The sequence below is a fragment of the Anas acuta genome, chromosome 1 (genome assembly GCF_963932015.1).
Source record: "Anas acuta chromosome 1, bAnaAcu1.1, whole genome shotgun sequence".
Taxonomy (NCBI): Eukaryota; Metazoa; Chordata; class Aves; order Anseriformes; family Anatidae; genus Anas; species Anas acuta.
The window spans coordinates 1,054,755-1,266,805 of NC_088979.1; the positions used below are offsets into that span (position 1 = coordinate 1,054,755).

Below are 212,051 nucleotides of genomic sequence, written 5' to 3' on the forward strand. Positions count from 1 at the left end.
GGGGGGTGATGTGGGGTGATGTGGGGTGATGGGGCTGTGGGGGTGTGGGGGTGTCCTCCCCCCTGCCTGGGTCTGGGGGTGATTGGTGTTTTTGGGGGGGGTTGTGGGGTGGTGGCACGGTGCGTTTTGGAGAGGTTGGGAATAAAGGCGGTGCGCCCATGGGGGTCAGTGGGGGTTTTTTGGGGGGTTTTGGGGGAGTGATGGGGGTGTGGGTGGTGATGGGGGTGTCCAAGGGGTGATGGGGGTGTGGGGGTGTGGGGGTGTCCCCCCCCCCTGCCTGGCTCTGGGGGTGATTGGTATTTTTGGGGTGGGTTGTGGGTTTGTGGGGTGCGTTTTGGAGAGGTAGGGAATAAAGGCGGTGCGCACAGAGGGGTCAGTGGGGGTTTTTTGGGGGGTTTTGGGGGGGTGATGGGGGGTGTGGGGGTGTGGGGGTGTCCCCCCCCCACAGTGTGTCCAATGGGAGCGGGGGCAGCTCTGCCTGCCCCATGGGGCTGCAGTGGGTGGGGGGTGTGGAGGCAGCGGTGCTCGCCCTCTCCGTGCACCTGTGGGGTCAGGGTGAGCCGTGTCACCCCCGTGTCACCCCCGTGTCACCCAGTGTCACACCCCATGTCCCCCCCAATATACCCATGTCCCCATATCAGCCCCATATCCCCAATGTCACTCCCAATGCCCCCCCATGTCCCCAATGTCGCCCCCATATCCTCAATGTCCCCCCGATATCCCCCCCATATCCCCAATGTCCCCCCCATGTTCCCCAGTGTCACACCCCATGTCCCCAACGTCACCCCCAATGTCCCCCCCATGTTCTCCAGTGTCACACCCCCATCCCTATGTCACTCCCCATGTCCCACCCCATATCCCAGTGGCACACCTCATGTCCCCCTGATGTCCCCAATGCCACACCCCATGTCCTCCCCACATCCCCATGTCACCCCCACATCCCAGTGTCACACCCCATGTCCCCATGTCCCCCCCACATTCCCCATGCCATTCAATGTCCCCAATGTCACCCCCCCCATGTCCCCACGTCACCCCCATGTCCCAGTGTCACACTCCAGGTCCCCAGGTCCCACCCCACGTCCCCACTGTCACTCCCCACGTCCCCAGTGTCCCCCCCCACATCCCCAGTGTCACCCCCATGTCCCCATGTCACACTCCATGTGCCCCCCATGTCCCCAATGTCACCCCCATGTCCCCAGTGTCCCCCTCGTGCCCCTCCCACGTCCCCATGTCCCCCCCACATCCCCAATGTCCCCCCCACGTCCCCATGTCCCACCCCACGTCCCAGTGTCACCGCCCATCCCAGTGTCCCCCCCCTTGTCCCCGTGTCCCCCCCACGTCCCACCCGTGCCCTCTGCCCCAGGGCTGTCTCCCTGGGGTCCCCCACTGTGACCCGGGTGTCCCCATGGGGCGCTCCCCCTGTGCCAGGGGGGCAGGGGCTGACCCAGCCCCCAGCAGGCGGGGGCAGCGGCACGTGGGGCCCCACGGGGCGGGCAGGGCTGAGCCGTGCCAAACCGTGCCAAACTGTGCCAAACCGTGCCAAATTGTGCCAAACTGTGCCAAATTGTGCCAAACCGTGCCGAACTGTGCCAAACTGTGCTGAACCGTGCCAAGCCATCCTGCACGGTGCTGTGCCAAACCGTGCTGAACTGTGCCAAACCGTGCCAAACCGTGCCAAATTGTGCCAAACCGTGCTGAACTGTGCTGAGCCATCCTGCATGGTGCTGTGCCAAACAGTGCCGAACTGTGCCGAACCGTGCAAAGAGTTCTGAACCGTGCTGAACCGTGCCAAACCATGCCGAGCCATCCTGCACGGTGCTGTGCCAAACGGTGCTGAACTGTGCTGAACCGTGCCAAAAAGTTCTGAACCGTGCTAAACTGTTCTGAACTGTGCTGAACTGTGCCGAGCCGTGCTGAGTCATCCTGCACGGTGCTGTGCCATGCCGTGCCAAGCGGTGCTGAACTGTGCCGAACCATGCCGAACCATGCCAAACTGTTCTGAAGTGTGCTAAACTGTTCTGAACCATGCTGAACTGTGCCAAGCCGTGCCGAGCCACCCTGCACGGTGCTGTGCTGTGCCAGACCGTGCCATGCTGAGCGGTGCTGAACTGTGCCAATCTGTGCCGAACCGTGCCAAACTGTTCTGAACCATGCTGAGCTGTGCTGAACCGTGCTGGGCCATCCTGCACGGTGCCATGCCGTGCTAGACCGTGCTGTGCTGAGCGGTGCTGATTGTGGTGAACCATGCTGAACCATGCCGAACCGTGCTGAACTGTGCTAAACTGCGCCGAACGATGCTGAAACATGCTAAACTGTTGTGAACCGTGCTGAACCGTGCTAAACTATTCTGAATCATTTTGAACCATGCTGAACTATGCCAGGACCGTGCCAAACTGTCCTGAACTGTGCCAAACCGTGCTGGACTGTGTTAAACAGTTTTGAACTGTGCCAAACTGTGCTGAACCATGCCGAACTGTGCTAAACTGTTCTGAATTATTCTGAACTGTGCCGAACCATGCCAAACCGTGCCAAACTGTTCTGAACTGTGCTGAACTGTGCCGAACCATGCTGAACTGTTTTGAATCGTTCTTAACCATGCTGAACTGTGCCGAACCGTGCCAAACTGTTCTGAATTGTTCTGAACTATGCCAAATCAGGTTAAACCGTGCCAAACTGTCCTGAACTGTGCCAGACTGTGCTGCAGTGTGCTACACAGTTCTGAACGGTGCAAACAGTGCTGAATCATGCTGGACCATGCCGAACCGTGCTAAACCGTTCTGAATCGTTCTGAACCATGCCGAACTGTGCCAAACCGTGCTGGACCATGCTAAACAGTTCTGAACTGTTCTGAACCGTGCCGATCTGCGCCAAACTGTGTGGAACCACGCCAAACTGTGCCAAACTGTTCTGAACCGTGCTGAACAGTGCTGAACCGTGCAAAACTGTGCTGAACCATGCCGAACCGTGCCGATCTGCGCCAAACCGTGCCAAACTGTGCCAAACTGTTCTGAACCGTGCTGAACCGTGCTAAACAGTTCTGTACTCTGCTAAACAGTGCTGAATCATGCTGGATCATGCCGAACCGTGCTAAACTGTTCTGAATCGTTCTGAACTGTGCCGAACTGTGCCAAACCATGCTAAACAGTTCTGAACCATGCTGAACTGTGCCGAACCGTGCCAATCTGTGCCAAACTGTGCCAAACTGCTCTGAACCGTGCTGAACCGTGCCAAACTGTTCTGAATCATGCTGAACTTCGCCAAACCGTGCTAAGCTGTTCTGAAACGTGCCAAACTGTGCCGATCTGCACCAAACCGTGCTGAACCATGCCAAACTGTGCCAAACTGTTCTGAACCGTGCTGAACCGTGCTGAACTGTGCCAAACCGTGCCGATCTGCGCCAAACTGTGCGGAACCATGCCAAACTGTGCCAAACTGAACCGTGCTGAACCATGCTAAACAGTGCTGAACCGTGCCAAACTGTTCTGAACCGTGCTATAAACACTTCTGAATCATTCTGAACTTCTCCAAACCGTGCTAAACTGTTCTGAACCGTGCCGAACCATGCTGATCTGCGCCAAACCGTGCTGAACCATGCCAAACTGTGCCAAACTGTTCTGAACCGTGCTGGACTCTGCTAAACAGTTCTGAGCTGTGCTAAACAGTGCTGAATCATGCTGGACCATGCCAAACCATGCTAAACAGTTCTGAACCATGCTGAACTGTGCCGAACCGTGCCAATCTGTGCCAAACTGTGCCAAACTGCTCTGAACCATGCTGAACTTCGCCAAACCGTGATAAACTGTTCTGAGCTGTGCTGAACCGTGTCGATCTGCGCCAAACTGTGCTGAACCATGCCGAATCGTGCTAAACTGTTCTGAATCGTGCTGAACCGTGCTGAACTGTGCCAAACCGTGCCGATCTGCGCCAAACTGTGCGGAACCATGCCAAACTGTGCCAAACTGAACCGTGCTGAACCATGCTAAACAGTGCTGAACTGTGCTGAACCGTGCTAAACACTTCTGAATCATGCTGAACTTCGCCAAACCGTGCTAAGCTCTTCTGAATCGTGCCGAACTGTGCCGATCTGCACCAAACCGTGCTGAACCATGCCAAACTGTGCCAAACTGTTCTGAACCGTGCTGGACTGTGCTAAAGAGCTCTGAACTGTGCTAAACAGTGCTGAATCATGCTGGACCATGCTGAACCATGCTAAACTGTTCTGAATCGTTCTGAACCATGCCGAACTGCGCCAAACCATGCTAAACAGTTCTGAACCATGCTGAACTGTGCCGAACCGTGCCAATCTGTGCCAAACTGTGCCAAACTGTTCTGAACCGTGCTGAACCGTGCCAATCTGCGCCAAACTGTGCTGAACCATGCCAAACTGTGCCAAACTGTTCTGAACCGTGCCGAACTGCGCTGAACCGTGCCAAACTCCTCTGAATCGTGCTGAACCGTGCCGAGCCGTGCCGATCTGCAGCAAACCGTGCTGAACCATGCCAAACTGTGCCAAACTGGTCTAAACCGTGCTGAACCGTGCCAAACTGTTCTCAACCGTGCCAAACTCCTCGGAATCGTGCCGATCCGTGCCGATCCGTGCCGATCCGTGCCGATCAGCGCTCCTCCTCCCCGCACCCCTCCCTTTCCCCGCCCCCCACCCCCCCATCCTCCCCCCACCGTCACCACCCCCCCTTTGCCCCTCCCTCCCCCCCCACCCCCCCAACCAACCCCTCCCCCCGCCCCGCCCCCCCCTCTCCCCGCCCCATCGGTGCCCCCCCCCGCCCCCTACCGGTGCCCCCGCCCCCCCCCCGCCCCCCCCCGTGGGGCTCCGCTCGTTTCCCCCCCCCCCCCCTCCCACCCGGTGTCCCCCCCCCCTCCTCCCCGCCGTGTCCCCAAGCTCGGCGGAGCCATGGCGGGTGCGGGGGTCCCGGGGGGGTCGGCACCGCCCTGGTACCACCGGGACCTGAGCCGGGCGGGGGCCGAGGAGCTGCTGGCCCGGGCAGGGCGCGACGGCAGCTTCCTGGTGCGGGACAGCGAGAGCGTGGCGGGGGCGTACGCGCTGTGTGTGCTGTGAGTGCGGGGGGGGGGCAACGGGGGGGCAACGGGGAACGGGGGGGGAAACGGGGATCGGGGGGGGAATGGGGATCGGAGGGGGCAACGGGGGGAGAACGCGCACCGGGGGGGGACGGGGGGATCGGGGGGATCGGGACATGGGGGGGGCAATATGGGGGCAATGGGGGGGTAACAGGGAACTGGGGGGGGAATGGGGACTGGGGGGGGAATGGGGACTGGGGGGGGGAATGGGGAACAGGGGGGGGAACGGGGGGAGAACGCGCACCGGGGGGGATCGGGGGGACCGGGGGGATCGGGACATGGGGGGGGCAATGGGGGGGTAACGGGGAACTGGGGGGGAAATGGGGATCGGGGGGGGAATGGGGAGGGAATGGGGAACAGGGGGGGGAACGGGGGGGGAACAGGCACCGGGGGGGGACGGGGGACCGGGGGGAACGGGGCATGGGGGGGGCAATGGGGGGGTAACGGGGAACTGGGGGGGGAATGGGGACTGGGGGGGGAATAGGGATCGGGGGGGGAATGGGGAGGGAACGGGACCGGGACATGGGGGGGCACTGGGGGGAACGGGGGACCCCGGGGGGGAGAACGGGCACCAGGGGGGGATCGGGACTTGGGGGGGGGGCACCGCGAAACTGGGGGTGAACGGGGGGAGAATGGGACCCAGGGGGGAGATTGGGACCCGGGGGGGTAACGGGACCGGGACCGGGATTTGGGGGGTGACGGGCACCGGGGGGAACAGGGGGGGCACCGGGGGGCACTGGGGAGAACTGGGGAGAATGGGGCCCGGGGGGGGGCAACGGGATCCAGGGGGGTAATGAGAGCTGGGGGGCAGAACGGGACCGGGATTGGGATCAGGACCTGGGGGGGTGAATGGGACCTGGGGGGGGGATCGGCCCCACAGGGGGTAACGGCACCGGGGGGGTGCCAGGGGGGCACCAGGCACGGGGGGGGTGTCACTGGCACCCGGGGGCTTAGTGAGAATCTGGGGGGGGGGCACACACATGGGGGGGTTACCGCCAATTGGGGGGCACGGGGGGGCACTGGGAACTGGGGGGGGGGTCGTGGGACACTGGGGGGACCCGGCACTGGGGGGGGGACGGGCACGGTTTGGGGCTGGGGGTGATGGGATATGGGGGGGGGGCTGGAACCCACTGCTGTGGTTGGGGTCTGGCAGAGCAGGGGGGGGGCACGGGCACTGCGGGGGGAGGCAACGTCCCCCTGGAACGGGGACTGGGGGGGTCCCAGGGGGTCACTGGGGGGCCTGGGGGTGGGGGTCTGGGGGTCCCCAGCTTTGGGGGGGGGTTGCTGCTCTGCACCCCTTGCCCCCCCCCCTTTGTCCCCATACCCCCATCCTGCAGCTCCCTGTGCCTTTTGGGGTGGCTGCGCCCCCCCAGAGCCCCCCTGGTTGGGATCAGATGGGTGCCAGCACCCTGGGGTCCCTGGGGGGTCTTGCGGGGGGGGGGGGTCTCCCCCACCCCCTTCCCACCTGGGCTGGGGGGCAGCGTGGGGACACCGAGGCAGGGGACAGCTGTGGGGGGGCCCTGTGCCATCGCCCCCCTCCCTAGGCTGCGGGGACACTGTGCCCCCCACCACGGGCGCACGGTGGGGGTCCCTTGGGTGGCCACCCCCCGTCCCCACGGTGCCCCCACCCTGCCCGCTGGCCTCGGGGGTCCCCAAGTGGTGAAGGGGGGGGTCCAGGCTGACCCCAAACCCCACGGCACGTGGCCCCCCCCTCCCCGGGGGGTCCTGTGGGGTCGGCTCCTGGCCACGTGGCCACCACGGAGCCGGGTGGCACAGGGGGGGGGCACCGTGTCCTCACCCCCAGCTCCTGGTGTGGGGGGGTCTGGGGTCCTGTTGTGCCCCCTGCCCATCCCCAGCACCTCCTGCCCTGCCTTGGTGGCCCCACGGTGTCCCCCCCCCCAATTTTGGTGGTGTCCCCCCCCCAGCCACGCACCCTCACCGCGCTGCCACCCCCTACCCACGGACACCCCCACCCCACCTCCCCAGGCTCCCCCTCTCCGAGCCCCCAGCCCCAGGGTGATTGATGGTGATGGTGGTGGGGGGGGCAGCTCTGGGCCCCCCCCCCCCCTTTCCCGACTGCCCGGCCCCAGAGAGCGGCTGGGGGGGCCTAAAAATAGCTGCGGGGGCAGGAGGAGGAAGGGGAACTGCGCCGGGATCCCGGCAGCGCCGGCTTCCTTTAACCCTGCCGCCGGCACCGGCACCGTGGCGCTCCCCGTGCCGGGTGCTTGGGTGGTACCAGGGGGGGGCACGGTGCTGGGGACCCCCCCCCGGGTGCTGTTGGGGCAAGCGGTGGCATTTGGGGTCACCGTGGGGGTCCCCAGGGTGGTGGGGCCAGGCTGGAGCCCCCTCTCCGGTGATTAACGGTGAATAACGCACCGGGGACCCCCGGGGGTGTGACCTCCCCCCCCCCATTGGGTGCTGGGGGCTGTTATGGGGTGAGGGCGGCTCGGGGGGGTGCCGGGGGGGCCCCGTGTCCGGCCGTGTGCCCGCATAAAGGCTCTTTGTGCGCCTCCCCGGCCGCCAGGATTAGTCACAGACACGGCCACGAGCGCAGCGGGGCTGAGCCGGCGGGGAGGGGGCCTGCCCTGAGCCCCCCCCGGGACCCCCCCGGACCGATCCCTGTGAGGGGGGGTCCCTTACACCTCCCCGTGCCCCCCCTTTCGCTGCGGTTCCTGGTGTGGAGCTCGGGGCTCCCCATGGAGACCCCTTGAGACCCCCCCCAGCTGGGGCTCTCTGTGTGGCCCCCCCCGGGATTTTCTGCGTGGGGCCCCCTGACCCCAGCGTGGGGTTCCCTGCGTGTCCCCCCCAAAAAATCTGGGGTTCCCCCCTTGTAGCTGCCCAGGATCTCTCAGCTGCCCCCCCCCCCTTTGCCCCCCCAGCAGGGTTTCCCATGCAGGACCCCCCCTTCCAAATCTGGGGGGGGGTTCCCCGTGTCCCAGCCAGGGCTCCCCATGGCTGTTGGGGGGTGGGGTTCAGGTGTGGGGGGGGCTGATTTGGGACCACTGGCTCCTGCAGCCCCCCCAGCACTGACATTTTGGGGCTGTTCCTGCCTCCGGAGGTGGAATAACCCCCTGTGCTGGGGGGGGGGGGGGGGGCTATGGTGCCCCCCAGGGGGGCCACAGCCAGGTTGTGGGGCAGGAATGGGGGGGTCCTTTTATTATGGGGGCGCCCCGGGGGCACCCTCCTGTGTGGTGACCCCAAAGACCCCCAGCTCTGCCCCAGGACACCTCGCCCTCCCCGTGCGCCCCGGTGGCACCGGGACAGTGCCATGGGGACAGTGCCATGGGGACAGCTCCCACCCCGGTGGCCCCCGGTGGCCGCCCCCCAGCCCCGTGTCCCTCTGCCCGGTGGCCCTGGCGCGGTGACAGCCTCACGGTCACCTCTGCGCGTCCCGTGGCCGGGGGCCAGCCCGGGAGCCACCGTCCTGGCCACCGGCACCGGGGGACGGCCACCACTGGCGGCACCCTGGGGGGGTCCTGGCTGTGCCGGGGTCTTGGCACGGGGGTCCCCCCCCCCTCTGTGTCCCGGTGCATCCCGCAGGGCTCGGCCGTCCCGTGGCTCCCCCCCCCCATCCCCGCAGGGTTTATTTTGGGGCGGCGTTTCGGTGCCAGCCGTATTTTTAGATTTCCTTCCGGGAGCGTGGGGCGAGGCGCTGGTGGACGGCCCCCCCCCGACGGCCCCCGTGGCACGCGGAGACACCGCGACGGCCACCTCGGGGGGGGCACCAGGGAGGGGGGGGGGGGGTCTGCTGGGGGTCTGCGGAGGGGGTGTCACCTCGCCGAGCGTCCCGGGTGGGCAGCACCCGTGGGGAGGGGACAGTGGGAGCGGGGTCCCCCCCCCCACGGCTCTGACACCCCCGTCTCTCGTCACCACCCGGTCACCCCCTGCCCCGGGATCGTGTCCCCGCTTCCCGTGCGCTTCCAGGGGACAGCAGATTGCTTCCTGGCCACCCGCTGCCAGCGGCTCCCTGCCCGCTTCGGCACTGCCCGGGGACGGGGGGAGGACCTGGTGCATGCCCCCCCACCTTGGGGAGAGGGCTCTGGGGGAGGGCAGGAGCCCCCTGTGAGCTGCGCTGAGGCCGGGCAGCTCGTTGCACGCGGAGCTGAGCGAGCGCACCCGGCTTTGTGTTTGGGGCTCTCAGGGTGGGGTCTGCTGCTCCCCCCAAATTTGGGGACCCCACAGGCTGCGGGAGGTGGCCGAGCTCCCGTGGGGGTCCCCAGCTTGACGCCAGCTCCTCGTCTGCCCCCAGGTTCCAGAAGCACGTCCACACGTACCGCATCCTGCCCGACGACGAGGACTTCTTGGCCGTGCAGGTGGGCGCACGGGGACACCGCGGGGACCCCCGGGGGCACCCCACCGTGGGGGCTGCACATCACCAAAGGGTCTGGGGGCGCTCGGCGGAGCACAAACCCCGCTGTGCTCCCGTTTGGGGGCATCGGGGGGGCTCCCTGCCTGGTGAGGGGGGGTGCAGGGCTCGTCGCCGTGCCACGAGCGCACGGCCTGGCGGCGCAGCCTCGGCGCTGCTGCTTCTTGGCCGCGTATTTTTGGAGCAACAGAAGCCCCTTTGTGCCGAGCGGGCAGACAGGAAAGAGCCTCCCCCGGCAGGGAGGAGGCAGCGGGATGGGATGGCTGCGGGGCCGGGCGCCCGGCTGCGTGCTCCCCCCGTGCTGTGCCACAACCGGCCCCGGCCCCGCCTCACCGTGCGCCACCGGGCACCCCCAAAATCTGGCGGTGACGGCGGCCCTGTCCCCCCCCGCAGACGTCGCAGGGCGTGCAGGTGAGGCGCTTCAAGACGCTGGGCGAGCTGATCGCCCTGTACCTGCAGCCCAACCAGGGGCTGGTCTGCACCCTGCTCTTCGCCGTCGAGAGGGAGAAGGAGAAGGAGAGCGCGGAGGACAGGGACTATTCGGGTACGCGGGGTGGCCCCTCTAACCCCCCACCCCACCCCGGGGGTCTCTGTGCCCGCCGGTGCCGTGACGCCCACCCTGGTGCTGCCTTGCAGATGGCGAGGACGAGAAGCCCCCCCTGCCCCCGCGCTCCGGCTCCAGCAGCTTCTCGGGTTCCTCCGTGGGGCTCAGCCCCGGCAGCCCGGGGCCAGTGGTGCCCGAGGCGGCGGCGGAGAGGTGAGGAGCCACGTCCCCAGGATGTCACCATGCCCATCCCTATGTCCCCATGGTGTCACTGTGCCCATCCCCACGTCCCCACGGTGTCACCATGCCCATCCCCATGTCCCCATGGTGTCACCGTGCCTGTCCCCACATCCCCATGGTATCACCGTGCCCATCCCCACACCCCCCAGGGCATCACCATGCCTGGCCCCATGTCCCCACGGTGTCACCGTGCCTGTCCCCACATCCCCATGGTGTCACTGTGTCCATCCCCGCGCCCCCCAGGGCATCACCATGCCCATCCCCGTGACCCCAGGGTGTCACCGTGCCCATCCCCATGGTGTCACCGTGCCCATCCCCACGTCCCCAGGGCATCACCGTGCCCATTCCCATGTCCCCACGGTGTCACCATGCCCATCCCCACATCCCCAGGGCATCACCGTGCCCATTCCCATGTCCCTAGGGCATCACTGTGCCCGTCCCCACGGTGTCACCGTGCCCATCCCCACATCCCCATGGTGTCACCGTGCCCATTCCCATGTCCCTAGGGCATCACTGTGCCCGTCCCCACGGTGTCACCGTGCCCATCCCCACATCCCCAGGGCATCACCGTGCCCATTCCCATGTCCCTAGGGCATCACTGTGCCCGTCCCCATGGTGTCACCGTGCCCATCCTCACATCCCCACGGTGTCACCGTGCCCGTCCCTGCCGTGTCCCTCACCCGGCTCCCTCCGCAGCACCAACGGCCTCACCAGCGTCTCCCACGAGTACCTGAAGGGCAGCTACACGCTGGACCTGGAGGCGGTGAGGGCGGGGGCCAGCAGCCTCCCCCACCTCAACAAGACCCTGGTCACCTCCTGCAAGCGGCTGCACAGGTGGGCGCCGCGCGCTGGGGACGGACGGGCGGGCGGGCGGACAGACGGACGTTGTGCTGACGCCCACCCTCTCCCTGCAGCGAGGTGGACAAGGTGCTGGCGGGGCTGGAGATCCTCTCCAAGGTGTTCGACCAGCAGAGCTCCCCCATGGTCTCCAAAATCCTCCAGCAGGTGGGGGGCGAGGGCGCGGGGACACAGGGGCGCGGGTCCCCAGGGTCCCCTGGGGCAGGCTGAGGTGCCCACGGTGCCCATGGTGCCCACAGCACTTGGGTGGCAGGGGGGTGCCCTCCTCATCCTGCCCATCCCAGGGGGGGTCGGGGTGGTGGGGGCTGGGGGCTGGGGGCTCGATCCGGGGGCTGTGACACCCCGGGGCTTCCAGACGGCGCCGCAGAGCGGGGAGCAGGAGCTGGAGAGCCTGGTGCTGAAACTGTCCGTGCTGAAGGATTTCCTCTCCAGCATCGAGAAGAAGGTGAGCTTTGGGGTGGGCGGCCGTGCCGGGGGGGGGCGGGCAGGGGGCTGGGAGCTCACGGCCACGCTCGGCTCCCCCCCAGGCGCTCAAAGCCCTGCAGGAGATGAGCTCGGCCACCCCGGCTCCCCCGGCGCAGCCTCTCTCCCGCAAAGCCAAGAGCATCCCCGTGCAGACCTTCGAGGTGAGTGCCGGGAGCCTGGTACCCGGGGGGGCATCCCCAGCCCCGGGGGGACCTCCCCGGCCCCCTCCCCATGCTGGCAGCCGCAGCACCCCATGCGCACCCGCAGGTGAAGCTGGACGTCACCCTGGGGGACCTGACCAAGATCGGCAAGTCGCAGAAGTACACGCTGAGCGTGGACGTGGAGGGCGGCAAGCTGGTGGTGCTGAAGAAGCAGAAGGACTCGCAGGAGGACTGGAACACCTTCACCCACGACAAGAGTGAGCGGGGGGGCCCCCTGCGGGGTGGTTGTGGTGGTGGTTTTGGGGGATCTGATTCCCCTCTGCCCCCCCTGCCCCCCCAGTCCGGCAGCTGATCAAGTCGCAGCGGGTGCAGAACAAGCTGGGCATCGTCTTCGAGAAGGAGAAGGACAAGACGCAGCGCAAGGATTTCGTTTTCGTCAGCGCCCGGGTGCGTGGGGCTCCCCAGGGGGTGGTGGGCACATGGGGGGGGCATCACCGGTCCCTGTGGGGCTGGGGGGGCTCACCGCCCGCCCCCCCCCCCCCAGAAGCGGGAGGCTTTCTGCCAGCTGCTGCAGCTGATGAAGAACAAGCACTCGCACCAGGACGAGCCCGACATGATCTCCATCTTCATCGGCACCTGGAACATGGGTGAGCGTGGCCACGGCTCCCATGCTGGGGGGGTGCAAGGGCTGAGCGTGGGCAGCCCCCCCCTCTAACTGTGCCCCCCTCCACAGGCAGCGTTCCCCCGCCCAAGAGCATCACCTCCTGGTTCACCTCCAAGGGGCTGGGCAAGACGCTGGACGAGGTGACGGTCAGCATCCCCCACGACATCTACGTCTTCGGCACGCAGGAGAACTCCACGGGGGACAAGGAGTGGGTGGATTTCCTCCGGGCCGTCCTCAAGGACTTCACCGAGATCGAGTACCGCCCGGTAGGAGCCCCCTGTCCCCCCCCCCCTCCCCGGGGAGCTGGGGGTACCCTGGCTGTGCCGGCACCGGGTGCTTCGGGGTGGGCGCACGCGGTGCCGGGGTGCTTGGAGATGTCGTGGTCCCCGGTGCTGTGGCCACCCCCTGCCACCGCTCGTCTGCCACGTGGCAGGAGCCCACTTTTGGAGTGCGGGGGGCAGCGGAGGGGGCTGCTGGCAGCGTGGGTGCAGCCAGGAGTGGCTGTGTTGGTGCCCGGTGCGCACCGCGGCTCGGTCACGGCTCGGGGCTGGGGTCCCTCTTTGTGGGGTGTCCCCCGTGGGGTCTGACGGCCCGCGGCCCCCCAGGTGGCCATGCAGTCCCTGTGGAACATCAAAGTGGTGGTGCTGGTGAAACCGGAGCACGAGAACCGCATCAGCCACGTCAGCACCTCCAGCGTCAAGACGGGGATCGCCAACACGCTGGGTAGGTGGCGGGGGCGCGCGCCCGGCTGTGCGCATGGCTGGTGCTGTTCGGGGCACGAGTGCCTGGCACTGGGGGGGCTCCAGGGGCACGTGTGTTGCACGGGGAGGGCTCTGGGTGTGCATGCGCTGCACGAGGCAGGGCTTTGGTGTGCGTGTGTTGCACCAGGTGCAGCCCAGGTGTGTGCACGTTACCTGCGGAGCGCTTTGGGCACGTGTGTGTTGCACGGGGAGGGCTCTGGGCACGTGTGCATTGCACAAGGCAGGGGTTTGGTGTGTGTGCATTGCACAAGGTGGGGCCCTGCTGCATGTACACCACCTGGGGAGCGCTCTGGGTGCACGTGTGTTGCATGGGGAGGGCTCTGGGTGTGCATTTACTGCACGAGGCAGGGGTTTGGTGCGTGTGCATTGCACGAGGTGGGGCCCTGCTGCGTGTACACCACCTGGGGAGCACTTTGGGCACACGTGTGTTGCACAAGGAGTGCTCTGGGTGCACGTGTGTGTTGCACGGGGAGTGCTCTGGGCATGTGTGCATTGCACGAGGCAGGGGTTTGGTGTGCGTGCATTGCACAAGGTGGGGCCCTGGTGCGTGTACACCACCTGGGGAGCGCTTTGGGCATGTGTGTGTTGCACGGGGAAGGCTGTGGGCACCTGTGCATTGCACAAGGAGCGCTTTGGGCACACGTGTGTTGCACGAGGAGGGCTCTGAGCACCTGTGCATTGCACAAGGAGCGCTTTGGGCACGCGCTCTCGGCACAGCGCCCCCCGTTAAACCATCCCAGTGAGCACCGTGCCCCCACCAGCACCCGGGGGCACCTCCCCACCACCACGGGCAGCCCCAGCGCCCTGCCCCGGCCCCATCCTAACCCCCCCGTCCTCCTCCTCCTCCCCCCGCAGGCAACAAGGGCGCCGTGGGGGTCTCCTTCATGTTCAACGGCACCTCCTTCGGCTTCGTCAACTGCCACCTCACCTCGGGCAACGAGAAGACGGCGAGGTGAGGGGGGTCCCCGCGCGGGGACCGCGGAGAGGGGGCTGCAGAGGTCCCCGGGGGGGGGCTCTTGGAGACGTGTGTGCACTGATGTCCCCCCGTGGTGCCCCCTCCCCGGCAGGAGGAACCAGAACTACCTGGACATCCTGCGGCTGCTCTCGCTGGGGGACAAGCAGCTCAGCTCCTTCGACATCTCGCTGCGCTTCACCCACCTCTTCTGGTTCGGGGACCTCAATTACCGCCTGGACATGGACATCCAGGTGCTGGGGGGGGGCGCGGGGTGGCCGTTGGGGGCTGGGGGGCTGCCCCCATGCCGTCCCCCTCCCCGTGCCAGCCCCCTCTGTCCTGCCCCGCAGGAGATCCTCAACTACATCAGCCGCAAGGAGTTCGAGCCGCTGCTCAAGGTGGATCAGCTCAACCTGGAGAAGGAGAAGCACAAGGTTTTCCTGCGATTCGGTGAGGGAGAGGAGCCGGGGGGGTCACTGGGTGATGGGGGGGTGGCTCCAGACCCCCTCCTGACCCCCCCCAATTCCCCTCTGGCAGCCGAGGAGGAGATCACCTTCCCCCCCACGTACCGCTACGAGCGCGGCTCGCGGGACACCTACGTGTGGCACAAGCAGAAGCCCACGGGGGTAGGTGCTGGATGAGGGTGGGGGCCCCCCCCTACCCTTAATCTCATCCTTTTTCCCCCCCAAAAAAACCCCATTTGGTGCCCATCCAGGTCCGCACCAACGTCCCCTCCTGGTGCGACCGCATCCTCTGGAAGTCCTACCCCGAGACCCACGTCAACTGCAACGCCTACGGTGAGGGGGGGGGGGGGGGCTGGGGACAGGCCACCCCCCCCTCAGGGACAGGCCACCCGAAATGTCCCCTCCTGCCGCAGGGTGCACAGACGACATCATGACCAGCGACCACTCGCCCGTTTTCGGCTCCTTCGAGGTGGGGGTGACGTCCCAGTTCGTCTCCAAGAAAGGTGGGGGCACCCCCCTGGGTGCCTGCGGGTGGCCTGTCCCCCCCCCAACCCCCCTGCGGCCCGGGGACAAGGGGACGCCCCCGGGGGTCCCCACGGCTCCCCTGTCCCCGCAGGGCTCTCCAAATCCTCGGAGCAGGCGTACATCGAGTTCGAGAGCATCGAGGCCATCGTGAAGACGGCGAGCCGCACCAAGTTCTTCATCGAGTTTTACTCCACCTGCCTGGAAGGTGAGCGCCGGGGGGGGGGGTCCCGGGGTCCAGGGGGGGGGGGGTCTTTGGGGACCTGCTGTCACCGTGCTGTCCCCCCCCTGGCAGAATTTAAGAAGAGCTTTGAGAACGACAGCCAGAGCAGCGACAACATCAACTTCCTCAAGGTGCAGTGGTCGTCCCGGCAGCTGCCCACGGTGAGGGGCCCCCGCTGGGGCACGGGGCCGAATGGGGGGGCTCACGGGGGTCCCCACCGTGCCCCCCATCACCCCCCCTGTCCCCTCGCCCTCAGCTGAAGCCCATCCTCTCCGAAATCGAGTACCTGCAGGACCAGCACCTGCTGCTCACCGTCAAGTCCCTGGATGGCTACGAGTCCTACGGTGCGCAACCGCCGGGTGCGCTGCACCCCTTGGACACCTCGCGCCCCCCAAATCCTCGCGGCCCCCCCTCCCCAAATTTCACCCTCCCCGCGCCCCCCAGGTGAGTGCGTGATCGCCCTCAAGTCGATGATCGGCAGCACGGCCCAGCAGTTCCTCACCTACCTGGCTCACCGCGGCGAGGAGACCGGCAACATCCGCGGCTCCATGAAGGTGCGCGTCCCCGCCGAGCGCATGGGCACCCGCGAGCGGCTCTACGGTGAGCTGGGGGGGGGGTGTTTTGGGGGGGGTTTTGGGGTTTGGGGGGGTGTGTGGGGGTCCGCTCTGAGCCCCCCCATCTTTCCATGTCCCCTGGCAGAGTGGATCAGCGTTGATAAGGACGAGGCGGCCGCGGGGAAGGGGAAGGCGCCGCTGGGTGCCAGAGCCACGCAGGATTACGCCAAGTAAGGGGGGGCTCGGAGACCACCCTGGGGGGCTGGGGGGGGCTTTTGGGGGGGCTGGGGGGGTGGTGAGCATCTCCCCTGCTGTGGCTGTGCAGGCAGAGCCCGGCGATGCTCAGAGCACCCCTGCTTCTCGCCCCCCCCCCCAGGTCAGCGGGGAGGAAACCCACGGGGGCAGAGCCCCCCGCGGCCCCCCCGGCGAAGCCCCCCGAGGAGCCCGAGAAGGGCAGCGCCCCCCTGGCCGCCCGCCCCCCCGCCCCGCACCGCGGCACCTCCCGGGACGAGGCTGCGCCGAGCCGGTGAGCACGGGCACGTGGGGGGGGGGTCAGGGTCAGGGTTAGGGTTAGGGTTAGGGTTCGGGGTCAGGGGTCACGCGCCCCCCCCCCAAAAATCACCCCTTTTGCCTTCAGATCCAAGCCGGAGCCCCCAGCGGAGCCGTCGGGGGGGCCACTGAAAAACAGCTTCAACAACCCCGCCTACTACGTGCTGGAGGGGGTCCCCCACCAGCTGCTGGCCCCCGACACCCCCGGCAAGCCCCCCGTCCCCAAGGGGAAAGGGGGGGCCCCCGAACGCCGCCGGCACCCCTCGGCCGGGCCCCCCCCGCCCAGCCGCGCCGAGGAGAGCTCCTCGGATGAAGACCCCGGCCCCGGGGCTCTGCCCCCCCCTGATTTCCCCCCCCCACCGCTGCCCCGGGAGCTGGAGGTGGCCGAGAACCCCTTCTACGCCAGCGCCAAGGAGCTGCTGGGGGGCGCGTCCTGCGAGCCCCCCCCTCCCAAACTGCACCCCAGACCCCCCCTGCCCACCGGGGCGGCCGGATTCGGGATGGAGACCCCCGCGGGGACCCCCCCGGTAACCGGGGGGGGGCTGCGGGACGACCGCTCGTGCTCCGTGCTGCAGATGGCCAAGACGCTGAGCGAGGTGGACTACGGCAGGGGCCGGGAGGGGGGGGCACGGGGGGGTCCCGCCCCCCCCCAGCTGCTGGGTAAGGGGCGTCTGGAGCTGCCCCCCCGCTGCCTGCACCCCGATTACGGCCGCCCCCTCGCCTTCCCCCCCCACTGCATCCGGGAGAGCATCGAGGAGGACCTGGCCGAGGAGGTGGGTTTTGGGGGGGGGCACACGGGGGGGGGGCACAGTGTGGGGACCCCCGGTTGGTTTTTGGGGGGGTTGGTGGCTGCTGACACCCCCCCCATCCAGCTCTGTTCCTGGGGTGCTGGGGGGGTGGATGTGGGGTTTGGGGGGGGGGCAATAGGGGGGTGGTTTGGGGGTGGTGTGATGGGGGCTGGGGGCGCAAAATTGAGCTGGGGATGGTGGGGGGGGGGGGGGCACAGCCCTGGGGGTCCCCAAGCACCCCTGCCCAGGATGGAGTGGGGATGGGGCTTTGGGGGATGGGGGTTTTGGAGAATGGGTTTTTGGGGATGGGGTTTTGGGGATGGGGTTTTGGGGAATTGGGGCTTTGGGGATGTGGTTTTGGGGGATGGGGTTTTGGGAATGGGATTTGGGGAATGGGGTTTCGGGGATGGGGTTTTGGGGAACTGGGGCTTTGGGGATGGGGTTTGGAGGCTGGAGGTTTTGGGGCTGGGGGTTTTGGGGGATGGGGGGGTTGGGGAGTGGGGGTTTTGGAGATTGGTGCTTCAGGGATGGGGTTTTGGGGATGGGGATTTGGGGAATTGGGGATTTGGGGATGCAGTTTGGGGGCTGGGGGCTTTGGGGGATGGGGTTTTTGGGGAAGAGGCTTTGGGGAAGGGGTTTCAGCAATGGATGGGGGTCTAGGGGATGGGGGTTTTGGGGATGGGGGTTTTGGGGAATTGGGGCTTTGGGGCATGAGGTTTGGGGGATGGTGCTTTGGGGATCGGGTTTTGGGGGTTGGAGGTTTGGGGGAAGGGGCTTTGGTGAAGGGGTTTCAGCAATGGTGGGTCTTGGGGCTGGGGTTTTGGGAATGGGGGATTTGGGGAAGGGGGTTTTGGGGATGGGGTTTTGAGGGATGGGGATTTGGGGAATTAGGGATTTGGGGAATTGGGGATTTGGGGGGTTGGGGGCTGAGGGCTTTGGGGATGGGGGTTTTGGGGGATGGAGTTTGGGGGAAGGGGCTTTGGGGAAGGAGCGTCAGGGATGGGGGTCTTGGGGCTGGGGTTTTGGGAATGGGGTTTTGGGGGCTGGGGGCTTTGGAGATGGGGTTTTGGGGAAGGGGGCTTTGGGGATGGGGGTTTCGGGAATGGGGTTTTTGGGGGATGGGGTTTTGGGGAACTGGGGCTTTGGAGGATGGGGCTTTGGGAATGGGATTTGGGGAATGGGGTTTTTGGGATGGGGGCTTTGGGGATGAGGCTTGGGGGGATGCGGTTTGGGGGCTGGGGGTTTGGGGGCTTTGGGGTTTCGGGGAAGGGGGCTTTGGGCATGGGGGTTTTGGGGATGGGGGTTTCGGGGATGGGGTTTTTGGGGGATGGGGTTTTGGGGGATGGGGATTTTGGGGATGGGAGGCGTGCGCTGGGGATGTGGCACCGCAGAGGCGCACGGCACGGGGTGCGCACACTTTGCGCCCCATTTCCACCCCCCTGGCGCCCCATTTCCACCCCCTACCCCCCATTTCCACCCCCATGGCACCCTGTTTGCCCACCCTACACCCCCTTTACCCACCCCACACCCCCTTTTTCCCCCCCCCAAACCCCCCCTTTCCAGGCTCTGTGCCAGGCGGCTCGCGGCGCGGGCGCCGGCGAGTCCAGCGTGGGCGAGTGGCTGCGCGCCATGGGGCTGGAGCGGTACGAGCAGGGGCTGCTGCACAACGGCTGGGACGACCTCGAGTTCCTCAGGTGGGGGCAGTCCCCGAGGGGGGGGGGACACCCAGAGGGGTCAGGGGGTCACCTGGTGCCTGACCCCGGTGTCCCCCCCCTCCCCAAATCGGCAGCGATATCACGGAGGAGGACCTGGAGGAGGCTGGCGTCCTCGACCCCGGCCACAAGCGCGTCCTCTTGGAGAGCCTGCAGCTCAGAAAGTAGCCGGGACCCCCCCCCTCCGGGGACCCCCCCATCATAAGCAGCCCCCCCCCGTCACCAGCAGTCCCCCCCCATCACCAGCAGCCCCCCCCCCCAGGGCATTGGGGTGACACTTTGGGGGGGCGCAAAGCACAGGGGCGAGGAGGCGGCGGGTGCTGGTCAGACAATTTCACGGGGGGGTCCCCTAAGGTGGGGGCCCCCCAGCGTTTTAAGTTATTTCTTATTTATTGGGAGAAGGGGCACGCGCTCAGCCGGGGGTGGTCCTGCTTTTTTTTTTTTTTTTTTTTTTTGAGGGGGGTGGGGATTAGGAGGGGACCCCTGGGGGTGTCCGGAGAGGGCTGGGTGCCCCCTGCTCCCAGCGCAGCCCCCAGCGGGGGGGGGGGCGAGGAGGAGGAGGAGGAGGAGGAGGAGGAGGAGGAAGAAGAGGCCCCGTTACAGCCCGGTGCGTGCAGGGCTGGTACCCAAGTGCCTTCTGATGCCGTGGGGGGGGGCACCCAAGTGGGGGGGGGCACCCACGGGACGGGGGCACCCATGGAATGGGGATGGGGGCACCCACGGGATGGGGGCACCCCCCACCCACTGCGTGCACCCAGGGGCTGGGGAGGCTCCCCCAGCTCCCCTGGGTGCCCCCCCCCCCCGATTCTGGGTGTTCTGGGTGTCCCCCCCCCACCCTGAGCATCCCACCAGGGGTCTTTGGGGTCTTTTGCCCCTCGCCCCCCCCCTCGTGCCTCCGCGGTGCCCCCGCTGCGTTCGGTACTCCCGGCTCCGTCCCCTCCGTGGTGGCCGTGGGGAGGATTTGGGGTTTTTTTTTTTGGGGGGGGGGCCCTCACCAAGTGCCCTTCTCAGCTCAGCCCCCCCTGAGCCCCCCCCCAGGACCCCGAGCTGGGACCCGGGGCCGTGCCTTGCCCCTTGGGGGCGGGGGGGCGCACCCCAGGGCTCTGCCAGCCACAAGTGCCGGGGTTTGGGGGGCTGGGGGGGGGGCACGAAGCCACCCCCAGTGTCCCCCCCCCCCATTTTTTGCCCCCCCCGCTCCGGCCGAGATGAAGGATGCGCCGGGCCCCCCCCCGTTCAGTTTTAGCCCGGGGGGCGTTTGGTGTGACCCCAACCCTGCCAAGCCCCCCCCCCGTCGTGTCGTGCTCTGTGTTTTTTTTTCCCTTTTTTTCCCTTTTTTTCCCCGTTTTTTGTAAAATCACGAGCTATTTTTGTAACGTTTTAATTTAACGCCCCCCCCCCCGCGCCTCCCCCTGCTCCTGGGACCCCCGAGGAGAGGGGGCGAAGGGCGAGGATGAGGAGCTGCCCCCCCCCCCCCTCCCCACGACCCCTGCCTGTACCCCCCCCCTCCCCAAATAAACAGCCTCGTGTGCTCCATTCGCCTCCTGCTGTGGGACCCCCCCCTCTGCCCCCCCCCCCCAGAGCCTCCTCCCAGTCAGCCCAGTTACTGGTCCCAGTGCAGCACAGCCCCTTTATACTGGTCCCAGTATGGTGCAGGATCCCTTAGACTGGTCATACTGGTCCAAGGGGGGGTGCACGACCTCTGTCCCCCCATCACTTCTGGGGGGGGTCCAGGTCCCTGCAGCTGCCTGGGGGGGGTTTGGGGCTTTTAATGGGGAAAATCTCAGTGCCCCCCCCCCCCTCCCTTCCCAAAAAGGGTTTGGGGCCCCCCCAGGAGGGGTGAGGGGGGATGTGGGGGTTTGGGGGGGGTGGGTAGGGGGGGGCAGGGAGCCTGGGGGCTTCTTCAATAAATTAAGTTTTATTTGGATTAGTATAATTTGCAAACGGGTTCAATAAATTACAGAACGGTTAAAAAAAAGAAAAATAATAATAATTAAAAAAAAAAGAAAATAACAAAAATAACAAAAAACAACCCCAAAACCTCATCCAGCAGCCGGAGAGGTCTCCGGGGAGCCACCGCAATGGGGGGGGGGTGAGGGCAGAGGGTGGCCGGGACCCCCCCCCCTCCCCAAAACCCCCCCCAAATCCTGGTGCCACGCGCCCCACCTGCGCTGGGGAAGCTACACGGACACGCACACACATACATGGGGGGGGGGCCGGGGGGGGTCCCTGACCCGAATTTGGGGGGGGGGGGCACCTTGGTGGGCACCACCCCTCGGTCACAGCCACCGCAGTTCCCAGACCCCCCAGCTCTGCCCTGTGCCCCCCCCCCCCAAACCCTATTGCCCCCCCCCGGGGTGGGTGAGGTGGGGGGGGGGCTGTGCCCCCAGCCCCAGCATGTGGAGGGGGGGGGCAGCTTCGTGTCCATGGGCTGGGGGACCCCGGCATCGCCCCCCACAGCTGGGGGGTGCATTGCTTCCAGTGCCCCCCCCTAAAAAAAAAAGTTTAGCGCCGCTCCGAGCCCCCCCCCCCCCGTGCCCCCCCCACCCCCCCCAGCCCCCTGGAATCCCGAACCCTAAAGTGCTGCCGAGCCCCCCCGGGAGAAATGGAGGGGGGGGGAATTGGGGGGGGGGGCACCAGCATCCCCCCCCCCAAAACGTGCAGGAGCGATGGGCACACTTGGGGCACCTCATCCAGGCTGGGGGTGGCTGCAGCCCCCCCCCCAAAAAAAAATTTGTCCTGGGGCTGCTGAGCCCCCCCCTGCGCTCGCCCCCTGCTCCTGCAGCATCCGTGGTGCCGGCGGCACCCTGGGCAGGGGGCGCATGGAGCTGTGCCCCCTCCCCAAAAAACAGAGCATCCTGGGGGGGTCTGGCTGAGGGTGGGGGTCCCTCAGCCCCCCAGGGAGCCAGGGTGGGGGTCCGGGGTTGCGCAGGGATGGGGACGTGGAGGGGGGGGGACCCATCCTGCCCCCCTCCAGCAGCGGTTTGCGGGGCGGCACCGCGGGGTCCCCGGGGCGCTGGGGGAGCTGGGGGGCGAGGGGCAGAAGCTGGGTGGGCGAGGAAGAGGAGGATGAAGGGGGGGGGATGTGGGGGGGGGGGAAATTTTGGATCAGAAGAGGTTTGTCTTGAGGCCGTTGGGCTTCCTGTGGAAGGAGGAGAGGACGCCGGAGAAAGGTCCGGGCATGGCTTCGGCCGGCTGCCACGCTTTCAGCAGCTCGGCCGTGTTGGCGGCACCGCTGCTGGTGCTGACCCCCGGCCACAGCGGAGGCGCCTTGAGGGGCTGCGGGGGGTGGTGGCCGGACCCCAAAGGTTGCCCCCCGCCCGGGCTGGGGCTCAGGCTACCCCCGGGGCTGCCCAGGTTGGCGGCTGCGGGCAGCGAGGCCGTGCTGTCGGGGGTCGGGCTGCAGTTCGACTCCTTGGATTCGTCGTCCTCCGAGGACGAGCGCGGCTCCGGTTTCTTGGTGGCGGCGTTGCCGGCGCTGCTGCCGCCGTTGCCGCCCCCGCCGCCGGTGCCCGAGCCCTTGGCGTTGGCCGCGCGCTCCTGCTTGCGGAATTTGGCCCGGCGGTTCTGGAACCAGACCTGGGGGGGGGAAGAGGGGGTGGGTGTGGGGATGGGGTGGGGTGGGGTGGGGATGGGGATGAGGGATGGATGGAGAGGGGATGAGGATGGGAAAGAAGGGGATGGAGATGGGGTGGGGATGAGATGGGGATGGGATGGGGATGGGGATGGAAAAAAATGGGGATGGGGATGGGATGAGGAGGAGATAGAGATAGGGATGGGGATGGGGATGGATAGGGGATTGGGATGGGATGAGGATGGGAATGGGGGTGGAAAAAAATGGGGATGGAGATGGGATGGGGATGGGATGGGGATGGGATGGGGATGGGATGGGGATGAGATATAGATGGAAATACGATGGGAATGGGGATGGGAAGGAATGGAGATGGAGATGGAGATGGGGTGGGATGGGATGGGATGGGGATGGGAATGAGATATAGATGAAGATGGGATGAGGATGAGGATGGAAAAGAATGGGGATGGAGATGGGGTGGGACGGGGATGGGGATGGGATGGAGATGGAGAGGGGATTGGGATGGGATGAGATGAGGATGGGGATGAGATACAGATGGAGATGGAATGGGATGGGGATGGGGATGGGGATGGGGATGGGGATGGGGATGGGGATGGGATGGGGATGGGGATGGGATGGGGATGGGGATGGGGATGGGGATGGGGATGGGACAGGACAGGGTGGGACACACCGAGGAAAGCAGGTCAGGCGCCAGCCCGGGGCCTGGTGACCCCAAACCAGGACCATGCTGGGGATGTGCACCCTGGGACACCCCCCACTAGGAGCCCAGCACTGACCCCAAATACACGGGGGGGGGGGATTGGCTGCAGGCGGGCGATGGAAGCGGAGTGTGCGAGGGCAGCGAGTGACGTGCCCGGCTGTGGGGGCACCCAGCAGGGGCTGCGGGGGGCTTAATGGGGGCTGCCCCCCCCCCCCCCGTGTGCATCCAGCTCGGGGTGGGATCACCCAGACAGACCCAACACCACAATTCCTGTAGGTTCGGGGCGTGCTGGAGACCCCATAACACAAACAGCTCTGCGGGGGTCTCGCCCCTGCTGCCGCTCGCGGCCCCGCTGCCTGCACAGCCCCAACCGCAGCCCAAATATTTTCCACAACGCCCCCGCTCCGGGCTCCGGGATGGCACCAGGGTGCAGTATTTCAAAGTTCCCAATGGTTATTTAACGAATTAAATGGTTAAATAAAAATTAAAATTAATTTTCTGAAAGCTCCGGGGCTCTCTGTGCGCTTTCCCCACTCGGCGCTGGTGCCGCAGCCCTGCACCAGCAGCGCCCTGCGGGGACACCCGGACGCGCACTGCTGGGGACAGAGCCCCCCCCCGGTACATCCTCGCCCCCACCACCGTGCCAAAAAAAAACAGATAATAAAAGGGTGAACAAAATAAATTTTCCTCTGCCCAACCCAGGCAGAGGAAAATTCCCGACGGCTCCGTCTCTGTGCCGGGAGCCAGGATCACACCGATTTCGCTCCTCCGCTCCCTGCTTTAGGGATCCCCCCCCCCCAGCACCAGGCTCAGCCCCGCAGCCAAGCCCCGTCCTGTCCCCACGGCCAGCTGGGGATGTCACCGTCCCCCTGCATGGAGCTGGGGGTCGGCAGCCCCCCCGTCCCGTGGTTGCAGCATCCATCCTGCCAGTGGGACCCCGGGATGAAGGGCAGGCGGTGCCGGGGCTGATCTGGGGGGGGGAACGCGCTGTGCCCCTGCCCCCAGGCTGCTCCATGGCACCGCGGGGGATGCAGCAGGGCGGGGGGAGTGGGGTCCTAGAGGACCCTTCACCTCCTTCACCCCGTTCCCGGTGCCCCCCCAGGTCCCTGCCCTTCGCACGGGGAAAGCCGAGGTTGTGCCAGACGCTGCCGCAGCCCACGGCTGGGACAGGAACCACCACGGCTGCCAGCAGAGATGGAAACGCGGCTGCTTCCCACCCAGGAGACCCCCGGGGCTGGGGGCTTCCCACTGCGACAGCCGGGGTGGGGACCGAGGGTCCCCTCCTGCTGTGGGACGTGGCCCCTGGCCCCATCCAGAGGGGCTCGCGCTGACCGCGGGGTGCCCCAGCCCGCAACGCACCCCTCGTCCCCGCACGGGCTGATGCTGCTCTGACAAATAAATTGCCCCCCCTGCTCTAATAAATAAATTGCTGATGGGAAACAGGTGGTGGAGCCAGGGCCACCTCCCTGCGCCCCATCACTGATTGTTTTTGGGGACTGCTCTGCACCATAATCAGGGAAACGCTCCTGGTTTTGCCAGGGAGACCGGCCCGGGGACGGCGCACGCAGCTCCCCGCACCGGGAATCAGCCCCGGGTCCCCGTCCTTTTGTGTCCAACACCTCCCAAAAACAGGGAGCAAAGCAGCAGGGTCCCAGCACTGTCCCCGAGCCCCCCAAGGGCTCCACCAGGAGCTCCCTCGCCCCGTTCCCCGCAGCTCACCTGCACCCGCGCCTCGGTGAGGTCGATCTTGAGGGCCAGCTCCTCGCGCGTGTAGATGTCGGGGTAGTGCGTCTCGGCAAAGACCCTCTCCAGCTCCTTCAGCTGCGAGCTGGTGAACGTGGTCCGGATCCGCCGCTGCTTCCGCTTCTCGTTGATGCCCGACGGGTCCGAGAAGAATTTGTAGGGCACTGGGGAGGGAGAGGCCGGGTGTGAGCGGGGCGGCACGGCGGGCAGGGCTGGGCGCACCGGGCTGGGCGCACCGGGCTGGGCGCACCGGGCAGGACCCGCTGATGAGAAGGAAGCACCGGGAGGGGATGCAGCAGGAGGGGATGCAGCGGGCAGGCTGAGCCGAGCAGGGTGCACCGGGAGGGGATGCACCGGGCAGGGACGCACCGGGCAGGGACGCACCGGGCAGGAGGCACCACGAAAGAACCCAGCGGGAAGGGACCCAAAGGGGAAAGGGAACAGGGCACGGATGCACCGGGCAGGAGGCACCGGGCTGTGCCGGGCGGGACGCGCAAGGCAGGAGGCACCGGGACGCACCGGGACGCACCAGGACGCACCGGGACGCACCGGGCAGGACGCACCGGGCAGGGACCCGGCGCGCTCAGGGCGCTCCCGGTGCTCGGGCGCTGCCTCCCCGCGCCCCCCGTTCCCTTTCGTTCGTTGTCGCCGCCACCCTACGGCGGGGCGCGGGGCTCCGGACGGCCCGGGCCGGTGGGAGCGGGGCCGGTGGGGAGCGCAGCCGGTGCCGGTGCCGGTGCCCGTGCCCGTGCCGGTCCCGGTGCCGGCAGCGCGGCCGCTTCGTTCGCGGCTCCTCCGCGGGCAGCGCCCCGACGGCACCAACGAAATGGGGGCTCGGCGAGGGGTCTCCCCGGCGGCGACCCCCTCCATGCCCGGCTGCGGAGCCGCCGCCGCTCGGGGCACCCCGGGGGCGCGTCGGGGGCGCACGGGGGGCTCGGGGCGCGGGGGCGCGGGGGCCCCGACGGCTCGGCGGAGCCCGGCCGTTACCTGCCGAGTAGGGCGAGGGCTGGTGGTCGCGCAGGGCGCCCAGCGCGCAGTTGGCGGAGGCGAGGGGGGGGCAGGCCGGGCTGGCCCCGAAGCCCCCCCGCATGGGGCTGTACTGGAACGTGTTGGCCTGGCTGCAGGAGCTGAAATCGTAGGCGGACGCCTCCATGGCCGCCACGCAGGAGTCGTACGAGTTGAGGTAGGAGTAGTCCATGGCGAACATGGAGCGGCGAGCGGAGGAGCCGCCGCCCGGCCCCGGCCCCGGTTACCTCGGCCGCCTGCCCGCCGACCCCGGCCCCGAAGCCCCCGGCCGCCGCTCCATGCACGGCCGCGCCCGCCCCGGGCCGCCGAGCCCCGTAATATACCGGCCCGGCGACGGGGAGACAATGGCTGGCGGCGTCGGGGGCTTTTGCATGACAATATCTCCCGGGGACCGCGGGCGCAGCAGGAGCGGGCGGAGCCGCCTCTCCCCCCGCCGCCCCCCGCCCTTAACCCTTCGTGGGCGCCCGCCCAGCCCGGCCCGGCCCCGAGCCCCGACGGGTGCCCGACGATCGGGAGCGACCCCCCCCGGACCCTCCTCGGACCCCTCCCGGAGCCCTCCCCGAGCCCCCGGCCCGGCCCCGCAGCGGCGCACGTCGGGGAGGCTGCGGGGGAGCGGCCCCGGCCTCGTCCCCACTCGTGTCCCCGAAGCCATCCCCGGCCCCATCCCTGCTCCTGTCCCCGGCCCCATCACCACATCCCTGTCCCCAACTCCGGCCCCATAACTGCCCCTGTCTGTCCCCATTGCCACGTCCCCATCACCATGTCCCCATCCCCATCACCAAGTCCCCATCCCCGTCCCCATCACCACGTCCCCAGTCCTGTCCCCATTCCCATCCCCATCCCTATTCCTATTCCTATCCCCATCCCTGTCCCTGTCCCCATCCGTGTCCCTGTCCCCATCCCCATCCCCATCCCATCCCCATCCCATCCCCATCCCATCCCCATCCCCATCCCCATCCCCATCCCCATCCCTATCCCCGTCCCCATCCTCATTCCCCACATCCCTGCCCCTGCCATCTCCCCCATCCCCATACCCCCATCACCTGTCCCCCCCCCAATCCTGTCCCCATCCCACTGCACCTCCCAGCCCCCCACGACCCCCCCAGTCTCTCCCTGTTGCACACACGCAGACCCTAGAGGGGACCCCAGGACCCCCATGCCCGGCCCAGCACCACCAGGTCACCCCCCACCTGGCCCTGGGGGCTGAACCCAGCCCCGTGCCCCCCTCCTCCAGCACAACCCCTGCACCCCAAAGGCCCTGCAGACGGACAGACAGACAGACAGACTGACGGGGCGATGGCTCCCTGCTCGCCAAGCCGGTGCCCCACGGCTCTTACGGGGCTCGTGCCCATCTCCAGCCCCGGCTATCCCGGGGGGGGGGGCTGCATTTCTGGACCCTCCCCAGGCCAACTGGCCGAGCAGAGGCCTCTTTGGGCATTTTGCCCCGAATTAAACACCTCGGGCCCCATCCTGCACCCCCCCGACAGCCACAGCCTGCGCCCATCCCCTGGCTCCAGATTTTGGCCAAGGTGGCTGAGACCGGTGGGGGGAGCTCAGCCTGGGTGGGGGGCAGCAGGGGGTGAGGGGTTCCCCCCTCCCCATCCCATCCACGGGGGCTCTCTGCCCGTTTCCCCCCTCCCCAAAATTTGCAACCCGGCTGAATTCCAGCGGTGCCTCATTACCGCCCCGCTGGGCACCCCTGAATGGCAACGTCCAAGGTAAAGGCTTCGCCCCTTTTCAGAGGCACCCGGGGGGGGGGATTTGGGGGGATTTGGGGACATTTTCAAGACAAACACTTTCACTAAAGAGGATTTAAAAGTCTAATTGCACCCGGCCGGGGGCTTTGTGTCCCCCTGCCCAGCTGGGGGGTGGAGGGGGGCTGCAGCATCAGCGCTGGTGCAAGGCAAGGCAGGATCCTGACCCCCCCCCTGCAGCACCAGCTCAGGACGTGGGGCACCAGGAGCTGGCCCCCGATGTCCTTGGGGCTGCCTGGGATGTGTCAAATTTTGTGTCCTGCCCTGTGTCCTTCCCCAAATCCTGCACCATGTCCTGCCAGTGACTGCCCCGTGTCCTGTTCTGTGTCCTGTGCCATGTCCTGCCCCGTGTCCTGCTCCATGTCCTGTGCCATGTCCTGCCCCATGTCCTCCTCCTTGTCCTGCCCCATGTCCCGTGCCATATCCCAAGCCACGTCCTGTCCCATGTCCTCTTCCACACCCTGCCCCATGTCCCTCTCCACACCCTGCCCCACCTGTGGCCACGCTCCCCTCGCAGGGGACAGCCCCCAATTGTCCCGGAGCCCCCCTGCTCCACCAGGTCGGGGGGTCCCTGGGGCACCCCCATGTCCCGTGGCCGGGCCGGCCGGGGGGCTGGTGGCCCAGTCCCCCCGGCGAGCCCCCAGCTGCGCTGGCCGAGGCGCAGGCGCCGGACCCGGGCAGGTTGCTAAACAAGTTAATTAGATCAAGGAGATGGAGGCTGGCTGGTGAAAGAGAGCCCCAACTGTCAGGCTGCTGGAGTTGTGAAAAAGTTAATTCAATTAAGTTTTCCCTCTAAACTAATTAGGCAGCAATCTGCCACGCAAGGAGCTGCTGCTATTGCTACCCAGAGCCAGGGGCAGAATGAGGGGGAGGGGAAGAGGAAGATGAGGGGGGGGGGATGAAGGGGGAGAGGAGAAAGTGGACAAAGGGGGGGGCTGGGGCAGCACCGGGGGTGCCCCCACCTTGCCATGGCCCCGCTGAGCCCAGAGCTCGGGGCCGGCCGTGGGAGCTGGGGGGATGTGGGTGACCTGATGGTGGTGCAGGGAGAATTGGGGCTGGCAGGGGGGGTGACATCCCCAGTGCCACGCGCTGGCTGAGCACCCCCACCCCGATACGTGTGGGCAATGCGCAGGGTGGGCACCTCGGAGGGGTCAGGGTGGGTGCAGGGGTCAGCCTGGCCCGGGAAGGTGGGCAGGGGGTCCCGGCAGCATGGATGGGGGCTCCCCGTGCCCCCAGCCCGGCCGGGCTCTGCGGGATGCACGGCACCAGGGCTCCGTGCCCGTTCTCCCCGCTGTCAGCACGCAGAAATCGGGGTCCCCGTGAAACAGGAGGCACTGCGGGGCCTCAGGGGGTCTCCAGCACCAGCTTTACCCACACCCGTGCTCCGGGAAGGGTCTCAGTGCAAAACCCTCCTGTCCCCGCTGCTCCTCGGTGCCAGCCCCGGCTGCGTTGTGGTGACACCGGGGCTGCACCGAGAGCTCAGCGCGGAGCTGGGTGCAGGGGCTGGAGCTGCTGCAGGGTGGGCAGCGGGGAGGAGACCTCGCGCCGTGCCCTCACCGTCACCAGAAGTGGTGCCCGAGCGAGAACCACGGCTCTGGTGCGTGCCAGCAGCCGGCATCCCATGGCCAGCAGCTGGGCGCACCGTGGGCACCATGAGCACCACGGGCACCGTGGGCACCTTGGGCACCGTGGGCACCACGAGCACCGTGGGCACCATGGGCACCGTGGCTTCGGTTCCCAATCCAGGGCTGCAATTTTGGGCTGCTCGCCCGGTGCTGCGCTCGCCCGGCCGCGGTGCCGCGGGCCCCCGGCCACCGCTGCTTTGTTCCCCGTGACAAAGCCCCGAGTCGGGGCCGCGCCGAGGCCCCTCCGCGCGCTGGAGCTCGCCTGCCCCTAATCGAATTAGGAGCCCGGCACGGGGCTGAAGGCTGGCAGTAATTGAATTTCTCCCGTCACAGCCTGATGTTTCTCCCCTCCAGATCCTGCCTTGGTTTTATTGTTTCTGGGACCGGCTGCAATGGCACATTTATTTGATCTGTCACAGGGAGCCCTTTAACCCTCTGCTGTTTGCTTAGAGGCACGCCAGCTCCTCTCCTCAAACACAATTAAAAACAAATAAAACAATCGGGGAGGGCCCCGCTCACCTCCCCAGCACAGCCTGGGCCGGTGATGCTCCTGCTTGGCGGGGCTTTTGGCTCTCCACTCCTTGGGGTGCTGGTGCAGCATGGCACGGCACGGTTTGGCACGGTTTGGCACGGCACGGAGCAGGATGGCACGGCACAGGGCGATGCAGGACGGCACGGCACGACTTGCCGTGGCACGGCACAGCGTGGCACAGCACAGCCTGGCATAACGTGGCCTGGCAGAGTCGCACGGTGTCACGGAATCGATTTTTCACAGAGGCACGGCGCAGTGGGGCCGGACCCGGTGGGTGTCCCCTGGAGCCTCCGACAGTCCGGGGCGGGCTGGAGGTGTCAGGGCAGCCCCATAAAACTTCCTGCAGCCCCTAAAAAATGAGCGCCAGGGACAAAACAAGCCCATGGACAGGCGGTGTCGTGGTTCTGACGTCTGCCTCAGCAGCTCAGCCCCCAAAAGTTGGGCATCTCACCAGGATGAGCCCCTCCAGCAGCCCCAGGCACCGGTCCTGGCACACCCTGGGACTGAGCGGGCTCCCCAAACCCGCTGCCCCCGCTGGAGCAGGGTGGGTGGGTGCTCCTGGTCCACGTGCGCCGTCCCCGGCAAGCCCGGGGCTCTGCCACCTCCCATCCGTCACTGTCCCCGTGCCCCAGGGCCTGCGACTTATTAATTCCGCAGGGCTATTTCGTTTGATTTCCGCCTGTATTTAATTTCCTCCCCTTCCCAACGTGCCTGGGGCACGTCACCGGCCGGCGGGGTAATCCGTGGTGATGCGGGGAAGGGAGGTGACCTCGGCACCGGGTTCCTCGCCCCATGGGGTGGCCGAGCAGTGACCGAGGCTGTGGGAAGGGTGCTGCTCCTCGTGGTGCTCCTCGTGGTGCTCCTCGTGCCTCCCCGAGGTGAGCAGGACCTGCAGGAGCCCCCCCAGGGCTGTGTCTCTCCCTTCCTCGATCCTATTACCGGGCAATCCCCACCCCGCTCTGCCCGGCCCCCCGCATCCTGCGTGAGAGGCAGAGCATGGCGTGTGCACGGCGCGTTTATTGCAATAAATAACCAGAAGCAGGCGAGGTACAGTCAGAGAGCCTGGTGGCTTTTAAACGAAGCTGTCACACGCTCGGCCCCGTCCTACCCCCGTGCAGCATCAGGCCAAGCCCCCAAAACCAATCCCTGCAGCAATTCCCATCTTCAGGCAGCGACAAAACCCGAGCAGCACCCGTACAGTCAGAAATTCGCTTTTTTGTTTTTAAATACCCCCAGCACCTTCTCTCTTCGGCTGTTTCTGCAGTGAAATCCCCCTGCCCCTCACCCTCGTGTCCCCCCGTGGCTGCACGGCGCCTCGCCAGCCCACAGCCAGAGCCTTCTGTGCCCTCCCAGAGCTTGATGCTGTAGGGCCTGCCTGCCCACGTCCTGCTCCAGAGGAGCAGAGGCAGCAGGAGCAGCTTTGTCCCACCTCACGCTCCTCTGGGACGGATTCCTGCCCTCCTGGACGCGGCCACGGGGCACACTGCGAGCCTGACGGTATTTTATTGCCAACCCGCACAGCCCCGGCGTGCCCTAGAGGAAATAGGTGATGTTTTCTGGGTTCAGAGGTGCCTGGATGTCCAGTTTTCGGGATTTGCTGTCCTTCTCCACGATCTCCAGCCGCAGGGTTGGCATTTTTGATTTCTCCGCGCCGGGGGCTGAGCTGTCTTTGGTTTTTAGCAGCTGTTTGTCCGAGTCCTCCACCGTGATTTTCAGGGTGCAGCCCCTCGGCAGCAGGTCCTGCTCGTAGGCAGCTGCCAGCTGGTTCACAACGCGCCGTTCGACCTGGGGGAGGAAAAAGCAGCTCCTAAAAAACCCCAAAATATCCCCGGGGGAGCCGTGCCGCCCTCCTTCCCACCCCTGGGCAGCGATGTGTCCTCCCCCCAACCCCCAGCATCCTGGCTGCGAGCCCTGCAGCCACATTTTCGTGGGACAGACACAAGCAGCAGCCTCCTGGTGCTCCCCAAGCAGAGCAGGGCTGCGAGGGGAGGCTGTGGGGGCACTGCCCCTGCTCCTGTGCCCCCTGTGGGGCCGAGGCCAGCTTGGTCCTGGTGCTTTACCTCGTGCTTGATGGACCGAGCCCCGTAGTGCAGGTTGTAGCCGTCAGCCAGCACGTCCATCACCTCCCTGTCCCAAAGTAGGGTGATGTTGTGCCTCGCCTTGGCCTGCGGGGGAAGGAGGAGAAGGAAATAAATGTTATTGGGGTGTTTGAGCATCCCCAACACCCCCAATTTCTTCCTCGAGCAGCTGGGAGCCGGGACACCACGGGCAGCACAGGAGGGTGCTGCGTGTCCCTGTGTCTGAGATCGGCTGAGTTCAGCACTGTTGGTGCCCAAAAAGGTTCCAAAATTGCCCCCCTAAATCCTATTTGGCCACCTGGAGCACTCCATGTGCCAAGACATCAGGCATTTGACTGTCCTGCTGACGCATGGAAGACAACTACAGCACAAACACACGCTCATGATGCTTCTGCAACAGCAGGATGAAGGCTTGGACGCAAATTCCTCCTCCTCGTGAAGGAGAAGTTCCCTCTAAAGCATTTCTGTCTGAGGAACGGACTGGATTTTACCTTTTTGGCCCAAAAATTCAGCTCCTTGTTGACGAGCTGGATGAGCTCCGAGTGGCAGAAAGGGAGAAAATAGACGATCTCGTTGATCCTCCCCAGGAACTCATCCCGCCTGAAGTGAGCCTGCGGGGACAAAGGCTGCAGGTCAGGGGTGTCAGGGGGATGGACGGGGTGCCAGGGGGATGGACGGGGTACCAGGGGGACGTGTCACTTCAGGAGGACTTCCCTGATCCAAAAGCTGAGCAGATTGTGGCCCAGGGTGAGTGCAGGACCCCCAAAAACCCCACCCCAGCACTTCCCAGCCCGTGTTCCCCTTCCAGTCTCCTATAACTGCACTACAACAGGAGCAGAGAGATGCTGCTATCTATTTCTGCAAGGCCCTGACCTTGCTTCTGGGTGCCTGAAAATGAACGTGGTGTCACTGATCTCACATCTGGGAGGCAGCTGGTGGGGGGCACGGTGCTTAAACCGAACAAAGCTCAGCACACCCGAAACACGAGCCCTGAAACCAATCCCCCCTACCTTTAAGATGGGGCGAATGACCTTCTCCTTGAACTGCTTGGAGATGGTTATCTTCTCGGTCACCTGTACGTCCTCTGAAAGACACAAGGACACCAGGACACGGGTGAGGGTAGGGGAGGAAGGACACGCAGAGATGCAAGAGGAGGAGCCAGCACAGGAAGATTGCACGGGAAGGTGAGACCCCAAATCTCCCCACGTGCCACAAACCACGTCTGGTGGGTGCTGTGGGGCTCCTGCACCCAATTCCCTGCCATGGCTGTGTGCCCTGTGCACCCTTCAGTGATTTCACTGCTACTTTTGGACAGCAGCAGAGCTCCTGCTCTGCCTCCTCTCAGTGCCTTACACCCCAAGAGCTGTTTCCCAGCAGATTTCGGGTATCAGGAGTCCTCCTCTGGCCCCCTTGAAACCCGCACAGTGGCTGGGCCATGAGAACCAGCCCAGGTTAGGTGGCACAGGGAGCACCCGGGGGTGTTTTGGGGAGGCTGGGGCAGCTTTTTAGGCTCAGAGGACAGCCCGTGGGCCCCTCAGCAAGCAGCAAAACCCACACTCAGCCTGGGGCACAAGCGTGCTTCGGGTTTCGGGACCACTTCCCTCCACTGACTGCAGATGGAGCCAGGGTCTGGCAGCCCTGCTTCTAATCCCAGCTCCAGCCCTGACAGCCAGCTTCAGCGCAGGTTTTACCTTCCTGCAGCCTGTTTCTCTTTGTCTTGACTGCCTCGCTCCTTCCTAAACCTTCAGGCGTGTAACTTTGTGGGCCATTTAACACAAGGGGAGATCCCTCGCGGGAAAGGTGCTCTGGGTAGGAGGCTGTAACGCCGAGCAGTGCAGAAAAAACCCACTGAAGGCTGGATGCCAAGAGCCTTTCCTGCGTTTGCAGCCTTGGTGGAGCTGTGACACTCGCAGCAGTGGCACAGGAGGCTTCCAGGCACGGTGCTGTGTGCTCTGAAGTCCCCCTGCCCCTTCCCCTGGGAGGCTGGGGGGCTCTCAGCACCCATCCCGGCTCATGGGGGGGCTCCAGAGATCCTGGGTGGGGATTTTGCTGTGCCACACGGGGAGGACGAGCAGCGCAGTGGGGTAAATGGAGCTGGGGGTCCTGGGTTATAGGATTCAGCCCCTTTCACATCCCTGAGACACCGAGGGGACTGGGCAGAGCGCTCTGCCCGCGTACGGGGGCCCTGGAAGAGGAGCTGGGGAGGGCAGAGCAGAGCACAGGCAGCGCTGAGGTTTGTCACCTGCAATATTTGCTGCTTTCACTCACACACAGATGGGGAGATAGGGCGGAAGCAGCTCCTTCCCTCTATCTTTCCATTTATCTGCCCAGCCAGGCACTCAGGCTGACCTCCCGGCCGCTGCATCCTGCAGCACCTCCAAGCCAAGGGCTCTGCAAATCGCAAGGAGCTCTGCGAAACTCAATTGAGGCCGGGCTCCTGATCAAAATGCATTTTCTGGCTGTGCTCTCTCGCTGCCTTTCACTCACTGCAGCTGTCTGTCGTACAGTTCCAGAAATTAAAATTCAATGCTTTCCTCATTTAGGAGAAAAGTGCTTGGCATTTTAAAATGTTATTCTTGAAAGTTCAGTTGCAGGCAAGGCTTTGTCCTTTACCTAGTTTGATTGAAGTTTAAAGATTCTGAATTAAGTCAGCTTTGGCATCCGCTTCTCAGAGCAAAAAGGAAGAGACAGTGAGAGAGAAGCTGAAAAATACACTCGATGCCAAAACCCAGCATTTTTTCCTGCTGTCCATGGAGCTGCTGCAGAAAGCTGTGGCTCCTGGCCGCAGCACACACCGCACACCACAGCTTCTCGGGCATTTCCACGGGTGAGCAGAGAAGCCCTGCCTATGTGCAGGAGGGCACAGGCTGCCAGGTACCCCATGGAAGGGAAGAAGGGAACCAAAAGGGTGAGAAAAGTGTGGTTATGGACAGGCACAGCAGCACCCGATGCTGACAGTGCTTCCTCATGCTCCCTGTGCCAGTGTCTGTGCTCAAACCTGTCCCTATTTCGGAGTGAGAGGGGGAAAGCCCCGCTGCAGGCACTGCTGTCTGTCCTTCCTTAGGGCACCGGAGCCCTACTGGTGGCCTCCTGGTGCTACGGGGTTATCACTGCAGGGCTGAGCGTCCAGAGACCCCGTGCCTTCAGCAGGGCTGTCAGAGGCTGCCCTTACCCTGCTCCGTCCTCCCTCTGCGACCTGCTTGGGGACAATTTCCTTCAGGACCCTCGTGTAGGGCTTGTGCTGTCACTAAAAGGCAAAGTAAAATCTATTAAGCTCAGTCCTAATTACCTGTAGCTGAATTAAGAAAGAACTAAACTATTCCTCGTTAATGTGAGCACCTGGAGGAGCCACGGTGTTTCCGAGGAAGCACGTGGAAGGGTCCTGAGAGAAAGAAAAGGATTAGCAGATAAAGGGAAGAGAGCACGGGGTGGGGAGGGCTGAGAGGTGGGCTAGAAAGCCCCAAGCAAAGGCAAATCGCTCAAGGACGTGATCATGAACGATGAATGCTGCAGGGAGGCTTTCAAAGAGGCCTCGTGGTGATGAGGCAAGGTGTTTGATCCCTGCAGCAGGGAGCTGCAGCCTTAGGGAGGAGCTGGGTTCTTTAGGGGTTTGGAGAAGGACGTGCAAAGCCCAGTACCTAAGTTTTCTGCGATCCTCTTCTTGCTTATTTCCACGGCCTCCTGCCTGAGCTGCAGGGCGTGCTGGGCTATCTCGTCGCTCGCCACGTTGGAGGTCATGATGAAGATGGCATCCTTGCAGTCGATGGTCTTCCCCTTGCCGTCTGTCAGCCTGCCCTGCAACAGCACCAAATCAACACGAGCATCAGCGGGTGCCCCAGGACGTTTCCAAAACACGAGGCAAAACATCACAGCCCCCTTGGTCCCCAGAGATTTGGTTCTGATGCTGTCCAAGAGATGCTCAAGGACACGGGCAGGTGCTGGGCTGGCTGCGATGAGAGCTGTGGTATTCACTGGTATTTACTGGCCACAACTGGGTGCTCACCAGAGGGACAGAGGAATCAGCTCAAAGCTCCCCGGGCTGCTGTGGCCGCCTGGGAGCTCCCCCGGTGCTGGGCCAGGCAGGGGCAGTGAGCTTTGTGGTGGTTTGGCAGCACCACGTGGGAGCACAGACTGCTAGGAGCCCTACCGAAAATAAGCCAAGCCAAAATAACCCTGCAGAAATAACTGCTTGGATCTGCCCGTGGAATGAACCAAGCACGGATCCGGGGCAGCAAGAGGTGGCAGAGAGAGAGCATCCCCCTGGGACAGCCCCAACAAACCCAAGGAGGGCTCCTCGTGCACCCAGGGAGCTGCTGAGGGCTGTGGGGTCAGCGCTCCTCCCCCCAAACCTGCCCAGGAACCCTTCAGAAGTACTAGTTCTCTTGATTAATAAAGTAAAAAAAGAGAGAAAAATAAGGAAAAAAATAAGCAGCTCCCCAGGCAGTTTCTTTCCTCGATATGTCTCCAGCAGCAGATATCCAGCACAATGACACAAATCCTTGTTGGGTGCTTGAGATTAACATTTGGGTTATTGCCCTGTCAAGTGCGTGGTACAGGAATTGATTTCACATTTAGCTGCTGCTGTGATGATCTATGCAAGAAAAAATTGTGTTATTAATCCTTAAAAGAAAAACTAAACTCCCCAAAACCTCCCAGCACATCGCTCTGGAGTCCGTTCACCTCTGTGGACAGACTGGGACCTTAAAAATAGAGGGAAAAACTCGCAGAGCTTGCAGCAGGAGATGCAGCACAGCCCCCTTGTGTCCTGGTGTCCCAGGATTGCTCCAGGGACACGCGTTTGTCCCCGACTCCCTCCAGCTCGTGCAAGAGGAGCTGCAGCTGCCCAGGACAGGTGAGAAGCAAAGAGAGAGAGGTGAGAACCAGCATCTGGGGGAGGAAGGCTGGGAGATGACTCACGTGCTGCCTGGAACGCCGTGAATGAACCAACCCCAGCTCCAGAGCAGCAATTAACGAGGCACGGCTCATTATGGCTAAGAAGTGCCCAGGTTGCCGTGCTTTCCTGATGAGGTGGCAGCACCCAACCCGTGCCTGGGTGCTCAGAAAAGGTTTTCCCCGTGCCACCCTGGTGGGCAGCCACAGGGCACTTGGTGTTCCTGCCCTCTGCTGCCCACCTCTGCTGTCACCAGGGTTTTTTAGTGGTATCCTCATGACACAGACTTTGCTCTCGTGCCTTCCCAGCGACACGGGACAATCTGATCCCTGGGCTTCTTGCTCGAGCTCCTGCCCCTCCCATCGCTGGCTTTTTCTCTTCCTGAAGATGTCATTTCTTCCACCACGAGACCTCAGCGTGATGCTGCTTCCCGGCATTACCGTGGCCTGACTGGCTGGCTCACATTTTTTGGAAGTGACTCTTGATTTGGAGCGCTTCCGCCCCGCTCCAGACCTCTCCTGCAGCCGGCCCTCGCACCAACCCCAGGTTTTCTCAAGCTCCAACCCCACGTTTTCTCTAGGGAACCTGCTTTGGCAGGGGGATTGTGCCCAACGATCTCCTGAGGTCCCCTCCAGCCCCTCCAGTTCTGTCACTCTGTGCCAGCCTCACCTCGTCGAACAGCTGCAGCATGATGGTGAGGACGTCTGGGTGGGCTTTGTCCACCTCGTCGAAGAGCACCACGGCGTTCGGGCACTGCCTCAGCTTTTTGGTGAGCTGCCCGCCCTCCTCGTGGCCCACGTAGCCGGGCGGCGAGCCGATGAATTTGGCAACCTAGGAGGAAGGGAAAGGACATGTGAGAGGGGATCCGTGCGCTGCCAGGAGCTGCCCTCACGAGCACGGAGCAGCTCAGCACCCAGACACGGGTGCTCTGTGTTCTTTGTGGCATCTATCGCATGCCAGGTACCCCAAGATCAGCTGAATAAGGCACAATTTGGTGAAAAATTCAGATCAATGATTGCTGGGCAAATGCCTCACACAGGGGTTTAAGCCCCAGAGGCTGCAGGCACAGCCCCTGCTCTTCGAAGCGGTGTCTGAGTGACCCCCCCAGCTCTCAAAGACCCATTTCAATGCCCTTTGGCCCTTTTAAGAGAGAATTTAAGGGACCACAGGTGGTAGGTGGCTTTCCCAGAGCTTGGGCAGCAGCCACAGTGCAAGTATTTGTCCTGCACCCACAGCCAACTTCCTTACTGCTCAGCACCGGGACTTCTAAATGAGGTTCAAAAAGGAGATGGGAGAGTGCTCCTGGCAGCAGAACTGCTTCTGCAGAAATGACAAAGAGATTTTGGTGTTCAGCTTGAAGCAACCTGGCTCTCTGGGTGCACCTGAAGTCCTTCAAGCACACCAAGTTGAAAGGAACACAATTTATCGATCGGTTTGTTGATTCGGGCGGACGCCGGACACGCAAAGCCAGCTGCAGGCTGCTCACCCGGGCAGCAGGTGAAATTCTGGGAGCAAAACCCTTAGAATATTGGTGAGTCCTCGTGGAACAAACTATCTGCCTCTCCTTCACGCAGCACAGCCTGGTGCTGGGTCTGTTGTGGTTTTGTTTTATCGTCGGAGAACACCGAAAGCCTTTCGTGCCGCCGTGCCGGCACAACCGTCCCCTTCTGGTGCTCGGCGGGCTGGCAGGGGAAAGGAGCCCCAACACCTTCACCTCTGCTTCCCAAAATCTGTGCCCACAGCCACCTACCTTTTCTAGGCGGCTCCGTTTGGCCCAGCAATGCAGCCTGGGGACAGCCGTGATGCCCTCGTCCCCTGGAACCGGAGCCGTGCGCTGCTGCAGCCTCCCTGCCCTCTCCCGGGGGCTCTCGGGCAGAGGTGAGGGGGCTCCCGCGGGCTCAGGGACCCTCCAGCAGGAATTAGCTGAAGGCAGCTAATTCATTTCATTTGTTTAGCAGCGCCTGTGGCTACGTGAGGCTCCCCAGGCTCCTTCAAAGGATGCTGTCTCCTGGGCTGACCTCCTGATCCTTGTTTGCTTGAAAAATTTATATTGCTCTGGCTGCAATTCTCTACTTTATTTCTTCCCTCTGCTCTGCCTCTTGTCTTTGTCAGGGCACGGTGTTTTATATCTTACATTTACACCGCCGCTTCCAGCTCCTCTTCCTTTGCACTGAGTCATCACCATGGCTTTATTTTTATGCATTTTTCACTCCTCCAGCGCAGGTCCCCAGCAGAACCGCCGACAAGCCATCTATCAGGCCAGCTGCAGGCAATTCTGAATTTTCTCTTCCCCGTATCTCCTTACTTCCCTGCTTTGGAAACGCACTGTACAAGGGACCTACGCTGCCATCAGAAGAACTTAAATTTACATTTTATTGCAAACCAGATTTATGCAGTCTCAGCTGGGACGTTGCTGCTTTTTGGAGTTGGAGGGGACGGACCTCTCCTGGAGGATTTTGGGCTTGGCCGGGCCAGCAGGAGGTGCTGCTATTGTCAGTGCAAAATCCTCACAGCAGAGCTCGAAAGCTACGTGGGATCGGCCCAGGTCTGTGCCCACAGCCAGCAAAAAAATATAAAATATCCCCTTCTGGTCCATAGTTCCCTGTGCTACTTCTCCTGGGCTCACTGCAGCACCGAACCCCTTCCAGGGGACGTTTCTGCAGATTCGCTGCCGCGCATTCCCTGCTGTGCGTCCTGCACCCGCCTCGGGCACACCAAACTGCCCGTTTTTTGGCAAGGGAACTCAAAAAAGTCCTGGCTGCCCACTGCCACGGCCAGGCCTCCAGCCAGGAGCTCTGCCCGCGCTCAGAGGCAGCGGGAGGCGCTCAGCACCGCCACGGACAGTGATGAAACGCCGGGGAACGGCGGGATTGGCACGATTTGTTTGAATTACCAATTAAACTCAGAACTGCAACCCCTGGAAGTCCAGACAGCCCATTTACTAACCTCGTGCCTCTCCTGGAACTCCGACATGTCCAGTCTGATGAAACCCTGGAAGAGAAATAAATACGTAAAGTGATTTTTGATGAATGTGCCCCCGGTTTCATTACATTTGGAAGGCTTCTCCAGAAGCAGGCAGGTGGCTGAGCACACTTGTGTTCACTTCGTGGCTCCCCAGGACTGCAGGCAGGCAGCGGCCAGATAAATCCACTGCAAATATTAGGACTTCTTCTGAAGGAAGAGGGAAATAGCCAGGAACTGATCCCACTGCCCCTGGCTGAGGTTCATCCAAACACCCTGCTGGTCACCAGGGCTGGGGGCTGAAAGTGGGACTGAAATAGCTCACAGTTTGCTACATAAAATGGATTTTACTGCTGCTGAGACTTTTTTTGAAACAAATCCCACGAAGAACACAATGTAAAAGCAAAACTAAGCGAAACCCCAAATCGTACAGCCCAGGTAAACGAGGTTCATGGACGATCCCCTCAAAGAGACGACGTTACAGAACTCATGATGACCACACAAACTTCTTTTTGCGTTTGGAAAGCTGATTGTTCCCCGCAGCCAAGGCATTTCTGGGCTTGCAGCTGGGTGCTGAAGGAAGGAGCAGAGCAGCTCGACCTTCCAGCAGCCCCCTGGAGACCTTTCCACCAGCACTTCCCCAGCACCCTGTGGGTCTGAGCCCTTTGCTGGTGTGTGGCTCGGCACCAGTGAGACCACCCCAGGCAGCCACCCGGTGCTGCCGGACACCCTCGGGGCTCCAACATTGCCCTCCAAGGACAACGAGAGACCCAGATGATGGATTTACTGGCTGGGGAGAGCCAAGGGAGGTGGGAGGCCAGGCAGACACGGACACCAAGAGCTGGCACCGTGCAGGAGGACGTGTCCGTGCAGCACACGCTGGTTTTGGGGGTGCTCGGTGGTGGTGGTGTGAATTCAGGGCAGTTTGGGCAGCTCAGAGCGACTGAAAGTCTTCATTTCAAACCTGCCCACATATTTTGTTACTCTCTTTCCACCCATTTGTTTTTTATCAGATGGAGTCGACACCAAATTCAACAAAACAAAATATTTCCCCAACTACTGTAGAAATCAACCCTAGGAGAAGTTCTGGTGGAAATCCTTCCCCGGAGAGCACCTCGACCAGTCCATCCTGACACCATCCATCAGCCAAGCCCCGCAGAAGTCACCCGAGGCGGTCAGCGCTCAGAAAGCCACCGGTGCCACCTCCCTGCAGCTGTGTAGGAGCTTCTCCCACCCTCGTGGTGCCCCAGACACGAGGCTCACCACGTCTCCAGGATGTGCCAGGCTCTGCCCTGCTCGCTCTGCGGCGCCTCCATCCCAGCGCTGGCACCACGAGTGCTAAGGCGGGTTGGGTGAGGACGTCAGCGGCTGTCATTACACCACAACCTCTCCATCAGCATGGAAATGAGATGGTTATGGCTTTTTCCTTCTTAATCAGGCGGCTCCTGCTGAGAGCTGCGTCCCCCCGAAGCGCCCAGAAGGGCTGCTGGCCCCTCTTCACGCCGCTCGTTACAGCGCCGGCTGCCGAGCTGATTCATTCCCAATAAAACTCCGATTTGTGCGTGCTATTGAATTAACACAGCATTTAGCGGGGAGCTGATTTTTCTATTTGATGTTTGGCCGGGCGCTGACCAGTTCCAGGTGCGGGAGTTTCGGGTGGAGGTGCCTGAGACCCAGGGACCGGGATTTATTGCTTCGGGAAGGCAATTACAGAAGGACGAGGAAAAGAAACCAGAACAGCCACTTTTACAGCCTTGGTTTCCTTTTGATCTTCCTTCTCCGTGTGTCATTTTCCCGTGTCCATTCTGTGCTGGAGGATGTGGGCAAGAGGAATTAATCTAATATCAGCTTCCAGAGCAGCTCTGCTCGTGTTTCCTCGCGTCCCCGTTTGCACAGCTCTCATCTCTGCGCTTCCCCCAGCCCTCGGAGGAGGAAAGCCAGGAGCTTCTCAGGGCAGGGGATGCTCGGCTGTGAGTCGAGGAGCGCAGCCTTAAGCGCCTGCTGTCTGACAAGGCAGGCACCCCTGAACCAGTCCCCTGCCAAAGGAGATGATTTTAGCCCATCCTAACTGAAAACTGCCCGGTGGATAGCAGACTAAAGCACACAAACAGCCTCTGGTGCTGGAATCCCAAACATTTCGGCGCTAAGAACCCAGGCACGAGGTCATTTCCACCACTTCCACTGCCTGTACTGGACACTGCTACAAATGGTGCACGCAGGGACAAGCAAAATGGATTTTTAAGTTTTCATCCTTTTAACGATTTACGCTGTTATTAGGAACAAAGGCAAAAAAAAACGTGTTCACCGCACAGGGTGTCAACACCCTGCGCAACCTCAAAGAGGGAACACGAGGCTTGGGTAAATTAATTCTGACATTTATGATTCCAGATAGCATTAGTACCACTGACAGGGACACGGGCTGGGAACGCTGCCTTTTAACTCGTCCTCAGCTCACGTGCATGGATCTCACACTGGATTGCCACGAAGTGTGCTGCAACCCAGGAGACCCAGCGTGTCCCAGCACCAAGCGTGTCCCAGCACCGAGCTCTCCGAATGGCAAACAACAAAGCGAGGAGGCGTTACCTTTTTGACATCCTTGTGTATGTACTTGGCTGTCTGTTTGGCCAGCTCTGTCTTTCCTGTGTCAAACAGAAAGAAAAGCCTGGTGTTAGAAGTCAGGGAGGCCGTGCTGCTTGTCCAGCCCCCTGCAAGCGAGCTCAGCGCTGGCTGCTTGGTTTTTAGGAGGTGATCCCTAAATGATGGGCAAAGAGCTGATTTTTTTCTGCAAAAAGATGTGGTTAGAGCAGGTTCTCGCTACCTTTACCCTATTCCAAGTTTCACGTGCAATGGGTTTTGCTCCCTAGATAAAGCATTTCAGGGTAACGTGGCATTCTTGATTTACTTGATCAATGCAAGGCAACTGGCACAAAAATCCAGGACTGCAAACGATCAGGGATGGAGTAAATCAGGTCAGCAGCTCCCGAAAGGCGAGACCCTGTCCTCCCAATCTGTCCATCCAGGTAAAGCTTGGTCCTAGGGGCAGCTCTGCTGCGTTTCAACACCCAGGCTCTGCCAGAGCCAGAAGTGTCCTCCCTGAAGCTTCCCTGCTGCCACCCACTGGCATGTAACCGCTGGGTTTAGCAGGTGGAGCGTTTTGGGGCTGGTTGCAGCTCCTGGAATTAGCAGCAAAGGAGAGAAGCAGCATTCAGCAGGCGGGGGAGATGCTCTGAGTTAACGTTAGCACCTCTTGGTGTGTCTGCAGCCAGCACCCCACCTGCACGGCGTGCGCTTCGTGTTTGCTACACACTGCAAAATAAACACTCGGGCACGTCAGGGCAGAGAGCAGACACATAAACGCCCTAAGCAACTATCTAAGTAAAAAGATCATATCTTAAAAACCAAACTAGCTAAAAAAAAAAAAAAAAAGGCACAATCCTGCATAGCCAGAGGGGCTGCAGCTGCAGGCAGAGCTGTGCTGGTGTTACAGCCGCGGTGCTGTGGGCACGCAGCACCCCCAGCAGCAGCATTACACATCGGCCCCACCCTGGGAACAGCTGCACTCTGTGTGCTGCTGGAGATAAATCTTAGATCCCCGGGATCACTTAATTAGATCACCGCAAATGGGCTGCCAGAATGGAAATGCATCAGGGCTTGGAAGCCTGTCCCAACAGGTACCGACCGCTGCTGCTGCCAGAATTCCTCCTCCCAGTTCGGCTCCGGCTTTGGTGACTTCGTTTGTTGCTGTGTCCTCGAGCCTGATGTGTGAGCATGTAGGTGTATGTGTGTGTGTGTACGCACATATGTATTGTAAATAGATATATATTTGGGTCTTTAAAGTGCTTAACTGCTGGGGGAAGCTGCTGAAACGCGACGGCACATCAGGTGTCTCGGTTTGTAGGCATTTGGTCTTTCAGCTTGCCATTACACCAGATGAAATACCCACCTGATACAACCCAATTTCAAAATCAGCCACTTTGCCTTCTCATTTCTCAAATCAGCTGCTTTGCCTTCTCATTTCAATGCTCATTGTTACGGCAGCAAAAGCAGCCAAAAAACGCTCACGGAAATATGTGCGAGTTGAAGAGCTGACAATTTATATCGCCGAGCCTTCAGACCTGCCATAAGCAGCGCAATGAAGTCTCGAAAACATTTCTTACTGCTTTTCTACTGCTTTATAGCAACTCGTTTAGAGTTAATACTCGGCCTTGCTAGTGCTGTGAGGTGCTTTAACCCCTCCAGCACCGGCATCGTCCCCACCGCCCCGTGAGCCAGCCGGGTGCGGAAGCGCCGGCGTCGTTTCAAATGTCACGGTTTGGTTGCTTTAAATCTGCTTTTTCTTTTTTTTTTTTCCCCGAGTAAAATTCATTTTGCCCATTTCATGAACTGATCAGCTGTCGTGTCGCATTTCATTGTGCTTGTGGAAAAAATATTACCAGTGTCAATACCACTGCGTCACCGCACAGCGATCCCTGCCCGCGTGAGCGGGGCGAGCAGGGAGCTGGTGTGCAGGCAGCACGTTGCTGTTATTACCCCACCCGTGGAGGCATTAAATTCATACTTCTGTTAGGAAAACTGCTCCTTCTCCAGCCTTTAAGGCAGATAGTCCCTTGGGAGGGCTCCTGCAAGGCTGGCACAGCGTCCTCATGTGTTGTTTCCATGGGTGTGCATGTGTCCATGTGTGTGCACATGTGTCCTTGTGTGTCCTCGTGTGCCCACGTGTGTCCTCGTGTGCTCCATCCCATCCCATCCTCTCCTCCTTGCTCCCATCCCTCTCCCTGCTGTTACCTATTCCAGACGATCCCAAGAAGAGGAAGACCAGCGGGTGCTCCTCGTCGTACCAGCCATTTTCCTTCCTCCGAATGGCTGCATTTAAACACAACAAAAACAGAAGCGGGGGGAGAAGGCATATAAATCAATGCCACAAAAGCAAGTATAATTATCACTAAGTATACACTATGTTTTACTGCTCTCTACCCACTCAAAGTCCTCGCTGCCATTAGTGCTATCTAATTTGATTAGCCAGCAAAGGCCCCAGAGACACCTAATCAGGTTAGCATGGATTTGGAAGGCTGCCCAGAGCAGATTTCGGATAAAGTTTTCCAGGATGTGCACTCAGCGTTGCCAGGGAGACGGCGAGGAGGGGGGGACGGGGAGGAACGGGGAGGGCTTGCAGGGGAGGGTGCAGGCGGCGCGCTGGGTTTCCAGCTCACCAGTGCGACCTTTCTGCGAAAAAGGCAGGTTTGGGGAAGTTTTTTTGCATTATTCCTCGCATGCAAATAAAAAGAGCGGTGTTGAATTGAATGGAGGCGAGGTGTGGCTTGCAAGGGAGAGCCTCCAGTTGTCTTGGTGAGCATCTGGAAAAGCAGTTTCGAAGGGCATCCTGGTTCAGATAGCCACGGAAAATTTTACAAAAAGCAAAGGGGAGGTTGGGAGCTGAAACACACGTTTTTCTCCCCAAATTTTACCACCACAGCCCTCGGGATACGCAGAGATTTGGCTCGCAGAGCGTGCGGCACCTCCTGCCCGTCCCACTGGCAGCCTCAGAGTTGGGGACACGGCCACCAAACCAGTAAAATCACTGCACCAGACCTCAGCGAGACCAGGAACAGGATTTAAAACCCAAAGGGACAAGCAGGCACTGCTGCTGGGCTGCATCTGGCCCCAAACGCCCACCCGAAATCACCCCGAGCCCCTTGCTGGCCGGGAGGTGAGCAGCCCCTAGCAGCTGAACACCAGTAGCAGCCCAGGGCTGGACTGGAGCTTGTAACTGGTTGTTGTTTGGTGCTGGGAGGTGCTCGGAGCAGCTTCAGATCTGTGCCCAAACCTCACCAAAGATGGGGGATGAACCTCCTGGATGAACCAAGCGCGTACTGCGGTCAGGAGGGACCCACAAAAAGTGCCACAGCCCCAGCAGGGACACGATTTGGTGGCTCCGGTGACACGCGGCAGCCCCGAGCCCGTGCAGGCAGCCCAGGGGCACTGCAGGATGCTGCTCGGGGGGAGAGGCAGAATCCCACCGAGCCCCCCCCCTGGTTTATCAGCATTATTTACACGCGGCCTCTGCTGCAGCTCTTCCGAAGAGTTATTCTTGCCGTATCGATTGCCTTGAGCTTTGTAAAGCCTCGTGCTGTTTTGTAAGAAGCTGCAGCAGCCAGAATTGTGTGGTGGTACACAGGAGGAGGTGGTACACACAAGCTGTGTTTCCAGCACCGAGCTGGGAGAGAGCCCAAAGCTGTGGCACAGCTGGATGGAAGCGGGGCACGACGTGGGCAAGACACCAGAGGTACAGCCTGAGTTATTTGGTGGTTTTCACTGAAAAATTCAGCCCAGGATGAGAACGTGCCCTGGGACCTCAGCTTTGGACTGAGTGTGTCCTGGTCCCGCAGCCCCAGGACTCCAGCTGCCCGTGTGTCCCCAGAGCGGGGACGTTGTGGAGTTTTGTCCCTTTGGAGCTGGCAGGAGTGCACCCAGATAAATGGGTTGTGCTGAAACTCAAGCTGAGAAAGAGAGAAAGGGAGCCCATGAAAAAACTCTGCTTGGTTGGGTAAGGGAAAAGAAGTGCAGACTGCTCCGTGCTGTGTCCACGTCTCAGGAGTGTGGGCAGCAGAGCCGGGGAGGCTGCAAGCCGACAAGACCTGGCGAGGATCAGGAGAGGAAGCACAAAGCCTGGAGCGAGGCTGAAAACACCAAGGAAAAATCAATCTCCTGAGGTTAACAACGAGAGGTTTTGAGGATTGACCTGACCACAGTCATTAAGCATCTCCACAAGAAAGCACCCGGGTCTACTCATCTAGCAGACAAAATTAGCGCGCTCCAGGGGCTGGAGCGAGATGAATCCCGAGTAGGCAGAGCACAGAGCGAGTTTTAATAACGGAGGTGATTACCCAGCAGAGCAGGAGCGTGCCTGGATCCCTAACGACCTGCGGGGCACGGAGGGGACCCACCGGGCACCGTGGCTCAGCCTGAAGCTTTGAGCTCACCCCAGCTCTGTGCAGGGGACCAGGGTGAGCACCCCCTGGTTCCTAAGCCCCAGGGGCACCCAGCAGGACATGCTTGGACAGTGCCAGCCGTAGAAATTCGTCCCCAATGCCACGTGGACTTGCCCGTGTATGCCCGGACACGATCTGGATGCATTATCCAGGGCTTCAGCCGTGCTAATAAGTCCTGACTCCTGTCAAGGCTTAATTAGCTCGGGCGCAGAGCCAGGCTGCAGGGCTGGACTCCATCCGGACGCGGCTCACCTCCAGCCTGCCCCGGGTGTCTCGGTGGCTGTGCGGGTGCAGGAGTGCACGGCGGGGACGTCCCCTGCACCGGGCATGTCAGGGGAAGGGCAAAAGCAGAGAGGATGCCCTAAGGAGAGGGGCAACAGCCACCTGGTGGGGGTCCCAGGGGCAGATGAGGTCTGGGCACATCCAGCGTGTCCCAGCCCTGCCCTTCCCGGCCGGGCGCACGTGCTCCCTCCTTGTCCTTTATCACAGCAAACGGGAGGTCAAATACCAGGGGTAGGCATTTTTTTTTTGTTGTTTTAAATTGATGGGGAATAACACGCCCGCCGACAATTTGTGCAGCTATTTCAGCTAAGATAATAAAGGCAATAAACTTTTGCTTCGGGGCACGGACTGACCACTTGCGGGGTCAGCACGTTCAGCGGTCCGAAGGCGGCGAGGTTAAGTGCTGTCTGTTCTCAGCCTCCTCTGCAGCAGGGCACGGCGCTTTATGGCTGAACGCTCAGGCTCAGCCACGGCAGCTCCGGTGATATAAACCACGCCATAAAACCCTGCCATAAAGCGAGAGCTGGTGATTCAGTTCGGGGGCTCGGCTGGAAGGTGCTGATCGCCGTTGTCTGCAGGGGGTCGGTTAGATCGGCGGGGCGAGGAGGTGTAAAACCCCTTCTGTAAGCAGCCTGGAAGTTATGACATATTCGAGCACACAGACAGGGAAAAACTGCAAGATTTTGGTTAACTACAGAGAGGGAACACTGCGGCCCCAGGCCTCACAGCCACGGTTGTGGGCAGCTCTCCACCTCCGAGCCCTAAGGTTGGCCGCTGCGCAGTTCGGCTTCAGCAGGAGGGAAAAAAGATGCTATTTTAGGGCAAAGCTGCTATTTTAGGGCAAAGCCGCTATTTTAGGGCAAAGCAGGACATCGGTGCCGGTCTGAAGGGATGAAGACCTCAGGCAGAGTGAAGAAAGCCCACGGGAATGCTCCTTTCCCCACGGCTGGTACCAGCAGCAGGGGCTGCATGCTGTTCAGAAGGCTGCGGTGTGCCTGCTGCCGAGCAGAAATAAAGAAATAACAGGAAAGAGGCAGGTCGCGCCGCTTTGCCGAAATCTCATGAGGAAATTCAGCCCCCACGTCCAGGCGAAGAGGCTGAGGATGACGCCCGGGCCTCCTTCTCTGGAGCCATTTGCAGCGTGGCCGCAGTGCTTCCACTTTATTTCGGACATCTGTAACGGCGTAACCGTAGCGCTGTGTCTCCGAGAGGCCCTTCAGCTCGCTATTGAACTGATAAATTCACTGTATTACTTTACACAAATCAATACCCTAGCAGTTATCAGGGGTTGATGTGACCGAAATTGGTTTCAGCCAATTTGTGAGTGTAATAAATGTCCATTTATCAAATCAATTCATTCGCCGGTGCTTCGCGCACCGCCCGGGCTCAGGGTGCCACGGGGGGCGATGCCTCCGGGTCCGTACCCACCGCGGGACCCCGCGTCCCCTGGCTGTGCCCCCGCGGGGAGGAGGAAGAGGAGGAGGAAGAGGAGGAGGAAGAGGAGGAGGAAGAGGAGGCACGGGACTGCTCACCTCGGTGTAACAGGTGCCTGCGCACGCTGAAATGAGGGACGTGTACCCTTCTCCTTCCTCTCTCCTTTTTGGCTTCAGGAAGAGACCCGATGCACATTGCTTCAACCCGAAAGGACGGGAAAATCAGTGCTGGAAGGGTGTTCTGCAACCCCACCTCTACCTGCCCACGGCCTGGCAAGTGCTCTCTCTAAACCAGAGGCATTCTTCCTCCATCATATTTTGGATACGCAGTTTCACCCCGCTGCCTCCGCATATCCGAGGGAACCAGCAAAGAGCTGAGCAGATTCGGAGTACAATAATTGCTGAGAGTGCCCTGGAAACACAACCGTAAGCCCTTCAGCTGCTCATCTGCATGGAGCAGTTGTAACGTCCAGGCTCCTGTCAACTCCCAGGATTATGGGAACGACCTGCCCATGGATTTTTCCTGATTTTGGGAAAATTGTGTTAAGGACAGGACAGTGCCCAGGGGGTGCAGGCAGCACGAGCATCCTGCTGCAGCCTCTGTGCGCTGCTGCCACCCCGACCCATGGAGCAAACCCCAAGCTCCTGCCCCTTTGTATTCGGGGCTGAGCCTCTCTGGAGCCTGTTTGGATTATGCACGGAGTGCTGGATTAAATCAGATTATTCAATTATGGCAGTGGTTATAAATTAAACATATCAGCTGGCCTTGGTAAATCTGGGGACGTTGGCGAGCGCCAACGGGAGGCACGTGGAGTCCACGAAGTGGCAGCAAAAAACAGCTGGGAAGAAAAAAAATTACACGGAGAGATAGGAAGCGCTTGAAAGAAAAAGTGATGTCTCTAAATTCACCCTTCCTGAAGGAAACCAGCCAAAACGGGGCAGAAGGGAAGGGGGGAGGAGGGGACGGAGACTCTCCTGCTACCTTTTGGTCCTGATATCCTGAGGCTGCGGGGGTATCAAGCACATTCCCTATAATTCAATAAGAGAAACCTCCATAAAGGCAGCCACTTTAATGCGCAGAAACACCACCTGTGTCAGAAGCAGGCACTACCCATTAATCAAAGCCTCCCAATTAGCCCGTCCCGCTGCCCCCAGGCGCAGCCGCTCTGCGAACACAGAGGGTGGCTGTTGTGTTCGCAGCAGCGCTGGCTTTTTTGCTCTTTCGAGGGCTCTGAGATCACCCAGGGCTCGGCTTTGTTAACGAGGCTGGAGTGGTCGCTGTGCTCCTGACGGCGCAGCGCTCGCTGACCTCAACCCCCTTACCTCACCCGCCGGTGCTCGGGCACTGAGCTGGGATGCTGGAGGAATTATTCACGGTGTTCAGGGCCGTGATGTCCCCACGGTGCTGCAGTGCCCAGGGTGACACGCGCGAGGCTGCACCCACGGGTGACCACAAGGAAAAAGCCCCCCCGCAGCCCACACGGGGTTTGGGGAGAGACAAAACGGCGCTCGCTAGGCGAAGTGACAGCCAGAACGCTTCCCCCTCTGCTCTACAGATGCCCAACACCCTTTGGTCTCAATGTATTTAATTGATTAGCATAACGAGGTTAGGCTCAGAGCGATGTCTGCGCTCATCTGAGACGCGAGGCTGCTGTTTGGGCCTGTTTGCCTAAAAGCTGCTCTGGTTTTTCCCCCGGCTGGGCTGACAGCAAACACCGCCGGTCCCTCCAAACCTCACCGCGTGCTGTATGCTTGCAGCACAGCCACAAGAGGCCAGGCTCCTCATTTACTCACCCCGTTTATTTCATTTTTAGCAGGGAAAACTCGGAATTCGAAGCACAGGAAAAACACCTCGAGAAAAAGGGAGAGAAAAAGGCACCGGCACCCTCGCTTGGGAACGTGGCCCAGGAGTGGGAGTCGGTGCAGAGAAGGGAACACCGGGAGATTAAATCACTCCTGGCCAGAGGTAAGGGATGTAAGTCACCCAGCTTTAAAGCACAGGCTGGTGGTGTGCCCCGTGTGCTGATCCTGCTCCTGGTGGGGGACGGTGATGTGCCCCCAGGGCTCTCGGACTGAGCAGGGACACGCTGCTGACAACAGTTTTGCTTTAGTGTTATCGTCAGTATTTACCGAGCAACACCCCCAGAAGGATGGAGGTGGGAAGAGCTCCTGGTTGCAAATTGTTGGATGTGGGGGGTGCAGAGCGGGGCAATACCCCTCTGTTTGTCCTCCTGATGGTTTCTGCACTCTGCTGGCAGGACACGGGGCTAAAATGGCCTTTGAGGTGATGGCCAGGGAAGTGTGACCGAGCTACGTGCTTGTATTTTGCGTGGAGCCCGGTCCCACATCTGTAAGGAACACAGAAAGGTTCCCCGAGCAGGCTGTGTGCGAGGTGTTTATGCACACAGAGCTGTACCGAACTGCTCGTGAATTATTAATGAACAACATTCTTAAGACAAATGGTCCTGGGAAAAAGATGTTGAAGTGTCGTGGTGTTCAGGCACCGTATTTCAGCCAGCAGCTGACTGCAGATGCTAACGGTGAGCGGCGCAACCCCTGGAGGCCAGCTGCAACCCCTGGGCCACCCTGCTTAGTGCGGGGAGAAATCATCCTGAAGGGAAGGGCTCGGACTCCGTGCCTCAGAAAGCATCCAGCAGCCCCTCTTGTGATGAGGAACAAGCTCTTTCCCAGCCAGAAAATGCCCGCAGGACCTCCCCAGCCTCAGTGGGCTGCTGAGATCTGCTGGGGGGCAGCTGGGATCATGGCTCGAGGTGGTAGCACGCTCGCCGAGGAGCAGAAGCTGCAGGAGAGCAGAGCAGTGAGTGATCCTACCTGCTCCCACCGTGGCTATCGCGCTCTCCTGCCCGATGATGTGCTCCTTCAGCCGCTGCTCCAGCGGAAACCTCCGGCGCTCCTCGATCTCCCTGCGGCGCTGCTCCTCCTGGAACTGAGAGAGGGAAGGAGAGAGGTTGGCACCTGGCACTTTTCTGGGCAACAAGAGCAAAAACTGGTACTGCGACTGCAAAGAGCTGTGTGGTTGTGTGTCCGACGGACAGACAGACAGACAGATTGCTGCTCCTGGTCTCCGGGATGCAGCCTGGGCTTGGCAGGAGGCAGCAGCAGCCTGAGAGGCAGCAAGAGGGAATTGTTGAGTCTGTGGGCAGTAGGACAGAGCGGGGTGAGCTTTGAGGGCAGCAGCTGGAAGCCTCGCAGCTGAGAAGCTGAGGAGGGAACCAGACTGCAGCGCTCCCGGGACAGCGATCCGGAGGGAACTGGGATCCTTCTCAAATTTCCTACCGAGCTGTTAACCCGTTGGGGACTTGTTTATTCTGAAAAGCAAAGCCTGAACTGTTCCTCCTGCATTAGTTTCCTACCTGCCAGCACCTCCTGTTCAAACAACACCCCCGAGCGGGACGAGGAGCACTGCAGTGCCCTGTTCTGCACCACGGGGATGTCAGACACCGGGAGCACTGCAAGGAGCTCTCACCTCGGGGTGTTTGCCTCCTTCCACCTCCAGCTCAGCAGGAAGCACAAGCACATCTCAGATGCACAGGGACAGGACCCTGGCAGACGCCCGGAGCGGGGGCAGGTCTAACAGCGCAGTGCATTTCTAGAGGAAAGAGGACAAATCCCAAAGCCCCTTTGCATCTTTAGAACGTGCTGCAAAGCTTCCTGCTGAGCTCCTTTCTCCATCAGGGCCAGAGGTGGCTTCTGGTCCATGGCCTCTCCTCGGGGAAATCTCTGCTCTGGGTAGAGCTGTCCCACGGAGCCACGCTGAGTGACGGGCACAGCACCCAGAGCCCACAGGGTCTGCAGAGCGAGGAACTTTTTGTATGAACATGGTCACATCAGTTAAACCATCTCACCTCCCCTTCTTTCTTTCTTTCTTTCTTTTGCTGCACAGTCACAGTGTTTTTCCCAAGCTTTCCCACTAGTTTTCTGCTCAGGATGTGTCCTGGAGAAGCCTGCTGCTGCCCCGTGCCACCACGGCTCCGGTGTCCCCGTGCCAGCAGCAGCCTCGTGTGCCAGCGGCTGTGGGCAACACTGAGCAGAGGAAACTTCACAGAAAAAAGCAGCTTGCACTAGAACCTAAATGTTCGTTTGCTTTCAAAGCTCCCCCAAAGGCTATCGGATGCGGTGAAGCAGACACGAGGTGCAGCTCAGGGAGTCCTCACAGCACGGCCTGCCAGAAGGGAGCAGGGGGAAAGGGCAGCGAGGTGCTCGTCCGGGCTCATCCCTTTCTTAAAAACCCTTCAGCAGCCACTGACAGAGAGAGGAATTCCCTCTGGGTGGCCAGGTTGGGACTGTAAGGACTGTACATTCCCTGAGTGTGACACTCAGAGCAGAGGGATGGGGTGGGAGGACGCTGCTGAGTTCTGGTGGCTGAAAAGCAAAAGTGACCGACGCGCTCCAGAGCTGAGCTTTAGCTACGGCACCGAGGGGAAGGAAAATTTTGAGGAAATCATCTTTGAGGAAAGCTTGAGAAGTCACCAAACATAAATTTCAGCCCCTGACACTCAGCCGGGTGTGTTGGGGAGCAGCAACTGAATGGGCAAAGGAAGAACCCGAACCACTGAGATCAGTCTGCAAGCCTTCGTCCTGGGGCTGCTCTCATGCCAGGTGCACACAGAAGAGAGTTTCAAGGGCTTCTCCCTTCCTCTCAGCCCTGTAATACACACGACAGCTTATTCAGACTTCACCTGCAGCGTTCAGCAACGTGAGCCAGCTCAGGAGCCCTCGATACCCTCGATACCTCGATACCAGCAAGCGTGGTCTAGCACAGGGAAGGCGCGCACGGAGTTCTTTTAGAAGGATAAAGGAACTCAAAAATAAATTAAAAATACATATGAAAACTCCTTGTTATTCTGTCACCGGGATATGTAAATAAAATCTATGGGATGTGCCCATCCAGTAATAGTTCTGCCAATTCATTCTCCAGCAGTGATTAAAATGAGCAATAAATTCTCAAAGACTCTCGGTGGAGCGCAGAGACTGGGGTGGATGCAGCTCTCGGAGCACCGCATCCCCCCCAGCTGAATATTCATCACGAGCTGCCTTGACTGTCTTTTGTTTTATATACAAGCCCAATCATCTTCATCGGGAGCATCTCTACAGATATATTTCCTTTCTCCCCTTCATCTATTAGTTAAGCATAAAAACCAAAGCAGCTTTTCAAGCTGTTTGGGGCGGGTTTTCTTGCCGGGGCTGGACCCCAGAGACTCTTTAGCCAGCAGATAATTCCTCCTCCCTCCTCCTGCAACGATCCCACATACTTTATTCTCAACTTCCCTTCCTAAAAACTTGCTTGGGGAGCTGCCCCAGCGAGCACAGCTCACCAGAAGCCGTCAGCTCTGCAGCCACTTTCCCTGCTCTGATCCAGCACGGAAAGCACAGGGGAAGGAGCGCCGAGCTCCACGCTACAGACACAAGTTTTCTGGCTGGGGAACGTGGCTTTGAATTAAGACTCAGACAATGATTTTCCTAGGCAAGCACAGGCTGTCCAGCTGATGTGACTGCCTGGCAGATTACTTCTTGATGGTATCTGCTAAACGCAGCAATCGCCAGAGTTTAAATTCCCTTCATCTTCCACGCATGGGCGAGTTTTTAAGCTCAGGTTTCCAACAGGCGAGTTCAAATTCCACGCCTGTAGAGCAAAATCTGAGTTTGTTTTTCCAGGAATTTCCAGGAATTTCAGAAAATAATGTAAAAGAATACCCCGATTTTACTGGATTTTTGCTGAGGGCTTTCAGGACAGAAACTTCTTTTCTTTCAGAACTTCTTTTCTTTCTCCTTTCTGCATCATGACATCAATTTACACAGACTTCTTCCAAAGCAGCATGACCCCGTGGAGGTGTGCTGAGGCAGTCCTTCACCACAGGCACCCCACCTCCTTGAAAATTGTTCTTATAGTGGAAAAAGAACGAGCAAGTCACCTGTAACTTGGGCTCACCTTCGTCTCTGATGCTCTCAGGAGGTTCATGATCTCCCCTTCGCGGGCGTAGTCCAGGGGCGTGTGTCCCATTTCGTTCTTCTGCAGGGGGTTGGCACCTGGGGGCAGGAGGAAATGAAAAAGGTGAGGGGAGGAGAGTTCAGCCTCGGTGCAGAACAAGCACGAGGCGCATCTTGGGCTCCCCGTGCTGCTCCGAGTCCCCTCCTAACCTCTGCTCCAGAGGGTACCAGGATCAGAAGGGGACAACGTACACCCAGTGGTTATGTGTGGCTGCGCAGGGAACAAGAAAAGGGACTGTCACCCCAACAACTGGCCTGGTGGGGAAGAGCTGCTGCTGGGGACGAGAGCACAGTCACCAGAGGAAAATACAGCCTGAAAAAAGTGCCTGCCACCGGTCCCAGGGGAGCCAAATGGGCCCATGGCAGCTTCAATTGGCTGCGCCCTCTGCTCTGTTATTCCAGGCTGGAGCTGGAGGTGGCTGTGGGCTGAGCAGCTGCCACCGTGAGCTTTGGGGGAAAAATCCCTCTCTTATTTAGAAATAAAATTAAAAAAAAAGCCAACAAATCCCAAAGATTGAACTGCTGCGGGGAGTTTTGAAGCAGCCGAAGTCACCCAGCCTTGAGGAGAGCTGCTCGTGGTGCTGGGCACAGCTGGCCTGCAGCCTGAGAACTAGAGGGGTGATGGTGACCAGCAGCAGGGCACGGAGCCCTGCCAGTGCCTGTGCCCAGCAGGGAGGGATGGCAGAGGGATGGGAGCTGCCAAAAAGCTGCCCGGGTGCTGCTGCGGGGTCCCCGCTCTGCAGGCAGCGTGGCAAACACCTCCCACCCCGCTGCACCTCGGGGTGATGCGGCCACCTCGGCACGCTCTGCTCCTAAAACCCATAAAAGCGAGCAGCAATCATAATATATGAAGGAGGAGAGAGGGTTGAGAGAGGGGAGATTAGCCACTCGCAGGCGCTGGCATCGGGGATCTATATTTGCTTACAGAATGAAAAATGTGCTCCATAAACATTCGACACAGAGTAATTTCTATTGCGAGCCTTGTCATTGCGAATAAAGGAGATGATGGAGACAGGTGAGATTGCACGGGGCCGGGGCCCTGCCACTCCGTGTCCCTGGCAGAGGCGAGGCAGAGCTCGCCCCCTCCCCAATCCTCCCGGTGCCCTCCGGTCCGGGGCTCTCCGAGCGGTGACATCCTCGAGGCGAGGCTGGCTTTCCTCTCAAATGAAGGCTGAGGTTTGCTCGGCTCTCCCCTTCTCCTGGATCTATCAATAATGGCTCTCCAATATTGGCCTAATCCCCCTGTTAATGGCTTTGACGACTTGACTAATTGCTGCAATAATTGATAGAACCCGAACTGGCGCGACTGGTCGATTGCCACCTCCAGTACCGGCAGCAATAAAATATGACGCCGCCATAAATAACCGTGTCACTTTGCCTGCTAATACAACGCCGAAACGGCCACCGCTTCCTCGCCGCCCCGGCCTGACCTCCCTCCTCGCCGCCCCCTCCCCGCTGCCCTCGCCCACCCCTGCGGCCGCCCACGGCCGGGGCTCCTCGGCCCCTCCGCGTGCGCCCAGCGGGCTCCGGCCTCGCCGGGCTTAATAGGAGGCAATCCGTCACCTCCCACCAGCTGTCTGGGGCTGGAGATGGACACCTGGGCGACACCTCGGGCTGTGCGAGGCGGTCTCCTCCTCCCCCGGCCCTCCTGCACCTCCCCGCTCGCATTAGCAGGCCCCGGCTTATCATATTTGATAAATAGCGCGCCGGCTCCCGCCCGGCACCCGCGCGGCGGCGCCTAGCTGGAGCAGCTGCGGAAGGTCACTCATTGGGGAAATATGTTGCTGTCAGCGGTATCGAACAAAGTTTAGTGGAGTGACAGGCCTCAATTTTTCAAATTTTATTAACTCCGTCCTCTTAACAATTTGTCTTGAATTCCTTCGGATTCCGGATAACTGTCAATAGAGCGCGGGACGCGCCGGGCGCGGGGACCCGTCCTTGCCGCGGTGGCACCGGGGGGAGCGGGGGGACCAGCAGCATCGGGTGGGATCCTCTGGGGGGAGGCAGTTTGGGACCCCACCGTGGTGCTGTTCTTGCTCCCTGTCCTCTGTCCTAGCTCCTTGTCCTCCATCCTTACTCCTTTTCCTCTCTCCTTGCTCCCCATCATCCATCCTTGCTCCTTGTCATCTATCCTTGCCCTCTGTCCTCCATCCTTGCTCCCCATCCTCTCTCCTTGCTCCTTGTCATCCATTCTTGCTCCCTGCCCTCTGTCCTAGCTCCTTTTCCTCTCTCCTTGCTTCCTATTCTCCATCCTTGCCCTCTGTCCTCCATCCTTCTCCCTGTCCTCCGTCCTAGCTCCTTTTCTTCTTTCCCTGCTTCCTATCCTACATCCTTGCTCCCCATCCTCCATCCTTGCTCCTTGTCATCCATCCTTGCTCCCTGTCCTCTCTCCTTGCTCCTTATCCTCCATCCTTGCTCCTTCTCCTCTCTTCCTTGCTTCCTATCCTCCATCCTTGCACTCTGTCCTCAGTCCTTGTTATTCGTCCTCTGTTCTTGCTCCCTGTCCTCCGTCCTTGCCCCCTGTCCTCAGCCCTTGCTCCGTGCCTTCCATCCTTGCTCCCTATCCCAGCTGGCCCATAATTAAGATTCTCACCCAGGGCCTGATCCTGCAGCCATCTCTCTGTGTCACTTTTCTAGTTCCTCTGGGGCACACAGCCCATCCTCGGCACAGTGTGAGCCACAGGAGGGATGGAAAATCCTCAGGGATCGCCTCTCACATCTGCCCGGGCTCAGCAAACATCCCCTCTGCACACCAGGAGCACCCCGCTCCCACGTGGCAATTCTCCTGGGGGAAAAACCAGGACGACCAACTGATGAAGGAAACTAAATCCCAGGAAAAAAAGACTGGAAATCCTCAAACCTAGAGTGGGCATGCTGCTGAGGGTGGGCACACGGAGATCCCCTCGAACCAGAGGGGCTCTGGGCAGCAGGCAGGCCCGGGGAGGGACTGCACAACCCCGGAGTGCTAAATGCAATTTGCCACCGCACTTACACCTCTCCACGGCCCCGTTTGAGCACCGAAATAGCCGGGGATTCACCAAGAGGAGGCAGCCCGCATCACCTGCTGGGGACTGCAGAATGTCATCAGCCGTCAGCTTTGACAAGGGATGACATTGTTATTGCTCCACGCGGCTAGTTAAGGTAATATAAAAGGACTTCTGTCCTCCCGAGTCTGCGCTGATTGGATTAGCATGATCACCCCCTTTTCCAGGAACGTAAACCTGTTTTGAAATCAATACGACACGCGTTTCACAAGCACCTTTTAACATACACTGTTAATAGGAAAGCTGCCACCACAGCCTGGGCTCCTGCCACCCTTTTTCTGGCCGATACCTCGGTGGATGGAAGGGACGTGTTACTGGGCAGCGCTCCACTCGCTGGCAGCCACCTTCAGCCCCTGCTACCAGGTCAAATGAATCTCCCCAGCTGCTTGAATTTCACCGTGAACGCACACAGCCCCAGGAACAGCCTCAGATCTCACCAAGGAAAGGCCAAGAACAAAATCTCCAAAGGTACTGGGTACGAGCGGACCTTCAGGCTTCGGTGCACATCCCTGCACATCTAGGCTTCTGCCTTCACCAGGTTGAAAAAGTTGTGCAAAGAAGTAAAGGGGAGGAAAAAGGGAAGTAGAAAAGAGTGAAAAATGAGTGGGAATTCTCAAGGAAGGACAGAAATCCCAGCAGCCTGCCCCCAGGTGTGAAACCCTTTCTCCAGGGACAGCAGTCGGACTCCGAAGCAATACGGCCAGGCCGGGGAGGGTGGGAGGAGAATCAACATGAGCCAGAAATGAAGAGATGCAGGACAGAAGTGATGCTAAAAACATCAATAAAAAACACGAATGGCTGCCGAGCTAGAAAGCAGAGAGCAAAAATCCTTGCAGCAATACAGGAGGGTGGCAAACCGCAGAATTTTGGATACAGATGGGATGGGCAGGGGCAGAACCCACACTGCAAGGCTGGATGAAGAGCAGGTCTGCTCAGGCAGACTGCATTTCGCTGGCTGAAGGGGTTAGAAACATAGCTGAGGACTGCGGATCCACCACGCTGAGCAGCTGGAATCGCTCGTCAGTGACTCATTAAAATGTGAGCAGTTATTATGTGATGATACCACAGGCACTGACTGCGAGGTACCAAACCTTTAGCAGATCCCCAAGGTGCCGTTGTGCCTCGCTGTGGTGATACCACCCGGTTCTGTTCAGCAGGATTTTCTGAATTCACTTCTACAGCTCCTCGAGTCCTGTGAAATGCCATCCTCGCCCCTGAATAACTCTTGCTGGCTTCCCAAGCGCAGGATGTTGCAGGATTTCTGCTTCTGTGACGCAGGATCAGCGCCACCAAAATGAGTGCTGGATAATGTGTGCCCCAGGAGGGCAGCAGGCACAGCCGGGAGCTCCTGGGATCAGCATCTGCTGCCCCTCCTTCCTCCTGCTGCTGGTCCAGCCTCTCCAAAATGTGTTTATCCAGCATCAATAGTTCATGCCCTACCTGTCCTGCCTAAAATCTCTCTCACCCTCTGACTGTTGCCCTGGGGCTGGCCTGGCTCATTTTGCTTTCGTTCAGCTCTCCTTGCTTCTCTGGCTGGGACTCACACCTCCTCAGAGCCTCCACTCCCCACGGGTCGGTAATTCCTCTCCCAGAGTGCAGAGCTCTGCATCTGCCTGCATTAAAATAAAAAACGCCTCGTGCCTTAACCAACCACGCTGGCAGCCCGTCCTCTTGAGGATTTGTTCTCACGAATTTACCCGGTTGCTCCCAGGACTGTGCGGTTTTTAATAAATTTTAACGCATCCACGAACAAACAAGGGGATGGTGCCTCAGCTGAGAGGCTGAGAAGGGGATGTAGGATGGAAAGGTTCGGATTTGGTTAAGAACTAGAGGTGTTTCTGGAGCAGGGAGAGCCCTACGTGGTGAGGAGATCCCTCTGCACCACAAACAGGATGAATTTCCTGAGGAGGAGCAGGTAAGAAACAGAAAGAAGATCCTCACTGAGGTGCAGCTGGGGCAGCGCTCCCAAACCTCGGGAACCAGACCAAGAAAAGGAGTGTCTGCTTCCACACAGACAGCAGCAAAGTCCAAATCCAGGCTGTGCATGCTTTAGAGGAGCCTGGAAATAGCAGGCAGGAACATGACGTCAGGACAGCTGAGCGCTAGTGAATTGTACTGCAGTGAAGGACCAAGTCCCGTGGGTGGAGCACTGCTGTTACGTATTAAAGAAAGGCTGGAGACAAATAAATATGTACAGAAAGGAGCTGATTGTACTTGCCAGTGACACGGAAATTGTGCAGAATGAAACGTCCTGGCTGAGCAGGGGAAGCACAGTAGCAGGATTACTCTTCTGAGGGACCGGAGGATGGGGCATGCTAAGAAAAAAACACAGAGACTGCAAGGCAGAAAGCACGATAGGAATAAATAGATAAATGGGTACGAACCAGGGACCAGGAGGTGCTTCCCAAAGCCCAAGAGCTCATGAGACAGGAAATCTGAGCTCAGCCTTGGATGGAGCAAAAGGTTTGCTTTTCCCAAACCCCGGCTCCCATGCAGCACGCTGCAGCAGGACACTGCCTCCTGCTTAACTTCCTAATAAGCAAACTCCTGCAAGGAATCCATTGCCCGGGAGTTTTGCTCCAAAAACATCATGCTATTTGTTAAAAAGTCTTTAAATGGGAAAATTTATGATCTTAAAAAGGAACCGCCCTTCAGTGAAATGAGGAAATCAGAGCAGAGCCTTTGCTCTAGGAAGCTAAACGCAAAGGTACACCAATGCAGGACAAAAAGGATTTAAAAGAAGCCCTTGCTTCAGGAATAAAACAAAAAAAAAACAAACTCTTTTTAACTGTATCAGGAACTGGACGGCAGCCAGAGATTGTGAGCTTCAATAGCTGATCAAGATGTGACCCGAGGGCTCAAAGGTTTTATGAAGAAATGTCCAAAGGCTGCTTTGCAGAAGTGTTACCCCCGCGTGCCCCCACACCCAGCCCCAGATCCCACTGCCACCTCTGCTGGTGGCTGTGGGACCTGAGCGGTGCCCGAGAGCCTCGGAGCTCCTCAGCCAGGCAGCAGGCTGCTCCAAGAAGACTCCTGAGAGATAAATAATGATTTAACCACTGAAAACAAAGCACACGAGCGAAGGAGAGCCAGTGGTTGGTGTCCTCAGGGAAAGGAGGCTGGCTGGGGGCACCCAGGGGATTCGTGCTGGTGCCTGTGGGGTCAGCACCTGCGAATTGCCAGGAAAGAGGGCTAACACTGACATGATGACCACCAAAAACAATCTGATCAGAGCCTCCTGACACACAGCGATGAGCTGGCGAGTGAAACCCAACTCGTCTCATAGATGTAAAGCAGTGCCCAGAGGGAAAAATCAGTCGGCATCGCGCACACGCAGTGACAGGCACGGAGCCACCTTCCAGCAGGAAAGCAGGCATCAGAACCTGGCGTTGCCATGATCAGGTCTGTGAAACATTAACTTTCTGCTGCATCGAGGTGAGAATTGCTTCAGGAAGGAGAAAAAACAGACTGGGAAGTGTCCTGGTGCTGCTAGCAACCTGGTTGGTTTCTCCTATGCACCGTTGCCATCCGTGGCTCCCTGTGTGCTCCCACCCTCGCCCCACATCTCCCAAACCTCAGCCCACGTCGCAGCCTGGAGGTGCCCTGGTGTCCTTGGTGGGTGAGACGAGGCTACACACGATGCAGCACCGCACGCCGCGGCAGCTCCCAGGGTACAGAAGGCAGAATGCTGCTTGAAATTCACATCAAACCCTCTGCAACGACTCCATCTCCTTCAGGCTGCTCGGTGCTGTGACGAAGGCTAGTGCCTGCGTGGACTCCTGCCCAGAGATTTTCACTCCGGTATGAAATGCCAGAATTCAGCAGGATGACCGCATCACAGCATGGTGGATGTTGGAGGGCATCTGGAGGACGTCTGGGCCAAGCCCTGCTGAAGCAAGGGCAACCAGAGCGGCTTAAATCTGCTTTTGGTGACCCCGGTGGAACTCAGCAGAGCTGTGCCCAGCGCTCAGGTACAACCTGGGCAGAACCGACCCCCCAGCAGTAACGGCACAGGACTGGATTTCTCTTGGAATGCATAAAACAGATGCATGGCAAATGGGAAAGTTGCAACAGAAAGAGAAAAAAATAAATTAATGTGTCTTCAACACAAACGTGTTGTTTTGGATTTCCTTTCTTACTGGTATCTCACTGGACGGTGCTTGTGCTTAGCATTTAAGCACGGTGGGGTACCCGATCCCCCCTCCACACACTCCTAGCCTGAAGTAAAGCACACCCAGCCCGCAGCAAAATTTGTGCAAGCACGGAAAGCAAACCCAGGTGTCTCCTTCCCAGTGCCACAACCCATCTGTGCACACGGGGATGTCCCCTCCTGCAGCTCCGCGGGCCAGGGCGGCTGGCAGAGGACGTGCGCAGTGCTTTGGGTACCTCCAGATGCAGACCTCAGGATAAGGACGAAGCCAGGGAGCCAAGTTTGCAAGTTTGGCACTCTGAGCACAAAATCTGACACACCTGAGGTAAAAAAGGCATGCAGAATGGTAGCTGAATCTGATCTCAAAACCGTTTTCAACTTTCCTGGGGATTTAAATCCAGAGTGCTCTCAGCCTTCTCCAGCAATGCCCAGGAAGGAGCAGGGTATCGAAGGGCTCAGACAATTTGGACTCTGAAGTTTGGGCTAAGAAAAACCTCTATCCTTGGTGATCCCTTTTAAAACCAGCTGCCCTACCTGCTCCTTTCCATCCTCCCTTGTTCTGATCAATGTTTTCTGCCTACTTGGTGCCTGGGTGTGAGAACAATCCTCCCTAAATTGTCTGTGAGGTAACAGGGTGGGAAACCAAAGGATCCTCACCTCTCCATACGTCTACACGTGTGCAGAGCCATTAAGTTCCCGACAAACATTATGTCACCGCGGAGTTTTGTACCCAGAAACACTCAGGGAGGGATCTGTTTGCTCCCCTGCCCTGTGGGGAAACTATTCTTAAGCACTCCGACACGGACATAAATGTGCCTGCACTCATCCCCTTATTGCTCTCGCCACGGTGGGATGTTAGAAGCTTCAGGGCCGTGCTATGATTGGTTTTTAAATCCCAGTCTCACAGGATTTTAATTACTGGTCTGGCGCGGCTGGGAGTGGAACTTGCTGCCGTCGGATGGAGGGGGTCGATACGCCGGCCCAGAACATATTGAGCCACGGTGCTCGCAGACTCTATTGCACTATTTAATCATCTTTTGCAAAATTTACAGTGCAACAGAAGGAATCAATACGGAATTTATCACATTCCCTTGTAAATATGAGCACGGAGAGGGAGGGAGGGAGGCTTTCAGGCACTCCTGCACAGCAGCTGGCCTGGGCTGGCTGCGTTGGGGCAGCGCCTTCATTGTGCGAGCCAAACCTGCAACCAGGACGGATCCTGGGGGGGCTCCGGGCAAGGGGCTCTCCAAAACACCCATCCCAATGCCCCGCTGCCACCTCTGGCTAGGGGAGGGCTTGGTGTCCTCTGGGGAACCCGCAGGAGCTCAGAGGACTCGGCAGGCCAGGTAGCAGAGGCAGAGCCGGCAGTGATCGAGTTAAAGGGTGAGGCAGGAAAAGCTGCCAAGGTAGCTCTAAAAAATATGATTTTGAAGGGAAGCAGCTCGTGTTGGAAGTGTTCAAGCACACCAACTACTGCTGCAGGCTCTTCTGGGCCCTGGCGCAGCGCTTTGCACCCTGAGCAATCTCTGTGGCTGAACAGAACCAAGCAAAGCACAAATTGTCACTGGGTTTAAATTCAGCTGTACCTGAACCTTGGCTGGAAGTTTTTGGGGCTCCATCTATTAGAAAAGTGTCAGCGTAACGGATCTCTGCCAGCTTGGCTTCCTCAGCTCATTTAGTCACCCTGGATTTCTCTTGCTGATGCTGGTGACCCCACTGAGTGCAAAGAACTGGACGACCCCACGCAGGGTTTGGGTTTCCCCTCCTCCTTGCTGCCCTGTCCTGGCCGTGGGGATGTGGGGCTGCAGCTGCCTGGTGATGTCCTTCACCCTCTCGCTGCAGGAACAGAGCCTTTCCCTCGAGGAAAAGCTGCAAACACCTTTGGATCTAAGGCACATCATGCAGAGTTCCAGCACAGGAAAGCCAGCTCGAACCACAACCTGAATTCTCCTGGTAATACCACAAACAATTTCACTTTCTGATGCCAGAAGAACACCCCTTGCCATGCCAGCTCGGTAATTCACTCACCTATCGTTCATCCTGCTTACAACAGGATGCAATTAGTTGCAATTAGTGTATCTCACAGGTGAGCATGGAGCATTACCAACAAATGTCCTGTGCTAAATTCACTGCCAAATGGAGTTCTGAAGCCTGGGTCATTGCAGCTGCAGCTAAAATGTTTTCATAAACGTGCATTCTTTCTTTCTGCTCCTCCCTGTCCCCTCTCCTTTAATTACAGCTGTGTGCAGAGCTGAGTGGATCCCTCACAGAGCTGACCAGATCACTCACAGAGCTGACCAGATCACTCACCCTTGACAAGGCAGCATGGATCGACTCGAGCACGAGTCTGGTGGCAGCCACAGCAGCAGAGGCTGGACGAGGTGAGCCTGGAGATCTCTTCCAACCTCGATGGTTCTGGGATTCTCTGACCTGGCCTCAGCCTCCCTGCACTGCTGAGAGGTCTCTGAGTGTCGGTTCCCTGAGATACTCAAAGCCCAACCAAACGCAGAGCTGCTCCAGTGATGCTGCTTCAAGCAGTGGGCTGGATTTAGGTGACCTCCAGGGATGCTCCTCGGTGCTTTTATGGCTCTGTGATCCTACAGCACCGCGGTGCCCTGATAGGAAACAGGACTCTCCTCCTAGCACCCTCGTTGTCCCTCCTTCCACGCCACGATGCCTGTCCACACCAGGGCTGACACCCTGGCCATCAGCTGCACGATATCACAACAGAGAGCTTGATGCATGGGCTGGGCCAGGCACCCTTTAAAACAAAAGCAAGGAGATTGGGCTTGGTTTAACCAGGGAGAGACCACTCAAGAGTTGTACAGGGCCAAATGGTTCCTGGTGAACTTCTTCAGGCTCCTACAAGCCTCCTTCTGCTCCGTTCCCCTAGCTAGGCTCAGCCCCTCACAGCCTCACCGTTCCCATGCCAGGTTTCAGACTGCTACAATCCTTTAAACCTTAATTCTTCCTCCCACGTTGCCCTAATGAAGTGGTCCCAGGTACTTGCTCCGAAAAACTGCTGCTGCCCTTGTGCTGGAGGGCAAGCAGCTGGTAGCCACCAGCAAGGCTTGGTTTGACTACTGGTGAGAGCCCGGGGCTATGAGGGTGGGAAGAGAGCCACTGGGCTTGCAGGCACTGGGTGGGGGCCAAAGGCACCGAGATTCCCCCAAAACTCTGTGCTCTCAGGTGAATCTGAACAGCGCCTGCCTGGGCAACTGGGGCTACCTGCATTTTGGCAAGAGGTTCTGGAGCAGAATCGGACTCAGAAGGCTGACAGAGGAAGGCTGAGCTCTGTGGCAGGAGGCTGAACCTTTTAACGGGGGCTGTTTCGTGCAGCAGGTTTAAACGGTGACATTCTCAAAGCTCCCTCTCCAACCAAGACGCCTCCATCCCCACGGAGCTGCAGACCCTGCCTTCCTTCCTCGGCGGCGCACACAAAGCCCCCCGGCATCGATCGTGCCTGGAGCAGCAACGGGTGCAGGCGGTAGAAGCGAGCTCCCACCCCACTCCTCCACAGAAACGCTGATCTTTATGGTGTCAGCTCAGGTCAGGAGCCTGTGAAATGTCACCAGCAACTGCCCCGAAGGACAACAGAGCAGCGACTTCGTCTCGCGGTCTGCTGGGCACACACATGCTGACCACAAGGGGATAAGGTCCTGGAGGGGTCAAGTGAGTCGCTGAATAGGCCACAAAAGGCCAGGGAGGTGGGGCGAGGGGGAGGCACACGGGGGGCTTCCCTTAAAAAACGGTGCCGCACAACGGGGTGGTTGTTTCAGCACAGAGGGGCCTGGGCAGTTAATGGCTTTGGCCCCGAGGGCAGGGCACCAAGCGAAGGAAGTGTTGGGGAGAGTAAATGGCCACTTAGTAAAAAAGGCAGGTGTAGGGAAGTGTAAAGGAGGGAGCGAGGGGAGCCTGTTCCATGTCAGCAAACAGGAAACGTCCTCCTCTCAGATGTCAATGGCAGAGCGCTGGGGGAAATTATCTTCACAAAGGGCCGGCGGCAGGCACGCTGTGCAAGGTGCTCCATCTCCACGCCGAGACCTTCGGCCTCGCAGCCCCGCATTCAGCGCGGATTACACGAGCCAAAAGCTTTGTCACTGCCCAAAGTGGGGAGGAGGGGAGCACCCCGAGCCAGAGCAATGAGATCCCGGTGTCACGCCACGCGCCCGTCCTGAAATCGCCCTTCTGCCTGCGGGACACACTGAAAGGAGAGGGGAAAGGGGCTGCTGCAGCACCGCCAGCCCCCAGGAATTCACCTGGTGAGAGGGGACACGGCTGTGATTAAATCATCACAAGTCGTTGGCATAACTGTGAGGGTAAATGGAAGCTGTGCACGGACAGGCAAAGGCAGGTTAATGTGAAGAACACGACAAATTTAGCCTCGGATCCTACAAGGACTTCAGTGTGGTCTGGCACATTGTGCACCGAGCGGAGAATTGTGTCTGTGGACTGCTCATCCCTGTGTCCGAGCACTGGGGCACGCCTGTGTCTGTGCAAGATGCTGGTTTGCACTTGGAAATGCACTCTTAGCATGGAGTCTGTGTCTCTGTCTTGAGTCTGTGTCCAGGAGGATCTCCACGGGGCTGGGTTGGGTACAGAATGCGGATGAGGATCTCAAACCTTCGTGCTACAACTGGCTAAATTCAGCATTTCACTCTGATTTTATATTCAGTCCCTTCTTGAACTCCAACAACCACAATCCTGCAGATTGTTGTGTGTTTTTTTTTCTGAGATCCAAGCAAGTTCTTCCGAGCTGAGACACTGCCGGGAACAAAGACCCCTCTGTGAGCGCCGAGCAGCAGAAGAGGTCATTGATGGAGAGGACAGTGGCTCCAGCAAACAGAACCAGCTTTCACCCCAAAAGCACTGCCCTCTCTATCAAAAGAGGCCCGCACACGGCAGCAGCACTCCGACAGCTGAGCAGGGGACAGATGGACATGAGCAGGACTTGCTGCTTGCTCTTATTTATCCACGATGGCTTACGCTCCTCAGTGCTAACCTCACTTCTTTGCACCCGTATTTCATGGAGACTTTGAAAAGCAGAAAGAACACCCAGGTATTTTGGGAAAAACTCTTCACCAGCCCTTCCCTGTGATGGTACGAGGTGGTGGCTGCCAGCCCAGGCTCAAGAGGCTGACGATGAGCTCTCAGCCTCCCGCTGGCAGCTCTGCCATCGTCTTCTCTGACCACTGTGGCCACCACACTCACATCCCCGCTGCTGCGAAGCGCTGTGCCAGCTTCACAGAGGACTGCTCCTCCTGTCCTGAGTCTATGCCTGCATTTGAGGTGTTTCCAGAGAGAACAGAGCCCTGCTGAAATCCACAGCCTCTCACCTCCGAGCCACTCCCCAGCCCCATGAGCCCCAGGCTCGCCCTGCTGCCAGGACAAGCCATTTGGCCACGCTGCCTCCTTCCTAGCACCCCAGATCCTTCTTTGCCTGCTGCGTTCACCACCACGGCACCAGAGCAGCTGGCGGCTTTTTGAGCTCCCTTCTCTGCAAGCAAACCTCAAGAACCTGGGTTAAACCAATTTGCAGCAGGTTTTCTTTCCGTGCCTCTTTTCCGAGGGTTAATTCATGGCCAAGAAATAGGGGGGTGGCATCCAGAGAGAAATCCTGACCCAGAGTTAAGCGTGGAATTCAGTGGCTCTGAATTTCTGACTTTCACTCTTATTTTTCTATTTGTGAATGATAACGAGCGTACATATAGATGAGTATCGAGGCTCAGTGTTCCTACACTGATTCTTCATCTCTTCTGGGAATGTTTACTTTCCACGGATGATACTTTCCATTATCTTTTTAGCTTTTTTTAGCTCATTTCTGGCGGAATGAGCCTTATGTGGACACGTCACACATTTATCTGCCTGCCTGCTTCCCGAGAATTCACCCCCGAACCCCTGAGACGCCCACACCGCAGAGATCACGGCATTCCTAAAATGTTTGTGAGATCAGCATCGGGCTGCAGAGACGCTAGGGAGTCTCTCCACTGCAGGGACAGGCTGACAGCACGCAGCCCTCATGCAAGCACACGCTTGAGGGCAGGCACAGCGCTGCTGCTTGCTGCTCAAGGGTGCCCTAGGTGCCTCCACGGGGAGGAGAGGAGCTGAAATTGTTGTAGGACGAATGGCAGGGATGAAGGACATAAATCTGGAGGCAAGCAGAACTCACTAGCTCCGTGGTCTGCAGAACAAGGTGCACTATGGGCAGATGCAGCTTTTACCAGCACCGTGCACACCCCAGTACACATTCGGCACACTCTGGGTCTGGACGGCAGAGGAACAAAGAAGCAAATGTCATCCTGGTAAAGATCATCAGGAGGGTAAATATAAAAAACTGTTGTCATGGCAGCACATCTCTGTTAGCTAAAAGCATCTTCTTCTTTTCCTCTGCTTTTGCTGATGAGCTTTTTCCCCATGAGGCCAGTCCAGCACTGCCCAGAGAGGCTGTGCCACGTCCATGGAGGTCCCCAGCACCCGGCTGGTGTGGCTTCACAGCTCTGAACTGGGGCTTTGACCTGCCGTGGTTCCTTCCAGCCTGAACTACCCTATAACCCATGAATTTCCCTCTCTTTGCATCTGTATCTAGAGTCATGAGTACGTAAGAGAGAGCAGTAAGGCAGGATTCATGAGAAGGACTCTGTGCTCTAACAGGGAGGACCAACAACTGCTCGGGTTAATTTCTGCAGATTCTGCACCGCTAAACCCAAACCACCAGTCCCCGTGCCACTCGATGTGGGTGCTGGTCCCCATCCAGAGCCCTGCTGCCCACAGAGCAGATATCCCAGTAAAACAGGCACAGGACGGGTACAGAGGGGGTATGATGGATGGGTAGAGGGCACATTGCAAAAGGAGAAATGTTCCAAATACCAAGCAGAGAGAGCAGTGGGTGTGTTTCCATTGGAAGAAAAGGAAGACTCGGTGATTAAGACGAGGACACCCACAAGAAAAAAAAAAGCTGGAGATGACTAAGAACACAGAGACTAAAAGATAATGAAATTAAAGCAAACAGTGAATCATATCTAGCCCTGAACACGGAGGGGTGTGCGTCTTGTCTAGGCCTGGCATCCTGCAGCTCACCTCCATCCAGCAGCAGCTTGACCGTCAGGTAGTCGTCGGCGAGCACGGCGTAGTGCAGGGCCGTGCAGCCCCTGAAGCTGGCTCTGACGTTCAGGCGGTTGTTGAATTCGTCCTCCCGGGTCACAAGGACTGCAGGGGAAGAAGGAGGAGAGAGACAAAGTGAAGGACTGTTTGAAAACACGCCTGGATCACCCGCCGAGGAGCTGGTAAGGGCCCAAAGGCTTTTTCCAGGAGACAATCGGGACCCCCGTGGGGGTTTCTGGTGGCTGTTACCCACTGCACGGAGCAGCAGCCCTGAGGACAACCCGGGGATCTACACGGCCTGGTCGCTGCCTTCCCACTCCCCTCAAGAAAGCCAGAGAGAAAACCCCAGCGTTGTCCCAAACCCGGCCCCTCTGCACCTTCTGTGCCTTCAGGTGAAATCAGGACTCAGCACAAAGCAGCACGCAGAGACTCTGCCTTTTATTTCCCTTCTCCTTTGAGAAGGGCCAGAGAAGGAACCGCTCGGTGCTTCCCCTGCACCACCCTCCTCCCCCTGCAGCCCGCAGCTCTTCAAGGCCAGGAGCACCCAACCCCAAAACCCACCAAAACCAAGAGAAGGGAGACAGAGAGGCCGAGAGACGACAGAGCTACAGGTCCTGGAGGGAGCAATCAGCTGGCAGTGCCCCGGGGGTGCCCTCCAAGTCCTGCTGTGCTCCCCTTGTCACACAGCTCACCTCCACCAGGAGCTGCCTCCTGCACTCCACGCTTCCCAGAAATACCAAGAAGCAGGCATCCAAAAGCAGGAACCCTTCTAAAAATGCTTCTTTTGCTCACTGACAAGTAAGATGGGTTAAAGTGCCAGAGCTTGATCCTTGCTCCTGCCCACTGGCTTGCTGTCTTTGGCCAGGTACTGAAGCTGTCAGCTCGTTGGGACCTGGAGTTTTTATTCTGTTTGTTCAGCCCCCGGTGCAGTGGGCTGCCTGAGGTGTGTTCCCAGGCCCTGCCGGGCTGGGAATGATTCATAACAATACATTTTACAACTCATTAGAAAGCCTGGAATCCCCTGCGCAAATGCAATTACACCGAGCCCTGGCAGGTTTTGTGAAGTCAGACCTAGGAACTGCGACGTCTCTTTGAACAGAAGCTGATTAATTACGTGTTTTTCCTCCCTTTGAGCCCTGTTGTACCGAATGCCAGTGCACAAGGACACCCTGCAACAGGGAGAGACCAACCATTTGTGCTGGCAGGATGAGAGAACTGGGACAAGGCTCTCCAAGGGCTGGGGGGTGAGACAGGCACACCGACACACTAATTCCTTCACACCAGGGCAACACCAAAGCAGAATTCGGGCTGGGAAGTTGAAGGATTGGGGAAATATGTTAAATCAAGCCGAGGTACAGTGGCAGAGGCCAGCAGAGTGGCCGAGCTGTCACCAGGCAGGCAGAGGGCCCCTGCAAGCGCATCACTTCTGGCTACGTGCGGGTCCAGCCCGTCCCTGGGTGCAGACCACGCATCTGCATCTCGTTTTAGGGACTGAAGGAAACGCCAACGCCAGCCTGCTGATTAGCACAAGGGGACTTCCAGGCACAGAGGCACCTTCACGTCACTCCCGAGAGCGTTCAGCACAGCAGACAGAAGCCTCATCTCGAGTCTGGCCAGGATGGAGAGGCAAAGCCACCAAAAAGCTTAAATATTCCTCGGTACAATCAAGAGCCCCCAGCAAATGCCATCCCCATGCCTCGGGAGTGAAGATCCATCTCCCATGAGCAGCTCAGGGCTGTGGGCTTTGACAACTAAACCTGAAGAAGCCCACATTCAGGGAGTTTGGGTGCTCTGGGCACTACTGCTCTGTACCAGCCAGGCAAACAGACACAGCCCGTGGATGTCCTGCAGCCTCCACGCTCCCTCCGGAGAACTCCTGACAGGCTGCCAAAAGATTTGCTAAGTTTGGTACAGAAAGCACCGCAATGAATGCCTGCTGCTGCTCTAGCCCAGCATCCCCGCTAATGAACCGCAGTACCTCCAGGAAGATCAATTAATGCCCTGGCTCCTTTCCTTTCCTGGGTCTTTTCTCCAAGCGGACCGGGCGAGTATGTATATTTATTTATTTGTCGTCATTTCCTACCCAGGGAGGAGCAGGATAATGAACTGCGTGCGTCAGGGAAGATGAATCTGAGATACTAGGGAGCAGTGCAGTAAAGAGATTAAAGTGTTATTATTGTTGGTTTTTTTCCCCCATGGTCCGTTGTGACAGCTCGGCCGTCATCTGTAAAAAATGTCTCAGAGAGAGATAATCATCGGAAACTCAATAAAGCGTCAGGGGAAGCCTCGTCGACCATCAATCACTGGGTGCCTGGAAATTTTCAGCCCTCTGTCTCCCTTCCTGCCATCCATATAAATGTCTGTAATATATTTTGTGCAGTGTTTGTGGAGCATACCCTCTCGATTTGGATGTTTTTATGAAAAAATATTTATACACGAAATATGTAAATGGGTAAAAGAAAAATATAAAAAACAAAGGCAGTTTCTCTCTCTCTCCCTCTCTTTTTTAAAATGCAACAGAATTTATTCTTTTTAATAAAACATGTCAAGCAAAGAATTAATGCAACTTCTTACTGAGTGGCCTTATCTTTTCTTCACCCCAAAAATATATAACATTAGAGAGGGATGAATGCAGACAAAAACAATTAACTTTATTGGCTGATATACTTTGTCTTAAATAAAGTCTGTGTACATGCATTATGTATTGGCATTCCATTGTTCATTTTTTAATGTTGTTTCATACATTTTGCATTCACTGCTACAGCAATCTGATAGATGTGTGTCCTCCCTTCCATCAAGGAGCAGGTCTATTGCACGGGTGGGTTACGGTGAGGGATGAGAGCGGAGAGCTTTTAAAAATAAAATAACGCCCTGTCAAAACTGTCCCCTCGCTGATTCATCTTCTTAACTCAACCCGGGTTTTATGAAGGGTTCAAATATTCAAATATTACGCCTTCATTAGACTTTTCTGAGAGCTTTCAGCTCTTAGCAGCGAGGCAAAAAGCTCAGAGGGATGGACGGATGCTGTCACCGTGCGATTTTGGCTCTGCAAACTACACGGGGCAAACACACGCCCTGGAGAACCGAGGGGGTGGCTTCCCCAAATTTCCTCCTGACAGTGTTTCCCTTCGAGGCAGAAGGTGAAGCACACAAGCTGCAGTCAGGCTGGAGACTCCAGGCCCTGAGGAGTCCCAGCGCGGGCTGAGCTCTGGCAAGGTGGCCAGAGGCGACCTGGAGATGCTGCACGTGAGAACTGACATGCCATGTTTGCCAACCCAGGGCTCACGGTGGGTCAGCTCAGCTTTTGGGTGGGGAAAATGCCTCCAGAACCAGGAGGGTAGCAGCTGGTGGCATGTTAGCGGGGTCCAGTCTGCCTCAGCTTCCCAGCAACAGGCATAATGTCAGGGTGAGACTGGAACTTGGGACGTGGGCCAGGAAAAATCGTAACGAGATCAAATAAGAGCAGGGAAAAAGTCCTTGGTTTAGTCTGAAGACTGAAGGGATGAGTCTAAAGGCAAGGGAGGAAAGCCAGCAGTAACACCTGGCCAAAAACCAGCCAGAGTACTTGCAAACAGGTCAGCATCATTCAGCTTTCTGTCGGTTGGACAAGTCTTCCTTCATTTTATGTCTGGTTGTAAGACAGAAACCTAAGCCTGCTAGTGGAATACGCTGCCCTTCCCCGGGCAGTGGGATGGTGTTCCTACCTACAGCCTCGTATCATGTTCTGGCTGTACATAAAAAAGTTATCCCTAGGACACCGAGGAATTGCTTTTCGTGAGCAGCTACATACTGTTTTCCCTCACCTGCAGACATACACCCACACACAGCACCAGTAACTCTGCATTTAAATAGAAGCTGGGAAAAAAAAAAAGAGGTCAAATTTCCATTTCAAAGACCGAAACTGAAATTTTGGGACCTCAAAGGCAAACACAGGTAGCTGAACAGGAACAGTATTACCTTCTAAAGAATGGAGGCCTTTTTCCTTGGCAGTCTCGTACACGCTGTTGAATTCATCTCCGAGGTTTGGGTCTGCATTAGCTGCGAGCAGGATCTTCACCATGCTGGTACAAATCACAGGAAAAGGAAAGCAGAGGCACAGTGAGTGATCAGAATGAGTGATCAGAATCCATCAGGCCCTGAGAAAGGGCTCAGAAAGCCATCCTCAAACATTCCCAGCTAGCGGCGGGAAGTTAAACCAACGTCTATTATTGAATATTTCAACAAATAAAATAACACCAGCATATCCTGAAAACAACGAGATGTGGGAGGCACTTGTAGGGCCACATGCAGTGAGAAATGCAGCCCTGTAACTTTGTTAGTCTGGGTCAGTGGTGGAAACTGCTCACAGCCACAGCAGCCACAGTCAGAGCCAGAGCTTGGCTACAAAGTGGGTTCTTATAAAACTCTTCAAGGCACGGGAAGTAAAACTAGCTCGTGGTTTTACTTTTGGAGGCAATTTTGCTTTTACTTTTTTACTTTTGGAGGCGATCATGACAGTACAATCTCCATTACTAAAGGTGCCATCCTACAGTACAAGCATATGGCATTTCGGTATGAAGCACGACAAGGTGAGGGTCTGGAAGGCTCCTAGTCACACCCAAGGTCTCTGCTCTATAATTTATAGCTCTCATTTGAGTGGTCCCTCCATACCTGGAGAGCTGATGGAAGCCACTCTTAATCAGGCAGCCCTTGCACCCACGCTGGATGTCACACACAGCCAGTCCTTGCTTTCTTCTGCCCTCCCAAGAGGAAGCACCAAACTCAGAACTCAAAACCAGATTTCAACTGCATTACTTATACGGGGTTCTGGAAGAAAAGCATTCAACTCCTGCGTGAGGTTCAGTCAACCCTCTGAGCACCAGACAATTTGTACGAGATCACTGCTGAAGACAGCCTGATCACCTGCAACCCAGCCAGGACTTCTGAAAGAGATTTCATCTCTGAATTGGTAGAAAACTCCCAATTACTGCACCCTGCAGTGCCTGGTGGAGAGGCAGATCCTCCTAGGGCAGCACGGCAACACAGGCAGCACATCCCCTACTCCAACTGCCCTGTGCTGGAGCTGAGGTTTAGGGTCCCCAGACCTGGAAGGTTACCAACACGCTACGACAGATCAGCATGACACTTTAGGGTGGATATTAGGAAGAACTTCTTCACCAAAAGGGTTGTGAGGCATTGGAACGGGCTGCCCAGGGTTCAGTCACCATCCCTGCAGGTCTTTAAAAGACGTTTAGGGGTAGAGCTAAGTGATCTGGGTTAGTGGAGGACTGGTTAGGGTTAGGTCAGAGGTTGGGCTGGGTGATCTTGGAGGGCTCTTCCCACCCAGATGGTTCTGGGATTTTGGGATTCTGAGACACACAGGCCGGGGAGCTTGGTGTGGAAGTCCTCCGCGTCTGCTTCTGAACCCAGAATCATCAGGCAAAAATTAGATTTCCCACCACCTCCGAAAGCAGCTTGAAGCCAGTTAATTTTTAATTTATTTTTTTTTCCAGGGTTCAAGCTTGCCATGACAACTAGACAGCACGGCGTTAGCGAGCATCCATCAGCGGTGCCATGGCTCAGGGGCTGACAGTGGCTCTGTGCCCCGCGCAGCGCAGCCTGACTGACAGGGATCTGCAGGCTGCCTCTTGTCAGCTCACATTTACAATTGAACTTAAGCTTCTCTCCCGTCTATCCCATAAATGCATTAGCGGAATAAAAGGTGGTTATTCTCTGAACAGAGGCACTGCGACGCTCCTCACCGTGCACAAAGTTACTTCTGGGGAATAAAGCGGCACGCTGGAAGCCAGGAGACCCTCCTGGCACGCACCTCTGGGATCACCCCGAGTTCCTTTACATTCATACATCAGCAACGTCCTTACTTCCAAAATATTTCGGCTGAGATGCGCTACATCTTGATCTTCAAACGGTGATTGTTCAGCGCAGCCCAGCAGGGCCCCGCGGAGCCGCTCGCCCAGCCCCATGAAGATTTTCTCAAATACTTTGAATGTTGCGCCCATGATCAGGTTAGACACCCGACTGGCAGGTACCTGCTGGCACTGAGGGGAGGTCATCTCCCCTACTTTTGGGTATCAGCAGCAGAGGACAGGAAGCCTTGGGTACGAGATGTGCTTCTGTGTGAGATCTGCTTGTCCCCTGCCAGCTGGATCTCTCCAGAGTGACTTCTCTTCCCATTCATTCAGCAGTTTTGCTCTTGGTGCAAGCATCACTGTGTGAGACAACTCTCTTCAGCATAATCCCAGCTAGACAGAACTTTTTTGTCTCATCCTCAGTCCTCTCAGAACAATTTCAACAACAAATCTCCCCCCCCGTGTTCACAAAAGCCATGTCTCTGCTACTGTGCTCCCAAAGGCCATCCCAGTGAGGACACCTGATGTGGGAGCACTTTCTTCACACACATGATAAGGCTGTAGGTCCCTCAGGACCACCTTAGGAGCATCAGAAAGGCACGGGGAACAAAACTCATCCTACAAGTCCTTCAGCACCTCTCACAAGGGCTTTTCAGCACACACAGCTGCCCAGGCTCTTCCACCCCTGGTCACTCTGTAAGTCCTCAGAGATCCTTGATCCTGTTCTTGGTGCCAGGCTGTGTACGAGGTGTGTATGAGGTGTGCCATTTGTCCACAGCTCCAAAGCAGGAGAAATGACGGTGCCACAGACAGGGCTTCTACCTGGAGGAGCTCACTGATCTGTGCACAGACCCAGTGCTGGATTGCTCTGGAGACATCCTGCAACTCCAGTACCAGTGCTGCTCAGCCCAGTAAGTGCTGCGAGAGAAGCGCATCGGAGATCTTGAAGATGCAATCCCTGTGGGAAGCAGGAGGTACAAGGATGGAAAACCGTGGGGCAGGCACTGCCCTGTTCCCCCGTGGTTTCTTTGTTGAGGACCTAGGGATGGACAATTAAATAGTGAGTGGCCTTAGGTGCAACAGGAGCAGAGGACTCAGGTGGGAGCCCAGCTGCCGAGCAGCACGCTATCGTGAGTGCAATCTGCCTCAGGTAAAGCCTTGGATTGCTCAGCCCCAGCAGCTGACTTACTGTGAAGCCCTCGCATCCAGCACAGCACCTCTGGGGGAGCTTCAGCTGCAGAAAGCCGCTCTGATCCTTCAAGTCCTTCGCAGCACAGGTTCTGATACGGACACACCTCCCTCCTCGGACCCAGGCCTCACGGCTGTCACCACCGAAGAGATCCCTCCACTGCCATTTTAGCTGACAGGCTATGATGTGTTTTAAGGTCGCTGCCTCTTCTTCATTTGAAGAGAAACGATCCCAAGTCCCAGTGCAGGGCTTTAATCCACAACCTCGCAGCCCAGGGGTGAGAAACGGGTACCAAATGAGTCAGAGGAAAACACACAATGCCTTGTAATTTCCTTGGTAGCTTCATCTGTCTTCCTGTCCTGTTCTTAGTGCCTACCTCGAGATGAATAGTTCTTCCCAGGCACTTCATCAGCTATCACCTCCATGTGCTTCTGGTGGCTCTCAGGAAGCCCTTTCCTCTCCATTCGGAGCGTACACCTTCAGCATTGCCCCCTGGACAACAACCTTTCAGGAGAAGTTTAGCAGAGTACCACGTGTGCCAGCTGCCAGGCAGCCTGAATGTGCAGGCAGGAGGTTACGGTGTCTGCACTGCCCGGCTCTCTCCGTTAATGACCCTTTTCACCATTTCCCCCCCATCTATAAAGCAGAGATAAGGAACATTTCCTTAGCTCTTAAGACTGCTGGGAGGCTCGAGTTTAATAAGCACTGATAGGATCTCTTACTGGCAAAATTTGGTGTTCCAAAACCCCGGCCCCTGATGGCAGCTCCTTTTTTTTCAGGCTCTGGGATCCTGTAAACAGGAAGGGAAAGGGACTCGCTGGCCCGATAACACCGTGCTGTACATCCAGCCTCTCTGTCCAACCATCTTTCAATCTAACCTCCTGCTTTTGGGACGTGTCGTCCCCTCCGGGCACTTCTGCAGCAGCCAGCCGTTCCTGGAATCACAACTATTGATCGTACCCATCCAATTTGCAGGTAATGGGACATTCAAGCAAATTAGCCTTTAGGAAAGGTAACAGCAGAATCAAAATGCAGAGCGACCGCACTCATCGGTGTAAAGCGTGTGGATTGGAATAAGCAAAGGACTTAGAGAAATCAGATGGCACTAACAAAGCACGGTCCAGCAATCTAGTCTCTGGTTAGAAATCCCAGTTAAATCTGGTTAAAAAATCCCAGTTTTCCAGGGGGAAGAGGTGTAGATGCTTCCCGGGTCAAAAGGCAGCTCCGGGGATTAATTACGGAAGCTCTCTGAAGCTCTGTGAGGCTCTGGTCAAAATGCTATGGAAGGCATCAAGGCAGCTCTCTCCTCTGTAGCTCAGTTACTGGGTATTAATAAAGGGGTGGGTGCTCACTGGAGGAGTCCCTGGTCAATATTCCTCCCGTTTCGTTTCTCTTGGCACAGGTTTTGGGGCAGAAAACTCTCACCAGATACCCAGAGAGGGACACAGCCTGGAGCTGGCCTAGGCCCCTCCATAACTCACCTGTGCTCAACAGCCTCAACGAGCCGAGTTTTAATTTGCTGATCAAGTTTTCATTCGATTAGAGGCAGGGCCTATTCATCAGCGTGAATACAAATCCGCGCTGACCCTGCTGATGACTCAGAGGGCAGCGCTGAGCTGAAGTTCGCTGGGCAGCTCGATCGATCGGAGAAAGTGCTTTCTGCTTTTAATGGCCGGCCCAACATATTGTTAAATAAATAAATACATCCATACAATGCAGGGAGGGGGGGGGGAGAAATCAATGACGAGGTGGCTGGACGTGGCTGGGGCTGCGTCAGGAGAGGCGCAGCGCCCGGACCAAGCCGCCGGCAGCTGGGGTTGGTGAAGCACGAAGCCCGGTGATCCCCATGACCGTGAGTTAGCAGCACAATGCAAAAACCTTGATGTGTTTTGATATCCGGCTGCCCCGAGCTCTGGTGGGAGCCCCAGACAAAGAAGACCCCATTGCTCCACCACAATGCCTCGGTTTACAGGAGCAAGCCCCCAAAATGCAGCATCCTCAGCAGAAAACCTCGTGTCACTCCTCAGCTCCTTGACATCCGACACGTGCACTTCTGAAGGCATCCAGGTATCTTGCCAGCTCTGCTGCAGACAGCTCTGAAACAGTCGCCTGAAGTGAAAGGAGTGAAAAAAATCCCAGAGAACAGATGTATGTAGCTAATATAGGTGACAAGGCTGCGGCAGTTCATCACGTCAGTGCCTATAGACAAGGAGCAGCTCCGATCGGTCAGCCCTCGCTGCAAGCCTTGGAACGCACCCACCAGAATATTGCCATGCACGATGTGCTGTTATTACCAAAATAAAACATCTGCACAGCACCTTCTACGCAGCCCAGGTACGTGTGGAAGAGGCACACGTCCCAGCCTTCAAGAGCCACAGCAGCGCAGAGGGGGAGCCTCTCCCCAGCTCCTCTCTGTGCGGAGAGGTGGAGGAGGGAAGGGGCCAGGCACTGCTGGGTCTGGTTCCTTGTGAGAGCCTCTGCTCCACAGCTCTGTTGTCTACAGAGAAAGATGGGGAAGGAAAAGGATTGCTGAGGCCCAGAGGAGTCACTTGTCTTTGGCAGGAAGGTGTTGAGAAGGAAAAAGATCCAGACCTGAAGATGGAATCATAAGGAGAAAAGGGGGGGGGAAGAAGCCAAAGCTGCAGAAGGGAAATAGAGAAAAGGAGAGGATGTTGGAACAGCGAAGGGAGGAACCAGAGGGCAAAGCCCCTGATGAAACAGGAAGATGTACAGCTGGGAGGCGAAGGCAGGAGCTCACACTGAACTGGATGAAGAAGCAAGACGCACTGCAAAGCACGGGGAAGGAATGATTCAGCAGCACAGAGCTCTGAGGCCGGCCCTTGCTGCTTTCTGAGAGCACAAAGGGGTCTGGACTGAACAACACCCATGGGAAAGGGAGCTGGGGACGAGCTTCCGACAGAAAACATCTGTTTAACTAAAGAAACTGCTCTTTAGGTGGAGCTGGGCTCTGTTCCTGTCCCTCCTCCTGCTTTCCCTGCACTCACTGGGGGCATCTTGATAAGATCTCTGCACAGCTGCTGGAGGCACTTAGTGCAAGACTGAAGGGCTCCCAGTGTAAAACAAGACGGGGATGTGAGAAAGGGCGCAGGAAGATGGACAGAAGCCCTGCAGTTATATTAGCAAAGAGGAAAAGGGGAAGCTGGAAAGATGAGGACTTGTGTGCTTACCCTGAGGAAACACACCCAGCCTCCCCCAAAGCAGGCAGCTCTGCCTCACTCCCACCCAGAGCTGCAGCTGGTCCCAGCAAACACCCCCTGGGGCAGAGACCTTGCTGGGACAGAGGCAGCCGCGGCAAAAGTCGTTTTCTGTTCTCTCTCCGGGCTGTAAAATGTGGGAACTGCTGCAGAGAAACCCGTCACCTCGCCGTGCAGGGCCTGGGCCACTGGCCTGCTGAGGTACTCGCTGCTTCGTTTGGTTTTATTCATGAGAGCTGATTTTAACGAAGGCACAAAACCCACAAAGCTCGCAGCAAGCGTTTAATTAAAGCTTAATTACTATAAATATGGTAGATGTGCAAAGCTAGCAGGTACGGCCAAGGGAAGAAGGCCCCTAGCAGCGTTTTTCACATCGGCCATAAATCCTCCCTTTTAACACGGACGTCTTTCCAGGAGAATTAAGAAACCATTTTAAAACAGGGCTTGAGGTTCGGAAGAACGGGCTCACACAGATACTGAAGAAGAAACAGGCCAGGAGCCACTCCAAAAGGAAAATGTACATGAAAAGTAAGTGTGTGTGTTTGTGTGTGTGCACAGCCACCCACCTGGGTTACTCCTCAGGGCTGTCAGACCCTGCAGAATGCGTGAGGTGACACTTACCCGTCCCTATGTTTGGACTAAAACCAGCATCAGCGCATCCTTAGCTATGCTAAAGCTCCCCCAGCAACAGGAATTGGAGCAGAAACCCTCCTTTGCCTGTGTAAACGTGCTGACAGCTGATCTGTCTCTATCTCAACCCGGTTACAAGCTGTCTCACCACAGAGCAGAGGGGTTTGGAGCGGGACCCCCACTCACTTATAAAAATCAACCCTCAAAGTCGATCTATCCCTGCCTCAGGAAAGGTCTGGAAGAAGGAAACGCGCTTATTAGGAGAACAAAAAAGGAACAAAACTCATTCTACAATGCTTTTATATCATCTACGTTGTTTTACATCATCTAGATTATCCCAGCTAAATTTACATCACCCAACAGCAAAATCAGGCGCCACGCCGCAGCAATTAGCAGCCTCCCTTCATTTCTGTAATTGGCATCTCAGCAACGGCTGGGGGCTTGAACTCTGCCTGGCACCGTGCGCGGTGGCCCTGGGAATCTGCAGTGCAAGAGAGAGCCCCAGCAGCACACAAAGACACGCACAGCATTTAAAGGCCAGGAGAAGAGAAATAACTCCCCCGAGCCACCCAGCAGAGACCGAGTGGATCCCAGACGTCGTGGCAGCCCAGTCCCTCTCCTGCAGATCACACAACCTGTTCTTCTCGAAGAAATGTCCACGTTTTCTACAAAAAGTGCTGCTGAGGCTGACCCAAGTCCACGCACAGCCCCTGCCCTGCCCCAGGCAGCAGAGCAAAGTGCCCAGTTCTGGGGCTAGGAGCCAGCACTCTGCTCCTTCCCAGCTACACACCCTCAAAACTGATCAGTAGAAACACAAACCTCAAGTGGGAACACACCAGGATCGCTGCTCAGTGCCTCAGGATGTTTCGGACACGGGAAATTTTCAAGAGGAGGAGAACGATCAGTGTTTTCGTTGAAAAAAAAGAAAATACAGACCCCAAAGATCCCTGCTGGCACCTGGGATTTCATCTTGTAGCTGAGGGCAGCTGACAGGAATCATCAATGCAGCGCCTCTGAAATTCGATTAAACATATGGACTGTAGCTGTCTAATTGGAAGAGTGAGGGCTGCGAAAATTGGGAAACATTACAAAGCTAAAGGACAGGTCACGGAAATCTCCAGCAGCACAGCAGAGACTCCAAGCCATAGTTCCACTTTGAAAAACGACTTGGGAGAGACAGCAATTTGGGGCTGAAGGCTTCCTTTCTCTTAGTGGTTCTAACACAAAAACACTCATTTCAGCTACCAGCGCCACGGCCCCCTGAAGCCAGGCTGGGTGACTCGCTCAGGTAGCGAAAACATTAAAAAAAGAAGTGTTGGCAGAGCGCATTTAAGCAAAATTGAATGACCTTGTGCTTCTCCCAAGCTAAAGGTGCAGACCCTGGCTCAGCGGCTGCATCTGGGCCACCTCCGAGCCACCGCTGACCGCTCCTCTGACGTGAGAGCCAGAGACCCAGCTCAGCCCCAGAGGCTGACTGAGGAGCTGAGAACCTAAATCCTCACAATTTGTAATGCAGCTGCTGTGGCTGGGCAGAGCCAAAAATCCTGCATCCTCCTGCAGAGTGCAGTGAGCTGCATTCAGCCCAGTCCCCAAAGTGTATAAAGGGACTGTGAGAGATCCCGAGCAGCAGCAGGCGCTGCGTTTGGAAGGGAAAAGCCAAGTGTGTACAATTCTGCGGGCAAACCTACACCGTTGAGTCAAAGCCAGCAGCTCCCCACGCCCGGCTCTCCCCGCTCCCACACCCGGCCCAAAAATACGTCTGGCATCGCCCCAGTGGTAGCAACAGAGCTGTTACACCAGGAGTAAGCTTGGCGGGCTGGCACCAATGTTTGTCTCCGTGAAGTGCCTAATTACTCTTCTGGTATATTGTCAGAGACACGTCCTACCAGGCTTCAGATACTCCAGGACTCCTAATTTTCAATTCAAGTCAATGTTTGTCCAAAACGTGGGGAAAACAAACACAATTCAGGCACCACGGCCAGCGCTGCCTTCCTGCCAGCTCCCCAGCACGATGCCCTGCTGGTGCTGTGCCTGCAGCGAGGGACCCGCCTGGGTGCCGCGCGCCCGGCCCTGCCTCGACGTTTCCATTAGCATTTCTACCTGATTTTAGGCAATTACTGTACCGTGAACGGCCTTTCTCCCCGTCTCCTCTGAGCCTTTGCAACTCGGGAAGCCCTGTTCTGGTCCACCGCTCACTTGGAATGGTCAACAGCCGTCACACTCCATTGCTGACCATTGTCCTGCGGCAGAGGTGGGAGGCTCCGAAGCGCGGCCCTCCGCGGCCGGGCAAACAACGGGGCCCGTTGCTGCTCGGACATCAAAGTTAAACAAACAGTCCCCGTCCCCCGCCTCTGTGCCCGTCTTAAGGAGCTCCCCGAGGAGGTCACGACTTCCAGCTTGTCATAGCACACATCAAAGTTTGCACCACACACGAACTCGGCACACGGATCCGAATCGTGTCGCCCGAGAGCGGATATTCGGCCTTTGTGCCCCGCTTTAATCCTGTGTTTTCCCAAGTCATTAGGCTTTTTTGCTTATGAACTTGTGACTAAGTAAAGCATCCCCGAGAGGTTGTAACATCAAAGCTCATTCTCCCGTCTGTCCCACGTTTTCGAAAATTGGATTTCTCTTTCTCTTTTTTTTTTTTCTTTAAATAAAAAAAAAAAAAAAACTAATTGAATTTAGTTGTAGACTGAATATATTTAGGAGTGCCTTTAAAAGGTTACAAGAAGCCACAGCGATCATCATGGGAACTCAGGAGGGAGGGCACGGCGTTCGGCCTTTTTGCTTCATAAAGGCCTAGCATGAAAGACCCGGCAAAGGCCCCACAAGCCAGGAGGGACGCGGCTGCTCTGACGGGAGCTATTTGAGGCCCTGGCGTTAAAGGACCTGCTGATAACACCCCGAGCCTCATCAGGTGCCAAAATCAGCCTGCTGCCGTGGAATGGCACTGTCAGCTCAGCACCTCTCAGGCTGCAGAGCTCCATCTGCCACGCCACGCACGGGGCGATGAGGAGCGAAAAGCCCCCTCGGGTCCCGCTGCTCAACACGCCCCAAAACGCCCAAAATTTACAGAACCCCTGCGGAGCTCAGCGTGGTTTTATCGAGCAGGGAGGCAGCTGTAGCAGCAGCTTACCCCCGGGTGATGGCGAGCGCTGGGACAAACTCACCTGGAATTTCTGTTGATAGCTGCCACCATCAGAGCAGTCCAGCCCAGCCGGTGCCTGGCGTTGACGTCCGTGCCTTCCAGCAACAACCTGGGCAGGAGAGAGACAGGAGAGAGACAGGGTGAGGAAGGAGGTGCAGAGACACAACGAGCAGGCTGCAGCTAATGGCACAACACCGAGTGTCTCAAGCTCAAGACACGGAGTGTCCTAAGCGAAGCTGCTTAACCTACAACCTGATGGCAGGTCTGAACCTTCAGCCAGCCTTGCAGCCACGAGGATTTCAGAAGCAGCTCAGGAGATCTCCAAAACACGTGCCAGCGGGGGAAATTTTACACTTCTCATGCACAACAAGAGAACAAACGGAACAAACTCAAAAACTAAGAGGGATCAAATCACAGCCTGACAAACCTGGCTGACGCTGGGGGCACCCCTGGGTGCTGCCACTCACCCCCTGCCCCAGCAGGGCCCCACGGAGCCGCTCGCCCCAGGTCCCAGCAGCTGCTGGAGCCCCCTCAGAGGAGCCCCCAGCCCCTCTCTGGGCACCCACCCAGCACAGCAGTGCTGCCTGGGGCCCAGAGGGCACCTCCCGGGCACCAGGCTGGGCCCGGGGCCTCTGCTCCTGGCCCTGGGCACCCCTGAGCAGAGCCCGGCTCCAGGCTCTCTGGCCTCGCTGCCCTTTCTCCATCTTCTGACCCTGCAATCCCTCATTTTTAGCCCCCGCAGCTAAAGGCAAGGGACAGAGCCCTGCAGAGGCTAACGCAGCTCATCCTACAAGTGCAAAGCCCAGGTGGCACGAAAGGAGTGTCTGAAAGTGTCATTGCCTCTGCTGCCACAAGGCAGGAGGGAAGTTCAGAGCTCAGGCACAACTTGTGGAGTGCCCAAGTTAAATGAGGTGAGACAAGATTCGAACCCTACACATTTGGGTGCAGCACCACAATCCCATTCCCACCCCACAGGACGGCGTGCTGCAGGAGTTAATGTCCAGGGGGGGTTCAGAAAGCTGGGAGGGCTACAGCTCGTCCTCCTTCCCTTCCCCAAACGGAGGCTGTGCCATCGTCCTGGTGTGCGTCACTGCACAGCACATCCCTCGGACAGCAGGGACGAGCAACCACCAAACCCAGGGGTTGTGAGAAGTGAAAATGAGCCAAGTTGCAGCCGTGCAAGCGCCAGACTGGTGCTAAGTACTTACACTGCCTCCAGAACCGCAGATAAGACGACTGCACAACTGTGGCTGTGGCTGCTCGCGTGTGCTGAACGCCAGATCACTTCTTGGAGGGCTCAGACAGGGTACGTGCCTGAATCTGGGTACCCTCTGCAAATTAACTGCCCTCAGCCTGCTGTGTGAGCCTTCCTCCACCTGCCCAAAATCCCTCGCAGTGGTTTTACTAAAAACTTATCCCAGGAACAAACCCGTTCCCCAACCCTACAGCTACCCCAGGCAGCAGAACCAGTGCCTAAGCTCTGGCTCGTGGTTAAGCACAGCTGAATACTGGGCTCCCTGCTGGTGTGAGGCACCAGAGAACTCTTACCCAAATCAGATTCCTAAAATGAAGTCCTCATTGCTCCCCTCCAGCCGCACCTTTGTACCCTACCAGAATGAGACTGGGAGCACGAGAGCGTGGGAGGCAACAGGTAGAGGACGTCAGGAGGCTGTGCACACCAGCGGGTACCGGGGGTGATATGCAGCAGCCCTTTTTGTCAGGAGAGCTACCAAGTGCTCATCAGGTTCTAGAGCCGAGATCCCACAGGGATCCTACAAGTCTGGAGCCTGTAAGAGGCCCTGAGCCCAGGGAGGAGAGGTGTCTCCAGGGAAATCTGCAGGGCAGCACTGCGACAGCTCAAAAAATGAACCAGCAACCGGCAGCCTTTGGTTGTGGTTCCTGAGTACAGCTCCGAAGGCCACGATCCCTGTAAATGATCCACAGCACCAACAGAAGGCTTACACTGCCTTCACCAGGGTTACAGCGTAAGGACAAAGAGCTGTGTGCCAGGTAAACAACAGCCCCTTGTTCCGCACAGGTTGACACCCGATACCCTGCGGCAGCAAAGGCACCAGGTCGCACCCAGAGCCCTCACGGGATCCACGCTGCGCACGCGTGCACGTCCCCAGCCCCAGGCAGCTTCAGACAAAACCTCGTGAGCAGCTTTCTGACCCCGTAACGCAGCCAGGACGTGCCCAGGACGAGGCAGGACGTGCAGCCACGCACCCACGGGGTTGGATAAACGAGGTGGACGCGGACCCGCAGCCACCACAGGTCCCAGCAGTTTGATAATTTCCCTTCTTGCCATCGTGCTGTTCCCTGAGCGGTACGAAGGCCTCCAGGTAAAACCCAGCAAGCAAAAGGAAGTAAAATATTAATGCCACGGAGAGAACCTGGCGGGAGCCCAGGAGATGAGGAGGAAGGCAGGAAGGAAAGCCCCAGAGGCACAGCAGGTACAGCCCAGCAGGCTCGCAGCTCAGCCAACACCTCGCAGCCACCTCTGGGTGTCTTTGGGGCTGCAAATATCAGTGCACAGCCTGACAGCGCCCCTTGCACTCACCGTGGTGTTGGCATGATGGAGGAGCAGAGCCCCAAGCAGAACGTCCCCCACCCGCTGGGTTGCTGATGCAAAAGCTCGGTTTTACCCCCAAAACAGAAGGCAGGTTGATGGTTGTTCCCTCCTGACGGTGAACTGCAGCTGAACAGGTCACTGTGTGTCTCTGAGGGGACAGAGGGCAGGACAGCAACCTCAAAGTGCTCTGGAGATGCTAAAAACTACTTGTTAGCTCCCTGGGAGGCTTCCTTTCTCTGCAGGTTCTCTGGAAGCGCGTCCTGAACGATGAATTATCTGCACTCCCAGATGACAAAAGCATTAAATCAGCTCTTGGTGCAGCAGCCAAAGCTGTTACAACGCGGTGCACCCACCAGGAAGGACGCTGGGGGCTCTGCTGCAGGATTTGATGAGGGGCTGGGAGCTCAGACATGAGGGTGAAGCGGGTACTTTTCCATTCAGGAATCCAGAGAATCGCCAGCATCTGGAACGCCACACGACCGAGCGGAGCGCAGAGCATTACCAGCATCGGCTCATCTGGCAGAACACGCATTGACATTTCATTTAGGAGCCCCATTTTTGTTGTTTTTTTTTTTTTTTTTTAAGTCACTGCAAGATGCTCAGCAACTTAACAGATTTTCTAGACAACTGAACTTTATGTTCAGGGTCTTCAAGCCTATCATTAATTTTTTCCCCGCCTGATTTAATGATATGACAATCGATAAAGCGACGACCACTGCTCAGCTCCTAGACAGCCAAATGTATTTACCAGCAGGAGTATTTTTTTTAATTAAATAAACTCCTCCGATCAATGTTTAGGATGTTTATCCACATTTTAACCAAATAAGATCCAGGACACTCACTCTTACCTACTAAGCAGTTTCCCGTGCGTGCGTGGCCCTGTTAGCACTGTTTGTGGTGTTCCTACAAGCAGCAGGTACCCCACAGACCCCAAGCCACACGGCTGGGATGAAAACAGGGCTCTGGTGCAGGGCAAGGGGCTTTTTGTGTTGGTTGTTCGTTGGAGTGTGTGAATTTTAAGGATTAGAGAAAAACCTCACAATTTTAGGGCAGAAAGCTCGGCTGCTTCTCCAGTGTTCTGCGCAAGCAGATTTTCCTGATGGATTTCTAACATTTGGAGATCCAGGTTGGAGTCTGGCAGCATCTCCTCTGCCTGTGGAGCCCCACAGCTCCAAGAGGCGATGCGCAGGCTGTAAGATTTCCCTGAAAATAAGAGGAGGGAGCAGAGGATCCAGCAGAACATCACCAGGTGCTCTGGAATTTGCCGGAGGAGCCTCGGGAGAGAGCGCCCCGCGCTGCTTTGTGCGCCCGGGCTATTTTGCCTCGAGACAGCAGCTCGCAAAGCTCCAGCACTTTGATCCCTCCGCCCGGCACAGAAAGAACCCGAGCCCGAGCCGGCCGCCGCGCGGCGCCGTGCCCTCTCCCCCCGCTGCCCCCAGACAGATGTGCCTCCTATTCACCCCGCTGCCGGGGTTCTGGGTGACTAACTCGCTGACACCGCGCTCCCAGCCGAGCCCAGAGGGCATGTTTGAGTTTGTGCTCAGCGCCGGGAGCGGGCCCAGCTCGCCCTCCCGACAGGTGGAGGAAGAGGAAGCTGGAAACTTGAACTTTTCCACAACAATAGCTTCTGTTGCCCTCGGCCGCTCCGTTTTTCCCCCAGCCCGTCCCCAATATGTCAGCGTTTAACCGCAGGGGTGGCTGACACCCTACGAAGCGCTCGCCCTCCTGGGATCTGCCCTCGGCTTTACACGGGGAAAAAATCCATCCCAAACCAGCAGCATTCCCAGCATGAAAGCATAATCCTCCTGCTAGGGCTGGAGGAAGGAGCTGCCCGTTGAAGGGCACCAGGCAGGCTGCTCAAAAGCCTTTGATCTTGCTGCTGTTCCTCCTTGAGATGGGTCGTGGCTGCTTCCCAAGCTCTGCACGAGCAGCTCAGGGCTGGTAACGGGCTGCAGTGCTTCACAGAGACACGTGAACTCAGGAAACATTATGAAAAAATGCCAAAAATTAGAGGGAAGCTCTTACACATCTGGATTTCAGAAGGGAAAATGAACCCTCGGAGGAGAGCGGGGCTGCCCAGGGACACGAAGGGTGGGTGAGAGCACTGCAGAACGCACGTGATGGGGAAAGCAGAAGAAAACAGAGCCACAGCACAAGCTCATTTCTGTCCTGCAGTTTGAAGCTTGCAGCCTGCACGCCCCCTGGGTGCTCCCTGGCTCTGTCTGTGCGGCTGTGCCAGCTGAAGCAGCGTCTGCTCCCAGCCAGGGTCTGGGCACGCTGCGTTTGAGCAGTTCTGGAGACAGGCAGGAGAGCTGCTGGCTCCTGCGGCCGGCTGCTGGGCTGCTGGCTGCAAAGCCTGCTCTTATGACTCAGCACACAAACACAGGTCCGGGGAGATTTTAGGCTCAGAACGCTACAAAAAGCAGGAGAAAATAATGCTGCACAGGAAGCGTTAAGGCAAAATGCCCTGCAAACCCTGAGAGGCTGAGCGGCAGCACCAGCTCGTTGCCCAGCTTTCCTCCTTAACCCCTGCTGCCCTCCTCTTCCTCCTCCTCCTCCTCCTCCCTGCCAACATTTCGGTCTCCCAGCCTCCCAGGGTGAAGCGCACACGAGCCTGCCACGATATCTCACGGCCGACGTGGAGAAATCCGAGCTGCCCTATCTGCTCCGAGCCCCCGAGGCCAAATCCAGCTTCATAACCAGGCAAAAACTTCTCTGAAATGAAGCGCTGCACGACCCGGTGCACGCGTTGTGAGATTAAAGGGAACTTTTAAAGGGAAAAAAAAGTCTGTTTACCCTAAAAAACTCATGTGCTCATTAACTCGGACATATTCTAACAACAACAGGCCCAGTGAGCGTAAGCAAAGGGAACACCACAGCCCAGTTGGGGATTTCAAGAGCAGTTTCTAAATGCCTTCAATGTGCCCAAACACAGATGGGGAACAAGCAGCTGAACTCCCAGCCCGCCCCCTGCACTGCAGGGAGCTGGAAGATGAGAGCAGTGTTCGTGGGCAGAACCCATTTATCCCCAACCAGGCTCATCTCCACGGACCCACCGTGGTCCTGCCAGCTTATCTCAGCTCCTCCTTGCAGCCTGGCTACAAAAAGGTGCAAGAGGCATGAAGGCTGCAGCACTGCACGGCTCCTTCCATCACGTGTGCCCATGAAGAAAGGCGAGCAGCCTTCTAGAAGAGCAGCCTCGCCCTCCACACCAGCACGAGGGGTTGAAGGGAAGAGCTGGCCACACGCTCCAAAGGGAACGGTTGCAAAAGTTAACGCATTCCTTGACCTCGATGCAAGGATCAGAGTGTTTTCTCCCATTTAGAGAGGGCAAAGAGGAGAAAACCTGCTGGGAGCTGAGAGCAGAGGGAAACAGAGCGTGTGGATCTCGAGCTGGATCCAGCCTTGGGCCATGGGATCCTTCCCACAGCAACACCGACGTGTCAGCGTGAGCTCTGTCTGAAAGGAACGTTCATCCTTGAACGAGGAAAAAGCTGCTTGGAATACGGAGGAATTCCCTTCAACACAGCCTCAGGACACAGCCACACGTTCCTTGGTCCCCACACCACCCACGCATTGCTGTTTGTTTTAGGAACATCTCCTGGCTATGCTTGCTGCCATCAGATCCCCTGTGGTGGTCCCCAAACTCCCTGGTTATCATTCGGATCATCCTCTGGGTTAGGGCAATGAAGAGTCACTTCCTTTCAACAGAAATCAGAACATTTTTGGGGATAAGGAACAGAGTTATCCTAAAAGCTCTGCAGTTCCCTGCTGCATAGCACAGCCTTTGCTCCAAGGGGCCAGCTCCGAGCAGCCAGCAGGGCAAGGACCTTGCAAAAAGCCCAACGAGGCAGCCAACAAAGCCAAGCTCCTCGTGGCAGAGGAGGAGAGCAAGCACCCGAGCAAGGCCACGAGCCCCTCGGCCCTGCCACACCGCCACCCCGGGAGAGGTTTGGGTTTAAACGAGCCTCACGCTGCGTTAGAAAACTCCTTCAGGGCTGTTTCTGTGGGGCAGCGCAGGGAGCAGGGCGCTCACGGGGCTGGGCTGCCCTCTCCTGGGTGCAGCCCTCGCTGCTCAGCTCGGATCGGGGGCTCTGCTCCGTGCAGGGGGGCAGAGCAGGAGCCCCTCACGCTGCTGTTGGTGCCTCTGCGAGCTCCAGGAGCCTGCCAGCAGCACACGGAGGCTCTGGGCTGCTGGGGTGTGTGATAAAGCTGAGGCTGAAGCTGTTTGGAGCAGGGGGAACACTGTAACCTCATGCCTGTGGGCAAATACAGGGTGCTGCGGGGCAGGGATCAGAAGGAAAGGGCACAAAAACCAAAGCTGTGAGCACGCAGCACAGCTGGGCCGTGTTGAGCCGCAGCCCTGGTGCTGCTGCGCCCCAGCAGGCTCACAAATCACCCCGGCAGCGCTGAGCAGCAGCTTCCTGCAATTAGCAGCAGCAGAACACATGTGCCAATTAGCTGAGCACCAATATCCTGCTCGGCCCTTGATCCAGACCAGACCCCGGCCCCGGAGGAGCCAGGCTGCTTCCGCTCAGCCCCAGGGGTGCACGGAGCATCCTCGGGCTGCGGGCCAGGAGGGCTCTCCTCTTCCTCCTCCTCCTCCTCCTCCTCACCGCAGGAGGACACCCAGCACGGAGCTCCTGGGTCCTGCACTGGGTGGGAGAGCCCTGAGAGAAACAGGGGCCGCCAGGAACACAGCAGTGGCTGCTTCCACCCCGTGCAGGCTGCCAAAACGTCTCCCTGTCCTGGTTCAGCACCAACAAGAGCGCTGGAGGGCTGTTGTTAGGAGCCTGTGAGAGCTGTAAGTTTGGGGACAGACCCACCGAAACGTGGCTCTGCTGCTCCTGGCCTAGAGGGGAACGTCCACACCACACTGCACCGCACTGCAGGGACCCGTGAGCCACCCTGCAGCTCACCTGTAACCGCTCACAGCCCCTCCTGGCTCTGCTCCTGCCCTCACGCAGCCTCGTGCGGGGTCACAGCAGCACCCAGGAGGAGCCCAGCCCTTCCCCAGAGCTTCCCCACCTGTCCTGCGCAGCAGCGTTCGTCGCACACCTCCAGCAGCTGCTCACCTGTTGACTTCAGACACGTTGTTGAACCTCGCGGCCTCCAACAGAGCATCTTCTGCAAACAGACACAGAGAAAGGAGTCAGGAGCCGGGCACGGCTGCAGAACGACCCAGAAAGGGTGCAGGGCACGGCCCCAACCAGCACAGGTAGCAAGGATCCCTTTCTGAGGGCAGGTTAGGAGCAAGCTGCCTGCTTGCTGCCTTCCTGGGCCCACAGAGCAGCCCCAGCACAGCCAGATCCTTCTGTGGGTGAGGAAGGACACCTCCCGGCTGCACGGGGAAGGGCAGCCTCTACCCAACACATCCAAGCCCCCCAAAAAGTTCTGCCAGCCGCTGCCTGACCTCCGAGGGGCTCCTCCCAGTTCCTCCCAGCTCCAGGTGCTCTCTGCCCTCTCCACCCAGCGTTTTGGGCCTCTCCAACCCACCCATGCCCAGTTTTCTGCCTCTAACCCTTCTCCTCAGGCAGCCACAGGAGACGTGGCTCTGCCCCGTGGCCCCTCTCAGGGTGCTAACGAGCAGCCACAATTAGGCAGGAGCCTAATTAGGATTCCAGCCGGCCCTAGCAGCCACCTTCCAGCACCCCACAGGCCTCAGCTCTTCCTCTGCTGCTCCAGGACGAGGCAGCACCAGCAGCACTTGGCGTGCTTCTGGCTGCCAGGAGCGCGAGGCACAAACTGCTAATTAGACGAGATTTCCCGTAATGACAGCACAACCTCCAAGCAAACAGCCCAGCGCAGCAGGCTGAGCGTTACTCATGGGGAAACCGACCTCTGACGTGCCCAAAACCACGGGGCGAGGAGCCCTGTCTGCAGCCACGGCATCGTCCTGCCCCAGCTCAGCTGCTGAGCAGTGGCTCGTGACGAAAACTCCTCATTTTGCAGAGCTCGAAGAGCTCCTCACCCTAGGACTGAGGTTTGCCAAGCTGTGTGTGCCTGGCAGAACATTAACAGGGGCTAGGCTCCAGCAGCACCTCATCCAGAGGCACTAACGAGGCCACCCAGAGCCCTCCCAGCCCCAAAACGCTGCATCAGCACCAGGCAGGGGACTCAAACCCAGTGCTGTGGCACAAACCCACGCTTACACATTGACCTAAAAGCACTCAGCTCGCCCCAAAACCCCCCTGGGACCACCCTGCCCACACCCCGGCGTGAGGTGACAGCTCCCTGCTGTGCTCTGACACACAGGGCACGACCCCAGGGAGCAGCCAAGGAGCTGTGCCCACCCTGAGGCTCATTCCCAACACCTGAGGGACCCCCACAGCCCAGCACCCCCCAGGGACCGGCACCCAGCACCCCCCTCACCCCTCAGAGCTCCCCAATTCCCCCCTGAGACCCCCCCCAACCCCCCCCATAGCCCTGTGGGGACACCAATAATCACCCTTAGTGGCTCGGTCCCTCACGTAGCAGGCAGCCAGCGCGGCGACGAGCAGGCCCGCAGGCGGCACAGCCCCACAGGAGCCCCTCCGCCGCCCACCGGGGGCTCCGAGGCTGGAATGGGGGGGACACCCCTCAACCACCGGGCCCACCGCAGCGACCAAAGCCGAGGGGGCTCCCCCCGGGCCCTGCCGCCCCCCGCAGGCCGCCCCCCGCCAGGGCAAGGCCGCGCTCCCCCTCACAGCGGGCTCGCGGCGGCCCCTGCCGGCCGAGCCCGGGACCAACGGCGCTGCCGCCGGCCCGGGCGTCGCTGTCGGAGCTCCGGAGGCTCCCCGAGGGGTCGGAGGCCACGGCTGAGCACGGAGGAGCCTCGCCAGCCCCGGCGGCGGCGGGCGGGCCGCCCTGGAGCCCAGCATCGCGCCCTCCTGCCCCGCCGCCGCCGCCTCAGCCGGCACGCAAAATGGCGGCCGCCCGCTGAGGCGGGGAAAGGCGCGGGAGCGGTGTCGGAGCGGGGCGACGCGCGAGGGGTGATGGGAAGTGTAGTCCGCGCCCCGCGCTGCGCAGTGCGGGGGGGGCGGCCGCTGGACTACAACTCCCAGGGAGCACCGCGGAGCCGGCGGGTGGCAGGGGCATGATGGGAAGCGGAGCCCGGGCACCGCGGGGCCGCGGGTTCGAGACCGGCCCCGGCGGGGGGGGGGGGGGGAACATGTGGGGACACGTGTGTACATGTATGGGACATGTATGGGACGTGTGGGGACATATATGTACATGTGGGGACATGTATGTGCATGTAGAGACACGTGGGGACAGGTATGGGACATGTATGGTACACGTATGTACATGTGGAGACATGTATGTACATATATGGGGCACATGTGTACATATGGGGACATGTATGGGCATATATGAGACACGTATGTACACGTGGGGACGTGCATGTGCATGTGTGGGACACGTGTGTACATGTACGGGACATGTATGGGACATGTATGTACATATGGGGACATGTATGTGCATATATGGGACGCGTGTGTACATGTGGGGACTTGTATGTGCATGTGGGGACACGTGTATACATGTATGGGACATGTATGGAACATGTGTGTACATGTGGGGACATATATGTACATGTGGGGACATGTATGTGCATGTAGGAACACGTGGGGACATGTATGTGCATATACAGGACACATGTACATGTATGGACATGTATGTACATGTGGGGACATGTATGGGAAATGTATGGGACATGTGGGGACATATATGTACATGTGGGGACATGTATGTGCATGTAGGGACACGTGGGAACATGTATGGGACATGTATGGTACACGTATGTACATGTGGAGATGTGTACGTGTCCCGTATATGTACATATATGGGACATGTGTACTTGTATGTACATGTATGTGCATGTGGGGACATGTGTGTACATGTATGGGACATGTGAGGACATGTGGGGACATGTATGTGCATATATGGGGCACGTGTGTACATGAATGGGACATGTATGTACATGTGGGGACACGTGTGTACCTGTAGGGACACAAACATACATGGACACACGTATGTGCATGGACACATATGTACATATAGGGAAACATGTACATGGACACAGACATATGTACATACATGGGACACGTATGTACATGTATAGGACACATGTACATGTAGGGACACAAACGTATATACATACATGGACATATATGTACATGCATGGGCACATATGTACATATAGGGATACACATAGGGACACAAATGTACATGTATGGACACAAACATACATGGACACGTACATATAGGGACACATATGGACATGTATGGGCACAAACCTACATGCATGGTTGCATACATATAGGGACACATATGTACATATGTACATACATGGATACAAACATTCATGCATATATGGACAGAAACATGTACATATAGGGACACAAATGTACACGTATGAACACAGACATACACATATGGACATGAACATACACATATGGAAACATGCATGCATATATGGACATATACATACATACATGGACATATACATACATATATGGACGTATACATACATATATGGACACAAACACGTATGGACACACACATATATGGCCATATACATACATATATGGACACAAACACACATGTACACAAACATACATACACATATGGACACAAACATGTGTATATATGGACACATACCTACATACATGGACACATACACACATGTATGGACACAAACACACATGTACACATCCACACACACACGAACACATATAGGGACACATCCATACACACACAGACACACGTATGTACATACATGCACTCACAGACATATCTGCACACATAGGGGTGTGCGCACACACGTACACATGCACACAGCTGCACACACAGCCACACTCGTGGGCACACGCATGCACTCGTGTCCACGCGTGTACACACGTGCAGGAACTCTGCACCCCACGTGTGCACACGTGTGACTGCGTGTGTGCACGTACACACCTGCGAGCATGAGCACATGCGTGTGCAAGCGTGTGCGTGCCCGTGAGTGCGCACATCAGGGGTAATTAAAAAAAAAAAAAAAAAAGTGCAAAAACTGGGGATTTTAGGGCAGAGATGGAGGAAAAAAAGGGGGTTTTGGGGTTTATCCGGCTGGGAGAAGGGGACCCCCGGGGCTGCTTTTTTTTTCCAGCTGTGTGTTTGGTGCTAAAACGGCACAAAGCAGCGTTTTCGCTCCCCCAGGCCCATCAATATTTCGGGAGCCGAGGCTCTGCCCTGCTTCCAGCCGCGGGAGGAGCTGAGCCCGGCCGTTGAGGTTGGGGCTCAGCGAGAGGAAAAGGGAGAAAATAATTAAAAAATTGGGGTTGTTTACAAGATCTGGGGTTTATTGCGGGTGCTGTTCTGCTCGCCTTCGCCAGAGGCTCCTGGGGCACAGGAAGGGTTGTGCCGAGCTGTGCCAAGCTGTGCCAAACTGTGCCATGCTGTGTCATGCTGTGCCGAGCTGTGCCGAGCTGTGCCGAGCTGTGCCAAGCTGTGCCAAACTGTGCCAAGGCAAGCTGTGCCAAGCCGTGCCATGCTGTGCCAAACTGTGCCAGGCTGTGCCATGCTGTGCCATGCTGTGCCAAACTGTGCCAAGCTGTGCCAAGCTCTGTCAAGCCATGCCAAACTGTGCCATGCTGTGCCGAGCCGTAATGAGCCGTGTGCCAACTGTGCCAAGCTGTGCCATGCTGTGTCATGCTGTGCCAAACTGTGCCATGCTGTGAAAAGCTGTGCCAAGCCGTGCCAAGCTGTGCCAAGCTGTGCCAAACTGTGCTGAGCTGTGCCATGCTGTGTCAAGCCGTGCCAAGCCATGCCGAGCCGTGCCAAGCCATGCCAAACTGTACCAAGCTGTGCCAAGCTGTGTCATGCTGTGCTGAGCTGTGCCAAGCCATGCCAAACTGTGCCAGGGCGAGCTGTGCCATGCTGTGCCAAACTGTGCCATGCTGTGCTGAGCCATGCCAAGCCGTGCCAAGCCAGGGCGAGCTGTGCCATGCTGTGCTGAGCTGTGCCAAGCTGTGCCGAGCTGTGCCATGCTGTGTCATGCTGTGCCAAGCTGTGCCAAGCCATGACAAGCTGTGCCAAACTGTGCCGAGCTGTGCCAAGCTGTGCCATGCTGTGCCAAGCTGTGCCAAACTGTGCCAAGCTGTGCCAAGCTCTGTCAAGCCATGACAAACTGTGCCATGCTGTGCCGAGCTGTAACGAGCCGTGCCAAACTGTGCCAAGCTGTGCCATGCTGTGTCATGCTGTGCTGAGCCGTGCTGAGCCATGCCAAGCCGTGCCAAGCCATGCCAAGCCGTTCCAAACTGTACCAAGCTGTGCCATGCTGTGTCAAGCCATGCCAAGCTGTGCCAAACGGTGCCAAACTGTGCCAAGCTGTGCCAAACTGTGCCAAACTGTGCCAAGCTGTGCCAAACGGTGCCAAACTGTGCCAAACCGTGCCAAACTGTGCCAAACTGTGCCATGCTGTGCCATGCTGTGTCAAGCCATGCCAAGCTGTGCCAAATGGTGCCAAGCTGTGCCAAACTGTGCCAAGCTGTGCCAAATCGTGCCGAGCCGTGCCAAGCCCCATCCCCAGCTCCATGACACATGGCATGGGGTCAGTTTTGGCAGGGCCCTGCCTCCCGTTGCTCTCCTTTTGGCCACCTTTTCCCTGCCCGGCTCCACCAGTGCCACTTTCAGCTCCGCTTCCTCTCCCAGCTGCGCGTCCACGCGTGTGAGCCCCCAATCCCAGCAATTAACACCAAAATTTGTTAATTTTGGTGTTAAATGCTGAGATTTGTTCATTAAAAAGGGCTCGGCTCCAGCAGGAAAAGGCGATGGGATGTGCGTGAATTTTGGGGGGGGGACCCATAAATGTCCCCAGAGCGGGGCTCAGGGGCACCCGGCACCCCCACAGCTCCCCGCTGAGCCACTCATGGGGACAACCAGGATTTGGGATTCCTGCACCCAGCCCCAAATTTCAGCCGTTTTGGGCACTGAACAGAGGGAGCTGACGGTGATGGGGTGTGCAGAGGGGGTCCCCAGCCCAGCCTGCCCCCCCTAAACCCCCCCACCCCAACACATCTCCGGCGCCGTGCCCCAGCCGGGTGCGCACGGGCAGGATTGCTGGGCCCACAGATGCCATCTGCCCAATTTTTGGGAGAGGTGAGAGGTGAGGCCCTGGGGGGGGGGGGGGGCAGGGCCGGGAGAGGCGCTCCCCACGCTGCAGGCTGCTGGCACGGCCCCAGCCGCCCGGGGCCAGGGTGGAAAAAATTCAAAATAAAAAATAATAATAATAAAAAAAAAAAACAGGTTTGGGAAGCAGGGCAGACACAGCCTGTCTGGAAGGGCTGCTCCCTGCCCCACATCCCTGCCCCACATCCCTGCCCCACATCCCTGCCCCACATCCCTGCCCCATATCCATCCCTGCCCCACATCCCTGCCTTTTTCCGTGCCCTCTGCGTCGGCGCGAGCGAAGCGGGGCTGCAGCGGGATGGGGAGCCCCAGCCTCACCCCCGAGCCCCACAACCAGCGGGGGAACCCCACGGGGCTCTGTATGATCCCAAAAAGCTCCTCGGGTTATTTTCCCTGCCCCAAAAATATCAGCACTGAGCCCTGGCATCACCCAGGGCCTCGTGTGGGGCACAAACCCCCGTGCCCACGCCACCGTGCGCCACGGGACGTCCCCACGGATGCTCCGCTGGGTTTTTTGTCCCCATTTCCCCACGCACGGGATTTTTCCTCCAGGTCCAGCACCCCAGGAAGGGGCTGCACCCGTTGCCCCCCCCCGCCCCCCCCCCGGGAAGCCCCAGCCTTTCCAAAAATCCTCCTGGTGGCAGCCTGCCCTCCTGGCGAGGTGCTGCGGCGCCGCAACGCTGCCGCAGGGCTGGGGGCACCGAGCCCCCCCCCCGTGCCACGCTCGGTGCCAGGCTGCGTGTGTCTGCCCCCCCCCAACCAGCCCCCCATGTCCCCGTGCTCCCGGTGCCCCCCCGGTGCCCCCTTCCCAGTGCTCCCAGTGCCACCACCGGTGCCCCCCACCCCATCCCCCAATTCCACCATCCCCACTGTCCCCCCCGGTGCCCCCCCAGGTGTCCCCCCCGTGCTCCTGGTACCCCCCCAGTGCCCCCAGTACCCTCTCCCCGGTGCTCCCGGTGCCACCCCCATCCCGGTGCCCCCCCCCCCTCGCCCCCCCGTGCCCCCGGTGCCCCCCCAGGTGTCCCCTCGGTGCTCCTGGTGCCCCCCCCGGTGCCCCCGGTACCCCCTCCCCCAGCACTCCCAGTGCCCCCCCTCCCAATACCTGCCCCCCCCAGTGCTCCCAGTGCCACCACCAGTTCCCCCCACCCCATCCCCCAATTCCACCATCCCCAGTGACCCCCCAAGTGCCCCCAGTACCCCCCCAGGTGCCCCCCCGGTGCTCCCGGTACCCCCCCCCGGTGCTCCCAGTGCCACCACCAGTGCCCCCCATCCCATCCCCCAATTCCACCATCCCCAGTACCCCCCCCAGTGCTACCGGTACCTCCCCGGTACCCCCCCTGGTGCCCCCCCGATACTCCCCCGGTATTCCCGGTGCCCCCCCCCTCCAGGTACCCCCCCAGGTACCCCCCTGGTACTCCCGGTACCCCCCCGATACCCCCCCCACGGTACCCCCAGTGACCCCCCCATCCCTCCCCCTTCCCCCCCCGGTACTCCCGGTGCCCCCCCCCCATCCCGGTGCCCCCCCCCCCCACCTCGCCCCCCCGTGCCCCCGGTGCCGCCCCTCCGTGCGCCCCGCCCCGGCCCATGGCGCACCGCGCACCGGGCGGCGCCGCGCCCCGGGGATGCCGCCGCCGCCGTAGGGGCCGCCGCGAGCCCCCGGCACCGGCACCGGCGACCCCCGACGACCCCCCCCCTAAAGCCGGTGAGGGGCCATGTCGGGTCGCGATAGCGTGCAGATCCCCGACGATCGCGATTTCCGCGCGTTCCGGGAGGAGTGCGAGTGCGAGCGGGGATGGAGCCTGAGCTACAGCAAGGCGGGGGTGGCCGTCTGGGTGCAGCTGCTGGAGCCCGAGCGCTCCCTGCACAAGATCAAGGTGAGCCCCTGCTGGGGGGGCACCCCCGGGTAGCTGGCACCCCCCCCCGGGCACCCCCGGGCACCCCCGGGTACCCCTTGGCACCGGGTACCCCGCGCACCGTTGGGGATCCCCATGGCACCGCGCACCCCATGGCACCGCGCACCCCATGGCACCGCGCACCCCCGTGGCGCAGGGACCCCCGGGGTGATTGGGGACCCCAAGGGTGTTTGGGGACCCCAAGGGCGCGCGGTGGCAGTGGGGACAAGGGAGGGGTCAGTGGGGAGTGGAGACCCCCCCGGGTGACCCAGCGCTGCGGGGCAGTGGAGGGGACTTGGGGTACGTGGGGACTCCGGGGGTAAGGGAGGTCCCCGTGGCACCGGCGGGGGGGGGCCCTGGTGGAGTGGGGACTTGGGGGGGTGAGCGGGGACCTGGTGACAAGTAGGGACCCTGGGGTGATGCAGCACCTTGGGGACCCTAGGGCAAGTGGGGATTTGGGGTGAACCCAGCACCCTGGGGGGAGCCCAGCACCCAAATGGGGGACACTGGGGAAAGTGGGGACCCTGGGGGGAGCCCTCACGCAGGGGTTTGGGGGCCCTGGGGGAAAGCAAGGACACAGGGGTGACCAGCACCTTAGGGTGCACGGGGAGGGGACCCTGGGGTGGTGCAGTGCCCGTGGGGGGAGCAGGGACCCCAAATGGGGAGCAGGGACCCCAAAGGGGGAGTGGGGATCCCAGGACGAGTGGGACAAGTGGCACCCTGGGGTGCGCAGGGACAGGTGGGGTTCCCTGGGGACAAGGGGGCCTGTGGGGACTCGCTCAGGGACAATCGGGGACAGCAGGGCTGTGGGGCTGTGCCCCCCACCCCAAAAACTCCCCCAAGTCTCACCGTGCGGGGTGGGGGGGGGGCTGTGGGAAGGGGACCGCTGTGTCCCCAACCTGCTGTGTCCCCATCCGGGCTGGCCAGGAGCTGCGGGGGGTGCAGGTGGGTGTGGGGCGAGAGCAGCTTTTTGGGGGGGGGTGGGGGGGGCACAGTGTGGGCACAGCAGGTGCCAGGCGCTGGGAAATCCAAGGGAAAACTTCCCCTGGTGTTTTTTTTGGGGGGGGGATGGCGCTGGCTGCTGGTGGGGACCCCGCTGGGGACAGCGTGGGAGCGGAGGTGGCGGTGGCGTCGCGGCCTGCTGGCAGCTGGCGGCACAAACAGGCAGCGCCGGGGGGGGGCCCTAGCGCCGGGGGGGGGGCCCTGGCCCCGGGGGGGGGCTGTGTCTGTGCTGTTTGCTCCCCGGGGGCTGCGGTGCCCTGGGGACACGCGGGAGTTTGGAGGGGTCCCCGTTGTGGGGTCCCCGTTGGCACCAGGCTGAGCGCAATGTCCCAGTCCCCCGTCCCCCCCCCCCCCACGCTGCCTGGTCTACAAATGTCACCGTGTGTCCCCCCCCCCCAGACCCTGCTGCGTGCTTTTAGGGTGTCGCTGCCTCCCCAGATGTCCTTGGGTTTGGTGTGGGATGGGAAAAGGGGGAGCTTGGTGTGCGCCGAGGGATTTTGGGGGAGGGATTTTGGGGAAGGATGGAGCCGTGGTGCTGGGGGGGGCTGGGTGTTCGGGTGCTGCCCCCCCCCACTGCGTGCCCTGCCCCACGGGTGACAATCCCCAGGTGCCACGTGTGCCCGTGGCGATGAGCTCAGCCCGGGGAGCCCCACGGGGACACGCACCAGGATGTCCTGGCCGGGGCTGACGCCACGCTCCCATGGGTGCTCGGCACCCGGAACCTCGCCCGCGCTGCCACGGGGAGCTCTGGAGCAGCACCCGGGGGGGCTGGGGGGGAGCAGGGCCAAGCCCCCCTGTTTGTTTACCCTGGGGGGGGGTCACCCTCCCTCACACCACCTCTGCCCCACACCTGCGCCTCTCCCACGTTCCCTCCCCAAAACTTCGGGTCCTCTCCGCAGTGCCCCCTGCGCCCCCCTGCCCCGGTGTCCTGCCCCCAGCACCCTGCTGGGAAAACCCCCACAGAAACCATGCCCGGTGGCACCAGGGGTGCCAATTTGGGGGTGCTGCCGGGCACCCACCCCCCCGGGACCCCCCCGGGACCCCGGTGCCATCCCCTCCGTGCCCGGTGGCCGCTGACGTGGCACCGGGAGCGCACACGCCTCAGCTTCCCAAAACCTTCCCGGGGCTGGTTTTGTTTGCTCCCTCTCCTGCTCTGTAATTAAATGAAACCCGAACGTCTCGCCTGGCTTTGAAGAGGTGCCCCCCCCGTCCCCCCCCCTCCCCGTCCTCCTCTCCCTCAGAGGTGCCGGGCTCGCCCAACCTGCTCACCGGAGGCTGGAGGCGCAGCGAGCCGGTGCCGCACGGTGCCGAGCCTTGGGGCCGGCTGGAAATTTGCAATTTGTCCAGGGGGGGGGTCACAGGGACCCCAAAACGGTGTGGGACACGCTGGATGTCCCCATGGGGCCGGGCTGCTGCTCGTTATTTATTTATCCCCACGGATCCGGCTCGGGTCACCTTGAGACGGGGAGATCTCCGTTGTCATCGGTGACCCCGTGGGTGCAGCGCAACGGTGGGGCTGGGGGGGTCCGGGCAGGAGCAGCCCCCACCTGTGAGGCTTTGGGTGGGCTGTGTGAGTGTCTGGGATAGGGGAGGGTGGTTGGGAATGGTCCTGGGGGGGTTTTGGGGTTTTTCCATCCCCTGCTGGCCTCGGCCCCATTTTTGGGTTTCTGCAGGATGGGGGCTGCAGGTGCCACCAGCGGGGTTTAGGGGACCTCTGGTGCCCCCCCCCAGCCGGGACCCCCCCCTTCAGCCCCCATCCCAACGCCAGGCACCTCAGGGAAGGCCCCGGCCCCATCACCTCCACGCGCTCCCATGGGGTGGCCGTGCACAGCAGCGAGGTTCCCCCCTCCTCCCCTCCACCCCCATCCACACCTTTTAGTGCCGGGGGGACCCCAAATTGGCCCCAGCACCCTGGGGGCAGCCCCTGGTGGAGGGGGGGGACCCCCCTGGGGACCTGCTGGCTCCATTCCTACCCCACAGGCTGGGGCACGTTTGGGTGCCCCAAAGCTGGATGGTGCCTGGTTCATCCCCCAGACCCAGCAGCATTTTCTCGTGGCACCCCAAAATTTAGGGTCCCCCCCCCAGGAAGGCCACAAACTGGGTGCTTTGTGGCCACCCTGCCGGCAGCCAGCACCCATCCCGGGCAGGATCTGCCAAAAAAAAGAGCCCCTTTTTGGGGCTGCACCCCCAAAATTTTGGGGTCTGGGAGCGCAGCGGGGCAGCACCCGGCACAGGCATTGCCCCCGCCTCCCTCCTGGCCCTGCTTCCTCCTCCTCCTCCTCCTCCTCCTCCTCCTGCTGGCCACGCACACCCAGAGTCAATATTGACCCAGGGCTGGGGCGCACGGCGCTGGGTGGCACCGTGCCCTTCCCAGGGGGGGGGCCCCGGTGTTGCCCCGCGCCCCGGCGAGCCGCCCACCATCCCGGTGGCCCCGGTGAGCCCTCCTTCCTCCTCCTCTTCCTCCTCTTCCTCCTCTTCCTCGCATGGTTGGTGCCGTTGAGGGCACCCCCAGCCCTGCCGTGGCTCTCAGCGCCCCACGGAGGAGCTGCGCCCCGGGACGTTTTGGGAAGCACCCCAGGAACCTCGCCTCAGCCTCACCCATCTCCTGCCCCAGCACCCATGGGTGCCCCCCACTGCACCCCGCACCCTCCCCCTGCTTGGGGGCACCGCTGTGACCACCCCCGGGGGGGTCCCGTGGTGGCCCCGCTGTGCCGATGGCAGCTTTGCCTTTCTCCTCCTCCTCCTCCTCCTCCTCTTGCCGAGGATTTGGCTGCCATGGTTACTGGAGCTGCTCCCAACCCCGCGGTGGGCACGGGGCCGGCGAGGCTGCGGCTGCCCCCCCGTGCCCCCCCCGTGCCCCCAGGATGGAGGCGAGGAGGGAAGAAACCCCCCAAGGTGGGAAGGGACCCCCGGTACCCTCAGCACCGCGGGCATCCCGGTGCAGAGCTCTCTGCACCACGGTGGCTCTGGGGGGGGGGGGCGAACTGGGACAAACTGGGGCAAACTGGGCCGAGCTGTGCGTGGAGAGCTCTGTTGTCCTCCCGCCCCGCTGGTGGGCTTTTCCCGCCCCGCTGGTGGGCTTTTCCCTTTTGTGTTTTTTTTTTTTTTTTTTTTTTTTGCATTTTTCTGCCTGGCAGCAGAGGGATTTTGGGAGCACCCAAACGCAGCTCGTGGCGCGTCACGCAGAGCCAGGCGGGGGGGAGGGTGGGGAGGGGGGAGCGCTGCGTGCCGCCTCCTCTGGCCGGGTTTTGCTGCTTTATGGGCCGTCAGCTGCTGGCGCTGCTGCTAGCGGGGGCCGGGGGGGCTTCCCCTCAGCCCCCTGCCCTCGGGGAGCGAGCAGCAGTTGGAGATGCGGGCACCGGAGCTTGGCGCTGGGGATGCGCAGGGAGCTCTGAGGGGCTGGGGGCTCCCCAACCCCACAGCGGGGGGGCTTTTGCCGCCCCTTTGCACCCTCCTGAGGGTGCTGGGTGCTTGTGGCCCCCCCCTCCCGGGGTGGTTTCTCAGCCGCCCGCCCCTGCAGTGCAGGATGGAGTGCAAGGACGTGGCGGCGGAGACGCTGTACGACGTGCTGCACGACATCGAGTACCGCAGAAGTGGGACACCAACGTCATCGAGACCTTCGACATCGGCCGCCTGACCGTCAACGCCGACGTGGGCTACTACGCCTGTGAGGAGGGGGCCACGGGGCCAGCGGGGGGGGCAGCGGGGTGCCAGCAGCACCCTGGGGCTCGGTGGGGACCGGGTGCGCTCGCGGTGCCGGGGGTATCACGGTGAGGAGCTCGGTTTGGGAAGGATTTGGCACCCGCAGAGGTGGGAGGGGGCTGGGATAAATGCCCGTGGGGGGGTGGGGGTCTCACCTCTGCCCCCCCGCCGCTGCTGTCCCCAGGGAAGTGCCCCAAGCCCCTGAAGAACCGGGACGTCGTCACGCTGCGCTCCTGGCTGCCCATGGGCACCGACTACATCATCATGAACTACTCCGTCAAGCACCCCGTGAGCGCCTGCTGGGGGTGGGGGGCAGCTGGGGGGGGGTGTGCTATGGGGCTGGGTGGGTTTTGGGGTCGTTCAGAGCCTGGGAAGAGGCTTGGGGTGGGGTTGAGAGGGACCCGGGAGGGGGAGGTGGTGGGGCGCATCGCCTGGCACCCCGCGGTGCCGCGGCTCCCCTGGTGTCCCCATGGGGGTGGGGTTTTGGGGTGGGATCCCGTGGGTGCCAGCGTGTTTTGGGGAGCCGCTGTGGGTGCCCTGCCTCGTCACCCCCCCCAATCCTCCTCGTGCCCCCCCTGCAGAATACCCACCCCGTAAGGACATGGTGCGAGCGGTGTCCATCCAGACGGGCTACCTGGTGGAGGGAAGGGGGCCAAGAGCTGCACCATCACCTACCTGGCACAGGTGGACCCCAAAGGTGAGGGGGGGGACACCCCAATAATCCCACCCCGAGGGGCTCAGCCTGGACGGGTGGGTGCGGGCAGGGTGTTGGAGAAAGTGGGCAGCGGGGGCTGGAGTCGTGCTGGTCATACTGGTCCCAGTCGGGGCACTGGGGTGACACCACTCGGGATGTTTTGGGACCGTTCCCCTAAAACATCCCTGGCTGTGCCCAAGGAGCTGAAATCTTAAATTTGGCAGCACCAGGAGGGGAAACGACCAGGGGGGAACCTGGGGGGCACCCTTCTTGGCTCCCTTGGGTGCAACTGGAGCGAACTGGGCGCACCCACCCCATTCTCCCTGCACCCTCCCCGCTCACCCTCTCCCCTCACCCCTTTACCTGGGGGTCCCGGAGCGCCCCCCGATCCCCGAGGGGTGCAGGGGGTGCCGGCCTCATCTTGGGGGTCCCTCTCGTCTCCGTTCCACAGGCTCCCTGCCGAAATGGGTGGTGAACAAATCCTCGCAGTTCCTTGCCCCCAAGGTGAGTCGGGTGCGCACGAGGTATCGGGGTGTGGGGTGGGGGTCCTATCGCTCCGGGGGGTCCCTAACTTGTCCCCCTCGCCCTCTCCAACCCCCTGCGCCCACGGCAGGCGATGAAGAGGATGTACAAAGCCTGCCTCAAGTACCCGGACTGGAAGCAGCGGCACAACCCCTGCCTCAAGCCCTGGCTGTTCCCGGAGCAGAGCACGCTGCCCGCCCTGGCGCTCTCCGAGCTCTCCATCCAGCACGCCGCCTCGCTGGAGAACATCGACGAGAGCTCCCTCTCCGAGACCAAAGACGACCGCGGCGAGGCCAGCGACGAGGACAGCGTTAATTGAGGACCCCCCCCCTGTCACCCCGACCCCCCCACGTCACCCCGACCCCCCCCCTTGCACTCCTGGGGGTCGTTTTTTGTGTGTCCCCCCCACCCTCTCCAAACCGCAGCTCTCGCACCCGCCTGCGCGCACGCACCCGCGCTTCTGCCTCGGGGTCCGCAGCCGTGCCGGGCACCCCCAGCTCCTCGGGGGGGGGTCAGGAATAGGGGGGGGGGGTTAGGAGGGGTTGGGGGTCGTTTTGTGCCCCCCCCTTTCTCCCCAGGCTGGGGGTGGAAGCCAGAAGCCAGGCCCCCCCCCGGATGCTGCTGGCCCCGTCGGTGGTGAACCCAAAGTGCCCTTCAGCCCTCAGTGGGGGGGGGGGGGGACAGGAGGAGGGGACCCCCCCCCATGCCACCACCTCGCATCCCCTCTATTCTGCTTGGGGGGGGTTTGGGGGAGGCTGCCTGTGCTTTAGGGGGGGCTCCTGGCGTGTCCAGAGGGGGCTGGGGGGCTCCTGGCGTGTCCAAGCATAAAGAGGGGAGCTTGGGGGGGCCCCCAGCACCCCCAGACGGGGGGTCCCTGGGGGTTTCTGCCCCCCCCCCCCAAAAGCTCTTTTCTCGGGGAGGGGGGGCCCTGGGCTCTCGGTGTGTGACCCCTTGCGGGTGCCCCCGCGGCGGGGGGGGGGGCAGGTTTTGTACCTTGTACCGGCGCGGGTTCTTTAGGAATAAAACAAACAACTCGGCCGCGGGGGGTCGCCTCTCCATCCTGCCCCCCCCCCCCCCATTTCCCATGGGACCCTCCCCATCCCTGTGTGCCCCCCCCCCCCAACACGTGGTGGGCTCGGGCAGGGACCACCCGGGCCCCCCCAGGGGGGCTTCGCTGCCCCCCCCCAACAGCCCCAGGACCTCCCCCCCCCCCGGGGGCTGGGGTCGGGGCTTTTTTTTTTTTTTTTTGGGGGGGGGGCGTTTGGGGGGCTCGGGGACTCCGAGCACCATAAAACGGGGAGAGGAGGGGGGGGGATAAAAGGGTGGGGGGCGCCTCGGGGTCGCTCGGGGGGGGCTGATAAGGGTTGAGCAGCTCCGGGGGGGGGGGTTCACGGTGGGGGGGGGGGCTGTGCGCGGGGGGAGGCGTGGGAAGGGCTCGGCCGCCTCCTCCCCCTCCTCCTCCTCCTCCTCCTCCTCCTCTTCCTCCTCCCCCCCCCCGAGCCCCCGGGAGCGCCCGCAGCGGCACGGCCAGGTCAGTGCGCCCCCCCCCGGACCCCCCAGGACCTCCCCAAAATTCCTCCCCCCCCCCAGCCCCAGGAGAGCTGGGGGGGACCCCAGGGAGGGGGGGTCCGCAGGGCACCGTGCGCTCCCCCCCCCACGTCCCGGTCACTTCCTGGCCAAGTTTGGGCGGGGGGGGGCGGCCCCCGGGGCCAGCTCCGGCCCCCCCCCGGGCTGCGGCGTTTTGGGGGATTTTGTTTTTTTTTTTTTGGGGGGGGTTGGGGGGGCGCTGAGCCCGTCCCGGTGCTGGTTTTGGGGTAGGGGGGTGGGGGGGACGCGCGTAAAGACGGCCCCGTCCCCTCCTGCTCCCGGCTGCGAAATTGCCCCAAAACAGCAAAAAAAAAAAAAAAAAAAGAAAAGAAAGCAAAAAGTGAAATCTGCCGCAAAAAGATTTGGGGTGGCTCGGCCGAAGGGGGGGGCTTGGGGGGGGGGGGGATGCTGCGGGTTTGGGAACCCCCAGACCCCTGCATGGGGGCTTGGGGGGCGCCACGGGGGTCCCAGGTGCGGCCCCACCGCTGCCCCCCCCCCGGCCTCCCCCACGCTCATTAAAAATGGGACCTAATTAAAAGGGGGGTGGGGGTGTTTTTGGGGTCTTTTGCCTCTTGGTGCTCCAGGGATTGGTGTTTGGGGGGGGGGTGAGCGGGGATGGGTGCTTGGGGGGGCGCATCCGGCACGCAGGGGGGTCGGGATGGGGAGGGCAGGGGGGGCACAGGGGATGGAGGTGCTTTTTGGGGAGGGGGGCGGCACCCCCTGGCTTGGACCCCCCGAGGGGGGCACCCACCCTGGCATGGGGCCGTGGGGGGGGGGTGGTGGCGAGCGTGTCCCCGTCCCCGTCCCCATGTCCCCGTGTCCCCGCGGGATGAAAGGGGCATTGTGTGCCCACGCTGGCGAGCGGCCACGGGGAGGGACCACGGCTGCTGCTTGGGGGGGCGAGGGGCTGCGGGACCCCCCCCTCAATCCCCCCCACCCCCCAGGGCAGGATCCAGCCTCCCCAGGAGCGAGGAGGGTCCCGGTGCCAAATTGGGGACCCCGGTGCTGGTGTCCCCGCGCCACCCCGCTTCATTTTTTTCCCCCTTGGAAGAGAACTGGGTGGGCAGGGAAAAAAAATAAAAACACCAAACCCGAGCACAAAAACCCTGCCCATTTTTTTTATTTTTTAATTTTTTTTTAATTTTTTTTTTGGGAAAGTCCCTGCGGTTTTCCCCTCGGCTCCCGTTTCCAGGAGGCAGCCAGGGAGCGAGCCTGGGCCTGGCGGAGCTGCTGCTGCTGCGCCTCGGCGGCACCCGCGGCGAAACCCCCGACTGCACACCGAGGTATTGGGGTGCCCCCCACCCGCAAGGCTCCCTGCGCCCCTATTTGGGGTGCTGGGTGCTGCCCCACCCCGTGCGCCCCGAATTTTGACCCTGCTCGTCCTGCGCTGCTCCTGCTCCTTCTGCTCCTCGTGCCGTGCCAAGCTGGGGGTCGGGTGAGCTCCTGGGGGGGAGGGGGGGGCATTTTTTGGATGGGGCAGGTTTGGGGCAGGTTTGGGGTGGTTGCGTCCGTGCTCCAAAAGTGCTCGGCGCGGTGACCGCGGGGCCGTGCGCCCGGCTGGAGGCATCCCAGTATGTCCCAGTTCATCCCAGCACATCCCAGGGCCCAATCGGGCAGGGATTTGTGGGGGGCCAGTGGGGGGATGCTCGGGGGGGGGTGTGGCTGGGGGATGTCCCCCCCTCGGTGCCACCTCGGGGGGGGGTTTGGTGACGCCGCAGGGATGCGGTGCCACCTCGGGACCCTTTGTGCCAGGCTGCCCGGAGCTGGTACGGGAGCAGGGGGCACCAGGGAGGGGGCGTTTAGGGCAGGGGAGGGTTTTGGGATCCCCCCTGCCCCGTGGATGTCTCTGCCAACCCCCCAAAGAAGGGGGGTCGCCCTGCGTCCCCTCCTGTGAGCATGATGGGGGGGGGGGCGGTGATGCTGCCCCCCTGGGGGTGCTCGGGGGGTGGCCCTCGGACACCCAAAGCTGCAGGAGAGGCGGCTCCGTGCGCAGGGGGGGTTGGGGTGTCTCGGGGACAGGGGTGGCTTGGGGACAGGGGTGCCTTGGGACAGGGTTTTTTTTGGCACAGGGGTGCGGTGCTGCTGCGCCCCCCGGGGCTGGCCCTCTTGAGTTTGGCACAGGGGCCCCGGGCTGCGCAGAGGAGGAGGGAGGAAGAAGAGGAGGAAGAGGAGGAGAAAGAGGAGGAGGAGGAAGGCAGCCAGGGGTCCCGCTGCAGCTTTCACTTCCCACTCGCGGGGAGCCGAAGCCGGGTCCCAGCGGGGTTTCGTGCAGCAGCGGCGGTGCCGAGTGCGTGGGGTGGAGGTGCTGGGCCCCCCCCCCCAAAACAGGAGCACCCCACGGGGCCAGGTCGGGGCCCTTTGGGACCATCAGGAGGACAGGGAGCAGGCAGTGGGGCATCCCGAGGGGTGCATCCCATACCCCAAACCCAGCCCCATCTGTGGGGTCCCGGTGGCGGGGGCTCGTCCTGATGGGGCCGGGCATCCTTGGGTGCCGTGGATGCGGGTGGCACCCGGTGCCACGCCGTGTCCCATCCCCAAGAAGGGATTTGGGGTGGGTGCAGCCCCCTCGTGGCATCGCTGGGACCCGGTGGGATGGGGCCCGGTTTCCTGACCTATTTTTGTAGGAGGCAGAAGTGTGCCAGGCACCGCTGGGGGACGGGGCTGGAAGGGGCCCTGGGAGCCAGCTGGGGCCGTGCTGTCCCCATCCCCGTCCCCATCCCTGTCCCCATCCCTGGAGAGGGGTGGCCGGGAGCCGGGGGTCAGCCTCATCCGCCTTGCAGCGAGGTCCAAAGAGCTGCCCCCCATGACCCATTTGGCACCTGAGAAATGAAGCAGAGGGGGGGTTTCTGCCCTCGTTTCAGCCCAAAAAATTTCCCTCAGGGACAGCTTTGGTGGCGGATGCAAGAGGGAGACCCCAAATGCTGCCCCTCCTGCCTTATATACCCGCTCCCTGCAGGGGTAAATGCCTCCTGGGGCCGAGGGACACATCCCGTGGATGGGACTGGCTCCGGATCCGTCCCGTTTGGTGCGAGGCAGGAGGAAGGAGAGCTTTGGGGCCGCGGGGGAGGCGGGGGCCGCGCGTTTCCCCGTTCGTGCTGCAGCCCAGGGCACGCTTCGCCTTCCCAGGTTTTACTTCCAGCTGTGGGATGACGGCCCCACAGCACCGGCACTGCGAGGGGGGGAACTGGGCAGGGAGCCCCTCAGGGTGCCCCCGCACCCTCCTCATCACCTTCCTCACACCTCCTGGGTGCTGCTGGTGGGGGGCCTGGAGCCCCCGAGCTGTCGGTGCCATGGGGTGGGGAGCGGGGCGCACCGCAACAGGACCACGGCTTGGTTCCCCTGCTGAGCTGCCACCCTCATTTCTGTGCACCCCCCTGGCTGTCTGTGCACACCCCGATTGTCTTTGCACCCCCCTGGTTGTCTTTGCACCCCCCCGGTTGTCTGTGCACACCCGCCGTGCCATGCACACCCTGATTATCCGGGCACACCCGCGGTGCCATGCGCACCCCGATCGTCCGTGCGCACCCCGATTGCGCACCCCATTGAGGGTGTCCCAGTTCTGGGTGTCCGTGCACACCCTCACCACTGTGCACACCCTGATTGTCTGTGCACACCCGCAGTGCCGTGCACACCCCAATTGTCTTTGCACCCCCCTGGTTGCCTGTGCACACCTGCCGTGCCACGCACACCCCGATTATCCACGCGCACCCACACCGCCGTGCGCACCCCTGTCATACACGCACCCCCCGATTCTCCTTGCACACCTGCACCCCTGGGCGCACCCCGAGTGTCTGTGCACACCCCTGGTTGTCCACACACCCCCCTGGTTGCCTGTGCACACCCGTTGTGCCGTGCACACCCTGATTATCCGGGCACACCCGCGGTGCCATGCGCACCCCGATCGTCCGTGCGCACCCCGATTGCGCACCCCATTGAGGGTGTCCCAGTTCTGGGTGTCCGTGCACACCCTCACCACCGTGCACACCCTGATTATCTGTGCACACCCTGATTATCTGTGCACACCCCTGGTTGCCTGTGCACACCCGCCGTGCCACGCACACCCCGATTATCCACGCACACCCACAGCGCCGCGCGCACCCCCATCATCCACGCACCCCCCGATTCTCCTTGCACACCCTCACCCCTGGGCGCACCCCGAGTGTCCGTGCACGCCCCTGGTTGTCCACACCCCCCCCGGTTGTCTGTGCACACCCGTTGTGCCGTGCACACCCTGATTATCCGGGCACACCCGCGGTGCCATGCGCACCCCGATCGTCCGTGCGCACCCCGATTGCGCACCCCATTGAGGGTGTCCCAGTTGAGGGTGTCCGTGCACACCCTCACCACCGTGCACACCCTGATTGTCTGTGCACACCCGCAGTGCCATGCACACCCCTGATTGTCTTTGTACACCCCTGGCTGCCTGTGCACACCCGCAGTGCCACACACACCCCGATTATCCACACACACCCGCAGCGCCACTGTGCGCACCCCCATCATCCACGCACCCCCCAATCCTCCTTGCACACCCTCACCCCTGGGCGCACCCCGAGTGTCTGTGCACGCCCCTGGTTGTCCACACCCCCCCCTGGTTGTCTGTGCACACCCGTTGTGCTGTGCACACCCTGATTATCCGGGCACACCCGCGGTGCCATGCGCACCCCGATCGTCCGTGCGCACCCCAATTGCGCACCCCATTGAGGGTGTCCCAGTTGAGGGTGTCCCAGTTGAGGGTGTCCGTGCACACCCTCACCACCGTGCACACCCTGATTGTCTGTGCACACCCTGATTATCTGTGCACACCCGCCGTGCCGTGCACACCCTGGTTGTCCGTGCACGCCCGCCGCGCCGTGCCCAGCCACCTCCAGGCGGTTCCCACCACGCACAATTTTGGCATCCCCCGAGGGAGGAGAGAGGTGTGGAGGAGCTGAAAGGCAGCTCCAGCAGCTCTGGCACCTCGCGGGCTGCTCGCAGCGAGGAGCACTTTGAGATTGCGATCGCTGGCAGCAGCAGGGGCTCTGAGGAACCTCTTCCACCCCCGGGTTTTGCTGACTTCGCAAGACACAACTTGCTATCAGGAGGCTGCCCAGGGCCTGGCATGTTTGAATGTTATTTGCATGCTGTGTTTAGTGGCTTGCCCGCCGCCGTGATATCTTGAAAATGAAACAGATTCACCTTCTCAAAGCGAAACCCTTGCTGCTGCCGAACTAATTTGACTCGGCAGCGGTGAAAGGCTGGAGTCGTTCCCATGGGAGATTCTGGGGCCGTGGTGCATCTGGGAGCCGGGGCTCGCTGCGATCCCAGGGCCCTGCTTCTGCTTTTTTGGATATTTTCAGCTCACCCGGGATTTGTGGTGGCAGGTTTCGGTGTGAGGATGCAGGAGCTTCCCACTCCTGGCCGGGAGCAGCTCGGTCGCGCCGCCTGAAGCCTCGCTCCCAGCCTCCCACCCTGGTGCTGCGGGGACCTCAGGGACCTCGGGGACCTCAGCCTGGGCACAGCCCAGGTCCTGCTGAGGATTCTTGCTCCGTTTAGGCAGGAAGAGGTAAAAATGAGCTTGGTGTGGTGGCTGGGTTGCCCGATGCGGCACGGGTAAAGGCGCGGGGCACCCTGCGGCACCCAATTCCCACTGACCCTTCCCCACCACCCATCCACAAGTCCCCGGTGCCCTCCAGGACCCCCGTGGCGTGCAGGATGGGGGCTTGCTGCAGACTGGGTGTGAGCCCCGAGCTGACCAGGCCCCCCCAGGCCTGCTCCTCCTGGTGAGAGGCTGAAATCGTCCTGCGTTGGCCACTGCTTCCGTGGGGCTTCGCGCCTCCGCCCTCTCCGCCGCTGGGGTGGGGTCCCGGTGGGGGGGACGTGGCAGCCGTGCTTTGGCCGGGCTCTGCTTGTCCCTCCATCCCCGAAATGTCCCCTCCTTGGTGCCTGGGTCCCCGCTGCCAGCCCTGGGCTCACCGGGTGCCTCTGATGCCCCCGGCCCCCTGATTTCCTCTGCGCGGGTCCCGCGGCGGCTGCGGTCGGAGGCGCTTTGGCTGTCCTGCCGAGATAGCGGGGGCCACTCTCACCCCGTGGGGCCTCTTGCAGCGGTTATTGCAACATGTTCCCATGCACGCGGGGCTTTTAACGGGCGCCTTGCTCTTTCGGCAAGTTCCTGATCTCCGACGAGGCATTTGAGGAAGTCCCCAAGCCCTGCGCAGAGCCCGGAGCGCGGCGCCGAGCCGGGCATGGGCTGCGGGCTGGCAGCGCTCTCCCCACCCACGGCACGGAGCTGAGCCCAGGTACATGCTCCTCGCCCGCTTTCATCCCACCTACGGAGCCCCCAGGGCTCGGGAACGGGAACCTGGGTGTGCCGCCGGGGTCTGTCTGTCTGTCTGTCTGTCTGTCCGCCCTGCCTGTCGGGCTGCAGATGCTGGAAGAGGAATGGGGACCGGTGCGCCGAGCGCTTCACGCCCAAAGGCTCCGGGTCCTGCTCCCATACCAGCCCATGCCAAGCCTCTGTGTCCCCCCCCGGGTGACCCCAGCACGGCACGGGGGGGCTGGGGGGCTGCAGTTGGGGTGCTGGGTTTCTGGGGGTGCGTGCCGGGGATCCCGCACGGGGCCGTGCCCGGCGCAGAGCCCACGGCCACGGTGGGTCCAAGGGGGGGGCTCTGCTGCTGGGTTGGGGGGCACGCAGCGGGGAGGGCACCTCGGTGCTCCTGCTTTGCTCAGTCTGCTCTGGAAATGGGGTAAATCAGTCTGGTTTTGGGGTAAATTTGGCCGGAGAGGGAACAGCGGGTGAGGGGGCCCTGCTGACCCACTGGGGCTGTGGCTGGGGGGCGCGGGGGTGTTGGCACGGTGGATGAATCCTTCTGGCTCATGGGGTGGAGGTGATGGGGTTTGCTCGTGCTGGCAGCTCCCTCAGCTCCCCAGGCTGTGTGTGGGGCCGTTGTGGGGTTTGGGGACCCCCCTTTGGCACCGTGTCCCCCCCTTGCTGCATCACCGTGAAACATCGGGTAGCACGCCCTGAGGGGATGGGGGGCACGAGCTGCCTTTGTGGGGGATTTTGGGGGGCTCTCCCAAGGACCCTGGGAGCAGGGTGCCCCCCAGGAGCTGGGACAGGGGGTGCTGGCGCATAGGACGGGGTGGACGGGGTCCCTGGTGGGAGCCCTGCCCGGGAGCTGCGTGCAGGTGGATAAAAGGCACCCAAATATCTCCCTAAATTTGGGTGCGAGCAGCAGGTCCGGGAGGATATGGGGTGGGTGGGGAGCGCACAGACGAGCAGCCAGCCCCCCTGCTTCACAGCAGAGGGGTCGCCGAGCACCTCGCTCTGGATTAATCCCATATGGTGACCCTGCAGTGTCCCCTGCAGCGCATTCTGCGTCCCCAGCATGGGGAAACTGAGGCACGGCAGGGGGACGAAGCTGTTGGTGGGGCCGCTGGGGTCCGTTCCCAGCTCTTTTGGGGCCCAGGCTCCATCCTCCCGGCTCAGGGGCCGTGCCTGCAGCCCCAGGCACGAGGCTCCCCAGCTGCTAAATCCCTTACAAAACCCCAGAGGCGCTGCCTAATCGCGGGAGGAATTCGGCTGGGAAGCACGGGGAGGGGTTGGATTTGGGTACCGGGGTCTGGGGGGGCTCCCTCCTCACCCAGCCCTGGGGTTTGGAGCTGCTCGGCGGTGCCACCAGAAACCGTGTCCCCAAAAAGGGGACGGGGGGGGGTGTGGGGAGCGAGCTGGGTGCTGGGTGCCACCGCTCAGGTTGCAGCAGCCCGTGGTGTTGTTTCCAGCCTCTCTCCTCTTTCTGGAATTTCCTCGTCTCCCTCCGGGTGGAGGTTAAATGATTCATGGCCCGGGGAGGAGAGGGGCTGATAAATGATTTACGGGGCCGACACGCGCCGGGGGCGAAGTGCTAAAGAGCGAAGGCGCCTCCAGCCCACGGGGCAGGGCCTGCGGGTCACCTTTGGGTGCCACCTCGTGCCAGCCCCCGCTGCAGCGCCCCCCATCCTCCGGGGCACCCCCAGCTCCGGGTGCTCCTGGTGCCTCCTTCCCATCCCTGTGCGGGGTGATTTTATCCCTTTTGGGCATTGCGCACGGCTTGGAAATGCCAAACCGTGGCCCTGGTGGCTCTCTGCCCCTCTGTGCGCTCCCCAAACCCCCCCCATTTTCATGATGTTGCCCCCCCCAGGTGCTCTAGCAGGGTTTGGGGGGCTCATCCCGAGGTGGGGGAGCCCCCAGGGTTTTGCTTTGCTCTCCAAATGCTCCCAGAACCCGGGGCCCTCCCCGTGCCCCCAGTTGTGCCGCGGGGCTCAGAGCTTTGCGCTTGGGGCTGCTCTTGCCTGACCCCATGGAGCACACCAGAAAATGGGCTTTCAGGGCTTTTTATTTTTTATTTTTTACATTTTTGGCTGCAAAAAATGTGGCAGAGAGGGGACGGGCCGGCGGCGGGGCTGCGTTTCCTTCTGCTTTTCCCCCTGCATGGGGCAGGGAGGGAGCAGCCGTGGGGGCCGAGCCCGCGTGCGCAGAGGCAGCGCCGGACGTCCTGTGACAGCGGTGTCACCGCACGGCGTCACTATTTTTAATGCCAGGTGGCTCTTTTTTTTTTTTTTTTCATTTTTTTTTTTTTTAAGCGCCGGGGGAGTGTGAGAGGGAAAGTGCCCGGCTGCGTGCGCATCCCCGCGGGGTTTGTGCCTCTGGGGGGGGTTTATTGCTGGTTGTGCACCCTAAAAACATCCCGGGGGACTAAGGGGGGGTCCGCCCCGGTCCCACGGCTCGCTCTGCACCCCATAAAACCCCATAAATGTGCCTTTTCGTGAGCTCTTCACAGCACCACGTCGGGCAGGAGCAGCAGCAGCTGCCGGAACCACAGGGGGTGGAGGGCCATGAGTCAGAAAAAATGTGACTCGGAGGGCCAGATTTCGCGATCGGCGTATTTTTAGCAGCAGGAAATCCTCTGGCTCTCACCGAGGAGGGCAAAAGGAGCTCCCGGAGAGCCCGAAATAAAGCGTGCGCCGGGGTCAGGCCGGCGGGGGGAATCGGGGACACCGGCGCTGCTCCGCCGGTGGCGCACGGGGACGGGGACGTGGGGGGTGGCAGGGGGCAGGATCTCCCCTCACCGCTGCTCCTGTGGGTCTGGGGGCTCTGCACGGTGATGCCCAGCTCCCTGCCTTGCTCTCCTCCTCGGGAAGGAGCCCCCCTGTGCCACTGCTGTCTCAGGAAGGTGCTGGGGGTGCCCGGTGGTGCCGGGGATGGTGCCGGGGGTCCCGGCCCCACAGCTCCTGTCGGGGGTGTTGGTCGGAGCGCTGCCTCCCAGCCCTCTGCGTGGCCGGGATCAGAGTTCAGGGGTGCGGGAGCTCAGAGCCACCAGGAACTGGGGTGCCGAGGGTGAGCCCTACTTCTGCTCCCCGCCCATGCCCTGCGCGGTGCCGAGCCCCCCGGGGCTTCCCGTGCCCGAAAATTGTCCCCGCGTGCTCGGTGCCGGCTCCTCTGCTCCCCGGGGACAACTTCGGGCTCTGCAGGTGGGAGAGGGGCAGAAGGATTTGGGAACGTGGTGCCGGGGGTGCTGAGTCCCTGAGGAACCATCGGCTGGCTTGGGCATGGGGGGCGAACTCGTGCCAGGTCTTGGGCTCAGCCCAGCAGCCTGCAGGGCTCCTGGTTTGGGGGGGCACGGGGGTGGCACGGGGGTGGCACGGGGAGGGCACAGGGCAGCAACCCGCAGCCGAGCCCCTGGGCTGTGAGATAAAACACCGGGGGCTCTGTGGGCACGGTGACAAGCTGGGGACAGCCACGGCCACCAGCAGGGACTCTCCCAGGGGGGGGGCTGGCTCTAATTAGAACCCTCGGGGTGGCTCTAATTAGTGCTGGGGTGCCTAAATTTAGGTGCCTGGGCTGGCACCGTGCCACCCCCAGCCCACCCCCCCAGCCCTATTTGGGCACCAAAGCGATGCTGGAAGGAACGAGGGGGGACCCCAAAAACCGCCCTGCGCTCACCCCGTCCCTCTCCATCCCCAGGTCCCGCCGCCGCCGTGCCGAGCCCCCCCGGGCGGAGGAGATGCTCTGAGCGCCTCGGGACCCCCCCCCCCAGTGCCATGGAGGAGGAAGGGGGGTGGCTCCCAGTAGCCGCCTGGCTGGCGGCCCTACACCTGGAGCAGTACGCCGAGGCCTTCGAGCGCAACGAGCTGCGCACCGTCTGGGACTGCCGGGGGCTGACGGACGAGGGGCTGACCCACCTGGGGGTCCTGCTGCCCGGACACCGCAAACGCATCCTCCTGGGGGTCCAAAAAGCTTTCGCCGAGCCCACCACTTTGCCCGAGCCCCCCCCGAGGAAGCCGGTGCCCATGAAGCGCCACATTTTCCGCCCCGGGCTCGGCACCGCCGTGCCAAACGAGCCCCCCAGCTCCCCGCCGCTGCTGGAGCCCGAGGGGGCCGCCAGCATCCCCCCCCTGCTGCCGCCCCCCATCCCGCCCCGGGTGGGCTGCAAGCCCCCCGTTAAGTTCTCCCCGGTTGCCAGCGCCCCCGAGCCGCCCCCCCCCTGCAGCCCGGCCCCCCCCGAGCTGCCCCCTCCGCCAGCCCCCAAAGCCGAGAGCCAGGCGAGACCCCCGCTGCCGGCCAAGCGGCACCAGGTGGGGGGCAAATGCCAGTCCCTGAAGACCCCCCCGACCCCCAGCCGCCCGCCCGCGTTGCCCCCCAGGGCCGGATCCCAGTACGAGGCCAGCAGGTACGGGGCTGGGAACTGGGAGCGGTGGGTGTTGGGGGGGGAGGGATGAGAATGGGGAGGGGGCGAGCTGTGGGGTTGCTGTGAGGGGAGGGTCCAGCGCATCCTCCTGGGGGGCTCCCTATTTGCCTGCATCCTCCTGGGGGTCCCACAACTCCAGTATGCCCCCCTGGGGGTCCCCATACCCCCAGCACACCCCCTTGGGGGTCCCGACACCCCCACACCCTTCTGGGGGTCCCATAACTCCCATACATCCCCCTCGGGGTCCCCATACCCCCAGCACACCCCCCTGGGGGTCCCTACACCCCCACATCCCCCTGGGGGTCCCACAACTCCATTATGTCCCCTTGGGGGTCCCAATACCCCCACCACACCCCCTGGGAGTCCTACACCCCCTGGGGGTCCCACAACTCCAGGACACCCCCCTGGGGGTCTCCATACCCCCAGCACACCCCCCTGGGGGTCCCTACACCCCCACACCACCCTGGGGGTCCCACAATTCCCATAAGTCCCCCTGGGGGTCCCAATACCCCAGCACACCCCCCTGGGGGTCCCTACACCCCCGTATCCCCCTGGGGGTCCCACAATTTCAGTACTTCCCCCTGGGGGTCCCCATACCCCCAGCACACCCCCTTGGGGGTCCCGACACCCCCGTATCCCCCTGGGGGTCCCACAACTCCATTACGTCCCCCTGGGGGTCCCCATACCCCCAGCACAGCCCCCTGGGGGTCCCAACACCCCCATGTCCCCCTGGGGGTCCCACAACCCCAGTATGCCCCCCTGGGGGTCCCCATATCCCCACCACACCCCCCTGGGAGTCCTACACCCCCTGGGGGTCCCACAACTCCAGCATGCCCCCCTGGGGGTCCCCATACCCCCAGCACACCCCCTGGGGGTCCCTACAGCCCTGTATCCCCCTGGGGGTCCCACAACTCCATTATGTCCCCCTGGGGGTCCCCATAAGCCCAGCACACCCCCTTGGGGGTCCCGACACCCCCACACCCCCCTGGGAGTCCCACAAATCCCATACATCTCCCTGGGGTTCCCAACACCCTCCCCCGGGGGTCCTACACCCCCTTGGGGGTCCCCCCACCCTCCCACCCCCCTGGTGTCCCCCCCAGCCCCATCTGACCCCCCCCCAAGTCTCCCCCCACCCCGTGCCTGCTCTTGTCCCGGTCACTGGTGCCCTCTAGTGTCACTCTGTCCCCAAATGGGGGGGGGACACCCACTGGGACACCCCCAGCCCCATCCCAATCCCTGGGGGGGGGGGATGTTGAGGGACCCCCAAACCTCTCCGTGCGCCCCGCGCTCTGCGGCTCGCTCTTTGCTGCTGGTTTTTGGGGGGCTTTTCAGCAAAAGTTGGATTTTACTGTTTTATCATCATTTTTTTGTTGTTGTTTTATGCCCAGGTTGGGGCCAAAAATGCCCGGGGGGGCATTTTCCCGGGGGGGGGGGGATTTCCCTGCCCCTCAGTGCCGTGAGCACCCTGGGACGCGGTGGCACCGGGGGGCACCTTGGGCACCCCGTCACCTCCGTCACCCCCTCCCCTCTCCCACCTTATCCTGGGGGTGCGTTTGCTCTCCCCCAGCTCTGGGGGGGCTGTAGGACCCCCCCCCCCCCGGCACAGCCCCCGTGTTATGGTGTGGGCTCTGAGCTCGTCCTGCCCTGCAGACCGCAGGCAGCTGCCGTCCCCCCCCCTCCCTCCCCATCACATGAAAGCGGCTGCGGTGACAGCAGCGTGCACAGCCCTGGGGGGGGGCGGGGGGGGGTGAGGATGTGTGTGTGACCCCCCCCTTTTTGTGTGTGTCCCCCCCCCAGTGGAGCTGAGAGCGAAAGCGGCCCCGGTGCAGCCGCAGAGCTGGGGCTGAGCGGGTGCAGAGGGCTGGAAATTCCCCCCCCCAGGGGAACAATTCCCCCCCCCAGGAGAATAATTCCCCCCCCCAGGGCACATCCAGAGCTTGTGCACCCCAAAATCCTGCTTGTGGATGTGGGCACAGCGCTTGTAATGAGGGGGGGGATGTTGGCCATGTGTGCGCCCCCCCCAAGCATCCCAATGCGCTCCTGTGCTTGGTGAGCCCCCCCCCAGCAGGCGAAGCCCCCCCTGGGGGACCCCATTTCTCCAGCCCCTGTCCTCAGGAGGGGTGCATGGGGGGGGTCCCTGCAGGAATAATGCCATGGAGGGGGTCTGGGGGGGTCGTCCTACAGAAATAATGCCATGGGGGGGACCTGGGGGGGGTCCCCGCGTGCCCAGAGCTGAACCGGGGCTCGCTGTGGTTTTGGGGGCTGTGGTGGTGGCCGGGCTGGGGGTGTTCCCCCCCCCGCACCAAGGTGTCCATGGGAAGTGGCCCCCAGTGGCCCCAGGGGGGGTTTTAGGGCACCAAGGCAGCAGGATGCCCCCAGGGGGTGCGGGGGGGGGGGCTGTGGGGTGGGCACGCCCCCAGCTGTGGGGTTTGGGGTCCCGAAGACCCCTGGGGCAGGGTCCTGGCTGTCCCCCCCCCGCGGGTCCTGGAGCCCCGGGGACCTTCTCCAGTGCCGCATGGCCCCGGAAAGGCAGCCCCCTGGCCCCACTCCCCATACCATGTCCCCAGCCCATGTCCCCAACCCCACTCCACATCCCGTGTCCCCATCCCGTGTCCTCATCCTCTATCCCCATCCTGTGTCCCCATCCCCGTTCTCTGTTCCCCATCCCATGTCCCCATCCTGTGTCCCCATCCCCTCTCCCCGTCCTTGTTCCCTGTTCCCTATCCTGTGTCCCCATCCCGTGTCCCCATCCCATGTCCCCATCCCCTCTCCGCATCCCATGTCCCCATCCCGTGTCCCCATCCCCGTTCCCCGTTTCCTACCCCATATCCCCACCCTGCTCCCTATCCCAGTTCCCCATTCATCATCCCGTGTCCCCATCCCATGTCCCCACCCCGTGTCCCCGTCCATTGTCCCCATCCCCACTCCCCATCCCAGTTCCCCATTCCCCATCCCATGTCTCCATCCCATGTCCCCAACCCCACTCCCCAACCCTGCTCCCCATCCCGTGTCCCCATGTCCCCATCCCGTGTCCCCATCCCTTGTCCCCATTCCCCATCCCATGTCCCCATCCCATGTCCCCATCCTGTGTCCCCATCCCTTGTCCCCATTCCCCATCCCACGTCCCCATCCCATGTCCCCATCCCGTGTCCCCATCCCCTCTCTCCATCCCGTGTCCCCATCCCGTGTCCCCATCCCGTGTCCCCATCCCATGCCCCCTCCCCGTGCCCCCACCCCACTCCCCATCCCCGCAGCCCCCCCGGACTCATCCTCCCTGCCGGGAGGAAGCGAGGCCCTCGAGGCCCCTCGCGGGGCTGTGGGTTTGGGGCCGGCCGCGGCCGCTTGGGGTGGCTCAGGAAGCTTTTTGTGCGCAGCGAGCGCCGAGCAGGAAGTGCTCGGGGGGCGGCCGAGCGGGCCCAGCTCCGCTCCCCGCCATCGCCTCGCCCCACGGTGCCCAAATCGGCCCCCCCGGGACCCCCCCACCCCACCCAACCCAGGTAGGGGCACGGCCACCGTTGCGCATGGCGAAGCGCAGCCTCGGTGGCGGAGGGCAGGGGGGGGGGTTTGCACAGGGGACAGAATCACGGAGCTTCCTCTTCTCCAAAAGTGGGAATTTTGCCTCTTTTTGCGCCTTTTCTGGGTTGTCTTGAGCCCACGGTTCCGCTCTGGCTCGAGGGATGGGGGTGGATTTGGGGTGGAGGAGGGAGGGTGGCTGCGCGCAGGGTGCCGCGGTGCCGCCGGGCTTTGGGGTGGCCACGGCACCCTCGGGCACCCCGGCAGGAGGAGAGGACCCCGGTGCCAGGCAGGGGACACCATCCTCTCCTGACCCTTTTTGTGCGTCGTGATCCTTTTTGTGCCTTCTGACCCTTTTTGTGCCTTCTGACCCTTTTTGTGCGTCACCACCGAGGTGGTCGGAGCCTGAGTGCGCGCTGACACCCCCGGGGGGTGATGTGGCTGCGTCGCCTCCTGCTTTTTGTTTTGCTTTCCTTGCAGGGTCAGTTCCTTCCCCTGCGCCCCGGGAGGTGGGGACACGTCCCCAGGGTGCCACGCTCCCCCTGTCCCCCTGTCCCTTCCCCTTTGGGGCCGCCCGGGTGGCACCAGGAGGTGCTCGGGTTGCTTGGGGCGCTGGGGAACTCCCTGCTGCAGGGTTTTGGAGGCGTTTTGGAGGCTGTGAAGCTCCGAAAGCACCAGCAGCGAGTGGTGGAAGGGTGTTAAGTGTCACTGCCACGTTGGGGACCCTGAGCTGTGGGAATGGGTCCGGTGTGGGGACAGCTGGGCCTGGCCAGGCTCCGACCCACTGGGACAAACTGGTGGTGGCGTGTCTGGTGATGGAGAGGACGGGAACAGGGACAGGGATAGGGACAGGGACAGGGACACGTCCTCACCATGGTGTGGTGGCTCCAGGAAGGCTGGCAGGAGCTGTTTTGTGCCACCATGGTCATTGGGACGCCTCCTGACCCCCGTGCTGCCCCCAAATTCCCCAGGACACCGATATCCGTGGGTCCCCAGCACCCTGTGCACACTGCTGCCCGCGCCGTGTGCGCGCCTTTACGCGTGGAAATCCTCCCTGCACGCTTGGAGCTGAGGGCAGGGAGGTGCTGGGTTCCCGTGGTGGCCGTGCCCGCTGCAGGGAGTGGTGTGGCACCCGGCTGCAGCGCCCTAAAAGCACCCACGGCACCCACGCACCCACCCGGCTCCTGGGGCTGGGGGCCCCGCTGGTGCCGGGTTCCTACAGAGGCCACACGCAGCAGGGCGTGGGTACGGTGACACCGGGTTCCCGTAGACGTGACGCACAGTGGGGTGTGAAAACCAGGTGCTTGGTTCCCATCGTGGACGTGCACAGCAGGATTCGGCCCCGTGCTGGGTGTCCGTGGGTGCCTGCCCCCCCCCTCCGGGTCCATTTGGCACTGGTGCGGACTGGGGGGGCTGGGGACAGCCCCTGCTCATGCAGGTTTTGGGTGTGGGGACCCCGAGGTGATGGTTGTGTGGGGTGGGTGGGGAGCGGGGTGTCAGAGTCTTGCTTTGGGGTTTGCTGTGGACCCCCATGGCTCAGAACTTTGGGTCCCAGCCCCCGGTGCCCTCCCCTGCCCCACAACTGGGACCTGAGCTCGGTGAGCACAGGGGTCCCCAGGGGCGTGGGGACCCAAAGCAGCTCCCCCAAAATCCAGGGGGGCTTCTCCACGTTGGATCAACTCTTGCAGCGGGCTGGGTGCTGCCTGTCCGTGCCGGGGGGGGGGCTGTTTGTGCACGTCGGGGCGATGCCTCCCCAATTTGGGGTGGGGGTTCCCCCCCCATCTGGGTGCTGCCCCTCTCTCCATCGGGCAGCGACCCCAGCGCACGGCTCCGTCCCCAGCAGCCACGGCTCCGGGAGGGGACAGCCCCTCCAGGGGGACATTTGGGTGTCCCCACGATGGGTTTGGGGGGGACCTGCTGCCTCCCCAGCCCCCCGGCGGGGCTGTCTCTGCTCGGCTGCCCGGCATTTTGGGGGTGCAGCCGCTCGCCCCGGCTCCCCCTCTTCCGGCAGCGCCGCCGTGGTCCCCGGCACTTCCTCCCGCAGGGCACGGCTGCTGTGGGGCCATACCCACACCCTCCCCGACCGACCCCCACGGAAACGGCCCCGGGGGGGTGGCAGGGACACGGTGGGGGGCATTTTGCAAAAGTCACCGGGGTGCCAGACCCGGCGGGGGGGTGAGCTGTGGGGTTCCGGAGGGCTCCAGGTCTGCCGAGAGCGAGCGTCGCGCTGCGGTTTCCTCCGTGCTGCTGCTGCTGCCCTCCAGCCAGCTCTGTGCCCCCCCACCGTGCCCCCCCCTTGAGCCCTGCCAGGTCACCCCCAGCCCTCCTGGGTGCCACCGTCACCCCCAGAGCTGCTGGGTGCCACCATCACCCCTTGGTGCCACCGTCACCCCCAGCCCTCCTGCGTCCCGTTTGGGGACCCCGAGAGGGGCGAGCGGAGGGGCTGTGCTGGGGGGGCACCTATGGGGACAGGGGGACGGTCACCTCCTCGTCCCCAAGGGATGGAGGAGGGCAGGGAGAGATGGCTGAGGAGGGGGCAGCGCTTTGGGCTGTGCCCCCTGCCTGTGCTGGCACGGGGCAGCGCGCACCCTTTGGAGGCACTGGGGGTCCCGCTGCGCTCCCCGTGTGGGGCCGCGAGAGCTTCTGACGTTTTTTTGGGGTTGGGGAGCCCCAGGGTGTCTCTGGTGCTTTTGCAGCTTCTCCTCTGGGTGTTTTGGGGAACCGAAACGTTATCAGTGCCGCGAGGACGCTGCGGCTGCCCGCTGCTGGCCTCGTCCCGTGAGCCCCGGGGGGGGGGGGCGCGTGGGCAGGAGCGGGTGACAGCAGGAACGGTGTCCTCCCAAAGTGTCCTGAGGTGTCCTTGGCGAGGAGGCAGTGGTTGTCCTTGCCCGTCACGGTGTGAAACAACAAGAAATGGGACAGCCTGGGGGTTTTGGGGACGCTTGGGGACCTCGGGGAGGCATGGGGACCTCGGGGAGGCTTGGGGACCTCTGGACAGCTTGGGGACCTCGGTGCCATCGGCTCGCTGCTGGCATTGGGGTCACAACAGAGCCCACGGGGGACCTGGAGGCCACTCAAGTGCCCCCCTTAAGCTGTGACAAGCCCCCTGTCACCTCCCCGCCCCTGTGTCCCTGCACCCCTGGCGGTGCCGGCGGTGGCACTGGGAGCTGCGGGAGGACTGGCCCCCGCTCCCCTAATGTATGGATGGTTGTGGCGGGTTCCCATGGCAATGCTGCTGAGAAATGAGGTCAGCCTGACCCCGCAGCCTGGCAGCCGAGGGACAAATTTGCTCTGCGAGGCTCCGGGAAAGCTCCCGAGCACCCTGGGTGGCACGGGGAGGGCAGCTTGGGGACCCGGCGTGGCCGTCCCCGGGGTGCGCTGGGTGCTGGGAGCAGCCCAGGAGGTGCTGAGTTTTCTCCGTGTAACTGCTGGGGTTTGGTGCTTGGGGTCTGGATCCTGCCCAGACGCCCCAAATTGGGGTTGCAGTGCAGGTGCAGGGCTCATGGATGGGGACGGTGGCCCCAGTGCAGGGCTGGGAACATCTCCGGTGTCACCCATGGCTCAGCAGCACCCACCCTGGGCACCCATCTATTTCCAGCACAGGCTGTCTGCTCCCCCCAAAACCTCTTCAGTGAGCGATTTGGAGTGGGACTGGGAATAAAACAGCCCCAAAAACTGCCCCGGGGTCTGCGAGGCTGTGCCCTGGGGCTGCGGAGGGCTGGCATCACCGCCACCAGAGCCCCCTGGGTGTGGAGCTGAGTTTTTCACCCCGACGCATGGGGCTTGGGCTGTGATTCTCTGTGGGATGGCAGCCCAATGAGATCCCCTTTTTGGCTTTACGCCGTGTTTGGTGCATGACTTTTGCACAAAAACCCATTCCTGGTCCCCCTCTGAGCGCACCCCCCGTGCCACCGGCGCCCCGTGGGGCTACGGGGCCGTGCCGAGCCTCCTCCCCGCTCGGCCCCCCCTCCGTCACTATGGGGCCGCTCAATCAGGTCCCTCTTATATTTTTACACCCGGCAGGAACTTCCCCTGATTTCCTGCCCCCAGAAGCACTGCGCTTCGGAGGGCTTCGGTGCGTTTCTGCCCGCCCGCAGTGGCTGGGGAGGCAGGAAGCGAGCGGAGAACAGCGGTGACGGGCGAGGGGCGGCCAAAATCGGCTCGTTTTTTGGGGCTGGGGGGGGCTCCAGGTGGAGAGCTGGGTGCTGCGAGCTTGGGATCTGCATCCCCTGGGTCCCCTGGGACCCAGCTCCAGGGGACAAAACACCTGATAGGGGACCGGGCTTCAAGGCTGGAGGCGGCCCCTGGTGTCCCCGAGAGCCCGATAAGAAACCTGAGCTGCGAGGGAGGTTTGGGGCCGGGTGCCAGGAAATCCTTCCAGGCCTGAAAAGCGCCGCCATAGCCCGCGCAGGGTGAGGCCCTCACCACGGGAAGGTTTTAGGGCTCGGGATGGGGTCGGTGCTGTAAAAGGGGCTCTGGTTTTGGGGCGAAAACGGGTGCGGGAGGGTCCGTGGGATGCCCGCGGTGCCGTCCCGCAGCGCCTGCTCCTGTCTCTCCGCAGCGTTCCTGCCAAGGAGGAGGTCCCTGTCCCCATCCCCGTCCCCGTCCCCGTCCCCGTCCCTGTCCCCGACAGGGAGCCCCCCGTCCCCCCGTCCCCTCCAGCCCTGCTGCCCCGTGCCAAGCCGCAGCCGGCCCCGCAGCCCCAGCCGCCCTCCGAGCTCTCCTGTCCCTTCGTGCCCGAGTTCGGTGAGTACCAGGGGGTCCCCAATCCTCTTCTGGGACCCCCGGCGTGGTGCGGGGTCCCTCTGGGACATCACCTGGTGGCTGGGGCGGTTACCAAAGGAGCAGGGAAACAGAAAGGGGTTTTGGGGAGAGCCCTGGGACCCCCCGTGGAAGCTCCTGGATGGGGCGAAGCCACCCCCCGAGCGGTGCCCGGGGGTCGTGGCGGTGCCAGGAGCTGCCCAGCACCTTCTGCTTGCCCTCGCAGATGACTCTGACTACGAGGACCCCGCCTGGGAGGAGGAATTAGCCAGCCCCGCGGGGCAGATGGCCGACAAGGTTGGTGTGGGTGCTGGAAGGGGTTGGGGAGGCGAGCAGGGGGCGTGCAGGGACACCCCCATGGTGGTGCTGGTCCTGGGTGGGTTTTTGGGCACGGCTTGGGGTCGGGGCGGAGGGGCAGGGTGCTCTGTGAGCCCACAGAGCTGCTGCTTCACCCAAATGCAGCCTCCCTGTGGGCTGGTGTGCACAGAGTGCGTGCTAGTGGACGGCTGCAGCATCGCAGCCAACATTGATTGCCTGGATTTGGGATTTTTATCCGCCACGCGCTGAACTCCTCCGGGTCTGGGCTGATTTTGGGGTCTGCGGCACCCTGAGCACCTGGAGCCTTCACCCTCCTTTTTTTTCCTGGTGATGTGCGCTGCCTTCCCCTGGCCCCAACCGTGCCACCCCCTGCCCGGGGGGGTTATCCAGGACCATCCAGAAGCACCACGGCACCTCGCAGAGCCTCGGGGGGCACTGCTGGAAGCTTCAAAAAGGGAGCGATGCAGGCGGTGCCGCCGCATTTTGCGCCCTCTTTCCCCGCCTCTCCATGGGCATCCCTAGCTGGTGGTGGTGCTGCGAGCTGCGGGGGGTGCTCAGCACCCTGCTGGGTGCAGGGGGTGGCCGGGGGGGGCTGGAACCCTCCCCAAAACGCCCTGATGTGGAGCAGGGAGGGCGCAGGGCTGCCGCTGTCACCCCCGTGTGTCCCCGCAGGAGGATGCTGAGGCCGTGACGGGTCGGCCGCGGTCCCTGCGCTTCAACAGCCTCTTCAGCGAGGACGAGCTGATCGAGGACTACTACGATGCTCCCCCGGCCAAGTAGGGGCTCCTCCTGCCGCTCCTCGTGTGCGTGTTCACGTCTGCCTGCCTGCGGCCGTGCCAGCGTGCGCGGGCAGGGGCCGTGCGCGGCGCCGTGCGGGCAGGAGCGCGCGTGTGCGAGGCTGGGGGGGGGGGTTGCGTGTGAGGGGCTGTGCGTGCACAGGGGGGGCTGCAAATATTCGGGGGAGGCTGTGAACATTCAGGGGAGGCTGTGAACATTTGGGGAGGGGGTGTAAACATTTGGGGAGGGGGCTGTAAACATTTGGGGAGGGGGCACTCGCCTGGGTGCGCGCCCTGCTGGAGATGCCCAAGATGCGTGCGCGCACAGGGGGGTGCGCACGGGGGTGCACGTGCACGCCCGCATCACTCCATACCCCAGGGCTCTGAGCGGTGCAGGGGGGGCCGTGCCCACCCCCTCACCATCTCATAACCCCCCCCCCCTGCTTGGCTCCCGCTCCCCAGCGCAGGCAGAGGCTGGAGCGACGACGGCCCCAGCCCCGGTGTGCTCGGCGACGGCATGGAGCGCTCGGCCACCCCCCAGCTCTCCCCCACCATCCGAGCGGGGTGGCTGGACAAGAACCCGCCGCAGGGGTGAGTGAGATTTGGGGTGCAGCCCCTCTGCCCTCCCCGTGCTGTCCGTGTCACCCCCTTGCTGTCTTTTTCCCCCTTGTGGGTCCTGCTCGCTGGGGGAGGCGGCGCGCTCTGGTGGAAAGACCTGCGGCCACCTCCTGCCTCCTGGTTTGGGTTAAAAGCGGCTGGTTTTAGTGAAAGGCTCTTTTTCCGAGCGGGTGCGCTGAGCTGGCTGAGGAGGAGGAAGGAGGGAGCTGGGGGGAGGAAGGAGAAGCACGAGGGGAGGCTGGATGAGGGGAATGGGGCTGGGGAGTGGGATGGGGACTGCGGCTCTCCGAGCGCTGAGCCTCGAACGTCCCGGCCTGACTTTGCAGCTCCAGCTTTCCCCTGTCCAAGCACTGTGGGGTCGTTTTTTTGGGAAATGAGCACTGCTCGCTCCGGGGAAGACCTGGGGGTGGCAGCAGTCCCGGAAAGCTGCTGTCTGGGGGAGAAGTGGTGGCTGCAGGCTGCCTCGCGCCACCGGCACGGCCGTCCTGCCTTCCCCACAGGGCTCAGATTTTATTTTATTCGCTGAGATCGCTGCAGGAGGCTTTTCTGGCAGCGCTCCTGCTGCGTCCACCTGTGGGTTATTGGGGGATAACACCCAGGGGCACACAGACCTCAATAAAAGTGGTTTGTGTGCCAACCCCTTACCGCGGGGCTCTGCGCCCCTGCACTGCGCCCGTGGGACCCACGGGGTGGCACGGGGAAGACTCTGAGGGAGCCCCGGGTCCCCCACCTGCACCTTAACACCAGCCACGAGGAAACCCCGAGGCCTGAATCCCCCGGGGAGGAGGAACCCGGGGCTGGTTTTGGGGAAGTGAGAGCCGCGCAGAGCTCCCCAGGGAGCCGGGGGGAAGCTGCTCCCTGGGTGGGGAGCTGGAGCCTGGGGAAGGCACTGGAAGAAAAACCAAAAAAAACATCAAATTCCTAACCCTGAGTGCCTAAAGCCAGCCGGGAGGGCTGAGGGGTTTCTGCGGGATGGGGATTGGGAACGGGAGGGCCGGTGGAAGAGCCCAGAGCCTCAAGAAGGATTTCCTCCTTCCGTAAAGGCCGAGCGCGGCGGGGTCACGTGTGGCGGTGCTGAAATCCTTTCCTGAACAAACAAGCGCTTAAGCAACAGCCCACGAAGCTGGGGGGGCACCAAGGGGGGCTCCCGGGGCTTTGCCGGAGGCTTTTGGGGGATTCCAGGGGGCTCCGGGGTGGCCTGTCCCCCTGCGCCCCTATCCGGTGATGCTGATGCGCACCGAAGGCGCAAAGTGCCCGGGGGGGCCCTGCAGGGAACGGGGACGCCACCGACCCGGGGGGGCTCTGGCAGCGCTTGCTAATTGGGGTCAGCATCTCACGGGGGTGCTTTTAGGGGCAGCCCCCCCCGCTCTCGGCTTGCAGGAAAGCACAAACCCTCCCCGCTCCCCCCCCGCTGCTGCCACCAGGGTCGATGGCGAGGTGGCCCCGGGCTGTCGGCAACTGGGGCGTGAAGGCACAGGCGGAGAGGCCCCGGGTTCAAGGGCACATGGGGGGGATTTGGGGGGGGCTGAGGGCGCTGCAGCAGCTGGGGTCTCGCCTCCTTTCTGCACCCAAACCCACGCAGGGGTCCGCGTTGTGTTGGGGTCCCCGTGCCCGACCTGTCCTGGCCCCCTTTGTGCTCCCATTTGGGTGCTCCCCAAGCCCCCCCGGGGTGCGTTTTGGGTGCCCCGTCCCCTCCAACGCGCCCCTCCTGTCCCTCCCCAGCTCCTACATCTACCAGAAGCGCTGGGTGAAGCTGGACGCCGATTACCTCCGCTACTTCGACAGCGAGAAGGTGAGGGGGGAGGTGTCGGGGGGGGGCACCGAGCCCCCCACGGCATCCCTCTGGGCGCCCTGGTGGCACGGAGGTGCCAAGGGACAACGTCCCCGGCGCACCACGGGAGCGAGGTGCCCCAAACCCCAGCCTGGGGTCGTTCCCGACCCATCTCCGAGGCGGTGGTGGTGACGGTGCCTCTCTCCCCCCACCCCGTGTCCCCCCCCCAGGACGCCTACTCCAAGCGCTTCATCCCCGTCTCCTCCATCTCCCGCGTAGCCAGCGTCGGGGACCAGAAATTCGAGGTGGTCACCACCAACCGCAACTTCGTCTTTCGGGCCGAGAGTGACGGTGAGCGCTGGGGGGACACCCACGGGCAGCCGGTCCCGACCCCATTTTGGGGCTGTTCCCCTCCTCCTGGCAGCCCCCTGGCCCTTTGGGTGACCCCCCCACCCCCAGCCTTGACCCCTCTGTGCTCCGACCCCGCAGCCGACCGCAACGAGTGGATGCAGACCCTGCAGCAGGTGGCGGAGGAGCGCAAGGGGAAAGCTCCGGAGAGGACCCCCGTGCCCCCAAACGCCCCCGATGCCACGGAGCCCGCGGATAAGAGCGGCTTCCTGGAGCTGCGGGGCTTCAAGCACAAGCTCTTCGTGGCCGTGGCCGGGGACAAAGTTTTCCTCTACAAGAACTCGGAGGTGGGTGCCGGGGGTGCGCTCCGCATGGGGACCCCCGCCCATCATTTTGGCAGCTGGGGTAGAGCAGCAATGAGCTGGGGCTCCCCAAAATGGGGAGGGGAGACCCCAAGGGTGGCAGACCCCAAGCTGCAGACCCCCCTTAATGGGATTTGGGGACCCCAGGAGCATCGTGCCCGCTTGGGTCGGTGGCGTCTCCATCCCAAACCTTGAGCGCACCGGGATTGGGGTGTGCGCGGGGACCCCTGGGGGGGGGAACTGCCCTCCCTCACCTCTCCGCCCACCCCCTCCCCACTCGCCCCCCCAGGACTACCGGCAGGGCATCGGCATCACCTACATCGAGATGAACGTGGGCAACGTCAAGGAGGTGGACCGCAGGGGCTTCGACCTGACGACGCCCTACAGGATCTTCAGGTGAGCAAAGGGAGGGGGACAACGGGGTGCCCCCCAGCCCCCTCTTCCCCACGGCCGTCCCTCCCTCACCCCCTCTCCCCGCCCACAGCTTTTCGGCCGAGTCGGAGCAGGAGAAGGAGGAGTGGGTGGAGGCCATGCGGCACGCCATCGCCGAGGCGCTCTCCAACTCGGAGGTGGCAGAGAGGATCTGGGCGCTGGAGCCCAACCGCTTCTGCGCCGACTGCGGCTCCCCCCAGCCCGACTGGGCCTCCATCAACCTCTGCGTCGTCATCTGCAAGAGATGTGCAGGTAACGCCCCCCCCCCCCCCCCCCCTCAGCACCCCGGGGTGCTGCGTGCGCCCCGGCACCCGGCCCCTCTCCAAACGGCACCCGGCATCGGGGAGAGGGGGCTCCCCAAAACCTCCCCTGCTCGGTCCGTGGTGCAGCGCAGGAGGGTTTGGGGGGAGAGGGGCACGGCTCTGCGCCCCCCCTGACCCCAAAGGGGGGTCCTAACGGTTCCTCTCACCCCCCCAAGGGGAGCACAGGGGCCTGGGGCCCGGCATCACCAAGGTCCGAAGCCTGAAGATGGACAGGAAGGTGTGGACGGAGGAGCTGATCCAGGTAGCGGCACGGATGGGCTCCAAAATCTGCTCTGGGGGCAGCCACCCCGTGTCCCCCCCCCATCGCAGCCCCCGCTGTTATCCCCATCCCGACCCGTGCCGTGACTCGGGTAGGGAGGGGACCACCAGCAGCCCCCTGCCCCCATCCCTGCGGTGCACCCCGGGGGCACGAGGGGGGCTTCACGCCCAGGCTGGGGGGCAGAAGGCACCTGCGCACCCACGGGGTGACGGCTGCGGAGCTGCTGGGTGACCCCGGGGCCGGGCAGGAGGAGAAATTTGGCAACACCAGCACCAGGGGTGGGCGTTGGGCTGGGCTTTGACACGGCACCGAGGTTCTCAGCAGCACCGGGGGCCCTTGTGGGTTGTGGGGCCGCTGGAAAGAACCCTAAGCTGGCCCCAAACCTCGTCCCCAGCACCGTGCCACCCTGCCTGCCCCGTGGCACGGGGTCTGTGCCACCCTGGCCGTGCGCCCCGGTGCCGCGGCCCCATCGGGTCCTGCATTCCTGCCCCTGTCCCACCCTGCAGCCCCCGCCTCCGGGCTGTCTGCTCCCCAGCCCAAACCCTTCCAGCTGCAGCCCCGATCCTCCCCTTTCCTGGAAGGCTGCCGTTAACCCCTCCGGGCTCGCGGAGAGCTCTGGAAACATCCCCGTGCGCCCCAGCCTGCCCCGTGCCCCCCGTGCACCCCAGCTCCATCCCTCTCCTGCTCTGCATCACCCCAAAGGGCACGGGGACGCTCACTGAGCACCCCCTGGGGGGGTTCTCTGGGGCGATGCCATCTCCAAAAAGTGTCCCCAGGGCAAATTTTGCTGCTTCATGGCACAGCAGCAGGCGGGCACGGCTGCCACAAGGCTGCAACGCCGAACGCAGGGCAGAAATGCACCTCCCAGCCCCGGGGGGGCAAAACAGGGGCTGTGCACCATGGGGTCGGGGAGCGGGGTGGCGAGGGGCTGCGGAGAGCTCTTTAAATCCCCTCCCGGGCTCTCGGTGCTGCTTTCCAGATGTGCTTTTTTTTTTTTTTTTCTGGGGCAGGAAGGGGAGTGGAAGGATTGCAGGGGAAGAATTGCCTGGAGCCGGGGCCGGGTTAGGGTCACGCCGTGGTGGGCGGGTGCTCCCCCACCCTAGGCTCAGCCCCTCGCCCCCTGCCCACCCACCCACCCGTGCTCTCCACTCCTTGTGCACGCCGCCTTCTTCTTCCTCCTGCCTGCACCCGGAGAGCCTCAGCATCACCGTTTTGGGGTGGGCTGGCGAGCTCCCTGCAGGCTCCCCCAGCCCCACAGAGCCCGTCCCACCCCATCCCACCCCGTCCCACCCCGTCCCACCCCGTCCCCCAGCCACGCCGGCCTCCCCTTGTCCCCGCAGCTCTTCCACCACATCGGCAACGCCGTGGCCAACCAGTTTTGGGCCGCCAACGTGCCCCCCAGCGAGGCCATCGGCCCCGGCAGCAGCAGCCAGGACCGGCGGCGCTTCCTCATCGCCAAGTACCGCGAGGGCAAGTACCGCCGCTACCACCCGCTTTTCGGCAACCAGGAGGAGCTCGACAGGGTCAGTGGTCCTGGGGACGGGTGTCACCCCTTGGGGGGGGTCCCAAAAAGCACAGGAGCGAGGTCTCCCCTCGTTCTCGGGGGTGGGGATGTGGACTTTGTGGGTGGTGGGAATGGTTCCAGGTTGGGGACGCCCCGTTGGGGTGCTGGGGAGGGGGTTTTGGTCCTGGTTTGCAGGGGGGTGGGTGGTCTCCATCCCTGCCTCCATCCCTGCCTGGATCAGCCCAGCCTCTAAGGGTCTCCCCGTGTCCCCCCCAGCCTTAGCCTGGGGTCTCCAGGCGGGATGGGAGCCCCGAGGGGACAGGGTGGCACCGCTACGGGGCACAGCCAGCTGGGATCGCAGCTCTGTTCCCAGCCTGGGCGAAGCACCCCTTGTGTTATCCCCAAAACTTTGGGATCCCTGGGTCCCACCGCAGCCCCATGCCCTGCCTGACCCTGGCACGATGGGTGCCCTGTTTCCAGCACCCTCCCCACAAACCTCCACCACCCCCTGACCCCAAAACCTCCCCAAACACTGGGGTCAGACGCTCCCAGCGGGGCACGACGATCCCACTGGTTCCCATCCCAGCTGCGAGCAGGACTGGGAGTGGGACAACCTCGTGCCCCCGGTGCTGTGGCAGCCACCCCGGGGTGCTGCCTCCCCGTGCCTTGGGGCTGTGCAGCTCCCCTCGGCGCTGCGCCGCCGCTGTTTGCACAAGAGCCGGGGGCGCGCCGTGCCGGCGGCCGCGGGAATTCGCATGTGGGCTTGTTTGTTTTCCTGCTCCAAGAGCCCGTCCCACCCCGCTGCCGGATGACTTCACCCCGGGCTCCTTAAGGGAGGGATTCGCCAGCTCCAAAACTTTCTCTCTCCCTCCTTTGTCCTGCCCCGGCGGCGGCGGGGAGGAACCCGGCCAAGCTCCCCGGCTCCTTCCCCTTGCTGCGTCCTCGCGGGGCTGGCTCCTCGCCGGGGGTCTCGCCCCCCACCCCTGGAGCCACACAGCCTCGAGGGCAGGCTCGGAGCTCACCCGCTGCCCCCCCTGCTCTGTCGCAGGCCCTCTGTGCGGCCGTCACCACCAGCGACCTGGCCGAGACCCAGGCCCTGGTCTTCTGCGGGGCGGCGGTGACGTGCGCCACCGGGGACCCCCAGTGCCCCGTCCCCCTGGCGCTGGCTGAGAAGAGCGGGCAGAGGCTGCAGATGGAGTTCCTGCTGCACAACAAGACCTCGGGTAAGGGCTGTCCCCATCGCCGGGTGTCCCCTGGGTGTCCCCGGGTGTCCCTTGGGTATCCCCGGGGGTCCCTGGGTATCCCCGAGGGTCCCCTGGGGGTCTCCAGGTGTCCCCTGTCCTGGGGAGAGGCAGGGACTTTTGGGGCTGATCCTGGCTGTGCCACGGGGCGCTGCTGTGTGCAGAACAAGGCAGCCCTGTGTGACCCAGCCGGGCTCTGCTCGCGCTGGGTTCCAGCCCCAAACCAAAATACCAGAGCGGGACCGCAGGAGCCCTGCGATCCGCCCCGAATTCCTGAGCCCGCAGCCGCCTCCGGGCTCGGCTCAGCTCCTGCCACCCCGCAGCCTTGTTCTGCATTCCTGCTGCCCCCCAGCCCCTGATTTCTGCCCCTCGCTGGAATTTTTGCACCTTTGGTTTCGTCTGGCCCTGCTGGGAAAGCCCCAGAGGTGCCCAGGAGCTGGGTTGGGGCAGGAGGGGAGAGGCTGCGCCACGTCGGGTATTTTGGGGAGCCCTGGTGCTGCCCGGGGTCCCGGGAGGGAGCGGTGCTGGTGCTTGGGGACGTCCCCACGAGCATCCCCACTGCGGGATGGACGCCTGGAGGTGCACGGGGAGCGAGCCCCAGACCCCAAACCAGGGCCGGGCCAGCGCCAGCGTGGGCTGCAGCCACCTCCTCCCTCCAAGCCCTTCCCAAGTCTCCAGTCCCGTCCAAGCCCTTCCCGCTGAGCTGGAGCTGGCCCAGGAGGGGTCTGGCCCTGCGATTTTGGAGCTGTCAGCACAAAAAGAGGGCTGGGAGAGCAGCTGCAGCGAGGCCCCTCCGTGCGAAGCGGAGAAACCCGAGCCCTTGAGCTCATCCCGCGGTGCCCAGCGGCTCTGCGGCTGCACGGGGGCTCTGCCAGGGGAAACCCCCAGCCTCGGGGGGCTTTTCACAGCCCCGTAGCCCCCCTCCGAGCCCCGTGCCCCGCTGTTCTCCCCCTCCGCAGAGACGCCACGCCTGGAGGTGGGGGGCAGCGAGGAGAAGCACTACTCGGTGCTGCTGCCCTGCGTCACGCACAACGGCTTCCTCTACAAAACCCCCTCCATGGCCAAGCCCGTCAACGAGAGGAAGGGCCAGGAAGGTACGTGGGGGCCCACGGGGTTGGGGGGGAAAAGGGGTGTGGGGGGTTGGAGAGCCCCAGCAGGGGGAGAGGGTGGAGGGGCTGCAGCATCCCCAGCTCCCCAGGGCACTGGTGAGACAGCCGGGGGTGCGGAGCGAGCCTGCTTTGGGAGAGGTTTTGGAGAGGTTTTGGAGAGGTTTTGGGAGCGAGGGGCTGTGCCCTGAGCTGGTGGGCTGGTGGGTGGTCTCGGGTGGCTTTTGGTGGCCTTGGGCTGGTCTTGGGTGGCCCCAGGTGGCCGGAGCACGCGGGGTTGCTGAGCACCCCCCCCTGTGCCACGCAGAGTTCAGCCGGCGGTGGTGCACGCTGCACGACGGCGTCCTCAGCTACTACGAGAACGACCGCAACGCCGTGCCCAACGGCGAGATCAAGGCGGGGGACATCGTGTGCCTGGTGAACAACCCGCCCCACACCCACGGGTAAGGCTGTCCCCAAATGCCCCCGTGTCCCCTCGGGTCCCCCTGTCCTCTCCGGGCCCCCTGACCCCTCCGTGGCGCTGCTGCCCAGCCCTGATATCACTGAGCTGCCCATTTTGCGAGGAGCCTGTTTAATATTTTATTCTTTGCAAGCTTTTTGCTAACATCTTGGGTCTCTGGCAGAGTGTGCAAAGCACTCGGGGGCCCTGGGGATGTGCTGGGGGGGTCCCCAGTTAGCGGGACCATCGGTGGGGCTGAGCCCCTCTCCAATCGTGCCGCGGATGCTCCCCGGGCACTGAGGTCCCTCGAAATTCTCTTCCTGCAGGATCGAGAGCACTTTTGAGGTGTACATCGAGTCGGAGAGGCTCTACCTCTTCGGGCTGGACTGCCCCGAGGCCGCTCGGGAATGGCTCAAGTCCATCGCCAAGGTGGGCACTGGGGACCTGGGGCCGGCGTGGGGGCCGGGGGCTGCGCGCTGACATCCCTCCCGTGCCCCCTCCCCAGTCCTTCGTCCCTCCCCACGCAGAGGAGCTGCTGAGCCACGATTTCGAGAGGATCGGCCGCCTGCTCTACAAGGGGGGGCTCAACCTGGAGCGTGCCAAGGAGGGCTGGTTCGCCCTGGCCGGCTCCACGCTCTACGTCTGCTTCGAGGACAGCGAGCGCCACGAGGCTCTCCAGCTGCGCAAGCTGCAGGAGCTCTGTAGGTGCCCCGTGCCCCCCCCGTGGGACCCACGTTCAGGCTGGAAGGGGGGTCCTGGGGGGGACAGACCCTGTCCCAGGCTGCTGTGGGGTTATCCAGCCCGGTGGCAGCCAGCAGGGTGCTCGTGGTGGGCGTCTGGTGGGTGCCGCTGCCACGTCCTAGGAGCTCGGGGACCCTCTTTTGGGCAGGGAGCTTCCCCTGGCAGCTCTTCCTCCTCTCCATCCTCTTCCTCCTTGCTGCTCACCCAGCCTGGGCTGGAGCTGGGCGGCTCCTGACGGGCTCCTGCCTTCCCTTCGCAGCCATCCAGGGAGACAACGAGGTGCTGGTGCTGGTGGAGAGGCGGAGGTAAACGCGGAGCTGGTGGCGCAGCCCGGCTGGAGGGTGGGTGGGGATCAGCCCCCCTCCAGCAAAATATCTCCCCCTGCCCAAACCCACCCTGCTCCTGGGATGCCTTCACCCTCGGGGGAGCCCGGATTGGGGTCCGGAACTGTGCTTGTGGGTTTGGGAAGGGGGCATCTGGGCCCCCGCTGAGCTCCGCGGCCGCCGGCAGGACGCTGTACATCCAGGGCGAGCGGAGGCTGGATTTCCTGGGCTGGGTGCACGCCATCCAGAAGGCTGCGGGCAGCTCGGGGGACACCTTGTCGGAGCAGCAGCTGACCGAGGGGGACGTCCCCATGCTGGTGGACCGCTGCATCGACTACATCACGCAGTGCGGTACGCGCCCTCGCTGGACGGGGTCGGTTCGGGTCACCCCATCAACGTGCCATGGCAAGGGGCAGCCCGAGACCCTTTTTCCTCCCTCCCCGAGCATCTCCTCCGGCTTCTTGGGAGGCTGGAGCGGGGCTTGGCTCCTGCCCACGGCTCCTCGGTGGCCTGGGGAGCACCTGCAGGGTGGGGAGCACCGCGTCCACCCCTCGGGGACCCTTTGATGAGTGAGCCAGCGCGGGTGGGTGGTGGCCAAACCGCGGCGCTCCCGGGGGCTCAGCGCTGGTGGTGGCTCCGCTCTACCCCAGGGCTGACGTCCGAGGGGATTTACCGCAAGAGCGGGCAGAACTCGAAGACCACCAGCCTGCTGGAGATGCTGCGCCGCGACGCCCGCAGCGTGCGCCTGAAGGAGGGCGAGCACCACGTGGACGACGTCGCCAACACCCTCAAGCGCTTCTTCCGCGACCTGGGCGACGGGCTCTTCACCCGACGCTGGAGCCAGGACTGGCTGCGGGCCACGGGTGAGGGCGAGGGCCACGGGGAGGGCGGGGAGGGGGCGTCCCGGTGCCGAAAAGCTGAGCCTGGCCCCCTCCCTGCTCGCTCCTCTCGTTGCGCATCTGGGGTCCAGATGTTTCCCTTGGCCGGCACAGTGGCCATGAGTCAGAGCCGCCGGGCGCCGAGCCCGGGGTGGGGAGAGGAATGCGCCCGCCGTCTCCGCACCCAGGTGTGGCTAGGGGGGGGCTCGCCCTTTGCTCCTGGATCCGGCCCCCCAGCACCAGGGTTGGAAGCACCCGGGTGCCAAACAGCCAAAAAATCTGGGGTGCGCCAGCCCCAACAGCTCGGTGATGGGGTGGGAGGCTCCGAGGTGGGGTCTGGGTACAGGATGGGGTGGGTGGGGGTCCTCATCGTGGTTTCACGCCCCTTCATGCTTGAGTTTTTCCCCCTCGCAGCGCTGGAGGATGAGGAGGCGAAGATCGGGGAGTACCGGCGGCTCCTGGAGACCCTCCCCACGGTGAACAGGGCCACGCTGAAGGCGCTCATCAACCACCTCTTTCGGTACGTTGCGGGTCCCCAACGCCCCGTGGGGCATCGCCCCATTTTCTGTGGGGTTCTGGGGGGGTGTGGGGTGCAGGAGAGCCTTCATCCCTCCTCCTCTTCATCCCGAGCAAGAGATGGATGAGGCTTTGGGGAGTAGAGGTGCCCCAAGCTGAGCACCACGTCCTGGATGGGGGTCCAGGGGGGTGGCACGGGGCAGGAATCATCATGGGGTGCCCCGCAGGGTGCAGCGCTTCTCGGGGGACAACCAGATGAACACGCACAACCTGGCCATCGTCTTCGGGCCCACGCTCTTCCAGACGGACGGCAAGGACTACAAGGCGGGCCGGGTGGTGGAGGACCTCATCAGCCACTACGTCAAGATTTTCAATGTAAGGTTTGGATGCGTAAAACTCGAACCCAAAAAAGCTCTGCCCTCGGGTGGGAGCTGCCGCAGGACCCCCGGCACCCGCCCGTGCCGACGCACGGTGGCTCCCCAAGGGATGGGGGCGGCGGGAGGGAGGTGGTCCCGCTCTTCCCAAAAATTCTCCTTATTTTGGAGGCACACGGCGTGGGGGCTGCATCCTCGTGACCCCCCCGGGCTCCCCTCCTTGGCAGGTCAACGACCAAGAGATGAAGAAGCAGCAGGACGAGATCACGGCCATCATGAAGATGCGGGAGGCAGCGTCCAGCGGCACGCAGGTGGGGACCTGCAGCAGCACACAGGGGGGGGCACACGGTGGGGAGGGGGGATAAATCCCGTGTGTGGGGAGCCGTGGGTGAGAGGAATTTCCCCCTGCCCTGCAGCAAGCCGGGGATTTCATCTGCACGGTGTACCTGGAGGAGAAGAGGACGGAGACGGAGCAGCACGTCAAGGTGAGGGGGGCTGGGGGAGGGCGCAGCGGGGACGGGGACCCCCGTTGTGTGCCCAAAACTCGGCTCTGAGCCGGGGGAGGGCGGCACGGCACGGGGACAGGGCTGGCACTGGGTGACAGAGACGTGTCCCCTGCAGATCCCGGCCACGATGACGGCCGAGGAGCTCACCTTCGAGATCCTGGACCGGAGGAAAATCGTCACGAAGGAGAAGGACTACTGGAGCTGCTTCGAAGTGAACGAGAGGGAGGAGGCGGGTCGGTGTGGTGGTGGGGATGGGGTGGGATGGGGTGGGATGGGATGGGATTGGGGATGGGGATGGGATGGGGATGGGGATGGGGATGGGATGGGATGGGATGGGGTGGGGATGGGGATGGGGATGGGGATGGGGATGGGATGGGGATGGGATGGGGATGGGGATGGGGATGGGATGGGGATGGGGATGGGGATGGGATGGGATGGGATGGGGATGGGATGGGGATGGGGATGGGATGGGATGGGGATGGGATGGGGATGGGATGGGATGGGGATGGGGATGGGGATGGGATGGGGATGGGATGGGGATGGGGATGGGATGGGGATGGGAGGGGAGGGGATGGGATGGGATGGGGATGGGGATGGGGATGGGGATGGGGATGGGGATGGGGATGGGGATGGGGATGGGGATGGGATGGGGATGGGATGGAAATGTGTGTGCACGAGCTACCTCCATGCGTGTTTTGCCAGCACGTGTACAGATTTTCCATGGCCTCCAGCGTTGTGTTTAGAAACCACACACACTTTGCCATTGCAACACATTTTTATATATATATATATTTTTTTTTTTGGCAATTCTGAGCAATCGCAATGGCTCAGCGGCCACCTCCTGGGGGACCCCCGTGCGTGTCCCCGAGCCCTGCCTGTCCCCCAACAGAGCGTCCCCTGCACTACTCCGAGAAAGTGCTGCCCATCCTGCACTGCCTGGGCACCGACAGCTACCTGGTGGTGAAGAAGCAGCTCTCCATGGAGAACATGCTCATCTACCTCGGTGAGGGCAGCAGGCAGCGGGACGGGGGGGTAGCAAGGGGGTCAGGGTCTGCCCAGACCCCTCCTAGGGTCCTGACCCCCCTGGGCGCCCCCTTTCCCAGCCAGCAGAGTGGGCGACTGCAAGCACGGCATGATGAAATTTCGGGAGGAGAGGAACCTGCTGGGGCTCGGCCTCAGCACCGGCTTCCACGACCGCTACTTCATCCTCAACCACACCTGCCTGCGGCTCTACAAGGAAGTGAGGGTGAGTATTCCCCTTCCCCTTCCCCTTCCCCTTCCCCTTCCCTTCCCTTCCCTTCCCTTCCCTTCCCTTCCCTTCCCTTCCCTTCCCTTCCCTTCCCTTCCCTTCCCTTCCCTTCCCTTCCCTTCCCTTCCCTTCCCTTCCCTTCCCTTCCCTTCCCTTCCCTTCCCTTGGCACGTGGGGCATCATGCTGGCACCTTTTAGGGCTGGCACCTTTTAGGGCTGGCATTTTTAGGGCTGCCACCTTTTAGGGCTGGCACTTTGCAGGCTGGTGCCAGCAGCGATCGAGCTGCCCCCAAACCAGGACCTTGGTGGGCACGAGCCAGGAGCCGGCCCCATTAGCTCAGGGGTTCAGGAGGGAGCCCCAGCGCTCCCTTATCCCTCGGGGGTGCTCTCCATCCCTGCCACCCCCTGCTCAGTGCCCCCACCCCATCACCTACCGAGGCCCGGCGTGCCTGGTGGGCAGCAGGGGGGGTCTCCTGGGGGGGTCCCCATGTCGGGTTTAACCCCGCTCCTCTGTTAAACAGAGCCTGAAGCAGCGGAGCCCCGTGCTGGAGAACGTGAGTAGGGGGCCGAGCCGGGGCGTGCAGAGGAGCCCTGGCCCTCTGCCCTTACAAGGCTGCTGGGGCTCGACCCCGATCCAATCCTGCACGTGCTGGGCCCCTCCGTGGGGGTGGACAACAAAAGGGTCCCCCCCCGTTATCCCCAGGTGGCCCCCCAGCTTTGGGGACGCACCGGCTGGCACCCCGTTATCCCCCGGTTCCGCTCCAGGAGCTGGGCACGGGGTCCGGGGAGGGGGGCGCACGGAGGGGATGGGATTGGGCTCACGCCCCCATCCCGCAGGCATTGGATCAGGCCCTTGTAAGTCACCCGCTTGTGTGCTAAGGGGGGGCCCCGAGGTGCCCCCCCTGTGTGCCACCCGCTGCCGGAGCATGGCTTGTGCCACCACACGGGGCATGGCGAGAGAGCAGTGGCTCTGGGGACACCAGGAGATTTGGGGGCAGCAGGGCACCTAGGGGGGGGCTTCCCCACGTCCCCCCCACCTTTGGGGGCTGCCCAGTGCGGACGCAGCTCCGTCAGCACCCAGAGGACGCGAGGATGGGCAGGGTTCCCCCGGATGGTGCGAGGTGGGGATGGAGCTGGGGCTCCCCGCTGCGCCCCAGGGGGGTGAGAGCGGTCCTGGGGGGGGCACCTGCTTGCCGTGCCGTGCCGTGCCGTGCCGTGGTGTGCTGCACCTTGCTTTTCTGTGCCGTGCCATGCTGTGCCAAGCCGTGCCAAGCTGTGCCGTGCCGTGCCAAACTGTGCCACGCTGTGCCGTGCCGTGCCAAGCTGTGCCACGCTGTGCCGTGCCGTGCCAAACCGTGCCAAACCGTGCCACGCCGTGCCACGCTGTGCCGTGCCGTGCCATGCCGTGCCATCCTGCACCGTGCTTCTCCCTGCCGTGCCGTGCCGTGCCCACAGCAGGACGTTTGCAGCACGCCGCCCGTGCCTCATCTCAGGCTGCCATCTGCTGGGAAGCGTCCCCGTGCTGCTCCCAGCTCCAAAACGCAGCCAGCACCGTGCCGTGCCCCGGGGGGACCTTCCTCCCCCTGTCCCCTCTTCATGGGGAGGTGTTGGGATTTTGGCACCCTCCCCGTGCCTCTGCTCGCCCTTGGCAAGCCCAGAGCAGGCCGGGAGCCCAACGCAGAGCTCTCTCCGCAGAGCCACAAGCCGGAGAAGGAGTGGCCCATCAGGAACCTGCGGGTCTACCTGGGCATCAAGAAGAAACTCCGGCCGCCAACGTGGTGAGCGAGCACCTCCGGGTGCCCTGCTGCCGGGGACAGCCCCCTGGGGACAGGGACAGGGGCGCTGTGGCCACGGGGACGTGGCTCGTGGTGGCCGTGCCTCTTGCCACCAGATGTCAGAGCAGCCTCGCAGGACGCGGGCTGCAGCATGGGGACGGCGCGGGGACGGGGACGGGGACCTGGCACTGTCCCTGCGCACGAGGGGGAGGCGATGGGGGGAGGCCAGAGTGTGCGTGGGCAAGTGTGCACGGGGGGGGGGGGGGGGGGTGAGTGTGCACGCGTGTGTGCAGTCATGGGGGTGGTTGTGGGATGGGGGTGGTTGTGGGGTGGGGTGGTTGTGGGATGGGATGGTTGTAGGATGGGATGGTTGTGGGATGGGGTGGTTGTAGGGATATGGGGATGGTTGTAGGGATAGGGGGATGGTTGTGGGGATGGGGGTGGTTGTAGGGATGGGGTGGTTGTAGGGATGGGATGGTTGTAGGGATATGGGGATGGTTGTAGGGATATGGGGTGGTTGTAGGGATGGGGTGGTTGTAGGGATGGGATGGTTGTAGGGATATGGGGATGGTAGTAGGGATATGGGGTGGTTGTAGGGATATGGGGTGGTTGTAGGGATATGGGGATGGTTTTAGGGATGGGATGGTTGTAGGGATGGGGGTGGTTGTAGGATGGGATAGTTGCAGGGATGGGGTGGTTGTAGGGATATGGGGATGGCTGTAGGGTGGGATGGTTGTAGGGTGAGATGGTTGTAGGGTGAGATGGTTGTAGCATGGGATGGTTGTAGGATGGGGATGGTTGTAGGGATATGGGGATGGTTGTAGGATGGGATGGTTGTGGGATGGGGGTGGTTGTAGGGGTGGGATGGCTGTAGGATGGGATGGTTATAGGGATATGGGTGGTTGTAGGGATATGGGGATGGTTGTGGGGATTGGGGTGGATGTAGGGTGGGGATGGTTGTAGGGATGGGGATGGTTGTGGGATGGGATGATTGTAGGGATGGGATGATTGTAGGGATATGGGGATGGTTGTAGGATGGGGATTGTTATAGGGATGGGATGGTTGTAGGATGGGATGGTTGTAGGGATATGGGGTGGTTGTAGGGATATGGGGATGGTTATAGGATGGGGATGGTTTTAGGGATGGGGATGGCTGTAGGATGGGATGGTTGTAGGATGGGGATGGTTGTAGGGTGGGGATATCTGTAGGAACACTTCTAAACCTGGCACCCCAGGGAGTGCTGTGGGGCTGTTCCTCATCTTCTCCCCTCTCCCCTTCCAGCTGGGGCTTCACGGTCTTCTACGAGAACGAGAAGCACGAGAAGCAGCAATGGTGAGGGCAGGGGGACACCCCACACCGGGGGGGGGTCTCCATGGGCAGAGCCATGCCAACGGGGTCAGATCCTGCCCCTGGCTGTCCCCGTGTCCCCTTCATCCCCCAGGGTCTGTAGGGCCCCGTGCGGAGCAGCAGCTCCCAGCCCCTTTGGGGTCCATCTGTGCCCCCCAGGGCGCACCCCCTGTGCCTCCCCCCTCACCCTACAAGGGTGTCCCCATCAGATTTTGGGTGTCCCCAGCTGGCTAATGACACCACCAACAATTTGTCACCATCGCTGCCAAACCCCTGGCACCCCCATCCTGGGGCCTGGACAGCTCCAAACGGGCATCCCCACCCCAAACCGTGCCGGGTGCCCCCGACCCCATAGGCGCACACCCTTGACATGGGGTGGGTGCTGTCCCCGTGTCCCCACAGGTACCTGTGCTGTGACACCCAGGCCGACCTACGGGAGTGGTTCGCCACCTTCCTCCACGTGCAGGTAACTCCAAACCGTTGGGGGCGCACGGTGGGTTTTGGAGACCCCCCCGTGTTTGGGGTCCCCCCGCTCACCCCACAACGCGTCCGCCCCCGTTCCCAGCACGGCGGCGCCCTGTGGCCCTCGGAGACCTGCAAGGTGCGGGCGTCGCGGAGGCAGCAGGACGCCAGGTTGGGTAACATCTCCCTCATCCCGCTGCGCGGCAATGAGAGCGAGATGAGGAGCAGCGTGGCTGCTTTCGCTACCGACCCGCTGACCGTGAGTCTGCATCACACGGGGGGGGACGGGGGGGACCCTCATGGAACGGTATCGCCCTACTGGGAGACACTGGGGTGAGCGGGGAGATGGGGATGTCCCTTCCCTGCACCCTTCCCGGCCCCTTTGTGGGGTTTTTTGGGGGTTTTCCGGGGAGCTGGGGTGCCCCGAACCGTGTGATGCAGGGCGAGGGGCGCTGCGGGAGCGGTGATTTTCGTGGGGATGGGGTCACCGATCAGCTCCCCTGCTGCTCTCTCACTGCCGGACCCCACAACAGCCGTCCTGCCCCGGGGGCTGCTGTGTGCCGGGGTCCCCCCCTCCCCAATGCCTGGGGTGTCCCCGCTCAGCCACGGGGTCCGCGGGGGCAGCCCAGCACCCCGCGGGACCTCGTTGCTGTTATAAACCCGAGCGCGTGGCTGCGCCCCCGGGGACGTGGCTGCGCCCCTGGGCATGATTTGGGGTCTGGGGTGCACCCCACAGCAGCCTGGCTCGGGTTTATAACTGGGAAATGGGGGCTGCTCTGCTGGGGGTGCTCCCCGAGGGCTTCGCTCCGGTCTGCCCCTTGCTCCCCGGTTTTCTCCCCCGAACTCCCCCCCCCAGCTGCTGGTGATGCCCGGGTGGGCGTGCAGGCAGCGGGGGATTAACGGGGGCTTTTTTTTTCTCTCTCCCTGTCCCCAGCTCCTCCGAAATGTCTGAGCTGGAGGCCTGACACGGCAGGTGGGTGTCTGCTGCCTCCGGGGTGACCACGGCGCACGGGTTTGGGGACGGGTTTGGGGACGTGGGGAGGCGCACGCAGGAACTCCTTGCACGGAGCAAAAGGGGACACAAGCAGTGCCCCCCACCCCAATTCCTGACCCTCTGCTTGTCCCCCAGGTTCATCTGCGAGCGGGGAAGCCCTCGGGGAACCGGCACCGCGGCGGTGACCCACGGGCAGCCGGGAGGGGACACGGCAGCAGCGGGGCAGTGGCTACGGACCCCCGGGGGGAACCAGGCTGGGCCAACCCGGCCGCCCCCACCCCGGCTGCTACTGCTGCTGCTCCGAGCCCCGGGCAGGGAGGCAGCGCCCGGCCGGGCACCCCGCAGCGGGGGGCTCGTCCTTCCCCTCCTCCTCCTCCTCCCTCTGTTTTTAAATCCTTCCTACAAAACCGTGCGCGGAGCCCCCGCCCCGCAGCCCCCCCATCGCTCCTGGAGAGCTGGTGGCACAGCCCTGGGGTCTGCGCCCCTCCCCGTGCCGGGCAGGGCAGCAGGGTGGGCTTGGGGAGGGCTGTGTTCAGCCGGACCCCCCCCCACCCGGATCCAGCCTCTGCTGTTGGCTGGGGGGCGCGGGGTGGCGGGAGCTGCCCCCGTCCTGGCACCACGTCTTGTTGATATTAAATGTTTTGGGGGAAGCGGTGCGGGGGTGTCCGGGTCTGTTTAGGGGGTGGTGGGGAGCACCCACACCCTGCGAGGGGCTCAGGGGGTGGGTGCCTGCTCCAGAGACACGGGGATGTGCCCAGGGGTGGTGGCTTCGTTCCTGGGACGAGCTCCAGAGCTGGAGATGTTTTGAGGGAAAACTGCCCGTGGCTGCCATGGTCTCAGTGCTTTGGGGTTTTGTGGCTCTCGTTTTGCTGAAATGCCCCCCAAATCCATGCTTGGGCTTTCCTACAGGATGGGTAAATGACAAACCAAAGGGCACCCCTTGTCACTCTGTGGCACCGAGAGCCCCGGGGCGCAGGGACACCATGGGGTGGGGATGGGGCACAGGAGCCCACCGAGGGCTGGGTACAGCCGGGGTTTGTCCCACCCGGGGGTGTTCCCAGCCTGGGTCACCCCTCGGGGACCCCCTGTGGAGGTTCCCAGTGGGGATGTGGCTCTTGGGGCTCCAGGTTGGCACCAAATGGCACTGAGCCCCTGCCAATGTCCCCAAAGGCACCCTGCCACATGGCCACGTGGCCCTACATCCAGCTTGTCCGTCTGTTGAGAGCAAGCCAGGCCAGGGGTCCCCAAAGTCCCTGAGACCCCAGAGGAGCAGCACAGAGGGGTGCAGGGTGCATGCAGAGCCGTGCACCCACGGCCAGGAGCAGAGCTGCGGGTGCTGCGCACATGCGCTCGGAGCCCACCTGCGTGCTCGGTGCCTGCACACGCATGCACGTGCACTCAGCTGGCTTGCACACTTGTTTGCACACTCGTGGGGTGTTTTTAAGTGCGTATTTGCACCTCTCCACGCGTGTGCTCTGCTCATGTGCTCGCTGCCTGCCTGTCCCTTTGGTTCCTGCACCGTGCACTCGGTGCCCCCGAGGGCTGCGCACGCTGGTGGGGAGGCGAGCAGTGCAGCACCCAAAAAAGGGGAGCAGAGCCTCCGGGTAGCTCCGAGCTGGGTTTTTCACTCCCAGGACTCATTCTGGCCTTTGGGGTTGTGCTGGAGGCTGGCTGGTGCCACGAGCAGAGCCTGAGAGCCACCATGGCCGTGGTTTGGGCTGAACCACATCAATACCGTGGTTCCCATCGGGTCTGGGACCCTCGAGGGTGGGATTTGGTTTTCCCTTCATCTCCCTCCTGGTTCCCTGCCTGCACGTGGGCTCTCCACAGTGAGCTGGTGGGGACCTGACCCAGGAGGGCCCAGGGGACATGGGGGGGCTCTGCCCCTCGCCCAGCCCCTCTGAGCACCAAGCCGGAGCTCTCCGGGGACCCAGGGTGGGCGCAGGGGGGACCAGGCACGTTGCAGCCCCTTCTGCTGACCCCGGCTCGGAGCTGGCCCCGCCGCAGGAGGAAGCCCAGCCAAGAGGCTGTCTCCGAGGAGCGGGATGGATGGCTCCTACCTACACCTCCCCTCTATATATAGAGCTGCGGAGGCGAGCGCCATGTGATACCTTGCACAGACGAGTGATTAATCGCAGAGTCATTTGCAAACAACTTAATAAATTCCCGACACCGCCGGCATGCCGGCACGTGAGGGTGATTTCTGGGCCCTCCCCAGCCGCAGGCTGTGACCTGGTGCTGCTGCACGGAGCCCTTGGCACGCTCCAGGCTTGTGCTGCTACCAAAAGTGGCCCTGGCCCGGGCTGGGTGCCAGGGGTCCCTGGGGTGCCGCCGTGCCACCCTCTGCCACACAGCAGAGCAGGTACAGCAGTGACTTTGTGCGCACCCACAAAGGGATCGGGGGCTGCTGGTGCACAGGGGCTGCTCAGAGGGTCTGAGCCTCTCCTCCTGCTGGCCCTGCACTGCTGGGGATGGAGGTTTGGCCCCTCGGTGAGCAGGCAGAGAGCGCAGAGCTGCTGTGGGTGTGTTTGAACATGAGTGTTTGCTTTCCCCAGCAATGCCACCCCCTCCTCTCTGCAGGCTGTGTGATGGCTCAGCGCCCTGTGCAAGCCCATCCCTGGTCCCCCTGAAATATCCCTGAGTGCCTCCCAGCAGCCTGGGCTGGTGCTTGCTGCCTGTGTGACGGCTGGAGGTGCAAGGGCTGGAAGTGTGAGGGCTGGAGGTGCAAGGCCTGAAGGTGTGAGGGCTGAAGGTGCAAGGGCTGGGAGTGCAAGGGCTGGAGGTGTGCGGTCTGGAGGTGCAAGGGCTGGAGGTGCAAGGGCTGGAGGTGCAAGGACTGGAGGTGCAAGGACTGGAGGCGTGAGGGCTGGAGGTGCAAGGGCTGGGAGTGCAAGGGCTGGAGGTGTGAGGGCTGGAGGTGGGAGGTCTGGAGGTACAAGGGCTGGATGTGCAAAGGCTGGAGTGCAAGGGCTGGAGGTGCAAAGTCTGGAAGTACAAGGGCTGGAGGTGTGAGGTCTGGAGATGCTAGGGCTGGAGGCACAAGGGCTGGGAGTGCAAGGGCTGGAGGTGCAAGGGTTGGAGTGCAAGAGTTGGAAATGCAAGGGCTGGAGGTGCAAGGTCTGAAGGTGCAAGGGCTGGGGGTGCAAGGACTGGAGGTGCAAGGTCTGGAAGTGTGAGGTCTGGAGGTGCAAGGGCTGGAGGTGCAAGGGCTGGGAGTGCAAGGGTTGGAGGTGCAAAGTCTGGAAGTACAAGTGCTGGAGGTGCAAAATGTGGAAGTACAAGGGCTGGAGGTGCAAGGGCTGGAGATGTGAGGGCTGGAGGTGCAAAGTCTGAAGGTGTGAGATCTGGAGGTGCAAGGGCTGGAGGTGCAAGGGTTGGAGTGCAAGAGCTGGAAATGCAAGGGCTGGAGGTGCAAGGTCTGAAGGTGTGAGGGCTGAAGGTGCAAGGGCTGGAGGTGCAAGGACTGGAGGTGCAAAATCTGGATGTGCAAGGGCTGGAGGTGTGAGCAGGAGGACGGTGCCGCCCTGCCCGTGGGCGCTGCTGCCCGGGCGCAGGGGGAGGCCGCTGCCACCCCCGTGGCGGTGCCTGGGCGAGCGGCTCTGCGCTGGGTGTGCGGGAGGGGCTCCATCGCCCGCGGTGCTGCTGCGGCTTGCCAAGTTATGTAAAGTGCCTGGCACCTCCCTGGCACGCAGCAGGCACGCAGCACCTCCGAGCTGGCCGGCCCTGAAAAGGTCCCCAGGGACCGTGGAGGCGCTGCGCAAACGCACCAAGAGCGGCCACCTCTGCGCCCCCTGCCCTGCCCCTCGGGGGGCTCCCCAAATCCACACTCCTGGCCCTGGCACAGATGGGGGCAGTGCATGGAGCCCAGGTGCCCGCTGCGGTGCTGCAGCTGCCCCAGGACACCCGTGGGGGCCATCCCCTGTGCCCCCATGCCAGCACGGCCGTGCCCACGGCGCGCACCGGCACGGGGACCCGCACCCCGTCCCCACGTCCCACCGAGCGGCCGCTTTTCTCCCCAACATGGTAATGAACTCGGCGGATTATCAGCTCCCAGATTTAATAGAGGCACAGCCACACTCCAGCAGACTTTAAAACAGTCATTATTTCATCAGCAGCCCCATTAAACTGTCACGGGCTTTGCTGTGCGCTCTCTCCGATTTTTTTTTTCGTTCTCTCCCTCCCGCCTTTTCTCCATCACCATTTTTTTTTTTCACCCCAGCAGCACAGAGCATGGGGACGGCCTCATCGGGACCCTGCTGCAGCCAAGGGGTGGGGAACGATGTAGGACTGCTCCCCCCCCCGTGCCCACCCTCAGTTTACCCATCGGTAAAATGGGTTCAGCGTGGGCTTCCCATTTGGGGCTGCTCCATGGGGAGGAAGAAACTTTCTACAGATGCAAACTCCAGCCCCATTTTCTGGGGTCCTCACCCCCCTGACCCCACGGAGAGGGGCAGCGGGGTGGTGGTGGGAAGGGGAGCGGGGCGTAAAGAGACGGAGCAGGGAGAGCCCCCCCCCTTTTTTTTCAACCTTTCCTCAATCCACGCGCTCCCCACCCCCTTCCCACGCTCGCCTCCTCCCTCTCCATCAGCCGCCTACACGCCGCTCCTGGCGTAATGGGAAAAATAAAGGAAATTTCAAAAAACTAAATGCGTGCCGAGCAGGCGTGGCGCTGGGGAGAAGGGGTTTCAGATTTGGGGTGACCCCACGAAATGCCTCTGCTGGGTTGGCCTCGGTTACATGGGGTCCTGGCGGTGCTGGGGGCTTGGTGCTGAGCCCCCTGGAGTGAGGGGTTCGGGTGGGCACCAGGGGCTCTGCACCAGGCAGCTGGGGAGGATGGATGAGGACGTGCGGGGTGGGGAAGGTTTTTGGGCGAGGAGACAAGCCCAAGGTGGTGGAGGTGGTGGAGGCAGGGATTAAACCCAATAATTCAATTTTTTCCCCTGAAAAAAACACCCCAGGGCCACTCCGTGAGGCTGCTGAAATCCCATCCCGGGGCGCACATGGAACAGGGCCAGCACCGTGCCCTACAGGGGACGGTCACCAGCCCTCGCCACCCCTGTGGATCCCGGGGAGCTGCTGCTGCTGCTGCTCCCTGCTCTGCCCTCGTTTCGGCACAGCCCCGGGTGCGCCCGTGTGGGCACCGGGCTCCTCTTCGCCCACCCGCCTTTGTCGCGCTGTCTGCGAGGAGGAGCTCGCCTTGTCTCTCTCCATTAAGCTGACAGCAATTCCCATTTATTTAAAAATAACAGAGCTTTCAATCTATCTCCCCGCGGGCAGCGCCTCCCGCCCCAGCCGCCTCGCAGCGACGCCGGCGGCACCGAGAGGGGCCCCGATGTGTCCCCAAAGTTCTCCCGAGGGCAGAGGCTTGGAGAAGAAGTAAATCATGAAGCAGAACGAGGGAAGGGGAGAATCGTTTGGAAGAGAACAAATGACAAACCGAAACCCAGGGCATAAATCATAAATCATCATCTCCCCTCTCGACGCCAGCTCAGGAGAAGGAAGCGCCCGGGCTCCTGCCTGGCCACTGCTCCTCCGGCTGCGGGGCGTTTCGGGGGGGAATCGTACCCAGGAGCTGATGGGGACACCCCCACGGACACCCCGATCCAGGCACACAGATGGATACACACCCGTGTGTGCGCGCACACGCCCAATTTCCCAATTCCCACGTGGATTTTGGGTGCAGGATGCACAAGCAGGACACGTGCTCGTGCACCCGCATCCAAAATGTGCGCGCGCACTCGAGCGCATGCACACACTCGGGCACGTGCACACAGACACACGGATAAACAAGCGCCCAGGTGTGCAGCAGCCCCGTGCACACGCAGGCTGGGAACACACTCACATTGTCATGTTTTTGTCACCGCCAGGATAAACTCAGCCTTGTTGCTTTTGACACAAAGAGGTGTCGCCAGCCACCGTCACGCGGCGCCTCCAGACCTTGGACCCGAGGCTAAAGAAAGGAAGAAAAAGAAAAAAAAAAAAGGGGGAAAAGCTAAAAAAGCCGAGGGACTTAATCATAAAAAAAAAAAAAAAAAAAAGCCCAGCTCTTTGAGGAGAATCACGTTAAATTGGCTATTTATCTGCGCAGCATCCCGCCGGGAGGTTTCCATGGCTACCTGCGAGCCCTCGCCACCCGCTGCCGGGGCGGTGGCGTGCCAGCCCCATGTGCCACGTGTCCCCCAGCGGGCCCACTGGTGCCAGACCCCGTGCTGCGGCACCTGTTGCTGTGGCACTTTGCAAACTTGCGTGGATTTGGCTCTGCGTGGCGAGGAGAGGAGGCGGCGGGCGCAGGGTGCCGGGGTGGCCTGGTCCTGGGTGAAATTTGGGAACATGCTGGGGTCGCCAGCCCCTGGGTGGGTTTGGGAAGATGTTGGGGTCACCTGGGTGGCCGGGTGGGTTTGGGGAGCTGCCACGGGGTGCAAAAAGGGGATGGAGGCTGGGATGGCTGCAGGAGGCAGTGGGGAACACAGCGGGGTTTGGGGAGGGTGCGCAGCCCCCGTGTGCTGGCACTGCTGCGGTGGGGACCGCGTTCCTCTTGGGTCGGGGGACACCGATGTCCCCGTCCCTGCTTCCAGACAGCTCTGATCACTTCCACGCTGCCACTGCCCTGCTGGGGAGGGAGAGCTGAGCTCCAGCTCTCAGCGAGGGCAGAAAATCCAATCCACGACCCGTGTGGGATCCTCCGGGGATGTTTGGGGACGCCAGGTCCCTTCTGTCCCCGCAGGCACCGAGTCCCCCTGCCACCACCCGAGATCTCAGCCCTGTTTTATCCCCACCACAAGGAGCCCTGGATCATGGCAGGGAGCAGGAGTGTCACCGCGGGGTGACACCCTCACCGCCACCCCCCAGCGAGGACTTTCCTCCCCGTCTGGCTGCCGCCGTCTCCCGTTTGGCTCCTTCCCATGGTAGCACCTGGTGGTTCTTCCAAACAGAGAAAAATAAAGGAGTAAAAAGGGCTTTGGTTTGCTTTCTGTTTGGGAAACGCAGATGGAGCGCCCTGAGCTCTGCCAGCCTCGCTTTCAGAGCCGTGCACCACGCTTTGGGGACGTTTCTGGCTGTTTTGGGGGGCAGCCGTGGGAGCGACGCGTCAAGAGGCAACACCCCTGGATCCTAAAGAACCCAAGCCCTGAGCCCTGCACTTTGCAGCTGCAAACACCAGATTTTATGCCTCAGCCCCCAAAAACCCATCCCCGATGCCTGTGCAGCCCCCAACCCACGGGACACCCCCCCGGGGGTGCAGTGCCTGTCCCTGGTGCGGGGAGTGGGGGTCAGCGATGCGCTCGTTTGGCGACACGCCGATGTTGTGCAGCGCTGCGTGCAGCTCGGCGCCTCGTCAGCGCCTGACAAAAAGCCCCCGCCGCTGCCTGGCATTGATTTTGTGCAACCCATTACTGCCTTTCCGCAACAGCTAATCCCTGGCTGCTCCCCCCCCAACTCCGGGGGAGGCAGCCCCCGCGCGCAGAGGAGGCGGTTGGTAACGCCGATAATTTCCACGGCCCCGCGTCTGGCTGGGCACGCTGCTGATTTCTCTTGATTTTTCTTGATTTTTTTTTTATTTTTTATTTTTTCCCTGTCTTGTTTCTTTCCCGTGGGGCTTTTTAGCCCCAATTTTCTCCCAAAAACGGAGAGGTGAGGGGGGTGCTGAGCACCAGGAGCCAAGCACGAGGCCCCTGGGTGCCGCCAGCACGGCGCGGAGGTGCCGGTGTCCCCTGGTAGAGATTGGGGACCTGGGGACCCCTGGGGACCCTGGGGACCAAATCCCTGCAGGGACTGTCCCATGAGTGTCCCAGGGGACAGATGCCACCCCCCCTCAGCTCGTGGCCCGCTGCCAGCCCTGGGTAAGGGCTTGCTGTGAAGTCTCGGCGCGCTGAAGCCCGCGGGTCCCCGGCTGCGCCGCGCGGCTCGGCTGACAGATGTGAGCGGGCAGGGCGAGCCGGGGGGGGGCTGCGGGGCAGAGCTCACTGACAAGTGTGGGATTGTGGCCCCAGGAGATGGGACCAGCCACCCTGCTGCTGCTCCTGCCGGCTCCAGGCTGTGCTGGGGGGGGGGATGCTGGGACCCAGCTGGAGCCAGCAGTGCTGTAAATCCATCCCCAAATCCATGGGGGATGGGAAGAGATTTCCTATCCCCATCTCTATTCCCATCCCATCCCCAGCCCCATTTCATCCCATTCCCATTCCAACCCCATCCCCATCCCATCCCCATCCCCATCCCCATCCCATCCCCATCCCATCCCATCCCCATCCCCATCCCCATCCCATCCCCATCCCATCCCCATCCCCATCCCCATCCCATCCCATCCCATCCCATCCCATCCCATCCCATCCCATCCCATCCCATCCCCATCCCCATCCCATCCCCATCCCATCCCCATCCCCATCCCCATCCCATCCCCATCCCCATCCCCATCCCCATCCCCATCCCCATCCCCATCCCATCCCCATCCCCATCCCATCCCCATCCCATCCCCATCCCCATCCCCATCCCATCCCCATCCCATCCCATCCCATCCCATCCCCATCCCATCCCCACCCCATTCCCCCTTGTGTGGGGCAGGGGGACACCTCCTACACCAGAATTCAGATTTTTTCCCCCAGGATGTTCCTTTTTCCTTCCTCCTACAACCAGGAGAACCCATCCTTGGCTGCCCTTCTCCAGCCCCAAACCCAAGGCAGCTTTTGGGGTTCTCCAGCCCCTGCTGGGGGGCTGGGACAGGTGGCGGCAAACTCAATTTCCCCCCCCCCCAGCACCCTGTCCCCGCAGCTTGCCCTTCCCCACCACGCTGCTTTAATTTCCCCTCCCTATCTGCTGCCAGCATCTTTTCATTAGCAGGAGCTGCAGGCTGCTGCGTGCCTCTCATCACCACCGGAGGGGGGGTGGCAGACCACCAGCAGCCCCCCAGGGCCACCCAAAATTCCCTCCATGAATGGGACCCCCCCAGCCGGTGCCGGGTGAGGACCGAGGGTGCTTTTCCCTGCCCCATTCGTGTCAGATTCCCCCCACCTGTCGGCGCATGAAATCGTCTTCCTGATCATTGAGGATTTCTTTCCCTTTTATTTATTTTTTTTTTAATTATTTTTTATTTTTTTCTCTTTTTTTTTTTTTTGAGAACAGCTTGTACCGACCTTGCGATGAAAACAACGCTCCAGGTTCCTCTGGGTGTTGTTTTCTGTTCTTTTTTTTTGTTCCCATGATAAATGTCACCGAAAATGGGAAAGCTTTTCTTCATTTTCATCCTTCCCTTCCCTCCCTGAAAGGCTCCTTGGGTTGCTGGGTGTGCTGGGGAAAAAATATAAAAAAAAAGAAAAACAGCGGAAAAAATCGGATGGGGGGGGAAAAGAAAAGGGTTGCTGAAGTGGGACTTTCTTTCAGATTTTTCTGCCGGCGAGACAAGAACAGTGCTGTGCTCGGGGGAATACAGCTGGTGATGGCACGATGCGTTTTGGGGGAAAAGTGCAGCTTTTCCCTGCTGGAAGCGAGCTCCGATGGGGACGTCCCCGAGCAGTGGGACCCCCCCAAGTGTGACCGTGCTGTGGCCACGTCCCCATCCCTGTGGGGCCGCATCCAGCAGCGAGCACGGGGTGTCTGGTGGCTGGGGATGGGAGAGGGGTTCAAGGGACGTAGCCTGAAGCTGTGGTGCCCGAGGTGGAGCGAGCTGCCAGGCACCATCCTCCCCCTACACCCTGGTGCCCCCCAGGCTCATCTGAGCACACCGGGGGCTCAGCAAGGGTCGAAATTCTGCCCAGCACCAAAATCCGTGGAAGCAAACGGCGGAGAGGTCCCCAGACACCAGCCCCATCCCTGTGGGTCACCTCCCAGCCCCCTGCCAGATGCGCACAAGAGCATGGAGAGGTCCAACAAGGGCCCCCACCTCCTCTCCGCTGCCCTGAAAGCTTCTTTCGGGGTGCGTGCACACCCAGGGGAGCTCGAAAGACAGGCGTAAAGGAAACCTGGGGGCTGGAAACCCCAGGGGCAACCCCCTGAACCTGTGCTCCTCAGGGGGAGAAGCGGGCTTGGAGGAGCAAATTGCTCTCTCCAGGTCTGCGTCTCCGCTGAGCCCTTTGTGGGGAAGGCATCCGCAGAGCAAATTGCTTCGTATCAGCAAATACATCTACGCGAGCGGCGGAATTGGTATCCTGCACAATGAGCACTCGAGGACAATGCGCAGCTATTCAGAACTCAGAAAAAAAAAATAATAAAAATTCAATACCGCAGCCTAAGGAGGCTCGGCAGAAGTTGAAAGCAAGGCTGGTTGGATACGCACGGCACGAAAATATTGCTGCCGGGGCACGGAGCTGGAGCGGTGCCTTCGGGCTTGCACCAGGAGCACGGGCTGCTGCCCGCTTGGCCAGAGGGGTTTTTGGCATCATCTAGAACAGAATCATGCGGAGGAGCAGGAGTGGTTTGTGCAGGGACCCCTGTGCCACCCAGGGACCCTCTGCCTCCAGCCCAGCGCCCCCAGCGCGAGGCAGGAGCTTGGGGCAGGGTATGGGATGGAGCCAGCATGGTGCTGGGGGGAAAGGACCATCCTCCACGTCCAGGAGCTTCTTCAGAACCACAGGGGGTGGTGGGGTTGGGGAGGGACCCCTGGAGGAGATCTGGACCGGACCCTTCCCCACCAGGGCTCCGTGGAGCCGCTCGCCCAGCCCCAAGTCCTGGTGGCTGCTGGAGACCCCGCGGAGGAGCCCCCACAACTTCTTGGGGCATTTTTTTTTTTGTGTGTGGAGTCCTGTGAGCCTGGTGTCATCCGGGTGGGCTCAAGGAAACATGTGGAGGTGGGGAAAAAGGTCTCAGAGCTGGCCGAGTGTCCAAAGGATCAGGGAGCAACCAGCTGGGGAGGCACCCCGACAGCTCCAGGCTGCGCGCTGCAGACGAGCACAGCGAGGTGCCGATTTAGGTAATTCAGGCAAAAGAGGTAAATGCAGAAATTTCACGGCTGAGAGCGGTTGACACAGCAGCTGGGATCCCTCCGGCACAAGGAAATTCCCCGTGTTCAATGCAGGACACGAATTCCCCCAGGAAAACTCGGAGGAACTCATCTCGGAGCCGCTGGCTTCTTGCACCCTTGGGTGCTCGAGGTCAGTGGCTGCTTTGCTGCTACTGCTGCTCCCAAAGCATCCCAAAACACAGCTGCGTGGGCCCTTGAGGGCTCAGAGGGGGCTGAAATAATGGTGATGAGACCCTGACGTGGCCTGGGGGCTGCAGGAGGACGAGCAGGACCAGCTGGAGACAGCGACGTTCAGACTGGGTGCGTGGAGAAGCTCTCCCACCGCCGAGTGGCACCCAAAGGTGTGCCAAACCTGCAGCAATGCCCCGCAGCTCGTGGCTGGTGGCGTGTGGCCGTGCAAAAATCCCTGCTGGGGCAGGACTCGGGGAGAGGAGGCAGGAGCTGGGCTGGCTGCACGCAGCCACGGCACGCGCAGATGGGAGCGAGCGGCGGTGCCGGCACGGCGCCTGCACGGGCACCTCCGAAATGTGCGCAGGGAACGCAGCCACGGGCAGCTCTTTACGCACGCAGAGCCTCGTGTTTGTGCCAGCAGGGCAGGAACCCGGGAATGCTTGCAAACACCGAGGGAGTTTAATTGCAGGAATCCTTGCCTTCCCCTCCTGTGCCCGAAGGCAGCCGCTTTTGGGAGGCGCGGTGGTGGCTTTTGGTGACAAAGCTTGGTGATTCAGGACCCTCTGCCTTCAGCGTCCTGGTTTTGTGGCATCCATCAGGAGCTCACATCCTCCTGAGGTCTGTGCGATGTGTCTGGCCCTGGCTGAGAGCCTGGAGCCCTCCCATGCTCAGAAACCCCCAAATTCCCCCAGTCCTTGGGGCTGGAGCACGGGTCCAGCCCTCCCCTACGCTTCTGGGTGCTTCCAGATGAGAAGAGCGAGCAGGGAATTAGCTGGGAGTGATTGGAAAAAAAAAAAAAAAAAAAAAAAGAACATTTCTAATGGAATGCATCAAAATATTTTAGAAGAAGTGGAAGCGTTTCATCAGGCTATTTAAATTTCTCAGCATTTCTGAGACTCCAGGGGCTGCTGAGAGGAGGAGACACGTCTCCTAGCGAGCGAGCCTGGGAGCTGGCGCTGCCGTTTGCAGAAGGACTAGCGTAAGCTGCTTGGATACCGGGCTAAGTTTTCTCTAGAGGAGAAAATAGTACAGACCTACATGTAGCAGGGAAAAAAAAAAAAAAAGCAGCTTTAAAAGCCCTGGGAATCACATTTTGGGTAGGAGAGGCAGGCGGCACCACGCTGGAGGGGCTGAGGGGGTGAGGAGCAGGCTGGGCGCATCGCGGTGGGTGCCGAGGTCTGTGCCACACGGGGTCAGGAGGCTCCGTGTCCTCCCCACCCGAAGCTGCTCTCATCGTGTGATCACTGCCAGGCGTTGATTCCACTTGGGAATAAGGCTGGGGATAAACAAGCCATGGGAACCGGCTGTTCCGGGGAAGAGGGGACTCCCCGTGGATGTCTTCTTGCCAAGGCGATGCGTGGTGCAGGGGTTGCGAGCTGCACCCGCGCTGCTCCGTCCCTGCTGGACACGGCACGCCGCATCTTCCAGGGCAGCTTGAGGTCTCTAAAAAGTCCCCAAGAAATAACAGCAAAGAGCCAGGCGGTGCCATTCCTCCTGCCTCGTCCACACCTCCACAAGAGCCCAGAAATGGAGCCGAATGGCAAGGCGCTGCAGCCTGGCCGCATTAATAACGGCGCTAAGTGCAGGCGTGCCGTGACAGCCCTGCTGAACCGGCCTGCGCCGAAACCAGAGCCCTTTTTCCCCCAAGATCCAGGCTGGTGGGAGGAAATCAAATAACAACAAGATGGAAAAAAAACTGAACGGGAGTGACAAATGAAACCAGCAGGTCGGAGGACGGCCGTGAGAGCTGGCAGCACCATGAGGGGCAGGAGCTCGTGCGCTCCAGCCGAGGGGAGATTTGTTGCCCGAAAAAATCTGGGGCAGCCGCAGCACGTGTGTGGGTGGCAGTGTGGTGCCAGGAGTGCAGTTTTTACACCCCGGTGCCAGAATTTCCAGGGCTCAGGAAGCAGCCAGAGGATGCCCCAGCACTGAGTCACGGCTGGGGAATCCAGCAGGGCAGGTACGGCCCCGGGTGCACCCCGCTGCCTGCGTGCGCCACCGCCACCGTGGCTTTGTCCCACCTTGAGCAGGCCCCATGGTGTGGGGAGAAGATGGGTGAGTGGTGAAGGTTCCCAAACCCTGGGGCTCAAAGTACAGACCCCAAAAAGGAGCATGGGATGAGCTCCAAAAGCCTCAGTGAGCCCGGGCAGAAAATAAAAACCTGGGGCTGGTTGTTGAACCTGTGGCTTGGAGTGGAAGGAGATAAAGGAGAGGTTAAAGCAAAGGGATGGTCCTTTATAATGCCACATCAGCACGGGATCCGCTCTCAACTCCTAGGATAAAATTTGGGCAAGTCCTCATGGCTCTGGACCTCAGTTTCCCCCTCCGGCCAAGGCAGGCAGTGAATCTCGTCTAATTTCTACAGCGCGCTGCTTCCTGCTCCAGACCACGGGGATATTAATCCTCGAGAATTTGACAGGGACTGAAGTGATTTGAGTGCTAATCTCTTAATATCTATCGCTGCTCCTAGTCCCAGCTGAGCAGTTCATGCTGGAGCCTGGAACTGTCAGCGTTTTCGCTGAAGCTTTTATTTCACAGCGCGCTCCTCCCCGTTCTCCCCCCCAAAAAAGAGACCCTGGAGGCACGGAGATCCACAGGGCTGGTGAGGAGTGACAGGAGCAAGGCCTTTTTTTTGAGAAAAAATCCCTCACGTGAAGATGTGCCCATGCCTGCAGGGATGCTCCTGGGTACACCAGGGTGGCACAAAACTGGCTGTTCTGGTGCTGGCGTTGGAAGGAGCTGAAATGATTAAATAAATGTTAAAGTCCGGGCTGCGCTCGCTCCCTCGTGCCCTCCCTGGAGCCAGGAGCTGTGGGGTTTTGCTGCAGGCAGAGCTCGCTCTGACCCCGATTCCGTGTAGGATGCCCTTCCCTGGGGTCCCTCCTCGGAGCACAGCACCGGCTCTGACTGCACAACCTGTGCCCTGGGTGACCACACACCCCGACAGCCCCCCGGCACAGCGAGGCCCAGGGCAGGAGACCCCAGTGAGGCTGTGGTCCCCCTGTTGGGGGACAGCCTTGCTTGATGTCTCGAGGGACAACACGGCGGCACCTCCAGCCCAGCCAAGAGAGGCTCTGGTGGTGCTTGGTGCTGCACACACGCAAAGGGCTGTGCGCTCAGTGAGGATCCCCGAGGGAAGCTGTGCTAATTCAGGAGGTGACGGCACGGAGCAGTGCTGCAGGCACCTGGGAAGCTCTGGCTTTGCTGCTACATCCCAGCACAGGGTGTGGGCTGGGGCCCAGGGCAGGTCCAGGCTGGGAACCCACCCAGCTGGGGTGGCCGAGGGCTCCAGGCTCCATCCTCTCCTGGCTGAGCACCACAGAGCCCTGCCAACACAGCACTCAGATCCCACAGCCCAACCGGGCTGGGCAGGACCAGCACATCCCAGCATCACCCCGGTGCTTCCGGAGCCCCCTGTGAGCCCCCCGATACCCCCTTGACACTCCCCAACACCTCCAGACCCTCAGGACCAGCACCGCCCAGAGCCTCTCCCTGCTCTCACCACCCCAAGCCAGCACCCTGCCCATGGCTCTGGCGCTGCCCAGAACCACCCCATTCCCCCGGGGGCACCGGGGGATGGCGGCAAGGCTGGGGAACGGGGAGGGTCTGGGCGCCCCTTACGAGACAAAGGCTGCGGCCGCAGGGAGCGGCGCGGCGCAGCGGGCGCGGCCGGGCTCCGCGTTCGGCGGCCGGGCGCAAGGGGCAGGTGCGGAGCCCATCGGGGCCTCCGCCGGAGCTCCTCGGCCCCCGCCCAGCCCCGCGGAGCCGCAGCGGAGCCGTCAATCAGCTCCCCCCCACCTCCCTTTTCTCCTTTTTTCTCTCCCCCCCTTTTTTTTTTTTTTTTCTCCTTCCTCCCCCCACCCCCCCCGCGCGCACGCCTCGGCGCGCTGCATCGGGCTCGGTGACAGCCTCGCCGAGCGGCTCCGCTCCCAGGCAGCGCCGAGCAGGGCGCAGAGGAGGCTCCTCGCTGCCCCCCCGCCGAGCCCCCCCCTCCCCGCCCCCCCCGCCCGCCTGGCAGGGCTGCCGAAGCATGCGGAGCCATGGGGCAGGGCTGCGGACACTCCATCCTCTGCCGGAGCCAGCCGTACCAGGCGGCCGCGTCTGACCTGTGAGTCCCCCTCCTGTCACCACCGGGCATGGGGGGGACCGAGCCGGGACGGGGGGGGATGCTCCGGGACGAGGGGGATGCTCTGGAACCGGGGGGATGCTCTGGAAAGGGGGGGATGCTCCAGGACAAGGGGGATGCTCTGGAATGGGGGGGATGCTTGGGATGGGGGGGATGCTCCAGGATGAGGGGGATGCTCCGGGAGGGGTCCTCCGGGGGTCTGCAGGGTGAGGGAGCGGCGGATGCGTGGGGAGAGGGGAGGCAGGGAAAAAGTTCTCCCTGCATGACAGCTGGAGGGGAGGGGGCACAAAAGGGCCCTGACCCCCCCCTGTTGCCCCCCTGGTGTTCGCCCAGGGCTGGTGGGGACTGAAATCTGCGTGCCAGAGGGCCGCCGTGCTCAGCATCCCTGTGTTTCGGGAGCCACGCTCGCCCCCCACCACGTTTTCCTGTGGGGGTGGAAGGCTGCGGGCCCTGCGGTGGGCTGGGGGGGCACGGCCAGGCACCAGGTGCCTCGGTGAGGCGTGGGTCAGGCCTCTGAAATGTGGTTCCCACAGCTCCACGCAGGGCAGGGCGGCCACCCCCGCGCACCCACCCCCGCAACAGGTCCGGGGGGCCGGGTGCCTGCGTGCAGCGGGGTTGGGGAGGGGGCTGCGGGGCTCAGCGGGGCTCCTGCTCCACCGGCACGGGCAGCGGGGGCCGTGCGCACGAGCGTGGGGTGACCTTGCTCGGGGATGACAGTGCTCCCTGGAAGCGAGGAAGGGTGATGCTCCGGAGAAACCCACGTGGGGAAGCGGGGCTGAGCTGGCTAACGGGAAGCATGCGGTGCCTGAATTCCCAGCACCCGGGGGCTCTGCTGGGTGGGGGGTGGCGGAGACCCCCCCGGTGCCGCGTGCGCACGTGCTGCGCTCCCCAGGCTCCGGCTAGCAGGCTGTGCACAGGAGGTTTGCAGGATGGGGGTGCCCTGCCTCCGATTTTGGGGAGATCTGGGGTGCTCCCCATCCCTTCCCCCAAGGGGAGCAGCCCTTCGGATCCCACCCTGCCCGAGGGGTGAGCTGAGCCAGCCGGGAAGGGATGCGGGCAGAGGGGGGAGAGGAGGAAGGCGGCTCAGCGCTTGCATTCCTTTGTCTGGCACTGCCAGCTCCACGTGCTCAGACAGCGGCCGAGCTGCCTGGCTTGGCAGCACAGCCTGGGAGCAGCCTGGGAGCTGCGTGGGGATGGGGCTGGGAGCACCCTGAGCTCCTATTTGGGTGCGCTCACACCTCCCCTAAACACCACGGCACCGGGGCGCAGGGGAAGGCTGCTCCTGCTCCGGCACGGAGCCTTTCCCTCCCTGCACCGCGCACGTTTCACACCTCCACGGGGGTGACCTTCAGAGAAATTTGCCTCTCTCTCGGTAGGAAATACCCTACAGCATCTCCTCTGCCTCCAACCCCACGCGTGGTGGGGCTCGGACCCACCTTGCCTTACCCCAGGGTACCCAGGAGCTGCTTTCTGGCGCCGAGTGCTTTGTTCCCCGCTGCCCTCAGGACGTGTGCCCGTGTCCTTCCCTTCAAGCAAAGCACACAAAGGTCTCGAAATGCCGTGCTGTCCCCATGCCTCCCCCCGGCTGGAGCGCCTCTGGTGACTCGCAGCTGCTGCTGGGTGACCTTTAAGGCAGGTGGATGCTGCCGAAACTTCGCGCAGCCGGGGTGAACCGAGAAATTCCCCCGTCGCCCAGGGCGTAGCCTCGCCTTCTGCCTGGAAGATGTCTGATCGCATTCACACACCCTGTGGAGAGCTGGAAAAGCTCCCCAAGTGCTGATCCCCTGCTCTGGGGAAACTGTTTTGGCAGGGGGGTTGGACCCGAAGATCTCCTGAGGTCCCTTCCAACCCTACCCTTCTGTGATTCTCCCGTCCCCACGTGCGCGGCGCAGCCCTGTCAATACGTTCCGATTTATTTTGCAGGTGGCAGCCAGTCAAGTGCCATTTTGTGTTATCCAGGTCACGTTTTAACCCATTTCCTCCTTTTTTTTTTTTTTCCCCCCCCGGCGGGAAGCGTGCGCCCGGGCTGGCGGCTCCTGACCCGGTTAGCGGCGCGTGCTGGATGCGAGGGTGCCCGGAGCGAGCACAGCCGTGGAGAGCAGGATCCAAATCTGCTGTGCCTTTACAAACCAACCTCTCCCCTCTTCCACCAGGATCCCGTTCGCATGTTAAAGCAGGGCGCAGTGAGGGGGGGGTGCGGGAAGCATTTCGGATAGCCCTGCTCCCCGAGGGATGAGCTGGGAAGCGGAGCTGGGATTAAATCCGAGAGGAGCGCACCAAGGGGCCTTGCCAGCAGCACCCTGCTCCTCGTGTCCTCACTGCATGCAGCGTGAGCAGGAGGCGAGCAGGGACGCACGAGGAGTGTGTGCGCACCGGGACGGGGAGCAGGTCCAGCTGGATGTGGTTTTGGGGTGCCCAAGGGCAGGATTTGGCAGCAGCTGGGGCTGGAGGAGAAAAAACCGAGCTCCGCAGGCTGGAAACGTGGTGCTGGGGGAGAAAACACACAGGGAAGGTCTCAGCAGAGGCTGTGGAGGTCGTGGCTCTCAGGAAACGCTTGGGAGTCACCGGAGCGAAGGTTTTGGGGACCTGCGAGGGGACAGAGGTGTTTTCCGTGTGCCTTTGTGCCTCTTACTCCAGGTAAATGTCACATTTTTTGGGGGTTCTCCAAGCGCCTGCACAGCGCGAGGGCAGGCTGGCGAGCACGCCGGGGGCTGCCCCAAACCTGTGATGATTCCCAGCCCCCGCCTCGCAGATCTGAAGCTCTGTGCGAGGCTGGATCCGGCCCCACAAGGGGAACAAGATGGATTTAGGAGCAGGGGGGCCCCAGCTTGTAGGGGGAGACATGTTGGCATCACCCCGACGCTTTGGCACGCAGCCCCGGAGAGGCAGGAGGGTGATCAGGAGGGTTTGGGATCCACCCCAGAGCCCTCCTGGCTCCACTGTGCCCTGCTGAGCTCTGCCCAGGGCCACCAGGCTTTGTGCTAACCATGCATCTTGCAGTTCAGGGAGGATTTTAGCGTGGTGCAGGCTTTGCATCCGACCCTGCTGCTTACCCACAGGGCAGGGGAGCAGCAGGCTTCAGCCAAATATCTGGGTTCTGCTGGACCCACGCGGATCCAGGAGGGAGAAGGAAGCCCCAAAAACACATCACCAAACCCTCAGGCTCCATCCTGCATCCATCAAGCATCCAGCCTCCATCCTCCTCCCCCCCCTGAGCATCCTCGGAGCCTCCAGCGGTGCCCAAGTGCTGGGAATTCACCTCCGGTGCTCACCGGCTGCTGGCGCAGACCCTTTTTGGAACCCCCCCCTGATGCTTTTGCCCAGCTCTCTGCGCTCTCCTCCCCAGCCTGGTACTCGATTTCGCTTTTGTCTCCATCCCTGCTCCCACGTGGCTCGCCGAGAGCCGCGCTGGGCCGCAGCCAGCGGCGTAAAACCGGGCGGCACGGGGCTGCCTGGGACTTTTCTGCCCGTCCATCCTTCCCCTGCCAGGGCTGAGCTGCCCTACTTAATGCTCGGGCTGGTCGCCGGGGGGGCTACGAGGGGCTGGGCGAGCCCGGGGATGCTTTGTCTGTGCGGCTGCAGCAGCGGGAGGGCTTTGGTGAGCGGTGCGCGGCGCGGTGGCACCCCTGGCACCCGTGGGGAGGTGTCCCCAGAGCCCTGTCCCCCGTGTGCGTGCCCTCACGGAGTGGTCCAGCAGCTTGCTGCAGATGCTGAGTGCTCCTGGGGGCTCCTGGGGGGGTTTCTCCCTGATACCCAGCTCCTGGAGCCCCCACGGGCTCTGCCTCCAAGGCCAGTTTGGGAAAACCGTGGGGTGGGAAGGCTGCAAAGCTTCCCTGTGCAGGCAGGGCTTTGGGTGGGCTCAGGCCCTCTGAGTGCATGGTGATTTGCCTTTTCCTGAACAAATGGAGTAGAAAAAGGAGGTGGTTTTGGACGGATTCATCTCCTGCAGGAGCCGTTACCACCTGCGGTTTGGCTCTTTGGTTTGGGACCAGGACCCATCAGCCTGGCACCGGCGTTTTAGGGGGCTGAGGGTGGCTTTGCCGAGCACCTCAGGGCCACCAAACCCCTTTTTTTTTGCCAGAAGCAGGGGAGGGCAAAGCCACCTGAGAAGGAAAAAAAAAAAAACACAAACAGCAGCTTCGGCAGCAGCCTGGAAGCCAAGCCTGAGCCAGAAAGCCTCCCCTGGCTTCTGCTCGCTTCCCCGAGCCAGCCAGCCCCTTCCCAGCTAGTTATTAGCTCGCACGTTTCAGCTGGGTGACTCAGAAGACAGCGAGGAGCTATTTATAAGGAGCATTTCAAAGGCTAAGCCTGTTTCAGGGCTTTTTCCCCCCCTCTTTTCTTCCCTGGAGCTGGTGCAGGGCAAAGTCGCCCGCGCTCCCTCTCGCCCTGGCCCCTGCGCGCCCGTGGCCGTGCAGCAGGAGGGAAGATGCTGCGAGGTGGTGACAGCCTGGCCCCAAAAATCTCCCCGTCTGCATGAGCAGCTCCCCAAGCACCTCGCTGTCCCGGCGTTAGGGCCAGCACAATTCGGGGATGGGGCAGGGAGCTGCACTTTGGGGTTGCTGCACCCCAAACTGGTGCAAACTGGTGATGCTGCTGCTCCTCCGCCTCCCGCAGAGCCAGGACCAGCAGGACACAACCCCCGCCAGGAGGGACCACGGGGAGGATGCTGCGGGTGGGGAGCACGCGGGGATGCCACAAATTCCTTTTTTTCCCCCAGAATTATTAAAATAGGCCGGGGTCTGAGCTCTCCTCTCTGCACAGCCACGTGCTGGGGCTCTGGGCTCGCTCAGCCCGCCGCGGTCCCGTTTGGAGCAGGGTGAGTGCCGGCGGCAGCGTCCTTCCCACGCGCAGCAAGGAGGAAGAATTTGGGCAGCCTCTGAACACGAAATCTCCGCCGAGCAAGGCGATGGGCAGAGGTGTTGGCACCAGCAAAATCTTTAATCCAGCTCGAGCCAAGTGCCCTGAGGGTTTTTTTATCAGCTGCCCCAGGCACGAAATCTCTGCCCACGAGCTGGGTGCTGGGCTGGGTCTGGTTTGGTGATGGAGGCTCCCACGGAGCTTGGGCACCCCAGGGCTTGAAGCATCCTTTGGGGACACCTCGGGCTTCTGATCGGGAGGGACATCGGGGCACTGAGCTGCTCGGGATTGACGCAGAGCCAGGAAAACACTGGTGGAGGAAGCACCCGAAACTTTTGGGGGCTGTTTGAGCCCGGTGAGGAGGGCGAGCCCACGGTGTCTGGAGAGGGGAGGGAAGGGAAGGGAAGGCAGCGAGGGCTGAGCCTGGCTCCGGGGCTGGAGGTGCCCGTTTGGGTGGGGAGGGCTCGCCGTGGAGGAGCAGCGTGACCTTTCCTAATTCGATTCTTGCTCTTTTATTTCCCCTGCTTACCTCCAGCGCTCTGCTTTGTCAGAAGCTCGGGCTCCTGGAGCCGAGCACTGCAACATTTGAATCCTATTTTTTTTATTTTTTTTTTATATATTTTTTTTTACCAGCTGGCTGCTGCAGGTCGAGCATCCCCCAAAATAAACACGAGGCCCCTTTGGGTGCTGGTTTTCTCTGCCCGAACCGTGGCTGTGCTGCAGAGACGGCCGCGGCCACCCCACGCGCTCCCTCCTGCAGCTGCGGAGGGCGCAGGGGCCGAGCCAAACGGGGGGCTCCCCGCCTGCCCCACAGCTCGGGGGCTGAGCCAGCCCCTCCAAAGCGGGGCTGTGGGGAGGAGAAAGGGGTCTCTGCCCCCGTGGGTGGTGCGGGAAGCTGGGGTGAGCGCGGAGGGGCCGCGTGGAGGTGGGGTCCTGGCAGCTCTGTGGGGCGCACGGCGCTGCTGGGGACCCCTCCCCGGCGAGCTGGCACGGTGCTGTGACAGCAGGTCCGTGGGCTGGGGAGCCTGCAGCTCCCAAAGAAGTGCAAAGTCAGCCTTGCTCATGCGTCGCCGTGCCTGGGAGCTGGGGAGCGGGGTGCTGGAGCTGGAGCTCAGCCCGTGGGGGAGCGGCGGTGGCGGGGGCTGGCCACGCAGCGTGGGCAGGGGGCAGCTCCCTCCCAGCCCTCCTGCGCTCTGAGGTCTCCTGGTGCTCAGCAGGGGCAGGAGACGTGGTCCTGCCGTGGGTTGGATCCTGCCGAGTGGGGTTTGTGCACGAAGAGATGGTGCCGGGGGCTCTGGGGGGGCTTTGGGCACGTCCCTGAGGGCTCACAGCATCTCCTCGCCGCGGCCAAGCTGCCCCCTGACCTTCACATCCACTGCAGGGCCGGTGTCCCCAAAGCAGGACCAGCCATGGGGTGCCCCCAGCACCCCACCGCTGCCCCCGTCACCCCCAGAACCCCCCCGGAGCCTGCCCCCAGCAGACAGCGACGCAGGGAGATGTCTGCTCGTCGCACCGCAGCCTCGCGCAGACGGCAGCCGCCGCGCCACGAATTAAGGACAAGATCTCAGCCTCCGGGCATCGCGGCTGCACCGCTCACTGCAGGCACCCGGCACCCCCTCCTCCGGGTCTGTAGGGCTTGGCGGGGGGGGCTTCGTGCCCCCTGAACGCCCGGTGGGGGTGGCAGCAAGCCCGGAGGAGCTCGGCGCTGGTGGCACGAAGAGGGTCGCGCACGGCGCTTGCAGCAGGGCTCTGGGGAGATGGAGGTTGTGGCTCTGGCCCCTGCGGCCCCCTCCCAGGAAAAGCGGCGATTTTGCAAATTAAAAACCCTGGGCTCGGCTCAGCGAGATGCTGCTTTTCAGCAAACGGGTGTCAGCTGAAGCAGCTCTCGTTTTCACAAGCCTCAGAGGCACGGGAGACTTTTAGCCGTGTCCTTCTCCTTCCCCATGGTCCCCATACCCGGCTGCCCTCGGCCACCAGGGATATTTTGGGTTTGCACCGAGCGTTTCCTTCTCCAGGGTCTGGTGCTTTTATTTCGTTGTCGTTGGGATGGGGCTAATTTCGGGGCTAATTTGGGGGCTAATCAGCCCCGTGGGCATCGTAGGAGCACGTGGAGGCTTCAGCTGCGTGGGGCTGCCGGGAGGATTTGGGCACATGGGGAGGTGGACGCAGGATGGGCAGGGGGCAGACAGGACATGGGGCTCCTGCTCCTCCCCAAAAAGCACCAGGATCCTGCTGGCATTGGGATGGAAAGACTGGGGGAATGGGAATCGAATTGGGATTGGATTGGGAAAACTGGGGGCTCGGACCCGCTGCAGGGGAAGCAAAAGTGCAGGGCCAGAGCGGCGCTGGGAAGGGAGAGGAGGCAGAAGGAAACGCCACCTCCAGCTCCTCTTTTCTTTCTTTTTTTTTTTTTTTTTCTATTTTTTTTTTTTCCCCCGGTTATCAACTAAACCTCCTAATTGAATGATGAGTTGGCAAAGTCTGCGAGGCTGCCTTTATTCAAGGACAACTCCCAGGAGAGCCGGGGGTAACCGAGCGTTTCCTCCCCGCCCCGCCGCGCCTCCTGCCTGCTGCCGAGGATCTTGAGGGTGTCAGCGCCCTGGCGCTCTGCTCGGATCCTCGGGGTGCTGCTGCCCCTGCTCTGCTCCTGGCGGGGAGATCTCTACATTTCCAGCATCCCCCCTTGGGGACATCCCATGGGATTTGGGGGCTTCCCCCATCAACCAGGACGTGGCATCTCCGAGGCGCGCCACGCTGGGAACTTGGCGGTTTCGGGATGGGGCCGGGCCACATTCCTGGGGCTCCTTGGAGTGCCGGATGCGTGCCCGCTCCGCAGCTGCTCCGTGGGCGTGCGACGCTGTTGGGATGGCACCGAGGAAACGTGTGGCCGCCGTGCAAACACCGCTCGGCGCGCCCAGCCGGAGCGGCGGCACTCGAGGCGTTTGCTGAGCAAACAGAGCGCACCGGGAAGCCCGGGGGTGCCACCTTTCCCCTCCCCTCCCACGCTCCTGCCAGCTGCCACCGCCGGGGCCCCCGCAGCATCCTGCAGCACCTGCCCATTAATATTCATGCTGTAATTAGCCACAGCCAAGCTCGGCTCCAAATTACCCCCCCTCCGAGCTGTGCGGTGGCTCCGCGCTCCGTCCCGGTGCCGTGCTCGCGCTCAGGGCGCAGGGCACCCGGCGTCCCCCCAGCCCCTAACGCCCACTCCGTGCCCTGCATTTCCACGTGAAATCCTTCAGTTTGGGGCTCGCTGCTTGCAGGAAACAGGCAATTTTCTGCCGCTGCTTTGGGGCCGGGCAGGATGAGCCACGGAGCGCCAGGGACCTCTGGCATCCACGGCAGGAGGGAATGCAGCTGCTGGGGGCTTGGGGACACGGGACAGGGCACGTGGGACATGGAAATGGGACAAAGGACATGGATATGGGACACGCTGTGCAGGGACGCACCCGTCAGGACCACTCCCCCCTCTCACCACCCCCAGCACCCTCCCCAGCGACCCCAGTTTGCTCCTGCGCCCCTCCACCCAGCGCCGAGGTCACCGTTGTCACCAAAGCCACCGCTGAGCTCGGTGGCAGGGGGACGAGGCTTCGCCTTGCAGGGGACACGTGCAGCCCTCCGGGCTTCCAGATCGCTGGAAGCTTGTGTGCTTGTGGGCCGCTAAGTGCTGTAATTACAGATGTGCCTTAATTAGCATAATTGCGTTTCTGCACAAATAAAACATTTGGCGGAGTGAGTCCTCGCCGGCAGCTCGCAGAGCGGAGCAGAGGGGAGCGGGGCCACCCCCAGGTTGGGGGGGGAGCCTGGAACGGAGAGCAACTGGGGACGGGGGGCTGGTGCCCGGACACCCCCTGGATTTGCTGGGATTTGGCACTGGGTTTGCTGGGATTTGGCACTGGGTTTGCTGGGATATGGCACTGGGTTTGTTGGGGCACTGTACTGGGTTTGCTGGGACACTGTACTGGGTTTGCTGGGACACTGTGCTGGGTTTGCTGGGACATGGCACTGGGTTTGCTGGGATATGGCACTGGGTTTGCTGGGATGCTGTACTGGGTTTGCTGGGACATGGCACTGGGTTTGCTGGGATAGGGCAGTGGGTTTGCTGGGGCACTGTACTGGGTTTGCTGAGACACTACTGGGTTTGCTGGGATTTGGCACTGGGTTTGCTGGGATTTGGCACTGGGTTTGCTGGGACACGGCACTGGGTTTGTTGGGGCACTGTACTGGGTTTGCTGGGACACTGTACTGGGTTTGCTGGGACACTGTGCTGGGTTTGCTGGGACATGGCACTGGGTTTGCTGGGATATGGCACTGGGTTTGCTGGGATGCTGTACTGGGTTTGCTGGGACATGGCACTGGGTTTGCTGGGATAGGGCAGTGGGTTTGCTGGGATGCTGTACTGGGTCTGTTGGGACATGGCACTGGGTTTGCTGGGATGTGGCACTAGGGCATGGTGTTGGATGTACTGGGACACAGCACTGGCTTTGCTGGGATGCAGTCCCAGTCTTACTGGGACACAGCACTGGTTTTACTGGGACATAGCACTGGGCTGGATGTGGCATGGCACAGGGTTTGTTGGGACACGGCACTGGGCTGGATGAGACACCGCACTGGGCATACTGGGACGTGACACTGGGTTTCCTGGGGCACTGTACTGGTTTTACTGGGACATAGCACTGGGTTTACTGGGTCGTGGCACTGGGTTTACTGGGTCGTAGCACTGGGTTTGCTCCTTTATCACCCTGGGGACCCCAAAAAAGATGCCCGAGGAGGTGGCAGTGGGAATCCAGCCCATCCCCAGGGGACATCCGTGTCCCCTGTCCCCCCGTGGGCAGCGTCGCGGCCACCTCGGGACCGAGCCGAGGGGAAACGAGTCCCAGCATCATCTGGCGAAGGGCTGGGAGAGCAGCTAATTACCGAAGGGTTGGGAAAGCAGCTAATTACCGGCCGGCTGCGGGCTTCGCTAAGTGCCCTTTGCGTCGAAATAAAATAATAAAAGAAAAAATTAAAAAAAATAAAAATAAAAAAAAAAAAGGAAGAAAAAGAAAAATCCATTTTTCTCGAGCCGAAAATGAAAGCGATTATGTAACGAGCAATAAATTACTTAAAAAGAATGACTCATTAGAGCAAATAGAGAAAAGTCACTGCATATTTTTAGCCCGAACGCCCTGTACCTTTGCGGTAACCCCGCGGGGGTGCCGGGGGGGCACCGGCTGCCCCCTCCCCTCACCTGGACCAGGGCTGTCGCTGCCCCCCCCCCGTGGTGGCCGTGATGGGGCCGGGGGGGACCCCGCTTTGTGCCCCCCCCCCCCAAAGCCGTTCCCCCTGGGGCTGGTTGTGCACGAGCCCCTCGCCGAGCCCCGGCGCGCCGCTCCGTGCCCGGAGAGCCTGACGAATTAATTTGGAAATGGAAGCGACGAACGAATTAATTGGAGGATAAAAAAAAAAAAATTAAAAAGAGAGAGAGCGAGAGAAGCGATCCGGTTTTAATCCAGGTTAAATTGGCGTCGTTAACGAAGGAGAGATAACGAGGGGAATTGGAGCGGGCAGGTGCGAGGGTGGCAGCGGGCGCCCGGCTTGGGGACAGGGGACGCCAGCCGAGCGTGGCCCTTAGGGGACACCAGGGCAGGAGACAGAGCCGGGGGTCACCCATGGATAGGGGGGGGACCCTGAGAGCTGCCACCGCCCCTTTGCTGCCCCTCGCCTTGCCAAACACCCCCAGGTTGGGCTCAGAGCACTTCGGGGACACCCTCGGAGCACCCCATACTCAGGGGATTTACAGCTCTCCGAGTGCCACCAGCGACCCCTCACCTCCTCTGTCCCCTTGGGGGCCACCCCTGGCCCCACGAGGGTCTGGGTGGCACCGGGTGGCACAAATCCCCTCTTGCAGCCGCATGGCGCAGAGCGAGGCACAACTCATCCCACGGATGTTGCTTATTACTCTTTTAATTAATCCGGCACCAAATGAACGTCCTGGGCACACGGGGTCTTTCCTTATTGCTGCCCGGCCACCTGCAGCGGCTGCTGGCGCACTCATTAAGGCGCTAACGAGTTGTGGAAGTACCTCTGGACGGGCACTGCTTCGTTTGTTTCGGTGCTTCGTTTGTTTTTTTCGCCTGTAATGGAGCAGAAGGGAAATTCACGGCGATAAAAAAATGGGGGAAAAGTCTCCCAATAAGGCAAAACCGAACAAAGCCCAAGGGGCTGCCCGCCGGTGCGCCCCCGACCCTGCAGTCCCCAAGGGGTGGGGATGTCCCAAAAGCGGGGACGTGGCCGTGGAGGTGAGGCCGAGGTTGGTTTGGAGAGCTCCGGGGACCCCAGGCTTGGCACGCCCTCGGGGTGACAGCGTGGGGACACGCCGTGTCCCTGCGTGGGAGTGGGCTGGGGCGAGGACGGGGTGGCATCACAGAGCCACGGTCTTATTTGGGATGCCACGGGCATGTCACCTGCCCTGCTGTCACCGTGGGAGCCCTGGAGGGACGCGGTGGGGACGCTGTCCCCTGGCCGCGCGCTGTCCCCAGGCACGTGCCGTCCCCCGAGCGCCTGCTGTCCCCCAGCCACGTGCTGTCCCTTGGGGCACGCGCTGTCTCTCCGGATCCCTGCTCTCTCAGGCACACGCTGTCCCCAAAACACAAGCTGTCCCTTCGGACACCAGCTGCCCCTCGAGCCGTGCTGCGCCTTACGGCACCCGCTGTCCCCAGATGCGCTGTCCCCGCGGGTTCCTCCTGTCCCTCGGGGTGCCTGCTGTCCCCCTGCGTGTCCCCCCCCAGACACACGTTCCTCCAGATGCCTGCTGTCCCCTCCGGGCACGCGCTGTCCCTCGCTGTCCCCGTGGTTGTCACCTGTCCCTCATCCCTTTGAGCCTGCAGCAGGCGCGTGCCCTGGTCCCTGCGCGCAGGACACAGCGCTTTGGGGCAGGGGGGGCTGCAGCGTCCCCCCCGCTGCCCGCGCCGCCGGCTCCCAGCGGTCTCCATAGAGATCCTGGCAGAGCTTCATCACTTATTCATCGCCGGGCCCTTCCTTTTCCAGCTAAGAGCACGGAGACAGCAGAAACAGCAGCAACGGGGACAAGAAACCCGGGCCTGCGCCCCCCCTGGACGTGCCACCGGAGTTTTGGGGGCATGGCAGCTCCTGCCACCAGCTCTGGCACAGGGACGTCCCCTCCTGGCTCTGGGTTTGTGCCCAGTGGGGCAGAAAATTGGGGAGCCCAGGGTCCTGTCCCATTTTAGCTGCCCCCAGCCCCTGCTGGTGATGATGGAGGCAGCTGGAGGGGGGCAGCGTGGTGCTGAGCCCCCACGGGTGCAGGCAGAGGGGTGCAGGGGCGCACGGGGGGGGCACAAATAGGAGGCTGTGCAGGGTGCACACCCAGACACACTCACTGCACACAAATATTCGCCCCCTCACCCTCCCACACGCACACATTCCTCCCCCTCCGTGCATGCGCGCCCCCGCGCATCAGTGCGCACGTGCCCCCCCCGAGCGCGCACGCCCCCCGGTGTGCACCCACATGGATGTGCAAGCCCACGGGTGGCACACAAGCTCACGGCTCTGCTCGCACGCTTGTGCACACACGACACGGCCCTGCTCTTCCTCCCTGCCCTGCCGGGGGTCTTCCTCGCGCCTGCTCACGCGCTCCCCGCGGGCAGCCCTCCTGCGCCCCGCAGCCACGTAGCGGGGCCAAACTTGGCCTTTCTGACCCCAAAAAGCAGAGCGGAGCACCCCGGGGCAGCTGCTGCCGGGCTGCCAGGCACATTTATCAACACAGGCTGAGGAAGAGGAGCATCACCTCCTTCCTCCGCGAGCGGCTCTGATTTGTGGCCGTGCCAAAACCCCGAGCAGGGGATGCGCCCATGGGGAGGGGCAGCAGGGCTGGGGTCTCCCCCACCCCCTGCCACACACCCGAGGGACTCAAGGAGGGCATCCTGATCCTCGCTGCACCCCTCCTGCCTCCCCGAGGGCACCGCTCGCCCCTTGGCTCGCCCCGGCCACGTGCGCGCTGTCCCCGTGCCCGCCGTGCCGCGGTGCCTGCCGCGTGCGTGCCCCCAGCGGGACCCCCCCGGGTTAACGAGGCCGTGCTGAGGCTCGGCACCTCTGTAGGGTTAATGGGGTTGTGTTGATCCACCACGCTTCGCAGCCCCACCAGCTGGCCACGCTCCCCCTGCCCCAGCCCCGTGTGCGGCACCGTGGCACCCAGTGCCCCCCAGTGCGCCCAGTGGCAGCCGGGGGCGCAGCTCCTGGGGAGGTTTTGCCTAAATGTGACCTGCAAGAGGGGCTGGGTGTGGGGTGAAACGTGTTGTAGGGCTGCTCCCTGGGCTTGGTGTTGCCTCTTAGCCCTCAAAACTCACTCGGCTTTGGTGCCCATCCAAGGGAAGTGCCCGGATGAGGGTCCCGAGCCCCAAGGGGTCCCCCCCGGGCAGGAGCAGCGCCTTGGTGCCCCGTAAGGGTTAATATTTCCCAGCCCAGCGAACTTTGCTCCCTCCCATGCAATTAAATACCCTCTGGCTGGAGCTGCCTGTCGATGCCTGGCGGGTTTCCAGCCCCGCAGAGTCCCTGAAGACGGCGGGGGCCCGGCTGATTGATCGGCTGGGAGCAGGGAAAAACACACCAAAATGCTCCAGCCACAGCCGGGGGCGGGGGGGGAAGCACTCTGCCTGGATTTACTCCCCAAAGCTCCCTGGGACAGGGGCACGGTGCTGCCACATCCCCATCTGCCATCTCCCTCTGCAAGGCTGTGCGAGCTGCTGCTAATTGCACCGGGTCCTTAACGAGCCCACGTGGCATTAAGGCGCTGCTTCCTTGCAAGCGGCCCGTGCGCACCTGCGGTCCCGCAGCCCCGCTCCCCACGCTATGGGGTGGCCGGGGGGGGCTGGGGCCAACCCACACTGCGCCCTTGTGTGGCCCCAGCAATGGTCCCTCTGTCCCCAGGGCAGCTGTGCCAGGCCCATGCCCTGCGTGAGCGACCGCGTGCCTTGCTTGGCACGGCCCCTGCCGTGCACCCGGCTCTTCCCGGGGACAATTGGGCCCCCGGCTGCCGGCCCCATGGGACATTTGCTGCGTGTGTGGGGCACGGGATCTGAATTTGAGCGGGCAGGATGCGTCCAGGCTGAGCAGAGCCCGTGGGCTGAGAGGATGCTCGGTCCCCTCACCGTGGTGTCCTCGGAGTTGGGGACCGCGGGGCTGCGCCGTGGGGACCTGGGGGTGCCGAGGATCCCGTGGAGGCCTGGGGAGGTTGTGGGGCACATCGGCTGCCCCATGGGCTGGCTGTGGGGCAGAACGGAGTGGGGTGAGCATCCAGCCCCAGCGTCCCTGGTGCTTGGAGCTGGAAATAGCCCTCACCCCCCCGCCGCCTCCCCCAGCCCCGCCGGGGTGCCGCGCCGTGGCTGTGCTGGTGCCCTGCTGCTGCCTGCTTCATTAAGGCCAGCAGCTGACGAATCTCCTCACTCCTCGCCTTGCTGGGATCTCTAATTATAGCACAGCCCTGGGGTGACTCACCAGGAGCAGCCCCCGGCCCTGGTTTTGTCCTTTCCCCCCAACCCCAGGGGTCCCGGAGCTAAGCCAGCAGCTCAGCATCCCACCACCCTTTTGCCCGGCAGGGTGAGCGGGGTTTTCAGCCCTGGGGTTGGTTTTTGGGGTGTTTTTCCACCCTTTTACACGTGGATGTGCACAGCCTGGTGCTGGTTCTCGCTGCTTCCCAGCCCAAATACCCACAGCCAAACACTTCTGCTGGGTCGGTCCCACTCGTGCAGAGAGGGCTGTGACAACGGGGACACGACAGGGCTGGTGCACACCCCCAGGTGCAAAACGTCCCATCCAGGTGCGTGCTGCACCCCCTCCAAAAACCCTTTGGGTTGGGACATTTCCTCCAGCAGCAGCAACCCTTAGGGACGAGGTGGAGCTGGGGGGGTCCCATCCTGCCCGGCGCAGGGGGTGCTCGCCCCCAGGCTCCGGAGCTGTCAGCAGCCACGTCTGCGGCTCCAGAGCTGTTTGCAGCGTCTGTCTCCAAGCAGGAGCTGGCATCTCGGCGGCACTTATCCCCATTGCCATAGAAACACACCCTCGCTGCGGGCTGCGAGCCGCGGGGATCGAGCCCACAGCCTCCGGCACCGGGGCTGGGAAGCTCCTGGCTGCTGGCGTGGGGAAACTGAGGCAGGAGGGGAGGATAAAACCTCCCCGAAGGGTTCCTCCGGAGGCTGGGAGAGCTGAGGAGCTCGCGAGCGTCTGACCTCTCGCCCTCTTTCCTTTTCATCCGCCGGCAGCGGGAGGAGAACAAAAACCCGAAAATCCACAGCGGGGATTTGAGCAGATCTGAGGGTGCCAAGGAGGCGTGGGGCGGGCTGTGGGGCGCGGGGGCGAGGCCGCCCGCTGCCCACGGGGCTTTGATGCGAGGCCAAGGCCCTGGAGAGAGGAAAATAAAAAAGCTCCTGGGGTCCCCGAGGGGGCGAGGAGCTGAGCCCAGACGGATAACATCATTTGGGGTGAGGTGTCACCACCGTGTGCCACCACCGTGTGCCACCACCGTGTGCCATCACCGTGTGCCATCACCGTGTAGGGTTTTATCCCCATGTGCCACCCCCAGGCAAGGTGCCAGCACCCTGTGCCACCCCCAGGTGAGGTGCCAGCACCCTGTGCCATCACCATGTAGGGTTTTATCCCCATGTGCCACCCCCAGGCGAGGTGCCAGCACCCTGTGCCATCACAGTGTAGGGTTTTATCCCCATGTGCCACCCCCAGGCAAGGTGCCAGCACCGTGTGCCATCACCGTGTAGGGTTTTATCCCCACGTGCCACCCCCAGGTGAGGCACCCACCTCCCTGCACCCAGCACCCTGCGGCACCCCTCGCTCCCAGGGTGCTGCCAGATGAGCGCCGAGGTCTGGGAACCTGTGTCCCCCCCCCAGCCCCCTGGGCCAGGAGGGTCCCTGCCCGGACGCTTTGACCCCTGTGCGCCCTGGGGCCGGTGTGTGCGTCCTGCGGGCTCGCCCGGGTGGCTCTGGCCACTAGATGGCCCTGCGGCTCCGCCGGGCCCCCCCCCGGCACCACCCGGGGGCTGCGGGGTGCGAGGAGCTGGGAATGGGAGCGAGGAATTGGGGACAGGGAGTGGGGAGCTGGGAATGGGGAGGTGGGAATGGGGGGCAGGGAATGGGGGCTGGGAATGGGGAGCTGGGAATTGGGGACAGGGAATGGGGAGCAGGGAATGGGGAGCAGGGAATGGGGAGATGGGAATGGGGACAGGGAATGGGGAACTGGGAATGGGGAGTAGGGAATGGGGAGGTGGAAATGGGGAGCTGGGAATGGGGGACAGGAAATGGGGAGCTGGGAATTGGGGACAGGGAATGGGGAGCTGGAAATTGGGGACAGGGAATGGGGAGCTGGGAATGGGGAGCTGGGAATGGGAGCTGGGAATGGGAACTGGAAATGAGAAGCTGGAAATTGGGGACAGGGAGTGGGGAACTGGGAATGGGGAGCTGGGAATGGGGGCAGGGAATGGGGAGCTGGAAATGGGAGCAGGGAATGGGGAGCTGGGAATTGGGGAGCAGGGAATGGGGGGCAGGGAGTGGGAGCTGGGAATTGGGGACAGGGAATGGGGAGCTGGGAATTTGGGATGGGGAATGGGGAACTGGGAATGGGAGCTGGGAATGGGGAGATGGAAATGGGGAGCTGGGAATGGGGGACAGGGAATGGGGAGCTGGGAATGGGGAACTGGGAATTTGGGACAGGGAATGGGGAGCTGGGAATTGGGAGCTGGGAATGGGGAACTGGGAACGGGGGACAGGGAATGGGGAGCTGGGAATTGGGAGCTGGGAATTGGGAGCTGGAAAAGGGGAACTGGGAATGGGGGGGCAGGGAATGGGGGGCAGATTGGAGGGTACAAGATGCAGGGAGCAGGGCGCAGGGAATGGGGTGTAGGACGCATCATGCAGGGTGCTGGCTGGAGGGTGCAGCATGCAGGGGGCAGGGTGTGGGGTGTGTGGCGCAGGACGCAGCTCATGGGGTGCGGGCTTTATTTTGTGGGGTGCAGGAGGCATCATGTGGGGCGCAGGATGCAGTTTGTGGGGTGCAGGGCGCCCAAACATCCAGGAAACAGAGAGGGGAACGGAAATTCCTCCGTAGGGGAATCTGGGAATTGTGATTGGAATTGGGGAATTTGGGATTTGGGAAACCCCCCAGCGCTATTTGGGTTGGGGTCCGTGTCGGGGAGCTGGGGAGGGCCGTGCCACCCCACAGCCCCTTCGCCAGAGGAGGATGAGGAGGGGGGGATGAAGCCCCCAGTGCCCCTCGAGGGGCGCAGGCAGGGGCTGGGGTGATTTTTTTGGGGGGGCTTCTCCTCTTTCTTTGCCTTTTCCCCCGCAGCGCGGCCACCCAGCTCCGGGGGACTTTTTTTTGGGGGGGGCACGGGCACATCCCTGCCCAGAACGGGAGGGGGCTTCTGGTTGGGATTTCAATGCCCCCCCAGGGGTGGGGGAACTTCCCACCAAGTGCACGGGGGGGCACACACCTCTTTTTTTGGGGGGGGAGGTTGGGGGCGAGCAACCCCCGCACCCCTATGGGGGGGGTCGTTTCCAGGAGGTCTGTGCCCCCTGTCTTTGGGGGGGGGGGCTCATTCAATATAGGGCTTTTAAATTTGGCATCCCCCAAAATCCCCCAGGGACTGGGGTCTCCCCCAGCCCAAGGGGGGGGACACAAACAGGGGGGTGCCCCCAGCCCCTCTCCAAGTGCCCAAACCCACCGGTGCGCACCCCACCTTGGGCTCACCGCTTGCAGCCCACCCCCAATTTTGGGGTCCCCCACCTTGGGTGGGGGCAATGCCCCTTCCCCCTCCTTCCCCCCCCCGCCGTCCCCGCGTTTCCCGCAGCAGGTGCGGAGCGGAGCGGAGCAGGGCGCAGGGCGGAGCGGGGCGGGGAGCGCAGGGCGCGCACCCCCCTTGCCCGGGGGGGCGGGGAGCGCAGCGGCGGGGCCGTGCCGAGCCGTGCCGAGCCCGTGCTGCTCCAAACCGGGCCGGGAGGAGGAAGAGGAGGAAGAGGAGGAGGAGGAGGAGGAGGAGGAAGAGGCATGGTGCTGGTGCTGCAGCATCTCCTCACCGCCCTCCTTCAATTTTTCAGACGGGGCCAGCAGGTTTTCCTGAAGGTGGAGGACGCCGTGCCCGGCTCCGAGGCGCTACAGGTAGGGACGGGGACAGCCCCCCCCCCCCATATCCTTAACCCCCCCCCCGGTGTCCCCTTGGGTCCCCAAAACTCCCCTCCCAACCGCGCCCCCCATCCCAGCCTCCCCACCCTTCCCATTCGGGACCCCCCGCCCCGTGCGCCCCCCGCTCCGTGTCCCCTCTCCCACCCGGGACCTCCCTTCCCGTGCCCCCCCCGACCCGATACCGGGGGTGTCCGGTGTTAAAAGCGCGCAGGGATTTGGGGAGGGGGGATGAGGATTAATGGGGGGGGCGGTGGAGCCGCGGGTCCTGCTGGAAAAGCCGGGGCGGGACCATGCGGGGCCGGGACCCCCCCGTGCCGGGGCCGGGCCGGGGGCTTCCCCCCCCATCCCCAAACCTCCGGCGGGGTCTGTGCGCCCCCAGCAGCTTCTGGAGTCCTGAACCGGCCCGGGGGGGGGACACAGGGGGTCGTGCCCGGTGGGGAAACTGAGGCACGGAGCTCGGGACCGGGCGGGGAGCAGCAAGGACCCCCCCATCCCCGACCCCCTCCCGGGCGCACAGGGTGGGGAGCGCGCCCCCGGGCAGGCACAGGGGCAGCGGTGCCCCCCCCAAAGAGGCTCGGGGACGCGCCCGGGCTGCGCGCCCCCCCCACTCTGCCCTTCCTGCGGGGAGGTGCGGATCCTGCCGGGCCGGAGGAAATGGGCTGGCTCCGGGGGGGGGCGGCCCCGGCCCCAGCCCCTGCCCCTACCCCGGCCCCGGTCCCGGTCCCGGCGGGCCCGCAGCGCCCTCCCGCAGCCGCGCCGGGAGCCGCCGCCACCGGGGCCGCGCCATGGGCACCCTCCAGGATTCTGTAAGGCCGGGGTCTGGGGGCTCTGCCCGGCCACCCCCCACCCCGAAATGGGGGCTCCGGGGTTGGGGGAGAAGGGTGGGGAAGAATTTGGGGGAGTCCCGGGGGTCGCCGGGCTCCGGGATGGGTTTGGGGGGCAGGGGGTGGGGGGCATCCCGTGCGTTTGCGGTGCCGCTTTGGGGTCTGGTGTGTCTTGGAGAGGCTGGGGGGGGGGTTGGGGTCCCCGGCTCTGCGCTCCCCCAGGCTGCTCGGTGCCCGGCTGGGGGCAGGCAGCGTGCCCACCGAGGGGCTGACACCGGGGTGGTTGTGCCAGGATGGAGCAGGGGGGCACCATCGGGCCCCCCCAGCAGCGCCGTGCCCCAAATCCTCCCTCGCACGCAGGTTTTGGGGACAGGATGCGCCCTGGGTGAGGAGGATGGGAACACGCACCCAGATTTAGGGCAGCTCGGGGGGTTTTGCTCCAACCCTGAGCTCTCTGCCCCATTCCCAAGTGTCCAGGGCTGGGTTTCCTGACCCCAAAGCCCGGCACCTTGGTTTGGGTGCGGGCACCGGGGCCGTGGGCTCGGTGTCCCCCTGGCTGCTGCCGGAACGAGGACGGGAACGGAGGGTTTTGCCCTGCGAAAAGAGGGGCAGGAAACAAAACGCGCTGCGGGAAGCCACCAAAAGCTGCTGACGGAGAGAAAGGAACCGGGAGGGAAAGGCCAGCAGCACCGGCCAGCGGAGAGGGACCGGGGTCGGCACGGTTTTGAGGGGTTTTGAGCCTGGGGACATCAGAAATGTCACCCAGCAGGGACAGGACGAGCGATTCCTCTCCATGCTTGGGGTAAAAGGATGTGGTGTGGGGTCTCCGGTGGTCCCAGACCCCCAGGACCCAACCTGTGCTGCCTGTGGCGCATCCATCTCGTTTTTTTGGGGCCGGGGGACACGGGACGGGCAGAGCTGCCTCTCCGGTGGGCGATGCTGCAGCAGCACGAGGTGAAGGGACCGGAGCGGGGCCACGGAGAGGTGCGTGGCGAGGGGGGGGACACCGCTCTGCTGCCCTACACGGGGACACCGCGTCCCTCCCGGGATCACCGCGGTCACCAGCGGTGCCAGGCCGGTGGCGCTGGCTGCTTTGGGACCAGCAGCCCCGAGCTTGGAGCTGTGGGGCTGCATCACCCTTGGGTTTTTTTTTTAGCTTTGTGTGTCCCCCCCACCCCACCCCGAGCACCCCGCAGTGGGGTGAGGCCGCTCTCTGCGTCTCCACCGCTGCCTCCTCTCCCTGCCTCCTCTCTCCCAGGCAGCGGCCCCAATGCAATTACCCGCTGACTGGCCCATGAATCAGAGCCTAATTGATACGTGTTCGCAGCCTGGCCGAGCAGGAAGCCAACCGAGGGGGGGGGGGGCTGCACTGACCCACCGCTGCTGCACCCGCGCCGGGGCTGGGGGGGCCACGGCGCAGCTCCAGGGCATGGGGCAACCGCGTCCCCGCGCCCCCCGGCCACCCCATCCCAGTTTGGAGACACCAATCCTCAGGGCGCACGCCTCTCCTGCCTCAGTTTCCCTATTGGGATGGGTTCTGGGGGGGGCACAGGCTGGGTTTGTGGGGCGGGGGGCCATGCGTGTGTGCGCGCGGCCGTTTGTCTCGGCGCGGCCGCCGTTTCCTCCCGCTGACACAAACACATCAGCAGGGTAATAAAGGGGAGGAAAGGGCCGCGGCGGCCGCGCCGCACAATGCAGGGGCGCTTCTTTCCATGACGTGCGGCGGGGGGACGGCTTCCTCCCCTCCCCTGCCCTGCTCACGGCCCCCACCCTGCCGTTTTGGGGGGGCGCAGTGGGACCCCCAAACCGGAGCCGGGCTGGGCACCCCCTGGTTGTCCTTTATCCAGGGGGTCCCACATTTAAAAGCTCGTTCTGCTTGTGCAGGATCAGCCCGTGCCACCTCGGTGCCCGTCCCCGGTGCTGCTCGTTTGGGGTCGTGGCTCCCCAAAATCCCCCGTGGCCGTGGGGTGAGGTGCGTGAAGTCCCCGGGGGTGTCACTGCCACCCTCTCGTCAGCTCCTGCGCCAACCCCGTGGGTCTCGGTTCTCCTGGGTACATCCCCTGGGCTCCCTGTCCTGCTGTGCCCACAGTCGGGGTTTTTGGGCACCTCCGGGTGGGTTTTGGGTTCAGGGGCTGGTTGGGGGGAGCCCAGAGCCTGGCTGGAGCTGCCCCAGGCGCACCGGGACGAGAGGAGGATTTGGGGCAGCGACTGCTCCCTGCCCCCAAACCTTGTCCCTTTCGAGCTGAGCTGAGATATTTGGCACGGAGGCGACGGCACGGGGCCCTGCCCGCAGCGGGGACGACCCTGGGGGGCTCAGGAGCCCTTGGGGGGCTTATAGGGCTGGATCCAGGTTTCACCTGAGCATCCCCAAAACGTGCTCCGGAGCTGGGGGGGGGCAGCAGCCTCCTCTCAGGGGTGGCTCTGAGCTGGTTGCATCCCCAGCCTGGCTTCCCCACGGTGCTGGTGGGCTGTCCCCAGGAGGATGTGTGGGGTTTTTGGGGGTCACGGGGCTGCCTCCTGACACCCCCTGTCCCCTGTAGGAGCGGGTGAGCCCCAGAAGTAAAAGGGGAGCTGCACTGGGTTCGTGAGGGTGCCCAGAGTGGGCGTTTTCACCCCAAAAAGAGCCCTGCCAGGGAGCTCCGTGTCCCAGCCCGTGTGGATGGAGGGGGGCAGATTTGGGATCCCTCCTGAGATTTCTCTCCCTCGCCTTCCCTTCGTGTCCCCCCCGATCCTTCCTCACTCCATCCTCCTCCTCCTCCTCCAGCTGGGCACAGGGAGGGAGCCAGGCAGGGCTCGGCTGCTTTTCTGGGGCAGATCTGCGGGTTTTTGGCTGCGCGCTCCGCTCCCGGCCCTGGCCTGGATTTAAGGGGTGACTTTGGGCTGCGCCTCAGCTCCCCCCCCCCCCGAATAATACAACTCCTGCAGTTCATGGGGCCAAACACCTCCAGGGCTGGACCCCACAACCCAAACCCCTCAATATATGGAAAATAAAAGATTTTTTGGGAGGGAGGAGCAGCTTTTCCATGCACACGGAGCAATGTCCCGAGGGTGGTGCCTGGTCCCCGCAGCCCTGGGCCCCCCCCCCCATGCAGGTACTGCTTGGAGAGCTGCCCCAAATCGAATTCCTCCCTGGCTGCAGATGGCCAGCAATTAAATTTCCCCAGTTCAATCAGAGGCTGGTAAATGAGCTCCCTAATCACCGCGCAGATCCCATTAGTGCCGGCTGGGGACGTGCGAACATTTCCCCCCCCCCTCTTTTCCTGCGCTGCTGCCCAAACCCCCGTTTTGGGTCCCTCTCCATGCCCGTGTGCAGCATCACCCCATGGGCTCTGTGCACACCCCAAAGGTTTCCTTTTGGGGTCTGTCCCAACGCCCTCCCCGCTGGGCACCCTCATAGCCAAAAGCCCCGCTCCCGGTTGGGAACACGGGGGGGCCACCAGCTCCTCGCCACGGTGACCCCTCGGTGAGCCCAGCCACCAGCAGGGTGTCTTGGAGAGGCTCTCGGTGGCAGCCCGGGAGGCGCAGGCTGCTGGTGGGGACAGGAAAGGGACCGGGTGCCAAGGGGGAGCCTTCCAGGAACGCCGCGTCCCGAGGATGCGGCGCCGGCACCGTGCCCGGCTCTGCCACCCTACAAAGGGCTGGCACCAACGCAGGGGCGCACGGGTGTCTGCGTCTCCCCGGGGACAAGGATTTTGGGTGCCGGGGCTGCTGCTAATTAATGGGGTGGGGAGGTGGAGAGGGCTCCGTGCTCCTGGATGGAGCTTGTGCTCGCTGCGGGGTGCCGCGGGGAGGGCGCGTGGGGCTGGTGACACCCGTGGGGTGAGGTGCAGGAGGGTTTTAGGGACTGGTTGTGCTCTCCCTTTGCCCTGGAGGCTGCGAGGTGGGAGCCACAGCATCCCCCGGGTGCTGAGAGCCGGAGGGGGCAGTTGTAGGGCCAGCAGCACCAGGGCTGGACGTGTCCCCAGCCCACCAGGCGCACAGCTCCACCACCTCACCCCACAGCCGGCCCCGCTCCCCTTTCCCCCATCCTCCGGCACGTTATTTATGGCTGCAGCAGCCTTGCGGGGCCGGCAGCTCCTCGCCGTGCTGGGAACACGAGGGCAGGGGGCAAATCCCTTCCTGGGGACGCCGGGGTGTCACGGCACCTCCTTCCACGGGGCCACCCTCTCGCTTCCATCCACAGTGCTCGCGCTCACCCCATTGACACCAGGAGCAACCCCCGGCTGCCCCCAGGAGCGGGTACGGGGGCAGGAGCCGTGGGGCTGTGCGGGGTTCATCGGTGCCCCCCAGGCTCCCAATTTATGCAGGGGAGACGCGGCCGAGCGCTTTCCTTAGGAAACGCATCGGGTTTGGGGCGATTTTGGGGCTTTGCCGGCGCGCGGCACCGCGGCTCTCGCGGCGCGGGGCTCTGACAAGCCATTTATCTGCTCCTCGCAATTTGTTTACCACCCGAATAACAACTTCCTTCCCTTCCCTTCCCTTCCCCGGCCGGGCTGCTGCTGCTGCTGCTGCTGCGGGAGGAGAAATCCCGAGCCCCTTTTCCAGCCCCGCTCTTATCAGCAGCTAATTAGCCACAAGGATTTTGGCCAGCCCTGCGGGGCTGTTGTTCCAAGAAGGCCGCGATGTTCTGGGTGACGGGAAATCCTTGAGGAGGACGACCGATGGCCGCGCTCCCCGGGCCGTTTGTCCTGCCTGACAATGGTACATCAACAGGAAGCGGCCTTGACTCCAGCCCCTTTTTATCAGCGGGGCCGCCGCTGGCCCCTCGTGGGTGGAGGGATGTGGCCGCGGCCGGGCTGGCCACGACGCGGGGTGGCACGGGGATGGTTGGGGAGCACCCCGCAGTGCCCCACCACCCCCGCGTGCTCCCCAAAGAGACCGATTCCAGCTGGATCCGTCACAAAAAAAAAGGAAACTGGGGTGCAAAGGGCCCCGTGCGCACCGTTTGCGCAAACCGCCCCGTGCGCACTGCTCCGCGCGCACCCCTTGCACAATCCACCCCGTGCCAGCCACCCCGTGCAAAACCCCTTGTGTGCACAGCCCCGTGCACGCTGCTGGTGCAAGCCCCCCCCCACCCCATTCAGCCCCCCCAGTGCCCCCTTTTCCCCGTGCACAAAGCCGTGGCTGTGAGCCTGGCTGCCCGCCCTGCGCCCTGCGCCCTGCGCCCTGCGCCACGCCGCCGTGCCAGCTCCCGGCCCGGCTGAGCGGTGATTACCTCGCAGCCTCGTTAGCTGGGACTCGCTAACAGGGCAAGAGCACCCGAAATGCTTCTTAAAGTGTTATTTAAGGAGAAGCAAAGGGCTCGGGGTGGTGTTGTCAGCCAGCTCTTTGTGCCTGCTCGGTGGTGGGTACGGTGCTGGTTGGGCGCAGCGGGCTCAAACAGGGGAACAGGGGCTCACCACGGCCCTATTATTCCTCCATCTGTGCCAAATCCCGGTATGATGCTGGTGGAGCAGGGCTGTGGGATGTGTAGGGGCTGTCTGATCCCACGGGGTGTGGGTACAAGCCCCAGGGAAGCGCCAGCTCCGTGCCCTTCGAGCACCCGCCAACGGTGCCGAGCTCCTCATCTATCTGCTGTGCCAGGACCCCGGGGCGAAATAACATCTGGGATAGAAGAGAGATCCCAGAAGTGTTTCCTTCCCGTTTACGCTCATTAGCCCGAGATAAAGGATGAGGTAATTAGGGGGCTACCTCGGCTTGCAGGTTGTTGCTGCCTGATTGGATTAAAGCAATGTAATTTGCCAGCGAAAGCACTGCAGGCACGGCTGGGTGGACGGACAGAGGGATGGATGGATGGACGGACGGACAGACGGATGGACAGAGCTCCCCTCCCTTCGTCTGCCTCTCCATGCGTCCGTTCCTCTGTCCTCCCACCCCTCCATCCCTGCCCCATTTTCCCCCCCCCCCCATGCCCTATTGATGCACACTATGGGGCAGGGCAAGGATCCGACCCCAGAGGATCCTAAAACACAGCCAGGGAGGCCTCGTGGTGCCCCGCACCAACACCCAGGGCTAAATTTAACCTCACCCAGGGGGGGCAGCATGGCCGGGGGGGGGGCTCGGCAGCCTGGAGGCGAGGGGGGGGCCGGGCGAGCTGCCTGCATCAGGAGGGCTCGGGGATATTTTTAACGCCGCCAGATTGCTCCGCGGATGCTTGGGGAGGGCGGCGCGCGCGCTGGCTGGCAGCCGGCAGCAAGGCTTGGCCGAGGGGGGTCCAGGGGGGGGTCTCGGCTGCTGGGGGGGGGCACACACGTGTCCCTGTGCGGTGACAGCCAGCTCGGTGCAAAGGGCTGTGCTGTTCGGGGACGCTTGGTGTGGTGCCGGAGGGTCCCGGAGGGGAGGCGACGCCCCCCGGGTACCCCTGGAGCCCTGCTTTGTGCCACCTTGTGCCCCCCCCATCTCCTTGTGACCCCCCCAGCCTGATTCCCCATGGTTTTCCCTCCTCCATGCCCACCTCCAGCCCCTGTTTCCTCCCCCCTCCCAGGCTCCAGCCCCATAAAACACAACCCAAATCCGGCCAGCACCGTGCGCACCCCCCCCTCCTCGTGCAGCTCTCCAAAAACGCATGGCCCCCCCCCTGCTCCCACCCCACCAGCAGCCCCCCCAGCTCCCAGGCTGGCGGCTCCCATCCTTGCCACCCCTCCAGGAGCTGTCGTAGGGTTGGTGATGGGGGCACAAACCCACCCACAGCACCCAGCACAAACTGGGGAGGTGGCGAGGGCTTGGCAGGGCCCTAATTCCATTTTGCCCCCCCCCCCTGGCTCGGGGAGCGGAGGTCGGCGGCTGCCCGCTCGCATCCCCGGGGCGATCGTTCAGGCGGGGGCTAATGAGCCTTGACTAATCCACTTACAAATTAATTGAGACCGCTTCCCTCGAGTCCCCAGGTGGACGCGTTCCCGGGCTGAGGGGGGCAGGTGCCGGCACGGGTGGCATCCTTGTGCCAGGGGCGAACGGCAACCTGAGGGGTTGGGGACAACGGGGACGCTCTCCCTGCCCCTAAAAGTGGCACCCCTAAAAGAGGGTGCCCCCCAAAAATGAGATGGGGTGCTGGGAGACCCCAAAGCACCCGCGTCCTGATGCATCCAGGTGGTTTTCTTCGTCCCCTTCTGGAGAGGAAGGTGGCCAGGATGGGATCGCGGCGCGCCGTGAACATCCCCATGGGGCAGGAGGAGGCTGGAAATTTGGGTAGGATGGGGCGAGCAGGGTGCAGGGGTGGTCCCAAGGATCCCAACCAGCCCCTTCCGTGCGGGGAAGGGTGCTGGGTGCTGTGCCACCCCTTGGGGGGGGTGGGGGGGACATCGGGTAAACGGGGGCAGAGCGCGGCGGTGCCTCTCCAAAACTGCTGGCTCGGCGTTGCCCAGTCACCAACAAATCCCCTACAAAAAAAAAGCAGGGAAAGGGCAGAAAAAGGGGGTTAAATACCTGCCTGGTGCCCCCCCCCCCCGCCCCCCCCCGGGAGGAATGTGGGGTGCTGGCACTGGGTGCCGACGCCGAGCTCCTGCCCGGTAGCTGCACCCTGGCTTGTGTCGGGCGCCGACAGATTGCTTACCCTAACGAGATGAATGGCTTAATTAATCACCCCCCCGGCTCCGCCGAGAAACATGGGGGGGGGTAGGATACAGCTCTGGTGCTTCACCGCCCTGCTGGGGGGGGGGGGGTGATGGTCAAAAGGGAGCTGGGGCATGGGGTGGGCAGGGGGGCGCGGATCCCAAAGCTCCTGGCGACCCTAAAGGGGAGCTGATGGAGATTTCATTGCCCCTCGCTCTCTTGGGGTGCTGGTACCATTTGGGGGGGGGTCCTTTCTAGCCAGGCTGGGCGATCCGAGGGGGGGTTGCAGGGCCACGGGTGGGATCACCCCATTACCACGGGCACCCCGAGGTGCTGCCCGCAGCTCCATGCCCCCCCCCCAACACCCAGCCTGCCCCCACGGCCCCGTTCCTGCCACCCTGGCACTATTACAAAGGGTTTTTTTTGGGGTGGGGGGGACACAGACACACGCCAGGGCTGGGACCCCAATGATTTCGTGGGCTCTTTGGGGAGGTGCGGCCGTGCCAGGCAGGCGGCTTCTCCTCCCCGCACAGCTGCTTGGGGGGGGGGGGGCTGTGTCTCCAAAAATCAGTCCTTCCCCTCGCACCCCCCTGCAGGAGGCATTCCCGGGGGGGCTGCTCTGCTCGCAGCCCCCGGGGATGAGGGCACCAGGCCCTGCTCCGACAGCTGGGAATCGCGACCTCTCCACGCCCAGGCTTTCTATGGTGCCCCCCCCAGCTCCCCGGAGTTAATTAACCCCCCAAGAAGCGTTGGTACTCGAGAGAGAAGAGTTTTTGGTCCCCAGCCCCGGTGCGCACGGGGGTGGGGTTGGGATTGAGCCCCCCCGGTGGGTCCCAGAGGTGCCACCGCCGGGCTGTCGGGCGTTGCGCTGCAGGAGGGCGCCGGGCTGTGCCAACACAGCCTCCTCCTGCCAGGCCCCGCAGCTTAATTAACCTCCTAATTAGCTCCCTGGCAGGGCTGCGTGCTTGGAGCCCGGGCTGGGAGCAGCATCGATGCAGCAGGGGGGTGCTGCAGGGGGTGCAGGATGGGGCCAAGCGCCCCCCCCCCCCGGGGCTCAGCCGCTCCGTATCATCCCCCCGGTGTTTGGGGTGATTTATTCCACTCTTAGGGGATTTATTCACAAAAATCCCATCCCCATAACCGGGCAGGGGGGGTCCAATCACGGCACATGGTGCAGGATGCAGCCGGGGGGGGGGGACGAGCCCCCTTCCTCTCCGTGTCCCCTCCATTTGGCACGGTGACCCCCAAATTCTCATCCCCTGCCCGGCCAACACGCATCACTGCACCCCCCCCAGGAGAAGAAGGATTTATTTGGGGGGGGATAAGGGTTAATCCCACCCCCCCACGGCCCCCTCCAGGTTTGTGCAGGGTGGGGTGGGGGGGGGCCAAGCCCTCGGCGCCCAGGAGGGTGCGTGCCGTGCTGCGCCGGCTCCCGAGCGCGGCAATTAAGCAAAGGCAATAAACAGAGCTGACAGCAGGGCCCCAGCGGGGCCGGGGGTGGGGGACAGCACGGGGGGGGGGCCCAGCACCACAAGCACTATTTATGGCAAGAAATTCAACGCTGGCCCCGCACGGGGCAGGGGCGCAGAGGGGTGCGGTGCGGCACCGGGGCGCATGGCGATGCCCCGGGCTTGGGAAGGGGAAAAAAAGCCCCCCCCAGACCCCCCCCCTCCTGCTGGGAGCAGGGTGAGCGGGATGCCCACCTGGCTCTCTGCTGGCTTTTGTTTTTTTTTTATAGCTTTTTTCCACCCCGGGGGGGGGTGCGGGGGGCGGATTCCCGTCCCTTTTACAGCCCCCGCTTGCGTCCAGCTGCCACCTCGCGGGTGCGGGGGGCGGATTCCCGTCCCTTTTACAGCCCCCGCTTGCGTCCAGCTGCCACCTCGCCGTCACCCTGCTGGCGTGCCACCGCCGTGGCTTTCCTGGGGGGGGGACAAATGGCTTTGAAGCCTCATCCCCCAGCCCCCCCAGCCCCCCCCCAGCACCCGTTCTGGTCCCGCTCGGGCTCTGCCTCGTCCCCCCCCTGGGGGGGGGCGCAGCCGGCACCAAAGCGAGGCCTGGCTGTATTCTACAGTGCATGTGTCTCCAGTGTTACTGAGCGGCTGGAGATGCAGCCCTGTTGGAATCACAGCCAGAGCCCAAATCTTCAGCTCCCACCGACGCCGGATCCCAGCACCCGGAGCCCCCCCCCCAAAAAAAAAAAGCCTGGAGACGCCCGGCGCAGCGGGGGAGCCGTGCGCAATTGCGCCAAGCGCACGCGCGCGTTTCGGGGCTGCTCCCCGTGCCCCCTGATCCCGCACGGGGTTGTTCCTGGGAGGAATCCGCCAGCTCTCGGCACGTCCGAGATTTTTTGGTTCCCCTCCTCCCCGCTCTGTCCCCTTCCTCCCTCCTGGTTCATCTTCCCCGGGATGATTTATTGCCGTGTGAGCGAGGAGCAGCCGGAGTTCGCCGTCCTCGCGCTGCTCGCCCTTGTGCCCCCCGTGCCATTTTCAGCCCCGTTTCGTGCCCTGGGGACACGGTGTGGGGTCAACGGGTTCCCCTTTGGTGACACTTCTCCAAAAAGAGGGACACAGGGCTGGGTGTCCCTACCGAGGGGACAATTTCAGCCCCCTCCTCCCCAAACCTCACCACCGCAGCTCCATCCCTGTTCCATGCGCCCCATCCCAGCAGCTGCTTGGGGTGGGAGGAATTTGGGAGCCCCAAATTTGCACCGGCGGTGCCCAGGACATGGCACGACCCCGCCTGGGGTTTGTGCCAAGTGCTGGGACATCGGGGACCCGGGGTGGCCGGAGGGTGGCCGTGCCCTCACCGTGCACTTCGGGGAGGTGGCCGGGGCGCAGCGCGTGGCTCTCGGGGATTTTGCCAGATTTCGGTGTCCACAAAAGCTGCAAAAAAATTAAAATTCCACAGCTGCGTCGGCTGTCGGGGCCGTGGAAGGCAGGAGCAGGCTCGGCTCGTTTTTATTCATGCAAAGAAATCGAAGGCGTAAATAAAACCGGCGGGGTCAGCGCGGGGGGACCCGGCTCTGGATTTATCGGCACGCGGCCGCCCTGCTGCTGCTCCCAGCCGGTGCTGGGGTGGTGCTGGTGGCACTGGTGCAGGCACTGGTGTGGTACTGGTGGTGCTGGTTTGGTGCGAGCGGACGCCAGAGGGGCTCACACACAGCTCCCCGTGTCCACCCTTGCTGTGCCAGCCCCGTGTCACACCACATCCTGGGCTGCTCTCCTGCCCAGTGCTCCCAGTAAATCCCAGTCAGCAGTGATGGCCGTTTGCACGGTCACGGGGGCACCCCAAAAAAGAGGTGGCCGCCCCCCCCCACCTTCCTGCAAGCCGCAGCCCCCAGCAGCCCTCTGCAGCGAGGTGGCACCGGGGTCCCGTCCCCATCCCCGTCCCCATGGGGTGCCCCCGGCACCGTGCGCCCCCCGGGCGGGCGGCATCACCTCCTGGGGATTTTGGGCAAAGAGGGAAAAAAAAACAACAATGTGGTGACGTCGGTGACCACCTCAGCCCCCTCCCCGTCGTGTGTCCCCCCCCCCCGTGTCTGCTCTCTCCCCAGGACGCCCTCCTGAGCCTGGGGGCCGTGATCGATGTCTCCAGCCTGCGGGACGCCCTGCGCGATGCCGTCCTCTCCCTGCTGCCCAAAGTGGTAGGTGGGCACCCCCGGAGGTGCTGGGGGGGGCGGGGGGGGGCACTGGGTGTTTCTGGGGTGTTACTGAGCTCCCTGCAGGGGGTGGATTCTCTGCTGGCTGATATCGGGGCTGAGCCACACGTCGGCACCCCCCCCTTTGCATTTTAAGCAGGATCTGTGCTAATGCCCCCCCCCCTGGACCCTTGCTGATAGCGGGGAGGAGCGGTGCTGAGCCCCCCCCCTGACCCAAAAAGACCCCTGAGCTCCTTGTCCCCTCGCTGTCACCCACCTGCCAGCAGCGGGTGACATTTGGCTGAGCCCCTGCGCTGTTTTTGGATCAGACTGCAGCAGGAGGGTGCCCGGTGACGGGTGGGGGTGTCCCCAAGGTGCTGTGTCCCCAGGGTGCTGCTGGCACCACGCACACCGTCCCAACACCGTGCCCCAGCCGAGCAAAACACCCCCCTGACCCCAGCTCTGCCTCAGTTTCCCCCTTTGCCCCATCCCCGCAGGGATCCCGCCGCTCTCCTCCCTGCGCATCCCCGGCGCACGCCTCCGGTGTTATTCTGGGCACCGAACACGCAATTGCTGAAACCCTCGGCGCGGAAAGTCCGCTGAGCCCGGCCTTTGCCCGCCGCCGAGGGCTCCGGCACCTCGGGGCCATCAGCCAGGGAGCAGCTGGCACGGAACAGACCCGGAGCCACGGCCCCTGGACGTGTCGTGGCACCGCAGCATTAAATCACCCCGCTGCGCCGCCGTTGCGCGCGTTATCTCCCCGCTGGCAGCTGATAATGGGATTTCATCGCCCGGCGCTGCCATGAATTACTTTTCCCTCCCTCCTTTCACCCCTCCCCGGGGAGCTGGAGCGCGTCGGGGCGCCTCGGTGAGGTTCTGCTGCCTCCTTCTACCCATGCGTTGCGAGGTTTTGGGGTCCCGTGCCAAATCTGGGGGGCTCTCGCTTCGACCCTGCCTGCTGCGGGGTGGTGGAGCTCCTGGAAAAATGCTCCTGGGGAAACTGTGCCAATCCTGGGGGGCTTCTGGGGGGGGCTGAGAGGTTTGCAGAGCCAGGAGGGGGGCACAGGGAGGGCTGCAGGGGGAGCAGCCCCCAGCCCCACGCAGGGAGCGCGCTGAGGCTGCAGGGGGGGGGCTCACGGTGGTGCTGCTGCCCCCCCCCTCCAGAGCACGTCTACATCTACCTGCTGGATGGGGACACCCGGCTGACCTGCGACGACCCCCCCCACGAGCTGCCTGCCGAGGGGAAGCTCAGGTGAGCCCCCCATGGACCCCTCCTTGGGGCGGGACCCCCACCGTGCCCCCCACTTGGAGCCTTTGGGCCCCCCCGAGCTGTGCTGTGCGCCCCCGGCCCCCCCTGTTCTGCTGCAAGCCCTGCTGGGCTGCGGGGCTGGGATGAGCCACACGCGTGCACACACCCGTGCATGTGTGCACACCTTGCACACGCCTTGCACACACAGCCACGTGTGTGCACTGCTCGGCCAGGCATGCACAGACACACGGATACATGCAGTGTGCGTGCACACGCATGCACCCTGTGCTTGTGCACACCCCCTGCATGCCGTGTGTGTGCACACTGTGCACGTGCAAGCACACATGCATGAAGCATGCACGTGCACACACACTGTGCACGTGCACACACACCCCATGCACATGCATGCACACTCAGTGTGCACACGCACAATGCACATGCAGATGTAGATGCACACTCACTGTGCACACACACTCACTGTGCAATGCACACACCATGCACATGCATGCACACTCACCATGCACACGCATGCACGCACCATGTACATGGATACACACTCATTGTGCACATGCACACATGCACAATGCACATGCAGATGCAGATGCACGCACACTGTGCGCACACACACTCCTTGTGCGCATGCACACGCACCCTGTGCTCATGCATACACTCCCCATGCACACACACACCCCATGCACACGCGTGCACACTCCCAGTGTGTGCACAAACACTCATTGCACACACATACCCACACACCCCATGCACATGCATGCACAAACACCTGTGCACACACACTCACTGCACACCCCATGCACATGCATGCACACTCCCTGTGCACACCCCCCCCCATGCACACACACACCCCATGCACACGCATGCACACTCCCTGTGCACACCCCCCGTACCCCAATCCCTCCTCAACCACTTGCACATCCTTTTTCCTCCCCCCTCTTACCCCCCACCCCAATTTTTGGGCTGCCCACACCCCCACAGCTGTCCTGCCCCATGGCTGGGGGTCCCCTGCTGTTGCCCCCCCCCAGATCTCCCAGCCCCACCCTCACTGGGTCCATCCTGGGGGGGTCCCTTATTGGGGCCAAAGCAGGGGGACACATCCTGGGGGGGGGTCCAACAGAGGCTGGAGGCAAAGCAGCCTCCAGGTGGGGGTCCTGGGGTGGGAGCCCCCCACCCGGCCTTTTGGGGGGGTGGCTCAGGGTGCCCCATGTCCCCCCCAGGGATGCGGTGCGGAGGCAGAAGCGGGTGGAGTGCGGGGGGCTGCCCCCCGCCGAGCTGCAGGGCCAGAAGCTGGGCCCCTGGCTGCGCCCCTCGCCCCCGGCACGCAAGGTGGGGGCTGCACGGGGCGGGTTGGGGAGGGGGAAATGGGGAGGGGGTGGGAAATGGGTGGGGGGGGCAGGGGGTGGGATGGAGGGAGGGAGGGGTGGATGGGTGGGTGGAGGGAGGGAGGGAGGGAGGGAGGGATGGATGGATGGATGGATGGAGGGATGGATGGAGGGATGGGTGGGTGGGTGGAAGGAAAAAAGGATGGAGGATGGCTGGATAGATAGAAGGAAGGAAGGAAGGAAGGAAGGAAGGAAGGAAGGAAGGAAGGAAGGAAGGAAGGAAGGAAGGAAGGAAGGAAGGATGAATGGATGAAAGGATGGATGGATGGATGGATGGATGGATGGATGGAAAAAAGGATGGAGGGATTTAGGGATGGATGGAGGGATGAAGGGATGGGTGGAGGGATGGATGGGTGGATGGATGGAAAAAAGGATGGAGGGATGGGTGGATGGATGGATGGATGGATGGATGGATGGATGGATGGATGGATGGATGGATGGAGGGATGGAGGGATGGACGGATGGACGGATGGACGGATGGAAGGAAAAAAAGGATGGAAGAATGGATGGAGGGATGGGTGGGTGGGTGGTTGGACGGACAGATGGAAGGAAAAAAAGATGGTTGGAGGGATGGATGGATGGAAGAATAGATGGATGGAGGGATGGAGGGATACAGGGATGGATGGATGGAAGAATAGATGGATGGATGGATGGATGGATGGATGGATGGATGGATGGATGGATGGATGGATGGAGGGATGGATGGATGGATGGATGGATGGATGGATGGATGGACGGACAGACGGACGGATGGATGGACGGATGGGTGGAGGGATGGGTGGGTGGATGGGTGGATGGGAGGAAAAAAGGATGGAGGGAGGGATGGATGGATGGATGGATGGATGGATGGATGGATGGATGGATGGATGGATGGATGAAAGAATAGATGGATGGATGGATGGATGGATGGATGGATGGATGGATGGATGGATGGATGGATGAAAGAATAGATGGATGGATGGGATGGAGGGATGGATGGAAGAAAGGAAGGAAAAAAGAATGGATGGATGGATGGATGGATGGATGGATGGATGGATGGATGGTTGGAAGGAAGGAAGGAAGGAAGGAAGGAAGGAAGGAAGGAAGGAAGGAAGGAAGGAAGGAAGGAAGGAAGGAAGGAAAAAAGGATGGATGGATGGATGGATGGATGGATGGATGGATGGATGGATGGATGGATGGAAAAATGGATGGATGGAAAAAAGGATGGATGGAAAAAAGGATGGAGGGATGGGTGGATGGGTGGGTGGGTGGGTGGGTGGGTGGATGGATGGGTGGGAGGATGGAGGGACGGCTGGATGTATGGACGGACAGATGGACAGATGGACTTGGCTACTTTGAGGACTGTTAGCGTTAGGTCAGAGGTTGGACTCGATGATCTGGAGGTCTCTTCCAACCTAGAAATTCTGTGATTCTGTGATTCTGTACGGCTGTCTGTCTGTCTGTCTGGGTGTACAGGTGGACGGATGGGTGGAGGGAAGAAGGGAGGGAGGGAGGGATGAGGGTGCACGGGTGACTAGGTGGGTGGGTGGGTGGATTTATGGGTGGGGGTGGGTGGATAAGAGGGTGGGTGGGTGGGAGAATGGGTCGGGGACAGATGGATGGGTGGGAGAAGGGATGGATGGATGGGTGGAGAAATGGATGGGAGGGGACCTCATGGAGTGGGTGGGTGGGCATGGGGGGGCTGCACACACAGGGGGTATGAAAGGAGGGGAGGGAAGAAGGGGGGGACACCCAATTTGAGGGGTCGGTGCCACCCCTCCGGCACCCCCCCGGGGCTGAGCCCGCTGTCTCCTTGCAGTGCTCATCATCCCGCTGGTGGACAAGGACAGCGGGGCCGTGGTGTGCGTCCTCCTGGTGAGCAGGGGGGGGGACACAGAGCTGGGGACACCCCCCCTCAATCCTCTGGGGACACCCCCCCCATCCCCTGGGGACACCCCTTGGGTGGGACCCGAGCCGCGACCCAAAACGCATGGAAAACACCACCAAAACCTCACCTCTCCTCCCCAAAATTGGGGGGTCTGGGGGTGCCCACGCGCCCTCCCCCGGCCCCCAGCGTCCTCCCGCTGCCCCCCCAGGTTCACTGCAGCCCCCTGAGCGACTCGGACGAGCAGAACCTGCGCGCCCTGGAGCGCCACGTGAGTGACCCCAACCTCTCCACGGTGCCTCCCGTCCCCGGGACCACCTCGTCACCCCCCCCCCCCCAGGACCCTGACGCCCCCCCCTTGTCCCCGCAGACCCTGGTGGCGTACCGGAGGGTGCAGGCTCTGCAGAAGCTGCAGCCCTGGCCGCAGGTCAGCCTCTCCACCAGCTCCTCGCAGACCTCCTTGGCCAAGGCTGAGAAGGCTCCCGAGGGCAGCTACAGCGAGCTGGACTGCAAGATCCTACAGCTCTGCGGTGAGGGGGGGGGACACGCAGGGTGGGGGGCGCACGGGGGGCGCACGGGGGGGTGCGGAGAGGGCAGGGTGCTGAGCCGCCCCTCTTGCAGGCGAGCTGTACGACCTGGATGCCGCCTCGCTGCAGCTCAAGGTCATCAACTACGTGAGTAGCTGCCCCCCCCCCAGCTCCCCCAACCCCTGCCGTGCCCAAAAAACAGCCCCCAAATCGAAATTGAGCCCCCCCTCCAAGATACGGTCATCAGTAGGGACCAGAGTGAACGGCCCCGGAGCTGTCAGGAGTCTCCAAAGCTCACGGGGCCACCCCAGGCATGAGGATGGGAAGGAAATGGCACGGGGGGGGTCCTGCTCTCAGCCTCCCCCCCATCCTTAATTAACAGCAGGGTGCCATCAGTAGGCTCCAGGGTTAACGCGCCCAGCCCCAGCGGAGAGGTCCCAGGGGGGCACCCCGCTTTTTGGGGGGTTCCAGGGTGCTCTGGGGATGGGTTAGGGGCCAGATCCTGCCCTCTGGGGGGGGGGGGGGCTCGGGGCAGGTTGGAGCACCCACGGCTGCCCTCGTGTCCCCCCCCCCACCCCAGCTGAAGCAGGAGACCCAGTCGCTGTGCTGCTGCCTGCTGCTGGTCTCGGAGGACAACCACCAGCTCTTCTGCCAGGTGGGTGCCCCCCAGACGGGCTCCCCCCATGTCCTGGACCCCCAAAATATCCTGGACCCCCCCCAGAAGCTCATCCCCGTGGCCCCATCTCTTTCAGGTGGTGGGCGACCGCGTCCTCGAGGAGGAGATCAGCTTCTCGGTGAGGGCACCCATGGGTGCCACCTTTGGGGATACAGTGCCCCAAGGGGGGGCCAGTGCTGCTGTGTCCCCCCCCGCCCTATTTCAGCCCCCCCCCTCTGCCCACAGCTCACCTTTGGGCGCCTGGGGCAGGTGGTGGAGGACAAGAAATCCATCACCTTGAAGGACATCAGCGAGGTGGGCGCCCCCACGGAGCCGAGCCCCCCACAGGGCACCCTTGAGGGGCTGGGGGTGACCCCTGCCCACCCCTTTTTGCCCCCCCCTCCCCTCTTTTTTTTTTTTTTTTTTTTTTTCCCCCCCCCCTTGCAGGAGGAGCACAAGCAGCTCAACAGCATGCTGGGCACCGAGGTCACCTCCATGCTCTGCGTCCCCGTCATCAGCCGTGCCACCTCCCAGGTGGTGGCCCTGGCCTGCGCCTTCAACAAGCTGAGCGGAGAGAGGTGAGGGTGGGCTGGGGGTGGCCGGGATCCAGCCCTCGCCCCCCCCCCCATTTCCCTCTGGTGGGCGCTGAGCTGGTGTCCCCTCCGTCCCCCCGGGGGGGGTCTCCGTCCCTGCAGTTACACGGAGAGGGACGAGCACAAGATCCAGCACTGCTTCTGCTACACCTCCACGGTGCTCACCAGCACGCTGGCCTTCCAGAAGGAGCAGAAGCTCAAGTGCGAGTGCCAGGTGAGCCCCCCCCACTCCCCCCCCGGCTGCACGGCACCCATGGGTGCCCCCCAGGCTGCTGATGTCCCCCTCTGTCCCCACCAGGCCCTGCTGCAGGTGGCGAAGAACCTCTTCACGCACTTGGGTAGGTGCCCGGGGAGCACCCCTGGGTGGCACCGGGGTCCCCTGTCCCCTTTTGGGGGGGGGGACGTGGTGCTGTGCGCCACCAGCCCTAACCCTGCTGGTCGCAGGAGGGCACCCCTGAGCATGCACAGCGCTGGCTGCTGGTGCACGCATGCACAGACCGCGTGCACGTAGCAGTGTGCGTGCACATTGCACTGCTGCGTGCACACAAAGCGTTACAAGCACGCACGCTGCTGCACGTGCAGCATTTCATGCACACAAACAGCTGCATGCACCTGTACTGCTGGATGCCTGCACGCACTGCAGTGTGCACCCGCTGTGAGCACAGCAATGCCTGCATGCATGCACTCAAAACTGCACACAAGCAGTCTGCTGCATGCCCATGCAGTGCTGCATGCATGCACAGCAGCATGCACGCACACCCTGTTGCGCACACCTGCAGGCTGTATGCACTTCTGCACGTGCGTGCACACATGCGTGCATGCATGCACGCGAGCATCGCACATGCATGCGCTGCTGCTCAGGCGAATGCACGCTGTTGCATGCGCACACACCGCATGCATGCACATACACACTGCTGCACAAGCAAATACACTGCTGCACGCACGTGTGCCACGTGTATGCATGCACACACTGCTGCACAAGCACACTTCTGCAGGTGCACATGCCATGTGCATGCACACACACTGCTGCACAAGCACGTGCACACCACTGCATGCACATATGCCACGTGCACGTGCGCACACCGCTGCACGAGCACATGCACACCACTGCATGCACATGTGGCACATGTGTGCGCACTGCTGAATAAGCACATGCACGCTGCTGCAAGTGCACGTGCCACATGCATGCACACTGCTGCATAAGCATGCACACAGCGGTGTGCGCCCTGCTGCATGCACACATGCCACATGCATGCACACCGCTGCACAAGCATGCACAAAGTGGTGCACCCCACTGCATGCACACCCCGCTGCATGCACACCCCGCTGCATGCACACACCCTGCTGCATGCACGCCCTGCTGCATGCACACCCTGCCGCATGCACGCACCCTGCTGCATGCACACCCCGCTGCATGCACGCCCCACTGCATGCACAACGCTTGTTGCAGACTGAGCAGAGACCCCCACTCATTACACACATGCGTGGGGGGCTTCCCACTGGTCTGGGGGGCTCCCTGCTGCAGCCCTGCATGGGGGGCACCCTCCCCACGCCCCCCCCTAACCCTTCCCCCCGCTGCAGACGACGTCTCCGTGTTGCTCCAGGAGATCATCACGGAAGCCCGAAACCTCAGCAACGCCGAGATGTGAGCGGGGACCCCAGGCGGGGAGAGGGGGACACGGGGGGGACACGGGGGGGGGGGTCCCATGGGTGCGAGTGCCGCGGTGGCCTCTTGCAGATGCTCCGTGTTCCTGCTGGACCGCCTCAGCCACGAGCTGGTGGCCAAGGTGTTCGACGGCGGCGTGGTGGATGACGAGGTGAGGCGGGCTGCGGGGGGCAAGCGGCACAATTTTAGGGGATTTGGGGAGGATTTTAGGCTCGGGGAGGGCCGTGCCAGCTGCCCCTGAGCCTCTCCGTGCCCACAGAGCTACGAGATCCGCATCCCCGCCGACCAGGGCATCGCGGGGCACGTGGCCACCACGGGCAAGATCCTGAACATCAAGGACGCCTACTCGCACCCCCTCTTCTACCGCGGCGTGGACGACAGCACCGGCTTCCGCACCAGGAACATCCTCTGCTTCCCCATCAAGAACGAGAGCCAGGGTGAGGGCAGTGGGACCTGCACAGGGGGTGCAATCCTGTCCCAAGAATTAGGGAATTGCGTTGTCCCCAGTGCATGGGCACGATGCTGTCCCCTGCACATGGGCACGATGCTGTCCCCAAAATATGGGCACAATGCTGTCCCCAGCACGAGGACATTGCATTTTCCTCAGCACAGGGGCACAATCCTGTCCCCAAAACCTGGGCACAATCCTGTCCCCAGAACATGGGCACGATCCTGTCCCCAACAAAGGGGCACGATCCTGTCCCCAAAACAAGGACACAGACTTGTCCCCAAAACCTGGGCACAATCCTGTCCCCAGCACGAGGACATTGCATTTTGCTCAGCACAGGGGCACAATCCTGTCCCCAAAACCTGGGTACAATCCTGTCCCCAGCACATGGACACGATCCTGTCCCCAGTAAAGGGGCACGATCCTGTCCCCAGAACATGGACACAGTCTTGTCCCCAAAACCTGGGCACAATCCCATCCCCAGCTCATCACACCATCCCCAAGCCCACCCCTTGGGCACAGCACATTCTGACAGCCCCGTGCTGGTGGGTGGGGGTCCCAACCCGCCCCCCCGACCCCAATGTGTCCCCAGAGGTCATCGGGGTGGCCGAGCTGGTCAACAAGATCAACGGGCCCTGGTTCAGCAAATTCGACGAGGACCTGGCCACCGCCTTCTCCATCTACTGCGGCATCAGCATCGCCCACGTGAGTTTTTGGGGGCATCCCCCGGGGGTCCCCAGCTTGGGGAGGGGACACGTGGGGACCGGTGAGGTGTCCGGAGGGGGGGTGCTCACCCTCAGTGCACCCACGCCCCCCCTTTTTGCCCCCCAGTCCCTGCTGTACAAGAAGGTGAACGAGGCGCAGTACCGCAGCCACCTGGCCAACGAGATGATGATGTACCACATGAAGGTGAGGGGTGTCCCCCCCCCGGGGGGGGCGATGCGCCCACGGGGAGGGGTTCCCCTGCTGGATGGGACCCCCGGTGTCAGCGTGGTGCCCTTGGGGGGGGGTGGCACTGAGCTGTTGGGGTTCCTGGCATCAGTCCCAGGGGAATTTTGGGGACCCCCCGGGTGCTGTGCCCGTGCCGTGGTGCTTGTTGGAGTGACCCAGGATAATTTGGGAACACCTTGGGTGCTGTGGTGCTGCCTGAGGTGTCCCAGGGGAATTTTGGGGACCCCCTGTGCGCTGTGCCCATGCTGTGGTGCTGGCTGGAGGGACCCAGGATAATTTGGGGACCCCCTAGGTGCTGTGCCCATGCCGTGGTGCTGCCTGAGGTATCCCAGGATAATTTGGGGACCCCTTGGGTGCCGTACCCATGCCGTGGTGCTTCTTGGAGTGACCCAGGGGACTTTTGGGGACCCCCTGGGTGCTGAACCCATGCCGTGGTGCTGGCTGGAGGGACCCAGGATAATTTGGGGACCCCCTGGGTGCTGTACCCATGCCGTGGTGCTTGTTGGAGTGACCCAGGGGAATTTTGGGGACCCCCTGGGTGCTGTACCCATACCTTGGTGCTGCCTAAGGTGTCCCAGGATAATTTGGGGACCCCCTGGGTGCTGTACCCCTGCCGTGGTGCTGGCTGGAGTGACCCAGGGGACATTTGGGGACCCTATGGGCTCTGCGCCCGTGCCATGGTGCTGGCTGGAGTGACCCAGAGGAATTTTGGGGACCCCCTGGGCGCTGTACCCATGCCATGGTACTGGCTGAGGTGTCCCAGGGGAATTTTGGGGACCACTTGGGTGCTGTACCCATGCCATGGTGCTGCCTGAGGTGTCCCAGGGGAATTTTGGGGACCCTCTGGGTGCTGTACCCATGCCATGGTGGTGGTTGAGGTGTCCCAGGATAATTTGGGGACCCCCTGGGTGCTGTACCCGTGCCGTGGTGCTTGTTGGAGTGTCCCAGGATAATTTGGGGACCCCTTGGGTGCTGTAACCATCCCGTGATGCTTGTTGGAGTGACCCAAGGGACATTTGGGGACCCCTTGGGTGCTGTGCCCATGCCGTGATGCTTGTTGGAGTGACCCAGGGGACATTTGGGGACCCCCTGGGTGCCGTACCCCTGCCGTGGTGCTTGTTGGAGTGACCCAGGGGACTTTTGGGGACCCCCTGGGTGCTGTACCCATGCCATGGTGATGGCTGAGGTGTCCCAGGGGAATTTTGGGGACCCCCTGGGCGCTGTACCCATGCCATGGTGCTGGCTGGAGTGACCCAGGGGAATTTTGGGGACCCCCTGGGTGCTGTACCCATGCTGTGGTGCTTGTTGGAGTGACCCAGGGGACATTTGGGGACCCCTTGGGTGCTGTACCCAAGCCATGATGCTTGTTGGAGTGACCCAGGGGACATTTGGGGACCCTATGGGCTCTGCGCCCATGCCATGGTGCTGTCTGGAGTGACCCAAGATAATTTGGGGACCCCCTGGGTGCTGTACCCATGCCATGGTGCTGGCTGGAGTGACCCAGGATAATTTGGGAACACCTTGGGTGCTGTGGTGCTGCCTGAGGTGTCCCAGGGGAATTTTGGGGACCCCTTGGGTGCTGTACCCATGCCATGGTGCTTGTTGGAGTGACCCAGGATAATTTGGGGACCCTCTGGGTGCTGTGCCCATGACATGGTGCTGCCTGAGGTGTCCCAGGGGACATTTGGGGACCCCCTGGGCGCTGTACCCATGCCATGGTGCTGGCTGGAGTGACCCAGGGGACATTTGGGGACCCCTTGGGCACTGTACCCGTGCCGTGGTGCTGCCTGAGGTGTCCCAGGATAATTCGGGGACCCCGTGGGCGCTGTGCCCGTGCCCCCCAGGTGTCGGACGACGAGTACACCAAGCTGCTGAGCGAGGGCATCCAGCCCGTGGCCACCATCGACCCCAATTTCGCCAGCTTCACCTACACGCCCCGCTCCCTGCCCGAGGACGACACCTCCATGGTGAGGGCTCGGGGGGGCAGGGGGACGATCCCCAAAACCCCCCAGCTTTGGGGTGAGCAGGGGGACGCGGGGACCCCCCTTTTGCCCACCCCCATCCCCTCCCCAGGCCATCCTGAGCATGCTGCAGGACATGAACTTCATCAACACCTACAAGATGGACCGCCAGACCCTCACCAGGTGGGGACGAATTTTGGGGTCTTTGGGGGTTGAGAAGCCCCTTCCTCACCCCCCCGTCATCCTCCACCCCCCCCAAGGTTCTGCCTGATGGTGAAAAAGGGTTACCGTGACCCCCCCTACCACAACTGGATGCACGCCTTCTCCGTCTCCCACTTCTGCTACCTGCTCTACAAAAACCTGGAGCTCGTCAACTACCTGGAGTACGGCCGGGACCCCCTCCCCTAAAAAAAAAAAGCCCCCCCCAGGGGTCTCCCCGCCCTCCCGCCTGCCTCAGTTTCCCTCCTCCTCCTCCCCTCCCCCAGAGACATCGAGATCTTCGCCCTGTTCATCTCCTGCATGTGCCATGACCTGGACCACCGGGGCACCAATAATTCCTTCCAGGTGGCCTCGGTGAGAGCGGGTTTTGGGATGGGGGGAGAGGGGCACGGGGACACCGTGGGGACATGGGGGGGAGAGGGGCACGGGGACACCGTGGGGACATGGGGGGGTCACCCAGCGGTGATTATGGGGGAATGGTCTGAGCTGGGATGGCCCAGGGCAGGGTTAGGGTTAGGGGGTAGGGTTAGGGTTAGGGGCAGGGTTAGGGTTAGGATTAGGGGCAGGGGCAGGGGCAGGGTTATTGTTAGGGTTATTGTTATTGTTAGGGTTAGGGTTAGGGTTAGGGTTAGGGGTTAGGGGTTAGGATTCGGGTTAGGGTTAGGTGCAGGGGCAGCGGTAGGGTTAGGGTTTAAGGTCAGGGTTAGGGTCAGGGTTATGTTTAGGGGTTAGGGTTAAGGTCAGGGGTAGGGGTAGGGTTAGATTTAGGGGTTAGGGTTAGATTTAGGGGTTACAGTTAGGGTTCGGGTTAGGGTCAGTGCCAGGGTTATTGTTAGGGTTATTGTTAGGGTTACGGTTAGATTTAGGGGTTAGGGTTTGGTTAGGGTTAGGGTTAATCTTAGGGTTAGAGTTATGGGTTAGGGTTAGGGTTTGGGTTAGGGTTAAGGGTTAGTTTTAGAGTTAGGGGTTAGGGTTAGGTTTAGGGGTTGCATTTAGGGTTAGTATTAGTGTTAGGGTCAGGATTAGGTTCATGTTTAGCGGTTAGGGGTTACTATTAGGGTTAAGGTTATGTTTAGGGGTTAGGTTTAGGCTTAGGTTTAGGGTTAGTTTTAGTGAATAGGGTTAGGGTCAGGATGAGGTTTGGGTTTAAGATCAGTTTAGGGTTAGTATTAGATTATGGTTTAGGTTTAGGGTTGGGTTTAGGGTTAGGATTAGGCTTGGTTTTGGGGTTAGGGTTGGTTTTGGGGTTAGGGTTAGGGTTGGGTTTGGGGTTAGGGTTAGTTTTAGCGGATAGTGTTAGGGTCAGGGTCAAGTTTAGGATTCAGATCAGGGTCAGGAGCAGCATCAGATTTTGGTTTAGCTTTAGGGTCAGGGTTAGGGTTAGGGTTAGGTGTTATGTTTAGGGTTAGGTTTAGGGTTAGGTTTAGGGTCAGGGTCAGGCTGACCCCGGCTCCCTCTCCTTGCAGAAATCCGTCCTGGCAGCTCTGTACAGCTCCGAGGGCTCAGTCATGGAGGTAAGACCCCCCCCCAGCCCTACTCTTTGGGGGTTTTGGCACCGTCCGCCCCCTCCCCTGGCTCATGGGGTCCTTCTGACGCCCCCCCAAAACCCGTGCGCCCCAATCCCCGACCACGTCCCCGCTCCCCCCGCAGCGCCACCACTTCGCCCAGGCCATCGCCATCCTCAACAGCCAGGGCTGCAACATCTTCGACCACTTCTCCCGCAAGGTGAGCCCCCCCCAAAACCCCCTTATCCCCGCCAAAATCCCCCCCCCTGGCCCCCCCAGCTCCTGCTGGGGGTGCTGAGCCCCGTGACCCTATAGGATTACCAGCGCATGCTGGACCTGATGCGGGACATCATCCTGGCCACCGACCTGGCCCACCACCTGCGCATCTTCAAGGACCTCCAGAAGATGGCAGAAGGTGGGGAGGGGGCTGCCCGGACCCCCCCGGGGGGGTCCCGTTATCCCCCAAAGTTATGGGGTGGGGGCGCAGGGTGGGTTTGCCATAGGGCACCGCGTTGCGTCTCCAAGGGGTGCCCAAGGGGCTCATCCCATTGAGGCTGGTGGGGGGTCTTGGATGCCCCCAGAACCTCCTCCTGGGGGCACTGGGGGTCTGTGGTGACCCCCCCAGACCCAAATCTGCCCCCCCCGTCCTGCCCGCAGTCGGCTACGACCCCAAAAACAAGCAGCACCACAGCCTGCTGCTCTGCCTGCTGATGACCTCCTGCGACCTCTCCGACCAGACCAAGGGTTGGAAGACCACCAGGAAGATCGCGGTGAGCGGGGACCCCCCCCAAAAAACCCCCAAAACCCTCCCCAAATTGCCCCCAGGGTCTACCCCGTGCAGGGTGCCCACACCAACAGGGGGGCACCAGCAGCTCCCCAAGGGATGTCCCCTGCACCCAGAGCCACGTCCCCCAAATTCCAAAAAAAGGGGGAGATGTTCCCCAAAAAGAGAAAATTGTTCCCCCAAAATGGAAAATTGTTCCCCAAAAAGGGGAAATTGTTATCAAAAAAAGGGGAATTGTTCCCAAGAGAGAGGTGTTTTTCCCCAAAAAGGGGGAATTGTTATCAAAAAAGGGGAATTGTTCCCAAGAGAGAGGTGTTTTTCCCCAAAAAGGGGGAATTGTTATCAAAAAAGGGGAATTGTTCCCAAGAGAGAGGTGTTTTTCCCCAAAAAGGGGGAATTGTTCCTAAAAGTATGTTGTTGTTACCTAGGAAGGGGGAGTTTTTCCCCCAAACAGGGGAATTTTCCCCAAAAAAGGGGGGAAATTTCCCAAACCAAGGGAATATTTCCCCCAAATGGGGAGGTTTTTTCCCAAAAGTGGGAATTGATCCCAAACAAGGGGGAATCGTTAACCAAAAGTGGGGAGTTGTACCCAAAAAGGGGGGGATTTTTCCTTATAAAGGGGAATTGCTCCTCCAAAATGGGGAGATTTTCCCCAAAAGACGGGGAACTGTTCCCAAAAAAGGGGAGTTGTCCTCAAAACATGGGGAATTGTTACCAAACAATGGGGTATTCTCAAAAAAAAAAAAGGGGATTTTTCCCCAAAGGATGGGCATTGTTACCTAAAAAGGGGAAATTGTTCCCCAAAAAGGGGGAATTGTTATCAAAAAAGGGGGAATTGTTCCCAAGAGAGAGGTGTTTTTCCCCAAAAAGGGGGAATTGTTCCTAAAAGTATGTTGCTGTTACTAGGAAGGGGGAGTTTTTCCCCCAAACAGGGGAATTTTCCCAAAAAAAGGGGGGAAATTTCCCAAAACAGGGGAATATTTCCCCCAAATGGGGAGTTGTTTCCCAAAAGGGAGAATTGGTCCCAAATAAGGGGGAATCGTTAACCAAAAGTGGGGAGTTGTACCCCAAAAAGGGAGGATTTTTCCTTATAAAGGGGAATTGCTCCTCCAAAATGGGGAGATTTTCCCCAAAACACAGGGAACTGTTCCCAAAAAAGGGGAGTTGTCCTCAAAACATGGGGAATTGTTACCAAACAATGGGGTATTCTCAAAAAAAAAGGGGGAATTTTCCCCCAAAAGATGGGCATTGTTACCTAAAAAGGGAAAATTGTTCCCCAAAAGGGCGATTTTTTCCCCCAAACGTGGGAATTGCTCTGAAAAAAGGGGAAACTCTTCCCAAAAATGGGGAAATTGTTCCCAAAAATGGGAAAATCGTTCCCAAAAACGGGCAATTTTTAATAAAAAAAAGGAGAAGGGACTCGTTCCAAAATGGGTCTTGTTCCGAAATAAAAAAAAAAAAAAAAAAAAAAAGGAGGAACCGTTCCCCAAAAGGGAAATTGTCCAAAATTGGGTGGGGAGGGGGCACCCTGGGGACGTGTCCCCCCCCCCGTGGTGACATCCCTGTCCCTTGCAGGAGCTGATCTACAAGGAGTTCTTCTCCCAGGGAGACCTGGTAGGTGGGGAGGGGGCTGCGGCTCTCCAACCCTGGGGGGGGGCTCGGATGAAACCTGGGGGGGCTCAGTGGGGTTTTTTCTGACCCCCCCCCTTGATGCTGCTGTAGGAAAAAGCCATGGGTAACCGCCCGCTGGAGATGATGGACCGGGAAAAAGCCTACATCCCCGAGCTGCAAATCAGCTTCATGGAGCACATCGCCATGCCCATCTACAAGTGAGCCCCCCCCTCACCAAAAAAAAACCTATTTTATTTTTTGGGGGGGGTGGAGACACTCCCCTTTATCCCCTTTCCATCCCGATGCGGGATATGGGGCGCAGGGCGCTGCGCTCTGTAGGATTTCGGGGGGATTTCCCAAGCGGCGCAGGATTTTTGGCGCTTTTCCACGCTGCGCGGATTTTTTTGGGGTCCCACCCTAAAAACCCCAATTTTAATTTTTTTTTCCCCCCCACCCCAGGCTGCTGCAGGATTTATTCCCCAAAGCGTCGGAGCTGTACGAGCGGGTGGCCAGCAACCGGGAGCAGTGGACCAAGGTGTCCCATAAATTCACCATCCGGGGTTTGCCCAGCAACAACTCCCTGGATTTTCTGGACGAGGAGTACGACCCCCAAGAGCCCGACCCCCAAATGAACGGCTGCCTGGACCCCGAGGGGCACCCCGAATCGGGGGCCGAGTGAGAGAGCCTTGTGGGGTTAAAAAAGGGGGGGGGGACAAGGAGGGGGGGGGGGGCGCCAGGGTCAAGGGGAGGCGGTGATGGAGAGGGGAGCCCCCCGACCCCGCAGCCCTGCGGTCCCTTCCTCCTGGTTTTGGGGGCGAAGGGGGGATTTTGGGGGGGATCCGCGGTGGCACTGTGTTGGTGGTGGCGCTATGGGGTCGTGGTGCGCCCCCCCAAACCCCGTTCTGGGTGACCGGACCCCTTCTTTGGGGTGGCATTTGGGGACGGTGGCATTTGGGGACGCTGTGGGGTCGGGGTGGCTGCGCCTCCTGCTGCTGGTGCCACCCCGGTGTCCCCATGGGGCTGGTGGTGAGGACGTGGGGACGGCTGTGGGGAACCCCCCCCACCCCCCCAAGCACCTCCAGGCAGGCTGACCCCAAAAACGGGGCTGTGGGGGCCAGCAGGATGCATGGGGGTGGGTGAGGGGAGCACTTGTGGGGTGGGGGAGATGGGGTGCTGGGGGGCTCTCGGCTACGGGGCTGGAGCCCCCCCAGGGGGCTGGGCACCCCAAAGGGATGGGGACGGTGCCACGGTCCCTGTGTCCGAGTGACCCCAAAAAAGGAGAGCAGAGGGCACGAACGCTGCCCCCCCATTATGATGGGATGATTTGGGGACAAACCACGGCTTTTGGAGAGCGAGGGGCTGGCGGCAGGAGGGTGGCACCGGGAGCGGGACGCGCACGGGGTGCTCCCAAACCCCACTCCTCGCTCTACCCACGCCCCCCCTGGACCCCCCAAATCCCCCCCCAGCGCCCTGCACCAGCACCTGGGGGCTGAGGGACCCCCGGTGCCGCCACCCCCAGGGGTTGCCCCCTCCTGGTGGTCCCCCCAACCCTACAGACCACCAGGACCTCGTAGTGGCCCCCGGTGGTCCCTCTGGTCCTATATGGCCCCCGCTGGCCCTGCACGGTCCCCCTGCTCCATCAACCCACCCTGCATGGTCCCTGCTGGTCAGCAGCCCCCCCCCGGTCCCATCCACGGCCCCCCCCAGCCTCCTGAGGTCCTCAAAATCCTACAGAGCCCCTGGTGGTCCTTGTGGCCCTACAGACCCACCGTGCATGGACCCCACTGATGTCCCATGGACCCTCCAGTCCCGTTGACTGCCGTGCATGGACCCCCCCCCCAATCCTTCCGCGCCCCCCCTGGTCCTACAAACTGCTGTCCCTAAACTGGGGTGGCCTCCCCAGGTCCTTCAGACCCTACAGAGCACTTGCATGGACTGTGGTGCCCCCCTGGGGTCCCTCTGGCCGTGCGCGGACCCCACAGATCCCCCTTTGCTCCCTCCTGCCTGCAGCCCACCCTACCCGGCCCCCACCGTCCCGGGGGGGCTCTGCCCTAATCCCACAGCCCCCCAGTTCCATGTCCCCAAGCCAGAGCCACCCCAAAGAGCTGTGGGGTCGAGCTGGGGTGGTGCAGAGCAATGGGGGGGCCGGTGCGCCATGGGGTGGCCACGGGGCGCCATGGGGTGGCCATGGGGTGGCCACGGGGTGGTTATAGGATGGCCATGGGGTGGTGATGGGATGGTTATGGGATGGTCATAGGGTGGCTGTGGGGTGGTTTTGGGGTGGTTATGGGATGGTCATAGGGTGGCTGTGGGGTGGTTATGGGGTGGTTATGGGGTGGCCATGGGGTTGTTTTCTGCCCGCCCCGGGCGCCCCCCTCGCCGTTTCTCCTCTAAGCAACGAGCCGACTGCTTCGGTGCGTGCGCACATGGGGGAGCCCCAGGAGACCCCAAACCCGAAACGGCGGCGCCGGTCCCGACGAACTGCGTTCATTTTGCCTTACCTCCTCGGAGTTGCCTTCAGAGAGACGCTTTGGCCAGCCCCAAACCCCCCCCGCAGGACCCCCGCCGCCCCTCTCCCCGCGGATGCTGGCCGATCGCTTCGCCTACGAGACCCCAACCCCAAAACCTCCTGCCCCCCCTCTCCCCGTGCCGCCACGGGGCAGGGAGCGACGAAACCAGCGGGAAGGAGCAGACCCCAAAAGGCAAAAAACAACCAAAAAAAAAGACAAAACACCAACCAACCGAACCCAAACCCATATAGGAGAAAGCCAGCGCGGTGCCAACCCCGCCGGCGGCACCGCGCCCCGCTGGCAGCCGTGGCGCACCGCCGAGGCCCCGTGCCCACCAGGAGCCCCTCTTTTGGGGCGAGAAACCAGGTTTTGATGCAAAACGCCCACCCCGTGTGCACGCTGGGTGTTGATTTGGACGGACGGCCCCGGTGCCAACGCGGGCTGCGTGACGCCGGCACCGCCGTGCCACCGAGACGCCGGTGCCACCACCCTGGGGGGGTGCTCGGAGCACCCTAAAACCACTCGTGGGTGGCCACCGGTGGGCACCGCGACCCCGTGGCAGAGCTGGGGGTGTCCCACGGCCTCGTGTCCCCATGGTTATGGGGTGGCCGGCACCACGGGCGCGTTCCCCAGTTGGTCCCCGGGGTGTGCGCGTGGCTCCTGCACCCTGCGCCCACCCTGCGGCACGGGCACCGCGCGTGCCCGGCTCACCGGCGGGTGTGCGCCGGGGGTGCGTGGGGGTGCAAAAACCCCCTCCAGCTTCTCGGTCCTCTCCTCTCGCCGTGCTGCTTGTGCTGGGCTCAGCGCATCCTGCCCGGGCGCTGCGGACGGGGCCTGAGCAGGAGACGGTTCTTCTTCTTCTTCTCCTCCTCCTTCTCCTCCTTCTCCGTCCTTCTCCTTTCTCCTTCTCATTCTCCTTCTCCTAATCCTAATTATCCTTTTCCTAATCCTAATCCCTTCTCCTCCTCCTTCCTCTCCTTCTCCTCCTTTTTCTCCCTCTCCTTCTCCCTCTCCCTTTCCCTCTCCTTCTCCCTTTCCTCCTCCTCCTCCTCCTCTCCTTCTCCTTCTCCTCCCTCTCCTTCTCCCTCTCCTTCTCCTCCTCCTTTCCTCCTCCTCCTTCCTCTCCTCCTCCTTTTTCTCCCTCTCCTTCTTCCTCTCCCTTTCCCTCTCCCTCTCCCTCTCCTTCTCCTCCTCCTCCTTCTCCTCCTTCTCCTTCTCCTTCTCCTCCTCCTTCTCCTCCTTCTCCTTCTCCTCCTCCTCCTCCTCCTCCTCCTCCTCTCCTCCTCCTCCTCTTTTCCTTCTCCTCCTTCTCCCTCTCCCTCTCCTTCTCCTCCTCCTCCTTCTCCTCCTTCTCCTTCTCCTTCTCCTTCTCCTTCTCCTTCTCCTTCTCCTTCTCCTTCTCCTTCTCCTTCTCCTTCTCCTTCTCCTTCTCCTTCTCCTTCTCCTTCTCCTTCTCCTTCTCCTTCTCCTTCTCCTCCTCCTCCTCCTCCTCCTCCTCCTCCTCCTCCTTCCTCTCCTTCTCCTCTTTCTTCTTTGGTATTATTTTTTTGGTCGGTTTTGGTTTTCCTAATAAATTTCATACGTCGATCTCCCCGTGGCGTGGCAATGCTCTGTGGTTGGGGGGGGTCCCCTCGGGGTGCAGTGGCACCGGGACGGACACCACGTAGGGGGGACACAAGGCCCCCTCTCCTGTGCCCCCGGGGGAAACTGAGGCAGGGAGCGGTGTGGGGTTCCCAGTGCACCCAGTGCACCCAGTGCTGGGCTCCCAGTGCTCCCAGTGTGGCCAGTGCCAGGATGCCAGTGCATGCAGAGTACCCAGTGCCATGTTCCCAGTGTACCCAGTGCTGAACCAGCAGCACACCCACTGTACCCAGGGCTGGATTCCCAGTGCACCCAGTGCCAGGCTCCCAGTATGGCCAGTATGAACCACTGTACCCAAGGCTGGATTCCCAGTGCACCCAGTGCACCCAGTGACAGGCTCCCAGTATGGCCAGTATGAACCACTGTACCCAAGGCTGGATTCCCAGTGCACCCAGTGCACCCAGTGCCAAGCTCCCAGTATGGCCAGTGTCAGGCTCCCAGTGCCCCCAGTGCCAGACTCCCAGTGCCCCCAGTGCTGAACCAGCAGCACACCCACTGTACCCAGGGCTGGATTCCCAGTGCACCCAGTGCCAAGCTCCCAGTATGGCCAGTGTCAGACTCCCAGTGCCCCCAGTGCCAGGTTCCCAGTGCACCCCGTGCCAGGTTCCCAGTGTACCCAGTACACCCAGTGCCAAACTCCCAGTACTGTGCTCCCAGTGCTCCCAGTATGCCCAGTGCCAGACTCCCAGTGCACCCTGTGCCCAGCTCCCAGTGCTCCCAGTGCACTCAGTGCTCCCAGTGCCATGTTCCCAGTGCACCCAGTGCTGAACCAGCAGCACACCCACTGTGCCCAGGGCTGGATTCCCAGTGCACCCAGTGCACCCAGTGCCAAGCTCCCAGTATGGCCAGTGTCAGGCTCCCAGTGCCCCCAGTGCCAGGTTCCCAGTGCACCCCGTGCCAGGTTCCCAGGGTACCCAGTACACCCAGTGCCAAACTCCCAGTACTGTGCTCCCAGTGCTCCCAGTATGCCCAGTGCCAGACTCCCAGTGCACCCTGTGCCCAGCTCCCAGTGCACCCAGTGCTCCCAGTGCACTCAGTGCTCCCAGTGCCAGGTTCCCAGCGTGGTCAGTGTCAGGCTTCCAGTGCCCCCAGTGCCATGTTCCCAGTGCACCCAGTGCTGAACCAGCAGCACACCCACTGTACCCAGGGCTGGATTCCCAGTACACCCAGTGCACCCAATGCCAGGCTCCCAGTATGGCCAGTATGAACCACTGTACCCAGGGCTGGAGTCCCACTGCACCCAGTGCACCCAGTGCCAGGCTCCCAGTATGGCCAGTATGAACCACTGTACCCAGGGCTGGAGTCCCAGTGCACCCAGTGCCAGGCTCCCAGTATGGCCAGTATGAACCACTGTACCCACGGCTGGAGTCCCAGTGCACCCAGTGCACCCAGTGCCAAGCTCCCAGTATGGCCAGTGTCTGACTCCCAGTGCCCCCAGTATCAGGTTCCCAGCGCACCCAGTGCACTCAGTGCTCCCAGTGCCAGGTTCCCAGCGTGGTCAGTGTCAGGCTCCCAGTGCCCCCAGTGCCATGTTCCCAGTGCACCCAGTGCTGAACCAGCAGCACACCCACTGTACCCAGGGCTGGATTCCCAGTGCACCCAGTGCCAAGCTCCCAGTATGGCCAGTGTCAGACTCCCAGTGCCCCCAGTGCCAGGTTCCCAGTGCACCCCATGCCAGGTTCCCAGCGTACCCAGTACACCCAGTGCCAAACTCCCAGTACTGTGCTCCCAGTGCTCCCAGTATGCCCAGTGCCAGACTCCCAGTGCACCCTGTGCCCAGTTCCCAGTGCACCCAGTGCTCCCAGTGCACTCAGTGCTCCCAGTGCCAGGTTCCCAGCGTGGTCAGTGTCAGGCTCCCAGTGCTCCCAGTGCCATGTTCCCAGTGCACCCAGTGCTGAACCAGCAGCACACCCACTGTACCCAGGGCTGGATTCCCAGTGCACCCAGTGCCAGGCTCCCAGTATGGCCAGTGTCAGACTCCCAGTGCCCCCAGTATCAGGTTCCCAGTGCACCCCATGCCAGGTTCCCAGTGTACCCAGTACACCCAGTGCCAAACTCCCAGTACTGTGCTCCCAGTGCTCCCAGTATGCCCAGTGCCAGACTCCCAGTGCACCCTGTGCCCAGCTCCCAGTGCTCCCAGTGCTCCCAATGAAATTTGGGAGGGGGTCCCCTGCCCCTGCCCAGCCCAGGGGTGCGCTGGGCCCACCTCCGTGCGTGTGCAAAGGGGCATGCACGTGGAGGTGTACGTGTGCAAGGGGGTGTGTGCACCCCTCCGTGTGTGTGTGCACACTTGTGGGGGTGTGGGGTGGGTGTGCAAGGTGTAGTGCAGTTGCATTGGTGCGTGTGCACAAGTGTGAGTGTGTGCACGGGGGATGCACCTCTCTTTTTGTGTGTGCACACCACTGTGTGCATGTGTGTGCGTGTGCAGGCATCTCCATGCATGCGTGTGCCTGGGGGTGTTGCACTTCCCCTTGTGCCAGTGCACGCAGGTGTGTGCAGTCTTGTCCCTGAGTAGCTCTGTGTGTGCAAATGGAGGTGTAGGTGTGCAAAGAGGGGTGCATGCGTTCCTCCCTGTGTGTGTGTGTGTGTGTGTGTGTGCAGAGCAGTGTGTGCACACCCCTCCCTGTGCGTGCATGCATGCAGCTCTGTGTGCACAGCAGCATGTGCACACCTCTTCCTGTGTGTGTGTGCAAAGCAGTGTGTGCATGCATGCCCCTCCCTGTTTGTGTGTCCGTGTGTCCACAGCAGTGTGCAAACACACAGCTCCCTGTATGTGTGTGTGCAGAGCAGTGTGTGCATGCATGCAGCTCCCTGTGTGTGCATGCATGCAGCCCTGCGTGTGCACAGTGGTATGTGCACACCTGTCCCTGTGTGTGCGTGTGCAAAGCAGTGTGTGCATGCATGAATCTCCATTTGTGTGCGTGCACAGCAGTGTGTGCATGCATGCTCTGTGTGTGCACAGCAGTGTGTGCATGCATGCAGCTCCCTGTGTGCGTGCACAGCAGTGTGTGCATGCACGCAGCTCCCTCTGTGTGTGCACAGTGGGGTGTGCATGCATGATCTGTGTGTGTACAGTAGTGTGCATGCACACCCCTCCCTGTGTGTGTGCACAGTGGTGTGTGCATGTATTTTCTGTGTGCACAGCAGTGTGTGCATGTACCCAGCTCCCTGTATGTGTGTGTGCACAGTGGTGTGTGCACGCGCGCAGCTCCCTGTGTGTGTGCACAGCAGTGTGTGCATGCACACAGCTCCCTGTGTGTGCGCACAACAGCGTACATGCACGCAGCTCCCTCTGTGTGTGCACAGAGTTGTGTGCATGTATTTTCTGTGTGCACAGCAGTGTGTGCATGCACGATGTGTGTGTGCACAGCAGTGTGTACGTGTGCATGCAGCTCCCTGTGTGTGTGCACAGTGGTGTGTGCATGCATGCTCTGTGTGCATAGCAGCGTGTGCATGCACGATGTGTGCGTGCACAGCAGTGTGTATGTGTGCACACAGCTCCCTGTGTGTGCGCACAGCAGCGTGCCCATCCCCGCAACCCCTCCGGGCACGCGTGCGTG

The 212,051-nt window shown here is 62.0% G+C and overlaps 7 protein-coding genes and 1 long non-coding RNA gene across 21 annotated transcripts; 5 read left to right on the forward strand and 3 right to left on the reverse strand.

Moving 5' to 3' along the window:
- Positions 1–4,850: 4,850 nt before the first annotated feature.
- Positions 4,851–19,134, forward strand: INPPL1 (inositol polyphosphate phosphatase like 1). The gene is made up of 28 exons (XM_068683682.1): positions 4,851–5,070; positions 9,344–9,407; positions 9,854–10,004; positions 10,097–10,217; positions 10,941–11,078; positions 11,159–11,249; positions 11,458–11,547; positions 11,630–11,728; positions 11,835–11,985; positions 12,069–12,175; positions 12,273–12,375; positions 12,462–12,658; positions 12,998–13,115; positions 14,009–14,105; positions 14,221–14,359; positions 14,456–14,555; positions 14,643–14,731; positions 14,821–14,902; positions 14,983–15,072; positions 15,186–15,299; positions 15,387–15,475; positions 15,571–15,658; positions 15,759–15,914; positions 16,014–16,098; positions 16,245–16,394; positions 16,506–17,190; positions 18,769–18,899; positions 18,995–19,134. Exons 1-28 carry the CDS (start codon positions 4,910–4,912, stop codon positions 19,083–19,085), a joined length of 3,777 nt encoding a protein of 1,258 aa, XP_068539783.1. The 5' UTR covers positions 4,851–4,909; the 3' UTR covers positions 19,086–19,134.
- A 2,358-nt stretch (positions 19,135–21,492) lies between these two features.
- PHOX2A (paired like homeobox 2A) lies at positions 21,493–26,449 on the reverse strand. The gene is made up of 3 exons (XM_068670287.1): positions 25,937–26,449; positions 24,926–25,113; positions 21,493–22,493 (listed from the first exon to the last, which is right to left on the reverse strand). The coding sequence occupies exons 1-3, from the start codon at positions 26,154–26,156 to the stop codon at positions 22,023–22,025; spliced, it is 879 nt and encodes a 292-aa protein (XP_068526388.1). The 5' UTR covers positions 26,157–26,449; the 3' UTR covers positions 21,493–22,022.
- Positions 26,450–30,883: 4,434 nt separating this feature from the next.
- CLPB (ClpB family mitochondrial disaggregase) lies at positions 30,884–92,358 on the reverse strand. Of its 3 annotated transcripts, none has more exons than XM_068683900.1 (17): positions 91,876–92,358; positions 90,503–90,554; positions 82,878–82,964; positions 72,782–72,885; positions 68,801–68,929; positions 54,471–54,568; positions 51,353–51,467; positions 44,602–44,679; positions 42,400–42,455; positions 39,802–39,846; positions 37,579–37,686; positions 35,603–35,759; positions 35,137–35,211; positions 32,975–33,048; positions 32,456–32,575; positions 31,947–32,051; positions 30,884–31,671 (listed from the first exon to the last, which is right to left on the reverse strand). In XM_068683900.1, the coding sequence occupies exons 1-17, from the start codon at positions 92,285–92,287 to the stop codon at positions 31,420–31,422; spliced, it is 2,067 nt and encodes a 688-aa protein (XP_068540001.1). In that variant the 5' UTR covers positions 92,288–92,358; the 3' UTR covers positions 30,884–31,419. The 3 variants fall into 3 exon arrangements, with proteins under 3 accessions (XP_068540001.1, XP_068539916.1, XP_068540096.1); XM_068683815.1 differs by having other exon boundaries at positions 37,525–37,686; positions 91,876–92,357; XM_068683995.1 differs by lacking the exon at positions 35,137–35,211 and having other exon boundaries at positions 37,525–37,686; positions 91,876–92,356.
- Positions 92,359–98,153: 5,795 nt separating this feature from the next.
- STARD10 (StAR related lipid transfer domain containing 10) lies at positions 98,154–105,427 on the forward strand. The gene is given in 8 exon segments (XM_068685054.1): positions 98,154–98,452; positions 102,993–103,059; positions 103,062–103,139; positions 103,359–103,466; positions 103,756–103,818; positions 103,821–103,871; positions 104,320–104,372; positions 104,482–105,427. Coding segments are annotated over 8 exon segments (810 nt in total). The 5' UTR covers positions 98,154–98,290; the 3' UTR covers positions 104,710–105,427.
- Positions 105,428–105,803: 376 nt separating this feature from the next.
- ARAP1 (ArfGAP with RhoGAP domain, ankyrin repeat and PH domain 1) lies at positions 105,804–144,272 on the forward strand. Of its 11 annotated transcripts, XM_068684528.1 has the most exons (36): positions 105,896–105,921; positions 107,136–107,260; positions 115,957–116,662; positions 124,755–124,939; positions 125,181–125,251; positions 125,945–126,048; positions 126,511–126,639; positions 128,389–128,458; positions 128,668–128,788; positions 128,927–129,132; positions 129,437–129,543; positions 129,632–129,831; positions 130,058–130,143; positions 131,502–131,684; positions 132,714–132,888; positions 133,866–134,000; positions 134,320–134,455; positions 134,778–134,880; positions 134,957–135,152; positions 135,452–135,497; positions 135,703–135,866; positions 136,166–136,378; positions 136,808–136,913; positions 137,137–137,284; positions 137,511–137,594; positions 137,700–137,768; positions 137,905–138,022; positions 138,679–138,792; positions 138,893–139,035; positions 139,560–139,592; positions 140,734–140,816; positions 142,095–142,145; positions 142,563–142,626; positions 142,726–142,881; positions 143,557–143,595; positions 143,752–144,272. In XM_068684528.1, the coding sequence occupies exons 3-35, from the start codon at positions 116,034–116,036 to the stop codon at positions 143,572–143,574; spliced, it is 4,446 nt and encodes a 1,481-aa protein (XP_068540629.1). In that variant the 5' UTR covers positions 105,896–105,921; positions 107,136–107,260; positions 115,957–116,033; the 3' UTR covers positions 143,575–143,595; positions 143,752–144,272. The 11 variants fall into 11 exon arrangements, with proteins under 11 accessions (XP_068540538.1, XP_068540629.1, XP_068540792.1 ...); XM_068684437.1 differs by lacking the exon at positions 107,136–107,260 and having other exon boundaries at positions 105,804–105,921; XM_068684691.1 differs by lacking the exons at positions 105,896–105,921; positions 107,136–107,260 and adding an exon at positions 107,284–107,412.
- A 14,476-nt stretch (positions 144,273–158,748) lies between these two features.
- On the forward strand, positions 158,749–208,437 carry PDE2A (phosphodiesterase 2A). The gene is given in 32 exon segments (XM_068685170.1): positions 158,749–158,843; positions 176,817–176,877; positions 188,827–188,916; positions 190,074–190,162; positions 191,392–191,465; positions 191,468–191,500; positions 193,355–193,410; positions 193,632–193,691; positions 193,791–193,950; positions 194,042–194,094; positions 194,528–194,602; positions 194,700–194,741; positions 194,849–194,917; positions 195,050–195,180; positions 195,298–195,409; positions 195,494–195,533; positions 196,777–196,840; positions 196,934–197,012; positions 197,121–197,298; positions 197,902–198,014; positions 198,141–198,218; positions 200,105–200,227; positions 200,334–200,404; positions 200,482–200,604; positions 200,707–200,794; positions 201,907–201,954; positions 202,091–202,165; positions 202,261–202,360; positions 202,603–202,715; positions 204,305–204,343; positions 204,452–204,558; positions 204,800–208,437. Coding segments are annotated over 32 exon segments (2,832 nt in total). The 5' UTR covers positions 158,749–158,775; the 3' UTR covers positions 205,020–208,437.
- Positions 174,427–175,560, reverse strand: LOC137850021 (uncharacterized; the record flags this gene model as incomplete). The annotated part of the gene is made up of 1 exon (XM_068670263.1): positions 174,427–175,560. A coding segment is annotated over one exon (1,134 nt), but the record flags the coding sequence as incomplete, so codon positions are not given.
- Positions 198,310–200,092, forward strand: LOC137857968 (uncharacterized). 2 transcript variants are annotated; one of them, XR_011097448.1, is made up of 3 exons: positions 198,310–198,410; positions 198,461–199,755; positions 199,806–200,092. It is a non-coding gene; the product is annotated as an uncharacterized lncRNA (long non-coding RNA). The 2 variants fall into 2 exon arrangements; XR_011097456.1 differs by having other exon boundaries at positions 198,461–199,694.
- Positions 208,438–212,051: the final 3,614 nt, after the last annotated feature.

Excerpts from the sequence above, each read along its gene's own strand:
- INPPL1 (XM_068683682.1), top strand. The coding sequence starts at position 4,910 with ATGGCGGGTGCGGGGGTCCCGGGGGGGTCGGCACCGCCCTGGTACCAC. Across the intron at positions 14,106-14,220 it reads GGCAACGAGAAGACGGCGAG|GAGGAACCAGAACTACCTGG; the intron begins GTGAGGGGGGTC and ends CCTCCCCGGCAG. Across the intron at positions 16,099-16,244 it reads GCCACGCAGGATTACGCCAA|GTCAGCGGGGAGGAAACCCA; the intron begins GTAAGGGGGGGC and ends CCCCCCCCCCAG.
- PHOX2A (XM_068670287.1), bottom strand. The coding sequence starts at position 26,156 with ATGTTCGCCATGGACTACTCCTACCTCAACTCGTACGACTCCTGCGTG. Across the intron at positions 25,114-25,936 it reads GCCCTCGCCCTACTCGGCAG|TGCCCTACAAATTCTTCTCG; the intron begins GTAACGGCCGGG and ends CTCCCTCCCCAG. Across the intron at positions 22,494-24,925 it reads TCACCGAGGCGCGGGTGCAG|GTCTGGTTCCAGAACCGCCG; the intron begins GTGAGCTGCGGG and ends TCCCCCCCCCAG.
- CLPB (XM_068683815.1), bottom strand. The coding sequence starts at position 92,287 with ATGCTGGGCTCCAGGGCGGCCCGCCCGCCGCCGCCGGGGCTGGCGAGG. Across the intron at positions 37,687-39,801 it reads AGTTCCAGGAGAGGCACGAG|GTTGCCAAATTCATCGGCTC; the intron begins GTTAGTAAATGG and ends CCTTCCTCCTAG. Across the intron at positions 32,576-32,974 it reads TCATTCGCCCCATCTTAAAG|GCTCACTTCAGGCGGGATGA; the intron begins GTAGGGGGGATT and ends TTGTCCCCGCAG.
- ARAP1 (XM_068684132.1), top strand. The coding sequence starts at position 115,194 with ATGGTGCCGGGGGTCCCGGCCCCACAGCTCCTGTCGGGGGTGTTGGTC. Across the intron at positions 128,459-128,667 it reads GCTACTTCGACAGCGAGAAG|GACGCCTACTCCAAGCGCTT; the intron begins GTGAGGGGGGAG and ends TCCCCCCCCCAG. Across the intron at positions 131,685-132,713 it reads ACCAGGAGGAGCTCGACAGG|GCCCTCTGTGCGGCCGTCAC; the intron begins GTCAGTGGTCCT and ends GCTCTGTCGCAG.